Source organism: Chiroxiphia lanceolata, chromosome 2 (assembly GCF_009829145.1).
Source record: "Chiroxiphia lanceolata isolate bChiLan1 chromosome 2, bChiLan1.pri, whole genome shotgun sequence".
In the NCBI taxonomy this organism is placed as follows: Eukaryota; Metazoa; Chordata; class Aves; order Passeriformes; family Pipridae; genus Chiroxiphia; species Chiroxiphia lanceolata.
In genome coordinates, this window is record NC_045638.1 from 113,434,968 (window position 1) to 113,723,325 (window position 288,358).

Consider the following 288,358-nt stretch of genomic DNA (forward strand, 5'->3'; position numbering starts at 1 on the left):
TCCTAATTGACTACACCTTTAGGTAATCAACAGACACTCCCTAAGGGGTTTAGTTTCCACAGCCCCCACTGAAATTCTGGTAACGGAAGTTTGACATGCAGAACCCAAATCATCCAAAACCACTAGTCCTGTTAATTAAGGGCCTCCTGCCTTCAGATCTCTTCCAAAAGTCAGATTTTCCTTTAGCTCCTCAGACCTCCCTTGTGTTGCTGTTTCAGTTGCTTCAACCTCAGCTCTGCAATGCCTTTACCAGAGCTGTGGGGTTATGTCTATATAACAACACTTTAAAAAAGCTTTAATCTTTCACTAAAGCTCACAAGGTTCAATTACATGAGAAATAGTCAAAACTCTGATCAGCAGAGCCTAATTAGGGTAGGTGTGGCCCACTATCCCTCCCTGCTGTAACTAGCTATAAAACATGCAGAAAACAAGAGGAAGAAAGGATGGGGTAGAGACAGAGGTGATCATCTTAAACAACTGACTAATCATTCATAATTTTGATTCACATGTATAGTAAATACATCCTCTTCCTTTTCATCAGCATGTGTTGACACCTAAGGTAATTACTCCCAGAAAGCTAACTCTGAGGCAATATTTCCATCCTGCTTAATTGCACAAGTACCAACTTGCAGTCCATTGGTGCTGATGAACAATGACACCCTCCTGTCAGCCAAGTAATTTGTTGGCAGAAAATGCCACAGACACTTTCTTCTCTATCTATCTTTCAAAGCTTCTCATGCAAATAAGGCAGAGTAATTAGGACTGACCTTTGGCTAATGCTGGTTGCCAATCAGTGGTGCTTCCCTACTCAGCAGCTGCATTTATACATTCCTATTTAACAACCAGGAGAACAAAATATGCATGCAGAGCTCACGGCAGGCAAACAGCAGCACTCACAATCTGCTCACCATCCAGGTTTAGGATGTTTCCCTAGTACTGCTAGAGACTACTGTTGCAAGTGCCCAGAAGGAACAAAATGTCATGACACTCCACACCTCATAAGATTAAAGGCAAATTTTAGACTAAAATCCCAAAAACCTCACAAACACAAAACAAAAACTCGACAGGCAATTATAGAACTTTCAGTGATAAAAAACTCAGGCAACCAGGGAGTTGCAGAAAGTGTGAGCAAACCGAAGTATTGCAAGTCTGGTCTGATATGGGACCTGTGCTATGACAACCTTGTGGAAAAGTTTATTTGAAGCTTCAAAACACTGAGGTTCAACAGTTAAAAGTGACCATTATAATGCTCCATTAGTGTTTTCATAAGTGACTTCCCCAGGACAAGGAAGGACACAGGGGGCTGTCCAGTCTGTCCATCCCCCTAGCAAGCCATCTCCCTAAGCCTTCAGGGTTTATTCTGAGCTCCCCTGCTCCAGGCAAATTGATTACAGCCTCATTCACTGTCAAGCAAATCCAAGGGAAGATAAATCACCCTGCATTAATCTTTTACAGTCTACATGCAATACAAAAGAGCAGTAACTTGACACTTTCATTGTGGCACTGTTACAAGCTGCTGTTCTCCACCAAGCTGATAGTGCCTTCTGCACTTGGGCACATCATTGCAAGCCTCATCACAGCTGTCACAGCATGAAAAATGCCATCTCTACCTGTTTGTACATATAAAGATTAATATAGAAGTCAATGGAAGCTGCTGGTGCCCTACCAGGACAGAGGAGAAGCAAATAGTGCTGGATCACAGGTACACAGAGGTGAACCACACAGAGGGTTTCAGCTTGCACTGAAGATGCAGAACTGCTGGCATAGGGATTCAGGAGCTAAAGGCTGTCTTCTCCATACACCCCAAACACAAACCCAATAGATTCTCTGTCTAGTACAGTCTGACTCCTCAGACTGTAAAATGAAAATTTTACCCTAAGGAAGCCTTTTGTCAACAAGACACCTTTTTACCTTCCACATCCACAGGGTTAAGCTACTGCAAAAGCTCCTCTGTTTTCAGCATTTACAATTTGTCAAATGTAGCAAAAAGGATTTGTCCAGTGACATGCACTGTCTTTCACGGATAGACATAGAGGACAAAATTACGTCAGAAACCCATAAGTAATCAACTAGGTCACAAGAAAATACAAACTTAATGGTCTTTTCCTAATCTACACTTTAAAGGAGTCACCTTCATCTGGGGATAAGGGGAAGGAAGATTTGTATTATCATTATTAATTAATGACAAGTGAGGTCACACTCCTGAAGAAGAAGAGTCCTGCCCAAAGAATTTCCATTAGCCAACAAGGCAAGATATACAGGCTATATCTAGAAGAATTTGTTGAGATAAATTCCTTTAAGTCATGCACATTTCTCTCTCTAAATTATTCTATGGAACAAGTCTTTCCCTTTGGACCAGAGGAAATATTCTTAAACAACTTTTCTTGAGGAGATCCTGAGCAAAGGCTTCCTCTGAAGCCAGGGAAAACTGCAGTTTCTCAACACCTTCAACTAGATACAGCTTGCAGATATACGCAAATGTGTGTATCATATATACATAACACACACAGAGCTGCAGGAAGATATTTGAAACAGAGCAGCCTTTCATATTTACTTTACAGCCACCATGGGACACAACAAATTAACTGTACTAATCAACTAATAGAGAACATCAACTCTTTCAAAATCTAGATGTTGTGGTTCCTGAATATGAGAATTGATACCAGACAGTCTTTAGTCACTGCCTATGTTACTGATTATGTCCAATTATGGCAAAGAAAAAGGAGTCTGAAATATTTGAGCTGGAGTAGAGAGAGAAGCATAATTTGTGCCTTATGTTAGGCAGATCCTCTTCATTATTACAACATTATTCAATTATTCGCAATCTATTTACCATCAAGGAGACAATCCAGCCATGTGCTCTGTAATTTACCATTTCCCCAAGCTGTCTGATGCTAAACACATTCTATTAATAGGATACCAAGGGGTGATGCTGAACAAAACTGCACTGGAGTGGCTCAAATCATGTTCAGCTCACAGAAGATTTGTCAAGGTGGGAGGTTGAGTTTCAAGCCTGGAATGTAATTCATTTCAGTGCTCTGACAGGAGGAGGCATTAGTGCCTTCTGCATGCAGGGTAAGCGATACTCCAAGAGCCTGCAACAGAACAGCAACGCGATTATCCCACACATCCTCCACAAAGAATGCCTCTGTGTTTCAGTGCCACAGAACTGCTCCTTTTTTGCCAGGATAATTAACTGTGATCTTTTTACTTATCGCTGTGTCTGGCATATAAAGCTCTGACACACACGCAGCATTCAGCATAAACCAGACAACACTCCCTGAGTACCGGAGTGGTTTGGGCAAAGCCTGCTTTGGAGGAACAACAGACGTCAGTGCCTTTCCACTCCACAGCCACCTCCTTTCCCCAACCCCAAGTAAAAAGAAATAATAATAATGAAAAAAAATAAAAATCAACCTATATCAACTCATAAAAGAAACTTCTAATTCAACAAAAGATTTGCAGGTTCCAGGCAGCTCCAAATAGACGAGATACTCACTCTCCACACTGAGGATAGCTTCTAAGCTGTGTTTAACACCTAACCTGTCTCCAAGCATAAAATTATTTCTCTCCCTCCCATCTATACAACTTTGATTTAGGAAACGTCTTATGGTATGTTAGCCCACGACTAAGTGAAGGAAGGCAGGCAGTTCTATTTCCAACATAGAAATATGTTATAGGGAATTTTACCACTTTTTTGAAAGGATTCATACCATCATGTCTGTAAATCTTATGGATTATAATGCATTTCATAAAAGGAGAAACCATTGGGTCTAGCAAACACTAAGAAGAGCCAAGCATCCATCTCAAGGCACAGCAAGCCTAACGAAAACAAACCTAAGTCCCCTTACCTCCAACAGTTCAGGAAGGAAAATACTGCAAGGGTTGAAACAGAAAGAGAGGTTCAGGGAGATACAAGAAGGAAAGAGAATGAGGGAAAACACTGATTTCATGGCCACCATCCTGGAGCTGCAAGGACAGCATATGGGTCCCCAGCTTAGTGACCCCATGCCCATGACAGCTCTGGGCAAGTGGGGAGACCATTTCCCAGAGTCACCACTCCCCCTCATGGCACAACATTCAACAAAATAAAGAAGGGTAAACCCAACAGAAGTGTGAGAGGCTACTCTCTGCACTGCTTCATATTTTAGTCTAACACAAAGTCACCCCCACAAGCTCAGAACGTGATTTTATCAGCATTGCACAAGACTTATCGTAGTACCAGGCACAAGACTTATGCTAGTAGCAGGAAGGTTCTCCAAGTGCCTTGACCAGAGCCTAGGAAAAGCTCCATGGGAAAAATCCTCACTATTTTTTTAAGCCCCATCAAAACCCCAATTCCTTGCAGCCATAGCACTTACTGGGCTTTAAACCACATGTTGCGGATCAATCAACCCAAGCTATAACATGCATTTGTCCACATTGTTTCCTTCTAGCATGCATGGCAAACACAGCAACAAGCCTTTCACTCTCCAATGTTAGATGCTCCTAAAACATAAGTTATGAAAACTTTAACTCAGGCAGAGACCAGAACAGATCAGAGCCACAGGGATCCACAGACCAGCTTGTGTCTAGGACACTTTGTGTCCCATGCATGTGGAAGGCTGCCACCACTCCAGATTTAAGACCAGGAACTTTCACTTCACAGATAGCAAAGAAGTCATTGCATCACCCCCAGGCAAGGACAGGCACAGCAGAGCTCCCAGCCTATGCAGCATCTCAAGGTCACAGGGCCAGGCACCACACCAGGGCTTTCCATGGAGACAGGCACTTTCTCTGTCTCTGGGGCTTCCAGTCCACCTGTAGTACAGCAGCCATGTCAGGAAACCTTCCTCTCCACTACCACACAAAGGCCTTTCAAGCCAGATTTTAACCTGTGATAGCCTACAAATTAACACATACCACTTACCACAAGACAGCTCTAGGTTTCACATTTGAAAGTAATAACAAGAACAACGTCAAGAGTTATTTTACTTTTGCCAGCCAGCAGAGAGCAGCCCTCAGGAAGTCACAATGTCTTCAGAGAGAGCCAGACCCCTCCTTACTTTAAGTATGCACAGCTGTGACAGGGAAACCTTCATTTACACCCAAGCAAAGAAGCTGCCTTCAGATTACATAGTATTTTAAACAGGTGCTGAAGATTACACATGATAAAAGGTCATTAAAAAATAAGTACGTTAATTCCAGGGGCTATTTGGTTTTGGTGTTTTTTTTTTTTTTTTTTTTATAACTGGTTTTAATTGACTCTGCAGGATAGAAAGCCGGAGTAGCTTATTAATCCCAATATAAGTTTTGTCCCTGAGTAGAAGTTTGGAATGAATTTGCTTTTATCTAGGTCTGTCCCCTGAGTAATTCTGTGGAAGACAATCAACTTACAGCATGGGAAAATACACACATTTATATCTAAATGCAAGCTCTCTTTATTACTCATGGAGATGGATGCAGGGGGTAGGTGACTACTGATACCATTTAAAAACTCAGATACACCGTTTCCCTTAAAGATATGTGGATGCTAAAATGAAAAAGTGAAGCTGCACAGGTCAAATGTTAAGCTCATACAACAGAAACAAAGGTTCCTGTGACAGGAGGACAGTTCTGGTTGCTTGGCTCTCCAATGTTGCTCCCTGATGACCACGGTGTCCATGACAAGAGCATTTCATGCACCAGGGAATACACATCTAGATGACTGGGAGATTTTGGGGCCCTGGGCTTATGACATTTCTTTCTCCCATGTCATTATATAAAACTGCTCCTGTATCAGATGATCATTTCCAAAGCATTTTCTGGAAGGAGGTAAATCCTTTAACTGCCTTGGAATAAATCTGCAAGTCATTAGGCATCTCAAGGGACACAGTGCTCCAGCTGTGCCAGGCTGGAAGGCAGTGCTCCTTCCAGGCTTGGATAGCAAGAAAGGGAACAGGCATCTTTCTATTTAAGCCTCAAAAAGAACCAATATACAAGAACAACACAATTGATCGTCTTCATTTTTTATTTCTGTTTGACTGCAGCCCAGTTAGTTTCGATTTGCTGGGATTTTTTCACTCTCATCAGTTAACAGGAATTAAACCAAGGGGAAGGCCCTGCATGTTTGATCAACCCACCCACACAGCTTTGTAAACATTCAGTGAATCTACATATGGTATCACTCAGTTAATAAATAGAAGCTCATGCTTTCGCCATCCCTGTTGCTGTGTCCTGGAAGGCAGTGCAGTACACCAGCTCCTCTCAGCAGGATGCTGGTTTCCACAAAGTAACTGTGCCAATGGAACTAATGTAGAATTGGAGTTCAATCAAGACACAAAATAGGATTTCATAACACCTTCAGAGACACATCTGCAATCTGAGCACACCACAGGTGATGCAACAGTGCCACTGTACTGCAAAGGAGTCATGTCCTCTTTGTCAGAAAAATCCTGAAGAGTAAAGAAGTTCAAGGCTATGTGGGAAATGTTTTGCCTCTGGGTAGGTTTTATACTTCTTGCACTTTGTGAAATTCCTTGTACAGAGAAAAAAAAGGGTCAGGGCATGACATCAAAGTTTGCACAGGTGACACAAACCTCTCATGTCCTTCTGTCCAGCAAGAGGCTTTCACAAGACCAATCTTTTGCTGCACACTGTATCCAAGAGTGAACAAATCTCCCTATGATGCCAGGTAGGAAAACAGATTAATTTAGTTGTGTTTGTTAACTGACCCATTAATAAGTTCTTAAAAATTGTCAGTTCTCCACTGGCTGAACCTGCACTGCTCAGTGCTCCAAGCCCTGAGACTGCTGGGCTCTGGTGGTGCCAGCTTCAAAAATGGGCCCATGAGTTAAGCAGAAGTGATGGAACTCAATATAAATCTAGTATTCATCTACTCATCTTTCTTCAGTTTCCCAGGACTCACAGAGCAGGGCATAGATGTTTCCATGCATACAAGTGACATAAACATACTATATGGTACTGAATAGATCTGTATTCTCTGTATATTCCTGTGCTAACACCTTGCAGGTGCATGGCTTGCAATGAAACACCAAAATGCTCTTTGTGGAAATTCCAATATTCTATGAAAAATCTAAAATATTTATCCCCAAAGCAAGCTGATAAGCAACTAATAAGTTTACAGATGTCCCCACCTCAGTGTTTCTGCTATGAGGGCTGTACCAGAGCAGACAGAAAGCCATGGATTTGAGGGAACACAGGAAGTCATATAAACTCCAGTTACACATCTGGTTTGAGCCTAGAAATTTCCAATTCTTTGCAGGTGGGCATGAATATCCACATTCTCTTCCCTTGGGCTTCTGGAGGCCTGTGTGGAGGCAGGCATCCCAGAAGGTCTTTTCAAGCCTTCAGCAGGGTTGTAAATCCTGATTTTATTCTGGCCTCCTCAGAATTTTATGCTCCATGGACAAGAAAACCCTCCAAAGCCTTGAGAATCAGGATTGTCTAAAAAAATCCCCCGAAGGTAATGCTGTGGAATCCACAGCTAGATGTACTCAGTCATTTGAAAAATGAAAAAAGGATGGAGGCTGGGTTTTTATCTCTTTGAGGGTGCTGCCCAGCATCATATACTAAGAAAATTAGTATTATCTGAGGTGGTGGGTGATGTATATTGATGGTATTCCATGCATCACATTTTCTTCATTGACAACTCCCAGTGTCCACTAACTTTGGGGGGAAAAAACCCAAATCCAAACATATTTTATTTTTAACTCCCTGGGTTGCTGTTGTGATCTAAATTTTAAAATCTACTCTGAGTTCCCAAATGAAGACAGAGGCATTTGTTTCAAAACAGGACAATCAGATAAACACTTTTTTGTTTTGTTGTCCCTTTCCTTTTCACTGCTATGAATCATTCTCTTATAATAAAAATAAGATCTATTATGACCACATGGAGTCAGGGATCTGAAGCTTTAATTGCCATAATCATCTCCCTCAGTTAATGCAAGAAAAAGAAAGGTTACAGGTAAGTGGAGAGGTGAAAACCTTTACTCAAGCCATAGGATTCCTCCTTCAAGCTTTTGGTCATTGCTGATACACACTGTAGTGAGAAAGGTCCTTGGGAGGCAACATTAAATGATCTTTAACAGATATTCTTTGAACACAAATTCAGCAAAAAAACAATGCAGTCAGCAAACAGCATAAAAATAGTGTTTTCCCAGTACCTGAAGAAATAAGAGTGAAATTATTAGAGCTACAAAAACACTTATTTTCACTTACAGAGCAAAAACTCACCAACAAAATCAAGTTGTTTGATTGATTTTAGTTTTTTAAGTCATCCAGCCTGCTACAGCCATGGTCTCCTTGTTAAAATCTACTGCAATTTCATTTATAAACATAAAAACCCCCATACAAACCCATGTCATATTCTTAAATTTCTCAAAGCTACAATTGACTTGTAACAAAATCCCCCAGTGCATTACAAAACAGGGCTGTCAAGTCATAACAGCTCTATTACAGCTTCTGCTTCAGTCTCTGCTAGTCTTTGTACAGACTGCCAAAATTTTCACCTACCCAAGGGAAGTTATATACAACAACAGAGAAGAGGAAATTGTCCTCCTATGAGTTGTTCTCTCGCTGAAAGATTGCACAGGTCGTTCTTGTTACTGAAATGGTGAGGGTGGAGGGCTGAGGGAGAGGGAGAGAAAAGCCATGGACGGGCAGCAGGAGAGCAATGTGCAATTGTGGTTTTCCCCCACTTTGTGACTCTCACAGTATGTCAGTGTTTTGTAACAATAAACAGGCAATGCTGAGCAGCCCAGGGGCAGAGGGACCACGCTGGGAGGGAATCATCCCTGATTCAGGCATCAGCAATGTTAATGTCTGCCTCAGACAACTCCAGCAAGTTTTGGCATCTGCCTGTGCCCAGCATACCAGGGAAATGGGAACCATGATAGTCTTTTAGTCCAAAGACTTTTCAAGTGTAGGGGTGGGAAGAGCTCTGTGACTCCAAGTGAATCACATAGTCTGAAGAGAAAAGATCGAGAGGTTTTCTGCCTCAGGCCATGCTTCAGTACACCAAATGACTTCTGTGAGATCCCAGACTATTGCTTTCTTAAAAAACTTGGGTGACAAACGTTTCAGAACTGCTTTTACTGCTGATTTTGAAGCACGGCTACCAGCCAAGTTAAAATTTCTGAATTATTACCATCACCGTATTTATTTTCCTCTTTGCTGTAATTGAGTCATATCTACCCTTTGTACAAAGCTGACTTAAGGCACATTAAGAAGTTTGAGCAGAAGGGAGAAAATTTCCACTTGTTAAGCTACAAAGTAGACCTGAGATTTAAAATACAATGACAAAACCAACATGAACCAAAGCTAACAAGGCATTTAGAAAAGTCTGCGCTGTTGCCTTGGCTTTCCTCTCTTGCTGAGGCACACAGATATAAACAGAAAATGAAATGTAATGAGTTTCAAATGATGAGCTTTTTCCTTGAAATTCTACCACCATTCACTACTTTGCATTGCCAAAACTGGCATTGTCCTGACAAGGGCTGGGGAGTTGTAGTGCCAGGTGCTGGTAACCCACATGGAAGCTTGACACCGAGCTCCTGTTTGCAGCCTGAAGTCCCCTCCCTTGCTGCCTTCCCACAGAGCTGCTGCTTTGGGCCCTCTTGCAGCTGGGAAGCAGTCCTGGAAATCCCAGCCCCGCAGTGAAATCAGGCCTTTCAGATTCCCAGAGACTGTGGCACCACTGTGTGTGATGTGACAGATGTGGTGGCTGGGTCTTACCCCCAGCTAGCAGGAGACTGTGCCCACACGTTGGTGCTTCTGACCCAGGAAGATCAAAACAAAGAAAAAAACTCACCCCAAAATTAACAGAATTTTTTTTTTCTTTTCTTTCTCCTTTCTCATTTTTTTTTACCTCTGAAGTAAGTAAGTGAGTGGCCTAAAAAGAAAAATATGTGCACATTACTCTAAGCTTATAATGGTAGCAATAAGTCTCAGGGGTGTTTCTTCAAGCTCCAGTTGGACTTTTACAATACGCAGAACCCCCTTTTAAGACATCTCATTCTGCTTTCTCACAAATGCAAAGAGCTAGGCAATTATTGAGAGGTTGGAAATGCCACAACCCTTAAACGACACAAGAGTCAATATATTTTCTTCCAAGAGTCTTACACTTTTATGCTCTGTAAAGAGATTTTAATGCATGTCCCATTCCACATCCAAGACCCTGCACAACATCTCTGGGGAGAGTGGTAACTTTAGCCCTGTGTCCATCCTCTGCTAAGGCTAAATGAAGGAAACAGGAATGCTCCCCCTGAGTCCTCTGCTTCTGCCTCTGATATTACTGAGCTTGGTATTTCAGGGACACAACCAGATACTTTTTTTCTCTTACTCTCCCACTGGAAAATTAATCAGCTTCTCATAAACTGTAGGTGAAATTTCTGACAACTCTTCTGAGATTTTTCAGGTTCCTTTGTACTGGAAGATGTAGTTTTTCTGCAGAGTAGTGGCAATGTCTCCCTCACGATACAGGACTAACATTTAGCTTAAAACAATAAGTGAATTTCATATATCTGGTGATTCATGCCCGTGCAATTTTTATTTGTTAACTATTTAAAAAATATTTTTTAAAAATATTTTTTAAATGTTTTAAGAATACTTTAAAACTTTTATAGCTTCAGGATCATAGTAACTTGGACCATCTACACATAGACCTGTCACAGCAAACTCAGTATGTTTTACAGTGTGACAAGAACACTTACTTGGAGAAAGAAGTCTTGATAAAATGATAGAATAGTAGAATTAGGTTTAAAAGTTTCCTTTTGGGAAAGCCACTAAGACATTTTTGACCATTGATTCATTTCAAAGTATTTAATCCGTAATTTTAGCACTCCCTTAGCAGGCACTTAGCAGCAAAAGGCTGTAGCCAAAATCATCACATGGTCTCATTAAAAGGCCACGTAACAGCTAGTGATTGACTTTACTAAAGGTAAAGATTTGGGCTAGGGAAGATTTCCTAGGAAAGGGATTCCTCTGAAAAGGCACCTAACAGATACCAGTGAAAACTGGTCACTGAAGCAGGGAGACTGCAGAGAAAGGGTTCTTTGGTTTCTTCAATTCTGATTGCTGGCTGGTGCCACGGACAGAGGTTTACTTCAATTTGATCTTTATTTATATTATTTTATATGTTTGAAGGAATCTAATTATTTCTTTGGCTTAGTAACAGTTCTTTATACAGTCCATGGCGGAGAGGTGTTCACATACACATTTTTGGTATCTTTGATAGGCTTGGTCTTTCAAGAAAATCCTATGAAATCTTATATGAAGGGGAGAGTATATGAGGAAGAGGTAAAAAGGGGCAGAAAAATAATTTTTCTGTGGGCCAACTCCTCTCTCTCCAAAAACCCCCATGCACAATGACAGAAGTTGGGAACAGAAGAAAAATGAATCAAGTAATGACAGAAGATTAAAAAAAAAAGAGCCAAGCCAAATACTTAAGAAAATATCGATATCTAAATCTCAGAAAGATTTTATTTGTTCATATTGTTTCCTATTTCCATCTGAGCTCCTTGGCAGGTAGCCTGGTGCTCCATCAGTTAGAAGAAAGGAAGTTACAGTATCACATTGTTGTAGGGATTGAATTTTATTGCTTTACTATTACAATTAGGCAAGTATTAACTCAGTTAATGAGGCTGAATTTTTTTTTTTAAGTATATACAAGTGAGAGCTCTGGTTAGTCCTCAACTAAATCCCAACAAAAAACCTTTATGAGAGTGAAAGAAAGAGATTAAAAATAGTTAAATAATAAAAGCTGATGCAACTTTAAAGGGGCATGCTAAAAGTTGGGAATGGTTAGCTGACAACCAGCCTGAGGGGAAGCTGCATGTTTTAGCAGTGATCAAACTTGCTAAAAAATATCCAGGTAGCTGTGCAAAAAGCCACCCAGATAATGCAGAAAAGATGGGGACAATACACAGGATCCCTACTTTACCAGCCTGTGTCCAAATTATGAGCTAAAGAAAAAATACTCACCTCAGTAACCTTCATTTTAAGTGGATTTGTTGTGTTGGTTTTTTTTTTTTTTTAATATTCTTTGTTTTTATTCTAGTCATCATCTGTTTTATTAAAACCACACCATTCCTAGCTAAAATTATTATTCTACCACTCTAAATCCTGAGTAGGAGGAAATGTCTACACTGAATTTCGTTTATAGGGGGTAAAAAAAGTCACAGGCAAATCTCAATGTCTGGTGGGATTCACATGGATAAACTTGTATGGCGCAAGATCAGAAAAGGGAAGCGCAGCAAGGCAAGCAAAAGTGAAACTCCTGAAATACTGCTTTAACTCTAAAACATCTCCTAAGTCATCTCCCATCCTGATTTTTGGGGTTTCTGGGAGGTTGGTCTGTAAGACACAGCAGACGGGGAGACGCTTCTGCCAGCACAGGGAGGAGGGATCAGGACGATGCTTGGTGGGGACAGCAGGGGACAGCAGGTACCAGGGAAAGTCTGCAGGAGAAATGCAATGCTGGGACACACAAAACTTTTGTGGTTTGAGCCTAATTTGGGCCCTGCTGAATTGCATGAGCTCTGACGGTAGGGAAAGTGAAAGGAGTGAACCATCCTGTGAAAATAAAATGCTTCAAACTAAACTATACCAAGGCACTGTTTCTGCTGGGTGGGGAGGGCGGCCGACAGAAAATTAACATCAGAGATGCTTATTTGAATCCCCGATCAGACTGTGGCAACAAGCTACCTGCCCTTCATTTTCTTGTTCATTTAAACAAATAGGTTTTAACATTTTTATATGTTTTTCTGGTTTCTTTCTGCCCAGTACCTTAATATTAAATGTTTTACTCTGTGCTCCCATGAAGACAGTGAGACTGACACAGTTTTTTGTCCTTGCAGGCCTTGTGCCAAGAGGAGAAATCCAGCCCTGTGGGGAGGGCTGGGCTGATGCCTCAGGAGCATTTGGGATGAGGATCACAGCATTATTAAGGCGGATGCTGCTTTGGCTGGGCATTGAAGAGGCAGCACCTTCACAGCTGCTCAGGGTCACTGAGGCTATGTACTTTGCCAGCTGAGAAGCAGCTTCAATGTACAGCTACAACATAGCTTCTTCTGGGAAAATGCATTTTATATACCCACAGGTGCCGTATATACACATGAAAATGATATCTGTGGGTGCCCAAGACCTCATGTTTGATGCTTTACACACAGATGTGCTTTGTTGTTGCTTACACACAGCTTAGTGATGAATCAGATAAAAACTCAGCACCTGCTTCCCTAGATCCCCAAATATTAAGAATAAAACTCTGATTGTTTCAGACCCTTTTGCAAACATACACTTCTTAAAGGCTGGCAAACTAAACTCAGAATTAATTACAAATCCACGGTGAGTAAACTCACTGTACTGAAGAAATTTAAAAGCTGAACTTTCTAAGAATATTAGGATTAACTGGGTAGAAGAAGATGGAGATAAATGGTATTTTTACCCTTATGTGGATAGAATAGAGTGAATTAAAAGATTTCTAATGATCCTAAACAGTGGAAATAATGACATTTGCTAACCAAATGCTTCTTTAATGAAGACAGTAGTTGCTTGATTGCAAAAATTCAAAACATAACCTAGTCATGCAGTAACAACATTTGTATGTGTGTATTTTATGTCTGTTTCACAATTAGGAATCCTGGGAGTCAGACAGAGTGATTGATGCATTCAGGTTTGCAGAGTCTGAGAGATTTGCTGTAGCAACTTAAGAGACACAGGGGCAGCTACTGCTTATTCTCTTGGAGGAGGTCCAGGCAACTGGAGAAGAGCAAAGATCATCTTCAGCTTTAAAAAGAGGAGAAAAGCAGAGCCAGGCAATTACAGAGTAGGTACGCTAACCTCAAATACCAAAAGATATATATCTCACACAATACATTTCTAAGCAGCTGGAGGATTACAAGGTCTTAAAAAACAAACCAAGATTTGTCAAGAATAAACAAATCATGTCAAACACATCTAATTCATTTCTGTGACAGGATAATCTAAAAAGTAGTAGATGTGATTTATCTGTCTTTACTAAGACTTCTGGTGCTGTCCCACAGACATTCTATGAGCTAACTGGGGAAATATGGGCTATTATGAAATCATTTTAATGTGAAAGTAGAGTGAGCTGAAAAATTCCGTGTACTGAGTATTCTTCCTTTATCAGGCTGTCTGGCCACCTGAAAAACACAATGAAGAAGCCAGGAGAAAGCTGTCCTTTGTGTTTTGTGCTGTTCACCATTTGCATTAGTAACCTGGAATGATAAGCATGTGCATGTTTATACGTGTGAATGAATCAGGGCTGCGAGAAATCTTTCTAGGATAAATATTTTTAAATAGGCAAAGTAAAATTCATTAAGAATACCAAAGATTGGACCAAGGACTGAAAAAGGAACGAGTAACACATATTAAATGGGGAATTACTGACCAGGCAGTGATAGTTTGGGAAGGATCTGAGGAATCAGAGTCGCTGAGAAAATGAAAGAAAGTCAATAGTATGGATATTTGTCTGAACTAACAGGAGTGGCATATGTGAGACAGCAGAAGTAATTGATTCATTTGGCACTGCTTGGGCTTTTAGTGGTATAGATATCTAGGTCTGGGCATCATCGTTGAGAAGAAATGCAAAGTGGAAAAGCACCTTTTGGGTACTACTAAGAAAACACAACAAGCACATCCGAATTTGTGGAACTTATTATCAGCAATTTATCTCTTGAGATTTGGGCTGAAACAAGGTTCTGCTGCTCTTCATGTCAATGCATCCTACTTGCCATTCCAGAACTGGCTGCGAGTACTAAACTGTTTTACAGTAAAGGCAACAGTTATAAAAACACCAAACCCTTGTGCCCTTTAGGTTATAAAGCAAATACAATGTCCCAGTAAACATAAAGGGACAGACACAGGTCAGTGCAACACAGCTCCTAAAGTGAAAGCTATTCACAGTGAAAATGGTTTGTACACTGCATAGTTTAGACTCTCAGAGCTGCTTCCCTGTCTTTCAAATATCGCATTATAATAATCCACTCATTAGAAGTAAAAATGACACCATATGTATCCCCTACAGCACAGCATGAGTCACACCAGTGCTAGGAAGAACAAGTGGATCTCAGTCCAGCTGTTGTCCTTTGAAGTCAAGTCAGTTCTGGGCCACTTTTCTGTGATTCCCATTTCTATTGAAGATACCAAGAAAATGCCAAAAAAAAGTATGTTACGCCCATGTCCATAAATTTATCAACTTACAGACTCCAGGACAGGTATGTCATTCATTCTTTTGCACCAATGAGCAGAGCAGTATACAAAAGCATGCAAAATCATTTATGGTACAGAAATTACTCTGTAAATTCAAGGAACTGGCAAACATCCAAAACACTCCTATTTTTCTAGGGAAAGAATTCCTGAGTGTTGCATGTTGGTGTTTTTGAAGACCCTGTACTTTTGTGAAGCATAAAGAAACAACTTGGTGGGGACATAAAACCCGGGCTAAATATCTAATACAGATACTCAGAGGCAAGAAATGGTCATGGGGTTAAATTACAGTAAGCTATGGGCTATTTTATTTTGTCCAAAAGTACATCTTTTACTCGATTCAACATAGTAATAAGATGAAGAGAGGTCCACTGGCAAGGGAGGAAAAAACCCCAAAAATTTGGAAATACTTGACAAAACTAAAATAAATGACAGCTTTTTCAATATCCCATAAGCAGGCTGTAGAAGATGATGATTTTCAGTATCCATGGAGAAAGTAAAGTCTTTGAAGGTCAGTTAAGCACAAATGCTGGTCTGTTTAGTTAAAACCTGCACTGCTTGTTTCTTTTAATAGATAATATAGGTAATATCTAGCTTTCACTCTGAACCCATGCTTTAACACTCAGAATTTATCCATATTTAATTACAATTTTATCACACTAATCAAATAAATTTACTTTGTCCTCCAAGCAATCATCTCAGTATTCCAGTATGTAAAAAATACTTTCATTATGTTTATTATAAAAATATAAATGTTTCCACTACAAATCATTTTACATTAGTAAGAGGTCATCTACAATTGCACAATATAATCTAAATGAGTAAGTAATGCTTTGAAATACAAGTTAAAGTAAATACATATTGCCAATCAAATCACATCTATACATTGCTTATTGAATGCTAAGTTACAGCACAAAAAACTAGATATGTTAACAGAAATAAATAAAAATGGAAACTATATTTAAAGATACAAAACCAATAATAGGGCATGTCATTTTATGCAGTTGCCTTTTGCTTGATGTCAATAAATGATGCAAGTCCTGTACAGGAAGATGGCCACACAAATTCTAGTTTCTCTACTCCACAATGAAGAATTGTACACTGCTATGTATACATATGTACACAGGGACAGGGAGTATAGATGCTTGCAACAGAGGCCACTTACAGTATAAATCAACTTCTTGACAGGGAGAAAAAATAAATGTATTTTAAAACTCTCTACTAACAGCAAAGAAAAGCAAAATTGAATCTCTTTTTTTTTTCTCCCAAGCATCAGTGAGATTTAATCTTTATGCTGAGCATGCCTAAACAGTGGGCAAGGAACACGACATGATACATGACAGGAGGAAATTGAGGGTGGTTGGTGCAAAGTTTTCAGTCATCATCTAAAACTCTAAGACTGTTCTGGTTTTCAGGAGTGTTTCACAGATGTATGCCCCCCCAACCCCAGCCCCCTTGCTCCCACCCTCCAGCAGCATAATGAAGCTGAAGAGAAATGTCATGAGAATGTGTTAAAAAAGCTGTCCCCACACAGATCAGGTTTTGCAAATGGATTTTGGTGACTTAAATTCATGGGTAATGTCATGATGTCAGAGCAGTCTCAACCTGAAAGAAAAGAAAGATTCTGAATGAACTAAGCAAGGGAAAACACAGCTTTTCTCTTCAGCATGCTGCATTTCGCCACAGATCGTGGCAGATCAGAGAAGTGTTCTTTACATCTTAAATGCTTATTTTAATGTTCCTTCCGTTTTCTTTTTTCTTTTAAATTTCAACTTACTTTAAAATCTATTCATGTCGTCTTTCAGAGGGTATTCCTAATTATTATCCCTGCGAGTGTGTTTCAAATCCATCCTTTACAGTTTGCTTACTGCCAGCACGCATGAGGAAGTCCTAATTCTGCTTCTATTTAGTAATGTCAGCTAAATGTTGTGTCTCTATGTTTCATAAGTCCTGGACCCAGAAAGAACAATTTCAGCCCCACAAACCCGAGAAACTATTCTTCCCTAAGCTTAGGAGTTGGGAAGCTAAGTGGAAGATGCTGAAGATGGGGGAGGCCTCTCACATCCCACCTCCCAGTTTCCTTTTTCCACTGAGAGATGTGAATATTCTCCTAAGACAGGCTCCTTCCTGCTTTCTTTCAAGGAACAGGTGCCCAAGGGCCCGTGCCAAAATTCAGGTCCCCTACAGGATGCAGCACCTGGACAGGGGGTGTTCTAGATCAGATGTATGTAAAAATTACAATCCAAAGCCCCACTTCACAGTTTTAAGTCATCCTTTTAAACAATCCCTACTCCACCCTGGCTGCAAGTCATCACCTCAGCATAACTCCCTGTGTCTGTAGTAACACCTCCTATTCCCAGAAACTGGGAGCAGAGCCTTCCAAATGGAATATCTCCCAGTGAACTCAAAAGGTATCATCAGCTAATGCAGGATGCAACAATCTTGCTCTTTTTTTATATTTTCTAGGCAGATACACCTGAACACAACCTAAGAATAAGGGTCCTTATTAAGGCATGAAAACAGACTTTTGGGAAGTGAGATGTGCCTGAGTCGGGCAGATACTGATCTAGAGATTGATACACACCAAATGGCAAAACTCAAGCCTGGCTTAAAATACCACTCACAGCAAATGGAAGAAATCCCAACAAGTCCACATGCTTTGTCTACTGTCAGAGCTGGAAAAAGACCATCTTTCTTTCCGTCTGTATTTCATGCATTATGAGTATAAAATTTCTAGTAATTAACCCTCAGACAATTTCTCAGTGGAACCAATGAAGTTTTGAAAACATTTGGCACTTGCAATAATACAGCCAGGTTAAGGTATTAAGCATAAATATAAACAATAATGGGAAAAAAAAAACCCAAACCAAAACCCAAGAAAATAAATAAGCCTATTAAAAATTAAGACTTGTTTCTATTTAAATGAACACAGTTAGGCAAGGTAACATAACGGTGAAAATCTTTTGTCAACTAACTCAAAGTCACTACAACTTTATTTCTGTGTTCCTTCCTGAAGCTGAAATAGCATGTTACAATGACATTATAGTAATATGGCCAGGCAGGTTGTGAGGTATAGTCCTCTATTTCCTTGCTTCTAAAGAAATAAAATACCTGTTACAGATCTCTTCTGTATAAAAATACTGCAAGTCTTATTTCTTCTTGTTTGCTGTATAGATCAAATACACAGCTTTTATGTCCACGTTTGCTTTTTGTGTTATTCAGTCACTTAAATTCAAATGCTCTAGGTTTTAGTAAGACTGATTTTTACTTGGTAGAATTTTTTTTAACAATTTTTTTCTTTGAAATTTGTCGTCTGTATTAACAGTCATCAAGAGCACCCACCCTTTAGGATTGACAGATAGAAAACAAGTTTGCTCCTATTTTTAAGGCATTTATATTCAATACTTGAGTGTCTCAGTGGTTTGAAATCTCAACCATTACGTTTCCAAAGCTGTTGCAAAGAGCTCCTTTAAATTCTGCTGCTTATCAGCCATCACTTTTGACCAGTGATGCAACTTTCTCTGTTTTTCTCTCCTGAGCAACATCATTTTGGTACCTTACACAGGAACAGGGCTGTTCTTTGTGTGAGTTTCTAGAGCTTTGATACTGCTAACGACCTTCTTTTGAGGCCCCACAACTGTAACTCCAACTTTCTTCATGTCACTGGAAAAAAAGAGAAGAATTATTGTGAGTGAAATACTGTCTCTGTTTCCCAGCACTGATCTGAGCAAACAGCAATCAAGTTGCTCATTTTGCACTGGAGGAGCCTCCAGGTACAGTCATTTGCTGAAACACAAGCACCTGTTGTGAAAAATACTGAGCCACTGTATGATAAAAGGGTGACACAAAAAAAGAGTTGAACCTCATTTAGTCTTGTTGTGTTTGCTTACCTGGAGGAGAAGACAATGAAATAGTGTTCTCCAGTGATACAAGCATTGGGATTTTGGGGCAAAGGGTTCACTCCTGGGCCAGCCTCTCTAACACCTCCATCCCCCTGTCAACCTGATTGCTTTTCCTGGGCACTGCTGACATTTTCCGTTATATTCTGAGCCCTCTGAATGTTCCTCTGAACTCTGCTATCAGCATTAAGACGTAGGGCTACATGGCTAAGCTTCCACTGTCCACCCTGTCTTTCACCTCTTGTTTGTCCAGAAGGTCCAGTCTCATTGTACCTTGTACAACACAAAGTGGTTTCACACTTGTGAAGGGCTAATTAACCAGTGGCTCACAGGAAATTGGGCATTCCTAGAGGATTTCTGCACTGTCCCCAAAGGGTAATTGTTATAAAAAGCCATTAGCACCCTTTTTATAGTTGCAATAATACAGTAATTAATGGCATTGATGTGTTTAAATTGTTGGTACCCACAGCTGCTTACTTCTTCATAACTTGTGTATCCAGCTAGCCCAGCAAGGAATTAAGATTTCATTTGGCCTTAACTTCATATCTGTACTTGATGCATTTTCAGGTGCAGAAAGATACCCTACTCTCCCTTGTCACTAGAACAAAGGTGGATTGCATTTCAAATGTAATAACATTGCCAGTTGTAAACTTCCACTGTATCAGGTTTTAAATGTCAAAACTGGAGGCAGGAGGGAGTTCAGCCCATGAATGATTATTAACATGCAGGAAGAAAACAGTTACAGAGAGTATACACTATCTCACATGGTTTGATGGAATATGGGATGGGCAATAAAGGAAAAGATTGGCACATGTACCAGCTGTGAAGAAACGCTCATATAAAAGGCAGAATATAAAAAAATCAAGAGAGAAACTCCTAAACTGTGAGTAAAATAAAGTGATGCTGGTTACCAGATGATTAATGTGCTACTGTTTCAAAAGAAAGAGGGAATTTCCTTGTCTCTATTGAGAAAAAGCTATAGGACCATGGTATTTGCACAGGTTTCCTGCAGGTGTAGTGAACTACAATAATTTGCTTTTGTATCTTTAAATGCAAGAACATTTTAGCTAACAATTGGTAACTCTGTATAAAACCACTACTCTTATGCTTATGTTTTAAACTTGTACCTTCAGCCAAAACAGATGATGAAGAGCCACAGCCCATTCCAACTTACTCTGTAGAAATCTTGGCTATTGTGTCACAGGAACTGTACTCCACCCCCGTGAAAATGTCCTTGCACTGCCCTGTCCGAAAACCATTGAGCCAATCCCCCGTCGTACGGAAGGCTGAAATGTCAATGTTGCTTTGGTCCAGGAGAAGATTTGATGGCCTGAAATAAATAAAAAAGGAATGCAATGAAACTTAGAGAGGAGGGATACATACAGATTTATTTTGTATCTAAACTTAGATCTAAACAAGAGCTTCCAGGCTGGATGGGGCTTTGCTGTTCATCTGTGGAAGCTACAAATGAACTGTACTGATGCTAGCAGCTCTGACGAATGCTGTGTCATCATCATGCTTAAGAGCACCAGCCTCTCATGCCTGAAGCATCACCAATTCATTAAATGCTCATTTAAACAAAGCATTAACAAAGACAAGACTTAGATTATATAGTGTGATTCACTTAGTCCAAAGCAACAGACAAACGATGCACACTCTAGGCTCCAGGTCGACCATGTTGGTAGAATTTATATCAATATTCAGAATATTGCAGCCCACTGAAAAATCCTAAATGCTGCTACTAAGTTAGAGCCCAAATAGTAAAACACTAGTGGCTTTAAAAAAATAGTACGAAGCCTAAAAATCAAATGTTAAATGAATGTGTGGAGACAAATGTAATGGCACGAGACTTGCACTCTGCAGTGCACAGGGGCAGAAATAAGGAGGTTTGTTATAAAATACACTCAGTCAACGTAAATGCAATTTCCATGCCTAGTTTAAAGCTGATGCTCACTCTGAGGCTGAAACTTCCACAGGGATATCGTACAAATAATTTAGAAGTGAACCAAATCATCCTCTGCCTTTGAAATTAATGTGATGCTCATGAAGGATTCTGAACTGCCATAATTTGTATCCAAGTTCTCTACTAGAGACAACAATGAAGAAATCAGTAAGAAACATAAAAAAAGCAATAGAAGACACCAGAAACCTGCCCTGCCCTCAAAACACTAAAGAAGGGAAAGCACAGCATATCTGCACTGACACGAAGACTGAGCTGAGATCAGAAGAGGCAGCACATTCATGTACTGTTCTCATGCTAAACCATATCTTAGACACCTCCCTGATACCCAACTTTAAACACCCTCCAGTTAAAGGCTCAGGCTTGATAATCATGCCCAAGATAATTTTAATCAGTAGCTATAAGGCCTGCATTTTGTTGACTACTGTTTGGCCCATGAAGAGCTAATGCTTTTTATTTATAGTTTTCTGAGTATACTGTCTGGAATCCCAAGACATTAATTAAGAGTATTTATGAAGTGTTCTTAATGATAAAGTATGGATTTTTTTTGTTGCCCCAGCTAGTATGCTCTTTTAACTTAAGACTAATAAAACAAGGTCTGACTCAAGAATCACTAATGAAAAAAAAAGTATAAACAAGTTGAAATAGAACAGGTCTCTAGGATTAGGAATTAAGAATGGCCCAAAAGAGCTTTTATGTTTATTACTTGGATCAAAGTATCATCATGACAAAAAAATATGACCTAATTTTAATGCAAGTGACCTCAGAATAACCAGCACTGTAAAGTATCATTTTTCTTCTTGTAGGAATCCAAACAAAAATTAGTTACTTTCCTCCTCAGAGAGGACATCTGGACTGTTTATCAATGAACAGGAATTTGCCTTGCTACGAAGAGTCTGTGATGTCTCCTCACACGCACCAAGGGAAAGCTGGGCTTTCAGAGCATCTGCACGCACTGGCAGGTTTTTTCCCCCTGACCCAGCCCCAAGACAGAAGGTCTGAACATGAAATTTATGGTCTGGGTGATGTGCGCCATGAGCTCACACTTTACTAGACAAATTAGATGGGTTGCAATCCGTGCAGCTGTAAACGACGTCCTGCAGAGTTCCACCTGATCTTTTACAGCTTTTCATAAATCAGTACCTACCAGTTTCAGAAGAGAGCCATTAAAAAGAAATCATGGAAATTACATGTTTGCTCAGGGGAAGTGAAATAGAACATTTCTCTAAATCTTTTCTTCTCTCCCCTCCTTTTTTTTTTTTAAACTCTTTTTACTTTGTCACTTTGACTATGATATACCCTAACATGTCATCTTTCAACAGCCATGGAAAGAATTTCTATCCTGTTCATCCTGTGTGCCTGTCTACACAGTTGTATTTACTGACATGTGCTGCCTTCAAAAAAAAAAAATATCAGCAAGACTCAGGTTAGAGAGACAAATTTAACAGTGAGATGCCAGTTACAAAATGCCCTATTGCTGAAAGCTTTCTCTGGATGTGCCCATTACTTTAACAGTTGGAATTAACCTTTGAGCCATCTGCAGTAGTGAGGAGAACCATAGTTTATTATCATTAGCACAGCTTTTTGTCACAGCACAGGGAAACTTTTGCTGTGCTATTACCAGATAGCAACAAAGACCACTGAAAACATAATTAGAACCCTTCCTGATAAAGCATGAAAATGTCATCTCTGGTTGGCTGCTGCCTGGCAAGAAAGAGATATACACTAACTTGTAAAATCCAGGAATTGAGACAAAGAAAACAAAAATGTCCTGCCACTTCTCCTGCACGAAGGGTGGTATTTCTGCAAATACACAGAGGAGTTGTCCACATACAATCTTTGTATTGTATCCACTTTGTACTGTAGGAGCCCCTCTCTTTCCATCTCTTCCTTCAAGCAACACAACCAACCTTCAGTTTTTTAATCTGGACTTTCCCTTCCACAGTCCATTTCTTTTAAGGGGGAAAGCATTTAAAAAAACATAAAGTAATTTCCTGTGGCAAATTTTAGGTAATTAAAAGCTGATTTTGTAAAGTTAAATTGCTCTTTGTGAGGGAGCAAACCTCTGAGCCTCGTTTGAACACACTACGGGCTTTATGATTATGGCAAGCTGAGGCACAGAATTCGGGTCTAACAAGAAGGCCATCTCCTATCTCAAGAGAAAAACAGCCTCAAAAACAACAGGTGGCATGGAAAGCAAATTTTAGATTTATCTTCTACAGCAATCAGAATCATATGTGTGTATCAACAGGAGACTAGGAAATAAATGACATGCCAAGGCGAATTAGAGCTATTATGTTTACTTGATTATCCCTGGACCTTAAAGATAAAAGTCTTTGAAGTTCCACTTCTTCATGCCCATTTTTACAGTATTCTTAGCAGAATTTGTAACTTGGTCCCTAAAAATACAATTCAACCCTTAGGGTGGCACATTTGCTTTTCCCAAGGGCCTTCACATGATGCTTGTACACTCTCCAAATAACAAGGTTATCACTACTCTTTGGAGTAAAAGGAGAGCTGGAGAAATGAAGAGGGGTAATACAAATAACCAAAGGAGAAAACAATGATGATACACCTCTCTAAATGTCATTCTGGATTTCTTGTTTTCTAGCTCCATGTTGCCCGTTGGTAAAAAGAATTTACCACAGCTTCCTCTAGAATAATGAGCAAATAACATTTCAACTGCCCCATAGATCAGTCCTTCAGTCTTCCCTACTCCTTTTACTGCCCCTCAGAACATGCTTTTTAAGGGGCTTATATCTTTTCAGCATCCTGGTGGGGTAATAAATCTTATGCCTGGGTGTATCAATGCTCCTGAATTTAATTTTTCCCAACACCAAACCACTGCAGGCAAAAAAATATCAGCGCATTGCTGAAATGCTTTTCTTTTTTCTCATTATATAGCCTAAGCTATGAAATTTATTTTAAAGGTACAGAAATACAGGCACATGGTCATTTCTTGGGATGTGTAGCTGACTGACAGATCCTTAACAGCAACAAGTCATTACTGTTAGAACAGTCTATAGGGTCTTCAGAAGAGGGAGAGAAAAATGCCTCAGAGAGCTCTTAAAATGTTTTTCTGGCTCTTTGGTGTGAATGACTTGCCCTTATATCTCATATTTGGCTGTGCTGTAAATTTCTACAGACTTCTGCTACAGAATGAGTGGCATCAGGCAGGTTCTTTTTCCAGCATTTCCAGTACGGAATTGCCATAAACTCTAACGAGGGCTCTGTGTTGTAAATCCAGCACAGAGAGCTGAGAACAGCAGAACAAAATCCCTCACAATCACAATAAATAGCAATCCCTCACAACAAGGCCACCTGTTGATCCAGCTGAATTACTATTTAAATATACATTCAAATATACCCAACTTGGTCTGCTGTAAATTCCTGCTTGACTTTCTCCAGTGGAGTCAAATTAGAAGTGTGAAACTGCAAAGAGATGTTTTACTGTCCCTGTTAACTGTGAGCCCTGGCAGCTCCTAACTTTGAAGGAACAATGGGTGATTCGTATCTGCCCCAGGCTTGATATTAATGACTGCTGGGAAAATCAGGTGAAAACAGGGCATTTCTGTCTCTGGCTGCTAAACGAAGTCCCTAAAAATCCCCTCAGTCTGACTCCTGGATTCCCTGCACAATCAAACTATGTTTAGACACCAAGGAGTATAATTTACTGTCTTCTTCCATTTTCCTTTGTGATTTGTAGTGAAAGCTTTTTTTCCCCCTCCATGAATTCACTATTTTATGTTTAACAGGCTTCAGAGAGAAAGAGCTAGTGTTGTAGGCTTACATTACTTGAATTCTTTCAGAGCAAGCAGTCTGGTTTAGGATAGAGATTATATTGTTGCTGGATTTTAAACGAAGCTTAAAATTTGCACATAATCTTGCTCTACACAGCGTTTGGCCAAACACAGACATCCTGACAACCACAAAGCCTAAACCCTCTCTGAAACCTTCCAAGTAAAACTGAAATCTCCTTCCTTCAGCCCCTCATTCTGGAAGTTCCTAACAGGGAGAAACAAACAAACAATATTACAGCATGTCAGCAATATATGTCAAGCATCTGAAGCCATTTGACCTGAATGACCAAAAAAGGGAATGTCCACCCAATACAAATAGACATTTTTTTGCAAATATTTTTGTAAAAACAGGGCTTGAATCATGCTGCATAAAGGAGCAGCCTGAATTTTTTATTTGGCCTGTTCACTCTTCCTTTTTGAGTTTGATGTTCATAAATATCCCACCAAGCTAGAATACCAGTGTGTTTCACTGAATCATTTCCATTTTAAGTGGAAACAAACTTTTTGAGAGGCAAACTACAAATTTTAAATCGCAAACACTGCCTCTGGATGCTGGAGAATGACACCAGCGAGGGCAACACAGTGACAGGCAACAAAGCACACGTTTAGCAGTGAACACTTGCAATCAATTACTCCCAAATCACAGGTCATCTAAAGACTGCTCAAGGAAATCACTCCAGCAAATAATCCAAACAGCACATCAAATTCCATAAAATCAAGGTAGGGTTGTAAACAACACATCAAAGAAGGTATGCGGAATTAATTATTCATACACATTTTTGAACACTTGTGTTTTCATCAGGAAGAGTAACTGATCCTGACCCCCTAAATTTTCTGGGCTCCATGAGAAGAATTTCAACTGTGCTTTTTCTGAAAATAAGTGACTTTCTGGTTTTTCTAACTTTAGCTGTAACAACAGTAATAATACTTGAATTTTAAATGGAGAACTTCTAAGAAATCTGAAACCAAATCTGCCTGTAATGCTGCAATACAATCCAGAAATAATGTCTTTTTTTCCCCCCAATACAGTTACATAGTGTCATGAATTACTAAAAAAGGATGTATTTTTTTGGATTAAAGAAACCCACATAAATGCTCATAGATCAATTTTTTATTATTTCCATAGTCAGATTTGCTGCTTCCTCACCGCAGAACTAGAACTTGGAAATGAATGGAAGATGTGAAATTTGAATAATAGTATGGGATATACAGTTTTAGGCCTCTGAGTGAAGTTCAAGGAGGCAACTACACATTTTATAAGCTTCAGTTCCTGAGTCTTCAATAAAATCTTAAGAGTTTTTATCCATGTACTTCAACTGTCATAAACACGAAGAGTAAGATCAAGCTGCATATTCATTACTGTAAATCAAGAATAACCCCGTTGAACTTGTTGAGGTACCTCATTCTGGTAAAAGAAGAAATTTGGGGTTAAATTTTATTTCAGTTCTATGCATGGAAAAGGTGCACAGTTAACATCCATCATGATCTCCACTTTGAAATTAGCATAAATGTAATCCTAAATTTTTTTTTTTATAAGCAGCATTATTTCTACAAAAATCTGGGTTGATTTCCCTATTTTTAGTCAGTTTTTCCATTTGTATGTCTGTTCATAAATCCTACATTTTGCAACACACAACAAATTAAACTTTGTTTCAGAAGTTTCTAAACTTAGGAACACAGAATCAGATTTTTAATGCTCTGAAAACATGTTAAACCTAAAGACTGACTGTATAGCAGTTTGGCTGGTTGATTCAATGGAATCAAATGGCTTTACTGAAGCTTTCTGCCTTTACTGAACAAGTCTTTTCCATGGACTCCATACTAAAGGCAGCTCCATGCCAGGAGAAACAGATGTTGAATCCTATTAACAACTCCTGGTTAGCCTGTAACCTTCATCTTCAAAGATTTGTGGCAAACTTGCTAATTGATTCTCCTGTGAGAAAGGTAATTTAAATTTCCAGAGAGATAGAGAAGTTAGCTAAACAAAATAATCAGTTTTAAAAGCCCCAGTAAGGAAGCTGCCTTTGAAATAGATGAAGTTTTGACATTTTCCAGAATAAAATGAGGTCCAACAGATTTTGCAGAACGATTCATAGTTGTGTTTCCAAACTGAGAACTGTTCACAAAATTTGAAGTGACACTACCTATAGCTTATTGATAAGTGGACAAAAATCATCAGATGATTTTACAGAACTCCATATAAGCAGTAAGACGTGCCAATGACATTGCATGTCAGATACTTAGTCTAAGATATGAACTGAGAATAAAGAACTGAACGATAAATGCCCCATTAAAATCTCCTGCCTCTGAGATCCTCAATCTGCAATGTGAAATAAGCAGCGTTTTCCATGAAAACCCAAAGAAAGTAACAAAATCTCCAGCTGTTAACTCTGAGCAACTTCTAAAAATGATAATTTTTTTTTTACACAGAAGACTATCAGCTGTTTATTTTCTGCATTTGATATATGAGACAAAGTCTTGCAATTCTGCACTTAATCTAGCTATTAATATAGCTAGAAATAAACAATCTAGCTATTAATATAGCTAGAAATAAACAAAAAGACACTTAATAGAGAAATATCCTGAATTCTCAGGTGCTTTTCCCCCCTTTTTGGCAATATAATTCTTTCCTCTTCTCTTAAATATGTGTTTGCAGGTTAAAGAAACAACAGCAGCAATACTTGACACTAACTTTCGCTTTACCAAAAGCTTATATGGAAACAAGAGCAAATACAGGAGCAGGTTGAGGTTTTTTGGCGCAGATTGTGTCAGTTTTGCAATCAATCGGAGGCCTGGAAGAAATTCAGAATTTCTAAAAGTCACATGCTGGAATTAGAAACAATTTTCAGGTTTTTTTTCAAATGCTTTTTGTTGGCAGAGGCTGTGCATTAACTGGGCTATTGCTGTTTTATAGTGAGGTTCATGAAGACTAAATGCCTTCAATCCCACTTACATGACAGATGTGAACACACCTAGAAACTAAAGGAAAGCTGCCACAGCATTTGAGTTGCCTGAATTCTGTATCACTACCCTTATACCTCAAGACCACATTATCTTCTGACAGCTTAATTCATTTTGGGATACAGAAATGCTTTAAATATATTGGTGATCACACAATATGTTTTAATTTTTTTTAATTGCCATGTAAGATTGATATACACAAAATTATAATATACATTGTGACTCTTGAGAGCCATCATATATATATTTATATCAGAAATATAAGTGAAAAAGTATGAAACAGAAAAGAAAGAAAAAAGTATGAAAAATAAAATTTCATGAGTCCGTTTAAGATTTGTACACAAAGTATTTCCAGTTGCATGACTCAAGTTACATTTCTTCCCCACACAAACGAAACAACAGCTAATAAGCCCTTTCAGACCACAGCCTCACCAACTTGCCAGCAGTTGGGTGGAGTGATTCTGACTCTCCAGCTTGAGTTAAAAAAACTTTCCATCTGCTTTGTATCTGTAAGAAATGCTCACAAATGTGAAGTAATGCACAGTGGACTAAAAAAAAATAAGCTCGAGAAGAAAAATAATGAACCTGATCAAAACTGGAAGAATTATGAACTCACTTCCACCCTAAAGATGTCCAAGGACTCTGTTAGAAAAACGAACATCATGTTCAGAAAACAGGAAAGAACAGCAAGACATAAATCAAATAAAAATATCATGAGACTGTGCTTTAGAAAACCGCAGGATTTGTACTGAGTTCTGTTCCTACTGTCCCTCACAGAGCTAGTGAACTCCAGGCAGCCTGAGGGACACAAAACACCCATGTGCCCACAGTCTTGTTAGAAAGAGCTCAAGGTGGCCATCTGATTAAAAAGTGAATTTTGACAGACAAGAAAGAAATCAGCCATACTGTGTACTTTACAAGGAATAAAAATAAGGAATTTTCATGTGAATTTGAGATGAAACACAACACTAGGAGGCTACAAAACCCCTTTTGTCAAAGTAAGGTTCAAAAGCACATAGAACAGTCTGCAAAGTGATGATCAATAAGGATAAAAAACATCCCCTTGGGTATCAAGAAATTATTAGATGCTACGGAGTAGCCTGAAGGGATAGAAAACTGAAAAGACTGAAAAGGAAATACAGAATTGAAGGCTCTGACTCCTCTCCTCTATTCCTATGAGGTATTAGTGTTAAGACATGCCTGGGCCGTGCCCTGGAATCAGATGTACAGTCAAGCACATCCTTCAGCTGAGGTCAGTTAACAGCAACCTACCCAGAGGACAGGGATATCCTATGCACCTCCAGCAATATGTTTTTAAATAGGATACAACAGTGCTGTATTTTAAACAAACATCAGCTCTAAAATCTGTAAGAAGACACAGGTTTTGCATCTGCAACAGACGTCATCAGGTTAAACATTTTCCTTGACCAAATACATTCTGAACACCTACAAGCATATGGTGGGCATAAAGCTCTAGCATTCCTCCAGTAGCACCACAGACATGGGTAAAAGAGAGCTGGGACCCCTATAATTTAGATTAATTGCTTATTAGGGGTAGGAGGAGAGGTGCTACGGGAGTGCTACAGCCTCAAATAACAACTGAGAGCAGCCATTTGAGCTGGTGCAATCCCCTGAGCCCTGGGGGCTGAGTCACTGAGTGCTTTACCCCTGCAGTGATGCCTGTCCCTCTCTGGTTGCTGACAGCAGAAGAGTATTGGCAAGAATCCCACTATGTCTCCTTCTCAAGGAGCTGCCCTGACTCGCCACCCTTTGGTATCAGTTACATATTTCTGTACCCAAGGCTACAGCAAGACCCAAACCCATTTTAAGTCTGGCTTCTCATTTTTCTTCTTCATTTTTCTCTGTCAGCCTGTCAAAAAGTGGTGCTGAACCTCCAGTGCTCAGTCCCTGGCCAGCAGCACCACTGGCTCCTGTTCCCTGCCAGCTGTGCCTCTCCGCAGGACATGGATGGAGTGTAGAGCTGGATGCAGCTTCTCAGCCATGTCTGAAGTTTGAGATTAGTCTATTGTGACAATGGTTGTGACACAAATGTGCATAGGACTGCCCAGCACTCCTCATCTGTCATTCTTGAGTGTATTTAAGGATAGCCTAGGTTGACCTGCAGACACTGACAAGAGTGAGATGGAGAGGTCATGGATCACACGCTCCCTGAACTGCAGTAAAGTCCTTCCTAGAGGGGCAGCACTTGGAATCAACCATGTGCCCATGACCTGCACCACCCAGTCCCCTGTCTGCCACCAGGGAGTGAGGAGCTGCAGATTGGGAGATTGCACTGCTTGAGAATGTGTAGGGATGTAACAGTGGAAAGGCAGTCGGAAGGAAGGAATAAAAACCCCCTTGACGCTCCCCTCCTCAGAAATGTGCTCCATATCAAGGTGAAAGCAACAGTCTGCCACAAGGAGCAATTCACTGAGAGCTCAGCTAAAGCAGCTGTGAGAAGTTCCCTGCCATGTCAGCAGTCTCCTTCCTTCCCCATGCTGGGTCATGAGCAGAGACCATGGTATTGTGTTATGGATGTGGAGCCTCTGCGAGCTGTGCCAATAAAGAACATAATGAAATAGGAGCAAAGAGAGTGAGACAGAGGCAGGAGAGAACAATATCACACTGTGGAGCTCCTGCACAAACCTCAGCAGGTGCAAATAGTGCTCAGACTGAATTTGGTCTCTACTAGAGGATATCAGCTTTTCCTGGCTATGAACAAGGTAAATGGAAACTATGGTTCAACATTGTTTTCAGCTCTGCTGTGGTTCAAATCTGTAACTGGAAGGACAGTAAACAGGGAACATTTTGCTTCTGTTTGGAACACTAAATATGCAGCACTGGTTTCTGCAATCAAATCTCCAAACCAAAACAAGATAGTTACAATTCCCAACCCCCCTGTTCAGCAGAATGCGGCAGTATATCCCTATAAAATAAATATTTGTACCAATCATTTGCCAAGATGCTTGGAAGAAATGTACTTGACTGAGAAGATGGTGTTTAAACAGTTTGGTTGTTATCCCCAAAATGTGTTGTGTTGTTTTTGTTGTTACCTGTTTTGTTGTTCTGTTACCTGCCAGGTAACAGAAATAATTGCTTCTATAAGTATGTTGGTTTACTATGTGTTAAAGGCTCACCAAACAAATTATTGAAACACAATTAGTGCACAAGCCATATTCTCTCAATATATATTTTTTCTCATCTCTGGAGTGGCAGAAGGAGGTAATTATAATCGTCAATCTCCAGCTCAGGCTGCAACACAAAGCCGGGGGCAGGGAAAAGGAGGCAATTTTACATCACTTCAGTGAGAGTATAACATTTTGCGCATTTTATAAAGCAACTCACTTTAACCCTACTTAACTAAAGCTCCTCTTTCACCACATCCTTGTTATGCCCTTAGGTGTAAACGCACTCTTCAGCTGCTTGCTCTCAATGAGATAATTCCTATCTCATTGGAGTGAAGTTCCAGAGTGTGTTGAAAAACCAGGATTAAAAATGAATGTTTTTAATGCAATTAGGAATACTGTACAGGTTGAAAGTTTATTCCTTGTGAACACACTGATCTAGCAGGGAAAGTAAGTTCATTTTTATGTCTGTGAGTCCTACTGAAAGCAAAAAGATTATTAATGTGATTAAAGTTAAAGTGACTTCTCAGAGAAAAGCATAAAAGTGTATTTGGACCCAACTAAGAAAGTTACTTAGGAACATGGCCATCTGTAACCTATGAAATACTAAAAGCATTTAAAACACCACGAAAGGTCAGAAGGAAAAGGAAGATCCCATGATGGCCAAATCTGCCATCTCTATTTTTCTCAAAAAACTCTGCCAAATCTTACTATGGGTTCCATATCTCTAGCATAAAAGCTTTTCACAAATTGGATAAACAATAGCAAATAATTAATAAAAATAACAGCAATAATAAAAATGATAACAACATCAAATCCTTCTCCCAAAGGAACAGCCAGGAAGCACTGTAGCCTTCAAGATTACAAACAGCTACAGTTTAAAGTTGAAGAGGCAGCAAACAAAGTGGACAAAGTCTAATTATGGAAAATGAAGAAATCAAAGACGTTTATGTATGTGCAATGTAAGATGTAATATGTCACCTTGCCGCCGCATTGGTGATTATTTTCAGACTGCTGGGATTACGGATCAGCTTGTCCAGGATGCTGACAATCTGCTCAAACTTGGGTCTGTTGTTCCTGTCTTTCTGCCAGCAGTCCAGCATAAGCTGATACAAGGCAGCTGGGCAGTCCATGGGAGGTGGCAGGCGGTACCCTTCATCCACAGCCTTAATCACCTGCACAAGGAGAAAAGTTTTTGAGAACTTAAAGGCACTTACACCTACTCGTTTTTATCAGTTCTGTGAGCATTAATGTGGACATTCTGTGTTTAAACAAATGTGTTTATTCACTAATTGTCTCGTCTTGCGATGCCTCTCGTTTATCTGCAAAGTAAACCAGGCAGCAGATTAGACATAGAGGAAGGGGAGTTAAGATACAGTGTGTGACTTTGAGGAAGGTGAGTGTGTAGAAAGGATCTCCAAAACTCACACTCAGTTGAACTAAATCCATAAACAAAAGCTGCAGTTAGTGGGTGCTTGCTTAAGTATGCCAAACTTCAAAAGGTCTTGAATTTCTCTCCACTGATGACCCTTAGCAGCACACACTTCTCACATTCTCCGGTGGACAGTGCACCCAAAACACCAACAGAATGAACAACCTACCCTGCAGAAAATCAGTTTACCCTCTAAGGAGACATCCTGAACTGACAGACAGAAGATCTTGGGGATGATCTCACAGGGCCAGAAAATATCATTAAAACTTGCCTGAAGGAAAACTATGCATGTCCTACTAGGCAGTGCCAGCCCAATTCTTTTATCATTTTCCCAGACTGATAAAATTTGTCAAGATTGTCTATAATTTTTAAAAATTGACACATACACATGCAAAAGACTAGTTTAGAATTTACACTTCATAAGCTTTTTTCACTAGAATCTAACACCTCTTGATCAGGCCTACCCCAATGGATTCAAACCAGAAAATTACAAAGCCATATTCTGTTAATCTTTCGTTTTTATCTGGATCAGTTAACTGAAAAGCAGGACAAACTATTCTGAGTCAGAACAGGGATAGGAAAACAGTTTATGGTTTAAGCAGCCATGAAGGAGAGGCACATAAATAGGTTAATCCTTCTGTTTCTGATTTTAATGTGATATTCTTAAAGGCATTCCGGTGGTATGTCAGCCCATGTAACAGGATACATTAATCTCCACAAACAACAGAGAAAATGTTCATGACCAATTAATAGAAATACATTGTTTTGTGCAGAGACCTGGATTCCAGAGGTGCATTCATTTGAAAGAAAGTTTTCTTCTCTTTTTCCTTGTTTAATATAAAGTACTACAGAAAATATCTGACTACAACTGTTATGGACTTTTTTTTTTTAAAAATTTAGGGCTAGTAACAATATATATCAGCTCCCTGGAGAATCTATTTGTATTAATAAATGCACTTCAGAAAATTTGGTTCATAAGTAACTCCCATGAAATAAATTTAAAATTAATAAAGCAATAGAAGAAGAATCAAAAATAGATATATTAAAAATCTTATTTGGGGAAATGTTATGCTTCTTTAAAAAATACTGGGAGAGATCCATTAATCATTTGGATTGCAGGCTTGGGCAGTTTTACTAATGTAACAAAGGAGCCTGTATTGGAAGTCGTCTAATCAGATCACTCTACTCTTTTTTATCCATTGATTATTTCCAGAAGCATTTTGGTTTCATTAAACTCTTAGTAGAAATGCTTTGCTTCTCTTTTTCACAAGTGCCAAGAGCAATTTATTCTGTGTATTTGACATTTACAGAAAACTTCTCCAGCATATTATATGAGTGGAACCCAAGAGGATCAACAGAAATTTAGGAGGGTTTTCTAACAATAAACTAAGGAATGTAAAAGGTAATGACCTCATTGCAGCAGAATTCTTTGAATCATCCTACAGAAAATCACCAATGTGAAAAATTCTCTATCAGAGCTCCAAAATACCCTGCTATAAAGATGGTGGCTCTTTGTTAAGTTCTAATGAACTTCTAGTTGACCAGGGAGTGGAGATTTTCATCTCCAGATCTTATTCAATCAAAATCTCAGAGCCACCTGGTTTCATTATGCTTCGCTTCCCTTCACAGCTTGATTCTTTATTTGAGAACATCACTCAGATAACAATAGACTTACATCTTGGTTGGACATCTCCCAGTATGGTCTCTCTCCGTAAGACATCACCTCCCAGAGAACAATCCCATAGCTCCAGGCATCACTGGCTGACGTGAACTTCCGATAGGCAATGGCTTCTGGGGATGTCCATCGGATGGGAATCTTGCCCCCCTGGAAGCAGAACAAAATAAAATAATCTACAGCACTGCAATGAATATGATTTTGCATGATTGATTATTTTATCTCTGAGATTCTCAATTATCATTATATTGGTGTAAAAAAACCAGTGTAAGCTGGGAAGTGTTACTGCCATTTGTTATGAAAGCATCTGGGACAATCTAGAGCATAAAATACATTACACTGCAAAATCTACTGAAGCTACAGAAATATAGCATTGTATACATACTGTATGCACTTACATATATATAAATGTGTAGCGTAATATGCACAGGTAAGAGTAAATGGTTAGCTAAGTATGGTTGGTTTTAAGTTCTAAAATGTTTGTAAACTGGCACTACAGTCATACAACATTAAAGACTGAAAAACCAGTACATGGTCCTTGCTTATAACCCAAGTCCTCTTGCACAGCACAAGAGGGCTGGATTCGGCTGCCTGTAAGGCATTCAAGGGAATTCCCTGTGGGTGTGGAACCTGCTCAGTTTCACCATGTTTTCACCCCGTGTTTTCTGGGACATTCAAGGAAAATGAGGGGCCGTGGTGTTGCTCTGTTTCACTAATGCCAAGCCTACAATTGCACAAGGCAACCACTGTGACCACAGGCACAAATTTCCTGTTCCAAAGGTGCCTGAGACAGTCATGGGAAGACAGGTTTGGATGGGGTCATCTGTGCAGAGACAAGAGGGCAAAAATGTCACCTGAGGAAGTCGCTTTGAACACTTTTTACAGTCACAAGAGAAGCAAGCCATCATTAAATGATGTAAGAAGAGAACTGAAGGTACCAGTACAATTAACACTGCACTTGGGGGAACATCTCTCCCTGGTTATGGCCACCACTTGGTGCCATAGGTTAAATTAGTAAAATGTACACAAGCAACCTCAGGCTGAGTTTCTGGAACATGAAAATTAGAGGAAAGAGACAATTTCCAATGGTGCTAGCTTTTGTAGAGGTTTTCACTACTGATTTGTGAGTCAGACATGAGAAAATCGAGTTCTAAAAGACAGTGGTGCAAAACTTGTGACTGAAAATTCGGGAGTGAATATATCTGAATACAGAAAACTGGAAAAGTTTAAAGTTGTTTCCAGTTCTAGGGGTACACAAAAAGTACAGAATATATTCTGAAGATTTCACACTAGACTAGCTATTTGCAGTACCTCTCCAAGCCCCGTTATACCACAGTCATACACCTATCCTCACAATAACCTGTGTGGGAAGGGAGTGCTCAAATTTTCACTGAGTAACCAGCAAGAAAAAAAGATTTAAATATATTAATGCTTTGCCTACACTCCCATAAAGTGTACCTGCACTGAGGATAGCCATACACTCACCAACTTTATATGGACTAGCTTGGTTAAGAACAGAAATGCAGACAGTGTTAATTAGAAACCTAAACGCAGTCTAAATACACTGAAGCCTAAGCATCTTCATTTTCATGGCTAATATTGCCCAAATTAAATTAAGTATAAGCAACACAGGTAGGCCTGACTCAGGCCACAATTTAGACCCCCAAAATGTCACTATATATGTCTTAGAGGCTTGGCAAAGCTCAGGGAGGGAATTATCTTGGCATACAGTTTTTGTGGATCCCATTCTATTTATCAGGCTCCCTACCAAAAGGAAAACCTTTATTTCACACTCAACCCTTAAAATTTGGTAAACACTGAATTGAGACATGAACTTGTGGACCAACAAATAGAACAGAGAAGATAAATGGCAGTATTTGAAACCACCATTTTATCACTGAAGCCAGATGAAGAGCTATTAGATGATGTTCTTTAGTCACGAAAAGTGCATTGTATTTTCTATTCATTATAAATTTATTCACCATTTTCAGTGCTGCCCCAGAAAATTACCAAGAACATAAAAATGACTGTATTAATAAGAAATATTATACTTTCTTTACAAATGTCCAGGGTCCCTCAGTGAGTACAAGGTACAATCAAGAAACAAGGGAAGCTCTCCTGTATCCTAGTGTTTTCACAACAAATCCTCTTACAGTTTTAGATGTTGGGCTGATAAAGACATCAATAGCTCTTTTTCAACCTTTTTTCTACACATACTAATAGTGAACTCTGATTTCCAATAATTAATGTCAGTTCTAGGGGGATGCTATATCCTAAATTTACACAAAAACCCCACCACATCTGCCAGGCCAAGGTGCCTTGAGTTTGGAGTTTTCAGAATATTGCTCCTCAAAAAACTGATTTTCCATGGGTGACTTCAGGCTCACTTTTTTAATTTCACGTTAAGATACAAAAATGAAGCCCTTCTTGCATAACCCTAGAGAAATAATTGCCAGATACCACACACAAAAATGTGCTCAGGGCTAGAATATGAGAGCTTTAGACAAGGGCAGGAAATATCATATTTGATAAAAGGTCTTTACCTTTGTAATCTTATGTAAAAAGTCATTTATGCAATTGGAGAAACACATTTACAAAAAAATGACATTAATTAGTCTCCTAACATTTTGGGTCTGCTTTATTGCAGAAAGATTACCAATTCAATGAAACCAAGTTCTTCTGGCTTAGCCTTGGCGAAAAAGGAAAGTACATCAACCCCAGATTCCATTACAAGGAGTCAGTGGCTTTCAAATTTTCTGTGCTAGGTCTCAGTTGTAATCCTATACAAGCAGATACATGTAGCATTTCCATAAACAAGACAAAAATAAGAAGAGTATTAAAATGTAGTTAAAAAAAACAACTGCCACTGAGTAGAGTATAAAACTTTTATTTTGCTATTCTGCTCTCAAATTTATCATAAAAATGTCAATCTTATATTTGGTTATTTTTCAATAATTTCAATAACAATAAAAAAGTCTGATAAATACTTTTTAGACAAATAAGCATTTTAACAAAAAGCAATTGCCCCCAAAGGATTATGCAACATTCATGTTTTAGCAGATGTCCAAATATGCAGAAGATCTGAAGAGTTTTATCAAACTAAATGCATGATTTTCTACTGCCGTTTCCTTTGAAAATTGTAGTGCTTGCTGCCTTTCATATACTCTACTTTAAAATCAAAACCCATGATCATTCAGCATTAGACAATGCTTTTGCATTTCTCTCCCCTATTTTTGAGAAATACTCAACTCCTTTGAACAAATATAACATTTCCATTTTTCTGCTTTACCAGAAATCAGGATATTCTTTGTAATATCCTTTACCAATATCAAAGATAACTTACATAATTTACCTTCACATAAATAAAACCAAACACTTTCTCCTAGACCAGAGAGTTGGAGCTGGAAAAACTAGGCTCCCAAATGTGTTTCTTTTCTTGTCTCTTATTTTTTTTATTCCCCTTTTTCCCAGTCTCCTAATATTTAAATTACTATCATGACATCTGCTAATACTAGCAGATGTCATATATCTAGTGATTGTAATATATCTAGTGATTATTTTTCTAAGATAAGTACAGGTTGTATATATTTTTGTCATAGTCTCCCTTTAAGGTCGTGCTTATCACGAAGCCAACTAAGCGGCCCGAATTTGAGTAGAAAGAAGGCTTTAGTATTAGAAATTGTAGGAGTTTGTTACTGCAGCTCAGAAACCCAGGCAGTCTAGGTCAGAGAACCTCTCTCAGGGTTTGAAATCAGTGAGCCAGCAGTAACACGAAGTTTTATCTTCTGTAGATGGAGCTGTGATTCCTGCAGTATCTGCCTAGTCAACATAATTCATCTAGAGCCAATGAAGTCCTCGATTTATTTCTAGCATGTCTGGCACTCCAGCACAAGGCAGCTGTTTCCAGGACTTCATAACCTATTCCAATATTCTGATTTATAATCTGCTACAGGGTGACTGCCACAGGCACCTAAGCCACAGGCCTGGGGAGAGAAGAATCAAGAAACATAAATTCTAACAGAATAACCAGAAGAACTTTGCAGAAAAACCTGAAGGTAAAAGCCTGGCATTAATTCATAATGCCAGGAAATAGGATAGTTCAGGAGATATCTTGCTGGTACAGTGAGTGAGTGAGACGAGTCTGACTTACCCTCTCACATGTCTGAAAATTATCTGATGCTACTTGTCAGTTCCTTCCTAATGATTATTTTATCTTGAAATTATCTCCTCCTTGAGTAGCTGGTGATAACAGAGCACTGTTTCTCTCCCTTGTGCTTATCAGGCAAGAGACTTTATGGGGCTTACTTTCCTGTCACACCCTTCAAAACATTCAGACTGTATTATAGTGGGTTTGCATATATAGGGAAAGCATAGCAGATTTCTGTCAAGCATTGGCTGCAATAATTTCTGCGTAACAGAAAGAACTTGTGTGTACCCTGTGGTACCCTCCTCACTCTGGCACTGTTAGCTGGGGGTACAAGCTACGGGAATACTTGCCATTCAAGCACAGTATTTTTAGAAGTGATTTACATTTAATGAGAAGTTATCCATGCAAGTGTAATAACTGGACAGTGTTTTACATTGAAATGCCATGAACACCAGTGATGTAGCTACCTATGCAAAGTTCCTCTACTGATTACCCAAATATTGTCTTTGGGAGACATAATTACAGTCCCTCTACAAGTGTGATAGCTTAAATTTACTTCCACTTCATGCTGTGCCATTAGTCCACCCGCTTGTCATACAGACATCTAAAAATAATAAGGATAAAACAGATCAATTTGACAATGATAATTTTAATACAATCTTGGTCTTTCAATTAAAAGTGAATAGATATGGAGGACGGAGATAATTACAGTACATCCCCTCAGGCACAAAGACTCAGTTAAAAAAAAAAATCCAAACAGTCAGTCAGCCTGATTCTCATTCTGGCTTTGCTTCTGTAAGCAGGCAGACCCCAGGCTGCCAAAGGCCTTTTGTGGTATTGTCAGTGACAATAATTCAGGAGGTAAAAAATGACCCTGTCAGGTAGGAAAGTTTCTTACAACTTCTAATTTCCTGAATTTCACATATGCACTTGTGATCTTTGCATTGTCCCTCAGACTTCTCGTACAATAGCATGAATATCACAGATTATGCATTGATATACAAAGGGATACATAAAGTATTGATATATAAAAGGATACATGTTCATTTCCTTTATGCAAAGCTTCAGACATTGCTTCTGAGAACAGCACAACATAAAATTTCACCCGGTCAGTGGTGTGTATTGAAAGCCTAAGGGGCTTGACTGGGCTTTTTGGGGGTAGATCAATCCTCACATGCAATTATGAATTAAAGCAATGGGATCACTCTCAGGCTTTGACATTTACAGGTGGAAAACTGGGGTAGAAAAGGAGCCTGAATATATGAACCCTCCATCTTTGCAGCTAACTCTGTAAATTTGCCTACTACCACTGATAGTAAATGGACAACTGGGAGTAGGAAAAGGTGGAGGGGAGGAAAAAATCTGTACCCATCAATATAATACAAACTCTTTAATGTTTGAAATTACATCTATAATTTAGATTTTTTTTGTGTGTGTTTTCAAAGATCTTCTGAAGTAGTTGTCATCCTTTATTTTTAAAGGCATGAAATAGTTTGGGATGATGTCATTGTTTTAAAAAGTGTCAATATTTTTGTCTTGGTTTTGTCATATAATTAAGGCTTGCAAAATGCACTAAGAGCAGCCTAGGAAATGGTCTCATGTTTTGTGATATGACTAAGCAGCAGGAACATGAACTACTCAGCTTTCTGCTAGTAGAGTGAAGCTCTTGTTTCCCACTTGTGGTCCCCAGTTGCTTAAGCTGGGGATCAAACATCCCCATGGAAATGCTTGACACATACATAAGATTCACTTCAAAGGAAATGAGGTCAAAAAATGAATAGCAAATAGCCTTGTTTTTCTCACAGAGCCAGGAATAGGTATAGCAGAGGTATATTCACAGCAAAAATTAGATTTATACTGGGTTGTATTTGAAGGTTTTAATTACCTGAGCGTCTTCCTGCAGCAGTTTGCACATACACCGTAAATGCCAGATGGAGTTTACTAAACACAGATGATTACAATTCACAAAATAGTTGTTTCCATCTGATTTCACTATCTAATTGCAAAGAGGCAGGTAGGCTTAGGAAATAGGTGACATGAGATAAATATGCTGTGCTTGGTACTGGGCCAGATTAGTGTCCTGTTTGGGCACCACATTTAAGGAAAATGTAGTGAAATTGAAAATAATCTGAAAGAGACCAGCAAGCACAGTAAGTTTGGGAAAAAATGTTTAGAAAATAAAAGAATGGAGAGATGTGGGTGAAGAGAACAGCATCCTCCATGCATCTAAGTAGATGTTTTAAGGGTGAGATCAATCTACTGCCCATGGTAGTGGTGGCAGGACACAGAGCAGTTGCCTTAGTACATCCCGGGGGAGGGATGTTAAATCTGTGACTAGATAAATACTAAAAATACTATACTTAAAATTGTTTACTTTGGGGGGCAGTAACACCCACTACTTCCACAAGAGTTTTTAAGAATAGAGTGGGCAAGTATCTGACACAACAATACACCTCTGCCTGGACTACAGGTCATTTTCTCTTGAGGAATTCTTGCATTCCATGAATATTTACTTATTAATGCTGAACCTATACTGGGTATGAAAACTGCTTTCTCCTACTAATGCCTCTTTATATTAACCATGACAGACCTCTGCAGACAGTTTTCCAAAGTGCTATATGTTGCATATTACTAACAACATGACAAAGCTTATCAGACGTCAAAGAAAACACTGAAAGGTCAAGTAAAGAATAGAGTCTTTATGCCTGGTAAGTTATGAAGGTATGATGGATAAATATTTATCTATAAATGCATGTACATATAATGTATAAGAAAACAGCTAGGATTTCTTTACTCATTTGTCACAGGTTATTTTATTTCAGTCATGAAGAAGACAGCAATGAAACTACTACAATAATTGATTGCTCCTGTCAGTGTTCAGGAATGAAGGAAGCCCTAGAAAATCCACATTAAGATTGCGCTGATACTCTCTAATCTGGTTTGTACAGTAAAGATGAGATGATTACCAGGAGTAATGCAAATTATTCTTGACTAAGATACTGGATATTAATGTCTTTTTTTCTAAAGTTAACAAAACCCACTTGCAATAGCATTAAAGGGGACAATCAGATATCCCAGTGTAATATCCATGCATACAAAGCTAAAGCCTTCCACAATAAACCAGCAGCGTTATTCAGATGAATACCAGAGGTGTAGCAAAAATGTATTCAGAATACACTGTGGCTTTCCTGAACTTTTCCTAAGTTAACACTATAACTTCCAGGGAGCTTTTCAGACAGGATAAAATTCAGAAAAGAAAAAAGCAGCAGACTACATTGTGGACAGTCCCCTATCTGATAAAAGCTTCTCTAAAGATAAAACAGAACTAAGTCTTCTTCTTGATATCATTACCTCTCCAAAAGACAGGTAACATTTTGTATATATGATATAAGAAGGAGACAGTACAGGAGGCTTATTACATTGTTAAGCAAGATTTATTTTTTTGTTTTACTCAAGTTTTTACTCAGAGGTACAATAGCAGGTAGAACTCACAAACCCTTGAAGAACAGGGATATCAGTATGATCCAATCACATATATGTCTCATCATGCTAGAAGACACACACACAAAAAAACTAGATGGGTAGGTTGTTTTTTTACTGTGTGAGAATTAAATCAGCAGTGCAGCTAAATGTGCTCAAAGCACACATGAAGTTTTAGATTATTGGGTGCCAAACCCGCTCAGGCCTTAATTATGGTGTTCACTCCTTTACACATCCAGAAGAAGCAGCTGAGCCAAGAATTTTGCATACTTTGAAAAAGTAGTCTACCAACCGAAATTTTATTTTTTGCCTTCTATCCTCTCTGAGACATGAAATAAAAAATAGCTGTGATGAGCTTCTGGTTTATTGAATGTCTCTCGCCTCTCCAACACAGCCTCAAGGACTCCAATACATTTCAGCCTTTGTCACCACCAACAAGAATTTTCAAAGGACAAAGAAACACAGAAACTCACCCTTGTGGTGTAAGCAGCTTCTGGGTCATCTTCCAGCACACGAGAGAGACCAAAATCTGAGACTTTGCACACTAGGTTACTATTGATGAGGATATTACGAGCAGCTAAATCTCGATGGACATAACCCATGTCGGACAAATATTTCATGCCAGATGCGATGCCTCGGAGCATGCCCACTAGCTGGATGACTGTGAACTGGGCATCATGTTTCTGGAAAACATTTGAAATGTCATTTCAAAGACTGCTCATGTTCCTCGGCACACAGAACTTCTGATAGAGACCCTGGAAGCTCCCCAGTGAAGAGCTCACAATCAGGCGTTGTGATTTAAATGCCACATGTGCAAGCATGTTGAGCTGAGGGGGATAATCTTCCAGGCAGCTGAGGGAAGGGGACAGATCTGAAATTCAGATAAAAATTCATTTTTCCCCTTCTTGCTGTCATCAGAATTTTAACTTCCTAGATGGGACCTAGATGTGTGAAAGCAGCACATAAATCTAAGTTGTCTTTGCTCCTGAGATTGGAGCATCAGGACATTAGAGAAACAGATGTCCAACTTCTCTGAAAGGCCATAGGAATTTTCAGTGAAAATCCCAGCCTTATCCGATGGACTAATGAATGTTTTCTACTACACAAGAATTTTTTTTTTTTTTTTTTTTTTTTTTTAACAAAAGCAAATGCTGATCTGAGTCAGTGGCTTTCAAATTCCATTAACTTTAAACTAATTCCTCAACTTTTTCCTCAACTTCAGTAACACAAAAATTAAACACACTGTGACTTCGCCTAGAAACCATATATTTCTAATCATCGACTTCTAGGTGCATGGTTTAAATCTCCCAGATTTTATTAATCTCTTTGTTAACATCCAGCTTGGATATTGATACATAGTTACACAGACAATAGGACAACAGCGTGTCACAGCACAGCTCTCAGATGAATTTCCCAGTGCTGTAAATGTATCATCATGGGCACCTCTCCAACCCTTCCTTCTTCTGCTTCCAGAATTTTATTAAATGCATAGGAGCTGGCTCTGCCATGTGAGGTGATCTCACATGAATCAGTCTGCAAGACTGACTGCATTCATCTCGTTTTTGATTAGTATACTTAGGGGCAATATTAGCACTGTAAACATTGGACAAATATATGCAGCAGATGCTTAAAGAGTCTCTCAGAATTCCCCTTCATGAAGAAATTAATTATTTTAAAAGACTCTTAGCAGCTCCCTGTCATGAAACCTTTTTTTTAGAGCCAACACAAGAGAATTTATACAGACCCTGAAAAAGATTTAGCTAGAAATCAGGTTTCTAAACATGAACAGAATCAGATGTTCAGAGAGCCTTTCCATGGCAATGGGGAAAGCAAACTAACTAGTTTCAAAAGGCATTTATTAAAAGGGTTATATGCCCTGATTTGCCTGTGATATTAATGAGTCACAAGATTCTTATCTATGCTTCCACACAACAGAAGTAAAAAGAAAATCACACTCGAATGAACGAACAAGCTGAACAACTGTTCTGTACAGTCAGAAATTATTCTGCTTTCCTTAGAGCTTTCTTCAAGGATTTTAAGCCTAAACAAAATATATATAGTTCAGCACAGATATATTTCGTTCAGCCACACTGACACATTATTTATATGTATTTTAAATGCTCCAGTGGACAACATAACATATATAGTACATACTGAAACTAAGGTTGACAATGTATCGCCTTTTGGGGTTAAATGTCTAGTTCAATGTTATGAATTTGGGGGATAATGTCATTCAACCGTGGCAGAACCAAAGCAGTCTCCCAGCCGCAGCTGAGTTTGCCATAACAAATTAAAATTAAACTAGTGTTTCCCCTCAGATGGGATTTCGTTTCTTCTACACTTCTTGTTTTGCCACAAGTAAATCTTGGTGACACAGGGAGCACTCAAATTTTTTTAGGCTCCCTACCAACTTTGACAGAAAACAAAGATAAATCAACAGCATTATTAGTATGCCTAAGGTTAGAGAAAGAAAACAGGCCAATAAACTTTGCTAGCTAAACATATCTAACATCCTCAGGTAAGGGGTTATTCCCTAAACTTTTCATATTTAGGGAAACAGCTTTTGACTCAGTACTATTGGTTTACTGATAAAATTTCCATGAATCTGTTCATTTTGGAAATCACTCGCTAAGACATAGAGGCTGCCAACAAATAAACATAAGTGCATTAGAGATGTAATTCAGCCTTCAGAAAAACATTTTCCTTTTTGTGTGCCAGAATGCTGTTCTGTTTTGTTCATTTTTAAAAGATTTGACATACCAGTGAAACCAAAATTGTCTTTATTTTTTAATAATGCTTACTGCAAGCAGTCAAAATCGACCTGAAGATCCCTACCTGGCTTTCTGAGCACATCACAATACACACCAATCCAAATGAAAATAATGAAGTATCAAGCAACAAGAGCTGATGATGAATCAGAGCAGAGTGGCAGTAATTTCAGAATAAGTTAAGAAGAAGAGCCAGTTCTGCACCGTTCAGCTTTCTATTGCACTTACCCGTAGGAAGCTGTCCAAGGAACCATTTTCCATATATTCAGTAACAATCATAACTGGTTTACCTGCAAATAGATTACAGGGGTAAGGCATTTAATACATAATGACCAGTAAAACCAAGCATTTCAGAAATGCTCTCAGACCTTCCAAACCCCAAGGATAATTTTACATTTAGAAAGAAATTAAAACATGTATGGGCAAACTAAACAACATAATTGTGATTCCCCTGACGTCAACAGAAATATAGTGATTTCAGCATAAACTGATAGGAATTTTAGCAACTCAGGTCCCTGCTAATATTTTACCATCATACAGATTTTATTATTTCATAATATTTTCTAAAGCTTTGTTTATTTTCTCTTTGTGGTAGAGAGGGAGAGGTGGGTAAGGGCATGAAGTCATTTAAGGAGATGAATTATTTTTTCACATATAATACAGGAAGAGGCATCTGACCATAAAAGTATGATTAAGGCCTGTACATTGTATAGCAGTCATGGTGAAATTTTAACTCCTAAAACTGAACAGCATGATGCTTGAAAGAGGTATCCAGTTTAACTAAAAACAGGAAAGTCATTAACAAAGCAAAGTAAATGGTAACAACTCCTTTTTCTGCTGTTTTTTCAAAAATACAGGTTCTACAGATGGAAATACTTGAAAGAGAAACAGTAGTTTCAAAGAATAAGCTTAATATAATGACAAGACAACTCTTTGTCCCCTTTACATGGATTAATAGGTTCAAATATCTACTTTCTGTGGTGCAAATGCGTTATATCATTTATATATGACATATGACACATATATTATATCTGTGGGAATCACGCTAATGAGTAATTGACAGTCATCAATTAACTACTAGGAAATACTCTGCCCAAAACATTATTCTTGAATTATAAAGGAGATGGTACAGATAAAAAATCTAACAATGGAAAAGCTAAAAAAAAAATAAAAAAAAAAATAAAAAAAAAAAATCTGTTTGTGCTTTCTCTTGTTAGCAAGAAATGCATATTTCAAGCAAAAGTCCCTAACCTGCAGTTTGTGTGTAATGTTACCCCAAAGGGATTTCTGGTAACACCCAGAACATGCTGCTGGACCTTTCCAATGAGGCTCTCCAAAGCTTTCTATGATAAATCCATGTACCTCAAAACCAAGAAACATTCGTCTGGTTTCTGTACAAACTCAGTCAATTTTATGAGACTTATCAGAAGACTTAAATTAGAGCAAGAAGATATGGCATTCAAACTATTACAGGAGCATCTTCCTGCCTTGTTCACCCTAAGAACAGGGCTTCACTCTCATTAAGTTGGAAATGTGCCCATAATAAGAAGTACATGCTCTGAAACAACACGCTACAGCTTTAAAAGAACATTCTGCATTCATTTGTCAAAGGAGAGCCTTTTATACATGATAACAAGTTGTGTCAACAGTGTTGCCGAAGTTTATTATACTAACAGGCTACAAATTGCTGTAAATTATTAGTAAACTAAGCAGAACATGCATGCTAGTTATTAAGAATAAGGCCTACAGTGTGCCCAGGAGACCAGGGCAGCAGCAGGAAGATGTAGAACTGAAATTCATGAGAAGCAGAGGAACAACTCTGCACTGGAGCAAAGGAGCCACCCCAGTTTGAGGACTTCTCAAACTAAATGGTCCTGTTAGGGGGATTGTGACAATTGCAGTCATCAGGAGATGCTTCAGAAGATCTGTTTACTGTGAAAAGTGAACTATTGTCTAAAGTAAAAGAATTACTAAGGGTCACCTGTTAAGCAAAATTTGGTTAGTGAAGAAAAGGTCATATCTCCTGTTTATCATGCATTACCTGTGCTGAGAGTGAACCATCATATACTCCACAGGCTCTCTACTGACTGCACATATACTAATGCCTTTTAGGTGTGATTTAATAGCTACTATTAAAAAGTATGAACACTTGTTAACTTATTCATAGAGTATATTGGTTTGTTTAAAAAAAAACAAAACAAATCCCACAAGCTTCTTGTCCTTCTATCACTCCACAGAATGTTAAAGAAATTAAATTATTAACTTTACTTGCAGCAAAATGGAGACAAATAGCTCCAGAGCAGATTTCTCAACTCCTGTACTGAAGCTGTCTGGAGAGGGTGGTATATCCCTGAGGCTTTTATTGACTTCATTTGGGAATATTCAGAGCTTGCTGTCCCACACATAGATGTGATAGGCAGCTGGCACTCCTGACCCCCCCAAGCAGACAGGACTCTGCTGTGAATACAGCTGAGTAGCAAACTCACTCACAGTCACTCATACAGAATACAGATAGAATTAGTAATGCACGTTCAAGAACAATACACAAATTCCTGCATGCACAGCAATTAAATTATTTTCTCAAGTGCTCCAGGAATACAAAATGTAACAAAATAGATTTTAGCTCAGCTGTGTACAGAGTGATGCTGGTGTTTCAAGTGATTTTGTGACTGCAAATCTTATTCTGACTGTACAAAGTGTGTGTCATTACAAAGCAGGAGGTAACCTTCATTTACACAGGCAGACCTGGCAGCCCTTTCCTAATAGGGCCGTGAGACCTAAGATAATGAATAACTTCTTTGTTATTTAAATCAGCAAAATAGACTTTCATGAATCACACCTAGAGAAGTCATTATTATTATAATTATAATTACGTATCTTCATAACATATAGGGTTTTACATACCTGTCACTAATTATTTTTAGACATAAACTGGTGGGGTTTTTATTTTATATGTTTTGTTGCAGTAGGCTATTAAATTCTTTCATACCTATGTTTTTGAAACCTTGAACCAAGCAATTAAAAAAAAACCAACCAACCAAATCCTTAACAAAAACCCAAAGGTATATTTAGGAAATGCCTTTAAGTAAACATATCTATATAATCACAGAAATAAAATCAATATTACTACTGACAGCTTAAAGCCCCAAGACTTTTTTTTTTTTTGAGATTTTTACTAAGATGTCTAAATTCTGGAGCATCAGGATCTTTAAAAGCCTAATACTTGTACATATTGAATATACATGGAGTACTTCTCCTCTGCATGAAAACCATGTAGGAAAAAGGTTTCGAATCATTTAAAAATTTCCTACTACCAGTTGTTGCACCCAGGTAGACTGTTCATTAATTTCTGCTAATGATGAACCTAATGATTTAGCTGAGAGCAGAACGTAGCTCTTCAACGCATTTAGGAAACCTTAACACGTCAGACTCCACAACTCCTACCAGGTTATCAGCCAGAGCCTCTTGGCCATTTTGTAGCAATTTGTAGCTTTGGAGTTTATTAAACATGTCAATTTATTATTGAGCTCCTGTGTTCTTCAGAAATGATCCCTTTTCTTCCACTTGGCTATATTTTTTTTCAAGCAGACTACTTTTATTCCCCCATTTTCCCCAGCTCATCAAGCTCCTTTTTCCTCCACATTTGCTACATTTTTTTTCAAGCAGACTACTTTTATTCCCCAATTTTCCCCGGCTCACCAAGCCAGGGTAAGTTCTAAATTCTTTTCTAAGTTCTCAGCAGCCTGAGAGCAGCAATACAGTGCAGGTCGTGCAGCTGCTCTGTGGGCAATTGCCTCAAACCCCACTCCTCATTGAATCCATCAGTGTGGGTTTCACATGGGTGTTTTCACATGGGTAATTTGTTTTTCCTGCTTCTGAGGAAATAAAAGATACACTGCAAAAGACAAGCTGTGTATTTCTGCTGTTATCTCTTTTGGAGGATGTTTGGTACATATTGGCATGATCATAACATCAGCATTTCTGGAGGGGTTTGCAGAGCAAAAAAAAAAAAAAAATTATTTAGGGTGTTTTTCTGCTTTTTTTTGAACGATCAGCAAATGACAGAATGATTTAGGTTTGGAGGTACCTCATGACACTTCCCATGCAAACCAGATGTCCCTGTCATATCTTACTTTTAGTGACGACTCCTTCTAGTCGGATGATATTGGGGTGGTCAAACTGTCCCATGATACTTGCTTCCCCCAGGAAGTCCCTCCTCTGTTTTTCTGTGTAGCCAACTTTCAGAGTTTTGATAGCGACTGAAATTTCCTTTTTAGAAGGCAGCTTTAGGCGTCCACTGCACACTTCTCCAAATTCCCCTGAAAAAAGAGTGGAAAAGCGACAAAAGCTGAAATGTAGTTATTTCACGGGGATTTAAGAATGAAGACTTAGCCTTCAGCAAAAGCCCCTAAAAAGTGGTGTTCACTGGTAGGCCACAGATTGTCACTCCAAAGGGGCCTTTTGTCCAAACTGCTTCACAATATCATCCTTGGGTTCCCCAGCTGTCAAACTGGACAATGTCACTTATTTACTCTGCATATCCAGGTGACCGCAGAGCAGAGGAATGCATAAATGAGATCAGAAAATTCCCCTTCTGCTTCTGTTGATGCACTTTGGGAGAGCATCAGGAGCGTTAACCGATCAAGAAGTATCAGAATGGCAGAATAGTTGTGCATCCTTGTGAACACTAAACTGCATTTCTATCAAACAGTGACAGTACAGTTCCAAGTTATTTAACTTCTGAAAGCCAAAATAACTAGTATACTAGTATACTTTATCAAGAGCAAATGCTGCTTCAGTTCAAATACCAACCCCAGCCCAGTACTGCTAGAGCTCCACAAAAAAAGGAAGACCAAAGAACATCTTGAAAACAGAAGGAAGGGGGGAAAAAAGGCTTGAAATAAATCTTGTAGGGTCCAGCTTCATATTCCATTTTCTTGATTTTTTTAATGGTCCAAAAAGCTATATCAAGCTAAGCTCTTAAAACTATTGTTCAGTTACTGTCAATGGAGAAAATAGCTATGATTTCAGCAAGCAGTCCAGCAATCAATCCTTCATGTAAAACCAGAACTGTATATCTGATATTGGTTTAACTTTTTTGAAGGAAAAGTTAAACCCATTTAGCCATGGCTGAACAGTTTAGAACTTGAGTGATTAATCAGATGCCACAAGTACTTCAAGGTCAGAGGATGCTTCAAGAAAAAAAGGTTGGACCCTTTCTAAGGACTGATTTTAAGAGATGAGGATGATGGCTTTTCATACAAAGCCTTCCTGAGGTGTTTATTTTTAATTATGCTACACACATAAACATAAACCTGCCCTGCAGACTGATGCGTCTATTTACATGTGGAAGGCAAACAGGTATTGTTTAGGAGCACTGTTCATGATATAAAGATTTCTCTGCAGGAGATCCTAACTTCTTTTTAAATGGGCTACTTAGTACATCAGTGAATGGCATTTGCTGTAAATTTAGGGGACCAGGGAACCAGTAAAGGAAGACTCTGAAATCAGCTTCTTTTGCTGTGTTTTAAAGCCTGATTGTACTGCTGTGCACAGAACTCCCTCAGAGTTGGAGAGGCATCAAAGCTGAATGTTTCATAAACCTCCTGAACATCAGTGATGCTCTAACCCTCACTGAGGCACTGCAAACTTTCCCAATAAGTTCATGGACAGGTAGGCCCTAAATTATTGAAATACTTAGATCAATAAGATCTTATGCTACAAGTAAATTTCAGCTTGGAAAGAAAAGCAAATTCTTACTTCCTTGTTCAGCAAAGTATATCTTTAAATCTACCCCAAATTAAGAAAGTACGTTCTGTAGCATTATTTTACAATCCAATTGTATTTAAAGTCCTTCAAGTGATTTGCTGAACTGAATCCATAAAAACAAGTGAGTTATTTAAAAAAAATTACTGTAAAGAAAAATCTGAAAAAGTGGCTCCTGACCTTGATTTTCTTATGCTTAGGCTCCTACTAAAATCCCTTGTGTTTTTCTTGAGGTTCTTTTGGACAAGAGTATTTCCTTATTGCACTAGTGTATATCTTCAAAGCTATGTAAGCTGCCCTCTATTCTCAGAGACTTCTGCTAAAGCTGTGAAAACCACTTGGAAAAGTACTTCTGAATATCAAGATTACTTGCCTGACTTGAAGTTCTCATTACTTACGTCACACTCCAACACAGTTAAATGAATCCCTTCTTTTTAAATCACTGTCATTTTATGATTTCAATCACACTTGTGTTACAAAGGACAAGGGCAGGAAAGACCAAGTCATTCACTCAAATAAGGCATTGACTCAAGCAAGAGGCAGGAAATGCCTTTCTGTTTTTTGGGGAGGAAAGAAGTGTTCCTGAAGAAGCTGCCTCAGAGCCACTCAGTCTGAATGTAAAAGCTACTAGCAGTTGAGTGTGACAGCAGTGTAAAGGAACAAACTCATTTTGGATGCTTCCAGCACTCTACAGCCTGATTTTCATCTGTTCTTCCCTGCTTGGCTCTTCCTGTTCGCATCTCTACCAACTGGTAACAGAAAATGCTAACTAGAATGCCATATGTACTTCAGGCTACAGAAATCTGAGTTATGGTGTCCAAAAATGGCATTATTATATCTTGAGTCCATGTAGCTTCATTGTGGAGGACCTATAGGAATCCTCTGTCACTCAGTTGGTTACAGCATGGTGCTAATAATGCCAGGCTCAATCTCCATATGGGCCATTCAATTAAGAGTTGGACTTGATGATCCTTGCGGGTCCTTTCCAACTCAGAATCTTCTGTTATTTTCACTGGAATGGAGCAAAGAGACTTACTTTTAAAACACCTCACTCCTTTAGGACAATATTCCTTTTATGAAGTTTCTCAGAAAACTCTTACTCCATTTACAATGGCCATATTTGGCAAATTTTGGTTTACTTCTTATTCTAATGTGTATCTTGATTAAAAATAGATCAGGACAATTGAACGGTAAAACATGACATATCACTTATTCTTAGCAACTTGTTTTCTAGATTCACATACCGCACATAGCCCAAATTTAGAAAGCTTACATTTGTGAGCAAAGGCTCCTGAAAGTCTTGCAAGGAAACACACTGTTCCTGGACTTAATTTTACAATAACCTCCTTCTCTATCCTTATACTAATTCTCTGTTATGTGCAGTAAGCAGAGCTTTGCTGCCTTGACTGAAGATGGTGGAGAACAGTGCACTCTTGTGGGGCAAAATTAAAACCAGCAAGGAACAAAAATTCAACCTTACCAGAAAATAACTTAACTTCAAACTACCTCAGATGAGTAGCTTCGGTAAGAGAGGATAAACACTGTTTCTTTTTTTGCTGAGTGATTCTGGAGATGTACTGAGCACAGTAGTATGGTTCTACACTTTTTCCAACTGAAAATCTTTTGCTGTGCACTGCGAGTCTGCCTCTCACATCTCGTGATTTTAATCCAAATCATATATTTAGAGAGAAACAAAAAATTCAATAACAAAAGAATTGGCATTTTTCAACGGATTAAAAATCAACAGTACTTCTCACAAATGCTTTAATATAGCAGGAAAGCTACCACTTCATGATCTTCTGACTCGAGACAATCTGCCACTTCACTTCAAGGAGGAAACACACAACCTATCAGGACTATATGTTGCACTGCAACACAGTCTCGGTGTAATGAGACTTTCTGTAATCTGGCTCCTCTGTTACAAAATCTGCTAATTTCACCATTGTTTTCTGTAAACCCAACAATCCATGGCATTTGTATGGCTCAGATGAATCAGTTATCAGACAGACAACCTCTTCTTCCTAAATCAATAATTCAAATGCAAAGCAGTGACCAAAATCAATCCAATGACCAAAGGTGACTGCAATGTGATGGATTCATCGTGACTGGTATGAAATGAGTTTGTGGTTTCACTCAAGGCATAATAGTCAACAGTCCTTTTAAGGGGAAAAAAAAGGAAAACATCTTCACAATTTTTGTGCTTTGCTGACAGACTTTAAAGAGAAGCATAGAAGTGAAGCTGAACAATCTTTTTCACTCTCAACAGTGCTGCATCCAAGGGTGGTCTTGGTGTCCTTTGAAAAGCTGCCTTGCTATCTGCTTTCTTTGAGGAAAAAAAAGAAAAATAGAACTGTGTGCACTCAACTTTTCACACGCACTGAAACCAGCTGTAAATAGGACCTACTAATTTGAAGACTTTACAAAATTTTCTTTTCAGTCACAAGTTAAACCCAAAGATTTAAAACAGTATACACAGCAAAAAAGTATCTTTAGTTCAATATATCTGGTGGTCACTACCTGCTCCAACTACTTTATCAATGGATATATTAGAAGCATCCAGTTCCTTGGCAAATTCATGCACAGCTTGATTGGGATCCTCATATGTATGCGGATCTACGTAAGTTCTCAGGCCTGGGAGTTTTACTGTGGAAAAACAAATTCAGAGAGAAAATGTTACTTAGACTTAATTAATCCTTCTAAAGAAAGCTCATGAGACAATGGAAACCAAATCAATAGGACAAAAAGGTATTCTTCAAATCAAACTGCTTTTTATGGGTCTTCAGGAATCTTAACACAGAGTAAAACCAGAGACACTAAAGTACATCTGCACTTGTTGTATTTAACTGCTTTTCAAATATTAAAATACTACTCACCCCTCTGTGCTGCTACATTTAGATGCTGCCTTATATTGTCCTTTTTAAAGTAATGACAGGAAGGCAAGTAACAAAACGTGTTGCTACAGCCAACCTGAGAAGTTCTTACAACTATACTAAGAAGAGCCCATATTAACTCAAACTTTTTCCTTCCAAGTCCTCCAACAAGAAAAAAAACTAAAAACATGAAACATGAAAAAAACCACCCCTGACTCAATCTGTCTGCCAGTACACATAAGGATGTCAGAGAGTTGTTCTTAATAAAAACTGGTTCTAGTCCTCTGTCACGGGGTATCTGTCGTATCGTTAGGTTTTGGTCCGTAGAGAAAGTAGACACACACACACGAAGAGAGAGATGAGACAAGGGTGTCTTCTGGCTAAGCGCAGAAGGCAGCTTTATTGAGGTAGCTGGCCCCGACTTTCCCACATGCTTACTGTAAATATATTTTTACAAAAACACTCAGGAATTCACACCTGCACCCTGAAACACAGTCAACAGGCCTGTCCTTGTACTGCTTATCATCTTCTAGCCAACTCCCTAATACTCCAGGCTGCTGTGTCCATGGGAACGTTTAATTAGCCTCACTGTTCTCATGGGAAAGGCTTTATACCATTTAATATTTCAAGCTCCTCAAGCTCCAAGGGCTCAGCGAACCTGCTGCTTCCCACCACAGTCCTCAGTTGCCCAAACATCCATGTTCTTATTTTTTCCTCCTCTACAGTTTCCTGGCCAGGGATTGTTTGTTTGCCCAGGGCAACTGCTACTTCAAACGGCTGAATGATTTTAAGGGCATTTTCAAACTCTCCACATCTCTTCCTCCAGCAGGACTAGAGAGGAAGAGACCATTCCCAAACTTTGCCTCCAGCAGGGATGCTGAAGGCAAAGCACAACCTCATTTCCCTCTTCCTGGCTCACAGCACTGCTTGTGTTTGTACCCAGTGCCTTGTGTGCCTGTCTCTGTATTCATTTTATAACAGAAATATATTTTATGAACAAAAAGTGAAATAACCAGCTTGAAGTTCTCTGCTTCTCACACAAAACCTGCATTCCTCGACGTGTATTCTAGCTTTTCCTAACTATACCAGTTGGTCTCATAAAGGATATTAACTCCTCTTATAAACACCGCTTTAACCCACTCAGGAGTATCCTTTACAGTTTGGCATTATGGTACTGCATCAATTTTGACAGCTAGAATAGTTAAAACCTTCTTTCTAGAATAGTTAAAAGCTTCTTTCTAGAATAGTTAAAAGTTTCTTTCTAGAATAGTTAAACCTTTTTTGCTGGGATTACACAGATGGGAAAAAAACACCTTTGGAACATTAGTTAGAAGCACACAATTGTTTTGTGAAACAATCCCTAGTGAAAAAAAAAAATCAATTTTATGGAGATTTATTTGCCTCAGAATTGACAAAGAAATGACAAAACTGAGTTCCCAAGCTAATTGCCTTGCAAACAATGCAAAGAGCCATGTTCTGAACACAAGGGCTTAATGCCTTTGTGCATGGCCTTAAATGCCGACTGTGTTTCCTTCAAGAGCCTGATGATTACAGAATTACTTGCAAGTAAAACAAAAAGTAATTGGCTGTATATTGCTGTTGGTTAAAGATCTTGTAAATGCTCCTTTCCTTCCATGCTGAATGTATATTACAGGCTCCCTCATACCCCCAATAAAATAACAATTAAAAGTCTGTGGGGCTTTTGGCTTCAGATTTTTAATGCTGACCCCAGAGGTTCCCAAGATCAGGTGATGGTGACTGCAAGGAGAATAATCCCTTCACACCAATAATTAAGGGCAGGCTGCATAGTAACTGGGTTCTGTCATGAAATACAGATAATAAACACGTGCACATGTGTTAAGCTCTACTACTTTACAGCTCATTCTCTGCAAACATAATAATTTACATTTTCATTTTAACAGCATGAATTGCTCTAAAGGTAGCAAAAAAATAAAAAGGGCCCAGCCAAAGAAGGCAAAGGGAGAGGATCTGAGGAGGTGAAATGGTTTTGTTCCTTTGAAGTGATATTATAGGATTTGTAATAAGGCTGCAGGGAATAGTTCATGGCTGGAGCCTTTTTAAAAGTAATTCAGAATAAACTGACTGAAATAAACCAGCTGCTGTATTTAAGATGCTGAAAGTTTATGACAGCCATGGAAGCTGGTTTATCCTCTTTTAGCTCATAGGAGCAATTTTCTTATTCTTTGGGAAAGACCGCAATTTGGTAGATTAAAGCTTCAACAGCCACACACGTACATACATACAAATTCTAACGGATAAATATCTGCAAGGTTTATAATAAATAATTTTCAAGAATTTCTAAGAGAAATACCAGGTCCATAACTGGCTCTGTTCTTACTACACAGTGAATCAGCATGGCACTGCTCAGAAAACAGTACATAAATATCTAAAACCAAATTAAAAGCAATTTAATCCACAGGAATTTAACAGTACTGACATGTTTAAGAATAGTGATTGCAACTTTCCATTGTGTGGGAGTAAAGAGAGCAAATTCTGACCTGTTATTTGTCTGTGACACTTATTTTACTGGCTGCTTTTATTTTATAACCTCATTAAATTTGGATGATGAAGCATTAATTCTATGGGGCCACATGTAACCCTATAGATTTATTTTTTTTTTTGAGAATAGTTGGTTGGGCTTCATGAAGCAAATCCACTGTTCCAGCTTGAGTATCCCCTGACAGTGCTGGGGAAGGAGACACATGTTGTGGATATTCATGGTCATGGCTCCCTGGAGACAAGGATGGGCTCCAAACTTACAGCAGTAATAACTTGAACAGTCAGAGAACAGTCATGCCATTGTCATGAGGATTTGGAAGCAGTTCTAATTTCCCACTGCTGCAGGTAAATCCCTCATTAAAATGCTGATTCAATTACATTTGGTGAGGAGGCACCTGATTATGTACCATTTCTTGCAGACGGTACAGCACCACTGTTGTGTGCAAAAAAACCCTCAAGTACATTCACCTTACAACATGCTAAGCAATAGAAATATATGGTTCAACATAGTTTCCATGGTTTAGCAGGACATTCATAGCTGAAACTGTTTCAAACACAAACTGCTGCTTCTTATTAAGCTCATGCTCATTAGACACCCAAAAAAGGAGTTTCTGGGTCTTGGTGTCTATGAAGGGCGTTATCTTTGCCTGTAAAGATGAAAAAATCCAAAATGCAGCGATTAAAAAACCCCAAGAAATCCCCCCTTACTCTTGATCAGGAATTAAGCTATCAACTTATTTTCCCCTCAGCTTCTCCCGCTTCAAAGTAATTTCTTTCTATTTGAAAGAGAGAGTATGGATGGAGCTTCTTCCCCTGAGCATCTCCTGGATGTGATGTTGCTCCACACTTTTCCTTTCACAGGGCATTGCTGAACGACCCAGAGCAGCCACGAATTAAGCCCCATTTAGCTTTATTAAAAATAGGTACATAAACATCAAAAATAGATGGGCTTTGGGTTTGACTTCTGAACGTGTTTCATCCAATTTTTGTGATGCAAAGACAACATAAGTCAGTGGAAAGGCTCTTTTAGTCCTGGATGAGACCCAATGAAAGCACAGACATATTCATTCTTGACAGTAGGGAATCAGGACTTGAACAAAACACGTTTGTAAACAGAGCTGGATTTAAAAAATCCCATTAATTCGAGACACTTGCTTAGCAGTTATTCTTAATTTAAGAAACTAATCTGTATCACTCCATATGTTTAGAATAATTCCAAACTAAATTATTAGTGGGTCAACTTTGTCAAGCAAACAATTTTCACAGTCCCTTCAGTGGTCAAGACAGTTTTAAATTAATTTTATATTTTACTTTGGGGAGGAAAAAAAATATTTCTTAGACTTTATAAAGCTGATAATGAGGAAGTTGCAGTTACACTCTGCCCCTCAGTGATGCATAGCACAATCAATATCACATGTATTGTTTGAACATAGACAGTGATGTTTTGCTCATTGCTAGCCTGAACACAGATAAAAGAATTTGAAACAAAGAATAATTGTTTGGGGAAAATCTCTTTACCCACAAGAGAAGAGATAATTCTCTTCTTAATTTCACCTTGGTTTAAGTGAGGTATGACTCTTTTTTTTTTTTTTAAATTGAAAAACACCAGTTATTTAGGGGATGAATTCAACAGATCTGGAGGCAATTAAAAGGCTTCAGTAACTTACAATGGCCATTCCCAAAATGCAGTCTTTTCTCATCAGTGCCATGTTTGGACTTCTTGTATCCACAGAATCTACAAGCAACAGAAAAAAAAAAGTAATATAGAGAATTTTACATGTTAACTGCAGGTGGAAACAGAATAAAATGTTTTCTCTCCACAATTAAATGCCTGTTTGAAAGTTTAATGATATTTACATTCTCTGTGCCCTATAGAGGCATGTGATGTTCTAGGGGAATTTGAGGAAATTGGCTAATGAGAGGATTTGTTGATTTTTGACCCCTACAGTTTAATTTTACAATTGCCTAAGAATGTGTTTATAGCATTTTTTAACAACTGCTGTGTGATTGGGGCTGCCAATGTTAGAGGGCTCATTACCAACTATGAAGCAGGATTTGGAGTTCCTGGGCAGCAGATAAAGGAAAAGGTTGCAAACCAGGATGACACCCAACCCGCCCACTCATCAAAGCCCCTCAGGGAAATGGAAGAGGGAGAAAATGTGCAAATCAGACAAAAAACTAACCTCCCAATCAAGATGTACACCACAACTGTGAGCAGAATAATGGCTACTGCTGCTGAAATGGCAATCATTACCACCTGGCTGTTCTCACTGGAAATGGAGAATGCTGGAAAGTTAACACAAAAATATATATAAATAACCTTACACACACATAGCAGTGATTACACCACAATTGACATGTATATAGGGAACAGACAGGTTAAGTCGTCACTCTATAGCATTTGGTGTCCTGACAGATATTTAATCTGCTACATAATTTTTCATCAAACAAATAAATACAAGGGAAGAAAATATAAGGCTCTGGCCACCTTTGACAATGTACCAAAGTTGTTTCTGCTACTGTTGATTTTTATTTGCTGACTGTAGCAACTGCTGGTAAACTGATATTTATACATACACATATACACAACTACAAACACACGTGCTTTGACGTACATATATTTTGCCATGGTCAGAAGGAATTTCTCCTTGGCAAGAAATCCCAGCCAGTCAATAATCATCACCCTTACTTTCCCTTTTTGTGTGATGGAAAGGGCTTTAAGGAGTTAAGTTTCCCAGTTAACCTTGGCAATATCCACATGAAGGTTGTGTAAAGTGTGGGCATACAGAAGCAGATAGAAGGACTATCGATGGGTAATTCATGGCTACAGGAAAAATAAGGGCTATTTTTTGCCCTGTACATGCCTGATTGGAGTCACAGCATTCCTAACCTCTGCCTATTACAGACCCACAAGTGCACTCAGTTATAACTTGGCAACAGGAACAAAGTTATTCAATTTGTTGTTCAAATGTGTAACTTGAGATGTGCACCCATTCTCCTGTCACCTTTCACATTTCTCCTTTTTTCTTTTTTTCTTATTTTCTGTTACATTACTTTGCAGAGAAAACCCATTAAACTCTAAGTGGATAAATTTTTCATCTCTGCAACTGATTTCTTTCTCCTTGCTGTAATTGTTTGTCCTATCTTGTGTTCTACTTTCGACTAGAATGCCAAAGTTTCAAGTCATCACAACAGCAGTTTGTAACTGCTTTTTAAACATGAAGATTGCTTGCTTTTCAGAATAAGAGCTGAGGTGGAAGAAATGGGAATGAGATACATAACCTATCTCAAAAAACACATGTAAGCCAAGCAAAAGACCATTTGGCTTGATGCTACTCTTCTTGGTAGAATGTGTTGCTTTTAGCAGAACAGTCCTTAGACCATGAGTTCTCAAGCCTTATCACGAGTACATGAATAAGCCTTATGAGAATGTATCAGAATTATAGTCCTCAGTTGTGTTATAAATCTGAGCAGCAGACATGAGCCTTCAGTGAAAGACTGACCTTCCACAAAGCAAAAAGTCTTTGATTATTCATCATCAGTCCGTATCAATAAATGGGCACCTCAGCAAAGGCTGGTTTTTGATGCATTAAGCCACTTTCAACTTCTAGCAAAGAGAAGGTCTGATGAACCGTATAATACCAAGTGATGAGAAAGCAACATTTAAGACTATGAACTCTACTAAGAGCCTTTCTGATACAATAACCAAACTTGTAAAGAACATCTATAAGGTCATCAGTTAAGTAATATTATTATCTACGTATTAGAGAAAAGAAAAAGGAGTGCCAGGCTATTAAATAACTACCCAGGACCACTCAGAAATGCAGTGACAGAGAGAAGGGACCCAAACAGCTCAACTTCCTGACCAGCAACTCAACTCAACTGAGTGACCATCCTTCCCAGCCTGTGCACACGTTTCGTCTCAAGGCTACACAGAGGCATCAGCACTCTGCAGTAACACGAGAATTACCCAAGAGTAATGGACTCATATAATATCAATTCTCCAGGAGCAGAGGTTTATAGTCCCTAGGGTTCAGGCCACAAATTTGGAACAGTGTGAGGCTGTGAACCCGTTTTTCTCTCAAAGTTCCTCTCTCAACAAGAGCCATGGTCTAGCAAGGTATCGATTCTGGCATGAGGTAGAATTAGGGTAGGGAATGGAAGAAAATACCACCTGTGATAGTTATGGTTTACTCTTTATAGCATGTTTCAGGTTTAATGATAAAATATAAACTTATACAGTAACAGTACCAAGAAAGACACATCCTAAATAGTTATGAGACATATTTCCTAAACTAGAAAAGGAGTGAAAGCAGCCATTCAAATCACTCCTAAACCTGGCAGGATGTCAGTATAGACCATTTGAACAAATACATACAATCTGGACTGGTTTCAAACTCAAACTTGCGGCTGTTTGTCCCATATCCAGCTGCAGTTCGGGCTCGGATTTGGAAGACATAGGTGGTATCAGGTTTGAGGCCACTGATGGTAACATTGGTGCCTTTGGCTCTCAGAATGGTATAGCTTGTCTCTTGTTCCTGCTTTTGAAAAGAGAAATGATCATATTAAAACCACACCCTAAAAAACAGAAACAAGAGGTGGCAGACACTAAATTAGTACAAATGACCTGGGGAGAACTGGATATTTTTGAATGTTTACAGCCTGACAAATGCTTGTACAAGCATTCATTTTCAATCACCTCTTAGCAAGAAGTCTAAATCATTAGATTTTCTATGGCCTTATGCTATATATTGAATACTAGACATACTGAGTATATGACATTTTATTAAATGGCTTTGCATAATTTTGTAATAGTCTGTAATACAACAAGAAAATTATTAAGAACGTTATTTAAAAAATGTAAATCAGATTTGCCTAATGCACTGAACTGGAAGTTGTAACAGGTCAAGTTGGACATTTTAGGGCCCTGCAGAGATGTTTGCAGGATACAGTTTTTACTGCCTTGCATTTTACAAGACAAGTGGTTACCTTCATAACAGTCAGAAGAGAAACTCCACTCAGGTCCCTCAGCTCAGTGAAAAGGTGAATTTAACTGGTTTTCTATTATGCTATAAAAGCTATAAGATTGACGTGTTCATCCTCATTTGGGCAAAAACTCCATGAACTCTCTCCTGGACTACACTCACAACCACACTTTGCCTAATAGTTACCTATTTCTGACATAATGACTTTTTATATAAAGTAAGAAGAGGACTATCTTGTAATTTAGTATGTTTGGATACACTTCACACTGTGTAAAAAGCTAATTCTCATAAAAGTGTGCCTCAGCCCCACTGTAAGCACATAATCTTAAAATTTAAGCATGCATTTGGAGCCTGAGGTATTGCTTATTTTACTAAAGCCATCCTGTACCAAAAGAATATTTTTGGCTTCCTCAATATGGCAGCTGGAACTGTCTCAAAAAAATCTTGGACAGCAGCCACACATGTGGGAAGCTGTGAGAATCTCAATTGTTTAGGTTCTCCACCATGAGCCTTTTTATTCTGGAAGGTGGTGGGGATTTCAGATACTGCCCTTTTGCTTTGAACACTCTGCAAAACACTTGAACCCATTGAGTTTTGCCTGTTTGAAAACAGAAACTGAATTAAGGCCTGTCGGATGCAAAGAATCTCACCTAATTCCCACTGATTTTTTTGTGGCATTGCGTTAACTTGTGAGGGTCTGATATTTTAACTTTGACAACACTGGAGTGCCCATGCACAAGTACAGAGGCCGGAAAATACTCAACACACTTCTTGCCAAAGCCATTTCACCTTCATGTGTAAAGTTCAAGTGACTGGAATTGTTTTAGTGTGTTTACTCTGCAGTGCTGTCTACAATAATAAAGTTGGGATATTCCAAGTTAGTAGGTGGACATCAGAAACTGTTCACTTTGGTGCTAAAGAAGCCTGAGTGCTCTGTTCTTGGCAATCTTTGATACAGAGAAACAGAAACATTTACACCATTGTTAAGGAGATTGCCAGAGTCTCCACGTAATATTCAACATTATGCACATGAGAAATCACAGTGAAAGGAAAAAAGGAAAACAAAAAAAAAAGAAACCAAACAAGCAGCTAAGCTTGTGTCTAAAAGTTAACACACAGAATCAAAACCTCAGATCGGGGGAGCTAGACCTAGTCTTCAAAGAATGACTGTAAAAGTGTTTATCAGGGCCATTTTCTTTGCACACCAAAAATAAAAATGAAAATCAGCATTAGACCTCCTCAGAGTTTCCCAGTACTTCTCTAAAAAGTTTTCTGTTATAAATTCAGGGGAGAAAATTTACAGGAAGACATTCTAAAGAACTAACAGGTTTGAGTAAAATTAGTTATTTTTTGAACTAACAAAGGCCTAGTATTATAATTTGCAGGCTTCCCTTATCTCATCATTCAGTTGAATGTAGGCCACTATTTTAATTTCAAAGACATAATAATCTTGTATTTAAAACACAAAATCTTTTGTGTATGCTATGACTGGACATTCATTTTGATCTTGCTTCAGGCTGCTTTTGTGAAATGCAAACATTTCTTTCTGGTGCAGATACAAATGTGCAAGGGAAAATACAGTCATGGCCCTGTCTGTTAATAATCCTCAGTGGAACTTGGAAAATAAACTTTTAAAACAATGGTATGGAGGATGTCATGGTATCTCAGTTTATGGGAAGCTTTTTACACACATATTTTGTAAGTCATTTTTTATGTTACTCGTAATCAAATCAGTGAAACACCACATAAAAGCCCGAGTTTATCTTTCTTGGGGATAAAGTAAAACTTTAGAGATACAGCACTACAGCTGCCATAAGCAGAGGGGATACACAAAAAGGAGAGTCAGGCTTTGCAAGGCAGAACTTAATCAAACACTCTGACGATAAATGTGAACTTGGATGCACAAAGCATATTCTTCCTGAATGTTTCTGCATAGTTTACCAGACACAATCTTTACTGGGAAGCAAACCCCACTACTGTTGGTGTCTCATTTGTGAATGACATTTTACAATGTTTTATAAAAGACATATTTTGAGGACATTTTAAATTTTAGTGATTGGTATGTCCTTTTTTCAGATAAGCACAGGAGGTGTTTATATTATATAACATTTTGTTCCATCAGCTTCATGTACACTTAAGAGGCCAATACCTGACTACACATCTTTGGGAGGGATCCACAGTATTGATACTGCTTCCCTTATTGCCAGATGTGAAATCTTCATTGATTTCCTACAAATCTCATGGAGCATACATGGCCTACCTACTCTAAAAGCAACAAAGTGCATTTGCATATAATTTACTTAATCAGCCTCAGAAAGAGCACAAAGTGCACAGTTATGTGTTGGTTTTAACCAGTCTACTAAGCACAAAATTTCTATGATGGCAAAAGCAAATCTCTTTTAGCAATGAGAGACTGCAACTAAATATCACTCACTGCTTGCAGAAGACTTCACCTTAATAAAGTGTGTGGGATTTAGTTGGCATAATTGTAAGCAGTATATTTAATTGAAACAATTAATAGTTTATGAGTGGTATTTAGGAGATGGGTTTTTTTCTGTATCTTTGCATGACAAGATACTCCTTCAAGAGAACATAATTATGTGAACAAGGACAAGGAGGGAACAAAGTATATGGCTTGTGTAAGAAAAAAACCATGGCTTTGTTATTTGTGTGCTTTAATAGCCCAGACACTTAGAATTCAGCACAGCATCGTATGGATGGACTAAACTGCGGTGTCATTTAGCACCATTAACTTCTAATAAAATGTTATCCCTTACCCTAAAACAAATGCCTAGATGTTCCATACTGTATCTCCCTGAAAGAAGATTTTATTTCTTTTAAATGTTTTGAATAAATAGTGACTTGGGCTTTATAATTGGCCTCTGAAGATTTACAAAAAACACAATTCTATTTCAAACACTGAGTCCAAAAAACTGCCACTCTCAGCTCATAATTCTGTGAAGTGTTTAAGGCCAGGTTGGATGAGGCTTTAGGTAACATGGTCTAGTGGAAAGTGGCCCTGCCTAGAGCAGGGACTTGGAACTAGGTGGTCTTTAAGGACCCTTCCACCCCAAACCACTTTGATTCATTCCAAGAAGTTAAAATAGTTTTCCAAAACTGTAGTTTCTAATTTCCCTACAAACATATAAAGCTCTACTCTCTCAGCTACACAAGTGCAATCATTGATGAAAAAACCCACCGAATGGGTTATTTAGTTCTCCTTGCAGAAAATAAATATTTTCCACATATTTTATGTGAATAATGCATTAGAAAAACTACACAGCATCATAATTTAGCTACATGACATTCTATTCTTATTCCAAATTTATTCTAACATCTTAAATACCAGTAACATGCAGTTGTCCCTAAATATCACATGTTCTTTGAAATTTAAGAACAGCATAGCAAAATAATTATACAAACAAGGTGTATGACAGAATTGGGCTGACCTGTATTACTCTGTTAAATGCTCTATCATTTAATTTCTAAGAGATTACAAAAGGTATGTCAACTAAAAACAAGCAGGACGGAAAAGAATGGCTCCACATCAATCATCTACCAGCAATCAGAAGTGACTTGTCAGGGGAAATATCCAGATTGCTAAATGTGAAGGGTTTATTTCCTAGCAATTGCCACTTTACAGCAGTGTGGTTTCTGATGAGCACAACCAAGATTATTTCTGAAGTAGAAAAGCAAATAGACTGGACTGGTTTATAAAGAAAGATCTCTTTTCAAAAGCAAAGAGCGAAGAAGGCATGCTTAGAGATTTCAGATTAAAAAGCATCATCTTCCAAAGGTGTTTGGGGAAGGAATGAATAGTAACAGTCCAGCACAGGCTTCTCTGTCCTCAAGTAAATTTAACAGAGCATTAGTTTTATACCTATTATAATTTGTAAAGCTTAAAAGAACAATAGATTAAAGTCTCCTGACAATAGATTTGCCTTTTTTTTCCTCATAAACCCTGAGAAATAGGCTTCTGACTCCCCAGTAGACTGCAGAACACACATTAAAAAACACTGGTGCCAGAAGGTTGGTTTTTTAAAAGCCTTTTTGCTCTAAATGGTCTGGCTCCTTTTGTCAAGCAATTGGTTCTCTCTGGTTTAAGAAAACTGTCTGGTGCATATGAACTGATTACAGACTTCAAAGGGAAGAAACACATGTGCAAGATCAGCTTCCTAAGACTGGTTGGTTGTCTTATAAAGCTGTCTTATGACAACCAGTTGTTCCATAAGAGTGGACACAGCCGGTGGGAATAGCTTCATGCTCTGTCTGTGCGCACAACAGTGCTGGAAGGGGACAATCTTCTTGAAAACCCCAATTTCAGTGGAGAATGATGATCAAAACATCCAAAATCAACAAACACACAAATAAAACTTATTGGTGATTTGATTAAAATGAACTGAATGCACACAGTGGGGGAAAAAATCTCTCCCTTTGGAGCAACTAACACACAAGAAATCACCTGTGCTGTTTTTGGCTGGGGTAGAATTAATTTTCTTCAAGCTAGTAGGTAGTTTTTGGATTTGCACTGGAAACAGACAGGTTTGATAATATAGAGATGTTTTTGTTCTTGCTGAGCAGTGCTTACACAGTGTCAAGGCCTTTTCTCCCAGTTCCACCACCCTACCAGGGGGGAGGCTTGGGGTGCACAAGAATTTGGGAAGGGACACAGCCAGGACAGCTGATTCTAACTGAACACGGGGATATCCCACACTATATGGCACCATGCTGAGCATATAAAGCTGGGGAAGAAGAAATATGAGCTGGTTCTCCTTGATTTCTCAAGCCCCGGATCTGGACTTGATCCTATCCCCATTGAAACTGAAAAATGTAAGTAAAAGTCCACAGGGTGCTGCTCTCTGAAATAAGACTGAGCTGAAATATTTAGGAAGCTTTCTTTTTCTCCTTTTATCTCTAGCACTGTGTATGTTTAGATTTTTACCAAGGTCTTTGAAGGTTGAAGTGCTCACCAGAAAAAACTCCTCCCAAAATCATATTCCATAAATTTGGGTGAAATTTTTCAGCATATGACCTTCTGATCATCATTCTTCAAGATCAAGTGTGGACTATCAATGCCACACTGTCCCCCTAGTAAGCTCTGAGAGAAAACTTTCTGTAGATTAACTGAATAGTCATGGAGTATTTTTAACACCATTTTCTAAGAGGGTATCAGCCCTACATCTTCTCTCATACATATCAAATATAAGCCTGATTACTAGATATGAAGAGCATTAGGAAATACTCAATTAAACCACTAATTCTGACATTTTTTTCAGTTTGTTAACTTCAGTAGCAATATATTCTGTCAAAAGGTCTCTCTGATCTACCAAAAAATGGCTAATTCCACTCTTCACAATCTTCACGACAATATATGGTTTTCCAATTCTACCAGGAAGATTTACTAAAAGAAACATTCTATTATGAAGATATGTTTTCCTAAATACAGATCTATACAGGATGCGCAAATAAACAGCTGTCGATTTATACAAGAAAATGTCAATAAAAAGCAGAACCTATTTAATGGCAGATTCTTTCATTTTATTTATTTACTTACAATTTGTGAAGACTTCAGTTATTAATGAAGAATGTGGACTTTCATAGTGGAAACCAGCCCAAAAGACAAGCCATCATTTTCCAAACAGTTCTTGTGTAAAAGTTGTGCCATAGGGAAGCACCAGCACAGGGGTGCAGATAGATCAGTGTGAACACTTACAGCACAATAGAACTGAGGAAGCAAAATGTACTCAAGAAAGAAAGAAAACAAAGGAACTGAGTGTGTTATTTCCTTTGTTTGTTCTGATGTGCTTGGGGATGAATTTGGTAGACAACACAACAATTTCAATGTTCTCATTACCAAAAATTGAACAGTTTCAATACTTAATGAGTTTGAAGAGGACAGTGAGACAATGGGGGTGTTTCTGAGTCCTTAACACAGACAAGATGCAATAATTTCAGTAAGTATCATCAAGACAAAAGCCTCCCCTTTGATCTTTCTTCCCACCTTTTCATAGTATTTGACCTCATAGTCCAAGATGATCCCATTTGGATGTTCAGGTTCTTGCCAAGAGAGAGACACGCTGTTCCTGGATGTTCTGTCTTTCCTTACGACTGTGATGGGGGACGGAGCTGCAGAGGGGAATGGGGGGAGGAGGAGAGGAGAGAGGAAAGCAAATTGAGTTTATCTCAGTTCCAATTCTTGGCAAAGAGCATGGTTTCCATTTAACAGGCTCCTGAGCAAAGTCTGGATACAACTCTGGACTTGTATCAACATCCAGCAGCTGGATTACTCCTCGTACACATCTGGGAGCACACTGGCCTCGTGGATAATAAACGAAGATCCTCTGTTAGAGCGAAGCACTGGAGGCAACACTGCAGATGGTTTTGATCTGCTACTACAGGGTAAGCAATGAAATATATTCCATACACTAAAACACAGAACAAAATAGCAGTACTACCTATTCTTTGTAATTCTGAAGTATTATCATTACCAGACTGCAGAACTCTGATAATATTTTCATGTGCAAGTGTAAACCAGCGCTGGGATGCATTATGTACAAGGAGCTCCTGGTAGCCATGGTCAGTAATAACCATCAGTTTACTACAGAATAACATTTGTAACATTATTTGGTGAGCTTTCCACAGAAAAATTGCTCCCATGTACACTTCTTCTTCACCACATTTCTTTGAAACTGAAATTTGAATGAAAGAAACCCAAAACTAAACTACAAAATAACCTAATTTTTTATATGCATTGATCAGTTAGGCATTACAACTGATTGCATGCCACAGACTCACCCATAACTTGGAAATAATGAGACATACACACACAATCATAAATACCTAAGATTCTTGAACATCAGTTCAGTTTTAGACCACCCACCTCTGTGCCTTGTTCCAAGACCAGGTCTAGGTTTCGTGGGCTCACTGAGAGCCATGTAATTTTTTAAAATTATTTTTTTCCTATTTCTTTTGGGTTGGCTTCCCACTCCAAATGCTTCTCTCCCATGGCTTTGGCCAAAATTCATCATATTTTATCTTACAGATCACACACTGAAGGTTGTAACTGTCATTTAAAAAAAAAATCTTTACTAATAAACGGCCTTTTATCTTAGCATGTAAAGAAAATGTGTTTATAAGTTCAACATTTTGCTATCCTAATAAAAAAGCTCTAGAGCTGATCTAAACAATTTAATATCAGCTGAATCCTATAAAACTTTTACCATTCACATAAAACTAGCTGTACTTTACAGGCATTACATATTTTCATGCTTTAGGCAGTGCTATTTCTGTTTGGATTTTTATTTCTGCAAGAGAACTTTCAATAGCCAGGAAAAAAACAACCAAAAAAACAAACCCAAACAAACAAACAAACCAACCAAACCAAACTAAAAAAAAACCCAAAAAGCCCCAACAAGTTTTAAATAAAATAAATTTTAGAAAATTCATTCTGCTTGTGATTTTGCTAAACTTCCATGAAAACATACCTTTAAGTCCTGAGTCATAATCTGAATGCTGACATCCTCCTTTAATTGAGTTCATTTTGGGTTGAACACATGCTCTGAGCAGCATTTTCATATTTTAGATGGTTCACAATAGCTTTTTGAAAATATTAAAAAGTTCTTTTTTTGGGTTTTTTAGGTTTTTTTCCCCCAGTAGGAAGAATTTATCCTGAAGTTAAATTACTAAAATCAGTTGCTGGATTTTTTTTTTTTCATGAGGTTTATTTATTTCAAAAAGAATGGGAAAGAGTCTATTTTACTCAGATATATGTTGCTGAAGACCTGAAAAGCATTACGGGAAAGGATACAGGCCTTGTTTGTAATTAACATCCTTCAGTAATTCCACTTGAATTCCACTCTGGCATAAACCAGTGCTAGAGCCAAAACACAAAGTGCTTAGAAGGCTGAACCTCTCTACTGCAACCAGCTCTATAACTTGTATACTCATACTTGCTGCTTTTATGCTCTCATAAGTCATTTTTATGTCTTTTTTTAAGTCAAGCTATTCATCTTTTTTTTAATATGTGAATAGATCTCCAAGCTCAGTACCCCAGCTGGTAACACTTCTCATTAAGGTAACATTAATACTGATTTTATGAATAATTAATCTGTGATTAACAGAAACGGCTTTTCCCCCAGTAAATCAGGGTAATTTGTGCTGTAACAGATTCTCATGGAAGGCTGAAACAATCTTACATGCTCTAATACAGATATGCTTTAAAAAAAGCTTTCTTCTAACACAGTATTAATTATTTTGAGCTCCTTTGCACACATCTCTGCAGATGCTACCAGTAACTTATCTCACAGCAGTCTATTAGAAAAGCATCTGCTACACAGTTATCAATAACATTATAAAACATTCATATACTTTTTCTAATCCCCAGGGCTCCCAAAGCTGCTTAAAAATTATACAGAGTGCCTGGAAGAGATACATGGGCAAATGAAGGGGAGATGAATAATCACGAGAACACAACGTTTCTGGCACCTTTAATCCCACACCCAAAATAAGATAAAATGAAAAAAATTACCAGCACAGAACCTGGCATAACCTTTCTTTGCTGGTCTGTGAGAAGCTAGACTGTCAAAATTTTAAATCTTAATGCAATCTTTTTTTTTTTTCTGCTATACCTGTTAGATAGGTGGCTTTGAAAAGTGTTGGAAGTCTTGAAATCAACTGAAGAAAATATCTTGTTCAGATGATTTCCAAGTTCCAATGGATTTCAAATGATGACTTGGAGTTTAAATCAACGGATTTAAGATACAGTAAGAGTTAAGGTAACCTGCTTTATGGTCCCAGCCCAAGGCTGAGGTGCAGTTGGGAGGAATAACTTGAGATTTTGACCTTTAGATTAATTTTTTTTTGTATGCATCCCCAGAATACAATGTAAAATTTAAACTGTGTTCTAAGTAGTGTCCAAGCAGAAGTCAGCCTTAATTTACATTTTGTAACACCAGTATTGTACCAATATTGTAAAATACAATACTGTATTTTATTATTTAATTGGAAGAGTCTGAAAATCCAGCAAAGAGAAAAAACATAAAGTTAACATTATAAACCATGAAACAGCAAAGGCATCACAATGTGCAGCAATGCACATAGTCTTTATCTTTAGTCTTCTCTACAAGAAAGAGAGAACCAGGACCTTCCTGTTTCCTGAAAAGATTTAAATAACTACAATAGGATGAAACTTAATTCAAAATTAGGCTACAAAAAGGAACAGAAGTACTTAATAATTAGAATAGCCATTTTTTTATTGAAGTGCCATGATTTTTCTATTTTAAATTAACAGACAATTAGATTGTGCAAGAATAGAATGTGAGAACAAATATTTTAAATGTTTGCATCTCCCACCAACAAAAAAAAGTTTGCACTATGGGTTAGCAAACAATAATACATTATCAAGCTTTTTAGGATTAACTGAAGTTTTAAAAATTATATTAAAGTATCAATAGCAATACAAAAGTCAGTTTATCACTTGGAAAACAGGCATTTAAAGGTAAAACTTAAGGAGAGTAAATTTTAAACTAAGAAGAGGAATAAATGCTGTGTCAGTGATTTTTTAAATTAATCCCATGCCTCATTTGCCTCTATGTATTTACATTTTTATTTTGATTAATATATTAGTACTCTTAACTTCTTCACTTGAATAAGAGCTGTGTTTTTTTTATAATTAAATTTAGGCTTGTGTGGTCATACATGAAGAGATTTGGTCTCAGTAGCCACATGCAAAGCATACAGAGGTGTTTTCATAGAAGTATTTATCTGGTGCTACAGTCCAACTGCTTCAAGCAGTTAATATGAGCATTCAAAACTCCCCAGAGTTACAAGGGGAAATGTACTTTGAGCACTCAGTGTTGTTAGGTAGCATTTGTGACAACTGGGAATGTGGATGTTGAAAAGGTAACAAACACAATGATCCAGGGAGCTCAGACTCGCAAGTGTCAAAACCTCCTCAGTCATGGCTCTTAAAGGTGCAAGCAAATAACATGAAGGACCGAGCGGGGATGACAATAAAACTCTGCTCAAATTGATTTCCCAGCGAAACTGAGCCCAACAGATCATTTGTTTCCCTCCAGTTTAATAGCAGCTATATATAAATTTCCTTATGGACTTTTTCCTTATTCCTTGGTTATTGTTTTCATATGTGACTGGCTTACAGATATATATATGTACTAGGAGAAAATTCCTTGTCCTGTGACAGAGAGAACTCAGTATTAACTTTGGGAAGCCAACAACTGCTGAATCATTTAGAGGCTTTTTGTTTCTTGCTTAGGTCTCTAGATAACAAACTAAGTTTTAGGAAAGGATTTAATTCTAAAATGACCCACAGCTCACTTCCAGCTTTTGCTTGCAGCCAAAAGTAAATATGCTTTGCCTAGGAGAGCAAAATATTACAAACTCTGCTGAAAGATTGTGACCAAGAACATATCTGAGACAGCAGAATTGACTGTATTACCCAATTTTCAATTTCTGCCCTGATGAACAAATGGAAGGCTTGTTCCTTTTTCTTTCTTTAGAAAACTGATGCTTTTATTATCTCATCATAATACTGTAATCTGATATAACATATAAATTTTCTTTAATGTCTCTGATGCCCCTGGGAGGTAATGTGGAACAAGAGCAGTAAATAAAGATCATAACCTGAAAATTAAATCTGCATTCTCTGACAGCAGGATCCACTGGGATCCAAACTCAACTCTGTAAGTCTTAGAGGACCAGCATCCAAACCACAAAACTATCATACAATTCAAAGTAGAAATACCAATGTTTAAATGAACAAACTGATATCTCAAAGGCATTTTCTCTACAATACTGGAGTCATATCTGCAGAATCAGGACTCAAGAAAACTTATCCTGGTCCAAGGCTTGGTCTGGCTCTGCTCATAATGCTGCACATACACATTTTGACTCACGCAAAACCACCAGCTTTTCCATCTTTAGGTTTATCCATCCATTCCAGCATTCAATTTGTGACAGAGTCCTAAGTAATAACTCCCGTATCAGTATAATGATGTCACACCTCCATGACACGACATCTGTAAGAACAGCTACACTTGTACTTGGAGTCTTTAACATTTCCAACATCCGTTCTGTGGATTATTGTATCTGAGGGGTTTCTTATAGAACATTGCTCACAGAAAGCAGGACCTGCACTGTTTTAAACCCTGTCTAATTGCATTATTCACTTTTTTTCACAGTTAAAGGTGCTGCCTCCATCTATGTGGCTGTGCTGAAGCAAGCAAGCCTGATCCCACATTCTTGATTCCACAGGCACATTCCAAGAAGGTCCAGACAGCGTTGGGGTCCCCAGGTGCCTCCCAGGAGGCAAGAGGAGGAGGAAACACTCACACTTTAACAACACCTTGGAAACTTGCTAAACCCTCCACACTCCTCTTCCAGATACAATTACCCCACCACCTCCATGTGTGTGCAGACACAGTCTTTAATCTCCAGGACACATAGTTAAACTAGCACAGTACCTGCATTGTGTTCCTGCACCTTTTCCTTGAGTTCAATATATTTTTATGACTTAGGCTGTAAAATGTCACCTGATTCTGTAACATCATTAGGTGACCATCAGCTAGAAGGCAATGTGCCTTCCCTGCCACCGGGAACCAGGCATTAGGGAGTTCAGCCATCCCAAAAGCAAGGGGCCCACATCAGCATACAGGACCCTCACACCAGATCCAGGCAGTAGGATGCAATCATAAGGAAGGGGGTGAAAAGGCTCCCAGTTTCTGGGAGAGGGCTATCAAGATCTGGGCATTTACACATATCAAAATGTGGAAGGAAAGAAACAGGATGAAACTTCCAAGACAAATAGAAGCAGAGTACCTTTGGATGAAACAAAGCCATGTGTGTTTCTCCCAGAAATAGGGCAATTTTAAGGACTCATTTTTTCGTGGCTGTTTTAATGGATGACTGCCTGCGTTATGGCAGAAGGACCCAAATGCATCTGGAAACTGGTGTACTCCAGCCTGTGGTTACAGACTCCAGAGTGGCTGCAGGCATTTCACAGGTGCTGGGAAGGAAAGCTGGCAGGGAACCGGGAAGGGGAAAACAAGCAGCTTCAACAGGAGTTACACTAAAAGGCAGCTGCTTGATTTCGCTCTCAAGTGCAGAGAGAGGCAATCTTTTGCCCAGCAGCTGTCACTGGACAAGTGATTATTGGAGATCATTTCTCACTTTTACAAATAAATCCTAAATGAAAACCAAGCTTCATTTAGTGTAGCACGTACATGTTCTTATTTCTCCCTCTCTTTATTAAAAGAGATAGCAGATGCCTTCCACAGAGCAAACAAAATATCTGATTTGCTCATATGTTTAACACATGTATAATAAATCATGGAAATGTCATGTCCATTTGGGAAGTATCAGGCTGCACGAGGAACTTGCTTCAGAAACTGAAAATTATGGTGCCACGGTGTTCCCAGCTGTTATTTCAGAGAGGAGACAAACGCTGTATGTGCTTTCATAAGGATTCAGCCCAAAGGTACTCATAACACAAATGTTATTCTTTCTGTTCTCTGTTGAGATGGTGCTGGTGGGAGCTTTGAAATACTTCATATTTCTCACTGAATGTGTTAAGACCGTATCAGTTTAAAATAAACAGTTTTGCTTTGCCTTCCCTATCCCTTTGTTACATTACCTTATAGGATGTTAGAGCCTCGTGCTTCCTGGTGTGAGGTTTTTGGAATGAAGAATTTATTCACCATGCTCAGATTATCAGTGGTCAGCTGATGAGCTGGCTTTCCCTTTCTGGGAAAGATTAATTATTCCCTTAACCAGAGAAATCCCATTCATGATGTAAGAACGTACTTAAAAACTATCTCTAAAAATGCCATTTTCCACAACTGCAGAAGACAATTGCTCTCTAATAAGTAATTTATGACATAAAGTACTTCTCTCCTTTTAAGTAATCACCAAGAACTCCTGAACTAGTCTGACAGTAAGTTCCATCAGAGTCTTTTCAACCCGGCCAGAACATAATATGAAAAGGAACAACATTTCTCAAACTTCTTGCCCTGTAATTTGGTGCAATCACTTTTGTGAAGGTTAACTGGGAGAGAAGGACCTCTGATAAAAAAGACTTGAAAGGTTCTGACATCTACATTCATATTCTTTTGGATTTTGGGATGAGTTAATATTTTTCTTTGGTTTAAAATATTTTTTTAATATATATAGAGGCATAGTTTACTAGAAAGAATGTTAGAAAGAGAATTCTTTCATACTTATTCTGCTGTAGAAGTTGACATCGCAAGAAAAGTAAAAATAAAGAAAGAAATACAGCTCCTTGAGGGATTTCTGAAGTCAAGCTCAAACATTCTGAGCATGGTCACTTCACAAAATTGCAAAGAAGCAGCAAAGTCCAAATTTAACCAAACTAAGATATTAAATGAGAGTAGCCTCATGTTAAAGATCAATAGAAGCAAGTAGAGAAAACCATTATCTGCTGATTGCGGAATACAATTTCACCATGACCTGTGGAGCATCGGAAGTGAAAGCCACAAACTTCACCTGTGAGCTTTCTCTAAGGTCATGAGCATTCACGTGGGGACTGTGCCTGCAAAGAAGAGACAAATGTACGTCACAGACTTTGAAGTTTCAGCTTCCTTGACGTTCAGGGGAAAAGGGATCAAAGGCTTTGCAGGCAGAACATCTCCAGCTAATAACAGGCTATGCATGGAATGACATTGTTAAAACACTTCCCTTTTATATCCCTAAAGGAGGGGGTTTATTGAGTTAAAATGATCCTTGCATAGCCTCTGGGCTGAACTGTAAAACACATCTGAAAAGCGTAAAATCTTTATTTATGCCAAGAATGTTTGAAACTAAAAAGATAAATGTCACTCAAAAAACCAAGCATGTTCCAGGTATTCAGTACGTAATGGGGCACAGCTGTAATAACAGTCAGTGAACCACAGGCTCCCTACATCATGTCATTAGCTCGCTTTTAATAAGTGTATCTTCTTGCCCTTTTTATAAGGACCATAGGGAAAGAAAGACATATATCATCCACCAAACATCTGTAGCTTTCTCAAATTGTCTTTCTTAGAAGATAGATCTACTTAAGGGACTTGCCTTGGGATATACATTGTAAAGTGCACAAACCCTCTCTAACTGTGGATTTTGTTTAAACAGGGAGCATCACACATCATTTGTGAGTTGCTGAAGACAGTGCAGTCCAGCTTAACAGAATAAAGGCTGAACATATAAATAGCATCAAAGTTCCACTAGCTTGGTGTTGATTTTATTCCCTTGAAGCAACAGATTTCAGGCCAATAAAATTCTAGTTCTGAGGAGGTTTTAACAACTCTTTCTAGGAGTCACATGAGTCTCTGCTTATAACAGCACTGAAAAATTGACTGATTCTTTCTCATTGTAAATGTTTAACCCTTCAAGCTGAAATCAACATGTGGCTTGAAATTTTCAATGCCACATGTAGATCAAGGTATTACAAACCAGCTACATCTGCCCTTTAAGACTCACAGTGATCTAATTTCTGTACCAAGAGGTCACTTTTGTTCTCAGGGTTCTTTGAATACTTTTTATCCTGGCTCCTTGCAAAGACTCCATAGTGCCTTATTGGTTACCTTCTCCTTAAACAAACTTACACCTTCTGTGTTTCAAAACCACTAGATTTAACAGCTAGTCCATTTAAGAGAGCAAATTAAATTTGATTCAATGGATGTAACACACTGTGTGTTTACACTTTAAGAAAATATTTGTTGTGTTTTTATCATGTTGTTATTCATTAATCCTGAAAAAGATGAGAGGAAAAAATGGATTACCAAGTCAACTTCCAGTCTGATACTGCCAAAGAGAAGCACACAGTTATTGCAGCCATCTGTTTACCTACAGCTTTTCACGCATGGCTTAAATGATTAAGCAAGATGATTAAACAGGTTACATGGATTGTTCTGCTTTCTGGGTTTTAGAAATACAAAAGGTAAAAGAAGGAGACTCCTGATAATGAAACTACTGCTCTTCTAGGGAAGCCTGTGGTGAAACTGGGTAGATTGGGGCTTTTTGCTATTGTATATAGTACAGCTGTGCATAAGATGCCTTGGTTTGGATGCAGGAGTGGTTCTTCTCTAAGCTTCCTCTATGAAAAGTGCCAGACAGAGAAAGGAATCAACATTTTACAAGTGCACAACTGAATTGTGAAGGGGCCAAAACTCATTTTTAGGCTCTCAGTTGAGAGGGATAATCACTTTCTAGAGTTACTAGGAAAATACTGACAACTCTAGTTGGAATTTAGCCCACAAAAAGCCTCCTATGTTCCCCCTGCATTTCTTTCTACAGCGGGTAAGCAGAGATTATTATTTAGACTCTGATTTATTTATTTTTGGCACCTACCTGTATCCTATCTGAATTGTGTGGAGAAGCTGTGTTGAACTGAGGACAGAGTTTGAAGAAGTCTCTTGTTACAACACATCCCCTTGGTTCCTTTCCTGATGCCAGGATATGTGGCAGCACAGAACTTATTTAGTACTAAATTGCCTTATTGTAGCTGAACTCAATTGCTACCACTATTTGCAGCTGCACTGTTGAGATCTTGGTTTAAAAAGCCTTAAATTCTCAAGAGCAAAGCAAACATAAGCCTACGTTTAAAGCTGTTACAATGTGCTTTTAGTGATTATAAGAAAACAATCTATTTTATTATCAAGCAGGTATGCAGTAAACATCTGAGGTATTAAAAAAAGAAAATATTTGCGTATCAGCATGGGTTTATTGGGAAAATAGAGAAAAACTAATTATTTTCACTAAACTTTGATGCTAATAATTATTTTGCTGAAACCCTGAACACTGAATCATCAGAAATAATGGAAGGGGTGACACACATGTAAAGTTGGGGTTTTGAGATAGAATATTTAGCTTGACATGGAGTAGCTGCTCTAACCAGGAAAATGTTGCTGCAAAAAGAGGGTCACAGATTTGTCCCTGTGTTCCCACATAAAGGGTTTTTATTTTGCTCATTCTGCTTGCTCTGCCCCGTGGTCCCTCCAGTCTAACCTGGACAAATGGATTTGTTACCCTCCATGGCGAACCATTTGAACGTGGTACATAGAAATTCAAGATAAAGCTGTAGACAAGCTGTCTTGGGACAGCAGTTAATATTCTAGAACTTGCAGAGTTCTTACAGCTATGAAGCCCAAATATAGCTTTAAAAATAAATAATCTGTCTCCACAGTAAAACTGCACTAGTGTAATGTAAACTTGTTTATAAAATAGTTTGTTCAGATCAGTTCAAATCCCAAAATGAGAACACTTCCTTTAGAGTGTTCTAATTAATTTAACATGAAAAAGTAGGAAAAACCTAATAGAGTAACACAAGCAGTAGTTTAACTACTAATTCAAAACTACTCCCCCCTGTAATCTTGTATCTTAATATTCACAGGGTGTAAGACAGTTAGTGGAAAGTAAGTCTCAGTTTACTCATTGCTGACTCTAAGGGGAAGTACCAAAGCTGTTTGCTATAGTACCACACCATGTAATAATTCTGTACAATACACAGATGAATAAGATTGGATCCTGCAGGCTTTCTGATGAAAAAGCTGAGGAAGGAGATGGTAACCCACAGGCAATTTAACTAAATCCAAATCTCTCTCTTTAAAGCCATATAGTCTTACAGAGGTATTCTGTAAAATAAGCTATTCTTACTGCAGTTTTCCATATTCATGTATGCATAAAATTTATATTCTGTGAAAAACGGTAAGAGTTTGGAGGTTAAAATTATAATAAAAAATAAAATAATAAAGTAAGTTTCAAAAGTACAATCCTGATTTTTTGGAAGCAGAGATATTGACGTTTATTTATTATTTACAGCCCTTCTGCACTCACAGGTTTACGTTCTTTCCAATCTGAGTAAGTGTATGGGGAGTTTGGTCCCCCAAATTTCATGGAAAAATTCTTGCTATATAGATGAAAAAGTCAGAGTTAAAAGAGGATAGTAATTATTAATCAGTCCCTTACCTGGTCTCCCTCCATCTGCCTTTATCCTCTTTGCACACAATCATGACACAGCAACTAGGTGGAAGGGGGGGCTCTGCAGGGCACTCAGTTCAAGCCCCTGCCTTTAGCAGGGTCAGCCAGAGCAGGTTGCTCAGGACCTTGATTGGTCAGGTTTGGAATACCTCCACAGATAGAGATCTCTTTGGGCTAGACATTTAGACTAAAAATAATTTTCTCTACATTTAAACAGAATTTCTTGTTATTTCAGCTGGTGATCATTGCCTCTTGTCCCACCACTAACCACCACCACTGAGAGTGTCCCTCTGTCTTTTTTATATCTTCCCATCTGGCCTTTACTTACATGGATAAGATCCATCTGAGCCTCCTCTCCTCCAGGCTGAGCAATTTGGAGTCTCAGCTCTCTCAGCCTCTTCTCATAATGGCAGATGTTCCTCTCCCTTAATCATAGTGGCCCTTTACTGGTCTTGTCTCAGTACATCCATGTCTCCTTTATAGGGCTGGACACATCACATGCGGCTTCACCAGCACTGAATAAAGGGCAAGGATCACCTCCTTCACCTGCTGGTAGTGCTGTTCCTACTGCCCCCCTGCTCCCAGATGGTCCACCAGGACCTCCAGGTCCTTTCCTGCAAAGCTGCTTTCCAGTGTGTTGGCCTCCAGCATGTCCATTGAGTTAATCCTCCCCACGCATAGGATGTACTCAACTGCAGGAGTGTTAAAGATTCACACTGAAAATAAGATGTTGGAGGAAGCTCACCAGAATTACATTGTGGAAAGCCAAGAAAATAAGAAAGACTCTCAGCTTCTTCACAGTACTAAAAACACGATTGTTGAGTGTGATGGTTTCACTCTAGGCCTTCCTGGAGACCAGCTTGTAACCAGGAAGGAACTAGGAAGGTGATCACGGAAGTATTCCATGCTATTCCTTTACGTAACTGGAGGTATAAATAAAGCCAGCAGGAGGGACCTTGCTCTCTTCCTTTCTGGCGAGGTTCGAGAACGGTGGGTCCCTGTCTTGGTCTGGCTTATCTGGAGCTGAGGCCTACAGCGACTGCTGTTATCTGCCACGCGTGAGGGGAGAGTGCTGGGCCGTGTCTAGCCATCCTGCTTGTTCAAAGGGAAGTGGTGAGATTTTGCTAATTTACCTTCAGTTGGCTGGTTGCTGAGTTTTAGATTGTGTAGACTTGTTTGGTCTTAGTCTCTCTTTGTCCTTTTCCCTTCTTCCTTCCCCTCTCCCCTTTTGGGGAGCTATTTAGGATTTCTATTGTGGTGTATAGTATTCTCATATGAATAGTCTCATATGAAAAAAAAAATATATATATTTTGCTATAGCTTTGGCTGCTTAGGTCGTTTTTTTTTTCTTCCCTCTCTGGGAAGCAGGTCCTTGTTGTCGGGTTTTGGGGACTTGGCGGGAAGCCAGCTCAAAATTTGCACATTGAGAAAATGTTTTGTATCAATTTTACACATGATCTTGTTCAACTTTGGGACACAGACTTAGAATGAGAATTCCTTACAAACCAATTATAACACCTTCTTTAGTTAAAACTAGAGCCTTTAAAGGTAACGGCCAGTAAATACTAGTTGTTTCTGATCTCCTAATCAATTAAATAATTTTTTATCATTAGGTATATGCTTTTATCCAATAAGACTTACATAGATTGTGCTTAAACAGGTACCACATTTAATTTAGTTAAATTCTAGGATATATATAGTTAAATTAGGTATATATATAATTAATATATAGGAAGTGCAGCTCCCTTCAGGAACATAGCAAGATGTATTTGTTATTGTTCACTTTGGGAATTCCCCAAGTTTCAACAAGCTCAGAATGCTTTCAGTATTTGTTTCGTTTTACACAATAAATACAGTGAGAACTGTATTTATTATTTATTAGATGTGCCATTATCATATTGTTTGCATGAATTTATAGTTGCTAGAACTAAGGAATACAAGGCTAAACAAAACTAAACAAGCAGATTTCAGATCAAACAAACAGAACCACTTGTTGCATGATGAACCTTCCCACCAGATCTGCTGGGAGGAAAGGATTCAGACGCCACTGGGATGGCCAACAATTCCAAAGATCTGCTAATGATACAGATTTCTGCAAGTTCTAAAAGTTCTTGTCTCCTCTGATTGCAAAGAACACTGAGGAGATGTCTATTTTAAATCCTGTGAAGCCAATTAGGTCCTTGATTAAAATATTAATCTTTTTTTGTCCAGCATTCCTGAGTCATACCGTTAAACTGTATGACAGTATGGGATGCCATAAAAACACTCATGGGGAAAAAATACTGTTACTTTCTCAGGCAACATCTGAAAAACATACAAAACTCACCTATGTCTCAAACGTAATGCCTGTTTCACATTGGACAACCTTTATTTTTGTAAACTGATTACCCAGCAGCATGACTGCATTGTCCCTATCAAATCTGAGTCTTTCTTCAGTGCATTTAATATCCTATTTCCATTTAAAACTGCTTTGGGCTCCAGTGTGAGTTCTCTGCTTGCTACAAGCCCAAAGGCAGAACTGCCCTGACCTGAACTGGTTGACTTTTCCCTCTGGGTTACTTATCATGCTCCAAGGAAAATACAACATTCTGGTCTTTACAGATAAATAGATTTAAAAAAAAAAAACCACATAAACTTTACTCAGACACCCCAGTGAACCCAGAATATCTGTGCTGAGACACCTGATCCATGCTGCCAAGAAGCCTGGCAGGGTGGCATGTCTGTCAGCCTCTCTGCATGGCACAACCAAATTAGCATGCCACCTCCAAGGGTTCTGAATTCCATATCCTCTCCTGTAGCAGCCCGTGACCCTTTCTAAACGGGGTTGATTGGTGTTATTAGGAGATAAAATCTGCCTGGTGCAACATATTGATGTGAGGTGAGAGCAGCAGCTTTGATATAACTCAGAGGAAGCTGTATCAGGCAGCAGCTGAAGGCCCGCGTTGCGTGCAATCAAAGAGGATGATCAAACTAAATTAAATAGAAGCATTTGCCCTTTCTCTTTTACATCCAAACCAAAGATAGAGAGACTCACAGAAATTAGTAATATTACAGTGTCCTACCTGTCTAGCCTTATTTGCAAAACACCTGTGTTTTGGTTTTGCATTTCTTTTTTTCCAGAGATATCTGCTCATTAACATTTGCTGGAAGGGAAAGAAAACAAAGTACAATAAAAACACAGCAAAAATCAGAACAGAGAGTTGGAAGAAAAAAACCCAAAACAATCCATTTTCTGAAACAGTTCTGAATTTCCCTCAATTCAAGGGACTGGATCTTGATTTTTTAATAGTTATGTACTGTAAAACGTATAAACCTCTTTGCTTTCACAGCACCAGTAGAATCACAGTTTGGATGTTTCCAACCTTATAACTGACGACTTTACTTCTAGATCAGGTTGGAAAACCCTTTAGGAGAATCTTACTGATATTGTTACAGATTCTACAACCGAGAGTCACTGTAAAGGTGAATTTTTCAGCAACATTTAAGGGGACACTGTTTGTCTGGGTATATGTAAATCACAAATATGTGTGCATGTCTGTATATGGCCCCTTTAGGTACAAAAATGGAGTTGCTGTGCAAACTGACTGACTCTGAAAGTATCAGCTGAATTGTTAACACACTCTGGCACATCTCCCAGTTGCTACATTACAGAAAACCAGCTTTATGCACGTTCTGATGTACTAGGCTGATGACGGATTCATAGGCAGAAATGCCCACGTGTGCGGTGAGACACATGGAAAGAAATGTTTGTACAATTTTCAGCAGGCCTTTAGAGCTCAGAGACCCAGCAAACTTAACACCAGCCAATGTCTGTCATTTGAAGTAAAGATGTACAATGCTTGATTTTTACCATCAAGAGAACTGCCCCCCCGAACCCCTTTTTTTTGTGAAAACATAAAAAAACATGTTTTCTGTGAAAACATATGAAAACATAAAACACTCTGCAGGTGGAACCTGCAGTTGGGTGGGTAAGAAATATTCTGCAGAGCAGCTTTCACTGAGCTGGGACAGGACTTGAAAAAAGCACATGGATACTAAAAATCCAGGATTAAATCTGCAACTTCACCACACCCATTGCAGGAGTATAGGATTCTCGTATCAAGGCTGGCAGAACTGAAATACCCTGGATTCTGGAGAGAATGAAGAGATCTGTGTTGTAAGGACCTTCTACACTTCAATCCTCTTTCCCAAAACTTGCAGCCTACTGACTGGCACAGAATCATCGAATCATTTAGGTCGGAAAAGACCTCTAAGATCATTGAATCCAACCATTAAACCAGTAAAATTCCTTCTGCAGAATTGCTAGGGGCTCTGTCCCCAGGATCTATTCTGTTGTACTGATCCTGTCACCCCATGTGATACCTCACCCATGAAATAACCTCCCAAAGAAATAAACCTCTCTTACTTCCTTGAGTCCAGCAGAGTTTAGTCTTTTAACCAAAGATTTATCCAACTGGTAAATACCCCTGTCCTTGAAGGAATGCACCTAAAGTCAGAGCAAATAATAGCCCTAGAGTCATGACTGGCTTTTGGAATCTTTTGGTCTCCTCCAGATCCAGCTCAAAAGTGCTTATTCTTTTTTGAGACTCCTCCCAGTTACACCCTTCATTACAATGTAATTTAAGATGATCATACTTTTTTTCCACTACCGCCCCGACCGGCCAGGTGTTTTAAGAATGTCATTAGCTAAAAATATGCTTCTGGTGTATTTTGTGATCTCAACAGTAAGGAAATGCAAGACAAATTACATTTTTGTAATTATGCTTTAAAAGATTACTTATGTACATATCTGAGGTCTAATTTCAGCAACTTGCAGAACTTCTAAGGGAATTCTAGTACAGTAAAAAACAATTGGCATGATCAAGAGACAGCAACCCATATCACCTAAATGTCCTTAAATAAAAAATGGGCTATGCATAAAGGCAGGAAACAGACTAGAAAACTGCTTAAGCAGTCTCTGGATTGTATTAAACAGAGCTGCCAGTGCCAGAAATGCATTGACTTCGCCACATCCCAGGTACTGTGGGTTCCAAAACAAAATCAAAACCCACCCTGCATCACAGTGCAAAGGCAGTCAGGCCCAGGGGGAAAACACTGCCAAGCAGGAGGCCAATGCAGAGAAACAGCTTTCACTGATCCCAGACATTCCATTCTATGGAGTGTTCCCAGGTGATTTCTAACTGCTGTGGTGATGAACAGGCTGAAAGGCAACATCTCTGACGTAAGAAACAGAAGAAAAGAGGGCAACTAAACAAGATTGCTCAAGTCGCTGACCCAAATACCCAGAAAATGTTAACTATAACAGTAGCAAATTGAATGGACATAAAATGCAGGTTTCAGAGCTGAAGTCAATGCCTGAATGAGAAATAGCTCATGAGAAGATGTCTCAGCTGGGTGGATTCACCTCTGTCTGCCTACAGCCCTTCAGTTAGACAGCCCTTCAGAGCATTTGGAGAAGTGGTGACTGGTGTCTGGAAAACAGTCTGTTCTCACATTTTTATGCCTCCCACTAAAGCTGATCTGTGATCTGAGGACAAGAGATACATCCTCTGTAGTCTAAAACACTGCAATGACATAGACCACCAGGAGCATGCCGACTTAGAACAATGTTACCTTGTTTGTGATTTAAGAAACACATAAGTGTAGGTATTTTAGGGATGTGGCATCAGTAGGGAAGAAATGGGAGAAGACTTACTGCAATCATGAATGTTTTCAGTACAAAGCTTCCTGATAGTGAACTCATGGAGCACAATAACAGAAATTTCAGGATCTAGTCTTTCTCTTCACTGGCAAACATTGCTCCTAAAAAATTACACCTAACCAAACGTCAGAGAAGAGTCTGTATTCTTCTCATCTTTAAGATAAATGGAACCCTAAATGAGAAGCAAGTGGTAGACTAGTGCAGCAAAGACAAAAGCTCTGATCCAATAGTCAGGGCACACTGCTGTGCTCGTGCAGGGAGTTTAATAAGTCTCCACAGAAGGAGAGCAGTCCTTGTACATACTATCAACTACGACACCAGGATTTAATTCTGTATGCAGCTCCACACCCCCATCATGTTGGCAATAATTCAGAGTTGGTGAGACAACTTGTAAAGGGGGGAAAAAAAAGCTATGTTTTAACCACTGTAATTTAATGTTAGCTTTTTATGTGTCTAACATCAAAGCCTTTTTTCACTTCTATTTAATCAAAATTAATCACTAAGATTACTAAAGGAATTTATGTTGGAGATTATTGAAATGAGTGTTTTATTAAAATCTGGTTTTATTAATAAAACACATTCTGGTTAAGGAATCGTGTGAGTCTGCTATTAGAGACTATTAACTGGGAACTGGGAGTTAGTCATAACAGTCATGCTGCCAGGTTCTTTGACAGAAACACATACTGGGTTTGTTTCTGCTTTTACTTTTATAAGAATATTCAAATCAATTAGCTACCCTTGCACACTAACAGTCAGGTTAAATTCTGCAAAGTAAAGAAAGGAAACAAAGGTACCTAGTTTTGAACAGAAAAAGGGTGATCAGAAAGAGACTCACCAGCCTGATTAGTGGTGATGCTGACAGCAGCAAATTGTCTGGAAAGTGTACTCAAGTCAGACACCCCGTTGACTGCATCAATCTCAAAGGTGTAATTGGTGTGTGCCAAAAGGTCCACCACTGTCACCGTGGTGTTGGTGAGCCCAGTCTGACGGGGTAAGAATCTCACATTGTCGCTGCAGGGTTCGCACATCTTGGTGTTCCCTCCACATTTTTTGCAAATGATGTTGAAGGTGACATCTTTTCGACCTCCAGTGTCCAGGGGCCAGCTCCAGTCCAGGATAACAGATGTCTCATTGATGTTGGAGATCACGTTTCTTGGAGCAGATGGTGGTCCTGTAAAAGGAAATCAGAGGAAGGAGTTTTTCTCTCTGAGAATGCTGTAAAATGAGAGTAACAAGGGCACAAAAAAAAGTAAAAAGCATAAATAACCAAACTCTTCCAGTTAGAGACTCCTAAAATATTTCACTAGACTACAGACCTAGACTATTAAGGATTGTGTTTTCTTATAACCTCAGGGTGCAGCTGAGGATTGAGGGCTGCAGGTAGCAATTTAAAAACCCTAGCTCTCCACCTTGATGTGAGAAGACACGAGGAAGTGGATGGCTGACTGCAATGGGACATGGGAGGAAGCAAGCAAGCTGTTGTTGAGGTACAGATGGACGAGCAGGAATGACAGCCCGGAGCACAATGCTGCTACTCACTGGTGCAAGCCATGGATGGAAGGTCTTTCTCAGAGCGAAAGTAATTCTTTTCACACCTGCAGTTCAGAGATGCATCTTCATAGGTAGAGCTGTGGGGAGGGCATTTGGCACACTTCACATTGCCAGCAGAGGCTTTGTAGAACCCGGGTCGACAAGCTGCAAAATAAAAGGAGTGTAGTTTTTGAATTCCATGGACATCCTGACTTTAACGTGTGACCACTGCCCTGGAGCATATCCATATGTAGATCACAGTTTGCAGACATTTATGGTCTAAAATTACAGATTTTTGTCATAATGAGAGCCTATGGAAATAAAACCTCTTGGTAAAATGTAGTTCTTCATGCATTGGCTTGGATACGACATTTAATTTTACCTGGAAAACAAACCAGTGCATTGCACCACTAAGAAGAAACATTTTCTATTATTCATTTTGAGAACTTCACTTATTTTTCTTCTCTTCTGGCTAATTTACCAAAGCCTTGGCTCTATCCTGTATAAGAAGCTAACTTTATCCTCTCTCTACTCTCAAGGGTTACTTAAAAGGGCACACTAATTGTAAACTATGTCTCTTCAGTTCATCAGGACTAAGAAGGCAAAATCAAGAAAATAACCTGAACAGTGAAAGATCTATTCCATTTCTGAAGGATCATGCATCAGGCTTAATGAGCTGCTTCTGATACTATCAAGAATTTGCATAAGGAGGATACTTTTTCCATTAACCCAGTCCTCTAGGGATGGTGCTTGACCCACAGAAGCTGCTTCTGAAAAACTCTGGGGAGTGGTGTTTTATTTACATTGGCACACTCCCTCTGTTTTGACTCCTGTTGTATTTTAAACTGACTCAGGGTCATGTTTGCATCACAAGTAAATTATAGAAAGGAACAGTTTAGGAAATAGCTTTTTATGGAAAACCTATGTAGTGAAATAAAAGTGTTGACTTTCCACCAAGATGATGTCACCATTTGAAAACAAAAATCATTTTTAAAAAGAGATGAAAATCAGTTAGGAATCAGCAGACTCTGCTGTTCAGCTGCTGCCTTCCCCTGAGACAAGCATCCATCTCCAAATGGGATTTCTGAAGCAAAAAAATTCTGCCTGACACTGGTCACCCACAGGTCTTGCGCTCATACCTACAAAACCCACATAGTAAAAAAAAGGACCACATCTTAGAACACATTTACCTTTTGTTACACTTTGGTTCCTCAGCAAACACTGCTTAACACACAAGCATGTCAGGAAAACCCCAGTATATTTTCATTACAAATATAATGTGAAAAAGAAGGGCAATACAAAGAAAAACATGACTTCTTTCTGAGTCTGGGCCCTAGACAGTTAAACTTAGGTACCTGTCACTGAATTAAATGCTAATTTGAAGCCAAAAGAATGGGTTTACCAGTCTCATGTAACACACTTTGCAATTTTGCTTATGGAGATGAACTGATTCATAAACATGGCATAAAATCTGATATACAAGATTACGTTGTGTTTTGTGTTCATTCATGCATTGCCAAAATAGCAAAGTCTTTGGATGGGCAAAAAGTCTGAATAAAAATATCAGCATCTTTGTAAATGATGGAAGAGATAGGGAAGCTGCAGCATTATACTGGATGTTCAGCTTTCACATTATTGTCCGTCACCCAAACCCAACTGAATAACTGGGTAAGGCAGATTTGTTGGCTGGTTCCAAGTGCCAAACACCTGAGTGAAATGCACAGACAAGTAGTGAGGAACTACTCTGTCCTGCTCTGAAACATCTTAATAAAGGAAACCCTCCTCCCCCTGCACTGAACACAGCATGAGAAGCATGAAGTGTGTCACAAGGAAGCATTAATCTCAGCCACTCTTCAGCACTTCACAGCCCTGCCTGCAGCTGCTCCCTCTGACTTCCATGCTGACAAAGCAGCTGGGAAAGACACCTCTTGCTCCAACTTCTCTCCTGCAAGCCCTGAGGAAACAATCCTGAGTTCGAGTCTCTGAGGCACGGGCCCAACAGGCAATCTGTGAAAGCAGAATTGCCAAAAATGACCTTATGGGGAAGTTCCCAGGGCCCAACACCAACCTGCCCAACCTGGCACAGCCTGTCCACCTTCAGCTGGAATTTCTGGTGTTTCACTCTCCTCGAAGGCTGCAAAGGTGTTTGAGGAAATTAAAGAAATTAAGCCAAATTAAGGAAACCTAAGCCCTTCTTACACCCCTCAGCTAGGAGGAAATGCAGCAGGAAACAACTGGCTTTTTTTTGTTTTCCTGTTATTTTTGCAGCCTTTTATGACTCAAATCCTATTTCCTCCCAAATGTTGCCCCATGATGTACCTTGAGCAAGCCTCTTTGGTGTTCCTCTGGCTGACAGATGAACCTGCAATGATTTTACTCTGTTCCCAGCCCAAAGACAATGAGCCAGATAGAAAAGAATGGATTCCAATCCTGTTCTTTCCAACACTCATAACTAAGCAAACTCGTTAAGGAATAAACACCACAGTACATCTGCCCAGCTAATTACACAGCACTTTCTCCAAAACTCATCAAAACCTACTGCCAGGCATCAAACTCCAATGGTTTTGCCTCTACTCAGCTTGAAGGGACACTTTTACAATTATGGGCAGGCATACACAAGGCAAAGATGTATTTAAGGATATATACAATAGAATTTTTTTACTAATTGTATATGCTAGTTTAATATAACAATTGGAAGAAAACTAATAACATAAAACTGAACATTTGTCATGTGGTTGGTCTTCCTACATAAGTGTTCAGTTAGTTGACAGAACTACAGTAAGACTGTGTATTTGGGACACTTTCAAAGCACCTGCCACCAGCATTTTAACACAGCAATGAACTGAACATAAGTAAACAAGCTTACATAAGAAGTGGACAGATTCTCTGGAGAACAGAAAGGCATGAATCAAATTGCTGCATTAATCAATGTCTCTTTCATCCCTCTGTGAAAACCCACAGACTTCATTGAAGAAAAGGTGCTGGTGGTGTGGGGCCAGGGAAAAAGCAAGAAGAAAGAGGTGCATGCAAGAAGCACCCTGATAACATGACACCAGGCCTTTTCTTTTCCAGAGGGACGGGGATTTCATAGTTTTGCACTTCTGCTATTGCAGTATTAAGAGATCAGACAGGGTGAGGGCATGAGCAGGTCAGATTCCTGCTGTCCCAGTATGCCCCAGTAAGGGCATACCAATCTCATGTCTTCCCCTCTGGCTGTCTTGCACTTTCTGTCTTTGTCTATCAGACCAATTTAAGATTATTGACAACTGCAACCCAAAGGAGAAAAAAAAAATAATACAATCATACTTGAAACCAAAGCATGGAAAGGGAGGTGCCAGTGAAAAATGTTGTCTATGTACTTACTATAATTATTCTTTTCCTAGTAATTTTTTAAATTCTGATACATAAGACAGAAAAAATAAAGCTGTTGCTTCAAAATGCATTCATTTCTCTGTCAGACAAATTGGATTACACGTACTAATGGAAGAAAGTTTGGCTTTTTGAGGTGAGTATCATGGCTTTGGTTTCAGTCAGGTTGAAAATAGCATAGGAACTAGCATAGGAACTCTTCACAGAGTCTGTAATTTCTGCACAGAAACCGGCTGTGAACAGCAGTTACTTTTTCTCAACAATTTCCTCTAAAAGCTAAGAAATTTTTCTTGCCCTCACAAGGGGGAATGATGTAAGAGGAAGTAGATATAATGGTTCAGGAAGAAAAAAAAAAGTCTGATTTCAATTTCTTTTATTTCAGTGCGAGGCCATGATGACTTTGTCGAAGTGTGGTAAGAATTTCAGGACTGTATGAAAATGAATTTCCTTAAGCTATAACTGATGAGTCTATCTCAGTGGCAGAGAGAGGGGGAAGTTAGTGAAAGAAAAACAAATGCATGGTAGCTACTGATTAAAAAAATGTGACTATCTTTTCAACAGCAAAGTGAATTTAGCCTCTGACTGACTAACCTGTGTCGGATGAAAACATGGTCCTAATTAAGGGTTAAATTATTCATTTAAGTTGAAATTAATTTTAAATTAAAATATAAAACTGGTGGTAAAGAGGAGCATTTTAGTATGCAGACCCTGCAGCCCCCTACACACAGAGCAATATCACCAATTCCCAGCTGTAAATACCAACTGACAACTTGAGCCTGCGCTGCCTGAGCCAATGACTTCCCAGCCCCAGAACTCCAGGCCTGACAGGGCCTATCTCCCTGCACAAGGTCAAAACAACTCTTCATTTGCAAACTGACTCACACTCCCCACTCACACACTGCTTTTTGTGCTCTGAACAGAGACAGGATGCTTTGAGGCAAGGCTGGAGCATCACAACCCGCTGGAAATGGATATCCACATCCATGACACGGGGTGTTTCCAGCATCCACCAAATGATTGTTTCCTCCCTTTGTTCCTCTGCTCTTCACTAAAACAGCCCAGGTCGAAATGTCACTGTGGCGACCATCCAGGATGAAGGACCACCGTCTCCCTAAGATCCTGCTCTATGGTGAACTTGCCACTGGCTGCCGCAGGAGAGGAGCCCCGAAGAAAAGATTCAAGGACTCCCTGAAACAACATCTCAGCCTTGGCCATATTGATCACCATAATTGGTCTAATCTGGCCTCAAATCGGGAGGCCTGGAGACACAGCATCCATAACGCTGCAGATGCCTTTGAGAATACACGCAGGATCACTCTCGAGGAGAAAAGGCAACGCAGGAAGAACCGTGTCTTGCGGAATACACCATCTAAGGAGTCTTTCTGTTGTGCCTTTTGCAATCGGATATGTCTGTCACGTATTGGCCTCATAAGTCACCAACGTGCCTGTAACAAATGTGGATAAAGCCTTCCCAAATCTTCGTTCGCGAAGCCCAGCCATGATGATGAATCCACAGGATTTAGGAAATAAGGGAATCCAATCATAAACCTGTACAGCTCACAGATAATCTTTCCTCATAGTGGGTGTTAGTTAACTAGACACATGAGGGCAACCCCGGGACAAACCTCCTGTCCCCTGCAGAGAGAACAGGGAAACGATGTCCCCCACGTGCGTGGTCACTGCTAGAGGGGCTTTGCAAACTATTCCCACAATCACCTGTGGGAATGACATGCCAAAGAGCAGCAGCAGAGGTCCTTAGACTGGACCTGAAGCCCCAGGATGACCTTTGGCTCATCCCAATGCCCACATCCAATCTTGCATCTTTGCACTGTTCTCTAGCCCCTTTTAAAAGTGTTTCCATAGCTCTTTTTTCCTCCCTTATTCACTAAGGCACCCTGCTCAGGAGTAAACCATACTTTATAATGTAGGTTTCCTGAGAAATCCCTCAGAGCACTGAAATCATCTTCAGGAGCTCTCACTGTTTATTAATGCATGAAAAGCCACATAATCTATAGGGTTATATGTATGTATATACGTATGTATGTATGTATCATCCTCTCTCACTCTCTCTCGTGGGCGTCTAGGTACCTTCTTGTATATGAACCTAGCCCAAATAGGGTTCTAAAAATTACAGTGTATATTTGGTTCATATTTCCACTGAACTTCAGGCTCTTGTCATCAGATCTGAATAAATAGTAAGGCAACATTTAAGTAAGTAGGTCTCAAAACTAAGTACTACTCCTTACAGTAGAAATAGGAATATCCCCAGAAAGAGGCAAGGATACTGACTTTCTCTCATTGCCAATAGGACTCTATTCTGCTTGTTGAAAAAATAAAAATTTACAATTAAAACCCCCCTTACAATTATTCTTTGTATTCTTACATTGTATTCCCTATAGTCTTCAGCACATTAGACATAATACGTGAAATAATTACAAAATAGCTGGTGCTGGGAGCAGCTGCAGAAGCAACCCAGCCATTTTTTTGCTAAGCATTATAAACAAATCAATAAAATCTGATGTTGTCTTTCCTGTGCACAAGACATACCTTTTACTCTGAAAATGCAGACATAAAACTAAAAGTTGCATTTTAAATACTGAAGTGAATTCCTACCACTCCTTTCATTATTAGAAAAATTATGGAAAAATGCAACTGTTTTCTTTGCAAGGGAAACTACTGCAGAGGGAAACCTTAAGACTGGAAAATGCAGTGATCACAGTCAAAGCTGCTACCAGATTTGAAGAACTACTGCAGCTGTCCACTGTTAGAAGAAATCAGCAATTTACAAAAAAAACTGATGCAATTTCTTTCCTATCACCAATCCTCCTCCAACAGCAAGAGTCCAATAACCTGAGAGCTCAGGAAACTACCTCTCTCCCCTCTGTCCAACCCCTCCAGCCTCTGTGCCAGCAGGATGGACTGTGCTGTGTGCGGGGGGCAAGGAGTCAGTGCATTGTGACACTGCAATGGCTCTAGAAAAATACACTTCAGAAAGAGCCCTTTTCATTTTTTACACCAGAAAGCTGCTGCTAGCACAAAAGAAATCCAGTAGTATTTAATCTTACTCATGAGTAAATTTCTGCTTTTTCCTCCCCACTTCATATTTTATAGTGATCTGTGACCTTAACATATTTTAATCAGATGCTTTTTAAATTGGCTTTACTCCCAGGTCAAGTCATTCAGCAGAAACAATTCCTGTTCTTTGTTTAATAACTGTTACTGGCAGACATATTAATTATATGTACATAAGAGATAGTGTTATCCTGAGGGAATAACACTGCACCTTTTCAACCACAGTTTATAATAGCTCCATGTTATGCCTTGCAGGCTTCTCTACCTCTTTTTCTGCAGTGCATTACAGCCATGATTGCTACCAGCAATACTGTTTAAAGTGCAATGTCAAAGACAGCAGGTCTAAAACATGGCAAAGATGCTCTGGTTTGTGGGTACCCTGTTTCAAACTATGTGAGGCATTTGAGCTTCTCTGCAGGCAGTTCTGGGGAAAACAAATCTTTCCTTAGCAGGGAGACACTAAGTATTACAGGTTCAGAGTTAAAGCAAAATACACACAGCTCTACCTTAATTCCATCCATACTTAGTGAATCACTTAAACAAGTATTTGAACTAGCAATTTAATAAAATCATGTTTATAAGCACTAGTTTTCACTGTCCCTAAACAAGATGTTTTCCTGAATCAAAGAGGGACACACTGAGATATATTAAGCTACTTTTGTCAAGCAAAGAAATACCATGTTCTGGTTTTTTTTTTTGGTTTTTTTTTTGTCTTGGTTTTTTTTTTTTTTAAAAACTTAATTTAGTCCATACAGAGATGAAAAATAGCTTCCTAATTCAAGAAGCATTGCAAAACCCCTCCTAAAGAAATAGCAGGAAAAAATTCCCACCAATATCAACTTGAAAAGGGAAAAAGAGGTTGTACAAATACACACACAAGGAATTTTAAATGATCACTCAGCAAGGACAAAAAGCAAAGAAATAATTTTTCCCCGGCACAAAAATTACACTATACACTCCTCAAAGGCAAACTAGACATAGTAGCTTCAAACAGTAAATCCTCACTGTTTCCCCCTCACACCTACAACCTAGATATTATTTCAAAAACCTGGAAACATAAGGTTTGATACACCTGTTAATTTAGTTTTTAACAAAGGCTAATTATGTTAATCCCCAATTGTACTGTCCCTGCTGTAGAATATCCAGTGTTTGGGGGTTTTTTTTTGAGTTATTGGTCACAATTAATTTCTCTGATATTCCACTCTAGCCTAGGTAGTCAATGGCAAGTGAAAAAATTGATATTACCTTCAGATTTGGTAGCTTTTTAGCCATATTAATGTATCCTTGTTTTTTATTATGAGTTAGGGAGGCCAGCTGCTCCTGATGTGTCTTTTCTAAGCCATTCCTTACCTTACAAAGACCTATCATGAACTTATCTTCTCTGTGATGAACAAACAAACAAACTTTTCCATCAGCTTTTATAGGAGTATCTTCTCAGCCTTTGATTATAACCATCTCTGGTTCTGCAGTGCCATTTACCAGGCAGAAAATCTCTTATTTTTTTCATAACATGTCTGATAAAACCGATTGATTTATATATATGGACTATATTTTACCTCTTACTCTCTACCATATTTGGGCCTCTGTTTTGTTTTTTATTTTTGGCAATCCATTGACCAAGATGTCAGTGCACATATCCCAAGCCAAAACAATTAACTGAGATGTACAAAAGGTATATATTTTATCTCAGGGAGGGAGGAAAGGTGTTCTTTTGCAACTTTCTACCCTTGTCAGCACGTACAGGAGTCTGTTGCTTGTCCCCATTTTGCAGGTGAAAAAAAATCAGTGCAGAACAGGCTCCAAATCCAGTGTTCTTTCTTCCATTGACCCCTCCTAATCCATGTGCTGCCTGGTGGGTTGTGTGATGTTACAAAGAGCTCAGCCCAGCTCCCCGATGACAGGTCCACTACTGCAATTAGCATGAATTAGTACTTTTGTTAGTAGTCTCAGCAGAGCTGTCAAATTAATTGGAAAAGAAATTTAACAAATGCCTTTCCCCTTAGAGATATTCTCTCAGGTCAGGGTTGAGGCATATTGCTTGAGCAGACTGGGGGAAGCTTGTGTTCCTTCCACCCTTGCTGAACCTGTTCGGTTGAAAAAAGAGAGGATTGTGGCTTCTTGGGCTGTTCATCCAGTACCTGTAACAAGCAGCCCACTGACATAAAAAAGACAATCAACTTTTATGCTGGTTTTGGCTGGGATAGAATTAGTTTTCTTCATAGTAGCTGGTATGGGGCTGTATTTTGGGTTTGTGCTGGAAATAGTGTTGATAATTTTTATTTTATTGCTGAACAGTGTTTGCATAGCATCAAGGGCTTTTCTGTCTCTCACCCTAACCCACCAGTGAGTGGTTTTGTTTTCTTTGTGCGTGGCTTTGGTTTTCCCTACTAAACTGCCTTTATCTCACTCATGATTGGATGGGGAGGGGCTTAGTTTTCAGCCTGGTTTAAACCATGACAATTTTATAACACTGAAAAGTATCAGCTGCTGATAAAGTAAGAATAAAAAGGCTAAATTAATGCCCAGTGACTAGAATATCTATACATTCATTTTTCACAAACTCTCACTTTATCATAATTCATAGTTCTTTCAGTTTAATTTGCAGAAGTATCTAAAAGATAGCTCCCTGTTTCCCTAACTTTAATATATTTTAAAACAATATGCATATAAAAAAATTATAAATATAATTTTTAATTCAGCCTCTGGAGGCTGAAGACACAGCTAGATGCATATAAGCCTCAAAGTTTAGGAAGCAAGCACTGGAGATGCTACACTGTCCTCCCTTACAAGAAAACAACCACCACCACCACCACCAAAAAACCTGAAAAAACCCACAAAAATAAAACACAAACCAAACTCCAAAAAAGTTGGCATTTTTAAGCACTGAGATTAACAGGGGATGAAAACCTAAAATTGTTTGGCTATGCCTCATTCAACAAAGGGCTACTGAATCACTTACTGATAGTTTCCCTGCCAATCATTTGACATATTGCCTCTTGAATTCACTGTGAGGTGGTGCTGGGAAAGGGAAGCTCTTAAGAAGAGAAATGGTGCTGCAGTGGCAGGCATTTAAACCTGTAGGAAAAAATCCCTTTGGTTTAAACCACTGTCACAACTTGCTGACATAAGTCTGGGATATAATTTAGTGTTTCAGAACAAAGCTATACTTTGTTACAGGGTACAAGAAACAGCCATGGCTTTGCTAATGATGCTCTTAATGCCACTTAATGGGTGCATCTATATAAGTATTTTAGCCACCCTTTTAAAGCAAAATCTCAGTTCTCCCACCCTTTTAAAGCAAAATCTCAGTTCTCCCCTCTTGCCATGATCTGATTCACAATGTAAAGTGTCTCCAGACCATGCAAATATATATATATTCCTCTATAGGAAGATGCACTTCCTGCTACAGGGAGACTAGAGGACCTGATAGAGATATTCTGGAGTAAAACCAGCTGAACTTGTTGTGATATTGGCACAGAGTCCTTCATACCAACTGCTTAATGCCAGTGATCTGCTCCTACTTGGCCACACTACTTGCTAATGTAGACTTAAGCCATAGGTACCAGCCTTCAAATATCTCAATGCTGTCAGCATTGCTAAATTTGTTGGATATTTCCACAAGAACAAAGTTTGAAAAAGACCTGGTAATGGGTAAAGAGGATGATTTTATTATTTTAAAGCCATTAAACATATAAATACAAATAAACAGACATTATAGCCTGTATTTTTACCATGTTTAATGGGATGTGGAACAGGCACAGAGAGGTTTCAGTGATTCCTAAAGAAAGACTTTAAGCAGAAGACCAAAACATCGCAGCTTCATCACTGTCAGAACAAGCTCTTCTCTTCTCATACCTTTTTCACTGACTATATTTTCATCCTTCCAGCAGAAAGCCTGAAAATTAAACAGTTATGGCCTCTGGGGACATCTGTGCACTGACAATCTTCTCACAGCTGAAAGGAAATGCCCAAGGCTCTTGCAAAACTATCTAACCACTCAAGTGCAGTATTTATACACTGTATGCTTTAGCAAAATTTTACCTGTTCTTCCTTGTTTTTTTTTCCTTTTTTTTTTTTTTTTTTAAATTCTTAATTACTTACCATGCATTTTCTATGCATGTATTAAAAAAATCTGGCTTTGCAGGTTAAGCAATTATCCACTGAACAAAAACCCAAATAAATGTAAATTAAAAAAAAAATCCCACAGTTCAGCATTTTCATTCACTAGCCTTATACCTGTGTGAATCCAAGGGGGGTAGAATCTCAGCTATTTAGAAAACAAAGAATCTGATGTATTGCATTTTACAGGGTATTTGCTACAGAATTAAATCTTTCCTTGCAGAGGGAAGCTTTACAAAGAGCAACAAAAGCGAGAACTCAATATTCTCCAACAGCATTTACTTTGCAATGCAGAAAATTCATCAGAAGGGAGAGGAAACTAAGTTTCCAGTATTGTGTTCTCTAAAAAAATGATATTGTGTGCTAGTATAAAATGCCACATGTTCAATTAACACTTTTCAATTCCACTGAAGCTCAATGTTAGCAGCAAGTTAATACTACTGGTTTTTATGTGGAAAATAAGCAAAGAACAGCATTACAATGTATATCATGACTCTGCATTATGTTTTACATGAAAGCTTTTGCTGTATAGATATCGTGCCATTTTCTGAATGAGGGAACAATGTTGGAAACACAATGAATTTAACTATAACATTGTTTTCAATATTCATTTTTTTCCCTTCTTGCTTTAACATTCAAAAGCAGACACCAAGGAGGATGAAAGGACATACAAAACCCTCAAAAGCTGAAAGCATTTAGGCAAATCCACCATGAGATACAAAACTCTTCATGTATCAGTACCAGTTGATGCAGAATAGAAGCTATGGTTGTTTTTTTCCCTACTAGAAATATTCTCAGCTACTCCCACTGGAATCCTTTGGAGTTGACTAAGAGGTTTGAGCCATGGACTCTGCAGCTGAGCTGAAATCATTTTTCACCTTTATCCTGGAAATAGGGAAGTCAAATTATACCTGGTTACTTTGCTTAGTAAAACTCTGATCACAGATCTCTTTCTAAAAGACCTATTTTAGTTTTTCTGACCAAAATCAGGTCATAAAACCTGATGGAACATTTGAAAATGAAGTAAATTATATGGTAGGATATTGAACCAAAATTGAATATAACTGGGTCAGGGCAGTCCACTGCTGTCTAGATTATAAGTGATATACCACCACATATATATATAAAACACAGGAAATTGTTGCATAGTAATAGAACAGTAGTTTAATCAGCCATCTGAAGAATAGCCAATATATTCAAGCACAGCCGTATTTTGATCTGTAATGAAAGTCCTACATTTTATCGTTTAATAAAGTCTTTTAAATCTTCTATTATGTGCAAAAATTAAAACAAGTTACAGACAAAGAGTAGAGAAAATCTCAAGACACTGAAAAAGGTTTTCTTCTTTCTAGGCTCTCAGTAGTCCTACCTATAGCAATAGGTAGTAAAGATGGACAACACCAATATTTATTTAACATGGAGTATACAGTGGATTTATGACAACAACAAAGATTATGTTGTTCAATAAATACAGAGAAGCTAATTTCTCCAATGAAAACAATCACATCAGGAAAGCCTGTTCTTGAAAAATTAAGTTTTAACTGAAATAATTTTCTGCTTGACTTTGACCACTGGTTTCCAGCACATACAACATTGAGAGCTTTTTGTCACTAACTACACTTGAAAAAATGGCCAATTGAACATCCAGCAGTCAACATCACTGGGCATCAGACATGACACTCTCCTTTCAGACCCTATTTCTTAAATCAGAACCACACTAAGACAAAATGAAGGTAATACTGTTGCTTGCTCTGCAGAAAAGATCCCAAGCTACACAAGGTACTATTTTTTTAACAACAAACAAGATGTAAAACCCAGAGACAAATGAGACCCTAAGAATCCCTGCTGACTCAGAGAGGAGAACAGGAAAAAGGTCTGTTCGTGACTAGATGGTTCCACATCTCATAGTCACTGCTAACCACGTGCATTTCTGAGAACCCAGAACTGAGAGACCAAACTCCACACTGGATGTAAAGGCTTTGCAGATTGATTATAGATCCTATATAAGCTTCCCAACCCTATGCTAGGATGTTATGTGTACCACAGGTGGACCTGAACTCCCAAGGAAACTTGCTACTTTGGTGTTGCTTGTCCAGAGCCTGCAACAAGGATTCAGGATGGGATAACACTGAACTAGAGGTTACTTAAACTGTGTCTTTTTGCAAAGCCACGCTTCAGCAGATCACAAACTCTCATTTCACCACCAAAACTACAGAGTAAGTGTGTATTTCAGTTGTAAGCATCCTATATACAGTTTTTCTCCTATTTAAGGCTCTGTGCTTCACACAGAGGAATCCAGTTGGTTGAAGTATAATAGAAACCTCATAACAACAGATACAAAACCATTAGTAAGCATGCTCAGAGCCCAGTATAAACCTCAGTGTCCATGTAAGTCAGTAAAGCTTTTATACATTGTTTTAAACTTGTTCCTCTCCTTACTGCCTGTCCTGTGTGTTGGGTTAGAAGTACACAAGTGATTACCACAGACAAGTGTAACTATTTTGAAGATACTGACAAAATGCATTAGTGTAATCCTATTATAGCCTAACTAATCTGAAATGATCTTCCATGGACATGAATGTCACCAAGACTGTGGTCTGCTGTACTGACATCATCTAAGACAGCTTCCCAGAGTTACAAACCTGGCACTGCAGACCCAAACCACACCACAGCAGCTGATTAAGCACTCACATCCCATTTGGTGCCAGGAAAATGGCACACACAGCCCTTCATTTTAGCTTGTTCCCACCTTATGAATTAACTGTGCAGTGAACCTCTTCTGGACTGCCTTAAGCACTGATGAAATACTCTTGTCTGAGCAAGGGTCAGAAATGTGAGGGCAGGTATAAGGACAGGGAGCTTCCTCCAGCAGCATCACAAATTTCTCTGTGCCACTTGGGACAGGGGTCAGGAGCTGCTGTGTCCAGCTATGAACTGGGACACTGCTTTGCACTGATCACTCACTTCCAGATACAACCATAATTCACTTTCTAACTGTTCCCTAATAAGGAAAACTTTTCTTCTGTGTTAGGATTCACGGTTAAAGAATGTTTTGCTCTTTTCCCACTTCTCGGTTGCAGTGAACATTGGGTTAAAAGTGTGTCCAGCAAACACTTGAAGCAGTCTAGCAGGAACTAGCCTTGTTATTCCTGATGAATAATGTAACTTAAGAGCTGTAATACTTAAATTAATAGCTGTGAACAGTCCCAGTTTAGAAAAGAGTGATGCAATACTTGTAAATTGGTCTTGAATCACATTAATCCTCCCTGTTACCCCCCAAGCAGTTGAAATGTTACTGCGCTGCTCGGTTGCACCCACCTTTTGCTTTGCTTTATCTGTGGCAATGTGTCTCCTCATGACAGAGGAGAATGACCCCTATCCTTAACTTTTCAGAAGTTACTCAGAGACTGATACTACTATGATCAATTCAGTATGAGACTCCACCCAGTTTAATAGATGTCCACTTCCAATGTTCAGAAGAAAAGATTAAATTCAAGGGATGACTGTGGGGAAGAAGAAAGAGCAATTCCCAGAGCTGGCTCTTCTAATGAACAGAGGGACACATGGAGCACTTTCTCTGCACCCTAAGATTCTTTTGCTAAGAATCTGCAGGGGGAAAAACAACCATCTAAAATTCACCAGAAGAAATATTAAGCTGCCTAGTGGGCAGGAGCAGAATGTCCAGACTTCTGGCTTGTAGGATGATTTGTACCTCTCAGTCTTTGCATATCTGCACTACTGACAGTTCTGAAAAGAAAGCTACTTTCACAGACAGGTGACTTCTTAGAGAATTGAAACTGATTCTACCATTTCTTAAAAATATCAGTTTTTAACATCAACATTATAAAATCCTAGATTGGCATTTAATACTGAAAACCTCCTGCTGCCCCCTATTTCATGCACTCTCCAAAGACTCTAAGATATGGATATTTTTATCTCATTCTTCTTACAGAATTGTTTCTGCATCTTTTACAACTATGGCACAACAAAGAACAGGACCTAGGGCTCAGCTGGTAGTAAAGGACAGTGTTCTATTAAAAAACATCTTTCTTCTCAAATGCTTGGCTTTGCAATGTGATCACCTCACAAGGTGATGGCAATGTGATTATAATCTCTGCAACAACATAGCAACACTTCCAAAGTGGTGGGGGAAGGAAAATAAAATTCTCAGAAAATAGGGATGCTTATCCATGGTGGATTCACTGTGTATGGCCGATGATAAACCATTTTAAGAAAGCTGTAACAGCAGCAATCACCAAGCAAACCCAAGCCATTTTAGCCTTTCTGTCTGAAACATGGGCGAAAGGCTACAACAGAGCTCCCTCCCCATTTTTTTTCTACTCTGGACTACTTCAGGTTTTCTCACAGAGAACTTTTACTGAGAAAAGGTTTACAAAAGAAACTTCTGGTCCTTTCTGGGGCCATTTTTGATGAGGTAATTTCTGTCTCAGAAAAGCTTTGTGCAACCAAAACAATTTGAAAATGAAGCCTGTAAACAAATATCAAGTCAAATTTTCTACTAGGCATAAACAGAGGTAAGGAAATATTTAAGGAGATAAAGAAAATAGTAGAAAATAATCATAAAACAACAATAGGAGGAGAGTCTAAAAATTTTTAATTAGCATTTTACCCATTTAATTCCTATTATTTTCAAATAAGCCTACTACCTCAACACTCATTTGCACTAAGATACCACAGTCCAAGTAAAAAGTAGAAGTATAAAGTAATATCCTTCCTAATATACAGGGGAAAAAAATATGTTGTTATTTTCCTAGCCAAATATTCTATGAATTCCAGATCACTAAAATAATTTGGTTTCATAAGAGCTCTTGAAACAGTTCCAGTTAAAGTAAGAAAAGATTTGGCCTGGATAAGCAGAATCCATGAGATTATTCAGTCTTTATATCCACTACATTTAACATTGGCTCTTTGGGGATGGACTTCCAGAGATGAGACAGAAAAGGGCCAGTGAAACACTGCCAAGTTCAGCGCTGAAAAACTTGGGAGTGACAGCCTGGTTATCTAATTGCGAGCAGCAGGCAGCAGCAGTTTTTAAGTAGCAAATTAATATGTTCAGGGGTTATGCAAAACAAGAATAATTTACAACAAATTGGTATCAGGAGCAGGTTTAATCAGCCACGATCTGAAAATTTTGAATTCCCATTAAAATAAATTGGAATTGCATTTGCTTCCATGTAGCCTGATTTTGACAGCAGAAATGTTGAGTAGTGGAAACAGATTAGTAGAAGCTTGGATTTATCTACAGACTTTATCTCTATATATTCGAGACTGGGAAAATTAGTATATGGAATAATGGAAAAAGTTATTAAAAAGTTACTATACAGGCCAGGTTTTTGCCCACATACGGAAAACCCAGTTCAACTCTGAGTCCAAGAGAGTCCAGATCAGCTACTGAAGCAGTGACTAAGTTCAGAGATAGATGAAGAGAACAGAAAATACAAAAGGAGAATAAAACCAACCCTCTCCTCTGGAAAATTTAAAAGGTTTTCTTCCAGGAGTGGCACCAGTGAAAGGGAACATGATCAGATTATAAAAGAAAAATAACTGGTCAGCATGAGAGAAGCGGTTAAAATCGATCTTACCCCTAGGGTGAGACTGAAAGTCCCCTCTTCAGTAGCCCTGCAGAAAGGTCCTTCCTTACTCTCTCACCTCAAGGGCCAGGAACTCCTTGGATGGGCCTTTAAAACCCATAAAAAAGTCCTTCTGCATCAACAGATATTCAAAAATAGAAAAACAGGCCACAAAACCACAAGCACCCAGAACTGATCACTGTGAGAAAGAGAACATAGGACTAGAAAACCACTCTCCTCTATTTGTTCTACCAGGACCCCCATCTGTAGTAGTCTCTAGATTTCACAAAATTACAGTAAAACTGGATAAGCTATATTTTTATCTTTCAGCAATTGCTATAGAAAACTCTGTATAGTAGTATTTTTCTTAGCTATACCTTCATCCTTTAATCGGAAGCTTTGCAGTTTTATAGTTGGCAATAAGACACGATCACTCCTCCTTTGCAGCAGTATAGTTCTAATGGACACATAAGAATGCTTTTTAAACTTTTTGTTTGTTTGTTTTTTGGTAACTTCTAGTGAAGGATGGACTACTTAAACATGTGTATGAACCTACTTAGGTCCATGACTGTAAATCTCTCTGCACATCGTTTGCTTTACAGTAGTTTCTATCAGTTTATCTCAAATGGCTTCTTAATCAATTCCAGTTAAAACAAAATTAGCCTGAAATTAAGCCAGGATCTATACAAGAGTAGCACTAGCTTAAAGAAATCAATTTAAACAACCACTTCACCTGAAGCTAGAAAGTTTGCTGATGCACTTGACAAGAATACAAAGAAGAAATCCAAGTAAGAGTTTCTTAGAACAATGTCCCCATATGTGTCAGCAAGTACCTAGTTAAGCTGTTCTCACTGATCAGGGCATCAGCACATCTAACAGAAAAACTGATGTGAGCCAACAGGACTTCCTGGTACACATAGATAACAATCTGTGCTGAAATACACATTGCAAAATGATTGATTCTGGCATTTCTGAAATTTCTGTGGGAAAATCCCAACACACGCTGGAAAGAGGCCAAACCCAAAAAATTCTACAGTGGTGGTTTAATTATTTACTTTCTAAATTTTAGGACAGAACTGTTGAGTCTCATCTTGTCCTATTTTTAATTTTCCTTAGAGGTGGTGGCTAAGAAAGATTTCCCAGCTGCACAAATGAGACTTTCATCTTCACAGCTGCCCCTAAAGTACAACTTCCACCCATTCAGCATTCTCATTTTGAAGTTGCTTTACTCAGTGCTTTATTTTTCCTTATCATGAAGTTTGGTGAATGCAGCTCTTTCTAAGATAAATTCCAATGTGAACAATGATTGATTTCTGTTAGTTGATCTAGGATTCAAATGGCTCTTGTTAACAGATATTTGCTCAGATGAATACGAATATACATTTAATTATTATGCATAAATACATGTTACATATATAGATAAGAAGAAATTTATAGGAACTAATAAATGAATGTAGTAACATTAGTTGTGGAAATTTCTTATGAGGGAGAACAACACATATTCCATTGTTTACTGTTTTATAATAAATAATAAATCCAAGAAACATAACAAAAATATTTTCAGCATTTGTATGTTGATTTCCTTTAGCTATCTGCTGTTTAATTAAGCTAAAAAAAGCAATGCAAAGTCCTTTCATTATTCTTACCACTAATTTTCTGATTAAGATCTAACACAGAAGAAAGATAGCAGCAACATTCTCTCGTTTATTTTGCTGGTGAACTTTGGTGTTCATAATGGATGAGAGAATTAAAAGAAAAAAAAAGAACAAGAAAGCAAAAAAAAAAGGAAAACAATTTAGGAACAGCACTGTCAAAATACAGAATAAGAGCCTGCACAGGATACATTTTCTGAGATAAAGGGGTAAGCTGGTAGAACAAGCACATGAATTGACTAATGTGAAAATAAATGCAACCACATTCAGAGACATACTGGAATGTCATCAAGGCAGCCTCTGGATTCTCCAAGGACCACTAGGCAACTCCAAGGATATTACCCATCCCCATAAAACGTTCTGGGCTAATGCTATTGCAGATGTGGCAAATGCAGTTGACAAGACTAGATAAATGGATTTAAAGCTTCAGTCACTCCATATGGGGCATTTCAGAGAAATCGAGGGTGCTCAGAGAAGGATGAGCTAACCAAAAGCGGACAGTACTAAACTAAGGGCATAAATAGCTGTGCAATGGGATAATTCTGTGAAGAAAAAGCCAATAGTGGGTCTGTACGTTGAACGATGTGTTGTTTCAAGATCATATTTCTGAACTTCATGGAATAGCAACAGTGAAGCTATAACCAGAGAATCTTACATTCCTTTCCAAACTTTAAAAAAAACCCCATTGTCTTAGAAAGAAGATGGTGACATTTGTGTTTTGGAGTTGAAGAGTACATTTAATTTGGTCCATCTACCCGGTACCCAGTGGTGAAGTGCATGGGTACAGTGTTTACATGAAAAAAAGCCCACCAACTCTGTCCAGAACAGCACCCAGAAAATGTCAGTAAACAAAATGCTGTATTTGTGTAGAAACTCTAATTTTTTAAAAGTGGTCTCACTGGCTAACCAGGAAAACACTGCTAAAGCACAGCTAAAATTTAATATTATTAAAAAAAGCCTAGGAAGCATTCATAAAAAGTGAGGCAAGTGAAAAGGAAAAATGTCTGTAGTCAAGAAATTAAAGCTAACATCTTAAAAGATGAAAAGGAAACTACTAAAAACAAATAGTGTAATGATTTGGCAAAGGAGATTCTGAGATCACCATTTCAAACAGGGGTTTCAAGGTTGGATGTGACAAAGAACTACTGTAGAAAACCAGCAGTACTGTCATGTAATAACACAAATCTAAGTACAAAATTACTCCAGAAGCTCTTTTTTAAGCCCTAATATCTCTGAATCTTACTTTCAACCTTCGCCATGACATGATTTTTTTATAAACAAAGAAGCATAATGACCTTGCTCCCTGTCAGCCAGTAGACAGGCAAGTGTGAGCACCAAACACTGAGACCCACATCTTGAGAACACGTGTTCTGGGACCTTGCAAAGAATAATTTCAGTGACTTGAACAGCTTTGTTCTTACCAGCTAAAACTCAAGTGATTTGGCAGAGTGGTTGAGAAACGCTGTTGCAGCACTTTGCTGCCCTAATCCTGGCAGGAGCTGCTGTTGTTAATCTTTTGCTTTCCTAAGAACTAAATTCATTATTATTTTCAATAGACATGGCAGATGCTGAACTGGTGCTATTCATGCATCCACAGAGCGATGAGGGGCCCTCCTTTTGCCCAAGTGATGCAACTGCATTGAACGTTAATGTCCTTCAATCATGCCCTTTAATCCTAATATTATCATAAATAAGATGTTTTGGACTCTTGTTAAAAAAAAATAAATGTGTAGTTAGAAAAATATTTTAAAGGTTGATTTCAGACTGAGCAAAGCATTATCTACAGTCTACTATTCACATTTTCAGAGAAGACAGTGAGATGCTTCAGTCTTAACTTCTAATATTAAATTAGATAAAAACAAGAGAAAAAGCTGCAAGAACAAACCAAATAAATACTGTGATAGAGTCATGTGAATTACAGCAGAAATATTTTGTTTATTATTATTTGTTTTGTTGGTTGTGGACAATTAGAAGAAGTTCTCTCCTTTTCTTTGATTATTTGTTTTGTGTGTGTGTTAGGTAATCCTAAAGAAAGCTGTCAAGGTAGCAGCACAGGCTGCTACCAAACCCTTTACTTAAAACTCTATCACAAACAATCCAAGTTAAATTCCTTCCTTTCAATTACCATTCTCAGTAAAGACTGAGAAAATTAATTTCCTTTTTGACATAGTAATCCCTCATTATGTTGCCACTGTACTTTAGGAAGAGGCTTCTATGATAACGTCAATTCATAATTTTAAAAATAAAGTATTAAATAAAGCCATTATTCGCTACCCGATGACAACCATATCTCTTGTTTCCTCTGAAATGATGCACCGTCTTTTTTGTGGTAATAAACAATGAACAAATGTTCCAAAAAAATGGAGGCACTTTACCCTTTAGATGTGGGAAAAGGAATATCTTATTGTACCCACATCATTGTTATACTAAAGCTTTAGAAACATGGAATCTGGAAGTTATACCTTCTACCTCTATAAAAAGTTAGGTAAACACTCTACCATGGGAAGATTTCTTTTATATTTGTGAAGAGTTAGCAGGGACCTGCTGGAAATTCAGATAAACAGCCATTTTGGTACTTTAGCACTGATGTCTTCCTTTAATTAGGTGTTTTTCTCATGCTAGTGGGTAGCATCCTCTTGAGACTGGTGTTTCACTGCCTATGTGGCCTTTGGATTGATGAAGCCAGTATTTGATGAATATCTGGCCCAAAATGCTCTTTTGATATGTCTTGTTACCCATGTCACCTTCCAAAGCTCAGTACAACCTTCTGAGTTTCGCCCTCACATGCTGAGCGCTATTTTAATCTAAGATCAAAGGCTTCACAGATCCAGTGCTGCTCTTTGACTTCCAAAAAGCTGGGGTCCCCAAGTGCCTACATGGAACAGGCAAGAGGCATTCTAAAGGGAGACACCAACTTGCATTAAACAGTAATGAGTTGCTGCCCATTACTGTCCACTTTGCACAAAAACACAGTATGAGTAATCAGCAAGGCAGAAACGCAGTTCAACTTACTGTGTGTGCCATTTAACCATTCTTTTACTTAAAATATCAGTCAAATAAAAAGAAAAGGACAAAAAACCAAAGAAAAACTCTGCAACTTGCAAAATTGCTGCTCAATACTCTGCCCAGGAGCACTGCAGGACCTATCCCTTCCAAATTGGCTTAGTTGGATCCTGTGCAGGATTTGGGGTTCAAATATCCCTTTCCATGCAACAGCCAAAAGCAGGAACCACCACAAATAAATGTCGTACTCAGATGGTCAGAAAACATCTATGACTGGAGTCAGAGAGGTGCAAGGAAGAGGGTCAGCTAAAAACTGAAGGATCAGTTGCTGCCTTCACAGTTCTCAGCTCAGCAGGCAGTGGAGGAACATGTCCTGCTGAAAACCTGCTTTTCTAAGTGGCAGAAATGCCAGGATTAGGGTTTCTCCTTATTTGTTAGGAAAAATGTAAGGGTTAAAACTACATGTGGAAGTAGCTCTTTTTATGGGATTTCTTGTGGCAAATAAATTAACACTACTTGGAGTGGGGACTGGTGCCATAGGATAACCAGAGTAATTAAAACAGGAAAAAAAAATAAAAGGGAAATTTCACAAGGCTTTCCTTCATATAGCTCATTAACTCAAGCACTGGCAGGTGCCAGTATTAATTCTTCAGCTCCCTCTCCTTTATTTAGTTTCAGAAATATGCCTGACTAAACACAGTTGAAAAGAAGCAATGGTGCAGGCTGCAAAGGCTTTGTAATTAACACTGGAGAGAAACAGATGAGAAAGTGCTGACTATATATTACAACATCTGAGATCACACTACACCAAAAAAGCTGCCCAGCCTCTTGCATACAGCAGCGAGAGCAAACCAGCAAACTTTGTAACAAACTATTAGTGCTGAGTGAAAAGAGCACTCCCTGATTTATTTCTGCATACATCAATTAAAAATACTCATCTCCTCACAGAGCAGAGGGGCCTCCAATGACAGCAAGTCTCTACATCCACATAGGAACAAAAAAACCACCCCAAACCCAAAAATCAATCAGATGCTATGCCTGTGGTTCAGCCTGGATGTCAGCACATTTTTTAAGATTTCACTGCCAGCCATCTCCAATTTATCTCCACTGACTGGGCACTGAAACTCTCATAGGGCAGACTGTAAACCTGCTCAAAATACATCAAACAACCAGAAGTTCATCAGGAGATGTTGCCATATATCATGCCAGCTGGGCACCCATGTCACATAAATCAGCCCAAACTTTTAGCCACGCACAACGAAGTTTCTTTCTTTTTGCTGTCAGTAAGAGACAGAGTTATGAAGTGCAGGAAATGATCCTTGCACGTAATCTCATGCTGCATTGCACTTCTAGGTCCTCAGTGGTTTAATAATAGCTCTTCAGCCTAAGTGCCTAAATTGCCTAAAAGGTATCTTCAATGTGCAATCTTGTATTGATCTCATTATTCAAATATTCTGTAAAAAATCCCATTGTTTCCTCCCTTTTCTTCCAGGCTTGGGCTTTTGTTCAGGACTAAAAGTGCATTTATGAACTTTCTTTAAGCATCTCTGCATATACACCAAACTATTCTACATAATTAGGTTCTGTGGGCTTAGAACATCAAGATTTTTCTCCAAGACAGGCCTCAGGAATGCCAAAGAAAACAGTTTTTTGTGTAACTGGGATGTTTGCAAGTGCTCTCTCCTTTGAGAAAGGTGAGGATTAGTCTTCTCAAAATTATGTGCCCAGTGACAAGTGTTGATAACTGAACGTTACAGGTAAACTGCCAAAGGCATCTACTCACAACATGGGACCAACAAGGGGTTGGTTTGCTCACCATAATATAAATAAAAATAAATAAATAAAATATATAAATAAAAATTAAAATTATAAATAAAAATAAATATAGAAAAAAATAACTACAAAACCAACTGCAACAAAAGTGAGTCCATCATTGCCATTGACTCAATCCTGAGCATGCCACTTGGTTTCATCCATTTTCCCAGCTTTGAAATAAGGCTTTCAGATGCCTCTGAGAAATTGTGTCCTGTTAGCAGAAGGCCTTAGAATTTCCTAATATTGAAAGAATTTATCTGTGAAAAATCCTTCTTGTGCCTAAGGTGCTTGGTAAACTTCTGACTTTTTCAAGAGTAGTTTGATTTATTTTAACTCTGCAGGCCTTTATACACTGAATTACATTCACTTACATGGTCAAATGCCACAAATTGGATATTCTCATGGATGATGCAAAAAGGATATATACCTTTTGCTTTTTATCACTTTGAAAAGTTAAGGAAATGTAGAGCATTCCAGGTCACATAAAACTAGCCAGGATTCCAAAAATTTAGCCTCCAAAGCAAAAATTTATGCTGGTAGACTACATTCTATCTCACATTATATTCCTTGAAAAGCAAAAGCATGAACAACTTCCTGTGACCAGAAGTCGAACTCTGGTCGAACTCTATTGAACCCCACTCGACCATACACATATACCAAAAAAGTGCTGAAATATATTATAAAAAATTTACAGATAAAATATTCAAGTGCGAACCCCAAAACCTACCATGTACATGTCAGTACCAAAAATTACCTAATACCAAAACATCATCCTAACTTTGTCAGATGTATAAAACAACAGCATTTTTCCTCCATTAATGATGGGCACATCTTTCATAGGCAGTCATGAGGTAAGAGGTATCTCATTAATAACATACTTTTCATTCTAAACATATGTCTAAATGGATGGCTAATGCAATTTCTGGGTAGGTTAAGTATTTAACCGCTAACATGCCTTCTGTGACCCAAATGAAGTCCTATGGTACCATATTGGCATTTACAGCCCTTTCTACAGATTATCCTAAATAGCTGTGGAGCATATGAAGTGCAACATCCTGAAGCACTTGTATGCAGGCAAACACAGCGGTTTTTACAATGAACACCATCATATTAATGAATGCTTGAACCAGCAACATTTTTCCTACAAGGAACTGAGAGACAAACAAAAACTTGCACTTAAAAAGACCTACATCTGTAATGGAACAATGCTTTAGTATCACAAGTCTGAAACAATGTTTGCTATGAAATACTGCTCTTGTAAGCCCTTTGCATTCCTGCAAGAATATCAAACACACATTGCAGTAGTTACAATTATATTTATAGTTAGAGGGGGCTTAGAAACATGTTTCAACACTGTAAATCATACATCATATGATGATGAGGGTAAGTCTGGGATTTTTGACCAGCTCTTGAGTACTGTCTCCTTTATAAGGATGGGAATCTGCAAAACCACGTAAATATTGGATCCTTTGCCCCTTGAAACATAGAGATTCTCTACTAGAGAGCAAAGGAAAGGATCCTGCCCTTCTCTGGTTTCTGAGCAAGGTTTGGGCTCAGCCAAAGTCTTGAGAAGGATGTGAGGATGTGCTTTTTCTGATGTCACAGCACTACAGTTTGGGCATGTGCTCATCCAACTCAGTTTCAGATGGACCTCTCTTCAGGACACTGTTCCAGCCCTGCACCCAGCAAGCCATAAACCCTGTTCCACATAATTATAATCTTGTTAAAACTAAGTTCATGCCAAATTATTTCCTCTGAGAGGTCACTCCCCAACCTGTAATCCAACATCATCTACTCATATTGATCAGGTCTAGCAAAAAAAACCTGCTTGTCAACTCCTGTCAGAGCTAAAGCATGGAAGCTGTCGAGTCAAGATGCTGAGACCTTGCAAGGCACACAAAAATCATCACTGCTTGAAGCCCAGCTACCACAGATAGAGTTCTTTAAACTCTACTGACTGGTCCCAGAGTCATGCCAAACTTGCTGTAAAGAATACAGATGGAGTATCATAAATTGTACAAGCGTAGTTTCAAAATCTATAATTCATCTCAACTGGAAGTTAAAAGAATGATTCCTGAACAGTACTACAAATACTTTTAACATTTTGGCTTCTGAAAATGCACATAACACCTCCACAAACACAGTTCTTTCTTGAATCATGGCCATTTTGAGGAGTTACATAAGGGAGTTGGTGCCAGGACAACTGGCACATTTGCATTTCATGGAAACCACTTGTGCTAAGAATATGCTCACACATCTACAAAAAAAAAAAAAAGGCAAAAATAGAGAGAAAAGAAACAACTCATCATTATACATTAAATTAAGTGGCATTCAGTCTCACCACAATTAATGTGGAAGTTGCTCTCCATCAGTGATAAGAGCTTGGTACCACAGAAAGGGAACTGAAGAAGAGACAGAGGGATTCAGTTCCCAAAAGGATCTAAAAGGGCCATAAACTTAACCACACAAATCTCAGGGATTTATCTATGAGACTATAACTTCTCACCTCTTAAAAGGAAAAAAAAAAGATACAATAAGGCCATTGTTAAACTGATCACCTACTTAGCCATAATAAACATAAATGTTTACACAAATATTTTTCCCCCAAAACATAATCTGTGACAACACTTCACATTAGAATCTTGTAAAAACCACTTCAGAAAAACAAAACAAAACAAATTTTACTCTTTGATGAGTGGAAAATACTAATCCCAACCATATTAAATTACAAAGGATCGTCTTATATCAAGCAAGATGCCAGAACCAAATATTTAAATTTATCATAAAAATGCCTAGAGAGATGTTAAGACAACTTTCCTGCATTTCAAGAAAAGCCTTAAGAAATTTACAGTCAGACAACAATAAAAACAACTTTCTGCTAAGCTTTTTCTTTTGAGCTCCTGCAGGATAAACTGGGAACTAAATTAGGAAGATTCTGGAATGCACATTGAAAATAAACTGTATTCATATAAACAAACTTTCCAGATAATTCAAAACTATTATTGTTCAACTCAGCTATTTTTTACAATTGTAGTGGTCTTCCCATTACAAAGATAAAACACGGACTTGACCAAAAAAATAAACACCAACCCCAAAACACCAACTGTACAGTGACTTAAAAAGCACTCCTCGCTCTTCCGGAGTATTTTATCAATGTTACAACTTGCTGAAAATAGGACTATCATGCTTCTTGTGTAGGGACACAGTTATAAGTTTAAAAGTATTTTAATAGCATTTCTGTTAATTACTTTTTCAATTTCAAACCATTACAGAGCATCACTGGAACACAGATGTAAAAAGCAGCTGCACTGGGTACTCAGAAACTCATGGAGGTGAAACTGTAGCTTATCTCACATCAGTAACAGTCCTCTCATGTCCATGTTAGCCATCTTACAGCTTTTATCTTGAGAACATCATCTGTAAAAACAAGCCTATTGGGAGACTTAGGAACAAGAAACTTTCTTTTTAGTTGGTAATCTAGAAAACAGAACACAAAAATAAAACTTGGCACACAGAGTTAGAAGCCAGCCGTAAAAAGCAACCATTCTGTTTCCTCGATCTGTCTTTCTCCTGAGTTTTCACAGTGTGTTCAGTCATCAAACTCCCTCTAAGACAGAACAACTTCAACAAAAGCCAGGGTAGCCACCTTCTTTTAAAAAAGCAAAAGAATACCAAAGTCAGACTGACACTATCAAGAAACACCTCTCCCAACATGGTATAGTGGATACAAAAAATGGAGATGGTACTCAAGTTATTTTAACTTTCCAATTTTAAAATCAAGCATCAATTACAAGTCAATCTTATTCACTTGTCACAAGACATTAGTGGAAGATTTATTAGGATATTGAAATCCTAAGGTATTTTATTATATAACTAAGAAATAAATTTGGGAAGAACTTTAAGTAAATAACTTATAGGAGTACTGGGTTCCATATATAATTTTGGAGTAGATATTTTCCATTAAAATAAAAAAATCAAAAAAAGTGTCATAAACCTTAGGAGCTCCATTTATTAGTAAGTTAATCACAGAATCACACAAAATCACAGAATGGGTGAGGTTGGAAGGGATCAGAGTGAGTCATCTGGTCCAACCTCCCTGCTCCAGCAGGGTCATCCCAGAGCACATGGCACAGGATTGTGTCCAGATGGTTCTGGAATGTCTCCAGTGAGGGAGACTCCACACCCTTTCTGGGCAATCTCTTCCAATATGTGGTCACCCATGCTCTGCTCATTATTTAGGAAAGATAAAAAAATGTATCTTCATGTCTAAATATTATTTTATAAATATATGTAACACATGATTATAAGTGCTTGGAAGAGAGTGATATTCAGTCACACAGTACTGAGGCAACGCCCACATTTTTACCAGATCAGAAGACAGAAGAACCAGATTTTTACCAGATCAGAAGACCACAACCCAGAATACTAGGTTTAACACTCACAGCAGCAGTCCTGGGCATCTTCATCTCCATGGTATCTCCACCGCTCCCTCTAAAACACAGTGAGATTGTGCCACATGTTGTAGAAGCCCAACTGCCTGTCTGTCTCAAATCTGTGTCAACACAGTCACTTTGTATCTGCAGTTTTTGTAAAAAACAATAGTTCAGCTGCCTCGACAGATATCTTAAGGTAAATAAATTTACAGGGAGGTCAGAGGTAGAATGATGCTCATTACAGACCATCGGTGAAGAAGCAATATTTTTAGTTACTTGTCAGTTGAGAAGAAACAGCCCATCATAAACACTTTGGCACTGAAGACAGAATGCTCAACAAAGCAGCAACAAGACTGCTTGGATGCCAAGCACCCTGGGTGTGGGATGAGGCTCTAAAACTTGAAACAAGGCCACAGGTAAGGAAATGGGAAGAGTACAATAATATTACTTTGCATTTTCTGTCACCTTTCATCTGTGTGTCTTAGAGACACACAAGATGAAAACACCAGGGGCTATTTGCTTTAGTGTGTTTCTGTGGGAGCTGAGACATCACATGGATGAATAATGTGTCTGAGGTTATGCACCAAGTTAAAGATGGATCCAAGAAGCCTCCATTTCCACTTGCCAGCTGCAACTTATCTTTTCACCACCTTCTCCTTTTTATCACTTCTACATGTTAGAGCTAAAACTGGATTTCTGGAGGCTGCACTAACCACTGCCAACAGCTCGACTTCACGTTTGAATATCTTACAAAAATTAACTTGCTGCAAATAGGAAATAGCAAAAAAGTGTTTAATACCAGACACCAGAAGAATTTAAGTGCTTGCATAAAATCAGTAAATAAATAAATCAATAAAGGAATGCCACTTCATTCTGACTAGAAATGTAACGTAGTCACCTTGGAATGTAGTTTAAAAGAAACAAACAAACAACAACAAAGGCTTAGTGTCTATATCCTGAAGGCAACATTTACCACTGCCACCCAGCAAATAGTCATTATTAATGGTATAGCCCATGTAACTTCTGAGAAATACACTTGGACAGAATTTTGTATAGTTTTGGCACAGGGGTTCTGTTCAAAAATAGATTTTCCATGACAGATGTCCGCATATGCTTCAAAATTCAGCAGTTCCTACATGCAATTCCAATGATGAGGAGTGAAGAAGAAATGGTGTCAATCAAACACTCCATTTCAGCTATTGTAAAACTGGCACAACATATGACTATCAGTTTATTGTGTATCAGTTTCCAAAAGTGCACTATGCAGGATCATTTCTGCTGGGATCTCAGCTGGGTGTCTTGTGCTGTTTGACACGTAACAATTGAAACCAGTGTAAAATGAATGAAAAGCAGCATAAAATATTACCAGTCACACTCTTCACTCTCTACTCCCTGGAGTGTACAACGACATAAAATGCATGGTATGTGAACATCACAGTCCCATCTAGATCTCTGTAGGTTAATAACATTTTTTCCCTTTCATTTTCCCTGAAACAGGTTTTACAGTGAATGAAAATCCTAATGACTTATGCACCAAATGAATGAGCAGAACAACCAACAAGAACAGACTCAATCTTTTCAGATTACTTACTGTTGCCCCAGTGGCCCAACACCACCACAGAAATATTTGGCAAATTTCTCAGCCTTAAGAGGACACATTTCCATGTTGCAGAACATTTTAGATAACATTGCTCATGGATCTGGTAAAAATCAAATGGACATAAAATTGTATCATCATCTTTCTTTTCCAGCTGATCTCCATTTGAAGCCCACCAGTATGGGTAACTTTCACTTATACAGTCTACAGAGTAAAACCTTAAATAAAGACAGTACTTCATTTATTCATGGCTGTGACCAAGCAGGAAAACAGAAGAGTGAATATCTCTGTCTTCCTCATCAGCACATTACAACATCCAGTACTTTTCTTTGTCAAAACACCAAAATTGCAGGTAGTAATTTGAACATAAAAAAATATTAAGACAGCAGACAAATATTCAGTGATGGACTTTTTATTCTGTGAGTTAGCAACTCATTGATGAAACTCAAAATGCCTTTATCATATGCTGAAGCTGCAAAGGATTCCAACACCAAAATCTGAATCTCATTCAAATCAACTACATTAGAGTGCTGAAAATAGGTAACTGTTCCAATAAGTTGATTCAGTTGCTGTTTAACCTCCACTTTTACTCAGGCTGTTTTAACTCAATTTTTGTTTGAGAAAAAGAAAAATCAGCTGCAGTGACATTTGGTTTGGTTTGCTGTTTCACACTAGAAAAAAAGTTATGCCTAAATTCCTGTAACTGACCTCTGGAGGCTGATCTCCTGTTGTGTATTCTCCTTCTTGGACAATTCTGGAGGAGGCATACTCACTTATTAAAATCTGAAATGGTTTACTAACTGGTCCAGAAGACCATGATGGGTCAGAAGACCTCTGCTGAAAAAGCAGTATCTGATGAAATGACCTGCTGCTAGAAGCCAACGTACTACTTCCAAAACCAACACAGCTTCACTGTTTCCCACATTTAATTTTTGTCTTCGATTTGCATGTGTTGCTTTTGAGGCTGAACTTCTCAAAATTTGTTTTTGATGGCTGCCCATGGCATGTCTGCCTTCACGCAGAACCAAAGGGGGAGGTTCACTGACACTGTAAATAAACCTGTGGTTTCTACCCAATGGTTTCCACATAAGTTTACTCGGTCCCCCTCTCAGGTTTTTGATTAACTGGATTAAAAACACATAGCAAGCACTGCAGGTATCAACCTGAACTCCAACCATTCCTAACAGTACTGATGGGACTCCTAATACATCTGAAACCCCATCACAGGACATCTGACACTCTGAAAAACAGCCGTTCCCTCCAGGGTGGCTCACTCAGCCGAGATCGATAGGAATAGAAACGTCACTTGTCGCTGCTGAAGTGCTTTGATTCGTATGATCTGTACAACAGGCAGCAGAGACAAGATGACAATGTGTCCCCAGTTTGCTTCACCAGACCCTGGCAGCCTTCATATTGATCTTGGATTAAATCTGAGCTCTCCCTATGCTGCTGCTTTGAGGATGCAGACGTGCTGTCTAATGCAACTCTTACCCTTAGTCTCTGCACAAAGATCTCCACTATCTACACATCTTTTTCTCAATTTCTGAGGAACAACTTACTGAGACTTTAGTCTCAGTAAAATTTCAGTACAATATAATGTTGTACTTCAGTGTTTACAAAGCCATAGTGTTGTCTACTCTCCTATACGGCTCCAAATCATGGGTCATCTACCGCCACCACCTGCGTCTCCTAGAACGCTTCCATCAGCGCTGCCTCCGTACAATCCTTAACATCCGCTGGTCAGATTATGTGACCAATACATCTGTACTAGAGCAAGCAGCTGTCACTAGTATTGAGGCCATGTTACTGAGAACGCAGCTGCGATGGGCAGGGCACGTCTCAAGGATGAAGGACCACCGCCTCCCTAAGATCCTGCTCTATGGTGAACTTGCCACTGGCTGCCGCATGAGAGGAGCCCCGAAGAAAAGATACAAGGACTCCCTGAAACATCTCAGCCTTGGCCATATTGATCACCATAACTGGTCTACTCTGGCCTCCAATCGGGAGGCCTGGAGACACACCATCTATAACGCAGCTGTCTCCTTTGAGAACTCACGCAGGATCACTCTCGAGGAAAAAAGGCAACGCAGAAAGAACCGTATCTTGCAGAATACACCATCTAAGGAGTCTTTCTGCTGCGCCTTTTGCAATCGGATATGTCTGTCACGTATTGGCCTCATAAGCCACCAGCGTGCCTGCAGCAAATGTGGATAGTGCCTTCCCAAATCTTCGTTCACGAAGCCTAGCCATGATAATGTTGTACTGAAAGAATTCTAGAGGGCTTTCCAGAGACTGAATAATAAATAACATGAGTAAAAGTGATGTATTTATTGCCACTCCATGCATTTACAGATCATGGGTACCCTTTAGATTTATTTTTTTTTTTAGTTTGCTGTGTACTTGCCAAAGAACAAAACACAGCAGGTCCACCCATCTTGTCATACTAGTTTGGGGATTTTATTAATTCAGTGTATCCTGAGAGGGGACAAAAGTTTTCCTTAGGGAATTTGAGAAAAAAAGAGATTAGTAATTTTTAATTCTCAAATGTAAGAACAGAATAGATAAAAATAAAGTGAGAGAAAATTTACATCTGCAAAACAATGTTTCTGTCAAGAAACAATACCTGCATTGATTTAAAAGGAATCAGGCATATGTACTGCATTAAGGATATATAGTCTTCTCCTTTTAAAACATGCCCAAATAGTTGGAAAGAGGATATTTTTCAGCCTTGCATGGAATTATGCTTGAGATGCTAAACTCCCAATAGTCTATTCTCAGCACTTGCATGTTGCTATTTTATCTAGTTTTAATAGGTTTTAAACCCAGGTTAAGCTAAAAATTAATGAGGACAGCAGCTAAAAGACATAAACCACACTTACCTTGGGTATACTGTAGATGACTTTACACATAAAACTGTGCACTATTACGGGACACTACTGAAGATGAATGCCCTCATTTAAGAAACAGTAGGATGTCACTTGTGATCAATTAGTGAAAATCCTGTGTGTACAACTGGCTGTCACACCAGCCTATTTCACTGAACACTGAGCAAATTGAGCCATTTCTCTGAATTTTCAGCTCCATTTACCCTATGCATTTATTAAACAAATCTTTAAGTCCTTAACCAATTATCTGTAGAGATCTGCTTAAAAGGAAAGTATAAAATTAATTAATAACAGACAGCTTATGACGTTTCTTTTATAAATTAGGTCTTATCTGGTACTTTATCTGTAAATATTGTAGTACAGCAATTGTACCTCATTGACCTTTTCCATCTTCTCCCTGAAAGATAAGCAGAATGAGGCTATTGTAGTAGACAGGACTGCACAACCTTTTAAGCACATTGCTTTCTGCTTAGAGAAGAATCTACACCTGACTGATAACATTTGCTTTTTAGCCAGAAATGGCTACTTTAGCTTAACCCAACAGGAGTAATTTCATTAGGAAGAAGGTCAGTCTTCCAGTTACAACATATGAATAAATAACAACAGAAAGCACCCTCCCCTTCTGCAGAAATCATTTAAGGGATGATTTTTAAGAGGTTCAAAATGGACTGAAGACAAACTCACTCCTAATGAATACTGATGTCAGATAAACATCTTGGAAGTGCCCCTGAAAGCCTGCATAAAGACTTTCAGTTAGCTTGGTTTTATTTTTTAATAAAACTGCTGATTTAATAAAAATGTTTCCATAACTCAGTCTGACAGGTTGATTTCCCACCTGAAAGAAGGCAGCCCCTTCAACCTGAAACCATCTACAGAGCCAACCACATGCTCACTGCTGCCCTTTATTCCAGAGATACCTGGATACTGATGGGGAACCAGCAGAGCACTGGAATAAAATCAGGCAATATGTCTTGAAACATGCTGCAGTGTGTTGGGATTAGAAACGCATCTACAAAAAAGGTAAATGTGACCAAGAAAGATTATCACAAATCTGCAGGGTAATCTTCATTCAGCACAAAGCTACCAAAGTCCAATTTAAAAGTTTTCAAGGAAATTAAAAGGTGTTATTAGAAAGACTCATTGTAATAAGTACAAACCCATTGCAAAGCTTCTAAAAGCAAAAACAAGAACCATTTGTGGATCTTTCATTTTTGTTGTTTGTACAATGAAGCATAACAAGCTAATAAAGTAAGATTGCTACTCTTCACATAAAGATTAAAAACATTGTGAACTTAGCTGAAACTTCACAAAATTTTCAGACACTGTATTGTTTGAGTACCCATTGCATTTTAGCCAGTAAAAAATCGTGATGCTGTGAATTTCTCCAATTTGTGTCTAGATTTACCAAACGCTCAGGTTTGTAACCTTCTCCTCAACTCCAAACCATTTTTCACTGACAAGTCACTTTCTTCCCCATTAGAAAAAGACAGACAGCAATGTTGTGCCCTGAAGTCAGATCAAAGCTTTGGAAATATGAACTGGCATGACTGGTTGTTCTTTCTATAACAGATACTATTCATACTTTAAAGAAATTCTCAATTCTCTTCTGTTTCTTGTCTGACTACTTTGTCTCCTTATTTTTCAATCTTTATTTTATGTACTCCAGGAGCTCTTGCTTTCTATAGCTCTGACTCAGGAAGTGTGTTTAAAGTATAGCCTAATTTAAGCCTGTACACAGATCCTTATGGAGGCAAGGCATATACTTAAGTGCTATTCTAAATGAATGCCTTTTTCCCCTCCTCTCTGCCATTTTTATCCCCAGAGGGTCTTTACCAGGTAAAACACAGCTCCAGTTGTGTTAATCCCACTAATTTATGGTTTATTCAGAAAGGATCAAGACAATTTTAACCCCCCTACTGCTTAAAAACTTCTGGGTTTTATCATCTTGTTACTGCAAATTAGTATTAAATGTAGATGAACTAAATAGGTATTCAATTTCTGGCCTTACACGGTTGGAAATAAAGGTAAACAGCACTGAACTGTTGTTATTAAAGGACTAAAGTTAAAAAGGAAGCCCATTTTTATCTTAGGTCCCTACAGTCTGGAAAAATAAAGATCCATATTGAAATGGAAGTGGTAAGAAATCGTAAAAAGCTGACAGCTCATTACTGTAAAACAGTAAAAAGCTCTGTGTGAACTCTTACAAGTATGAGACACGCTTCTATAATTTAAAAATAGTTTGGAGAAGGTGACAATTTTAAATGCAGCTTTTTGATAGCAATATTAACACTTCCTGAGGTGTAACCACTGTCTTAGTACCATTATCCTGACAAGCACATTAATGCAAACACTTGCTTTGAGAAATTGTTGGCTTATATTCTTATTTCATCATCAAATCACAACCTCACTACTAAGGACAATACAAAACCCCAGACAAATGCTTTGCTTCTCTGATGTGAGCCTGCACTTAAGATGTTCAGTTCTGTACCTTTCTAAATTAAACAAGTGTGGCTTATTTGCTCAAAAACAAGCAACAAAACTTTAAAAAGATTGATTTTTGGTTTTGGTGTAAAACATTATTTTCATAATCTTCCTAGAATAAAACATAGCCCAGTATTTTAGCTCAAGGACTCATCCCTGATCTTTTCTGTCCACATTCTTAAGAGATTATTTTAATTTTTGAGCCTTCCAGCCAATGACAAAAATACCTCAGCTTGAATCCACAGCGGACCTTCCCTTTAAACACAAGGGCTTGCTTTGCCCAAAAAGAGATGACCCTCAGCTGCCAAGCCTGTTGATATAATCAAACTCCAGTCTATAAAATTGTAAAGGAAGAATTGGCATTTCATGGGACAATCGGTTTAAAAATGTTATTGCCTTAAAAGCTACAGGTTTAGTCCTTCAATGTGATGTTCACTAAATATAAGCAGAGAGAGCATATAATGGAAAAAAAAAGCTGCTGGAAAAAAAAGCCAAACATGATCTTCTGGAATTTCTGTAACAATCCATGTTCACATTTTGCAAATTAAACAGTGACTATGAAAACAAGCTTGACATAACATATCTTAAATTGGAGTTTCCATTTCACTCAAGTGCTTGCACTGTGTTAAATGTCAGAGACAGAATGTGGCTTGTACCTGCAACAACATCACCCAGTAAAAACTTGAGCAGTATTGCTTAGAAATTAAATTAATTTCTCAGATCAAAAAAAAAATAAGAAACAAACATCTGTCAGATTACAGAGAAGAAGAACAATGAGGTTTTTGAATATTCACGCTGGAAGTGAACTGTGGCCACTTACCAGGAAACTGTGATGTGGGGAAGCAATAGGGGGGTAGTATTTAAAAATTACAGATTAAAATTAATTGTCTTGATTGAATCTCCAGTTTAAATAAACACATTTATTTATTTTAAAATATTTGCTATAAACATATATATAAAGCCATCTTTGGTTACTTTCTTCTTATAACTAGGAGTAAAATTACAGGGGGCTGGATTAGTATCACAGCTGCACTCCCTCAAAACATCAGTGACTCACAGATATGCCTTTTAATGCAGAATGTTCTCTTTAGTGTTACAGAAAAAATATGGTGATTTCCTCCATTCTGTGGGAACTTTGGCTTCCTGAGAGCACCATTTAGCTTGTTCTCATAAATCTTCCTAACCAGATGCAGAGAGCTCAGTAAAATTCACATCTCTTACTTAATCAAACTTATTTTATAAGGCCTTTTTAAAGCAACATCCAAGTACTTAAATTAGCTCTCTCTACTGTTCACTGCTGCTTTCAGCTCCAATTTGTTAATTTGTATGCCATGTGATACCCTGTATCGAAAAAAGAAGAGCACAAGTTACCTTTGCATATGTTATTACTGAGACTTTAATCAGACACAGGGTATAAAAGATTAGGAACGTGATGTTCCAAAGTAAAAGTTGTGCAAAATCGTTCATACTACAACAATGACAACTTCGCTCCATCCAAGGTTTTTGGAAAACCTTTTTGTGGAGTGAGAAGAAAAAAATGTTTCCTGTAATAAACAAGTGAATTGCAGAGGGTTTTTTGCCAGTTGTCTCAACAGTTTTCGTAGAGCAATCCTTGATATTGCTAAGTTAATGCTGAGTGAATTAGGAATATGACAGTTATTCTATAAAGCTTTAGCCTTTGCACACGGATGCTTGCATGTACGACAAATCTGCTGGTTTAAGTCCCAACAGGGCTTCCAAGGTCTGATAGGATCCTTTCACTGGTAAAACTCGGGTTGTTGTAAATGGGGTTATAATGCTACTGTTATTTATGTAATAGATAAATATGTATTTTATTTAATCAATTGAATGGTTAAATAAAAATTGTATATATCTATAAATATATAAATATGATATATATAAAAATAAATAAATGTTACTCTTCTCACAAGCATTTAAAAAATCTTTTCTATTCAGTCACCTTTTGCCCTCCCCATAAATATGAGCTTGCGGCAGGTAAAATGATCAATAATCCATGAAGGCTGGATGTGAAGTCTCAGCAGGACACGTGGCTCTGCTCAAACTGAAGGCTCAGTTGGAACTTATTAAAGAGCCTTTCAAAAAGCACAGTATTTTCATTGCTACTGGTCAGATTGTGTCAGCATTACCATCACAAAACCCTATTGTCCATCATTTGTAATTTAGACAAAAGTGGCCAAATTGCAGAAGTGACTTTAAATTTGCTGGATTACTAAAGAAATTTATGGGAGGCAACTCCCAGCACTGTTAAACAATTCAAATGTGTGCTGCAAAGCAAGAACAGAAAACTTGTGAGAGCACTGGAAAACTTTTTCCTTTCAAGTGATTCAAATTGATTTTGCTTAAAACAATGACAGTCTATTAGTCCATAGTAGCTGCCAAAATACAGCTCAGTGCTGTAAGAGATGTACAAGAACAAATTTCCAGTATTAGATTTAATCCTCTCTATATTAGGCATGAAACAGTTTGTTGTCTTGCTGTGCTTCTCAAGTCCCTTAAATAAAGAGGTAATCTGTAACTCATTATAAACAATACCCAAAACAAAGAGGAACAAAAAGAAAGAAAGAAAGAGAGACATTTCATCCTGAAGTCCAATGGTTCTCAAAGGAATTTCCATGTGACTACATGTAAGATTACAACCCATTTACAATAGCCCGAGTTTTACCAGTGAAAGGATCCTATCAGACCTTGGGAAGCCCTGTTGGGACTTAAACCAGCAGATTTTGTAGTTACATGCAAGCATCCGTGTGCAAAGGCTAAAGCTTTATAGAATAACTGTCATATTCCTAATTCACTCAGCATTAACTTAGCAATATCAAGGATTGCTCTACGAAAACTGTTGAGACAACTGGCAAAAAACCCTCTGCAATTCACTTGTTTATTACAGGAAACATTTTTTTCTTCTCACTCCACAAAAAGGTTTTCCAAAAACCTTGGATGGAGCGAAAGTTGTCATTGTGTAGTATGAACGATTGCACATTTACTTTGGAACCTCATGTTCCCAAAGAAGGTTCCTTATTTATTCCATACTCCCCCTCCCCTACTGCTCCCTACACATATTTTCAGTAACAGAAAATGTGTCTATATGGACAAAGAAAATATCAGTAAGTTACTACACAGAGATAGCCACAACTTATTCATAGGCTTTGTTTATCCTTTTGGAAAACATCATGTTAGAAGTTAGCTCCCAGAGGAACATTACTTGTTAAAATTAAAGGGGTCACCTGCAAAAACATTAAAAATAGGTGTCCTTTCTTGAATTCAAGACCGAGAAACACTGCACAGCTTTCCCCTTATCTCAGTCCCATTAACTTAATGCTTAACATCTCAGTGTTTGTACAGGGAAAAGAGAGGACAAAGGAGCAGCAGACAGACATTCTACTAAACAGCAAGAGAACAGCTCAGACCATGCTGCAAGTGACCAGCAAAAGTTATGATGCAAGACACAGCACTCTCACTGAGCAGGTCTGACAGAGCTCCTTCCATTTTCTACACTTGTGTGAGCCCATCATGTTATTTGGGTATCACAAAGAGAAACTAAATTGTTATTGCAATGTGCTCACCACGATAGGGAACATTATCTCCTTCATAGAGATGGAACAGTGAAGCAAAAAAAAGTCACCAAAACCACCTGGAGAATATGGGAAGGGGATTTGGTAGAGTTCCTCAAACCCTTGACAATAAATCACTTTTCTTCTGAAACAACAGCAGCTTGGCTATCAGCACTCCAGCACAAGTAAAAACGCATAATTCCATGCCATTCTTGGAGTGAGAGGGAGCTGGGTTTGGCAGGGTCTCCCCTGACTCAGCCTAGTTAATACCAGCAGTGGGAAGGCATTCAAGTGTTTTCCTTCCAGCAATACAGCAATTCTGCTGGCAGAAATGTCGGCATTTTTTACAAGGCTGATGCAGAGAAAAGCAGGAGGAACCACTTCCTGCCTCGAAGCTGCCTCATTCCAATTTCAGGTGCATGAATTATGCATGGACACACCACACTCACTGGAAAAACTAGGAATACAGTCAGTGGGCAAATACACTCAATCTGAGAAGCAATGGTCATCGGGACACTATGCTAAAGGATGCTTCAACTATATATCAGAAAGGCCCCAGAACACTGAAACACATTGACTGGACAAGAAATTGGGAAGTAACATGGGCGGCAACAAAGGTATGTCAATCTTACAGAGGATTCACCCTTCCTAACAGTTTATTAAAACCATTTCTTCCCTGAATCCTCTGAACAGCTTTGTAAGGATAGATAAGAGCAGAATGCTCCTTAGCCACAGTTATAGTGGATAATCAGGCAATTAGTGGCAGCTCTAATTAGCAAATGACGGCTTGTCTACAGTACAATGCAAATGTGTTTGATTCAGTATCCCATACTCTGACCCAGCTGTATCATACATGACACTCAAACACTTTCTTAGAGTAACCAGTATCTAATTTCTGTGGTCTTCCATAGTATCACACCAACTCCCCAGGCCCTGAAAGCTAAAACAAAAGAAGATAAGTACCAAGGAAGAAGAGGAATGAGAGAGCCAGCAAACACACTACTTGCAACACATGCAAATGCTGCTGTGAAAAAAGAGCTATGATCTGACCATCCATGTCCTGTAAAAGTTTTACAACCTCAGATTTTCCTCCCACTCAGCTTCATTAGAGTGGGAAAGGCTCAGTACAGATCCAAGTTATCTAAAGAATATCAGACACCAAGGAAATTAAGGGAAACCAAAAAGGTTGCATCAAGTGGAAGCAAAAGGAGTTGAAACTAGAGGAAAAAGATTTAATGAGTTCCGGGAGAAAGAAATACATACGTGAGACTGACAGCACTTAGAACACTGAATAACTTCTGGAATCAACCACTTTGGATCTATTTAAGGTAGGATCAAGGCAAGCACAAAAAAAAAAACAAAACCAAAAAAACCCCCCAAAAAGTACCGCAGGGAGCAATCAACTCTGAAAGAGAAAGACAGAACAAGTAGGTCTTATTTCACCATTAGCTTAGACATTTCTACATTTATAATTAGAAATTTTTGCTATGCTTTTTTTTGTTTGTTTTAATTATTAGAATGACTATGAAATGATTGAAAGTGAAATAGTTAATGCCATAAGCATTCTGGTCTGGTTTTGAATGGAATTCACAGCTGTATTTCATATAAGAAAATACTGAAATGTCTAAACGATCTCTACTGTTTAGGTGCATATAACCAAAATAAAATCTTGAAAATGCTTCTTTAGAATATTATTAGCATGGTAAAACAAATAGATCCCTTGAAGAACATTCCTCACCTGTTTTAAGAAAGAGGAAGGCTGATATCTGGAGGATCTGGACTCAACCTCAAGTTGCTGTGAGAAATAAGGGTGTGTGAAATGCTTCTGTTGAAATGCAGACCACATAATCTCTGATGTAATCAGAGATTTCTCCAACCTCATTTCTGGTTTTATTCAAGGATTTGGAACAGTTTTACAAAATATCTTGAAACTGGTGTAATCAGTGACTTCACATCAGAATTATTCCCTGCATTCATACCAATGCTTCTGCAAACCACTGAGACTGAGAAGCTCAACAGAGGTGCAGAATCAACGTGTACAAGCAGTGAAACCTGAACACTGATTTTTCACATTCCTGACTGATGAGGCTTTGGGCAATTCAGTTTATCTGTAAAAAGAAAACAGCTGGTGTCCAGAAAGCCTCTGAGGTTTGAATTTGAGGTAAGCACAGTGCCCTGGTAAACATGGGAGTCCCTCCTCCCTTACTCACAGGTGCCACAGTCCAACAGGTAGCCCCAAGGCCCGGAGAGCAGACAGGATGTCTCCTCCTCCCTGTATCCATGAGTTCCCCAGGGGGATGGAATGAGGAGGATGGCTGGGGCTCTGTATCCCAGAGCAAGGAGACAGACAGAAGACAGGACAGGCTGAGGCGGGAGGGGCAGAAAGGACAGGACCACAGCACAGCACCTGCTTTGCTTTCCCAGGGTGACCTATTTTAGACTGCTCTACAATCAGAAATGGGTACAGACCCACAGCACAGGTCAGATCTAAGAAGTTTAAAAAGGTACACAGGCCCTATATAAGGTCCAAGGTAACAGCAAGGCAAGTTTTGCCAAAGCTGCTAAAAGATGAATGAGAGCCCATTAAAACAGGCAGAGCCAAAGAGAGCAGGATGTGCTTGCTGAGCACAAATGTCAGTCACAAAGCAGATCTTCAGGCTGTGACATCACGCTACAGGTGCAGTGTATTTTCCCATTATTCATCACGGAAAGCTTTGAAAGTGTTCTGAATTTAACCAACCGTCTCACTGATCCCCTCCCTGTGCCTGACACATCAAGGCCTGAGCCCTGCAGTCTCTTCTATGATCCCCCTCTATGATTTCCATTGGGAATTGCAGTGTGGTTTCTCATGGAGTCTTTGTGCTGACTCCTCTTTTTTTTTTTTTTTTTTAGACTATCCCAAGGCTCCAGTAAGCCTATTTCATAGATTCACAGAAGCTGGAGATGGAAAAGACCTGGGTCATCCAGGACATTCCTGTGCTTCCCCTCCCTCCTTTGCCGTTTGTCCAACATGTGATTGTTTCCTACAACATATTTCTTTCCTGCTTGATGACCTGCTAACATCTGATTTATCCACTCCATAAAATAACTGCAGATAATTAATTACATGCCTTCAGTGAATATACAGCAAACTGCCTACCCAGAACTCAAGCTCCCACACTAGCGCACAGCCAACTGAATTAATTTACAAAGCAAACAACAATGTTGCTCACCAGCTCCTTAAATTACTACTGGAGGCCTTGAAACATTTGCTGTAACTTTCAAGATTTGACGTTTTGAGTTTAAGGTTACTTTTTCCCACTCATCCAGTTTGATTTCTACTAATTTTCTGCTATATGTTTTACTCAGTTTCATTTACAATTTAGTTATCACAGAAAAGGAGCAGTCTTGGGATCTGGATTGGTTTGGTTCCCCCTCCTTCTCCTCAACTTCAACCAGCAAGCCTGACTGTGTTGTAATAGCAAGAGAGCATGAAATGTGTTTAAACAATGAATAATATCTGAGAAAAAGGATGTAGTGAAAAGAGTTTCACTTAACAAAACTCTCATTTGGCATTTTGTTGTAAATATTTTTTAAAGGTCAACTCCTCTTGAAGGACTTTAAAGGTTGAATAGGAAGATCTCAGTATCTGAACAAAATATAATATCCATGAGGTAGTGAAGCAGTGCAACAATGTTATGGATGGGGAGTTTGACAAATTACAAGGTCAGCAATCATCATACTTCACCTCCTTCATTTTTGCACTTACTATTTACACTCCATAATGCAAAAAGTATACAAGCTTTCTTATGCTTCTTTTGCTGCTTCACACATAGTTCTCCCCCCATCCCATATGTATATCAGTCAGGAATACAAAAGCCACAGTATTTTTGTCTCACCTATGTTCACTCCCTTTTCATCTTTTTCCCCCACCAACTCCTAAATCTACCTCTCAGACAGCATGAAAACAAGTAGGTACACTGAATTATATGAAAGAGTTAAAATATTTAATATCCATCTCATTTACTCTCACATTCATTACTCTTGTGGTTCATTTTCTGAGGAAATGAGAAGTAAATAACCTCTGAACAAAACGACAGACCTGCACAGATGTTGGAGAAGCTTCCCACAGTGAAGCAACCTGAGGGACTGTACAAGTAACCAGAACGCTCTCGAGAAGGCACATTTCCTTCTCTTTTCAATACTAAACAAAAATTTCTTTCATGTATGGACTCTTCCTTTAAGCCCCACAAGATAAAATTGGTATGAAACAAATCATAATACAATATGGGCAAGACAACAACAGTAGGCTGACTGACAGTAGGTTAATGGACCAGTTCCTACAACGTTAGGAAAAGGCCTGGTCCTGACATTCCTCTCAGGATGCCATGTCTCCCAAAATAAGCAGCTCCATTCATGAATTGGTCAACTTGTCTACTTTTTATAAACCGTCTCTTCTGCTGTGCCCTTCATGTCTCCAAAGGAGAAGCAGCTAACAGTACATTAGGGGTGGACCAAATATTTTCCAAAAAGACTGACAGAAGAACATATACACAGTGACTGATCTATCTCTTGGTCTTATTTCTATTTTGTATTAAGAAAAACATTACATATTTAGTTTTGCATACAGGCCAAGAGTAGGTTAAGAAAAATAAAAATCTTACTGCCAATCAGGTATACAAAATATCTCAAAGATATCCTCAGTGTATTTGAATCTTCCTTCACAGGCTTGTTCCACTCAAATCCCTTAAAGAACCTCGAAATCCAGCTCTGAAGTTGCCTCGCCCTAAACCTGCAAGCTGCTATACATTAGGGTGTAAATGTACAGAATAGGAAAGCACATCTGGAGGGTTTGGTGGGGTGGTAATGATAACACAGCCACTGTCATCCTGTTTGGAGGATGGGAGGGAGAACCCACGAGCTCCTGTGATATTCACCAGTATTTTCTAATTATATTCTCAAAATACCAACATCCAGCCCTTCAAACTTACAAGTTTTTCACTTTAGAATCGGAAAATCTTCAAGCCCCAAAAGTCTGTGGTTTGGGACACCATCACCACATCCAGTGAGCTAGATTTCCTCTTTTTTTGTGTGTTAATGTAATCATTGGATGAAAGTCCCCATGCAGTTCAGATTATCATAAATTCAATTTTCCCAGCTGTCAAAACCAAAGAAGATACATACTCTATGTGGAGGCACTCTTTGAGGATAATCTTGCCTTTGAAACAACTGAGATGTAGTGTAGGGTGGTTTTTAAGTGCTACTGGAAAGAAACAGCTGAAATTCAACTATTTCCTAAAGCTACCTACAATACCCTCATTCCCTGAACAGACAGACTAAACTTCTATGGCTTGTATTTTATGGGGCTTTTTCCTTCTGAGAATCTCCCTGCTGTCAGCAAAGGTTTTTGAAGCTCATTCAAAACCCCAAATATTTGGAGGTGCAGCCTAAGCTCTGCTAATCAAGGCAAGAGCTTATTTATAACATCACTGCTTGGCTCAGTAATCTCCCAAAAGCCTCTCCTCTTTTCTTTATATGTGAGACCTGAAACTGGCCTTTAGTCTTTAATACACCATGAAACCAGGACCTGATCTCTCCCCATTACACAGAGGGTTGTTTCTGACACACATTCTCTTTTTGAGGAATTCAATCCATGTTACAGCTCTCAAGAGATTAACTGCTGTTACAGCACAATCATAGCAACTAAGGCTTACCCTGACTCCTAAAAAGTTTTGGGGTTTTTTTCCCTCCCTTTGTTTGGATAAGGTTTGTTAATTCCTGTATTAAAAAAAAAATTGTGGGAGAAGGGAATTAGAAGTATTCAAACTATTAAGTGACGGTAATTGTTATTTCATAAGCCTGAAAATCCTCTTTTTTACCATGGAACAAAACCCTTTCAGATTCTCTGAGCAAAAATGTACTGGATTAATTTCTATTATGCACCTCAAGAATCTCTAGGCCAGGAGAGGTGACACAGAAAAGTCTCACTAAAATAATTTATGGTTATTCACAAGGGGAAACTCTGCAAAATCTTCCAAAAACGCAAGCATGCCAGCAGCTCCTGCTGCGATCAGGAGTATCACTTGCAGCACTGCTTTAACCACTGTTTCACCTCCACACTTGTCAAGGCATAAATCTTTCATTATGGCTGGGAATAACTGAATGACACCTGGGAACAGTATTGAGGGAAGATGAAAAAACGCCCTAAAGCTTCCCACATTTCCTTAAACCAGATCTATCCCAAATATTATGGTCAGGCTCACCTTAAATATACTCATTTTATGTTCAGAGCATTCCTGAAGTGGAATAAGAGATAAAGTTGTCCATGCTCTACAGTTAACACAGATTGAATATTTCACTAGTGACCACATACAGACAAACCATTTTTCTCACATCAAAATATATAAGCCTATTTAAAAATAAGAAGAGATAAAATTCATTAGGTTTCAAAAAACTAGACTTCAGGTTCACTCTGGTGATTTACTAGTAACTGCTAAAGATGGGCTTGTGCTTCTGTGGAGTTTATTGGATTGATGTTCAAGATATTAAACAACTCAGGAACAGTAATTATTGTATTTAAAATATAATACGTTTATGTACTCAGAAATATATGATAAACCTACAGGCAAAAGAGTATCATAATACCTAAGGGTATCACAATCTAAGCGTAAGCTATCAACCATTTGGAAAGAACGGTCTGAAATAGAAACATTTATGTATTTTATGCATTTTGTTTTCAACCTGTAGTCCTTGGACCACTTCTAAGATGATCTGCAAAAGCTACCTAAGAAAAGGGAGCCCACTGCCAAGCTTAAATTCACTATATAGATATCTGCTTTTCCAAAGAAAAAATAATAATCAGGATCTGAAAATCAAAAAACAATGCTGAAAAATATTATTTTATGTTGTTGCAGGATTTCTCTGTTATGCTGGGCTGATAAAAAAATTCTAGGATGCAAGATGATCAGGGAAGCAATTTCTCTGTCTCCCTGTGTTTATAAGGTATCTCTTAAAAGCATATCGAGTGTAAAAATATTTACAAAATTATAACTGTCATCGTCATTAATAGAAAAATACTACTCTATCAAACATAAATATTTATATATCTCAAAGTAGATCAAAGACGTGAATTTACATTTAATTAATAACATACGATGACATTTCAAGTACAAATTTATCTCCATATTTGTAAGTCACTCCATTAAACCTGTGACAGAAACTCACTGGGATAAAACCATATGAGGCCTTTATGAATGTCCCTACACTAAACTGATGGCTGAGGATACATCAATTCCACTTGGATAAATTTAAATACAATATTTAAACAAACTGAGCACTAAATAGTTTTGTGTCAGTCACAAATATGCTGACAGAGAAATCCATTCACCTTTATTTTTAGCTACCTCCCACCTCACACATCAATACCTCGTTTGAGTATTTTCTGCTGACTGAATATTCAACTCAAGTAAAATTTCAAATGTAGAGATGCCTAGAGATGACATGCCTAGTTACAGTTGAATCAGCATGTATGGTATAACATGTTAGAAAATACTTCCCACTGACATTTTAAAATGTATGGTTTACATGCAACAACTGTGGAAAAGGTAAAACATCTTTGTTCACAATTTTGCTCCAACTAACTTACCTTCTTTCAACAGAAAGGAAATCTCACAACAGTTTCAGAGACATTTTTATATGTGTATACATATAAACATTTACATATGTACACACACACATGCACACAAAAGATCATATTTTGGCAATAAAGGGTTGCTATATGAGAGTATTCCTCTGCTTTTCTTGCTCTGTACAGATTCTTAAATAAATAAACCATATCTGGTCAAATGTTACAACAACAGGTCTGTTTCAAATCCAGTTATACCTTTTCGGTTGGTCAAATCATTCTCACATTAATTCAATCCTCCTCAGACAGGTACAAACTTCAAAATTTCACTAAGTACCTAAATGAAAACGCCTAGGAAAAAAAAAAGTTTGGGGCTTTTTTCTTCTTTTAAAATTGAGAATTTAAAAAAAATATTCCATGGAATTACATGGTTTAACTCAGCTATTATTTCACTCAAGTTTTTCGTATCTGAAAAATACAACCATTTCTTCTTGATGCTTTTTTTCTTGAACAGAGTGGGACTGTTGAAATCTAAAGTTGCACATCATCAGAATATCTGCATTCAAGCCACCAGAAAAGTGAAAGTATGATGAACGGGAGTGGGGAAGAAAGGGATGTCGTGCTACCATAACACCCTTTTGCCTTTTTAACCTACTGTTTCAGTGGAGGTTGGAAACACTTTGTATCTCACTGTTTCAGGGTCTCATCTTGCCTTGTAATACACCACAAATGTGTTGCAGAAAAAAAAATGAGATAAGTAATGTGCTCTGATATGTCTTTCTACCAATTTCCTCTTCTCTCACAGGAAAAACAAAGAATTAGTGTATAATGTCTTTCATGTCCCCATTTGACAGGAACAGTTTCCAGAAAACGATCTCTTTACAATAAAAAAATTGCTATGAAGGTGATTTTTTTTTACATGATGGATTCAGTCATGTCAAATTTATGACTTATTCGTCTACAAATACTTCAGGTCCCTGAGCATTTAAAGGTCCTTCTAACTGTTGAATGGACTGCTTTTGTTTCCCATGAAAGAGATTGTAGCTTGCACAGGATAGAAGTGAGCACCCCACAGCATCCACATCTCTGCTACAGCTTGTGTAAAAGACTTACCCAACCTATAAAAACATATCTTTCCTGAGAAGGCTTCTGAAGTGGCATACACAAGCCACAGTAAGGACCAAATCATTAATTTCAAAAATCCAGCTGTTTTTTTTCAAGTGTTTCTGCCCTCCAGATCAGCACATAATCTCATATATTGCTCCTAAGTATTCAGAACAATGACACTGCCCCTCAAGCATAGAAGTCTTTCAAGAAATCTGCACACCAGAGGCCAAGAGCAGATACCAAAGATTAACAGCAAAGCCTTCACTCATCACTGTCCTATTAACATGTTTAACAAGCTGTCACACTTTCTTCCTTAATCTGAAGCACCAAGAGTCTGGCAGGCAGGTCCCTGACCCTCTGCCCATGTTCAGATGTCAGGGCAGCTTTTCTGCACCCTAAAGATCATCTCGCTGGAGGGGGACACACAGGAGGGACCCATTACCACTTCCAGGGCTCGGGCCACTCTGCTTGGTTACAAATTCATTGAAATTAATTAATTTTTAATTCCACACTAACCTCAGCTACTATAAATCAAGTCAACCAGACCAGGGAAATGCTCACCGAAATATGAAACTGTCTGTCAAAGAGGCGCCCGATCACAGGTTCAACTTCAGCAATCTGCCACTTGAGAGGCAAGAACAAAGAAAATCACTTTTCACAGAAATTATTAGAAAATAGTGCCTTGATTAATTATGCTGTTTCAGAAAGGGTACAAAAGGAAAAAAAAGTTATGTCAGTTCTGAGCTCTGTAAGTCTGGGTCCAGTATTCCAGCTTGTTGAAATGTGAAAAGCGGAAAATCCATTTCTTATTTTTTTAACCTTTTTTTTTTTTGAATGAAGGAATAAAACTCATTTTACACGATAAAAATAATGAAAAATAATATAAAATATTACCACTTCTGTACCTATGAAAGTAATATCTAGGTTCTTCATAGATTTTTCTCTCACTGTCCTCAGACTTCTCTGCAATAGCTCCAGGGAAAAGGAAATAATCTTACTTTGAGATATTGACAGGTTTAATAAAGATTCCTTTGATATCCCTCTTCCTGCCTTCTGGTGCTATGTTAGCATAAAAGTTATTTATCAAATACAACTCTACAACAGAAGCATGTTTCAGTTCCATCAAAATTAAGTCTCATGCAAAATACCACCACCTCCTCTCATAAAAAAAAAAAGGGGGGATAGAAGGGAAAGCCCTGGGACTGTTTCTTGCTTTCTAGTTTTTGAAGTTCAGATCTACTGTGTTGGAAGTATGAATTCAAACCTTGGTTAGATCCCACTGGAGTAAATGACTACTTATGTGTTACTCTTATGGAAGAGTAACTACTTCCATAAACTCATACCATAAACCCGAGTTGGTTCAATATTACCTTTTTAATATTCATATATTGGGCACCACTAAGTGATAGCATAGAAACATGGCACACAATATGATGTAAAATATCAGTTAATTTTAGACAGACAAAATGGGACTGAACCTCAAGACCTCCTGTGCTACTCCTTTCTTTCTCTACTCAATGTGCATTTTGCATTTACATCCACTTATTTAGAATATCACTTTGCCACAAAGTTGTTTTGCTCCTTAAAGGTAAAATTTCATAGCCAATATTTCTGCAAATGTAAGAACTACTGCAGCAAGCATTCTGTAAAATAAGACCAGACATCCACAGACACTTCTATTGTTACTGGAGGCCACCTCTCTAACTGCCTCTGCCTAACGAGAGTGTAACAACAAGTCAAATGCTCCCTCAGAATATTTTCCTAGACTCCAGCTATTTGTGGGAAAGGGATTTCCTGAGCCAGAGAAGGTGCCTTTGCATTTAATAACCTTTGATTGATTTTTCTCCCATAATTTTTATACGGTGACTTCTTGCATCCACGCACACTTTTAGCATCCACAGTGTCTCCTGGCTAGCAGTTCCACCACTTAAAGTGCAATAAAACAAGGATAAAACAGGTTACAGTAAGGAAATAACTACAGATGTCCTCTAGAAACGTGAGGATAAAACCACTATCTCATACCCTGACATTTATGTATCATTTATACCAGTTGGTAGTGTAGGAAGTTGAAGGAGTGTAAAACGTATAAATTTATTATGTTCTTTTTCCATATCATGTCACCTGCAAAACTAAGAGTGTTTATTAGTGAATAATCTAACTGCCTTATCATCAAAATGATAAAACTTCTAAAAATCAATGTCTCTATATGTCTGTCTAGCACTTTTAGCATGTATTCTTGGAAAGGACAGGACTTTATAAATATATATATATATGTGTGTGTGTAATATATATATCTATATGTAACAGGTATACATTAATATATATATGTGATATGTATATGTTAATGTGTATATATATGTAAAAGAGAGAGAGAGATGTAAAAGACATATGGCAGTTTTACCATCCTAGGATAGAAACAGAAATGGAAAGGTGGGAATTTTCTCTTTTCCAGGAGATAAAACTCTTACATCAAATTTTGTTGGCACGAGTATTTAATTTAAAATTTAAAAATCAATGTTACTTTTACTAATGGTACCAATGATGCCAACTTAAAACTGTGATCCCTTTAAGAACAGGGAAGTTATCTCTGAATGAATGTGGCTCCCATTCCTCTTTGGACCGAGACGGTTTCAGTAGGATTCAGTATTTGAAGTAGGACACGTATTTCTTTTCCAAAACCAGAACGACTTCAAAGCTACTCAGACATATAAGATTAGAGCTGATTGGAAAATCCCTCACCAAACAATTTTCTGCTCAAAAATACTGTTCCATCAAGATTGAACTCCCTTCTCAGAACTGACAAGATGTGTGCTTGTGCATACATATCTGGGTGACTGAGAAAGTAAATGAACAGCCTGTGCTTGAGCATACAAATCCAGGAAGGTCATCCTAAAAAATTGGGTTACTGGAAGCTTACCAGCTGGTATTTTGAAAATAATTTTTTTTTTTTAGTTTGTTTAAATCACAGATTCTCACCTGTTTCACATTCTGCACATACAGTAGCCCTACACCATCATCTGGAAAAAAACTTGGAGCTGTTCTGACGGTGCATACCTAAGGCATGATCTCTTCTGGGTAGGAAAGGAGACAGCTGAAAGACCGTTCATTTTATTGAATACAGTATTTCAATAAAATCATTGTGCTCTGCCACCATTATAAACATGTACATACATACAAGCAAATTCAGACACTCTAAGAACCTTCGCTGCTGCCAACAAGCTCCTGGAAGGAGCAGAATTACAAAACATCAGTGAGCTGGGACTCATTTAAGCACCGTAACCCACCACTCCATACATAAATTTAGCTACTTATCAATTCATCAGCAAATTCATTAAAAAATTTTAAAAAAATAAAAAAAAATAATAAAAACAACCCCAAAGCCTAGAGATAAGAAAGAACTTTTTTCAATATCAACTTTGGAAGTACCTTGTGTTACACGGCCTAAGCTTTTATTTTCAAATTTATTTTATTTTATTCCATTTTCTCTTGAATGGCTGATTTTTCTCTGTACAAAATGCCTAAAGATAAACATAGAATGATTAAAGACCAAGCTGATAGGAATGAAAGACAGATTATATTGCCAAGGGAGAACACAGATATGTAAACACTTCCAAGCAGCTACGAACCTGCTATTAGGAGGTGAGGTGAGGTGAGGTGAGGAAGAGATACTTTCATCTCAGAGAATAATGTCCACTTGTGTGATGGAGGAGGTGAGATGAAAATAATTACTCTTAAATTCTGTATTATCAAAATACACTTTCCTGGTATGGGCTAGGAGTTTTATGTGGTTGTTTTTTAAAACAATATTTTATTTTTCATCTCTATATATTTACAGTGTAATGGCTTGGAGAACACAGTAACTGAATTAATTAGAGCATCATAGAATCATTCAGGTTGGAAAAGATCTTTAATAAATAATACCTTTGATTTGAAGCTTAACCTTCAAAACCAAAGTACAATTCAAGTGAGACCCTTCATTAAACTTTTATCTTAAGGATAATCATTAGGAATAGCACCCATTACATTCATAAATAATTTACTGAGCAAATAAAAGCAATGGCTCTTCTTTAAGTCACCAAGCAGATGAACTATGGAAGTTAAACTCTTTAACTGACCTCAAGAAAAGCCATTTTAGGAACATCTAAAATCACCTCACTTCTGTTGCATCCATAATGATACTACATTTATTCTCTTTCATTCTAAAAGAAAAAGAAAATAAATAAATCTCACTTCTGATTTGTTTCATGCTAGCTATTTTCCTCCCCTGAGAAGGTTTATATACACATTATGAGTTTGGTCTAGTAATTATTCAAAGCAAAATTCTGACTCAAGCCCACAAGACATAAGGACCACAGGCTTGGCCTCTTGTGAATACTTTCACTTAATACTGAAAGACTGCTTTGTTTACTGTATTACCAGAACATGCATATGGGTATAAATGGGAGGCATTTATCATTCTCAAACAGTGATGAGGTGGCCACGGTTCATGAAGCAAGCAGAGAGATGAGACTCAAGAAATCTGCGTTCTGTTTCTCACTGGGTGACAGATTTATTTATTTATGACCAAGCAACTGCATCTTTTCCTATTTTAGTGCTCTATTTGTAAACTGTAGATGATGTTTTATTATGCTGCAGAGTGCTTTTAGATTAATGAATTAAATTCCCTGATTGATCATTAAACAAAGAGGCTTCTTTGCAAATATAATCATCAGCACAATGAAATATGAATGAGACACTATTCAGTGGGATGCAGGGGAAGAAGGAAATCTCTCATTTAACAAAGCTAAAGTATGTCCGTAACATTAAGTCATGATTTAGTCCATCTTCACTGAAAATACATTTTCTACAACCATCACATTTTGTGGGCCTTATACAGAGGGCAAAATTTGCAAAACAGAAACAAAAGAAAACATGTACATAGATAACTTGAGCTCTTCCAGGAATTTAACCTCCCACAAGCCTTTTGGGGCGCACTATGCCCAGTCCTCTTTGAGTAGCCATGTACCCCAAGCCCTCTGAGCTTACAAGTGGTTTTGCTTTAGCAGCACCTGTACAGTGGGATTCCTGCCTGCTCTGTCCTGCAGGTCACACTGGTGCCACCACAGTCCTCAACCATCTGTGCCTGGCACTGAGGTAAACTCAGCACAGGATAGCACAGGAGGGCAGCACATCAAAAAAGAGTTCCCAGAACTGGGAAGTGACTTCTCTAATGTGCAGCTGCTCTCAGGTCTGAACAACAGCAGACTGGCTGAGTCGGTACCAGGAAAGTCCTCCCTCTGCACACTAACAGAGTGCACTACAGTGCTCTTTTCAACACATTTTAGGCAAGAATAGGACACGGTGAAGGAGGTCAGAAAGTAATAATTATTACTATTCTCAGAGTCATCTTCCCCTATAAAAGCCCCTGGAGTATATTTATCAGAAATGCTAAAAGCAATGATTTTCCTGAGTGAAGAGGATGAGCTGCACCCAGCCAGTTCTGAGCATCATTTGAATCCAGGTGATAAGAAAAGGGTGTATCAAGAGGCAAGGAAAATTATGCAATGTGGGTGCAACTACTGGACACTGAAGAAAGAAAGAAGGGAATTGGAAAGGGAAGGGAGATGGGTATAAACACACCTAATAAGGCATAATGCAAATATAAAGTAGGTTGTGAAAGCAAATCACAGAGGAGCTTACAGGAGAGGCCAGAAGATCCACCCTGAGGTGAATTTAGGAATTCCCTGGGCTGTAAGGAGACATTGCCTTCAGCTGCACAGTGACCCACAGCACGTATATGCATACAAGGAGTTACAAAGACCATTTCCCACCTCTCCAGAGGATGGTGGGGCAGCTTTGTGACTGTTGCCACCTCAGAAGTGCTCCAGCTCTGCAGAGGACAAAAACGCAGGGTGAGCACCTCAGCTCAACAAATCTGCCAAGAACTGTCATGAGAAGAATCACCTGTATTTCAGAACTGAAGAGATTGAGCAAGAGACTGTCACTGAAAAAAATAACATTTCAGCTCTCGTAAAAAATGCATAACATTTATGCACAAAGCTGAGAAAGAAGATATACAGTATTAACAAAGAATCATTCAATTCATGACTCACTGCATTATTTGAATAATTATTTTTAAGCGGTGCTCTATAACGAATTACGATCTTTACTCAGGGCAAACCAGACTAAAAAAGCCGTTAAAACTTAAGTAATCTAATCACAGTTCAGTGTAAGCAAATAAATATTTTTTGGCTACAGATGTTAGAGCTGCTGGTGGGTTAAATAACACTAATACTTAATTTCCACACACAAGATTTGATTCTTTTCACTGCACATGTAGCTAGGTCTTTAAAACAGAGTTTCAAAACAGATCTCCCACATTTAACAGCATCAATTATTATTTATGCCAACAAATCAATTCATAAAACTTCACCAATTCAATCAAATTCACATAAATGCAATTTCTTTTTGTATCAGTACCACTTTTTTTAGATTAAACACTTATTCACTGCTTTTTAACATACCTTGCATTAGGTAAAATTCCTCTGTTGCAGGTTTTGTTACTTGGCATTATCAACAGGGTCATATATGTATATTTTATATATATATATATATATAAAAATATATAGAAATATATATATTATATATATATATTATTTTATATATATATATATATATATATTCTGTGGCAGCAGTGGCCTATGAACCAAATACTTTCCCTGGTCACTAAGCTTAGTTCATGCAGTTTTCCAGCCCCAGCATGGGGTCATCCAGCCTTATCCAGCAGCTCCTGTTTATGTTAAGATGGAGCATCCCATGCTGGGACAAGTAGCCTCTCCAGGCTTCACCCCCATGGTTTCCATGTGTTTTCATATAAATCTCCCTGCCCTGTATTTTACAAATTACTCTCCTAAGACATGCAAAACAAGTAAAGAAAAGAGTTTCAGTTCTTCTCTTTGTGAGGTATATCTATGTATATATATATATATATATATATATATATATATATATATATATATGTACAGAGATATAGGTCTTGGTATCACAGAAAGAAAAATATATATCAAGACAAAGAGAGGCAGACAAGGATAGGTTTTCTTTTAAGGCATTGTTTGGACTTATTTGGAGCAAAAGAGCAGACCCAAAGCCTTCAGGCATGCAGTCCTATGAATGTAATAATTTGTGCAAACTTTTACATTACAGGGAAGGAGCAAACGGTTGCAAACCATTTCAATATACTGCTAATTGAAGCATTTTTTCATGCATTTAGCTGTAACGAAACTGATCATGAGGACTCTGTAAAATACCAAACCAAAAGCAATAAAATCAAAGCCTTCACATTGTCATAATTCTTCTGTAACAAAACATTTGTGTGCCACTGGTAATATTTTTTGTAACTGACAAAAAATATTTATTTTTTTATCAAGTCTTGATGCACAAACATTCCATTATGTTTCTTAATGGCGGAACTGAACCCTGAATAATGAGAGCTGTAAAAACACCAGTGTATTCACAGCTATTTACATTCCTACCTAAGTCTCAGCTGGACAAAATGACATTTAAAGATACAAAATTATTGAAAATACTTGTGCTGATGAAGCTCAGGTGCTGGCTTTTTTATTTTTCTGTAAGATACTAGTTTTATATTAAATACTTGCTAAAGTTTATTAAATTGGTAATTTGAAAGTTGGGCTCCACCTATAAGTAAAATCACACAGCCAATTGCTTTTTTTGCAACTGGATAACATGCACTTGAATTAGTATCACAGAAATGTTACATACTTCATTGAAATGTTTAGAATTTCATGTTGATATTAATTATAGAGGCTAGCCAACTGTTATCTAAAAGAATCCCACTTGATTAATATTATTAGCACACCAACTGTCTTGTACTTTAAATTACAATATAAAGAAGTGGTTTTGAATGACTGACAGAGCTAAACATCTTCTCTGAGTAAATTAACAATTAATTAATTCATACTTTTGCAGATTTCATGATCTCATTTGTGTTGTGATTTTGTATTTCACAGATACAAAAATAAATTTATTCATTGATTTATTGCACTGCTTTCCTAACTGTAGAGTAGTGTGTTGTTTAAGAGGAACATCTTATCAAAAGTCACATGTTCTCATCTGTCCAAGAGCTTATTGTTTTGAAATGCTTGGCTTCTTCCCATCAAATCCATGGGAACTCCACAACTGTTCTCAGAGACGGCACAAGCAATACATATGGTTAGAGACTTTGCATCTAAAATGTAAAGACAAAAGAAAAAATGCACTCCATCAGGCTACCATTCCCTTATGTCCCACCGTCACAGAAGGCAATATAAAGTTTGCTGATGAGGAAAGCATTCCTCCTCATTCAGGCCCTGCCATTTTCTGCTGACAGAGTCCAGCATGCCATCATCTGTCTCTGTCACAGATTCCAGAGGCCCCCACTGCGAGCCAGCAAGGAGGATCAATCCTCAGCCAAGCAGCTTGCCAGCTACTGGAGATGGGAAAGCTGACTTTCTCTACCCACCCACTCTCTCTCTTACCAAAACAGGAACAGAGAAGAAAAGCATAAAAAAGTAGCCTGTGCAAAGGTCTTCAGGTCCATCACAGCATGAGAAGGTGAAGTAAAAAGTTATGTCAACAACAACAACAAGGAAAAAAAATGAATGCTTTGATGTTATGAATAGCTGCTAATGCAGAAGGTGAACATGCTGCTTGCACTGTAACTCCTCCTTCTCTTCTCCATACTCCTCAGGAACAAGTAGTCACAAAGCCATTGGTCATTTTTACTGCTTTCTCTGCTATTGAACTCTTCCAGAATGAACAGGCCTTTATTTGTTAGGAAATATTTTATTAGCAGTTACAGAAACCTTGCAATTATGCTCTTGGGTGAATCTCCAATGGGACTCTAAAAAATGTTTTATACCTCTATCAGTAGTTGTCTTCATAAACATCCCTTTTTTAGTCTTTATAACAAAAATGCAGTTATCACACCTCTTCATGTTTTTGACTTGACAAAACGGAAACTCCTAATGGGACCTTTTAATGACTCTGCTACATCCAGGAGTCTGCAGTACCTAACAGTCAAGTTCATCTCACTCCAAACATCTTCATAATTACTACAGGAAGGAAAAAATTATATTTCTTTTTTTCCCTCCACTAGAAACTGCCTCAGATTACTGCAGGACCTGATTGTTATCCAAAACCAGTAAGTGTTTCTAAATTGTTTGTAGAGAGAATATGCAACACTGTTTATTCTTTGGTTTGTTTTTAAATAAATGTTTGGATATAGACAGATCTTCAAGTCATGGAAATAGTCCAAAAAAAGTCAACAAACACATCATCAAACACCCCAAAGCAAGTTGCTATGCCCCAAATCAGATTTACAGTCTGTAATGAAAGACCAAAAGCCTTAACCGTATCAAAGTTGACACCTCTATGATGTCAAGAGCATTTCCAAAGTCCCAGCTCAGAGCAACAGCAAAGAATTTTTTCCAGTCTTCTGGTGATCCCACAAAATCAGATGGATCCCAAAGTACAATGAATACATGTGCCTGTTTTCACAAGTGTTTGGGCAGGGGGGTTGGGAATTTGATAAACTTGACCAAACTAATCCAGGGTAAAACCCCCTTCCTGCTCTCAAACCTAAAATCTAGCAAAAAGATTAATGTAGAAGACAGGAGCACAACATGGCATACAATGTGCCTAAGAAAAATAACTTGGAGAAGCATAGAATCATGGAAGCATTATGGCTGGAAAAGACCTCCAACATCAAATAGCACTGAGTGCCATGTCCAGTCATTTCTTGGACACCTCCAGGGATAGGGACTCTACCACCTCTCTGGGCAGCCCCTTCCAATGCCTGACCCTTTCAGTGGAAAAACTCTTCCTGATGTCGGAAAAAAATGAAAGAGGCAACAACTCAAAAGTTAAATTACATTAGTACAGTGAAAAAAGGTCCTTTCAAATAGCGGAAATTCTAAAGCACGGCATGAAAATAATACAGATTAAAAAGAGACAATAATCTATGAAAAAATCATTAGACCAGTATGCTTTTTATTCTACTATCTCAAAAAATTATAACTGGGGTTTTTTTACCTCAAGTAGAGAGAAACTGCTTACACCACTACATATAAAGTCATGAATGCAATGTAATTTATTGCATATATTATATTGCATTTGCAAATAATATATCAGAGAATTTCCTGCCATTCAAAAACAAGAAAACACCTGTAGGTTGAATGATTGTTTCAGCCTGGTGGATGTGTAATGTGTGGATGCACATCTGGGGATCTGATGCTAACAGGCAAGCAGGAGGTAACAGCTTGGCTGCCATGACTGCAACATAGACAAGGAAGATTCCCAACAGATGGATAACTGACAAGATATAAGATAATCCCTAATTATAAGAGAATTTGGGATAGAGGGCATGCAGTAATTTAAACACGCTGGCTCTGGAAAGTAATTATTGCACCGAAAAACAACACACTCAATTCCAAAGAAGCCCTTAATCCATGTTTAAATAAGCTCTCTCCTAAACAGACTTGTGCCTGAACACCTGCTTTTACCACAGGATTTGAGGGCAGCTTGTGTGCTTTTCAATTAAAGACTAATATTTAACTTTTGGGGGGAAGCAGAGTCTAGTTTTTCAGGGAAGAGATTAAAAATTAAAAGGTTAGGTTGTTATCACACTGCAGATTTGAATCAGAAGCCAAACTAGAAATCCAATTGAGCGAAAACTCAAGTGATCTGGATATAATCACGTTTCAGATTTGCTGGGGATTAGGATGGATCAGCAGCAGGGCTGCAGCATGAGGGCAAACAAGGATTAACTTGTATTCAGCTCAAAAAACCTCTGCTACCCTCTCCCTCCAAACCTCTGAGAGATTCACAACCTGATACCCTGCTCTCACCTTCTATAAGCAGGTGGCTGGAGAAAGCAGAGACCAGGAGAGCTCAGGAGTTCCCCTGTGCTCCACACACACCTCCTCCCAGGCCACAGAAGCTGTTTGCCTATGGACATGGCATCAAGCAGCTGTTCCCAAAGGATGTGGATGATAAACTGAACCTCTCCATCATACCTACCCAGGGAAACTCTACATGTACACATGACCACTGGCAAGTGCTTTATTTCATGTCCCTCTGCTAAGTGGCTAAATCCACTAGACAAAGGCTTTTCCAATTGCTGCACCAAAAAAACCCAGCCCACTGAGTTCAGGACAAGATGAAGTCTTTTGACTTTAAAGTTCACAGAATGACAGAATTGTTAGAGTTGGAAGGGACCTCTGGAGATCATCTAGTCCAACCTCCTAAGTCTTCTTCATAATTTCTGAGGCACTGGTAGGTAAATACTCTTGAAAATTCAGTGATGTAAAGAAACATCAGTCTTAAAATGCTGGCCAGGAGAGATTCAGAGAGACCATTCTCATGTTCTCGAGAAAACAACAGATCTTTTCTAGTCTGCAACTTCATTTAGACAAGGCTCACTGAAACACAGGAGATGTGTCCAGCTTTAAATCTCTCAGTGAAACACACTCATTATTACAATTCTAACATTATTATTTGCAGACCAATTCCATGTGAGACCTACCACATACCCAACCATGGACTTGAAATAGCCACCACACTTTTTCCCCTGAATATCTTTCCAGCAGTTAGGCACAGAGCAAACTTGCACAGAGACACCTTCCTTTAAAGACACCATTGACTCACACTCCTGTCTGAACTAAAACCAGCATCCTTTCTTTTCTCATGACAGCCCCTTACTTATAACTTCTCTCTCTTTTTTCTTTTTTTCCTTTTTTTTAAGAATACTAATAGCAGCATTTAGGTTTTCATGAAACAGTAGAAACAACATAAAATAAGTATATATTATTTACTATGGTGACTTTTTTCCTCCCCCTCCATTCTTCTCTCTCGTCTCATTCTCTTTCCTGTTCTGACTCTTCCAAAAAAATGTAGCTTGCTTTCTTCTACTGCCTGCTGTGGTTAGTGTGGGTAGAGAAAAGATACAGAAGCTGATTCCCCTTTCACTATTCATTTCACTGGGAGTTCATCCCCTCACACTGTGTGAGAAACAAGACTGGCTGCCTATTAAATGTCCACCACAAGAAGAAATTTTAGTTTAATTTAATTTAATTTAATTCTTTCTAATTCCATCCTCTTTATTTACAAATACTTATTCCTAAGATCTCAAGGTCAAAGTTCTGGACACTCCATCTTTACAGTCAAAAATGTCAGAGACATTACACACTGTAAAAATGACAATTTAATGAATGGTCTATTAATTGAAGAAACAGAATGTTCAGTAGTTGTGATTACCTGAGAATTCAAAACTACTTCTTCAGCTAAAATGCCCTGTTTCCCACCCAACTGCTTCCCCCTGCCTGGTATGAACACCAGTTTTACAGCTGGAACAGTGATCTCGTGTTCATGGTTCATACACCTTGACTTCACTTCAAGTCACAGTCCCTCAGCCCTGTTTTAGTTTCCCATATTATTCTTTTGGGAGCAAAACCTGAAAATTCCTAGAACAGAATAGAAGAGTAGCTTCTTAAAATAAACTGCCCATAGCTGTCAGCTCAGTGTTAGGACTACATTACCAAATTCAGAAAATAATCCTGTTGAGCCTTCAGGGAATTCAAGTTGTTCTGGCATCTAAAGAGGCACGTTACAGCAGATGGAGATGCCCCTGTTAAACTGCAACTACAGAATATTGAATAATTTGCTCATATTTCTTCTTATAATAATAATGACTACATTATGTCATTCATTATGGAAAAAAAAGAAGGAATTCTTACTTACTGAATTCTACAACATCCTACTATTAATGTGGCATAAAAAATGCTGCAGAACACTTTCTATACATGCAAAAACTTTCTATACATGCATTCCTAAAACTTAGAATTACCTCTTACAGACATTAAGGGGCTGTTCAGGTTAGGTCAAATTCTGCATGAGTGAACTCTGTATAAGGTTGCAAAACATCAAAGAACATGTTGAATATTTGACTTTCTTATGTTTGTCAAACTTCCTGTCTTTTCTTAGTTCAGCTGGGTAGCAGATGACTGTTTCAACATATTTTACTGCTTTACTGTAATCACCTTAGAGATTTTCTCTCTTTTTCCTAAGAGAATGAAAGAATTTTTTTCTTCCGTAAGGAACAGTTTTGTGTCCCATCCTTATTAACGGTGGGGAGACAGGGGGATGAGACACACCAAAAAAATGATTCATTCCTAGGGGCAAGTACACTGTTGGTTGAAGGTTTTTGGTCAATTTTTCAGTGGCATTTCTTAGAGGTAAGAGCTGAGCACCTCTAAGTTATTTATTCTGTTATTCCCCTTACCTTAAAAATCTCTGCCACATCAAAGAGAAAAGGGTCTAAGGTTTTTTTTTACCTAGAACTAATTCCTGTGACAAATGATTCCCCTCCTCCAAACTGGAGGACAAATGAATTCTTCATAAGATTTTGAACTCCCGAAGACCACCTCACTCCTATATGTAAACTGACCACTCCTGTTCAGGCTGAGCAAAAGAAATCACTATTTCCATTAGGTTTCATGCTATGTCACATGCTCAATTTAGTAGAATTTAAGTATGTGTATAAAGGCAGTGTCAATTTAGTAAATTCTTAAATACCGTGCTAAAAACATATGAATCCAAGTGGGAGCGTGAGAGAGACACCCCCTCTAATAATCATGTTATTTTGCTTGAAAATTTTGAAGCAATCATTCTATGAAACTGCAGTTTTTACAGCACAAACAGCAGCCTGGACAGGGCTATGAACAAACTGTGCATTTTTAAAGCCCAACATCCTTTTCTGTCAATTAATCGTCATTGTTAATAAAAAATATTATTGAAAAATAGCTATAAAAGAAGCATTCCTGGGTGGTTTAAGGTATGATTCAAGAAAGCATTCCAAGACTGGAAATACCAACGGCAAGTAAAAATGCATTACTTCAACCATATTGTTGAAGAGAACTGTCCTGTATCACTCCTGCAGTTCCTCAGGCCTCTCACAGTGTCAGCTTTTACCATATGGCTCTTCCTTCCCTTGTTGAAAGTGAATCTTTCTGTCAAAGAGCAGCTGTTCTAAATTATCACATCAAATTTTAGCCTTACAGTAGACAACCACTGAACCCACAGATTCATGACTGCGAAATAGTTTCACCTCCTTGACCTGTGAAGGATTGTTTTAGGTCTCTCTCTGCCTAACAGAGATAGCTACACTAATTGCCAGGGTATCTGATGCAGGCAGGCACTTAAAGCTGAAGTCACAAACAAATTTTATGCCATCAACTTTGCATCTTCTCTCCCTAAACACACTGTGTGAAGTCCATGTTATTATTTTCCTGGTGTGCTACCGAGAATAAAACTGCGATTTCAAATGAAAGAAGGATGAGACATTCCAAATGCAACCCTCATTATTCAGTTTGTAATCCAAAGAACCAGTAAATTCTGATACTTTTCCTGCAGTCAGTGTCTCAATAAAGTCTGATATCAATTGCTGGTTATTTAGATGTCTGCCAACAGCCTGTTTTGACAACATCTTGTGCTTCATGCTGAGAAGCACCAGACACATAGAAGACTCCTGTCGACTTGTGCTCATCTTTCAAGATGGTTCTTACTTTAAGAGCATTTTCAGTGAATGTTATCAAAACTCACAGCTCTCCCTACAATTGCTCTCTCTGTTTAAAACCTAGTACCAGCTGTCAGCTGTAATGCAAAGCCCTGTTAGCCTTTATAAGTTCCACTCTGGAACTAATAAGGGATTGTCAAATAGCTCCTCACACAGACTGCCAGTGGCAGAGAAACACAGGGAAAAAGAGTGTGTTCCATGAATTCCCACTGACAATACAACCTTTGTGCAGCCCTGAGCTTAAGCCCATATTGAAAATCACCCAAAGACACAACAAGGAGAAACATGCTCAGGATGATACTATTAATTTAGTTTTTAATCTTTTGAAAGCCTCCAAAGAAGCAAACCCATTAAAATGAAAAGGTTAAGGAAATGCCAGCAAGATCCCCCAGGATCCTCTGTGACAGACAGCCGTGAGATATTTGCAGGAAAATCCTGCACAAAAAATTCAACAGTAGGGATATTGAACATATAAGTGTCAGAGAATTAGGGCAAAAATTTTTATGCTAAAAAAGGAAGGAAATGTTTCACAAACTTGTTAAATTGTAGAGAATCTGGGCAGCAGGGTGTGGTGTGGTGACTTTTTTGTCAGAGTTGAGAGAGTGTTGGTCGTTTTGCTGCTCGAAAAGCTGGTAAGGGCAAATAAGGAAGAAATTGCCAAAATATACACAATGTGGCAGAGCAAGCACTTCTAAAGTGGTAACATATTCGGATCAAACAAACATACAGTGCAAGTGTATTACGTTGCATTTTGTGAGTCATCAAGACTTTTGCAAATATTTTCATTTTCTAGGTAAATTTTTCCATTTCCCAGCTAGTTTCAAGCACAAAAAATCAATGCTAAATTCTCTAGTCATGTCATATATTGACACTGTACCACTGAACAACTACTAAATTTTCTAAGGACACTTAATGGTAGGCTCCCAATCATTGATCAGAAACTGAATAGAAATACATATGATCATGTTTTTAAACACCTCTCTCCCAATCTCCGAGAAATTTAGTAAAGATTCCTCTCAAGTAACTGCAAAGGACTGAAAGAACACTTTCTAACATGAGAATGTGCATAGTGTTGTATCAAAAAATCTCTTTTCTAGTAATTTCAGAATACTCCTTTTTAATTTTTTGTTCTTCAGGATTTTGTTCTTCAAATACACTACTCACAAACCATAAGATTAAGCCAAATAAATTTTGCCTTAAAAACCCGCATTTAAAATCTGCCACTTATGATGTACAAATTGGAAAATATTTTCCAAATTGGTTACAGTCAGAGAATGTTACGTAAAAAGTTGGCTGGGACCTTTAGGAAGCATTCAGTGCAACTTCATTCTTCTTCCATAAAAATCATCTGGATATCTTCGACACAGCTTACATAAGAGTTAAATAAAGTCTAAGCAGGAAGGTAAATCCTTGGCTGTGTGCTCTGTTTATGTACTTATAGAACATAAAGTAGATAAAAACAATGAATATTTTACAAATGAAGTGATTCATAATTTATAGCTGCTGTCATTTTAGTTTACTAGCTTGAAAGACTAAGAGTCCTTCTAAAAAGCTTCTCTCTTGCTTTTTTTAAAATCAAAACAATACTTCAAATCGAAGGAATAAAAACACACCTCAAATCTCCACTTTAAAAAATGTGAATCACTTTTTCAGATTTCATGTAAAAGGAAACTTTCTTGATAGTTCCATTATTATATGGTATGATCTTCATATGATCAGTTCCTACATTTTACTGAATATAATTTCTTCTATACAGAGTCTAAGAGTTAAAACTACACTTTTTTTAGTGTGAGCAATACATCTGAGCCACTCAGCTATTTCCAAGGAAAAATGTCTTTGCAGTTGCAGCATGTATGTCTTCCATCTGTTTTCACTTGCACAAAGTTGAGTAGTTCCACACAGTATCTTCTTCTCTTTTTTTTTTTTTTACTGATCTAAGAAAGTAAAAATTAGATTCACTGATGCAGAGACAAAACGGTTCTTTAAAGCATGGAAAAAAAGAAATCTGGAGAGATGTTTTTCTTCCTTTGTATTAATGATGCTTTACACATTTTAATCTCAAGTACAGCATTCATTCCACTGAAAGCATTAAGCAGTGTATGTGATGGTTCAGATTTAGCAGCCAAAGATGGCATTCCTCTCATATCTCCATAAACTTAGAGAACTATGATTTAAGATATACTCACTATACAACCTGAAGCTGAAAAATTTAGTGTTAAGGGAAACCTTGTGAAGTCATTTTTGCAATAACCAGACACAGTGGGTGAACTTAACCCCTCTCTCCTTTACCCCTTACTCCCTTTTCTCCCATCCAATCCACCTGATTAATAGCTAAAAATTAAATACATAAGGAAGAGCTGTTGCTCTACATTTTTTTTTCTTCCAGCTTTGTTATAGAAAATGTATCAGTCACTTGTGGTTAAAACTTACAACTTTATTACATAGAAAATGTACAGTTCAGACTTACTCAATTTCAGCAACTACAATTTTGAACTATATCTTCAAACAACAGCATGCAGAAAATGTTATTCTGTGCTTTTTGAGTCAGTCTTTTCAGGCTCACCAATTTAATTTTCCATTTGATAAGTGGAGCCACAAAGCTTGGTTTTGGTCTAAAGGGTCACCTGTTGGAAGCATTCAGAAGAACATTCAAGCTCACTCATACTCCCACGTGCATAAACAATTGTCCACTGCATGTTTACTAATTAAGTAGATCATACTGAAAAATAACATTCTCCATGTCCAGCTAGTCTTTCTGAAGTGCAGGAAATAAACCAACAACAGAATAGACACATTCAGGATGGAAAAGATTTATTAGTCCAAGCCTGTCAGTGCAGGATTTCCTTTATCATCTGGTTACTGCTTTTTTTAAAAAACAGTTCCTTAAACAAGGTTTCCATTATTTCTCCGAAGAGACTTCTAGATCATTAAAAAACTACAGACTTTTTTTTTTCTACCATTTATCCTACATTTTGCCGTTTATTTTGATGTTGTTACCCCACTAATTGACCTTCAGATCGTGAAATCTATTTCCTCTCTCCAGCATTCAAAACAAAACTGAGTCTACTTCACTCACTGGGCAGGTGATGTGAATGCTCCTTTTCTCTTGATCTTTGGGCTGTTCCAAACACTTTGCCATTGCATAATCTCCTGCTGTACTTGCTACTTCAATAGTGCAACCCAAGCCTCATTTCCCTTTTCCTAAATCACATTGTTTACTTTGAGTACAGAGGCAGTCAAAAAGGATGAGTTGAGGTATAGAGCAATTTGTCCTTTAAAAAGGAAGGCACCAGTAGAGAGGAACAGCTGGGAAAAGAGGTATTAGAGATGAGACATTAGACACAAAAGAGACCTTGAAAATTGTAAATATAGAAGCTGAAAAGGCAGCAGTTATTTTCTCCCTATACAAGGGCATAAAAAACCCTATCCCACTGACTCTAAACCAGAAGACTTAAACACAGAAGGAAGTTATGTCTTCCACACAAGATAAGATAAGGCATTCATTGCCATAAAAACTTAGAGACTAAAAATATAAATCAGCCAAAAAATAGGCAAATTAACAAGTCACAGGTCACTAGTTTCTATCATATATAGTCTTTCTTACAACATCTATCTTAAAAGTCAACAGTAGACTGGAAGAAGTTAAAAGGTATGCTCCATAAAGCAGCATTTTATATAGCTTTATATATATATTTTTTTTCCTTGGTTTTCCTTAGGAATTTGCCATTAGTGACTGGCAGAGAAAGAATACTAAGGCGGACAAACCTCTGACCTGATCTATTCTGGCTGTTTGATGGGGAACAAAGAGAAAAGATGAGTTTTCCTTCTTGAGGGAGGAACAGGATGGAGAATATCAGAAATAACAGAAAGCATTTAGTGCGTAGTTCCAGACAGTTGTGATTTTTTGCTCACTAATTAAATCATACTAATCTAAGAGGGAAGATGCTATAAAGATGTAGGCCAACACATCTATTATTTAAGGGGGAAAACAGGTATGAAAGAGTGGGTTTTCCAACTTGCTCCCTGATACATCTTACTGTATTTCAGGCAAAACCAATCCCTCCAAAATACTGAGCAGGTGCAGAAGTCTTTCCTAGAGAAGGTGCTACATCTTAAACTGTTAAGCTAAAGTATATCACAAATACCAGAATTCCTCAAAGTCAGGTATACAATTCACTTTTGAGAAATCATTTCTACACACAGACACACAGACACACACACACACACAAAAGAGGACAAGAATGGTCACAGTAAAATTCTTTTCCTGACTGACAGGTTTTACTGCTTATTAGGATCCAGAACAGGACAATATTCTACCCAACATGAACCAATAAGCTGAGTAAAGCTAGTAGTCCAATCTTGGCTTTTCAGATCTTACATAAAGATGTTATAAAAAGTTGCATGTTTTTATATCTACACATATACCAATAAGAAGAAATTGTCTGAGCCTTATGCCAGCTTTTCCTGGTTGTGCAGAGAAAAAGCAGTCATGGAAATTGGTACCATTTGTGTTATTTGGGGGCATGACTGTTCCCTAATCATTTTCCAGGTACAGAAAAAAAAACCCCACCTGTTCTTAATGAAATTTAAATAGGCTGATCTTTTACCATTAAACTCCTTCATTTTAATCATCAGTGATAATCTCCTGCTAAAGCAAAATGACATTGTTTTTGAAAACAGCATTATGGAAACAAGCAAAATCAGAAGCAGCCTGGATGCAGAATCAAGTAGTGACAGACGCTGAGCTGTAAAATGTCTTCCCAACTATTGGGAAGACAATAATTTCTGTTACTAATTACTCCTTCAAACTTCAACTGAAACACATCTTTTTCAGCCCATGCTTGTAACACCATTTTGGATCTTTGTCAGACACTACAATCCTGATTTCATTACCCTTTTGTTGACAAAAAAACCCCAAAAACTAAATCCCAAATAAACACAAAAATCCTTAAACCCTAAAAGACAGAGCAAGAGAAAGAGTGAAGGAAAAGAAATAAAAAGATGCAGCTTTGAGCCTGAGGCCAAAACTGAACTGTTTTTCCGAGCTTTCCAGTTCCTGCTGAGTTACCGATGCTGACAAATGGGAGGGTTTGAATTACTGACTGCTTTTAGAGTGCCACTTCAATCACACCACACTGGAAATATTTGATAAATATGACCTTCAATAAAAGTTAGTAGGACATAATATGTTAAATCAGAATAAACCAGAAGGACCTGTTGTGTTGTTAATGGCTTCCTCATATATCACTCCCTTGACCAACAGTGGGTGAGGAAGAAAAAAAAAAAAGACAAAGAGGTGGGAGAAAGAAAAAAAAGAAAAACAGAAGAAGATAATTGTCCCACGGTCTGATTTTCTGCCTTCCAAATCATGTATGATATACCAAATTATGTATGATATACTCACACATGCATGTCAACTTACTCCTAATCTCTGCAAAACTCAGTAGGAGTTGCCTTGCCTACACCAAGCATTTGAAAACCTGTTTTCAATAAAAGTTTAGTTTATTTTATTTTGCTTCGCTCAAATTTGGCTGAGTTGTAGTCTGTTGCTTTCTGGAGTGTTTGTCTTTTTCTGCTCATGTGTAACCGAAATTCTAAACCAACAGGTTTCAAACATTTACAAGGCCATGGGCTCTGTAATAAGCAAGATTATAAACACTGGATAAAAGAATATCTGTAATGTTATAGCATTTCTAAGTGTAGCTATAGGAGGCTCTAGATAAAGCATTTCTGAATAACAAAATATTCTCCCCTGAATTCAGCAACAGAAGAATTTAAATTTTTTTTCTTAATATCAATAGTAAGCGTGCTCAGACTTGGATACCCAATTTATTCATTGATGGCAAAAATGATTTAAAATCTATTTAAAAGCAAAATCAAACAGAATACACCCGTAACCCCTTTCCTCCCAGATCTCCCTGGCATTTTCTGAGAAAAGGTCATGTCAGTTAGAGTAACAGTTTTCACAACTACCTGTCTATGGTTTGGTAGCTCCACAGGAACAATTTTTTGACACAAAGTTGCTGTAGGACTGATTAAAAAGGAGTAGGTGCTCTCTCAACCAGGTTCATAATACTTTAAATTTCTCTTGTAGATACACGGATTTGCACATGCACACATACACACAGCCCCCCCTAAACATCTCAGCTACTGCTCCTTCCATCCATGGTATTTCTAGATATTTAACTTTTAGTTATATATTTAATGGAAAACTCTTTGCCACAGCAAGCACCCGTTAAGGCACTCTGTGAAAAGAGGTTTAAGGTTCAACTAGCACAAAACTTCAACATGTAATTTTATAAAAAGCATAAAAATGTAAGCCACCATCATTTTGGTTGATATCAAAATTAGTAAATGCAACATGCATTTCTCTGACATTTAAGAGACCATTTCTGTAAAAACTCCAGATCACTAGCGTATTCTTGTTCTTGGGAGCATTCACATAACCATAGTTTGCAGAAACAAAAAGTTTGGAGAAAATTATTTTGAGTTAAATACGTCAGCATTTATGAAAATGCAATTTTAAAGTTCAACTATTAATTTTCCAAATGTACCTGCATTTAGTAATTACGCTACCAGAACAACGCTACATGTTTTTTTCTGACCAATCCCAACTAATCAACACAGCTCAATAGCAAAAGTCATACACGGAACCACAAAGTTTAAAAAAAAAAAATCACATATTTTGACACAAACAAAGCATTTAAGTAAACTATAATATACTGAAAGGAAGTCCAAGAGTGGTAAGAGAGGCTAGATTTGCTACACAGCGTGTTTACTAAAAATCAGCTGTTGACTCTCATCAAATACTTTCAGCAAATTACATTATTTACACAGTTTAAATAAATGGCAATTTAAATAAAAGGCAATTTTAGGAGCTAATGTATTTCTCTCAGGAATTTGGAGCAAATGAACACACCCCAGTACACAGAGCAGGGGCAGAGGGTGAAGCCCCTGTCAACAGCAGAACTACGAACATGGAAGGCATTGTTACCTTGGCACGCAAAGCCTCTTTCTTCATAGCCAGCATTACACAAGCACTTCCCTATGGGCACTAGCCATTCTCCTTCTGTACTGCAATACATCTTGGGTGGCTCTTCCTCCTTGGAATGGTTGACACAAGATCCCCGAACCTCCACCAGCGACTGGGAGTCCATGGGCACCGTGTCGGGGAACATGGCAAGGTTCTTGACGGTGAAAGGGCACTTTTTGAAGTACACTCGCACCGAGACTAAGGCAACACAAGCACCCACGTCTTGGAAAGCCAAGTAAAAGCCTTTCCTGCTGATGGGCCCCACCTCACGGACTTCTGTGTTCAGCTTGAGGATTCTGTCCCCGAGGTCCATCTGGGTGAAGCTCTCGTCGGCCGCGATGGTGTCGATCTTTGTAAACTGGTGCTCCTTGAACTTGACCGAATGGTCATCATCAGATTCCATATAGTACAGATTGAAGGTCTCCTTGCAAGTGCCCAGGACTAGAGGGATGCTATTGCAGTCCCTCAAGGTGAACTTCAGCTCCACATAGATCTTCTGAGCTGAGTTGCGTGGAATCCAGTTTGTTCGCAGCCAATTGTTCTGGCTGTGATCCATAACATTGCACACTTGGTAAGTTCTGATTGGGGTATAATGCTCATCAACACCACTAATCTCTTCCCACTGCAGAAAAATAAAAAAGAAAAAAGAAAATATTTTAAAATTAATGATTATACCAATAAAAATCACACCTAGATGAAAAAGCAAAAATAACTTTGCTTGGATGCCTCTATAAAATAGACGATGAAGTCTGATTGAATTTGCATGCATTTTTTTCCCATTAAAACATATAAACATCTTAAATGGACACAGAATTCACCATTAATTAGTGAGTTTTTACCAAGTTATTTCAGAGTGGCATGAAAGAGATGCTATAGCTGTTTGACATTATTAAAAACCTGTGATTTCTTAAACTATACCCATGATTCCAGCATGTCCTTCAACTACACTCACCTGAAATGGAAGAGATTCACAAGGGCACCATCACATTTTAACTGTTAGAATCAATTGTATTTCAAAGATTAAACAAGATTTGAAATCTTACAAATGACAGTCAATGGCTCCAACTGAAATTCCATACAGTCATTAAAAAACCTTACAGTTTTCCTTTTATTCAAAGCATGACAATTGATTTTGGCTGGGATATATGTACTCTGGACAAACAGTCAAGCTCAGCCCAGTTTTCAGAGTTATTAAGAATTACTTCCAACTTACCATTCCTTGGCTACTTAATTCTTCTGTGGACTATTACGCTAGGACACTAAAATGTTTTTTGAAGAACACACAGCCATCATTTGTTTTTACAGCAGCCATCAGCTGACAAACTTACTTGACCCACTGAAGGAATGGGTTTTCTATTTTTTAATTACTCACCAGTCCTACCTGATTTCTAAAGTCACACTTACCAGAGGAATATTTAGCAATCACAGGAAAAAAGAAATCCTATGGGGGTACTTACAGTAAATATTTACTGTTAGTCTTTTACCATACACAACTAAGTAACTTTAAGATGTATCTTTCTTTGTTTTCTCCCATTCAGGGAGAAAAACTGAAGATGCAGAGCAGATAGAACTACGGATGTTGTTAGCTGCCATTCTTGCAGGAGGGAGACACTATCATACAAACATCTTCCCTCAAAAATCGTTACCTCAATGTTATATTTAAGATCTCAGTCTAATTACTTGTTTTACATCAGCACCTTTTGCTGCAGGACCTTAGTGTACTGCAGAGCAGACAGTAGGAGAGGAAAGTATTATTCCCAGTAGGAAAGTAAAGTGCAGAAGTGTTTACAGTTTCTTGGTTTTACAATACAAGCATATCTCACACATATACAAAGAAATAAAAAAAAGTGGCCACATCAGAGCAGCATCTGAGAGTTCTCAGTCCCAACTCACTTATTTAAGAAAGTTTTAACATGACTAAGAGCTGGTCTGCACAATGAAATTGTCCACACACCACTGAAGATGTGATTTTAAATCATGTTATTAAACCAGCAGATAAAAGCAGTATAAATACTCTTCCTTTAATTGAAACAAAGTTTATTGTAGTTCACTTTACAGATCGGACTGTACACAAGTTTTATCTCTTCCTGACTAGTTCAACAGAGTTTAAAACACAATCTTGGATGGGTCTACAGCAGCTGAAATGCTGCAGCAAGCCATAACATGCTACTTTGCCAAAAAAAGCTTGCAGGACAGGGTCTTGCTGAGTCAAAATCACTAGAGCTCATGGCCACTTGAGAGTTTGGCACCACGTGGTAGCTCATCATACAAGCACTAGCTCCTGCCTGCAGCTGGACTCTGGCTCCCAGCCTCTGACAACTTCCCAAAATCGAGTGAAGAGCTCTCCTCTGACAGATGTCCCTCTAAAAGTACAGGCCTTGAGCCAACAATCTAACCCTGTTGCAAAGAGCCGTTCAGATGCCACAATTGCCTCCAAAGAAGCTGGATGTCCCAATTTATCTGGAGGTCTTAGCTGGACAAATAAAACTCCACTTACAACAACCAGATGAAACTAGACAAGATTATATAATGAAACCAAATTTTATGAGCATTTTAAGCAACTCGCACTGATTCCTAAGTCATCCAGTGATTATCTTTTCCACACAATTTCTAATCAGTTCATCATATTTTAAATGTCCACTGGGAAATAGAAACAAAACCAGGAACCTGTAGAGTTTAAAATACCTCCACAATTCAATAATTATGATCAAAGTAAAAAGCAAGCAGTACATTTGCAATGCTCATATATTGCAGCTTTTCCCCGTAAGCCTTCTTATTGCCATCTCCAGGTGATATTAAAAGATGGTAAGCAGATTATCAAGAACATTGAGACAATTTTCCTTCCATGACCCATGAGTTTTTTCTATTAAGTGAGGTTTCTCAAACACCTATATTTGTACAAATTTTAATTTTTATTTCTGTACTTGTAACTCATGTATTCAACTTATTGCTCTATTCAACTATTGTAAGCTTACAATAGTTAATAGTCACTTATTCAGTATTACAGTATTCAATGCAGTTTTAATTTGTACACCTATCATTCTAACCTATATTCTCAAACAGTTAGCTGAAAGAAAAGGACAAGAAGGTAGGAGTTAAAAAGTAAAAGAAGAAATATATAAACAGGAATAATTATGGGGAAAAGTTGATTTTCAAATCTTAGAGAAAAGCAGAGTGTAAAAAAATTAAGATATTCCTTATAATAGAAGACATAGATCTTCCTTACAATAAAAGCTACAGAAAAAAATACCCTTCCTGTAGGTAACAAAAGATGCATAGAGATGAGAAAAATAATTAGAAACAAAAAGTATCTAAGGTATTTTTAAACACATGAGGAAAATTCTATTCTGCCAGAAGGTGAGGGGTAAATCAGCTAAAAGAAGAATCCAGAATTACTATGCTGTAATATTTGTATCTTAGGATACAGAAAGAAAAGAACAGCATTGAGTATGCAGGAACCTGGGCTTGAGCAGGTCAAAATAGAAATGAAACAATGAAATCCAAAACAAAGGCTACAATAGAGATGTGGGATGCCTTGAAAAAAACTCCAGAAGTAAAACAGATGGGGACATGTTTCTTTTCACCTCATGCAGACTACAGTCTGCTGCAGTCTCAGCTTCCTCTTCTCCCACCTAAACTTCCCAGAACTATTCCCATCCCATGAAGTACCAGCATGGGATAGGGGGGTAATTTCTATTAAATCAACTCTCCTAAACAGTATATCTTGCAACCACTACTGTTTCTGCAAGATCAAGAATGCACTGCAGGGACAAGAAACCATCCAGCAAGAAAGTATGGCCACCCAAATTTAGTCATCACAGAAACCCACCCAGAACTTAAAACAAAACAACAATAAAAAGAGAAGTATTTCTGATGATACTGCATTTTCCTATGCAAAATTTTAACTTGTTGAGGCTTGGCTAAAAAAAATAAGAACAGTTTGCATTTTTGTTCTTCAGATAGGTGGAAAAAATAAAGCAGAAGGTGCCAGAGTCAGCTATCCAAGTAAAGAAGGAGTTGGCACCGTGTAATAGTGAGGAGGAAGGGTGTTCATGGGAGTCAGGCAGACAATTTAAAGGAAGTCTGTTGAAATGCTGGTAGAATGACTGTATGAAAGATCTGACGCCGGCAGGACTCAAACCTAATTTTCACCTCAATTATTTGGGTAACTCTAGTCCATGGGGCATTACACTTCAGAGGTGTCCCAACTGGCATTTCTTTCTTCCAATACTGGGGCAGCTACAAAACTAATGAATGTTTATCAGTCCTGGCTGTGGTTAGACTGGAAATTAATAGCCAAGTCCTAAATACTGGACTGATGAAATGATAGGACTGCCCTCTGAGCAGCCCAATAGGAATAATAAATTCAAAATATTTTAGGAAGATATTTCTAAAAATGTGTCAGGGATTCTACAACAGCATGATGTGGGACACACCATTTCTGAATTTATATTATTACACAGTACTTATATCATATTGATGCTTTCAGGCACATTCAATGCTTTCGAAACATGTCCAGGAGAAGTGCCATAGCAGCACTCCTTTCTCTGCATGTGATTTGGCTTTTGGAAAATGTTCTTTTGTTTGCTTTTCATTTTTTAAATCTTCTTCGGATACTGTTAATGACAAGAAACAAGAGACTGCTTTCAGTGGTATAGAAAAGTCTCAAGATCCCCAGGAAACAAGAGATTGCTTTCAGTGGTATAGAAAAGTCTCAAGATCCCCAGTGAGAGGGTCTAACTCATGTGCCCTTGTCATACTGATTGACAAAGTTGGGCCAAAAAGGATTTTGTTTGCAAGAACAGATCCAGCAGAGTGTGCTGGACTTATGGCTTTAGTTTATTTCTTCAAATCTCTTTACAAAAGAAAAGTATAGAAGTGAAGGTAGGACGTTTCCTAGGATGTCATGAGCAGTCTCAGTAAAAAGTTCCCTCTCAATGTGGGAATCTGGGACATGAGTGATCTCCTCAATTCTTTCATCCTGCCTGTGACATCAGTTTTTGTGTTGTCTTAACTGTCATGTTAAAAAAACCCAAAATCTTCAGTTTACAATAGGAAATTGAAGGACATTTTGTGATTTACAATATAGGTCTGCAACTGCATGATCCCCAAAAACCTACACCTCATCTTTCAGCATCACATTGCTATAAAACCCCTAAACTACAAAGCAGAAAACTCCAACAAAAATGGAGTTTCATAATTGTTCAAGGAACCTATGAAACTCAGGTAGCTAAATCCCTGACATTCCACTGACAATCTCAGGCAACAGCATAACAACATTTACTTGCAATTTTATTTTGCATTAAAAAAATTGATATGATGTTTTAATTGGTATGAGCACCATGTGCTGGTTTAAAGGTAAACCAGCAGGGGAAATGAACTCAACTCAAAAGAGAGATTATAAGTCAGAATAACAATTTAATAAAATAATACAATAAATACGATTATACAGACAAACAATTGGTTTTAACCCACAAAACCCAAATATATAACCCAGCACCCTGGGGCATGAACAGAGTGGTGTTCTTTGGGCCCCCTGAGTCCAAAGGAAAAGGAGAGGGGAAAACCTGTGGTGAGAGTGCTGATGCAGTCTGGTCAAGAGTGGTGATTGCAGTCTGGTTGAAAAGTGGTGGTTGCAGTCCAGTCGAGAGTGGTGGTCTGCAGTCTGGTTGAGAGTGGTGGTCTGCAGTCTTCCTCTGGATCCCACGAGTGGTAAAAAAGTTCCAAGACTCCAAGATTATATATTCACCAGTTCAGACAGGAATGCTCAGTACTTTCCTCAGGGTGGGGAGTTTCACAAAGGGTGTGAGGAACAGGGAGGCAGCCTTCTATCTCGCAGGCCTCTTAACACCTACTTTGTAGCCTGAGGAGTCAGGCTGCTCTGGGCAGAGGGTGTAAAGAGCCTATTGAAAACAGTTTCTGGGAAATGGCATGGAAGGCTATAGAATACGCAGTTTTGGATTACACCCATCCAGTGATGAACTGGTCTCAGCTGTCCTAACTAGGACACGCCATTTAGGTAAAGCCCAACTGTCCTCTAACATAAATATGGCTTTGAAACTTCACAAAAACATCTTCATGTGCTGGGATGTCCACCCTTGCTAAGTGGAGCACTTAAATCTTTGCTTATTTCTAAACTAATTGCTAAAAACTGGGGGTTTTTTCAGTATAATTGTTTTTCACTATTTATGAGATGTTCACAGAAGTCTTTACAGAACCACTATTCAAATTTTACCTGAAAAAACACATTTTGCTCTAATACTGAAAACTAACCCTCTCATCTACTGACTTAATATTCAGCACAGTTTTCAAGCAGGAGAAAAAAAAAATCACCTTTATTATGCCTTGCTGAGCAATGACAGGAAAGTCTGCATTCCCATGCATACCCACTTTCTGCTATTTAGTCAAGCAATTCCCTTCCAAATCAAAAAGATGATAATGATTGGATACTCAATGCATGCAACTTTTCAACAGTTCACTGACAGAATACCAACTAGCTCATAATATTTTCCTCTTTTTTTTTATCTCTTCCTTGGTTGCCAGGCAATCACAATAATAAGAGGTAAACAAACAAGTCATGCCATAAGCAACAGAATTAACAAAGTTTATTCTGTTTTCCCACCAATCTCTGTCTTATGGACTCAGATGTCTAATAAAAGGTGAGTGCAAAAAAGTCTCTTCCTCATTGTGACCATTAATACCATTTCTGTGTCTCTTCCTCTCTTCCTATCACTTTTTCATAAATCTTGTAGGGATAAAAGCCTTTGGAAGCCTCTGCTCCTCTGTGAAATTGTTAAAATTCACCTCTGATTTCAAAAACTATTAAGCAAGATCTTCCTTTCTCTTCCATATGCACACATTTAAGTGCATATATATCTGTTTATTTCCCATTTTCTCTGGAGATTATACCAAAAAGAAGGCAATGGCTTCACATACAAGCCAAGTACAGTTTTTAAAACTGCTAAGACTAGTGTAGGCACGATAAATTTCTATTAAGATTTTATTAGAAAAAATAAAAATATACTATATTTCCCAAAAAACCCCAAAATGTTCTATTATTCTATTGCTTAAAGTTAGGCCAATGAGGGTTTCATGAAGCTCCTAGAAAAAGCTGAAATATTCCAAAGCTGCATAATACATGTTCAATTCCTATAAATACTGAGGCGACTAATGAGCAGGCGTTTGAGCTATTACTCTATATTATGCTAACACATTTTGAGTTAGTGTTTTCCTCGGTGACTCATTTTATAGGAAATTAACAATTATTTCTTAACAGAAGGAAAAAAGTCACAGCTTCAGTAAAAGTCCTCAGTAAGAGCATAAGGTGGATATTCCTGGTGAAAAGTTCATTACATTGGAAATAACAGATAGACCTTGTGCTAAGTAAGACTTAAGGAAAGGACTAGAAAAATCAAGAAATAGTATTGAACAGAGGGAAACCACAACAGAAAAGACAAACCATCACAGGCATTTGTATCTTTATAAATGAACCCCAAACATCTACAAGTCATTTTCTGACAAGTTTATGCTCATGACATTAATTACCTGAAAATATAACTCAAGTTATATTTTATAAAACATATTTTATATCATAGAAATATAGCAGATTAAGATTGGAAACCTCAGGCATGAGAATATTCACCACTTATATAAATAACATTTGTATTATTTGGTTTAGGGTCTTGCTTAAATGACTTTGCATAAGAGGACTTGACCTAAAATCTTCCAGTGTAATAGCGAATTATATATATCATAATTCAACATATATATTAAGTTTAAAACTTTCTTTCTCTGTTGCATGCTGTCCAATAGTTCAAACACATTTGGGAAACAGGTTGAAGGATTTCAGACAAAATTAACTTTTTTTATGCCTCCTTTGTTTTAGCACTTAGATCTTCTGTGAACTTTTTATTGTAATATTAAATATGTCTAAATTCAGATCAGTAAGTGAAACAAGATTTTTCATACATTGAACATACTTCTAATATATCCTACTGAACTTCAAACCAATATACAGAGAGAAAGAACTTTTCCAGTTATTTGAAAGTAAAAGTGTATAAAAGGAGAGTTTTATGTAGACAACAGCTAAAATTCTGGTGAGAAGTGCGGAAATCAAATCAACACCAAAAATTAACACACATTTTAGGACAGCTTGAAATTAGCAATCAAATAATTCAAGTCTAAATGAAAAACGGAACCTTCCAACATACTATATAAAAGCTTAACAAAATAGTAGCAGGATGCCAGAGCTCTTAAAGCTTGCTATTATCAAAAACCCTGTAATGACCATATATCCTAGAAGAATGCATTCCAGGCCAGCTCATCAATATGAAAACACTTTCTTCACAACATCACCAAAGATGCTGATTCAAGACCCATTATTACCAACCAGCTGAGCCCAGAGGACAGGAAATTATCTGCTTTGGGAGCTTAAGAAACTTAAAAAGTACCATGGGGTTTTTTTTTTCCACATTTGGCATTCAAAAAAATCAATGAAATTACCTCCTGGCACTGGCTCTAGCCCAGTTTTTATTTTTAGCTTTTTTTCCTAAGTTGCAAACGAAAGAAGAAGAAGTTGCATTGCAAGAGTTTTTTGATTAAGTTATACAGACACTGAAATTATCATTACCATTGCATAAACCCTCTTAAGACAGATTTTGGGACAGTTTCCCCTAAAGCTGTTTTACCCGCCTATGTTTTTACATTACCCAGTCAGGACTGATAAATGAAAAAGCTCTACTGTGACAGAAAATAAGCATGTTAGAAAGAACATAAGGTTCAAAGAAGTTTATATATTATTATAAAATTACACACAACAATATTCAGTCTAAGATTCACCTCTTCTTACCACCATGTTCTCCCTCTCTGTTCAGTTCCCCACTGAAGTCTTTCCATTTGTGGGAGCAGACAAAGCACGCCTGACAGCACATCATCGTATTCAGGAGATTTTGTTCACAGCTTTAACTTAAAAGCTGGGGTTTCTTCATAACTTAGCAAAATATTTCAGAATGACAAGACCAAATATTAATATCTTTTGAGAGCTCAGGTGAGATAAGAAACTCATTAAGAGGATCCAGATACTAAACTTCCCCAACAAAACTGAGATCTGGCATCTTACCACACAACTAGCTTGAAATTTATCCCAAATTATCCAAAAGAATCAGATCTAATAGAAATTCAAACTCAAGGGGAAAAAAATAATTTTTTCTTTTATTTTTTTTCTCCCCCAAAGGAAAACTCTCTTTTCTCCTCCAGAGGAAAACTACCCTTTTTTAAAGAAAACCTTCTCCTCCTCACAAGAACATGTGTTTTCTGGCACATGACCTGACAGGCAATTGGAGAGGAACCATGTCCCACGTGCTACCTCTAGCACAATATATATTACCACAGTGATCTGAGTTTCTTTCCAAGTAAACAAACCTCATTTCACCAAGGCATAAAAACTATATTCATAATTTAACATAAATCTTGACCCTCTGTCTCAAAACAAAACCACCAGAAGCATTGGATGCACTAATGTCTCTTAGTTTTTAAAGAGCTGGGAAGTAAAATAAAATAAACATTGCAATAAATGATGTTAACAAAAACAAGTGCAACGGTCTTATAGATGCTAAGCACAAATAAATACACACAATATTGTGAAAGCAAGAGTACATACCTTATCATGGGAATACTAGGCTAATAATAAAATCAAACTGCAGAAAGATAACTAAAGCCATCTTTCCCCCCCCACCTCTAGCTGCCAGACAGATGAGCACTTCATCATCAAACTTGTAAGGACAGCTGATTCTCACCCTTCTGCAAGCAAAATCCTCTTAATCACAGTGAGGTAAAAAGGTCACCACAATGAGGAAAACATCTGACTTTCTAAGACATCTGAATCCAGCATTCAAACACCCATTCAGAGCCTGGACAAGTAAGGCATTTATAGGGGTTTTTTTCTAGGCTGCATGTCTCCTGGAGAAACAGGTTTCAATCTCATTTCTCTCACAGGTTAAGCAGATTTTCTGGGAAGTTCTCAACACAAGAGTCCCCACGGTGGAAATCTGCACTGAACAATCACTCACATAAAAGCACCTTTCTCCACAAGCATTGCACAAACTAGGTAAGATTCAGCCTGTAAGTGTAGCTGGTTTCAGAGATGGAAATGAGTGGCTGTTTGGTACAATGGGTAGTTCAGCAAGGAGAAATTTATCCAAGGTGGAACTCAACCCACACTGTGGATGTGGCAATCTGGCAAAAAAAATGTGTTCTTAAGTAATTATAATTCGAAATGATTTCACACAGTGTTACACATAATACTTTCAGGCATATGGCTCATAACAATAGGCTTTTATTTTTAAAAATTTATTCATAGTTAATAATAACACAGATAAAAATAATCAGGTCCTCCATCACTTTTTCACCTGAAGCACTAATACTGGATGTAACCACGAAAGTACTGATGGCAAACCTTTCCAAAGAAATGATCATGGCATAGTCATTCAAGAATGGAAAGAATCCACTTCCCCAAACTATTTGCTGGTTAGGAAATATGAAGATATTGCTTGTCCACATTTATGCCTCCACTTTCTAATACATAGATTAGGAACAAATTAATAGTGGGGCAATATTTTTGTTATTGTTTTAGTTATTACTTGGACTTTAACAAAGAGTCGGTCATGCCTTCATAAAAAAACCCCAAAACATTAGCAAATGCTTTCAGAAGCATCAGCAAGCAGGCATTTTGAGGCATGAAACCATTACTTAAATGGGAAAACACCACTGCAACAGAGAAAGTGAAAAACATCTGTGGCACAGGAACACTTAAAATTTCACATTTGAAAAGCCTCTGCAATTTGTTGCTTTGTATTTGGCAGCAAAACACAGATAAAAAAATATTTACATCAAAATGCACAAAACAGGTGGATAATATAGCATTTCCTTGCTAGTTTGGCTTTCAAAACAAGGTATTTTTACACATTTCCTACAGAAAACCCAAACCACCCCATGTTCTCCTATTGTCATTAACACAACAATCAATGTACAGTGAAATTCAGTAGTGTTGTGCTGGATGTAACTGCAAAAAGCACCAGCTGCTGTATTAGGAATGGCATCCTTCCAGGTCTCAAATGTCTTATTTATATACAATGGAATTCTTCCAGCTGTTTAATATTTAGGGCTAATAAATATAATTGGCAGTACTACTGCACAAGGGCAAGTAACACAAATACATATAAAACTACTTCCCAACAGAAAACCTGATTGTTCTTAGATGATTAAACCAAAGATGGATACAGAGTGCCGAGCACATTTTACATAGCTGCCTTTTTTTTTTCTTTAATCCAAACAATATTTGCTTGTTTTCCAAGTGCAAAACTGAACAGAAAAAAAATACCAAGCACTGTTACACCAGCTGCTCTGAGACCAACGTTGCCTTCAACCAGTGTCTTCCACAGACCATGAATGAAGATAAACTGGCCAGGTAGAAAGACAAGACACAGCACAAGTTTCCAGGGCAGATGGTAGTTTATTATTGATTCCTTGGAAAGTGCTGGATCACTCCAGAAAACAGTCACACCACAGCAGCCAGTCCAGAAGTGATACTTACTCCCACAAGCAATCCTTCTGTGCATGTGCAGGACAACCTGACCTCTCACAAGCAGATGAACTCTGTATGGAGTGAGAGATGAGTACAATGAGGCTGAGAATGCAAACACAATAGAGGACATGCTCTAAGATTTGTGCCCCTATTTTCAGCTCTCTGGCAGACTTGATGTTGGCAAGGGCACTATATCATTATCAAAGTAATTAATGCTGAATGCAGCAGTCTTTCCTCCAACTCAAGATGATCATCAACTCCAAAGAGCTGAGGGTCTTTATGGGCAGTTTCCCAGACTCTGAGAAAAGCTTCAGGATCTGTGGCCTCCAACATGATAACAACCCCCTTTAAGATCACAACACTGGATGTAATCCTGCACAGCAGACAGCAAAAGGCAAGCACTGTGACTCTGTCCCTTCTGTAAGGCCTTGATTCCACTGAAACCCTCCTCAACTCCCTGGCACAACCCAGATGGAAAACTAATCTACAAATGGAAATGTTTAATTTGCATGAGTGAGACACAGCTAATGCTTCCTAACTTCATATGGGAGAACAATTTAATTTGAAATCTTAAAGAACTTCCATGACAGCTGGAGCCCAAAATCAATTCCATAAAAGCCTGCTCAGTGTAATTACCATAATTTAGAGGTATTTGGTTTTTACTTAGATCATATCTCATTGCTCTTTTTGGTATTCTTTACCTAAGCAGTTACACACTCACAGATCTCCATGCTTCCATCTTTAGCACCATTTTTTAACAAAAACTTTCTCTTTCAACCTCTTTATTCAGGCAGTTCAGAACAGCATCCTTACCCGCATGGAACGTCCTTCCAGTTAGGTACACGAAAGGTCTCACAGAAGGACTAACATGGCCCTCACCTCCCTAAATCAGCTCAGAATCAAGTAATTGAACCTAAAACAACAGGTTCTTAAAAATCAATCAGGAGCTCTGCTGTTAACAAAATACGTGAAGTACTTAATACTATGATCTTCTTCTAAGTCATCAATAAAATATAGCATTTTTCCTCCTAAAGTTGCCTCTTTGTTCCTGTTGAAGGAAGCACACCTACTCTTTCCCTAAAGAAAACAACATCTGAAATACTGTCTCAGCCATCATACCTTCCCTTCAATGAGTACAAGACAAAAATAGGTATGATATATACCTGAAAAGCATAATGTTGTTTCCTCCAATCCCTTCCTTGAGAAGTACTGGAAAAAATGGCAATAAATAAAAATAGTACATGTATTACTTTTTAAATCTAGCTATCATACAGGGTCTTCAAAACTAAGCACATGTTGAAATCAGAGAATAGTCATTATGCTTAAAAGGCTAAGTTAAAAATACCTCCAAAAAGGTTATTATTCTTTAGTCAACTGCTGAGTCAAAAGAGAAATTATAATTATATTTTTACTTTAATTCTATGGAAATTAATTTCTTAACCATACAATTAGGAAAAGTTAGTTCTATGCACATATTTCCAGTTATTTTAATTGAAAAATATGTTTAATATAGGAACTCGTGGCTTGACATTTCACATTTTCTAAAGATAAACTCATTTCAGTTCAACAAGAAGAAAGTAATTAGACTGGGAATTCTGGAGGTAGTCCCCAGTTCTCAGCCTCTGGCTAAGATGCTCTTGATTTCTCAAGGCTCTAAAACATTATTAAACAATTACTTTTCCTATGTCAAGCTAGGGATGAAAGAGGAACTCATGCCTAATTTAATATGAGATAAATAAACAGAAGTAACTCAACCAGGACTTTAACCAAAGACTCTTGAGGAGCAACGGCATTAGCTAATTTTCACAGGTCTATACTGTAGCAGTACATTGAAGATACACCATTTTCTGAAAACACTCTGTTCATTATTTGACAAGCTGTACACATTTAGAACTGAAAAAAAGTAAGCATGTCACAGAAATACAAATTTTTACATATAGAAACAAATTAAAAAAAGAAAAATGAAGGAAACAAAAAACCCTCCAATCAGTAGATCATAATCTTATAGCCACTGGGCAGCATTCAGGTTCAAACAATTTCAGTTTTGAGTGAACAGAAGCTCATGACATAAAAGTTCACAAACACACGAAGTAAAACTTGAAAAAAATCTGCTGTTCACACCACATTACCTGTGTCTGGCACAGCATTTTTGCTGCAGACCCCTCGGTCACAGGTCACTGTAAGCCCAAGGAGGAGTCAAATATCTCCTGGAATAGGAGACATTCAACCCTAAAAATATTGTCATATTTTAGAGAAGCCTCACAAAGAACCTCAAATTCAAATCTCATTTAATAGCTATATTTGTATACTTACTATGTGGGAGGTTGAGGGACATTAGCAGGAACATAAACTCCTGACCTATAACCCCACCAGCCAAATTCCTCCATAAGACTCTATATGTAAACATGAGGCTTGTATTTCATTTTCTGTATGCTACAGTGGGTGCTTCAAGAAATACACTACACTAATTATTATCATTGGTATCAATATTTTATTGCAGAGATTAAATAAGGTTCAGAGAATTATTGGAAATCTAAACATTGCTCATTAGCTCTAATGCTGAAAATATTTTTATAGATTACCTTTATTTACTTAAGCTTCATTTCTTTATCATAACTACCTTGAATGTAAACACATTGAGTAAAACAGCACTGCAGTTTTGTATTCAAACACTCAAAATTGCCTCACTTTTGAGTCCTGTGGTCAAAAAAAAAATTAACCTTGCACTGCTCTCAGTGCGACACTGATTACATGCTGTGAAAAGCTCAAAATGAAAACAACTGCACAAGAAGGATTTTTTTACCACAAAACACAGGGCTAAACATAAATGAAAGCCTGCTGGGAATGTGTATCAATAATATGTGAGTGTGTCTGACTCAGTTCTCTGCACTTGGGACTGCAGACGGGGAAAAAAAAAATCAGACAAGGATTTTACTGTTTTGTTTATTTTGCTGAATTGTGGCTCCAAAGGTTGAAGTTTACACAGCACTAGAACACAATGAGACCCTCTATTTGCCAGCCCTTGCGGCAGTGACCACATGGTCCTCCAAAATGTCCTGACAGTGACCTCAAAAGTAATGAGTGAATCACAGCTCAAAGGATGAGAGACAAACTAACCCTCACGCTGCCTCATCCTCCAGGTCTTTTCCTGCCCCAAGGTCAGGAACTGTGTCAAATTATTTATGTTTCTGATAAACACTTGATTTCAAGACTCTGAGATAAGACCATCACAGACTTCCTATGTGAGTTGAGACTTTGAAGTCCCGTAAACCAGAGATAAAAATTACATTTTAATATACTTGGTTAGGAAAGCTACCATATGTAGGCAACTGTCTTTCAGATCTTCACTTGCTTCCCAGGGTCCAACTGAACATGTTGTGAGCATAAAATTCAAAGCCCACAGAGAACCTGAGCTGTCAAGAATCTTTGCCATGGCTGGAATCAGAACTCTCTTCTACAAGATGGATGGGACCCAGTGAGAAACCCATGGCATGAAAACACTTGGAATGTGCTTCAAGCCACAAGAAACAGGAAAAATTGAGGATCACTGCTGATTTATAACCCATGAAATACAGCTAGTAATGCAGATTTTCTGATATGCAACAAAGTTCAGAAGTGCATTTCATAGCTATTCCATATTCACATGTCCCAGAGCCAACAACCCAATTGGCAATGTTTTGGGAAATGAGAGTCACAGCTTGAACTGAACCTACATGTCACTCACAGCTGACAACAGCAGAAAAAGAGATGGAGAACAAAGGAAGCTGATAATTCCAACAGAGTTCCATTTTTTAAATTTAAATTATAATGATAATAATAAATTAAAATTATTACTGATGAAACTCAGTGCTGCTACATCCAAAACCAAAGGAGCTAGGCAAAAAAAAAAAAAAGTGTTAAATAAGCACAATATCTTTGAGGCCATCAAGTCTCATATTTCATATACCAAAATTTCAAGTGGTAAGATGAACATTTCTACCATGAAAATAGCAATTTGCCCCCCAAAACAGACCAAAAATGCAAATTTGTTTATCCGTATAATTTTGTCAGAAAAAAAAATTTAAAAGGTAGGATTTAAAATTAAAAACCCCGCAACATACCTTTGAACTCAGAAAAGTATTTTATGCAGGTGATATTAAATACTTTATGCCTAGAAGTTTTATAATTTATGCACTAAACATTCTGGAATATTCTGGTGTGCTAATCTTAAATGCATTATCTCCTACTAAATGAAAAACTATGTCTACTGTGATCACACTGCACCTATTTCACTCCATAAACAAGAACACCTCCTACAGGAAAATCATTCTGTTGCCATTAATGATAAGACAGTAATTATTTATTTAAATTGAATACAAAACGTCAGTGAAAAAGCTGAAGAATCATGCTTCACCAGCCTGAATATAATTTATCCAGATTTAACACTTCTTTCACTTCTCTATATGAAGAGATTTAGGGAAGAAAATAATAAAATATTATTCACAGGTCTACTTATGCTATAATCTTAGAAGACATTTCTTAGACTTAGAAGTACAGTCAAATATAATTGTGTGGACAGAGAGGCCAAATAGTTAAAAACACAAGAACTTTTTTTTTATATAATGAGGCATCATTTTTCATTATAAAGGCCATACTCTATATCCCTATATCAATATATAGGAAAACTCAGTTTCCCACAAAAAATGCAAGACTGACAAGAAAAGACAAAACCCTTTTGCTTTGAAAAAGGGTGAGGAGAAAGTAAAAGCACAATTTAGTTATGATTTATCTTACCTTGCACTTATGCAGGTTCTTGAATTCAAGTATAAAACTGTAATTTTGTTACTGAGAGTGTTTAGAAGGTGTTTTTCTTATTTTTTTTTTTTTATTTTCTCTCTGCACTAACAGCAGGTAGTACTTAAAAAAAGAGGCCAAAGTTAGTCTCTGTTTACTTTTGCTGTTGTTTTTTCAGTGTTACATGTTGGTTTTAGCAATGGTCTTGCTTTATTCCCTGGAGGTGGAGGAGCGACAGACAAGAAAAGCAAGCAAAACAGTTTCCTAGACAGAAGTTTGACAACATTTTTGTAATATTAGCAAAGAAACAGAAAAATCAGCATGCAATATGTAAGATTAATCACACAAAGTCTCATCATGAGCCTCCCACAGCTGAAATTTGTTCACATGAAACACTCAAATGATATTTATGAATAATCCCAGCTTGAACAAATTTTTTTACAGAAGAAACCCAACTGCACAGAACAAATTATAAACTGTTTGCACTGCTCTTTCTCAAAAGGCAAGGATATTTTTTTTCCAAGTGGAAAGAAAACAAAAATACAGATTTTTGGGAAATATAAAGAAAAAGAAAAGTTTAAAGTGTAAGAAACCTAGAAGAGAAAAAGTGGGGACAAAAGGTTGTCAGGTTTACAAGAGTAGGCAACAAAGTAAGTGACAAGAAAGAGCTAACGAAGAATGCTGCTGCAAAAAAGAAAAGGAAAAGGAACAATCATAAAAAAATCCAATGCAATTGTGGGTATGATTCAGAAAATATTACAGACAAAGGAGAGGAGGAAAGAAAGTTGTTATTGAATCAATAAGAGACTTGGATACAAAGAAAGAATGGAAGCTGGGCAGAAAGGTGGTAGTCTGTACTAGAAATATTCCCAACCACTTGGAAGTGTGGAGAAGAAGCAGACAGATATAATGGAGGCCAGAGAGTGAGAGAAGCAAATTTCTGCAGCTTTCCAAAAGCTGGAAGGCAATCTCTAATTAAATCAGAGGGCTGTGACAGAATATAGAAGCAATACAATCATGTTCTTTGCAGTCAAATTCCACATGCAGAGCATGACAATTTAAATAAGACTGACAATTTTGCAACATTCAAGATGGGACATTTTGGACACGAGCTTCTGTTTTTCAAGATTGTCTAACACAGTGTTCTGAGGCATAAATTAAAATTCACTTACTGTCTTTCAGAAATAACCACTCTTACTAATGCAACACCAAGCTGAAACTAAAACACCTCAAACAAAATACCTCATCAAAATATTCTATCTCTGATGTCTTTTCCTTGTGAAGAGTTCAGAACTGTGCATCTGACCTCTAATCACCACATGGAAAACTGATTGAACTTGCTCGATAAATGTAATCGTGGCTTTACAACAGCTTAAGTGCTGATTCTGCTCTGCCCTACTCCTACCTTCCCTTCTGCTCCCTGCATCAGCATTAAAGTGGCCATCTAGGGAGTCGATACAGGGGAAAATCCACCTGCACGTCAGCCTGGCAAAACCACACCAAAACCAGAGCAAGGACAAAAAAAAAAAACCCCAAAACCAAAACTAAAAAAATCAGCTACCCAAACAAAAAACCACAAACCAAAACCAACCAACCAAGCAAAAACAACAAAAAAACACCTCCAGCCCCTAATAAAGACACAGGAGTGGCTACTATGATCAACAATCACGAAGTGCTAACGCCAGTTCCTAGGGGACTAGGGAAGACCCGAGGAACCCATCAATAACGAGTCCAGTCCTGTTCAACATGCGTAAATGATCTGGATGGTGGGGCTGAGTGCACCCTCAGAAGCTTGCTGATGACACAGAGCTGGGAGGAATGGTTAATAATAGCCAGGGGGTCCACCTCTATTCCATGGCACCTTGACAGGCTGGAGAAATGGGCTGACAGGAACAGCATGAAGTTTAACCAGGGGAAGCATAAGTTTCTGCACTTGGTAGGAGTAACATACTGGGAACTTTGACTTAGCAAAATTGGATTCATCCTGCCCATGAGCACATCATCAGTTCATTATGACCCAACATAAGCCCTTTTGGTAAAAGACATCTAGATCTACAGAATCAGCTTCTAGACTCTTCCATAATGGTCTAACTCCATGCACTGCAGCAAAGAGTTTAACATCCAGCACTGCTGGTTGCCTGCATAATTTACAGGAGCGACCTCATTCTGAATCTCAGAAGACCATCCCGTGCCTGGCACAACCCATCTGACCATGCGAGTGAAATTGTCCATCTCAGCAACAGCAATCAGCCAGCACAGCATAAACATCAGGAAAACAGCACCAGCTTGCAGGGGAATTTAAGGTGAAATCAGGAACTTGGTTACTACACTTACAGCATCTCAGGTCACAAAGTTCCTTCTTTAAAATTATGATGAGAGAACCTGATCTCACAGAGCATGAGAAATGAGTCTGTGCTGAATACCTGTCTTTTGTTCTTACATAAAGCACTGGCACAGACACTTTCTTCTATGATTCCTCAGACTCAGTCAACAGCATTGCTATTCCACAAGTCTGTACCCTGAGGGCCCCGACATCCTTCATCAGCAGGGAAAAGTATTCTCAACTCATAGTAGTGAACACAATTTCTATTAACTATTTCCAGGCTCTACTTGGCAGCCCTTATTTAAACAGTGTTAATTCAATCGTGACAGCAATTCTGGGGTGACGTGCACATGGGTGATCCAAGTAAGGAAGAATGAAATGAGGTTGCATTTAACAACTTCTCATTGCTCTAAAGAACAGCACAAGCAAGCATGTCCAGCTGTTCTGACAGATTTCTGTGGTCCATCTGCAATGTATAGGGTAATAGATGTCAGAAAAAGGGGGTTTTTTTTTAAATCAAGTATTAAATTTTTATATATATATATACATATTTACAAACAGGGACATTTCTTCGAAAACACCAGAGGACAAAAAAATCCCCAAACCACTTTGGGGGTGGCCAAACCCATGTCACCAACGGTATGCACAGCCACCTGATTTGATGGAGAAAAGTGTATTAAATGAAGACAGAGTACACTGTAATGACAGGAGGACATCTACTAATTCTGGGATCGTGTAGTTGAGGTCATTATTTGAAAAATACTTCAATTTTGCCTTTTTTTTTTTTTTCCTTTTCTTTGCCAGTGAAAGATGATAACCATATCAGTGTGATAGAATTTCCCTTAGTAAAAACAATAAAATCTTGTGAACAAGTTGAAAAGGAGTCAGAATATATGAATGATGGTCATATAACACAAGTCCCTTTGTCACATGCTTCATTCTAAAAACTCTGGCTGCTTGTATTGGAAGTCTTCTGGAAAAAGTAGCAGATCATGAAGAGCTTTCCCACTTTAGAAAATACATTCTTTTTAGATATTTAAACATTTTTTTGGCAAACAACACATGCCCTTGAGCTTTCCATCTTTTAGCAGTCAGAATAACAATCACCCAAATCTCTTACAACAAGGTAAACACCATGCCAGTCAAAAGTTAATTTCTAAATTTTTCAAAACAATCTTATTCTCTGCATTGATGAACTTACGTATATATTTGTATAAAAAAATCTGTCTCACAGAAAAACGTAAGATCCATGTTAGTATTTCTGTTTTATGATCATAAAATATGGCACTAACTGAAAATTGAAGATTTAGTTAGAATTAATATTATTTAGAATGCACTAAGTGACAAAGAAACTGAGATTTACACAAAAAACAAAACAGGCAGATTGGCTGTGGGAAAAGGAAGAACTCTAAGAAATATCTACCCTACAAAGTAGGTCACCTAAAGAAAAAAAAAGAAAGTTTAGTGTTCCTGAAAGTGAGATAATAGCACTTTTTTTGCAGCAGACGAGTTCAGGAAAAAGTATTTTTACTGTTACATTTATTACATGAAAAGTGGAAGTACTGAGAAGGACCAATTTCATTGTGCAAGGCATAATGGGAATATTTAAGAATGACTCATCTGTGCACATACAAAGTGTTCTATTTGAATGGTAGATGTTATTCTATAGCATAGATTTGAGAAATCTCTGCCTCTCTACAGCGAATTATCACAGTAAAAAGAATACAACACCTCTCAAAACAGAAGTTCATGTTTTATCAATGTCCTGGTTGACAATAACTGTGATGTCCTGGTTTAAAATAACGAGAAATCAGAAAATTCAAGTGGATATTTCTGTAACATTGGAATACAAATGTCTGTACATGCAGATGGAGTGAGCCAGCTTTAATGACACCATTTTCTGAAAACGGAGACATTTTCTATACAGAAATTCCATTCTTTGACTGAAATAATGGAGTAAAGTTGAAGCAAAGTGTTATAAGAACATTTTGTGGAAAGCATTGTTTGCTTTCATTGGCTAAAAAAGCCAAAAAAAAAGAAAGCTGTAATAAAAAATAATTTTAAAAAGTTTGGGGTTTTTTTGTCTTACACCTGCGAAGAAAAATATGAAATATGGCACAATGTTAAACATTTATACAAAAAAACCCCCTAAGATCCAGTGTAATTTAACCTGTGCTTTTTTTGGTTTTACTTTAGTCAAAAAGTTTCAAACAATCCAAAATCTTACTCTTTTCTTGTGGGAGTACAATAAATTTTTCAGCAGACAGGTAAAAAATTTTAAAAATGTATTGAACTTTCTGAAAGTTGATAACTTCTGAGGATAATACATTGTAACACGGTGCAGGAAATAGGCAAAAAAATATTCCCTAAGTTAACGTCGTATCAGCCCACTCTTTCACTATTCCATTTATTTTCCAGTGAAGAAGAACTGGTTTCCTTAGCAGTAACTTTTCGCATTCTGTGGATTTATCTTTGCTTCTTTTTTTCTACTTGTTTGCTCTTCATCTTTTTAAGGAGAGTAGTGTGGGGCAAGCACAACCAAACGATATGAACCATTTGCCTGTTCACCCTGACAGCAAAGCCCCTTTAAGCACACTTTGCATAAAGAGACCTCTAACAGCCTTGCAATTATCAGTAATTTTAATCAACTAAAGGTTAACTTGGAGTAAAAGAAAGCATGGTAGCTAATTAATATGCCAAAGCAGCACTTTCTCTTCTGGAGTTAATGAAGCTTAGGAAGGACACGTGTGACTTTTGTTGTCCAGGGCTGCACCAGCAGCACAGAGGGGCTGAGTTCGGTCAAACAATTGCATGTTAATTATCAGGCTGTCAGCAGCACTTGGATGCTTCTGCCAGTGTCCTCTCCTTCCCAGCATCTCAGCTCTGCCCTGCACTGCAAACCAGTGCGATTGATGCCTTAAGATCCCTAAGTATATAGATTTTAACGTAGCTTTTACCATCTTTTAGCAATTTTAGGATAGAGCTTTTAATGAAATACTTTTGTACCAAATTCTAAAAGATTGTTTCATGTTTCTCGTCAAGGTTTTCAATAGACAAGAGATTTTTTAGCAAGCTAAAAGACATCTAGTCTGTAGAGAGTGTACCAGAACAAGATATTCCCAGCACAGTCCTTGATATAACTTTAGTTAAAGCCATTTAGAAGGCCCAGAATCATTGAATTTGTTCCAAGCAGGACAGAAGTCCTGAGGAAGACAAAGAATGGGAGGAAACAGTGGTTGTGGAAGACCACCCACCCAATTCGGCCTGAGGAAGGTCCTGGGGACAGACAATTATCAGGCTGGGTGTATCCTATTAGATATGATAATAGCTAGTATTATTATTTAAAAAAAAGCTATCCTATATGCTTGGGCTTATATATTTAGTGCACCTTAAAGAACTTTATAATTAAAGACCTCTCTCAACCTTACTATATTAAAATTGTCCAGAGAATTTTCTTTGCTTTTAGGCAACAGGATTAGGCAGCTGGTAACAGCTGATGATGGGTAAGCAAAAAATGAGCTCCTGGCATGGCAATGAACAGCAGGGATAGTGGATGAACCATTAGGTTTTAATGCTTAAGGTCATATAAAAACCATCACCAAAACAAAAAACCCCAAACCAAACCTACTACCAAAAACCCCACCCACACATCACCATCCTCAATGTCTGTGCAGCTCTTAGCAGGCATAAAAGATGCCCAATAAACTTTGAGGCAGCTATTATCTTAGTCCACAGACTGACTGTGACACTTTCAACAGTAACAATAAATAGGTTTATCCACCACAAAGAACACCTTGTCATATCCTCCTCCTCCTCAAAGAAACCTTTTATTTACACTATGCTTCCATCTGCAAAGAACCAGATCCTGTTGCTTCAGAGAAATTATCCTTCTCACTTTGTTTTTTTGGAAATTAAGACACTGTAAAAAATAATAGAAAAAAAATTCAGTAACTTCAAATTACATGACAATTTACAACAAAGTATTTTCCTGAGCCAAAACAAAAATCACGTGAAATGCTGTATATAGATGTGACTTTGGAAGCCTAATTTTATAGGTAAAGAATAAATTACTCTTATTTCTATGGTCTATAAAAATCCAGTTAGTTTTGGGACCACTAAAAAGTCTTTGTAGGCTAGATTATTTAGTTATTTAAGTCTGGTAAGCTTCTTATTTTCATTGCATTGAAAATTCAATATTTTTTCTAAATGGTTACAAAAGAGAATAGTTATCCCCCCTCAACTCAGGGTTCAGTTCTTTTCCCAGTAAGTAAATTAGGCCTATAAAGCTCTAAGCTCTCAAATCCTTGCAGCATCACTACTTTTATGTAGAAAATAATTAAAAAAAGTAAATTAAAAAACCTTCGAGAACTAAACATAAGTTATGGTAAGTTCAAAAAACACACAAAAACCTCTGACAAACATTCTGCCTTTTCTTACTCAGCATGAGAGCACTCACTTCTTTCCCCCAGAAAACATCATTCCCCCTCATTAGTTCACATTTGATACTTTCAGTAGTCAATTCTTTTTCCACAGATCTCTGCCCTTACATTGTGACACCAGGAAAGGGAATCTGCCACATTTCTACTAACAAATACATTACTGAGAACAGCAGGCATTCCCAATACAATTTTCATGCTTTAATTACCAGCAGTATCAATTGGTCTTACTAATCATAAGCTGAGAAATCCATACTTGCATCATTTTGACCCCATTGACAAATTAAAGAGAAATATTCACCAAGACTCACCTCTTTGGATAGCAAATAAACCTGCTATAAACATGTGCACCAAGGAACTTCACTGAGAAACACATCTACCTACAATGAAAAATCTCCTAAATATTCCTTTTTATGAGCTAGGACAAAGAACAGCAGAATTGAACTGTTACAAAGCCACAGCTAATAGGAAGAGAACAAACTGAAATTTCTGAAAAAAATCCTTTTTTGAGGGCAAAGTACATACTTGACAAAGAGGTAATGCTGGTAGCAGCATTTGCTTCAGAAGGTATGAACATTTGCTCAAGAATATCTCTAAAAACACGTTAAAAGCAAAGGCTTTCAGCCTTTTTCACAAGGTGTTTTCATGCCATCCAAATTCAGCAAAAAGATAAGGGTGTCTTGAGATAAGTGATATTTTACTAGTACAATACACTCCATGTAACTCATGATGCACATGAGCCTCATCAGGCATTTAGGGAATAAGAAACTGGCTGCAGAAAGTCATTTTATACTTTTTTAGGGTCCAGTAAGATTTTTACGCCAATCTGACACTTTTTGGGTCCTAAACCAACAGGTAAGACTCAGATAAATTTTAGAGGATTGGGGTCTCAGTGGGCAGTGAAGGAAGATGAAAAGTGTGAAATGAGAAAATTAGTGCATACTAGAATAATTTCTGAAACTCTGCAAAAGAAATGACAATGGACACGAGACTGATGCCATCGCTTATGAAGGCAAGATGCCACAGGACATTTGTGGGCAATCTGTGGGCAATTTGTGGGCAATCTGTGGAACAAGCTACTGAATTTAAGCTCAAATATGATTCAGTAACACTGGCAAAACAGCCTGAGCTTCATTACATTTTAAGCCATTTTAAGAAAATACAGCTGAATGAAGAACAGAGCTGGCATTAGCATTTTGCAACATGTGGCAAGGCTTTCAAGAAAGTAAAAAACTCACATAAACTTTGCGATTATACACAGCTTGAACAACTTACAAAAGCTCACAACCTATTTTTTCGTTATCTTGCTCCTTCCAGTTTTAAAAAAGGCATTCTTCCAGTGATCCAATCACCGTAATTTAAAAATTAATGCACTATCAGCTATCACCTTCACTACCAAAAACACCACCCTCTCCTCATGTTCCACGGAACATCAAGTGGTACTGGTGGAAGCAGAGATAAGTCAAGAATCTGAGTTTTCCCTATAGGTCAAAAGATCCTGAGAGTGTAGAAAACAAATCAATGGTGGGCTGATTCCAGAGCTGAAAACTCTTCACTGAAAAGCTCATAACACCTACTAAAAGGAACCAGCCCCACCAGACCTTTGAAAAGACAGGACTGCAGAAAATAACATCATTTCCTCTCATTTTTCACAAAGCCACTGAAATGTCAACCAACTGGATGCTCTTTGAGACATGGAAATGTAACTCTGCTCCACTGTGCACACACATGATGATACCACCTAATTAGGTGATTATGTATCTTCTTTCCCACAGGACCTCTGTGTTCCAGAGGAGTGGGAAATCCTGATGAATAGCAAGATCTGCTCCGGATTCAGATACTTCTGGAGAGAGACAGTTTTACAAGGCAACCAAAAGTTGTATTCCAGCTTTTGGCCACGGGTCAAGGGTCCCCTGGATTTTGTACAGTGGAATGCAGGATCTATTTAGATATATCTTAGGATGCCTGTTGAGTAAAAATGACCTTTACTAGTTAGACATTGTGCCTCTGAGTGTACAAGTTGAATGGTGCATGTGCAGTGAGTCAGCATTTAATCCTTTGGCTCCCTGTCGGTTTTTAAGTTTCTGAACTGATCAAATAAAGACTGAACATACAGTTACTCACAATATTTTCTCTCTTTTTCTTCCCCCCACATTAAGACCAAGCAGCAGATTCAGAGACCAGTGAGATTAAAGAACAAGCAAGGAAACAAAAAAACTTCCATGATTTTAGGCAATTTGGACATGGCCATTGAAGAGATTTACAGGAAAAATATCTGATCATGCAAACATATTATCAGAACTTCTCCTAGGAGCAGGGATTTTGCTTAGATAGGCTAAAAACTTCTCTAGATCCATATTCTGCCAAAAGCATCTTGTTACATCTCAAAACTCAGATATCACAACATTAGAGTTCAGTTGCACTACCCAAACAGCTGTAAGTTTTATGAGCAATATTAGGATTCACAATGGGAAAATCACTAGAAAAACAATTATATACAGAAGCAGATGGTTAAAGACTAACTAAAAACTGGAAGACTTATTAAACACATCCTGTTTGAGTTTAAGGTCAAATGCATGTCACCAAGGAACTCCTTTAAAAGACAATGCATCCAACAAGCTGCAAAATTTAAATCCTCAATTGTAAGAATTTTACCTGAAAATCAGAGACGAAAGTGAATAAACAGCTCAGCTGTCTCAGCTTCTCAGCTCTTCCATCAAATGTATAACTTGCATTTCAGCCTGAAAAATCTTTCTTTACAGCCACATGTGTTGCAGAGAACTTTACTCCCAATGTTATAATTTCAAGGCAATAAGTAGATGCCAAATAATCTTTGAGAGACTGCTGGTCACAGCTCAATTAATTGAGTCACTGACCTGAGCAGTGCCTTAATCAATGTTTTAATCAATTTTTTATGAACAAATTAAAAACTACTAAACACTTCTTTCACTGGTCCAACAAGATAAAAATGTGCTAACTTGGTGTAGAAGCCCAGAAGACAAGGGTATTCTAACTGAAATGAGTTGTTTCCCCTCTTCATTAAAAATTCCTAATTTAAAAAGAGCATCATGTTCACCTGCACCTAAACCCATGTAAAGTGAATTACACAGATGAAAAACTGAGCATTCAAGCCAGAGAAAGAAACAAACACCCCTGAAGGCTTCAGAGGCATTTTTAACTGAGTTGTAACACAGGAATCCAAACAGCATCTTACTGTGTCTGCTTTTGCTTTGCCCTAAATAATGACACACAGCTGTATTTACACTGCTGAATATTCAGATAAAATGTGTCTGCAACCTGCGTAAGGTAAGCAACGCATTTTTGCTATTGTAACATTAACTTTTGGCTTTTTTGACCTGTGTGTTCAAAATGTTCCTTGCCTTAACACCCCCCTTCATTTTCTTTGCCCTGAATAGTTGCATACACAGTGTGCAGACCTGTTTCATGTTACCAATGCTAGAATTCCAAGCTGCACTTTGATCATGGCCCAATGAGTGGTAATTTTCTATGTTGAACATATCAGTCTGAAAAAAAAAAGAAGGGAAAAAAAAAAGAACAAACTGTTTCCAGTCTCTGAAATTTAAAAACAAAAAATCCACAGTTCCCAAAGTTATCTGCTTCTTATCAAGATCCGTGTTTGGCACCAGATGCATTTGATTCATTCATCATTGTCAGTGCACTTACACACTTATTATTTCAAATTGTTTCCTTGGGCAGAGGTCTAGGACAAATGCAAGCAAGCCAAAAATAGCAGTTATGAATAATTATCATAATTTACCTCAAGGCCTGGGCCAGGCTATCATTAAAACTTCTTCTTTCCACCTGTGATCCCAGCTAATTGTGGACTTTAAATTAGTTCAAGATTACTTTTTCTTTTTTTTAATACGATGCCAACATTTAACGTTCCCATTAGAAGTTTTCTGATGTTTTAAAAATTTCCAGTGAAATGTCAACAAGGTTCCTTCTTTTTTTAACCATGCCCTTGTATTTCCTAGCCTGACAACAAAGTTTGCTAACAGGAAAAACTTCAGAGATAAGGTCAGCACATGCAGCCTCACGTTAAGGCTGCCAAACAAGGTTCTTAGAAAAGCACAGTTCCCCTCTCTCAACCTCAAAGTAAGTTCTGATGCTCCAAAACTAAAGCTGGTTTAGTCCCTTAAACTTTCCCTATTAAAGTTCTGACTCCTTCTGGAGACAAGAAGAGAACTTTCCCAGCAACAACAAACCCAAAATTTATAAAACACTTGCTCCTCCAAACTCAGAAGTATCTGTTTAATTCTACAGACAGCAAACTCATTAATTCCAGTGGGATCCAAAGGGGTCAGTGATGAAGCTGTAGATGATTTTGCAGAACTGGAGCCTTATTCCATTAATTGTAATGAATGTACCTCCTATGTTGTTGCGTTGCTTTAACTCCTTAAATTACAGCTTTGAAATAAAAACTGATGAAAAAAAAGGAAAACCCACCCTGAAGATTTCCAGGAGAAGACACATATACCTCAAAAAAAAGCAAGTGTATGTACTACTGATAATTCCTAAATACTCTCCAGTTTGGGAACACAGTACAAGCTTCACTTTTGAGACAACAGAAAGTATGTAACAGTAGCCAGAGCTATTAATGCACAAATTATAAGTATTGCTTACTCAGAAAAAAACCATCTACGAATTCCTCTATTCAGTCTCTCAAACATCAGACCTCATAGGGACAAAAAATACTTCACTGTTCAGTTAACAGTGCAAGTCATGCAGGAACCAGACCAGCTAAGTTGTGAAGCCTTGGGAGCCAAGGGTATGTTTATGTACTTTCTTTATTCAAATAACAAAAAATATCAAAGCAGATATTTTAAAAAAAAAGTTAGATTCAGAAACAAAACGAACAAAATGTAAGACATTATTAAAAAGAAAACACACACACAGGAAAAGATGAATTGAAGCTGTCTTCTGGATAGTTACTTAAAGCATTAATCACAAAATAGCTCTTCTACTAAATTCAGATATTCCTAAAATATTAATGAAGTTTACATGGTGTGACCAGTTCTAAAGCTGACACACAATTCTTCATCATCTACAGATTTTAGACAGGAGACAACGCAAACTAACGTGTTCTAAGTTGGCCCTTACTAAGTTTCACAAACATGATGAGAAAAAAAATCAAAGATTGCAGTGCAATTCCTTTAAAATAGAAAAAAAACAACGAAAATGAATTCATTAAACACTTGCTCCTCCAAATTCAGAAGTATCTGTTTAATTCTACAGACAGCATGCTCATTAATTGCAGTGGAATCCAAAGGGGTGAGTGATGAAGGTGCAGATCATCTCACAGAACTATGAGTGCTTTGGTATCCCCACCTGACTTACAGAGAGAGCTGCACAGGCTATCTTTGCACCATATTATTTTGTGTTAGGGCATCTCCTGATGAACTGCATGGGATAAACTACCTGTATCTGTGCCTTCAGACAAGTCAACTGAAAAAGTGGGAATGCTGGAGAATGGATACAGAAAAGGGAAGAATGCAAATTCATTTCCTCTATAAGGTATCCTCGTGGCTGCCATGTCATTCAAGTGTCTTGTGATTGTAGTTGATCCAGCTTGTTTAACACTGCAGGTATAAAGTGATTATTATCAAAATATTTCATATGTTCCGGGACTTTCATTTGCATGTTTCGTCAATGTGTTCAGATCATGGAACACCTGCAATTTTACACAAAAAATTCCCTGTTGTGGAGAGACCTGGCAGTCATGTGTCATCTCAGTTCTGTGTCAAACTTTGTTGTGGCTGGTTTACTATTATGGATCTTATACTGCTAAATTTATTTACCAATCTACTTGTGTTTGCTATAAGGAGAAAGGAAGCGCTTTACAACTTGGAGAATACCTCTCTAGAATAGGTATCTCCAGGTCCTTCAAGACAGAATTAATACAACCATGGGAGACTAAGTTTTGGAAATCAAATGACGTTTTCAACTTTTATTTCCACAAGGAGAAAACAAAGGTATTAAACTCATCTCTCAGCTCTTTTCTATCCATGACACACAACTTCAATGTGAGGTATAGACTGCTAAATGCTCCTCAAAGCAGAAGGATTTTATTCTTAACATCTTGTCATAAACAAAGTTTTCCAATCACTAAAACTAATAGGTAGTATAAATACCAGTGATCACGGTTCTTCTTTCCTGACACCACACATGAATTCTAAATTGATATATGCAAACAGAAATTAGTGTCTCAGCTGTATATGCAACAGAAGAATTAATATCAGTCTTTAAAAATCATGAAATGAATTTAGAAACATCTGCATGCTAATCACTGAAACAATAAAAAAAATGAGGTGTTTAGAACAAAACAACTTTGTTTTCTATTTGTCACATTGTGTTTTTAAAGTGGCAAATGAAAAGACACCAATTTCCATAAAATGGAAATATACAAGTTCAGTTAGACAGCAACCAGTTTACGTTGAAATCAGTTGTTTAAATCTTGTACTGGTTTAATTTGCTTTTTTACGGACAATCACATTTTTTAATCGCAGAGTTTAAGACTATAGTTATTACTTTAAAATATTTATGAAAAAGACTCATGAAATTTCCTGTTGTTCTCTAATTCAAATATGCTGGAGTCACAGATAATCAAGTTGTCAAGGCCCAAACTTAGAAGGGTTCTTATGTACTCAGAACAAGGAGGGTTTCCTTAGATTATATCAAATATGAAACAGATATTTTCCCTTCAAGTCATAAACAGTGTCTGGCATTCCTGCTTACTATATAATCAAATATTAACCAAATCAATATAAATCCCTTTTTTACTATCTCCATATTTTTAATTTACCACAGATCAGTGTAATTTCAGCTTTGTGTACAAATTGAATCCAAGCAATTATTAAATAATTAATAAATATTCTTTTAAAAAAGAACTATGGGTTTTTTAAGCGTTCTATATGATTCACTGCATTCCATTCAAGCAGTCCCTTTGCAACCACTGTTAATTCATATTCATATTCTCATAGTCATGTGACTTTTTCTTCATTGTGGATCATAACTTATTATGGATAAAAAACTTTCTAGATTCCTTCAAATCATAACTATCAGTTCAAACCAAGGGACTGACCAGCCGACTTTGTTTTTACTATTAGAAACACAAAGGGTTCAACACTGACAAAGAAACCAAAGAAAAAATGGAAATCGGTTAGACTGATACAAGAAATTGGAGTTAGAGAGCTACATATTTTCGCTTAAAACAAAGTAAAACTAAAATATCATATGACAGCCATTTAAAGGAATACAAAAGGACTTACTTCACGTGATTCACCAGGGTAAAATTCACATAGCACTCATTAAAAAAAATCCCATTAAGAAACAAGAGACTGAATTATCAGCAATAATTCATAAGAGCAAGAGATACAAAGCTGGTCAAGAAAAGATCTCCCAAAGGACTCCCATTAACTGGAGTTTTAAAATTAGGCTGTACAACATATACGAACATGTACTTCAGGGAATTCAACCTGTTCCATCCAGGGATAGAAAAGTGGCTTACTTCCCATTTTATTTTGCTGTTTTGTGTGGAACCTGGTTACAAGGTCTGAAATGAGGTAGGTACTGAAAAGAAAACCAAGCAGGAAGACGACCGCATTCCTTGAAAGAACAGAGAGTGGCTTAAGTTGAAACAAATAGCTTGTTCCAGCCATACTTACATATTGGTTGCTAAACCGAACAAGCAGAAACAGCTCAATCGTTTTTCTTGCAGCTACATTCCACAAATTCCCTATGAAAAAGCTAAAAACCAACTAAATGCCACAAAGTGCACCCTCTGACCAAGCTTCAGAAATCCATTGGCTTCTTTCCAAAATAACCTCAGTAAGATTTAAATAGCTGAGGTAAACTATTGAATATGTAGATTACTAATCAGATTTCCACTAATTTCACACATTTTGCTCCAGCAGCTCTATGACTAATAAGATGGAACTAGTAGAGATCAGTCCTTCAGAGAATGTATTTGACTCTTGTTTCCATTCTCTGCTACTGGTGTGGGGGTCTACCCGTGTGTGGAGTATCCATTTATGGCCTCAGTTCTTCCAACTACAGTTTTATATATTTTATGTGTTGGGTAACAGGAGAGAGATGCAAAAATAAGTTGAAGACATATTCTATGCTGTTGCTTTCTACAGCAGTGTTGAAATACAACTTTGCTGCTTGAAGCACCAGCCACACACCTCCCATTTTTAGGAACAGGGAGGTGAAATACCTTGGTGGGGGATCCAAGAACACAAAATGTTCTAACACACACCACTTCCAGCAGCACCATGGTAAGGCACAGTGTTTCTTCTCTTATTTACCAACCACATTCCTCATAGCTATAAAGCTATTGGGGTGGGAGGGTAAGGAATGAGCTTTGTACTGGTCTCTGAAAGATTTCCTCCTGTTTCTGATCCACCTGTTCCTTTTGATCCAGAGCCATTTCTTATAGTCCTCACAGCACTCGTTTTTAGTACGGGAGGTTACCTACAAATATTCATCCTTGTTCATTACATTTAGAGATTGTTTAGAAACTAATGAAATCTTACCATAAACAAATTAGTATAATCAACTATACTGCAAACTCCACTGTAATGTCACAGTCATCTTAAATAAATTTCTGTCAGTAAATTTCTCAAATAAACATATTTGTTTTTCCAGCTAAGATGACACCAACGTTTTTGATTATTTTTTCATCCAGATGCCTCTACTTTTTCGCCAGAAATGCTGCTCTCAAGAAGCTTTACTTCATGTCTCTTCCACGTTACATCCTCAAATTATTTGTCACAAAAACATCTGCTTTGAGTAATAAGTATTTACAAAGGAAAGAAAAGATAAAATCCTATTCATTGCATTTGCACAAGGAGGCTAAAAACCACAGGACAATGAAGTATCAGGTATCTATGACAAAGTGGAACAAATTCAGAGATACTGTGAACTGTGGTGTCGATACACATAGAGAAACACATAATCACGGTGAAAAAGACGGGCTGGTGCTAAAAGACAAAAAGGCAGATTATCCCCCCCTGCCCAGCTGTTATATTTCATAAGAGGAGAACAGACTGAAATTCACTTTTCAGGAACGCCAGGAAAAACGTATATTGCACTGCTGCCTCTATTAACCATGGCCCAGACACAAAGGGATCCACAGGCTGCCTTAGGAGAGGACTAAGGGAGTTCTCTCGGCCTTCCTGGCCACTGTGCAGGAAGCACGAGAGCAGGAGAAACACTGGGGAACGGACAAAGGCCATCTATCACTCAAATGCAAAATTTGTCAGTGTTTGACCTTCAACTGTTTGGAGTTTTTTATCTGCAAGCTAATTTTCCATTTCATTTTTCCACATCCATGCTGTGTTCCTGAGTACAGTAAATCTCCCCCTTTTTTTGATATATAATCTCTTTTAATATCCTGTGCTCTCTTATCACACTACAGTCCTCCCCTGTAATATTGTCCATAAATTTTTCAATGATAGGAACTTTAACAGCTATGGATGTGATTGAAATACAACGTAACTATTTTGTTCCTACAAAAATATTCTATGGAGGCTCATGTTCGGCCTTTACGCTGAAGTCACATCTGAGTCATGAAAATTTAAGAATGGAAGAAATTGAGTCTCAACTCAAAGCCATAAAAGGCGCACACCAATGAGATGCTGTTTTCTGAGGTTCTCTGACTTATGATATACAATTATTTGTCCATGAAAGGAGATGCAACAGCACTCTAAGTCAAATACACGTAAGTAAAATGCTAAAACTCAAATGTGATGTCTCATTCTTACAGCTGATAAATGTTATCAGCCATAAACATATCAGGGGCAAGGCCTATAGATCATATACTACAAGTAGAAATTAAAATTAAATATGGTTTTGTTGAGGAATCCAAAGTCTTATATTTAAAAATATTTTAAAAGGGCCAACAGTCCTCATCCTCCATGATAAATGCTTTCTAATGATAAAATTCTTTCTAAAATGATCCCACTCACCTGCTGAAATGTTTCATTTTTGCTGCTTTTTTCAGCTTTTTGCTCAGACAATTCCACCAAACTCAGACACTGGTATTTGCTGAACTGAAACTCTGTCTTGAGTCAAATCCAGCTACACTTCCACCTACTAAAGAAATGTGATGTCTTTTGAAAATTGCAACTTATTTTTCAAGTGCCATAGTATTCTACTCTATGCAAATTCCACTCTGTGCGATGCAGACTAATGGTCACAGTTAGTCACAAAAATTCAAATACTTGGATATTGCTGCAAGCTACACTTTTGACAGGTCTTTGGAGGGCCTAATGATAGAGTTTCACAAAACTTTTCTGCAACTGTAGCTCCCAATACCCTATTAAACTGAGTTAATGATTCCAGAGAAACACTCCTTGAACAGTGGTTTACTAGTTAAGCAACAAAATTTCCTTCCTGAAGCTCTTTACTGGCACCCCATTCCTATTTACAAAGACCACCACAGTAAACACTACCTTGTAGTTTAGAATGGTCACATTAATAGGAGATTAAAGAACTTTTGCTCAAAAATACCTTACAGAAAACCTGAAAATCAAGTCCAGGGAGCAAAGCACCAACAGTCACACACATTATTGGTCTCCAAATATGAAGACTCTTTATATTTTTGAGACATGCTTAATGATATGGTAAAAAAAGAAAATCACAATTCAAAGTTCAAAACCTCAGGTGATGTGGTAGTTTAGTCTAGGCCTTCCTTGGTGACCAGTTTGTAGCCAAGGAAGTGCCCAGATTTACCCAGTATTCCCTACGATTTTTACATAAGCCAGGCTATAAGAAGAAAGGGGGAGAGGCCTTCGCTCTCTTTCCTTCTGGCGGCTTTGGAGGTGCGGGTTTCCCTGCTGAGTCTGCCGTGTTGGGGAGCGAGGCCTGGTAAGGCCTTGTCGACCTTGGGAGACGAAGGTTGTCAGCGATCGTTCCAGAGCGACTTTCTGTTGTCCCAAGGAGAGTAGTAAGATATTTTTTTGCTAATTCTTTTAGTTGCTAGATCTTGGGCTATTGATTGTGTATATTTTATTTTGTTTGTGTTCCTTTTTTCCCTTCCTCCTTCCCTTTCCCTTTTCCTTTTGAAATATATACAATTGAAATATATGTACAAACTGTAATATAAGTGTAAATATATTTTTATATATTGCTTTAGCTGTCTCTCCCTCGTTTCGGTTCTCTTGGTTTTTTTCCTTTTCCCTCAGTTCAGGCGGCGGGGGGAGTTTTTGTGGCAAGGTTTGGAGACTTGGCAGGGAGCCAGCTTCAAACCATATCAGCTTTATCTGGTGTTTTTGCCCACAACCCAGAGGTGCCAGGGTGCCAGGGCAGTGTTCCCTGGAGGGCCAATCACCGCTTGTCTTGTTCGCTGCTGCTGAAAAATCACATACACACAACCACCGGAAGCTGTTGGCAATTCTGTCTGTGTCTGCTGTGCGTGTGGGTGTGAGAAGGCCAAGGGGTGGCAGAGCCTCTTTCTTTCCCCTCTGGGGGAAAAAGGGGCCCTGCGTCCCACAGCCCTGCCTAAGCCAGGGTTGGAGGCAGTATTGGAGTGAGTCTGTGTTTGTGAGGGACGCGACTCACAAGCAACTGGTAAGCAAGAGAGAGAGAGAGAGGCAGGCCTTGCAGCCAAGCCCTCTTCTCCCCCCTCCTTTTGCAGTTAGTTGTAGAGGGGGGCTTTTTCCTTCCCTCCCACTGTGAGCGGAGGAGAGGCTCAGCATTGGAGCAGAGCTAAGTGGATGGGCTGAGTGCAGCTCGGTGCCAGGGAGAAAAAACCCAGGCAAAATTGGAGACGGGCCAGAGAGAGGCTCGGGGAGTGCCCTGCCGAGGTTTGACCAGGGGTATCCGAAAACTCGGAGGAGGAATCAATGTTCCAGGACACGTACATATGATAAGCTGACTGAACTACAGCAGCCTACAGAACTGAGGTATGATGAGAGAGATCACACAGCAGAAATGGCACAGACCCAAAGAGAAAGGCCTCAGAACTATCTTGGACTTCGTGAGGGAGAAAGAAGTTCAGCAAACAGCTGGAGGTTAGTGGGGGGAGTGTTTCAGGTTCCCTGAACACTCCCACGAGAGAGAGACTGGATACCTATCAGCCTGAAAAGGCTTTTCCTGGACTAATTGAGGGAGAAGCTTTGAAGGGACTGATAGAAGTGTAATATATATATATATAATTGCTTTTAGCTTGTTTAGTATTTATTTGTGTAAATAAATGTATATTACTTCCCCTCTCCCCCTACAGAAGCCTCTGCCTGAAAGTTTTTTCTCTTCGGTGTTGAGATAAATTGTGGGAAGGGGTGGGGGAAGCCTGGAAAGTGGATTTTGGATTTCTAATGTGGCTCAAACTGCCACAGGTGAGAACTCCACACCTCAGTAACCTCACTTCTTTTACCATTTCTTTAAATTTTAACTCTTATTTTATACTCCAGCAACTGGTACAAATCATGGTCAGGAAACAGAAAATTACTTTCTCATTAAAAATTATTTTCCTATCCACTTTCTCATACCCAAAAAAAACCCCCCACAACAAACCCGTAGTTTCTGCCAGCCCCTGGCTGGCATTTTCTTTCTCCTTTCTTTTTAATTTTTTTTCCCCAAAGAAAACATTGAGACATATAGCAACTATGTAATGAACAAATTTTCTCTTGTTATTTATCACTAAATAACAAAGATGACTAATTTCATTTCAGAAATAGCAATACTTAATTACTTACCAACTATGGTTGCTATGCCTTTAAAAAAAAGGGAAGGAAAGGGAAGATGGTTCTTAGTTGTAAGAATAATCAAACCTTGTAAAATTGGCCTAATATATATTAGTATCAAAACACCAGCAAATCTTCATTACGTTAGGATTCTACTTGTTACTGCAATTTTACTCACTTAGATTTAGTCGCTGCCTGGGAAGAAAATATAATTTCAGGAGAAATAAAATAACATTTATTCTGCTAATATAGTGATATAACCACAGGCTATAGAGCTGTTCCTCTGAAATCAGCATACTAATGCTACAGCAAAAAGTAGTAAATTGACGTCAGATTTGCACCCCAAAAATCCATAGTAATATTTAAATCAACAAAGAAAAAGAAAAAAAAAATGACTAAAGCACACACACATCCAAACTCTTCAGCCACAATGATTACAGCTGCTATTGAAATTATGCCACAGACCCAGAAAAGCTCATTGCAAATTAGCTGTCAGTCAAAGGCACATTCTGTTCTCATGACTTATATATCGTGAATGCTTTGAACTCACAGAAAGGTCAATAAAACTAGTTCCATACACAAACCTTTAGTAAGACCAAAAACTAAACAAAAACTATTCTTTAATATACAGAACCAAATCAGACTAGAACTGCTACGTCGATATTACGTGTCACCATAATTCTTCTTTTCCCTCCAGAAATACTGAGATGCATTATTACATCTTACTCCTAGAAATCAGGATTTGATCAGGCTTGTGATATGGAACATCACTCACTGTCTATTCAAATTAAGTTGCCAAGATCAGAAATACTGTGACTCTAAGCTTGACAAAATTTATTTTTTTTCCATATTGCACACAATATTCCTACATCTCCCTTGAAACTGTTGTCTGAAATAACACCTGCTATGTCTAGTATGAAAGTCTAACCATTAAATGATTTTGTATAACATGTGACTGCTTTTCTTTACACTTCTGACAGATACTATTGTGGGGTTTTTTCTATTTCTCTGTGAAAGTGGTATTTGAGAGATATTTATATGACTACTACTTGCAGCCAGCCCTTAAAGCAGATCTGAACGGATCAGAGGAACACCCAAAAGCTCTGAATAATACCTACAACAGTTTGCTATGCCAACACGCACCAAAAGCCTGAGGTATAACATCATGAAAATACTGGGATAGAAATGAACACTGTATTAATGTCTAAATGCCTTATAAGTTCCAAACTTTATACAATAAATCATATCTATGTGGTTTGATGACTTTTCAAAGAAACTACTGGAAACTATTCAGAGGTGTGGAATAAAGGCAATAGAGCAAAGGGACACAGATTAAAGACACAGAGCAAGTAAAATGGTCCAAGGTAGGGGGATTTATCACCTAGACTTTAACTCTGCAGACTTGTATAACTTTTACACATGGAGTCACTCATTAACTCTTATTTTTATGAATAATTCAGAAGCAAGACATTTAATGAAGACTTAATTCCTTGAAGATAGTTTGGAGGAAATGGCAGTGAAACCAATGAGTTGCTCAAAACAGGAGAGCAAGGTCAGAAAGTTCAGTTCTTCATATTAATAAAAAAGTAGGAAGTAGGAGTAATTAGTTTTAGAGCAATAAGAAAGCATTTTAAATTCTGGAAGGCAGATATCACATTGCATGTTGTCAATACATTGCAGTACAAGATCAATTACTATCGAATTCATTTCATATTCGCTCTTGTACCATAAATAACTTGATATCAACACAATGATCTGGTCTATAGCCTTCATTTGAATTAAACTGAATTCTTTTAATATTTACTGCTTTCTTTGGGAATGGTAAGTCTTATTTGGTTTGTAGTTGTGGGTTTTTTTTAATTCCCAGTAAATAAAGTCTGATTTCCATGACTTGACAGTGTTTCCCTCAGTTGACATACATTGCATTTGGCTACTCTTATATGCTAGCACACTGCTTAGCAACAGAAGTTCTAGTTCGATAAATATAAGTTTATTTTAGAAGATTCTCCTAAAATTAAATTTTTCAAAAAATACCAACTTGTTTGCTAAATGAAAAGACAAGATATTTATGTCAGATTTCAATGATAAAAAAACCTTGAACTGTCAAGACCTAATTCAGCTCACAGACAACAACTATGTACTGTAAGGTTATGAAATATGTTTATACACAGAAAAGGCTAAGTACAGTATTAAATGTATGTAACTTTGCAGAGTTTTTTTGTTTTTCAACTTCTTTTTCAGGCAAGAGTCAGTGTGTCCAAGGCTATTAAGTCACCTGCATTTGTGTACCGTCACAGGAAAAAAAGACCACACAGAGCTTCTACTGTGTTCATAAAATTGCAGGAAAAGAACTATTAGAAATTTGCTTTATACTGTAGTACCTTTGACCAAGATTCTGTATTCATTCTACCCATTTAGGTATCTGATGAACTGGGGGAAAAGAGACTTAAAAAAAAAAAAAGAGAAAGAAAAGGAAAAAAAAAAGAATTTCCAGCAGCAAAAAGTGTCTTGGAATAGCAGAGAGTTCTCTTAGCTGTTGCTTTTTCATTTACTCTCTTCATTGACCAACAGAGAAACAACAGACTTGAAGACACAGAGCAATGTCAACTGGTTTAAATCCACTGGTAAACTTTCAAAACAGGCAAAAAAAATCAATCCGTAAGCCAAGTGTGTTTCTTTCTTAGTTTACAGCTTATTCATACATAGTTATGGATTTTAAAGATTGTGTCCTTCATTCTTTTTTCTCCTTCCTCAATTTCTTCTCTTTGGCTCTTCTCTTTAGTTCCATCTCCTTTTGCACAACATTTGCTGTAGATGCCTGTTATATTGTTATCTCCTGTTTTCCCCAATATCCGTGATCCTCTCAGTGCACAAAATGCCAAATGTCACCAAAAAAAGCCAATACTAAACCATTCCCAGTGTCAGTACAGTATCATCTTTCTTGCATTATTCTTGTTTTACACATTTCTAGAGATTTGTGGACATTGAAACAATTCTTTAACCTAATTTTGGGTTTATGCAAACTCCACATTAATTAAATTATTCTGGGTTATTTCTAAGATTCTTCACTTTTTTTTTTTAATTTGTCCATTCTCTCTCAGATAATACAATATGTCTTTATAATTTATTTTGACCTTTTGGCATTCTTACTTTATTATCATTTTAATAATGCCATTAGCCATTCCATAACCTTTCCAGTTGCCTAGTATTCTCTATACATTGCTCACACCAGCCACCAGTGGTTACTAATTGCACTTCTGTATTCATTCTGTCTTCACAACAAAGGCATTTATAGCCATGTTGAACCAATGATTCCTCCTCAGACACTCACTTAACCTCTGTCCTTTCCAGCCATGACTTTCTCCCACTCAATGTCCCACAAAATGTGGTGCCAAAATGTAACAGTTTATATTCATTTTGGTTCATCACACTTACAAAACACTATTCACATTTAGGATGACAGAGGTAGGAAAAGAAACCTCACAACCCCCCTACATTAAGTAGTCTCTTTGTTATGTTCAGTGCAGGGGCATGAAGTCATGTTTTACTCTTAGTTACATTGTAAATTCAACACAATTCCTATAACTAACACGGGTTCACAGGCAGGTTAACAACTTCAACACACTCTGCACCCAAGAGCTCTGTCCAGCCTTCAGCTTGCCCAGAGTTAGACTTGCTGGAATAAAAGGGATTCTGACTATGGTTAAGAATTAAGTTTAGGAAATTTATCAGTCTAAATCTTCCAGGCATCCTTTACATTATTCTTCTTCTGTTTGTCTACATAAACCTTTTCAACTACTGCACATTGTTAAAAGTATTCAGTAACTATGCCAGCTATGGTCTGGGTTCTGAGAGACCACCTAACATCGCCCTGTCACCTGGCATACGTAAGATAAAAGGATTTGCATCATGTATATATTAAGAAGCAGTTGGTTACTTCCCACCCTCACCTCCAATGTTTTACTCCTGGATCCCTGTCTTCAATATCTTTAATAGATATTGCAGAAGTTGATGCTTTTGCATAATTTTCAAATACTGTTAATACTCCATGCAATTCTTTACCAGGCTGCAGAATCACATTTCAGTGGAAAACACAGCGAGTAAGAACATACCTAATGTGCTTCTTTCAAACACAGAATCACATGCTTGAGATTTTCTAAAGGACTCAAATTGCTAGAAATACAAACATTGGCTTTGAAACATAAATATATATTTCTAAGGCTTTTTTTTTTTCTTAATTCTATTCATGTATTAGGGCTTTATGCTGTAAAACAGAGATGTACATCCTCTGTGGGGTCATACTGAGTAAGTTTGAGACCTGTGGTTGAGTCCTGGCTCCCTCCAGTTAAATGTGGCTGAAATCAGAAAGTCTGCAAAAGTTATTAGGGATGGACAAAAAAACCTCAGGATTTATATCAGGATTATTAAAACCTATTTCCCTAATGGAACAAGTTAAACATGGTAGGATTCAATTCTAATATTGTAACTGTGTAAATGGACATTTTTTCTTTAAATTATAATAATTTTTTCATATATCCTGCAAACTCCTCCCATACAGTTGGTAGAATCTTGCTGTAGGTAACAAGAGGAAACAACTGCACCAAAGCACTCACTGGCAAGAAACACAAACAGGAAAACCAGTCTGTTCTTCCTACAATGGTGAACAAGGGAAATTCAGCAGTAAAAGGTAAGCTGAATGGAATGCTATCACTTCCAGTTTTGTTTTTCTCTTCTCCTCCCTTTTTTTGATTTTATAAACACATTTTTATTTAAAAAGGAGAAAAAAACCCCAAACCCAGAAATTATAAGCAGATTACTTCTTGTTCATTTCCTAGGTCTTTCCTGGATGAGTACCCTTTGCTGAATTTGAACAGAAAAACAAAAGAAAAAACTTGAAAGGTTTTAATTAAAAGTCTCTGTTTTGCTGCAGAATGCAAAAGAAAGATTTGAATGTGTATCTTTAAAATCAGTTTTTCTAAGCCAGGCATAGCCAAAGAAGTAAAGCAGTGCTCTAGTTACTAAATGAACCTGATTCCTAAATAAAACACATTGCAAGTGGCCACGCCAAACCCTGTTTACATTTGGTCACAGCACTGCCTTTAACTCAACTACTAAACCAGGTTAAACAAACCTACATCACATTTGACCGGTGTTTGTAAATACCTCTAACATGCACCACTTCAAATGCATATGGTTTAAAAAAGGTTTCTTCCAAACATGTCAGAAACAATTAAATATACATTTTATATTTAACATAAAATAGGATGGCAGACATAATCCAGTACATCAGCCTCTACAAGAGTCCAAGGGAATACCTTTAGTTCAGAAACTTCCTTGGTCCACTGTTGAATTCTCTTTGCTTTTAAAAGGACATAAGCACAGATAATTATATCCTTAATGCAAATTATATACTTAATAACAGATTAGATCACTCTTCTATATGGAGACCTGCCATTCTTCATGTTAAAACACAACTCTGAGTCAAGTAAAACTTCACTTTCTTTGCTCTGTCTTCAAAGTCACTGCATTTCAGCCTATTCAACACAAATTGCAGGCCATTCACTTTGTGTCTCTATTAATAGCAGTTTAACCTAGTAAATTAGCTCTATGAGCTTAATGCTGCCCTCCACCTTCTAAATCAAGACATTGCACTAGTGCAGTCACATGCAACAACTGAATTTTCAAAATGCAGCATGCCAGATATGTTACTTCCCTAAAATCCTAAGAATAATATTTACTATTTGCAAAATGTTCTCTCTCAGTTTCAGATTGCATTTTCTTTATCAACATTTTAAAATAAACATCTAAAATTTTTCAGGAAGTCAGAAGTGGGGTAGCCCAAAATTCACCCTCTGCTACAGCACAAGACAGACAATGCATGGCTTTCTCTTAAAACACTACGGAAATTAAACATTTGGTAGTGCTGATGTTCAGTAAAGGGTTTGTTCCCAGATTGGTAACTGTTGTCTGCCCATCCAATCCCATCCTCTGTGCTCCAAAACCTCTCTTTAGTCACATGTGTACTTTGCAGATGCCTCCAGTTAGTTGCAAGTCTACAAGAGAGTAACAATTTAGGAGTCCTCTGGTTCTGGCAAATCAGTCACAAAGCAGAGGGAAAGTTTCCACCTGGGTTGCACATTTATTTTGTGCATTACTTCACCACCCCTGCCTGTCCTTCATCCACATAGTACTTTTCTACTGCTCTGATTAACGTTCACTCTCTGGATGTTTTCATTGTAAGAAGATGTTCTAATCTGAAAACCATTTACTTCTGAATACACACGGCTGAATTACAGCGCCATCAGGAGAAGTGCAGCTCAGCTTCTCCTCTAAACATTTAATCAGGCTAAAACACTTCCTTGTAAATGCTCTGCACTTCAAACATTTATTACCAGGTTTCGGAGCAAAATTAAATTACCATCATGGATATATTATGTTGATTAATAAAGTGTCACAAAAATACTAGTGAAAGTTAAACAGGTAACACAAGGATACCAGGGAACATAAACCCTCCAGTTCCAGTAGCGCTGTTTGCTTTGCCAGGTTACACATCCCATAAGTTTGATGGAATGCATTGCACATTATGTATCAAACTACACAGTCAGGAAGAAAGTTAACTTCTGAGGCCCTGGTTGGGATTTTAATTTTGCATTAACATTAAGTGAACAGTGGAAAAATGAGAATCCTATTTGCTTGAACTTCTAGTATTTACAGAGGTTCATGAAGACAGAGTTTTGAACAGGTGACAGCCACAAATGTCACTAAATCAGTCTCTGAAATATGAATAAAGGAGTCAGAGTCACAGGGAAGCCAGGAGTTAACCCAAGCTCTCTCTCAAAGAAGCCAAAGGGTCCTGTGTTTTCTCTGGAACATGAAGGTTGTTGTGGCATCTTTATTCCCTACTGTCATGTGGGAAAGAAGCTCCAAGTCTTCCAGATGGAAGGCAGCAGAAATAGCTTCATAAGCAATTTAAATCCAGGTTGCTTTCTGTAAATTTTCATCTTGATTCTTTACTCACCCTCACACCTGACATCTCTCCACATAGACTTGCATGTTAAATGTCATTATACCCAGAGTTCTCACCTTCAGTTCAGCTGCCACTATTTCCTTAGTTCTCTTTTTCTATTCGCCCACAGGAAACGTTTGGTTTTTTAACAAACAAAATCCGCACAAACAAGCAAAAACCCCAAACAGAACCAAAAACACAAACAACTAAACAAACTCCAAAACAGTAAATTTCAAAAAGCACTCCTGTTACTGAATCTTAAACAAATAAAGTCGCCCCTCTGAGCAGAAAATAGAAGCTTAAGTGTTTTTGCTGTAATGGGAAAAGCTCTTAAGATTGGAAAAGGCCTTGAAAACATTTAATTTTTGGACAAACATGTCTCCCGTTATAAGAGCTTCTGGGTCACAAACTAGTATAGGGCCAGACTTCTCATTTTTAGGAGAAATAAGTCATATTATGCTGTTAGCAACTCTTTTCAAGAAAACTCAGCCCCTTCAGAACCCATTTAGCTTGTAGTTGTTAAATTCTTGACTTGTAAAAGGAATGTAAAATAAATTACAGTGTTGCTTATGAACTGTTTCTAGACTGAAACAACAGATCAGTTACACAGATAAAAGTTTCTTACTTCATCCCATTCTTGGATTTTTTCCCGCCATCCTAGTAGAGGTTTTCCACATTAACCTTCCTGTTAAGGAAGCCAGTATGGCATCAGACCTAATAATATTGCTCAGTACAAAGACAGTCAGAGCACAAATACATATGATGCAAAGATAAAAGGTTTGCTCAGTCTTGTAAAGAGAAAAAGCTAAGGAATGATCTCATTACAGACTGCAACAACTTGAAAGCGAGTTAACACAAACTCCTCTCAGTAACAGATGGTGTAAGAGGAGAAAATAGCCACAAACTATGTCTTGAGAGATTCAGGCAGAATTCTATCCACCAGAAGCCTGTGAGGCACTGAAACAGGCTGCCTTGGAGGGGCTGAGGTATCTCCATTCTCAGAGATGTCATCCCAGACTGTCATCCAAAACCATAGCTGTTGACCTGGCAAAACCTTAACAATGGTCCTGCCCTGAGCAGGAGGTTGGATGGAGTAGATGACCTCCCGGCAACTCTTCTAAACACCTTTTTAATATTTCTCTGACAACCTGTATCTCTGATACTAAGATATGCTTCAGGACCAAATTTTAATAAAGATTCCAAGTGAAAAGTAGGTTCTGATGCAGCCTGGTTCATAGCCAACACTAACAATGTCACCTTCTCCCGTCAGTCATAACTTTTGGGTGAATTAACTTGAAACAGGTTAATTCAATACAATGTTTTTTTTTTAAATCAATGAAGTCAAGAGGCACTAATTAAAGGATTAGTGGTCAAAATGTACCTGTAACATTCCAAGATAAACAATCCATATAGGTTATTAATTCCTACCTTTGCCTAGCTTTTCTTTTCAGAAAGCACAGCATATAAACGTTGACATCCAATTCAGGAACTAAGTTTCAGCTACTGTAAACAGAAACTTTCCCGTAGATTTAAAAGATTCACTTTGGGGTTAGGCTTTTATTTGGTTTAAAAACAAGACCATAGAGCGATTCCAGTTTTCTCCCTGGAGTCTAACTAAAATCAATTGTCAGGCTCTCGAGGAAGGATGGTGTTGACTGCCCCTACTTGTCTTATGCAACAAGGCACAAACCACATTGCAGCACAGCACTCATCCATTTGTACTCGTGCTAACAGACAACCAGCAATCAGTCTGCGTGTCTTAATTATCCTTTGGGGCCTCTGCAAACCCAACAGCTGGAAATAACGTTCCAGCCTGAGACACATCGAGGAATAGCAGTTAGGCAGGAAAAACTAATCCACAGATGCAAGGGCCAAATGTCACAGAGTAAAACTCCGAGATTTCATCACCATATTATGTAGAAGATAGTATCTACAAGCAGTGCAGAGAGCCCTTAACCCCAGCATATCCTTCACAGAGCTCAACTACTGATAAAAAGCAGAGCACGAACACAAGACACGCATTTCACCATAACACCTTCTGCTCCAAACCAAACCAAGGACACCAAGAACAGAAATACTGGCCGCTTGCTACGGTCTGGGGTTGCACATACCCCCCAAGGGACCCACAGCAGCTGCCTGGAAGGTCGTGGTAAGTCTATCCGTGCGGGAGCCGGGTGGTGCGGGACAGCGAGGACGTGCGGGACACCGAAGGAACATCGCCACCTGCCGAGCTTTATCCGAAACGCTGTCCTAAACAGCCCACCGAGCACCCGGCAAGCGAGGGCTCCCAGCAGGATGGGAGGGGAGCAGAGGGGTGGGTGATGCCCCCCCCGGCACTCTCCTCCTCCAACGCAGCTCCCGGGCTGTGCCCGCTCCGCCCCGCCGGGGCACCCGCCGGGTGTTTTGGGGCGACCCCGAGGCTGGGGATGCCCCGAGGCCCCGGAGAGGGGTCCCGAAGAGTGAAAGGGATCCTGGAACAGTGGGAGCGAGGAAGGCGCTTTCGCTGTGCCCCCTGACACCCGCGGACCGCAGGATGCTTCTCCCCGCTCCTCCTGCCCGTCCTGCTCCTCGCGTTCTCCGAAGCCGAACAGGAGGGCTCGCAAATCGCTTCCGAGAAGTTAAAGCGTGCGAAAATTAGGAAATTAATTAACACGGTCCTCAGGCTGTTTTCACGAACAACTCAATCAGACTGAGGAGGGAGGAAATAAAGCAACATGTGTGTCTCCTGCCTTGGACCATCCTCCGTCTCGCTGTTTCAGCAAAAGCCATCAGTGCACTGACGCCTTTTAAAAGCACAATTTTACATCGTAGAAAATACTCTTCTGCACGGACAATCATTTCACACTGAATATATTGGATATATTTTCTTTCTTTTTTTTTCCCCACAGATATCTAGACTGAACTACCCACCAAAACAATTTAGACCATAAATATAATGCGCAACCCACAGCAAAGTTATCAGGAGAAAACATTTATGGGCACTTTTTAAGCGGAGATTGCAGTTACTTTTCTTGTGGGCTTGATGTTATAAAAACAGTCTTAAAATCGACTGTAGTGTGCCCCTGTGATAGATAATGTTGCATTTCACAACAGCTATTGTATTTACTTTGTTCTGTTCCGGTTTATTCAAAAAAATTCAGCACAAAAGAATAAATATATGAAATAAGCATTTCTTTACAGAAGGAAAAATACCTCATGGCAATGAGGCCATTTGAGAGAACTTCTCACAAACGGCTTGTCTTTATGCTGACAGAAATAAAATTCTGCCCATGAGGAGAATGATGTAGTTTCTAAGCTCTGAAAGTTAAAAACGAAAACTGGAAGCTGAATTATCTGCACTTCCAACTTTAAATAAGATCTTTATTTAACTCTTGGAATAGAAGCCAAAACTTGCTCTCTCTTTTTTTCTTTTTTTTTTAATTTTTTTTTTTTTTGTGAAACCACAGCGAACTGATATCCAACCTTCAGCAACCCTATTACCAGTAAATAAAAGGACTGATGAGGCTAATAAAATATGGGAGGCTGTCTGCATTTTTCATTATAAAATATGGTACAAGGACATTGCCTTTATTGTACTCTTTTTTTTTTGTTTTTCCAATTATTTTTTAATAGAAATCTCATAATTTGAAGTAACAGTAAAAAGGTGGGGGGGGAAGGCCTTCTCCCTCCCTTCAAAATCATCACTGAATAGAAACTAACACGGTATTTACTTTAGATCAAGTTAAAAGTTGTTTTAAAAATGTATCAAAACAGTACTGTTATGATCACATTGATTTTTTAACTGAATGCAATACAGACTACAATTATCAAAAGAACACATCTTAAGAATATGACATTTTAAAAAGACATTTCTTTCTGGTAATAATTCCTCACAAGACCAGGCAAACATAAAATTCTGAAGTAATATGCATAATCTTTTTATCTCATAGCTTGAAGTAATGCTTATCAGAAAGAGAGGGGAAAAGTACAGTACAAATAATTTTTTTTTGTTCGGATTTTATATAAAAGCAGCACCCACTGATTGAAGAAACCACCACTGCATTCTGATTCAAGGCTCTGAGTGTGAATGAAGAGATTTTAGTTCAAAAATTAGGCAGATTTTTAAATGTCTCTCTCCAAAGCAAAATCATTCACTTTACAGTAATACATTCAAATAGTTTATTATTGTAGGAAGAAAACAAAAAGTTGAAAAAATGAGAAACAGCATGTGCTTGATTACAGAAAACTGAAGGTGAAGGGGAAAAACTTATGAAAGCTTTAGTAAAAGTGCTCTTTTTTCAACATCATCTCTTTCGTTATTTTGAAAAAAAAAGATATTAAAGTGAAAGAAAAATACTTTCTGTGCGCCTCAAAAGCATATACTGCAGTAAATAAAAAAGAATATATTAACAAAAAAATTTACTTTCCCAATCAGCCACTCAGTATAAGATGAAACAAAGTCTATGATTCACAAAACCTGAATCCCAAGTGGTTCGTTTGACTTTCCATCGTCAAAATAGTCTGTGCTTGCATTTCAGACCTGATACACAAGTCGTGAAAGGCAGGGTGGCAGTAGAAAACACATGAAGTTAAGGAGACCAGAGCTCAGGCAAAACATAGATAAATCTTGATTTTAACAGACCACATTGTTTTAAGAAGTACTAAGGAAATTCCACTGCTAATGAATAGGAAAAAGAAAGTGTATAATAGCACAACGTGCTTGTTTTCATTTTTAAAGCAAGAGTTTAATTTTATTTTACAAAGATATCTTTCAGTTTCATTCTTTTGGCTCGTGCCAATCGTTTGATATCATTTGCTTTACTTTGAAACTCATTTTCACAACCACACAGTGATTTCAGTAACACTGCCCCCTTTCAATACAGCACCACTTAGAAGCTGACAAGTTTGGTGTCAGCCAAAAAATGAACACAGACTGAGATGTCAGTCAGCATCAAAAGAAAACTAAAATTAGGTGTTACAAAAATTTTTGTATTTGTTGGCCAGTTCTAAGTTTTTTTGACAGCTCAGCTGTCCTAAGATCCTGCAGTGGTGTGAAAATATGAGGCACGTGCAGGGAAGAGAACCTTTGTGTGTGCCCAGAGGACAAGACTGAAGCAGGACAGTAGGAAACCCATTGGCATTAAGGATCTACAGAAAAAAATACAAAACCTTCCATCACAGGATGCAATTAACAGCAAAACACAAAGGTGCAGGAAAACAAACCTCATTATTTCCACCACTCATGGAAATACTTATTAATCTTCAAAATGTCTTCTATTCAAACAGAGAAACTTTCCATTCACAGTGGCCCGAGTGACTGATTCTTGAATGTCATTTATTTGAGGGCACCTTAATCAGAGCCAGGATACAACGCTGCACAAGTTTTCCTCTACCTTCATCTAGTCACAAGGGATATCCAAAAGCTTAAGTCAGGCACTTCTGCAGTCACTGTGTCCATGATATCACACAAAAAAAGATCCAAAAATTTCTGTAGTGCCACACATTATCCAACTATTGAAACCAGAACAAATGAAGCCAAGGAGACTGCCAGAATCCTGGGTAGGCAGTAACAGAGTCTAATGTGACAAACTACTTTCAGGCTTTTGAAATATAAGAAAGCAGGCATTTTCCTCACTTTCACTTGGATTTTTTTTGATTCTAACCCAATTTTGGTTGATGGAAAAACTCTCATTAATCTCAGTCACGGAGGGTCTAGCCTTCTTAGCACTGCACAAACTATTACAGGAGCAGGGACTTATCCTTCTCTCCTCTAATCCTTATGAATCGGTTTCCATTACCAAAATCATCATCATAATCAAATGATTATCGGGGGACCACTGAGATAAAACAAAGTTATTCACACCAGATTTCAAAGTACTTCAGTGTACAGTCAGCAGCTCAAGTACACACCCAAAAGTTTAAGGTACTGAGTATGTCCAGCTCTCAAAGAAATCTGATGTTTCTGAAGAAACTTAGAGATAAAAAACTGTCAAGATCAAAGACAGTATCTTTATTTCCCAATCAGTGTCTTAAATTTTGCCTGCAGTTTATTAACTTTGGTCAGGTACTGAACACGTTGTGGTTGGGTATTTTTTTGTTAGGGTTGGGTTTGTTTTGGTTAGGGGTTTTTTTGACTTGTTTGGTTTCTTTTTTAACAATTATCTATTACATGACAGTAAAAAAACGCCAGAGCATTCTCTTCTCTAGCTACAAACAAAACAAGATAAGCATAATTTCTCTTTTACTTTTCTACTGACTGTGTAAAAAAAAAGTGCCACAAAATCTTAAGTCCATAAATTTGACTAATAAACATGTAAAGACTGAGTCACAAGTTGGGTGACTGCAGAACGACAGACTGTGATTATTTGTCACAAATGTATTTTTTAATGTTACATATTTTATATTACATATTACATTACATCACAAATGCTTTGGGTTTTCTTTCAAACTTCCCAAAGAACGTGGAGAAGGAGTCAGACACTAAAAAACTACTAAAAACCAGTACTGAAACCAATACAACTCCTCACATGAATATGCAGAGCAGGATTTAGACTGTACTCTTTCTGCCCTGTATGAATTATCCATCACGTTTCCATTGTACATTATTAAAGTGACTTGCTTTATCCTCCCAACCCCCCCATCTGTGCTGTAATTTATGGGAATTACGGTTAATGATCATTTGCGTTATGCTTAATCAGCATATCAATAATATGCTCAGCACACACTAAGTAGCTCTTTCTTCCCCCTTTAATGAAACCTATAGAAGTGGAGCTGGTATTTGACTGATTGGCATTCCAAAAAGGTTGCCTAGGCAGGTGCTGGGGATGGTAGGACAGGATAGAGGCCTTGTGGCTGCTGCCAATCAACAAAACCCACTATTATATTTTTTAATTCTGTTGCCTTGTTGTCTAGAGGGGCTGATGCTTTGTACTTAGGGGTTTGAATGAGCTTGACCAGATCAGTGTTACTGAGGCCAAGGCTGTGGCTGTGTGGGATGGTTCAAGGAGAGATCACATTCTTACAGGGTGATATTACTAACCACAGTCTAAAACACAGGGTTCTTATGTGGGATACAGAAACTTTTGAATACAAGTGAGCTACAAATCTTAACATGAATATTCAGGAATTTCTGGAAAGCTGTTATTATATATGCCCATTTTGAGGTTGACTTAAAAGAATAAAGAAGAACCCTTGAATGCTGAAAATGACAACCAATCAATTTGAGTCATTTTGCCAGAAATAAATTAATAGCATGTATTGATAGGATAAAATTATTAACCTAGTAAGAGGTTTAATAAACACTTCAGCTAAATTATTTTTTTAAAATTCTGTCACTCACCAGCCTTGCTATACAGACATTTATGAGAACACTGCTGCATGTTTGAGAGAAACTGGCACAACACCAATATTCTCATTTGTGAGTCACAGCCTCAAGTGCAGCTCTATTAGCTTTACCTTGTAAATCACCACCATGCTATTAGCAATCTTTCAGTATGATGTGACATCTTTATTATAATGTTTTTCCACTGAAGTTTAAGTTCATATTTTAGTTAGCTCTGAGACAGACACAACCATATTTACCAGGTTTAATTAATTGACTATAAATAAAGGGCTGTAGAAAGAAGGCGCCCCTTTCACACAACGTTCAAGTTGTCACCATTTCAGAGCAAAATGCCAATTTGGACAGGATAAACATTACTATTTCTATGCTTTACATTTATATTTCAATATGTAAGCTTAAAATTTCACAGTATTTTGAAGACTACAGTTTAGAGACTCGGTTCTTTTACAAAAACAGTGACAGCATATGACCTATATTAATTTACTACTAGGCATTTTTTAACTAAGAATTACCTTAACTTGTAAGAATATCAGTACAATTCCATGATTTACTCTGACTTCAATATCCATGGGTATTGCAGTAAACAGGAACAACATGTACAGATACACACAAACAAGTTGTGTTGGATTTACCTGACAGAAGACTTGCAGGAGCTAAAAAAAAATTGCTTTGACAGATCTGGGGGCCCTTTTTGGTGGGGTAATGCAGCACATCTGTTTATCTTATAGCCCCCAAGATACCCTGCGTCATTCCCTACCAACTGCTTTAGGCATCCAAGGCAAGGGAGACACAGCTGCAGGGAGGGGAGCAGCAGATCTGCACAGCTGCAAGGAGTTGAGCAGAGCAGAAGAGTAAAGTAGAGGAGGGGGCATGGCAGCTGGGAGAGAAAAGGGGGGGGAAAGGCTTTGCAAGAAAAAAAAAAGGAAACAAGAAAAAAAACACAAGTGAAGATGAAACAAAACAAAAAACCCTGATGAGCCAGAAATCGCTGGAGAGTTCCTTCTTGGACATCCTGTTTAGAGATGTTTCTTATTGGGAAAAGTCAGCAGGAAAAGCCCCTGGAAAGAAACATGAAGCCTCTTCCCACTTCTTCCCCACGAGAATGGAACAATTTTATTCAGAGACACAGAAAGAGGTCCATGTGTAAACTCAAAAAATAAACCAAACCTTCATCTTAAATACTGCTAAAAACCTGCATAATACTTAATATCAAGAAGGCACAACCTCAGTATTAACAACTGAATCCCACAAGGCAGAGATGCAAAGGTACTGTTAACACCAATCTCTGTAAAAGTAAAAAGGTGAATTAAGAGATGACCAAAGCAAAAAAAAGCCCCAAATTTGCATGTTCATAACCCTGCAGACAAACCAATGAGCAAATACCTACCAACACCAACACAGTTGGTTTGTAAAAGGGACAGTTGTTGGATTCTTGACTCGTGACAGTTTTCCCCAAGGATTTAGAAGAGGCAGTACTCTCTAAGAGAGGTTTACTCATTGGGTGGAAGACACAGGCAGACAGAGATGCATGAAAACTTAGAGGAGTTGTCATCCTAAAGGTGGAAAACTAAAATAAGGCTGCCATAGAGGACTTTAAGGGTGGGCACAAGTGACAAAACAGGAGGAGAATGTAGAATGAAAGTAAAGTAGAATGTAGGAAGAGAATAATGGCTTGTTCCTACACACAATTACACACACAGATTCCACAGAGACTTGAAGTTGTGGAGTGGCCAGATATCAGCACCACTAGACAGATAAGCATGATATTAAGTTATAAGGTTTTTTTTAAAAGAGACTGCTGGCAAAAGTTTTGTACAAATGACAGAGTTAGTTCAAAAGCACAAATGTTCTAAGACTCTATATCTTCAAAGAGAACATCCAGTTTCACAAGCTCTAGATACAAGGTAAACAAAAAAAAGCCCCAAACCAACCCTCTAGAACATTATTTAGACATTTCTTTGATAATATTTTAAGTCATAAGTAAAAGTACTTGAACAGTTCAGCAACAATTCAGCACAAAATTTACCAAATAAGTACTTACATCACCCACTTATGTTCACACATTTTTCACCTTCTGCTACTTCTGTTTGAATAAATTAGCAAATAATACAATGAAGCGGACCCATTATATCTTTTAGGAATACACTTTACAGTAGAGGAAGAAATAATACCTAAAGAGAGCTTTTTGTTGTTTTTGTTGTTCAAGGCATCTCTTGCTTTCATTTTGCTCCACTAAGAGTGAGCTCTTCCTGGAGTTTGCACTGACTGTGATGTATGTTGTAAAGAGAAGGCACCATGGCTATGTGAGCTATGTATTGCAAGTTTAGAGACTATTTTTGAAGCTCCAAAGAACCAGCATTACTGCACAGTGTCCTCTGAAGAGGAAACAGTGGTTAAACAGCACACTGGTCTGAAAGCAGCACTTTCCCATTTCACAGTCTGGTGAACTCACCCCATGTGATGGGTAGGAGATCCAGCCCAGCTCCCCTTGAATTGTTTTTGAATCCAGAAGATTAACTACAAAAGAAGACAAAATGAAGAGCAGTAAGTTTCCTTTGCCTCTGTCCAGTTAACCTCAGTTACCCAAACCAAGAGACGTGTTTATTTGAGGACCTTGTGAGCATTGATTTGTTCAGGTGGCCTGGCAGTCGGCTACAGAGAAGAAAAAGACAGACAAATGAAAAAGATTGTCTTGTTTATCTTAAAACACAGTATGAACAGCAGACGGGGAACTTCTGAAAACAAAAAAAGTGACAAAAAACAAACAATGGATTGCTGGCTAAATTAATTACAGCAGGGGGTGGGAACTGAACTCTTCTATCAGCTGCACAAACTACAGCCTTTTCCCCTTGGAGGCCTGAAATTTGGGTCAATGCATCTAAACTACATTGGTGAGACCTGAATATTTTAATCATTATTTGATTAAAAGCCTGTATTTGACATATACAATTTTTCTGAGAACACAGGACTAAATAATGAATGCTGATTAAAGTCTTTCCTGCAGTTCTTTCTTCCTTCTGGTCTAATTTGTTCTCGAATTGTCTTGCAGTAGTGTTTTCTAAATGTCATGTGTAACACATTAGATATAACAGTAATTATTTAAAACGTTACAAGTTCAGACAAACCTACTTTTAAAGAGGGCCATCAATTAATTGCTAATCTTGCTGTTATCTCTTTTTTTTTTTTTGAGCTCTGGAACAACTTTCAGGATAAGAAAGATTTTATTTGTAAACAGTCTGACAGACATTTTCCAGTCATTCAAATCACATTGATTTTATACCCATTTTAAAATAAATACATACATCCAAATTAAAGGATATTCTTGTCATTTACTTATTTGTTTTTATAAGCAAAAAAGTCAATTCTGTTCCTTATCTTGGCCATATAGTCTCCAAGTGCTTAATCACACAGTTCTTTAACCAATCTTTTCTTTATTAAAATGAAGTAGAACAGGTGAATTGATACAAAGCACTATACAAAAAAAATAACCTCTATATAAATACAAACCAATCAACTATTAGTACACAACATGAAAATGCTGTTTGCAGCTGCACCAATTTGTGCTCCTTCAATATTTATTATCTCTGATCTAGGCTTACTTTTGTTGGGTGTGTTCACTCTCCTCCACATCCCCTTTAATTGTTTTTTCCTTCAATATGGAAATTAGTGATAATGAGAAATGAAATAAATCTCATCTTATGCTAGGGAATTTTAACACCTGAGAACAATGGATCTGTTAGAGGTGGCCACTGTAGCAGTCTGAGCAGCTTGAGCTTCTATTTGTTAGCCTGAAGGGTTGTCACTGCTCCCAGAACCAGATGGCCTGGGCACTGACACTCCAAGAAAATAGAAGAATAGGATAAAAAAAAAAAAAAGACGGAAATTATTTATGAATCTGCTAAGCTATTTGTATTATTTCATTATTATCCTTTTAACTGCTGTTTAATTTTGGACAGCACTTTAAAAAAAAAGAGCTATGAAAGCATTATTTTTACTGTTAATTAGGATGTACAGGAGGAGACACAGTAGGGAAAATAGGTGTACAATATTATAAATAACACCATGTTACAAACAACCATAAATATATATATTTTCTACTTTTGTGTGCACACATTTTTGTTGTCTACATGTGTATATGCAGTGCTATAATATATGAATGAGCTGCTCTGCCATCTATGTGGGAAATGTTTCCCACTGCAGTTATACACCCCTTTAAAAAAAACCAACAGTACTGAGAATTTTTACCTACATCAATATACAAAATAACTTTACTATTCCTACAGAAAGAACACAATCCAGTAGTATATATTTCTTAGCTCTGAATTTATTAATAAATCAGTTCTCAATCACCTACATAAAGAAAAATTAGTCAGTCCTTCATTGAGTGCAAAGGGCCCTAGGCAGACTATTCTGGAGCAAGGTTTGCATCTCCAAAAAGGAAACACGAATAAAAATTCAAAAGGAAAATTGCACTTCTCAGGTTTGTGAGTACAAATTCCCACAGATTACGGATCTCCTGGGATAAGACAGATATGTTTGTTGTGCCTCTGCAACACGGGGTGGTGAAGCAAGCATGACTTCTGAGGTAAATTACTTGGCAATAAGCTGCTAAGGCAAATCACTCAGGAGTAAACTTAAGTAATATATTTATTCCTTAAGAATGAGCTTCTTGAAAACATGATTGCAGCCACTCCGAAGCTGATGAATTCAGTCCAAATTCATCAGTCACATCTGGAAAAAATAAACAGGCAACAGGCTCACAACCTGGTGGTAGTTTCCCCCTCTAGACTAGCCAAGCAGCTCCAGCTCGCCCTTGAGGTGGAGATGATCACCATTCAGCATCTCTCTCTCTCTCTGTGCCACCTCCATAATGGTCAGCTCCCTTCTATTTCTCAGAGCACACTTACCAGGTGAGCAGGAATTCCTGCAAGAAGCACTCAGAAGAATTACAAAACTTGGAACCACTAGGCAAGCTACTTTTCCACATTCAAAGACGTTTCACTACGTTTTAGAAATCCTTAGAAGGCAAGTTTTCACACTGACGTACAGTAGCTTCTACTTCAGATGTGTGTACTGTTCTTTACTATATGTAAAATGTAAAACACACTTCCTTTCAGGTAGTAGCCTGATGAAAAAAGGTCTTCCTTTCTCTGAAAAAAGCTTCTGTGACACTCATTTTCCTTTGACTTCAAGGAAGAGTTGCACACCTTGATAGAGAGCAAACAATTAATGCAGAACTTACAAGCTGCAATAATACTGGTCCCTAGACAAAAATGATAGGGAGAGGCAACAGTACATTGATTTTGTCATTGTATGTCCTAACATTGCATATTAATATGAAAACTGAAGGGGAAAACAGAAGAAGGAGAAACATTGAAGGAACAGAACAGGAAGGGTTTGCATACTATGTCCCAAAAACAAAGCTAATAACTTGTCTTTCTCTTAGTGCTTCCCAGAAGGGAGTGAAGAGGCAGCTTTACAAGTCAGGCCACATGAGAGGGAATCAGGATTTCCAGGCTCTTCCTGAAGTTTATCAGTTTCTCACACAACTCATTTGCTCTCCTCTTCTACCTCCTTCTCCTGCAAAACTGTGCCTCTCTCAGCTCCTACAGAAATCCCTGAGGTTTACCAGCTGGTTACTAAGGGTAACTCCTAAACCAGCTGAACAGTTTTATTGCTACTGATGATACTTTCTGAGAGAATATCTTGAAAAGGATTACTGGTTATGCTAAGGAGACACAGAGGAACTCTCTTTTAAATAAATAAATAAAGTGCTGTCTAACAATCTCAGTGTCCTGCATTGGTTCCCATCTTGTAATTAACTCACTTTAAAACTAGTGGTAATTCTGAGGGAAAATTTACTGGTATTAAAATACTTCAGTGCTATTAAATTTGAGCAGTCATGACTTCTTACTCTGAAAATCAGTGACTTGGTCCTTCTGTACAACAGTCTTGCTCACCCTACTGTACAATGCAGCTATTTCTGCCAAGTGGCAGCCCACAGGCAAAATGCCAATTAAGAACATTTCTTCTTAAAAGCAAATTTGTTCTCTAAAAAGAGAATATTTGTTTTCTTTTTAGAAACTCCCTCCTGCTTGATTCTTCTGGCCACGTACAATTGCAAGAGAAAGCATTATCAGTTCTCTCAAGGTGGATTTCTGCCTAGGAAGGGTAAAAACGACTCTCTTTCCAACAAGTGGAGGAGGGATGTGGATGCAAAATGCAAAGCTCCCTCATTCTCCTTCTCATGGTATCAAGCAGAAGATGAATGAGGGCTCGGGTGGAATTTGACACACAGGCCCACTCATGCTACCTGAAACTGCTTCCAGACTGAAAACTGAGGCTCACTAACAGCAGGTTTCATCAAGAGTAACGTCAGTGACAGAAAAAGAACAGTAACACAAGATTCCTGAATACAGTTTGAAAGCAGTAGCATTTCCAGAAACACCTGGAGTAACAACTGCTACAATGAACTGAACTCAGTTCTGAACTGAACACCTTCCCCAAGAAACAAAAATAAACAAACGAATGTTGTGCCAGGTAGAACCACGCCCCAAAATCCCTTTCACTATCTAAGAAATGAGGAGGAAAGCCTGCTAGGAGACATTATCTTGCAACTTGCAATATCTAAAGTACTCTCTACAAACAACTTCACCACTGGAAAGCATTTCCAAATCACATTCTATACCAAGAAACTACAGAGCAATAGACAATGATGTAAGATACACAAAATATTTTTTCTTCAACTAATTAACATTTCCCATTAGAAGTTAAAAAAAAAACCAAGACACAAGAAACCGCCATCATTTCATCTTTTCCTGTTTGGCATCAAACTGTCAGTTTAGAAATGCACTAGTCAGTTATTAAGAAAATGCCAACAAATGGGAAAAAATAAATTTGCTGTGCGACCTAAAAAGTAAATTTAAAAAAATGGTGAGTGTCCATAATTGAAACATACCATAATCCTGAGCAGCAGAGAAAATTCTCTGTGGCAGGAAGTCAGCTAAAGCTTGGTTTTGGGGTGGGACAGAGTGGAGTCAGTGCAAACCCTGATGTACATTTTTGGAATGGTGAATCCTTCCCAGCAAGGGAGACTTACACCTGGATTTTCATCTACCTCCGAGTACAGATCGGAGTCTTCTCAACTTCCCATTCCCCCAGCAGTGGCAGATCACCTTTCTGTCTTTGGATTATTCTGAGGCTGGAAGAAACACCTACAGACAGACAGGTAGGGCTCAGGTGAGGCCAAAGTTGCACTTTGGTGCAACTCTAATTGCCAAAGAGGATCAGCTCTCACACGGATGTTGCTGAAATCATGCCGAAATTTGCTAAGGCTGACCAAGCAATCTTTGGGAAGAGACTACAAATAAAAAGGGTGACCAACAGTGAAGCCTGGTTTTAAGTAGCTTCAATTTGCTGTTTGTCCAATAACAGAAGTCAAGTCTCCTGTGATTTTGTGGTCCTGCATTTCCACTCAAATGTTTTAGTGAAGATGTTATCATTGCTCAGAAGGAAATGACCTTAGAACACCAGAGATGATCCAAGTCCCCATTTATTAACACTGCTTGTACAACTTTGTCTCCCTCAAGCCTGGGACACCCTAGGAAGCAAAGACTCCTAAAGTCTCCTAAAAACAGCCCCTAGAAATTTGTTGCAAGTACCCAATCCAGATGCCAACAGTTTGGCCCATTTACCACACAACTCTTTTCCAAATGTGAGATTTTTGCTACAGCTCAAAGCCAGACTACAGTTCTTTGGAGAGGCACAACACTGTGGGGTTTGCACTTTCAACCCTTCTTACCTGGGCCATTTTACTGTACAATACAAATATGATTTTGTGCAGGACATTTCAAATTTGGCAACTGTCATGTTTAATCTGGGGTTAAATTGCTGACTGAAGAACTCCAGGAGGGTAGGAGCAAGAGATGAGTAAACAAGGGAAAACCAAAACTAATTAAAAACCAGTCGCTCCAATACTTAACACAGGAGTCTTCAGAAAAGCCTGGATAGTCCTAGTCTCCATTATTTTCATCTAAATGTTCATTAAATAACTGTTTCCAAAGTTAGAAGATTTTGCTACAAATATTATATGAAAAGACAAATTATTAGCAATATATGTCAAGTTACTCTACAGAATATTGCTTCTATAGAACATATAAGCTTACAACATCAATTTTGGCAAATTCTAATTTTATGGTAGTTTCCTCCAGCTTTTGAAGAGGAAGAATTTAATTTTCCTCACAGATTTTACTTTTCTCAAACACACTCCCCAAGAGTGTCTGGGGCCAGATTTAGTTACCTCAGCTTTTCCTACAGCTGAAAAACAAAGCAGCCAAAGAAAGAACCTCACTACAAGTTCCTCTCAAAAGGCTGCCATGAAGGAGGGAATGCAGGACAGCAACAAGCAACACAGGTATGCCAATAAATAAAAGCATGGATTATAAACTGGAAAACCAGAGCAATTCCAGGAGCCTCTATGGCTGCATAGCAGCCCCTCTCCCTGCTCACAGCACAGATTTTGGTGCTGCTGGGGATGGGTGGCACTCCCCTGCCACCTTCACAGGGGTCAGACCACGCCAACTGGCATCCTCATCTCTCTGTGAGCCTCAGCCCTGCCAGCCTGGCCCTCATCACCTGCACTCAGTGCCAAGGGGAAGCTCTGCCATAGTCTGCCTCCTAAGTACGGAGCCTGAGCGTGGAGAAGGGACACCACCATCCCAGGTCTCCCAAACAGACAGGACAAGGACGGTCAGGCCCAAAAATAAAAGCCTGACATGAGAGGTTGCAAAGAGCAAATCTGCAGAACTGCACTGTCCCTTGGCAGAGAAAACTGGAACTGATTTCAACAGAGAACAGAAAACAAACATCACTAGAAACATCCAGAGCCTTCATGGAACACCAAAAGCTGTTTCCCCCACCTGACTGTGGCACCTTGCAGGAGCTATTCTTGTTACTGTAAAGAGAAGACAAAGACAAGCCATTTCTGCTCCAATGACGACATATGGACCAGCAGATCTTTCTGCAGGAGGACACTGCAGCTCTTTTTGCATCTTTACACTGCTTTTTCTCAGGATACCTGTCTGTGTTATGTTGACAACCATCCATCCATCCTCATGGATGAACACAGGCAAAACAGATTTTATTTCTTTTTTATTAGTTTGAAACATGAGAGTTCTCCTGATATTGTTCAAGTGGCACAAAGCTCAATTTCCAAGTATGCAAAAACATATGACTGGTAGTGGGCTGGAATGCAATGTTTATCAAAGGGGCCTAATAAGGTTTTGGTTTTATTAGGCTATTTCCTGTAAGTTGATATGTGCCAGTTCTTTTCATTAAGACAAGGATATAAAAATTAAAAATGGATTAACTTAATGGGTTCCAAATTACTGTGATGCTTTTGCTTCTTTGCATTTTTTTAAACAGTTCCAACTGGTCCTTTTCCAGTACTTCCTACAAACGGCAAGAGGTATAAAGCCCTTAGATACCTGAATTACAGTTTAGCTAAACTCCCATTCAAAACCAAATCCTGCTAATCTTATTCTACTCCACTACTCTGGCATTAAATCTGATATCAGTGAGGCACTGTGTTAATCGTGGAAATGCAAGACTGGAGCTACTGTGTTGAAGGGAGTTTAAGCTCCAAAACCCAAGTTTAACTTTCTCAGGGAAAAAAAAAAATAGCAGAAACTATGGATAAGATTCTGTTACCTAAACCCAGGCACTCGCTGCCTTTCACCAGCCCAGAATAGAAGTGGGTCTCTTGCAGGATGTGTCATATTTGTCAGTCCTGCTGGGTGCCCAAACTCTGAGTCACATAAATGGCACCACATGTGCTGTCTAGCCAAAACTCAAAAGTAAACGTTACTCAAATAATTTTAATAAGTTCTAAAGCACTTCTCAAGCACATCTAACTCTTTTTACTTCTTTGCTCCTACTCCCCTGGGGAAAAAAATAATTTTCAGTATTCACCAGTTTTACAGAATTGAGCTCTCTGAAGGTCTGATAGATCTGGGGTCTACCAGAGCGTGGCAAAGATCCCCCATGGGGAGGCTTCCAGCAACTCAAAGGGGAAAATAAATATTGCATCATAATGTCCCAAGTTCACTTAAGGTAAACTGAGAATTCCAAGCCTAGTATGGCATGCTCAGTTTCTAGAATTCTGGACACCAAAAGTGTCCCAGAAAAGACTCTTGGGCAGCCACAACACCCATGACTGAAAGTTTCTAAGTTCCACAAGTTTTACTGCAGTTCAAACTTATTCAAGGTCCTGAAATCAACAAAAATCACAGCAAATGATCAATACCCCTTCGAGGACAGACATTTTTGAGACGAGGACCAGAGCACAAGTCCAGGAAATGGCTATTCATTTGTTAAAAAGGCTGTGATATCCCCCAAGTGAATCAGCTGGCAGCAAGCCACAACCCATAAAAAAATTTGCTTTTAAGAAACTCTTTGCATGGGGCACAAAAAACAAAGTTCTTGCAAGGGAAGAGAGTTGGGTTGGGTTTGGTTTTGTGAGTTCAAAACACAGAAATTAAGACTTGTTAAAAAAAAAAAAAATCAGAGAATCATGAAGTACTACATTTGGAAAGCCACATACTCAGGTGTGCCCTGATAGTTTTGTCAAGCTTTTCTTCTCTACTCCCATGAATCAAGAGCTCCAGCTGGAATGGACTAGGAAATGCTTGGGTCCTTACATGGCTACTCCACAGATAAAATAAACCCACAAAGTGAATGACTAAACATCATGGTGCATACTGGGGGAGTAAAATGCCAATAGCATAAGAAATCTCCTCAAATGTCATGTTGAGAAAATCAAGATGCTAAAACCATTTTTATTTTCCAATACAGTGATGTCACCAACATATTTCCATTGTTTGCCAGGTTAACAGAATTTATGGAGGTAATTAATGCAGAACATGTGTGCTGAGCTATCCATATGAAAAATGGAATTGCCCTGACTTCATTTGCTGCCTTTGCAACCAAAACCCAGCTAACATCTTTTTTCACTATTTCCATATGTGAGAAATACAAATATTTATAACAAAGGTAAATGACTAAATGACTGCTCTATTCCCATCCACCCACAAGCCACTTTTTCGTATTCCTGTCTTCTGCTTATTCTTCTGCTTCCATTACCTTCCCACAAAGGGCTCAGGTTTCCATTACGTGCCACAAACTAAGCATGCTCCTCATGCTTTTTCTCCAGAATTTCTTTCCTTGGTTAGCACAGACAACTTCTGTTTCAATTTCTTGAATGGAAAGAATTCCAGCTTTGACCCAGCTCCCAGGACCAAGGCAACCAACTAACTATGGAAAAGCAATGCCATTAAACATGGCAAGAAAATTCTTTTCTTCTGGACATCTACAGGATCAAAGTATCCCTCTTCTGGTAAATAGTATTTAGTAATGGCTGAATGTTGTTTTGCAGGGCAAGGCCATCGCCATCTCAGAACCTGTTTCTATATAAAGGCCTTAAGTCAGTGTTCTCCATAACTGGTCATGAACATGAAGGTTGGACAGACATAACTTGGTTTGCCTTTTTTTTTTTTTGCTTCTTTTGTTTTCTGTTTTCTTTTTTTCCCTTCTTTTTTTTTTTTTTCTTTTTTTTTCCTGTTTTAAAGAAAGCACTGCTAGAGAAAGACTAAATAGAATGGTAAAAATGTCCCTACCCTGTCTTAACTGCAGCCTCTGTGTAAATTCAGCACTGGTAAATCATAGTCCTAAAGCTTACTAATAATGTAAACAGAGCTAAGACTTTCAGGGAGGCAAGGAATTTCTTAATTTGTGCTTTGCTCAGTGTTCAAATCACTGTCAGCACTGAATTCTGGGTTTCTAACACTGTCTTTAATCGGAAAACATTTGGATTTTAGTCTGATTTTTCTAAGATTCAGATCCAACTTTCACTTCATCTCTGTCTATTTATTCTCTTACTTTAATCCTTCTCTCTCTTTCCAAAAGAGATCTCTCAAAAAATCCAGCACAGCAAACCCCCTCTAGCTGCCTTTTAACTTATCAGAAACTAAATCAAGAAACCCCTTGTCCCCCATTGCTATTTGTTACTGCACAAAGTTTGTGGGAAGCTCACCACGGACCAAAACATACTTTTTGTGCTTTAACTACAGTTTATTTAAATAGTAACTCACCACTCGTAGATTTTCTACAAAGCCCTCCAATCCTAGGCACCAATTTAAGAATTTTAGTTTTTAATTACTGTCCTATACTTTAGCATTTAATTATTGCTAAAAAAAAAAAAAAAAAAAAAAAAGACACCAATGCAATGCAAATCTTTCTATCCAAACATAGATATAAAACAGTAAGAGAAACCAGCTGGAAACAAAAAAAAGTGCCATTCCCACACCTTATTACACTAAACTGCCCTGACTGAGCCTTAACATTCAACCTATTGTTCACTTAATTGCTAGCAAGTTTCAAGGACTGTTCGTTTGGTCTGCTATTCTTCTTTCATCAATATTTTTCCAGTAGATTAATGGGATTTTCTTCCATATTTTGCCTGAAACAGCAGGACACAGTAGTTTAATGCAAAAAAAAAAAAGGAGAGTGGCACAACCGTTTCTGCTTGCAGTGTGTCTGATTTAATAATGTCTCTGCAAATTTAAGGCTCTACGTGCTGGTGTTTCATTCAGGCTCCCCGTCACTCTGGCAGGCTGGAACTTTTCTGTCATCATCTCAAGGTTTCTTTCAGGCAAGATTATCTTTACTTCTATATCTTTATTTCTTTCATTCATTCGCTGCAGAAATTTGAAAGGAACTTTCAGTCCAAGAGACTGAATTTTAATCTCACATCCGTTTCACGCTGAAAAAAAATGAGCACTTACACTGCAAAATAAGGACTTGCACAAGGATTTATCAAGCCCTAAGAAACCAAGAAGCACAAGACTGCTGCTGGGGAATACAATCCTAACCCCACAAATTGCCAACATACTCTGTTTCCAAAATTACACCATTGGGAGTTCATATCTAATCTTCTGAATTAACCTATTTTTTTAAAAAAGTTTCGATTCTTGTTTAAAACAGTTTGACTATTATTTAAAAAAAAAAAAAGCTACTGCTCTAAAGTGTTTATGGAAATAAGGGTTACACCGATGCAGTGAATTTTTAGCAAAATGGATCAAACACTTAACAGTAGTCATATGCATTTGTAAACAAAAAATTCTTCCATTTCACTGTATCATTTCTTATGGCAAGGCTTTTCCTTTTCATAAGTATATTTTAAACAATGCTTCAACAAATACAACAATACATTTGCAAAAGAAAGGAAACATTTCATTCCAGAAAAAACAACTCTTTGCAGGCTGGAATTATCTTTTAGAAAGGCAGTGAGTTATTGAAAGCCCTCTGAAGTTTTATCTAACACCTCTGGACAAGTCCAGCTAATTTCGCACTTTAGGGTATCAAAGCGACTTTCTGTGTTTCAGTATCAGCTCCTCTGAGTTAAGCTTTGAACTTCACCAAAAGTAAGTATGTGATTATTGCTCTAGGGTTTTTTGTTTGGTTGTGGGTTTTTTGTTGTTGTTGTTTTATTTCTTTATTTTTTTTTTACAGAAAAATCAAACAGCAGCTCCAAAGCAGTGGTACTGACATGAATTACAGGTATCTCATGGAACTAACTCAGGCTCTGCATAAAAATCCACACAGCGCTGTTGTATCTGGTAACAGCTCTGTAGTGACCCTCACTGGTGATAAAATCCAGAGCTCTGCAAACAAGAAAATGAACACCTGCATCCGTATTTCTAAACTTTCATCAAGTGGGGATTACAAGAACAAGAGTAATTACATACACTCCTAGAGGAAAACTTACTTTTGATTCTCTTTGAAAACTTGTAAGTATACTAATAGCAATTTCCCTAACACCAGCAGACAATAATTTAAAGAAAAAATAAATTAAAGCTAATTTGTATATCCCCCCAGATGGGAATGAAAAAATTAGGTTCCATGTCAATGCACTCCTGATGTGCAAAGATTTTATGTAAATAACTGTTAAACTTAGTGAGCCTATTATCTGTTTCATGCTCTCCCTTCTGGTGGTGCCTCTGAAGCCTCATTTCCTAAGACTGAGAGGACAGAAGAGTTCAAACCCATTCCTGTGCCCCGACTGCTTTGTTGGGTAGCAAATACATTGTACACAAATTAACTGCAATAAGAATTAATTGCTGTGTCCAATTTGCACATCTTTTTGTGTTTCAAACATCTGCTTTAAGTCTGGTATAGCATATGTAGTGATTTATTTTTTTATACACTATATTGAAATTCGCAGTAAGACTTTCAAGAGAAAGTCCAGTGACAAACAGAAAAGGAAATAAATGATTCTGTGTGTTGCAGCCTACTATCAAAAATGTTGACAGAAAATGATGAATTTACTCAGCTTCTCCTGTTGTGCAGGGTTTTAAAACCATCATGGTGTGAATTTAAAAACGTGTATTATTTGTCTAATCATACAGTTTAGGACTAAGCACAGAAGCTTTGAATACGATACAGCTGTATGAGAAACAGTCCTTTAGTCCCCCTTGACTTTGAGTTTTGTGAAACTAAATTTTAAAAGGTATCACACTAAGACTTTTATACCTACTTTTAACTTCTTTTGCAGATAAAACCTCAAGCCAGAGGCACCAGCAGGAATTGTGTCATGAGAAATGAAGACTTACCCTGACCTAATGATACCTGACAAACGATACACAGCAAAGCAAGATTTGTAAAAAGCATTTCCCTGTGCAACCCCTTTTGAGTCAATTGAAAAGTTCCCAGTATTGACAGCCTTTCCCAAAATTACATGCAAGATTTAGTCAGGTATTCTGCTCCATGTGCAAGCATCACATTTTTCAAAACCACACCAAGAGCTGTCATTATTACAGAGGCACAGTAAACTGTCTTTTGCAACTTTAAGTGTTAACAGAGACCAGCTCAGATAAAATGCTGTATTTAATTGCATAGTTATGCAAAGTTCTGAGATGGCAATCAATGAAAAAAGAATGAAACTGCATCTGCAAATCCAGTCTCTCTTTTCAGGAGAGGCTGATTGGAACCTTTTTACTGTAAACCAAAACTATTTGAAACCATGTACTGTAAGCAGATTTACCTATTGATCTTTTAGTAGCTGTGTTCACAAGAAATTAATTTTATGCTAGATTGAGAGGTTACAAGAAGTTTCCTGTCTGCACAGTCAAAATATTGTTGAAGCAATTCAGGTTGTCAGTAAAAGCTTAAACAAATTTGCTGATAATCCTGTTAATGACCTAGGTCAAGTGTTAACTGTTGTGGGTTATAAAACAGTAAAATTAAGGTTGCTGGTACCCTCAGGCAGGCAATATAGTTACAGAAGAGACCGAGGAAAAATTATTAAAGAACAATAAAATTAATTTGATCTCTTGATACTGTAGGAATTATTCAGAAAAAATTTGCATCCTTCTAAGGAAAAAACCACAACCCTCACTAAGCAGAAAATGGAAGAGGAGAACATGTGGTTTCTGTGCACCTACGTGGTTCAGTTTCCAACTTCAAACTGAAAAAAAGTTGGATGTCAAATCTTCCTGACATTTTCCTGCCTCGCTGAAAATGGCACACACCTTCCCAGTGCACACAGATAAATCTGAACTTCACAGAACCCTCCTCAGCTCCTGTGACTGTGCAGGTAAAATTCACGCAGCTTTTTGAGGAGCATGGCAGAGAGAGTTTAAAAAACAAATTCAGTGCAAAATGTTACATTCCATAAAGAAAAAAACTCTAAATAAAACTTGTCCGGGATGAAGCAAATTAACAAAAACTCAAGCACTCCAAGGAAAAGAGAAAAAAGGACTGCACTGAACACCACAAAATGAAAGAAGCCAACAACTTGCCTTCAGTCCCTCTTTCATCCTTTCCTCCCTTCATCCCATCCACTCCCATTGCAGTATTAGGACTAACTCAGACAGTCATCAATCAATTGCAAAAGTAAACTAAATTTATATTTAAAAAAGAGAATTATTTCTTTCAAGTAAAATAAATTTAGGAAATATTTCTGATAGCTCTGAACACGCTCCTGTAATGTGCCTACTGCAACATTTACATCCCCTAGAAGTTAGACAAAGCTACATAAACACACCAAAAGATTAGTTCCATCTTTTTTAAAAACAATCTATGCGGAGAATTTCAACAATAGCTTTAATATAAAATATAGGGAAAATAGGTATTCATTTTTATCTACACACTTTTATTAACAGTCTCTGTTCAAAACACACCTTTTTTCATTCTCAGTGGTGAAGAAAGGAAACTTTTCTAAATACCCCAGAGAAATGTGGAAACATCTATCTCTAGTTTTGGGAGGAAATTTCTGGTAAGAATAGTAGGAAAGTAACTGTAGTGATTAGAAAAAAAATATTTAATACAGAGAAACATCATCTTCTGACATGATTTAGAGCTGCATGCTAACACTTGTTCATCAAATTAGTGGGTCAGCAAATCATAATAATTCAGATTTCTAAATTCACATGATCAGCCTAAATACACTGTAAATAGATAAAAGAATTACTGAGCTTTCCTAAACAGGGGTAAAAAAAAATAAAAAGAAAAAAAAAGAAAAAAGAAAAAAAGAAAAAAAGAAAAAAAAAAAGAAGAGAAAAGAAGAGAAAAGAAAAGAAGGGAAAAGAACCGAAAAGAAGCGAAAAGAACGGAAAAGAAGGGAAAAGAAGGGAAAAGAAGGGAAAAGAAGGGAAAAGAAGGGAAAAGAAGGGAAAAGAAGGGAAAAGAAGGGAAAAGAAGGGAAAAGAAGGGAAAAGAAGGGAAAAGAAGGGAAAAGAAGGGAAAAGAAGGGAAAAGAAGGGAAAAGAAGGGAAAAGAAGGGAAAAGAAGGGAAAAGAAGCCCTTTAAAAGTTGATTTCTTTTTTAAAAGAAACTGTCAGTATTCTCAGTTTTGAGAGGCACAGCAAAACACATGCTTCAAAAAAAGTAGCCATGCAAAAATGGGTTACTCTCTGGTAACTGCATTTATACTGTTGTTTTCACCATCTATTTTGAAAATATTGCTCATATTGTACAAGCTCTTGAAGCTGAAAAGAGAATGGAAGCAGTATTTGCTCAAAGCTGACTTGGACAAGTGTGTTTAACGTGCATTCCCTATGATACCAATTTTTTTCCCCTCCTTTCTCAATTCTCAGTGCCAGTGACTTTAAACACAGAAAAAAAGTGGTTATTTTCTTTTTACAAACTGGAAGGCTCTAATATCTTTTTGGCTTAGTTAGTCTCAGTTTACAGAATGTGCCTGTCTGCCACTGCCACGGAGGCAGAGCTGCTCCACTGACTGACAGAACTACAACCATTCCCAAAAAGCTTTTAATAAGACAACAGTAACCCCTACTAACACTCTTGTTTTCATTTCTGAAAATAATTTGTAAGAGATGACAATATTTACAAAATAACATATATCTGGAGGGCTTAAAAGTGACTATTGAAAGCACACTCTTTTAAATAAGCACTGTATATAAAACAAATTTACATAAACCACACAAACAGACGATATATTGCTCTTCTACTATAGGGGTACCATGATTACTTCCTACCAACGAAACCAACTGATTAAAGATTACCGAGGACTTATAAAGTTTTCATTTTTTTATTCTATTTCTTTTCCCCCCCCGGAAATCATTTAAAGTTGTTATCTCACTGCCTTATCCCGCAAGCACCCAGAATATCAATAAGTACATCAGCATTACTTGTACAGGAGAAATAATTGCTCTAACAGCTTTGATATCTGCTTCTCTGCACAAACACTACAGCTTGAGAAGGTGCAAGTTTTACATGGTTGTTGGATGCTAGAAGTTCTTTACAACCTTTGGCCTCTAGATTTTATACCTAAAGATAATTACACTGGACATCCTGGTCAAGCCGAGTGCCCTCACTGTGGAAGTAAGCAAAAACTCAATTTATTTTTTTTTTATAATAGGAGAAAGTCAGTTTTAATTATTGGTTTAAGTACTTAAATCATTTTTTTCAGTGTCTAGTTGTCTTTTTTTTTTCCCCTGAAACATAACATGCATTTTCAGCAAATGTCATCTTAAAAACTAGCACAGCAAAAGAGAACAAAACCCACTCATGCTTTGTTTCTGCAAATTCACACACACTGACATACACGCGCACAATTTCAACGCATTAACACGAGCTGATAAAAATCTGATACAAATCACACAAATAACACCATCTGATCCAAAACCGCTGTACGGGACCAAGAGGAGGTTTTACAGGGGAGCCAGCTTCGATTCTTTTTCTGTATTAATTAAAAGTTTTGAAAGGCAGGACGACTAATGCAACCCCATGCGAAAGGGCTCACAGGCTCGCGGGGTGAGGGACACGGGGGCCACCCTTTAGCCTTTATAGCCGGTTCCTACCGCTGTCAGCTCTCAGTTGTTGGAGGATGGAGCAGGAGGGCACCTGCCGGGGCTGGGATGCTCCGGCTCCCCCTACGCGGTGGCACCGCGGCCGCTCCCGGAGCTGCCCCCTGCCCTCCCCGCCCTCTACCCACCTCGCCTCCGGGCTCCTCGCTGCCCATCGTCCCCGCTGCCGGAGGAGCGGGGGGCGCCACAGACTGCCCTGCCCTCGCCAACTTTCCTCGGGGGGCGGGTGGGGCACCTCCCGGACGGCGAGCCCGGCGGTCCCGGGGGCAAGGAGGGGATGCCACCCGGGACCGCCTTAAGGGCGAGCGGGAACGGGGAATAACAGATCAAAAAGAATTAAAATAAATAGGAAAGGGTGGATGGAGGGACGGGAGAGCAAGAGGAAAAGGGGGAATGGCAGAAAGGGAGAGCAAGAGGACAGCGGGGATGGAGGGAGAGTAAGGAAGAAACGGGTCATCCGGCCATGCCGCGGCTCACCTTCGTTGCCGGGGCGGGCGCTCAGACGCGCGGCAGCGCCGCGGGCAGCGCGGAGCAGCAGCAGCAGCAGCAGGAGCAGCAGGAGCAGCGGCGGCGGGCGGCGGCGGTCCATGTCCATGTCGGCAGGCAGAGCCGCATGTCTCCGCGCCGCATGCCACCGCTCCGCGCCCGCTCCGCGCCGCCGCTGGGACCGGGAGCGGGGCCGGGAGCAGGAGCAGGGCCGGGACCATGCCCCGCGCCCGCCTTCGCGCTGCGCCCGGGAGGGGCCGCCCCCGCCCGGCCCCGCCGCCGCCACCGCCCCGGGCCCGGCCCCGCCCCCGCCCCGCTCCGCCCACCCGCGGGGGACGATCCGCGCGGGGGGAAGGCGGCTGTGGAGCGGTGCGGGTCGCGCTGCGTGCGCGGCGAGGGGAGAGGGGCAGATCGCGGATCCCGGGCTGAGCCTGCCCGCCCCCACCCCGTGCCCGCAAGGATGCCCCGGCACACGCGGCACGTAGCGGGGTCGCTGCCAAAGTCACGTAACTCGGAAGCCTCGGGTGGGTGCTTTAGCCGGCTATCATGTCCAATTACCGGCCTTTCCCTAGAATGAATGCGACTGCAAAGTAGCGGAGAAACCCTTCGGAGTTTGAGGCTGCAGCCATAGCTGGCTTGCTAGAAAAATGCAGATTCTATCGTTCATGTCTTTGCTGCCCACGGTGACTCTACTCCTGCCTGCACTATAATTCCGGCCCCAAAGAACATTCTTTCTCTGACCTTATTTAAGCAAACTGGAGCCCTCACAAGAGCAAACTGGAGGCAGGGGTCTCCTCCCAAGTGCTGCTCTCTGTAGGGGTGTGCAGCTTTGCTCTGTAGGGTGTGCAGGTTTACTCGAGAAGTTACCATGTAAAGTGAGCGTTTTAACAGCATTCTCTGCATGCCTGCACTCACCTCCAGTCCTCAGCCCAGCGCAGGCCCCAGAGTACCTGTCAGAACAGTATTGCTATCCCACTGCTCCCAGGGGGAATCACTGCAGAGCAGTGCTTCCCAAGCTTTCCCTTCTGAAGATTATTTTTTTCAGAATATGGACATCTTCTTTCCCAAGTGACTCATCTTAAGTCACCAGAGCCACCCAGTGTGGTTATGCGGAAATGGGAAAATATTTGAATAATACTGAAGTCAAATAAATATTTCACTCCAAACCCAAGTTATGCATTCACATAGCACAAGGTCTTGCTCTGAATGCCTGTGCTGTCTGAAAAGACAGCAACCAACAGGCCAGGAGAAAAGGAGTCTTGGCAGCAAATGTGCAACTACATCGCAGAATTAACATCCAAAATCTTTGATATCACAGTAACTGAACCCCTATGCTTCTCAAATCATATCTGAACAACCTTCCTCTTGATTGTCCTGTGTGTCCTTGGGTCCTTGGGGTCATCAGTGTCAGCAGGACAGCTGAGAACTGCTGCCCGTGGGATAACACTGCAGCACAGCACTGCCAGCTCCCTTCAGCAGTGATGCAGCTTTCCCGCCACCCCCCCGGCAACAGAAGAGGAGGTGCTGGACTGGTTGCAAGGCAGGACCTATGCCAAGGTCTCTTCTGCCCAGTGCTGGCATTCCCCAAACATCTGGTTTAACTCTGCCAGGTTTACGCTGCTCTAAAGGGGTTGGAAGTGTGTGTGAGCCAAAGCAAAGGAGAGGGAAGGCTGTGAGAATTCAATCTCAGGTACTTATTTCAAGGGAGCACAGTGGAGGACATGAGCATTAAACATTATTAAAGAGAAATTAATTTCCTTTCCTGTTTCCAGGCTTGATTATTCAATCAACCAAATTAGGGAATCATCAAACCTAATATCATCTGTTTCATGTCTCCAACCCTTCCTTTCACTTATATTTACCATATATTTCCTCTATGGTCAAACTTCCAAAAGGAGAAGGGGATGCCCAGGGCTCTTGAGCTGGCAACTCCGGGGCTGAGGGAGGAGCAGGGTCATACAATTAACAGTGTATGGCCTAGGGATGGACACCCCCTGTCCTCCTTTGCCTTCCTCAAGGCTCATTTCACTAAAACTTTTCAATCTTTTGACAGAGATGCTTTTCCACAGCAAAAGTCCAGAAATACACACTGATTTCCCCAAAATGTCACCCTCCCTAGTAATAAAAACTATCTTAGTGTGAAGTTGGGGTTTTTTTGCAAAATTTTGCTTCAGCTTTTCTAGAATAAACAAATGTTTTCATTGAGTTCTTTTGTACAGCAGAGGCAAGTCTGCTTTTCAAAACACTACTAAGTTCTCAGAACTACTAGTTTTGGTCTCTGTGGAGCCATATCTTTCTTTCATGACTTCAGGTAAATATTTTTTTTAAGGTGTGAAAAAAAGGTGAAAGGAAAAGGGTGAAGAATGATAGCAAATTTTGGGGCTGGGGAGGCGGTGGTGGGTGGAGAACAACAGTGACAACAACCAAACCAAAACTCAACAAACTTCTGTTTTCAGTTAGTGGAAAAAACATTTCTAAAGAAGAGAGATTTTGTTTTTCAGTTTAAAAACACAGTTTACAGCTTACACACGGTCTCAGTGTGTAAAACTGTGTGTTTCACACACGGTTTTATGTATGTAAAACATCTGCACTTCCCAGCTGCAATACCTGATTCTGCTCTTGCTCCTGCTCTGGGAGTGGAAGATTGAGCACCCATCATGGTTTTACCCCATAATAGTGATTTGCTGATGCAGGAAAAGCAAAAAAAGGAGAGGTAACCACATTCCACTGCCTAATCTTGAGTTTATGTGGTGTCATTTTCTACAGATACAAATCCAAGCCAAAAAAAAAAAAACAAACAACCAAAAAAGAGGGTAATGTTATCATTAACTCCTTCACTGGTTGGCTGTAAAAAAACAAAGGATGGATATCAGAAGTAGTTATGCATCTTTTTCCAAGATAACAATGTGGTTACCACGTAAAGATAATATTGTGGGGTTTTTTTGTTTTTTTAAAAGGAGATAGAAGAAGGAAGGCGAGGAATAAATTAAAATCCGTCCAGTAAACACCAGATTGTCAATTCCCAAGTCTGCCTTATGATAGCATCCATGCACACATACATGCAAACACACAGATTTTGGGTTGGTTTCACCATCCCTGTCTCAAGGTGTGTTTTTCAACCTTCTTTTCTCCTTGTGAAGATTAGAAATGCTCTTCTTAGAAACAAATTAAAGATGAAATTTTCATATCATGTTGTGGACAGCTCATAGCTCCATAACAAGGGGCAACATGGATAATACCCAAACACTAAAGGTGAACTCTGCAGAATCTTTTCTCCAGATCAGAGAAACTTTACTTTAAACAAATATTTTGAGATTAGTCATAGTAATCACGTTCTGAATTTTTAAATATCTTAGCACCAGTGAATTCATCTCATACAGGAAGAATATTAAAAAATGCAATCTACATAATGCAAATTTTTAGTATCAAACCTCAAAGAAAGAAAACCTCTCAAGCTAAAAAAATGAATAGCAGAAATATTTGGAGAAAATTTGAAATAAAGAACACATTTTTAAAAACTGCAGGTTCTGGGAAAATTCTCAGCAGGAAAGAAAGATAAAATTCATTACAAATTTCTCACTCTGCTTTTTTCTCTGTGACAAGCATTATGTTAGTTTTGTGCAAATTGCCTGTTTACTCTATTAAGAGTAATTTTCTGTGAGCTTAAAGGGCACCTTTGAAGAAAGAAAATAGCCTCTAGTGGCATTTCTACATAACCAGAGTGCACATGGTAATATCTTTGCCCTAGCATCCATAAAATCATTCTAGAGAAACACATAACTATGATTTATGATTTTCTGCCAACCCTGGACTTTAATTTCTTTAATATATTGAAGATCAAAATCCTTACTAAACACAAATTTTATCTCTTACATTTTTCTTTTGTAAACAGGGAAGTGACACATTCTGTGATTGCATAATGGAAAAAAGAAATCATAACATGTGGGCAGAATGCTCCAGATCTCACGTTTGCATACTAAATAGGAAAACAACTTTCTGCCTAATGAAAAAATGTTACAGATTATTAGGAATGGCCACAGAAGTAATCAATCAATTTATCCAATGGACTGGGCCACAGTCTGTTTCCAAGAAGCTTTTTAATGTTTATGGCTCTTGAGTCGCATTGTTTAATTAATTGAATGACATGAAACTTCTAATCTTGGAGATTTGAAGATAAAGTATTCTCCTTAAAAACAAACAAAAAGAATTAATGATGGGTTCACCACTCATAAAGAAAGGTGGCCAGACAATCCCCCGTTTACTGGGGGAGGAGGCACAGCAGAACAATGCTCCCCATCCATGGATGCCTTTGCCTGTGACTCCATGGGATTGTTTGGAAGTGTGAGAACATTTCCTCCTCAATTTCTGCTACTTATTTATGAAGGTTCTTGTTTGTGATGTTGTTATACCCCCACTGACTCCCCATTCACAGAGACCTGTGCTGACAGAACTTCTCCACATAAATCATACCAGGCACAGCTTTTCAAAATTGTTCAGTGATATTTAGGCCTCCAAACAACCCCGTGAGGATACACACACACACACACACACACACACACACATATATATACACATATCTATCTGCATATCTTTAAGACTGACTGTTGAAGTGTTGAGATAAAATTATCATAAATGGAAGCGTTGCTGCTTGGCTTCATCATAAAGCAGCAGCTTGACATGGGCCCGTCTTGGAGATGGTGAGCAAGGAGGAAGAACCCTCCTAAGAGCCACCAAAGAGTTAGATTTACTTGCTTTAATTATTCTTTGGGAGGCATTTTATGGCATAACCCAAAGGTCTCCCAATGTACAATGTCGCCCTGAAAATGAACGCAGATGAGAAAATGCAGGATGTGGAAGAATAAAAACAAGTGATAAATGAACTGTGAAAAGTTACTTTAAATAAGTAATTTAAAGCTAAGCTATAGCTCTTTCCAATCAATACTTACATAATAATTACACGGAAATCCAGAAAAATGGATTAGCTAGACAGCATAAGCGACTCAGCTTTGAGCAGCAACAAAGCTGAAATTGTAATTATGAAGCAACTGCACACCAATTCCATAATGAAAAAAGTATGACATTATGGAGATGGAATACAGTACAAAAGGATGCAAAATGCAAATGCAGTTTAGTTGCAAATTTTCCCCATAAAGTCTGAATCATTTGTTAAGTATGCCATAAAGAGGTGATACTCCAAGCACTTTGACTGAATTTACTTATCTGTAAACAAAAATCTATAGAAGCCATAAAAGAAATGCTTCACTAGCATTACTGCCAGTTTTCAGAGAAAAGGAGCACTTATGTGCAGGAGAGAGTATTACTATCATGAAAAAGCTTGCCAAATTTTAGCTTGGATGGAGCATTTACAGTAGAAATCTCTGAATCCTGTAAAACCAGATCGTGTTATGGAGACACTAGAAGACCTCCAGTGAGGTGCATAATGACGAGTTTGATTAGTTTATTTTTTTTTTTTCTTGCAGGTCACAACAAATATTCCAAAATTTCTGGTGTAAAAAAAAAAACCAAACAACCAAAAAGATAACCAAGAAATGATATTATTTATTCTCAAGTATTTTAACCATCTGACTTTTTTTTTTTTTTTTGCCAGAAGATACTGTGAGGCACTGTTGAAAGAAAAAAAAAGGCAGCCACATTTTAAAATAAATGCCACAGTACTTCTAATACTGGGAATCAGCAACCAATTTAGGAATGCACTTGGAGAGTGCACAGATATATTTCCGTGATCTGGCTGAGCTGGATTGGAAATATTCCCTTCTCTTTGCAGAGCCAGGCTTGCACATTGTCAGCAAAATAGGTCGTCTATTTTTGCTAACTAAAAAACTTAACTGCAGCAACGGTTATGGCAAACTGCAGTTTCAAACAGCATAATGCAAATAATTTGAAGAGCTGGTGTTCACAACATGTGAAAAACTCTTGAACAGTTTCATTTCCACAGTGAACATTTTGCATTTGACAATTGATTTGGTATCTTAATACATATTTTTTGTGCTGCAGCAAAGAACACCTGAGATCCCACATACGAATGTGGTACTTTTTCTGTTCATTTGCTGTTCTTTCTCAAATCCTCTTGGCCACTCCCTTGTAGTCAAAAATGGGGTTTTCTCCCTTCTCTCTCATGGAACTGGCACCGTGAGTTTTGTCCAAGGATGTAGAATAAGATGGGTAAAAATCCATGAAGTACCAGTATTTTGGAATCCTCAACTTCACATCTAACATCAAAGCATGAAATCATTTCGCACCTTTGCTCATAATGGCAAGATGTGTATTTGGTTGCATGGTGTACATATAATTTGTACTTACCAACTAAAAACGTCTGCCCAAGAAAAGAATTAGAACTCAAAAGCTGACAATTTTTTTCGAAAGACTTATTCCCAACTCTGATGCCTGCATGTAGACAAAGAGTTGGCCTTAAAAGCTGCTTAGTTCAGGTCTTTGGGGAAAGATTCATTAAGTTGAACCTGAGATCATCATATGTAATGATTTAGATATATGTAAGTTCAGAACAAATCCTTGTCTTTCAGAAGTTCCTTCACGAAATCAAACAGACATGCCCAATTTACCAAAATTTCTCAGCTTCCAGTCATAAAACAGCAACAGTAAATCATAAAATTGAGGTACCCACTAATCATAACCCCCAAACCTTACTTCCCCTCGGTTGTAGTCAGCTGGGTACACTCACCCCTCAGCTGGGAGCAGAACAAATTGTCAGCAGTCACGCCTGTGCTGCTGAATGACTTCAACTTCTGCCACAGCATAGAAACATCCCCACTCTCCTGACCCATCACCCAGCTGACCCTGTGTGTGCTGAGAAGCTCTTAAGTCTTCCAGTGTTTTCTTCTTGATTATACTGAGTTAATTACTTTGCCAGAATGCATGAGGTAGCTTTTTATTAATCTCCATGGCCACTTGGGCAATGAAGAATTGCAGTTTCTGCAAAAGATCAAGTCAACGTTGCCTAAATAGTATTCTTTATAATATTGGTGTTGTAATTATTAGACAACACATGCAATAAACAATTATACATCATTAATATTCTCCCAGCCCAAGAGGAAATAAACCACCCATAGCAGGACAGTCTGGCAACCTTGGGTCAAACAATCTTTATCCATTAGATAGGATATTTTATGATATTTTATTATATGCTTCCTCCCCAATCCTATAGCCAGCTGCAGCTCTGCAGTGAAGAATGGAGCTCCTTAACCTTTCTAACTCAGAAGGCCCACCAAAGAGGGTTGTAAATGCAAAGCCAGAGATGTGCGGTCTATGTCAGGAAAATGTGTTACAGAGACTTCTTGTTTTCTTGAACATGGAAAAAAATGGGGTTTCCAATTCCAATGTCAGATTTGGTTTGTCTGAACTACATTTTCAGTCTTTAAAACACCTTTTTCTTTATTCATCAGTTTTATTTTTCACAATACAGACAGTTCAAGACTTAAAGGGACTGTTAGGTTAAACATTTGCTTAAAGAGCTTCTCTTATTTCTTTGAGCTGTCACCAAAACCTGGAAGAGTGTGTGTATTACTTTTAAGGCACCAGAAATGGAGAAAGCTTCTGTTTATCTCCTAGTCATTTGTATTACTGAGTTAAAGTTGCTAGGAAAAGGTATGCTTTTGATATTAGTTTTCTCTCTAGAGTCTTTAATGAGAGCGATAACCCAGTCAGTATTCAGCCATTTCATTTGGAAACCTTCTGCATCAGCTCTGGAACTGGGAAGTAGCAGCAGGATGAATAGAAAGATGTATCAATTAAATAATCTGTACAATAAGTTTGGGGAAATTTATTGCAAATAGTTGCAGGATTTTCCTAAATTAATGCAATATTCTATCTCAAAATGCAGCTGTAGGAAACATGTACAGAAAAAGAACCATAATAAAAAACCCCCAAACCAAACCAAAAAAACTATTGGAAAAGCTGGGGACAATTAGTAAAAGAGTCTGTATACAGTTTCTAATCTGAACTGACACTGATATTGTGCCAAACTGCAAGATTAAAAATCCAAACCCCACTAGAATCAAAGAGTTTTTCTTGAGAAAAGAGGACACTCATCAAAAATGACATAAAACGAGAGCCTTACATAAAATGAATAAAGGAGATGCTCTGCAGAGGGTCTGCAAAAAAAATTCAGAGGACTTGTCAGATCTGTGGAGGGGAAGGTTTTCCTGAAACACAATATATGCAAACAGTATACTCTGCTGGGTTTATGACTGTGCTTCCTCTGATGTGACTTTGTTTTAAATAATACTTTGCTTCAAGGTGGCAGTTGAGTGAATTATTACCATTGTCCAGAAGAGAAAAGAACTGCAGCATGTACAGAAGTAAGAAGTACTGAGATAAATCACAGACAGTGGAAGGAGAAATGTAACCTCCATCCCTGCTTAAGCCTGAGATCTGTGACCCAGAGGGGACAACATTCATTTAAAGACAGAAAATAGGCTCAGATTTTTTTTCCCTTTTGTTCATTTGGTTCTTTAATTAAAATTTCAACTTTTACCATTACCTACTTCTAAAGAATTTGCTGTTCTGTAAATATCAGATCAATACCTGCCCTTTAGCTTTCCCCAAGAAAATTGTAAAAGATTCTTGTGAATTCTAGAATAATAAAGGCAGAATTTTCTATTATTTTATACAGTATCAAATATTCTGTCTAGAATTAAATAACCAAGCCATGCTGATTTTGCCAAGGGTTTTTTCCTTTTTTTTTTTTGATGAAGCAATCTGCACTGGATTTGTTAGATAAACAAATACATTTATATTCCTTTCACATATGTTTTCTGATTTCATTTTAGACCTTTTGCAAAGGAGGTAAATAGGTTTCTTGGAGACCTGAGAATATTAAGCTTATGACCTCCAAGCTTTTACAAGAGAAAAACAAAAAATTGCTTACTAAAATATTAGGAAGGGTACTCAATTTTTAAAGGATGTTATTATTTGAATTGCAGTTGTAATGGAGCTAAACCACACCTACTTAGAGAGCAGGGCCCAAACATTGCTTTTGGTTACAGCAGTTTAAATCCTTGGAGGCCTTTATTACTAGGAAAATGGAGTTAGATTTCAGTAAAATCAATTTTTAAAAGCACTAGGAATTTGCTTTTGACCTCAGTCACAACAATCTCGGCAGCTTTGCAAAAACATCCTCTCTCTCTTAAATCTGACTGACGCCACTGATGAATTGCACTGTAAAATTTACTGTTTCGATCCCTTAATACACAAAAGCTGTTGCTTGTGTTTCTGGAGGATGAAGTACCCTGTGAAATGGAAGACTATTTCAGGCAAGCAAGAGGTTTTTCCAAATAGTTGCAGAAATCCTTGCACAGAAATACGGGCGTCTTGCTCTTCTGTCCTACAGCACGTCTCAACTCCTTTAGCATTAAATTAACCCATCAGAGATAGTGGAGAGCAGTGGTCTTAAAGGTAGCACCAAACTGTCCCCATCTCTGTACTCTCACAAAATATTAAGCAAGCAAAAAAAAACCAAGCTGCAAAATAAGTTGGTTCCTTCTGATGGAACCAGACACTATGTGACTAACTTACTAACTTGCTAACTATTTTGTGCCTTCAAACTTTCCTTATTCTGTGCGCACTCTGAAGCTTCTGGACTTTTCATCTGATAGAGTCTGAAATATATCTGTGATTCATGGCTTTCTAATGAGGTAGTTTTATTTCCATTTGCTGGTTTTTTGTTTCTTCACGAAGGATTGTCCTTGGCGGCACATCATTCACCTCATACCACAAGAGATACTTAAATATACACAAGCAATACTTAAATATCTTGCCCAATAAGATGACCCATCAATAATGCATATCCAAATTTCATAAAGTAATTTTATTTTTTACCATATCTCTTCTTGCCATCAAATCATCATGTGCACTCTGACCCTGCATGCTCAACACATTTTAACAGACAGAAGGAACAGAACCATCAGTTCTCCCTGGCACCATCTGGGGTTCTTTTACAGTTACTGTTTTCCTTGCTGCCTAAAGCTCAATTCAGCCTTTTTTTTTTTTTTTTCACAGTCTCTTCCTGATCTTCTTCTCTTGGCTTCAGGTTTCTTCACGTCACCTTTCCAGCCTTTACCTTTGTCACGCATTCCAGACAGTGCCGCTGTAAAGCTCAGGAGAGTTGTTTTTTTTCTTTCCCCTTGCTATTCTCATTCAGCTTCAAGTGCACTGCAATTACAACAGGATATGAACTATCCTGCACTGTTATAGATGTGTTCAATTTTCTTGCTGTTAGTAGAAGTCTTTTCCCATCACTTTGGCCTGACAAACGTGACATTCACACATTGATTGTATATGTCTGCTTTACACAGCATAGCTAATGACTTTCCCTTATCCTGACTTGAATTTTGGATTAGTTTTTCTACTACTGACTATTCCATTCCATCAATAATTGCAGAACAATTAGCTCAGCTGTGATTTTTTTCCCCAAATGCTGAGCAAATCCATGAATCTTATAGCACATGAGGCAGTTTATGTAAGGTTTTAAACTAATACTTCATTCTAGAGACTTACCTCACTGTGTCTATCAGCCTGCAGACACCTGAATGACTTCTGCTGGGCTGCCTATTCTCAGAAGGGAATAGAGTTTGCTTTATGCATTACCAACTACTAAGTTTTCTCTGAAAGTTGTTTTGTAGTTCTGTGACACTTAGTGTTACAAAATTTGAGACTTAATCTTAAAAGCCAAGATAGAAAATAGCTTTCTATCATAAAACTTCCTCGGTGTCTCACCTGATTCTTCCATCACTTGCCTTAATGCAAATCAAATCAAATCATGGCTAGGCTTTGCAAACGAAGATTTAGGAAGGCTCTATCCACATTTGTTACAAGCACGCTGGTGGCTTATGAGGCCAATATGAGATAGACAAATCCGATTGCAGAAGGCACAGCAGAAAGACTCCTTAGGTGGTGTATTCTGTAAGACACGATTCTTTCTGCACTGTCTTTTCTCCTCAAGAGTGATCTTGCATGTGTTCTCAAAGGAGACAGCTGCGTTATAGATGGTATGTCTCCAGGCCTCCCGATTGGAGGCCAGAGTAGACCAGTTAAGATGATCAATATGGCCAAGGCTGAGATGTTGTTTCAGGGAGTCCTTGTATCTTCTCTTCGGGGCTCCTCTCTTGCGGCAGCCAGTGGCAAGTTCACCATAAAGCAAGATCTTAGGGAGGTGGTGGTTGGTCCTTCATCCTTGAGACGTGCCCTGCCCAGCACAGCTGTGTTCTCAACAACATGGCCTCAATACTTGTGACTGCTGCTTGTTCTAGAACAGACGTGTTAGTCACATAATCTGACCAGTGGATGTTTAGGATTGTGCAGAGACAGCGTTGATGGAAGCGTTTGAGGAGTCGCAGGTGGTGGCGGTAAATGGCCCATGATTCGGAACCGTATAAGAGAGTAGACAACACTATGGCTCTGTAAACACTGATCTTTGTACTTTTCTTCAAGTGTTTATTACGCCATACTCTTATGGAGTTTTCCAAAAGCACTATATGCCTTAGCTAACCTGTTGTCTATCTCTCCGTTGATCTTACCATCTGAGGAGATGAGGCTACCTAGGTAATTAAACTGCTGGACTGATTTGAGCTCTGACTGGCCAATGGTGATATGGGGATGCTGGAAGACTTTCTGAGCTGCAGGTTGATAGAGAATTTCCGTCTTCTTTCAGCTGACTTCCAGCCCAAAGAGCTCAGCAGCATCTGCAAAGCAGGATGTTAAACGCTGCAGAGCTGCTTCTGTGTGGGCAACAAGGGCGGCGTCATCAGCATAAAGCAGCTCCCGGGCAGTGCATTACCATATCTGACTTGGCCATGCTGATCATCATGGAGTGAGATGATCATTTTAAGGAATTTAGGGGGACAACCTAAACGTTCCAAAATCTGCCACAGACTTTTTCTGCTCACAGTATCGAAAGCCTTGGTGAGGTTGACAAAGGTTACATAGAGACCTTTGTTCTCTTCCCTACACTTCTCTTGCAGTTGTCTGAGGACAAATATCATGTCTATGGTACTCCTGTTGGCTCTGAAACCACACTGACTTTCAGGTAGAATTCCTTCTGCAATAGCGGGTATTAGTCTGTTCAAGAGTATTCTTGCCAGGATTTTGCCAGCAATGGAGAGCAGAGTAATACCACGGTAATTTGAGCAATCAGATTTAATTCCTTTCTTCTTATACACAGTGATGATGACTGCATCACGAAGGTCTGATGGTAGTTCGCCGAGCTCCCAACAGCGCACCACAAACTCGTGAAATTTGGTATGGAGTGCAAGGCCCCCATGTTTCCAGACTTCAGGTGGAATTCCATCAACCCCAGCTGCCTTGCCGATTTTCACCTGCTGTATGGCCTTAAGGGTTTCTCCGAAAGTGGGGGCAGTATCCAATTCGTACTTCACCGGTTGTTGTGTGATGGACTGAATATCTGAGTCTTGGACTACACGGCTGGTACTGAAGAGAGTCTGAAAGCGTTCAGACCATCGATTCAGAATGGAGGTTTTATCTGTCAGAAGTGTTTGCCCATCAGCGCTGAGTAGAGGGCTTTGTACCTGGTACGTAGGCCCCTATGCTGTTTTCAGGGCCTCATAGAATCCTTTGTGATCTCCTGAATTTGCGCATAATTGAATTTTTTCAGCTAGATCGATCCACCACTTGTTCTGGATGTCACGGCGTTTCTGCTGGAGCTTCCTGCATGCGAGACGAAAGGCCCTTTTTCTTGCGTGACAGGATGGCAGTGCAAGGTGTGCTTGGTGGGTGGTTCTCTTCTTCCTCAACAATTCCTGGATCTCTTGATTGTTTTCATCAAACCAGTCCTTGTTCTTCTTGAAGGAGAACCCTAAGGATTCTTCAGAGGATTGCAGGATGCTGTTTTTAATATGGTGCCAAATTGTTTCAGGAGAGGAATCTGTAGAATCTATGGAGTGGTTTTCAAGCCTAGTTTGAAGGTTTGCCTGGAATGTCTCTCACTGTGGTTGATTGGAGATTGTTAACTTGGAGTCTTCTCCTTGGGATACTGCCCCTTTTAGGTTTGAATTTAAGACTGAAGTTGAATTTACAGCGCATAAGCCGATGGTCTGTTTGGCATTCTGCACTGGGCATCACACGGGTATGGAGGACATCGCAGACATCTCTCCGTTGCACCAGGACATAATCGATGAGGTGCCAATGCTTAGATCTGGGGTGCATCCAGGTTGTCTTCAGACTATCTTTCTGCTGAAAGATAGTATTAGTCACGGTGAGCTGTTGCTCCACACAGAATTCTAGCAGAAGTCGACCATTATTGTTGCAGTTTCCAACACCATGCTTGCCTAATATTCCTTTCCAGGCTTCAAAATTCTTACCTACTCTGGCGTTGAAATCACCAAGGATAATGATCCTGCAGGCATCTTTTGGGTAAAGCGGCGCAGCGCAGTGTAAAATTTATCTTTTTCAGCAGGGTCAGCTTGGAGAGTTGGGGCATATATACTAAAGAGGACAACATGTTGCTTGTTGTGTAGTGGAAGGCGTAGGGAGATAATGCGGTCAGAGTGACCTGTTGGCAGATTTTCGAGTTTAGGAACAATGGAGTTTTTGATCATGAAGCCAACTCCTGAGAGATGTTTTTCAGTTCTGGGCTTAAAAGAGTGTATAACCGGCACCATGTTCTCTGAGGCTGCCTTCCTCGTGAAGGCGAACTTCACTGAGAGCAACAATGTCAATGTTAAGACGAGCCAGTTCATGGGCGATTAGGGCAGAATGACGCTCAAGACGTCCGCTATCCGCAGAATATACTTTGTAAATCACAAGGTTTTCTAAAGGCAAAGGCCAATCATATCACAGCAGATTTTCCTTTTATCTCTAGGGGATCTCGAACATCATCTCTTTTGCAAGACATTATTTTGGGCAATGAGTTATGGGTATCATTTACTATATTACACAGCCCTTCATTTTGGACTTTCCATCTTGAGTGTAAATGTCAAGTTTCACTTGAACTCACATGGCCATTTCTTGGAGTTTTTTTTAAATTAATTTTCTATGGGCTCTGAAATGAAAAAGAAAAGACTAGTACTACTGATCTGGTTTCAGATATTAGTGAAAAATGGGATGGAAAGGTTTTTTTCCTGATGTGTAGTTTCCTCTCCCTTTCACATGCTGAAAAACTAGCCTGATTTCTTCCCACTAAAGAATTATGTGAGGCCCTGAACATTAAGATATGCAAAGCTACCTCTGGCCTATGTATCATTTCTGGATGAGATCCTCCTTAGCCTGAACAGACAATCCAGTTTAGGAAATTAATATGTTCAAATCAATTGGTGATAAAAAGCAAATGTTTTTCTTTTTGCATGTAAAAGTAGTAATAATAATAATAATAATAATAATTGTTATTATTGTTGCAAGTCTGTCCCAAGAAATATAACATTTGAAGAGTTTCCTAAAGAAATCTATGATTCAAATTCAAGATACATGATGTCAAATTCGGTGATTCAAGCTCAGGAGAGACATACTGGTAGCTTTGACTGTCAGTTCCTGTATTTCAGGAACCTTGTAGTTTTGATTAATATATCTTCCAGGATACTAAATTCTTTGTGCATTCAAATAAAAGTATATTAATGAGAAAATATAAATCCTCACCAAGCCCCAGCACTCATAAAATCACTAAGGTTGAAAAGCGCCTTTAAGACCATTAAGTCCAATTGTCCACCCAGCACTACCACCATGTTCACCATGCATTTTTTTCATATTTAAACAAAAGAGATCCCACTAAAGAACTGAGTAACTTTAATTTACTTGACATTTTTCTACTCTGTAGTTAATAGAAAAATGAGTATAGTGACAAAGTGACAGATGGTTTTCTTTGTGTAACATAAAATAGGGGATAAAGAGGTATGACTGGGACAAATCAGGGCTGTTGTCTCTGAACATTTATTTTGAGAATTGTAGGCTCTTTAATTTAAGGTGACCATTTCAATATCGAGGACAAAACTTATTCTCTGAGGGCATTTCATGGGTCAAAAAGATGAACATTATTCCATCAGAAGGACAGAATTGGTTACAAATCCACTACAAAAGTTATGGGCATGTTGGAATAAGGAAGGCTTAAAACAGGTCTCCAAAGAAATATGACCATATTTCATATTTATCTCCAGTGGAGGTTGTAGCTTGATACAGACATCTATGTATTGTTTCTGTCTCATTCAGTTTTATTGTAGATCAATCACTGAATGCTCTTCATGCATAAATATATTCCTGCCAGATCTTGAAACATAGATTTTTCTATTATTATTTTTCAGTTCCTTTCTGTGCTACTATTACATAGTCCTGGTCCTTTTCACTGCACTTCCAGAATTAAATTGGTGCTGTTAGAGTTCCTTATTTCACAGGAAGGAATGACTTCCTTTCCTAATGTTTTTATCATTCACCACACCTCCCCATCAACACATCCCTACAGGTACAAACATGCATACAAGCAGCATAAAATTATCTTATCCTTTTTCCTTTTTTTCTTTCTTTTTTTTTTCTTTTTTTTTTTTTTTTTTTTGCATTATAACAGTGCCTGCAAATACCAGCCAAGAAAAATGTCCTTGAGAGCTCTGATCTATGAGAATACAATCCTGAGCCAGAAAGTCCTTGGTATTAACCCAATAAGATATTCAAGGTGCAGGGAAGAAATTAAAGAGAAAACAAAACCATAAGCATTTGTTCAATGCTAGTGCACAGGTAGAAACTGGAACAGCAAAAATCCGTTCTCTGCCTCTTTCCGTCCAAAAAATTCCTGGGTCTTTTACCCTGAGTGAGAACAACCTTAAGCAGTTGAAATGATGATTCATCTCAAAAGCTCAAATTAGGAACATTTCAGATTCTCCAGGGTTCTATAGCAGGGTTCCGCAAGGTTCTCCATTTAAACAGAGGAGGACATGGGGAGATGGTGCTACTCACCAGGCAGCAAATAACACCTTTCAGGTGACAACTCCCAATAAAAGAAATAAAACTTTGAAGTTCTGGTTGGAAACCATACTATTTCTAGCTAAGCTAGTATTAGAAGAGGAGCAATGAGGGATAAAAACAGCTTGATGCACAAGAGATTTCTACTCGGTATTGATTGATGTGTGGCACTAGCAAATAACATTTGCAACAGTGGCCAAAATTGCAAATACTTGCAGAATTAGATTTGAAAGAAAGATTTTACATGGAACTGGTTGTTCCTGTGCTATTCAATCTATTGCTTCTTTTACATATCTATGAATGTTTTCTGAAAACCATGGGCTGTCATCCAATATGTTGTTTAAAGATCACACTGGGGGAACCTGGTTCTCTGCACATTCACACCAGTTTTGTATGATTTGCAAGGGCCCTGTGCGAAGTTGCTCGAAACAGAGAGGTGGTTTTTTGGGATGAGTCTGAAAACGTGAATCTTTTAATTCTTTAAATAGCTATGAGGCCAAGAGAAGTGCACAGACAGTAGTGCACTTGCTATGGGTGCTGTACTCACAACATGTACAGCTTCAACAGGTCCACAGGAGCAACCCTTCAAGCTGCCTTAGGTAAAACAGTGCAGAAGTTAAACTATTTTCCCATTAACGGCTGAAAACTACAAGATAAGGACACTTGAAATAAGACAAACACTACAAAATAAGAATCTGCACACACCATACATGGGATTTTTGTTTTACTGTAAACTTTGAGATGTAGCTGTAACTTGAAAACATAGTTTGAAAAATTTCATAATGTGGTAGAATTGTCCTGAAAAAGAAAAGAAAGAGCCCTCACTGAAAAAAAGTTAAACTCTAGGAGAAACTCAGAGAAAAGGAGAAGCAAAAAAGAGGGAACAGAAAAGAAATAACTAATTGAAACACTATCAGGTATGGGATTCTTTCTGTCAGTGCTCCTGTACTATGCTCTTTGTTCCCTTTTCAATGAGTCACCCCAGCTGGCATTTTTGCATGAGAAGCTATCACAGAAATAGCCAATATAGTAAATCTGGTGTTGTACAGAAATAGTCTATCCTGGAAAAATTAGCAGATGTACTTTTAATGGTGGAATGTGGGCAGTCAGGGAGATTTCTCAGCCATAGCAAAAAGAGCTGGAATTTTAGCCAGTCAGTCCACAATGCCAAATCTTTCATCTGCATTTCTGCTGTCTCATGGATGACGCAAGCGCTTGTGAAGGAAGGGTGTACCTAAACTGCGCAGCCAGGGCATCTCATGGGGTTGTGGAGCTGCCAAATCTCTATTTTGGGCTATTCTGCACAGCTTTGAACACTTTTAATGGGCAACTTGTGAAAACAAGGACAACTGTCTACAGACAATCTCAGACTACACAGATTTGCTGAATGAATCCCATACAGAGTCAATACCTCAGCTGTTTACCTTGAGAAGATGAAAATCAGATGAAACTCCTGAGGATTTTGGCAGGTGGAGCAATTTCCCCCACTAGGAGCGGGTACAGTGAGTTTGAATATGTATTCCTGAAATACAACAAAGCTACTCAATTAATTTTGGAAAGTCACTATCAATTTCTAAACTTCCATTGAGATACTATAAATAATGCTTTGCAAGCTTATTAATTTAATAGCTCTGATATTCATTCTGTTTCATCATGCGTTTCCTAGGCTTTTATTCACTTTGATTGGGTTTTTTCCTCCTCAAATGTTATTTTAAATAGCTTTCATGAAATTGCTGCATAATAAGTGTACCCTTTTGTTCTTATTCAAGGAAGCTCAGCAAAAGCATAGCAAATAATAAAGCTGGTAAAAGGATACATGAAATGCATTACAAAATCTGATACCAACACCATTTAACTTCAAGCCAAGACATGTATCTCATCAGGCAACATATTAAGAAGCTGTTGGGCAATGGATTCAAGCCCAATAAGTAGTGGAATTCTGATTTTACCCTCATTGACCCCTCCTGACTGTAAGTGTGCAATATAATAATGTGTTATTTAACCACAGAGGTAAGAGGGCCATTTTATGGCTTCCAACTTTGCTGGGTGAGCTAGAATTAAAATTAGTTGTTAACAAGAAAACAGAATACATAATGATCATGGTGGAATCTAAAATAAATTATGATATTTGTGCTTACACACTTATATTTTGGAAAGCGAATGTGACTAAACAAGGCAATTATCTTTAATTAGGAGGAGCTAGGGTCATTCCATTAAATATGTCCATCACAGCTACTTAACAATATTGATTAACGAGATAAGAAGCAGAATAAGCCATTCATCCCTGACTGGGGTTGTTATAGATTTTCTGGTGAATTCCTACAGTGTTTTACAAAAGGAAAATACCAGAATTGGAGGTGCCATAATCCAACAAAGCATGATTTCCAAGATGCTATTCTGAAAAACATTCCTGAAAAAATCTGCTTTTGTTATTATGGAATAACTATTGAGCTAAATAAACACACGAGAGCATTCCATAAATGTGCTTGACATATACAGGGAAAATACTCTTTTATCCTTGAAGCAAAACAATTTCAGGCTCAAACCTTGCAGGGCTGAAGACAAAGGCAAATTAAAATCTGATTGACTGCAGATGATTAAGAAGAATGCAGATCTGCCACGAGGTGTCCTGGACTAACTTGGAAATGATTGCCTAAGAATAGCTCAGTGCAATCCCTGGTTTAACTCAGAAACAGTCAGTGGAATCAAATTATAAATTATTATGTCTTTGAGATATTATGAAAGAGAAATGCAGACATACATATGTTCCCTCTCTCTCACTCACTTGCTCCTCCACATGTTTTGCAATAGACAAGTCCTCAATCTGTGAGCCATCCTACTATTTTCAAAACAAAACTCAGGGGATTTTCCTGCTTTTTTCCTTTCCCTTTTTTTTGTTTGGGTTTTGTGTGTGTGTGTGTGTGTGTGTGTGTGCGCATGCTTTTTTTATTTCCTTTTTTCTCCTCTCACAACACAGTGACTGATCCCCAAGTTCAGTGGCAGGGGACCAAGTGGATATCAAACCAACGCGGTGCTTCTGAAGCCCTGGTGCCAAACTGCAAATTGTAAATGCACTCCTGGTTACTCCATGGCAAAAGGGATCCTTGGTGTGCAATTCCACTCATCATGCCTCTTTTTTTATCCTTTGCATTATCAGGCAGCTGAGATGAGACAACAACAGTGAATGAGCATGTGCCTGATTGTTGGCATGTCAGACATACATTATTAGAAACAGTAGGGGCAAGAAGAAAGATGAGAGGGAAGGCATTCACTTCTTTGTTTAGATGTTGGAGAGCTTACTTGTGAAGAAAGGAGTTCTAGGATGCACTGACACAGATATAAGGACTTGATGCAATGGAGGCATCCAAACTTTCTCTGTGTATTTTGGATAATGAAATTCTAAAATATTTTCCATTTTATATTAAAAGAATACATATACTAGGCTGATCTGACTTAGGAACATTGTTCCTATATCTTAATATCACATTTAGCATTTTCAGCCAAGCAACTATCCCACAATTAACAAAAGAGCAAACTTATTCTGATCCTGCGTATAAAATACAAATTATTGGTCATGTTCAAAATCATCTTCTCGTATTCACTGCTTCAAAAAAAAGGACTGCAAAGCTACAAATACTTCATAGAATATAAAGCAATCACCAATTGTTAACGATAATATTTAAATTATTGTCTTAATGAAACTATTTAAGAAGCATTTAACTACAGTGTTCATAGCAAAGCAAAGCTATGGTTGGGCAGATAATAACTACTATCCTCATTTAGCAAAGAATTAAACCCCCTCAGAACACCTGTTTTGGGCCAGAGATATAATAGAGCAAACACGAAGGGGGGAAAAAAACTCCCTCTCTACTGGAAATACACAACTTTTTCTTTTTTTTCCCCCCCATAATACATTTTAGTCAGTGGATTCTTTAGGGAAGTTTGCACTAGCAAAATGTAAATGTGTTACATATAAATGTAAAATAAGTGTAGGGAACAGAACAAAGGTCTCTTTGTAACCTTTGTCGACTTCACCAAGGCTTTTGATACTGTGAGCAGAAAAGGTCTGTGGCAGATTTTGGAACGTTTAGGTTGTCCCCCCAAGTTCCTTAAAATGATCATCTCACTCCATGAGGATCAGCACGGCCAAGTCAGATATGGCAACACACTTTCTGAGCCCTTTTTAATTAAGAATGGTGTGAAACAAGGCTGCGTTCTCGCTCCTACCCTATTCACCGTCTTCTTTAGCATGATGCTCCAAAGGGCCACAGCAGACCTCGATGATCAGGACGGTATCTACATTCGATACCGTACTGATGGAAGTCTATTCAACCTAAGGCGACTGAAGGCCCACACCAAGACCTTAAACTACCTTGTCCGGGAGCTGCTTTATGCTAATGACGCCGCCCTTGTTGCCCACACAGAAGCAGCCCTGCAGCGTTTAACATCCTGCTTTGCAGATGCTACTGAGCTCTTTGTGCTGGAAGTCAGCTGAAAGAAGACAGAGGTCCTCCATCAACCTGCACCTCAGGAAGTCTTCCTTCATCCCCACATAACCATTGACCAATCAGAGCTCAAATCAGTCCAACAGTTTAATTACCTAGGTAGCCTCATCTCCTCAGATGGTAAGATCAACGGAGAGATAGACAACAGGTTAGCTAAGGCATATAGTGCTTTTGGAAAACTCCACAAAAGAGTATGGTGTAATAAACACTTGAAGAAAAGTACAAAGATCAGTGTTTACAAAGCCATAGTGTTGTCTACTGTCTTATACGGTTCCGAATCATGGGTCATCTACCGCCACCACCTGCGTCTCCTAGAACGCTTCCATCAGCGCTGCCTCCATACAATCCTCAACATCTGCTGGTCAGATTATGTGACCAATACATCTGTACTAGAGCAAGCAGCTGTCACTAGTATTGAGGCCATGTTACTGAGAACGCAGCTGCGATGGGCAGGGCACGTCTCAAGGATGAAGGACCACCGCCTTCCTAAGATCCTGCTCTATGGTGAACTTGCCACTGACTGCCGCATGAGAGGAGCCCCGAAGAAAAGATACAAGGACTCCCTGAAACAACATCTCAGCCTTGGCCATATTGATCATCTTAACTGGTCTACTCTGGCCTCCAATCGGGAGGCCTGGAGACACACCATCTATAACACAGCTGTCTCCTTCAAGAACACACGCAGGATCACTCTTGAGGAAAAAAGGCAACGCAGAAAGAACCGTGTCTTACAGAATACGCCATCTGAGGAGTCTTTCTACTGTGTCTTTTGCAATCGGATATGTCTGTCACGTATTGGCCTCATAAGCCACCAGCGTGCCTATAGCAAATGTGGATAGTGCCTTCCCAAATCTTCGTTCGCGAAGCCCAGCCATGAAATGTAAAATAACAAATCATGGGACCAAGAAAGAAATGTGCAACCTTGAAACAAAGTAAAGCATTTTACATGGACTGTCAGAACTTTAAGAAAATATTCAGAACTGATTTTTTTCAAACATTGTGTACCAGGAAATGTCAAGGTTTGGCAGTGAGTTCCCCAACATACTTATTTCTTATTTATCAATGTAAATTTCTGCCTCAAAAATCAGTAAAACACAGACTATCACCAACATTTTGGATGCTGTACTTCTTGTCAGTACTTCAACAGTGAAATGACATTTCTTTAAGATATGTACTTTTGATAATGGTGCTGAAAATTTTCCAAATGCCTATGACCAGAGCACCTGAGAAGGTTCTAGAAGAGATATTCACTAGAGTAGAGATGCTGCATGATAATGACAACTGGACAAATGAAAGCCTGACTAAATTAAACAGTGATAATGTGGATATTTTGACGTCCAACTGTATGTGAGTCAAACATATTCTACATAAAATATTAATCATCACATACTTTTAGCTTTGCAATAAAAACATGAAAGGCAGAAATTCAGATGATTTCAAGACTATGAGAAATTTAAAAGACTTCTATGAGATGTTTAAAAGACAGCATCCCAGATTCACTTTAGCTCAATGACTCCTGTTGATAGCAGAAGGCTGTAGCTGAGACCAGGTATTCTTTTACCCATGCTAAAATGCAGTTTCATCAGTGAAGAATACTGTGATCAAGGAAATGTTAATCTCTGTGGTGACTCCTTGTGTGCATGAGATGAGAACAGAGAGAACAGTGTGAGAATTGTGGGTGAACATGACAGAGGGGAAGTGTTGCCAAAACATTGGGAACTTCTGGAATAATTCTAGGAGTTAATTTTAAAACTTGATTAAACCATGCTATTGTTTATGGATCTTAATGTTTTCAACATTACAAAGCACAAAGCAAAACCTTTTTTCCTTAAGCACAGAAAACACAGTTTCTAACTACATTACTTGAATGCCACAAGATATAAACTACAGTGTAACCACATTGGTCTTAAATTTGCAGTAAATCCCCCCTTCTTTGAATTTCCTGGGGCTGAATGCTCCAGTGTGTCTTCTGTGGTTAAAATCTGTAACGTCTCTTCCTTTTTATTCATTTATTTCTTCCCCTTTGCAATGCCTTTGAAAGAATCTTTCTCTACTAAACCTCTGCATTTTTATAGCTACCAAATCTTTCATGTTTCTGTCAATAGAAAGAAGCTTTGAACAGGATCAAGTATAATTGCATCTAGCTTTTTATTGTTATCACTATATTTACTAAAGGACAGCAGACTTTGTAAGACACCTTTTTTTTTTAAAGAGTGGTGGCACATTATTTTCTGGTTGTATGGAGCAGTTAATTTATTTCTGCTTGCATTGCAGCTGTCCTGAGAAAAGCGAGATTTAGAGAAATGAGTGGAATTTCTTCCTTTAGATCTGCTCAACAAGAACGATGAGTTTGACCAAACAGCTGTGTCTCAGCAAGTATCTCTGCATCCAAAAAAACAACATCTGTGCCTTCAGTTTTATTTGCAGGTGTGACAGAACCCACTAGTGGGGAAGGAAGTCTTTAAGCTTTGTATTACTAGTGAGCTTGAGCCAGTGCATTCCCATATCAATGGAAAAGTCTCTGCCTCTGTGAAAACATAACTCTAAGATACAAAGAGGAATTAGGAGCAAACAAAAAATATGACATATTAAATAAATTCTGTAGCATGTCAGCCTTATTACCTGTCTCATGATACTTCTTCACAGATTAGTAAGAAGCATCTGCTTATCTGCAGTTGCCAGGCTCTTCAGTTTCCAGTTATCAGGTTCTGTTTCTTCTGCCTCTTCTTCATGCTCCTGCAATGTCCCTCCTGTGCTTTTCAGCAGCTGTGGCATTTCACAAACAACACAGTTGACAAACTACCAACTGCACCACTCTGCACCTTTTCTTCTACTCTGTTTCTCCATAGAACAGCATCACTGAACACTATTGACCTCTACATGATAAAGCAGAGTTGTCATATTTACTCTTGACTGCTGATCTACCATTTGGCCATTTAATTCCCTGTTTCATTTGATTGGAGTTGGAAAGTTTTCCCAGGTGTAAGAATTGACTGCCTTAAGCAAATGCCATATCTTTGCAGTCGCGATTCAAAGAGAGTCACTTTTCCTACAACATCCACCCCCTTCATAAGGCTTGAAGCGAAAAGGGGGTTCCATAGAAGAAGAACTGACTAACACAGAGTTTAATACAGTCAGAAAAAGCCGCACAGCTCGCCTTCACCAGATCCCAGATGTAGGACCATGCAGGCACTCTCTGGTGCAGGAGGACCATACCAGGATTTTCTGAGTGCCATCAGGACTCCGGCTTCTTTGTAGCACCAGAAAATCAAGAGATGCTTGACAAGCTTTGCCAGTGCTGCCCCAACTTCAATGGATGTGACTGTAAGCAACAGTTATCAAACTGTAAGCAACCAGGTTATCAAGGCTGACCCACACAATTGAAAATGAACCTGGGGTACTGGCCCAGGCCTATCCCAAGGCAGCACATGGTTTGCGAGCTCTGAGAACCACAGAAACAGATCTCCTAACTCTTTGCTCTGCATCTCCCCTGAGGGAAATAAGGAATTCTCATGTTCTGAAATGTGGCCATAAAGCTGGCCATCCTTTATCTGGGAACTGGATATAGGTTAATCATAACCAGTGATATACTACTTGATATTCGATAAAGTCAGAATTCTCTGTTAAAATTGAAGTCTTGGTCCCTCAACTCTCTTTGCCGGTGCATCTGAGCCAATTGCCGTCAGCAACAACTCAAGAAAAAACATTCTTATATTAGGATACAGACGTTGTTTCTGGGACGCAGTAACCAGAAGATTCACAAGATTTAATCTCCTAGCTCTTTTGAGCAGGTAAAAGCTCAGATGTACCAAGAGTCTCTAAGGGAGCTGAGGTTTGTTTTGCCACTGATCATCAGCAATGTGACAGAACTCATCAAACTGGCAAGAATGATAAAATATTCTGATTGTAATATTTAGACAATGCATACTGCTTTGCAAAGACATTGGTAAATATATTTTTTTGATAAAGCAGAGGCTAAATAATTTTTAACCCTCTAAATCCTAACCAGGGCTGTTTCAGTATTTTCATAAAGGCATCTGTTGCATTTTTGTCTATTTATAGCTGTACTGTTCTGTGCAGAACACTGGAGAGCATCGTGCTTTCTTTCCTGCTTTACACAAATGAACAGAGTACCTGTGCACTGATTCTCAATAAAGCCATGACCTTTGTTGCCATCCCAGTGAAGCCAAACATGCTGTCAAAGCTCTTGCCAAGCACCTCCCACCACTACTGTGCAGCAGAGTGACTGAATGACCCTCATTTGCCTCTCTACACCTCAGATCAGACACAGAAGCTGAATAAAGTCAGGTACTCCACATACAGTTAGGGCATTTAATCACTCAAATGCACGTTTGCACTGACCCCAAGGAGATAATGCTCCTTAAGCCACGGCTCAAAATTACATTAAGCAACTGCCAAGAGAGAAATTAGAAAGCACAGATGCTTAGGAGATATATAGATAATTATGTCACATATTTTACATTTGGTGCCGGAAAGCCACCAAATTTGTAATTACCTCTGACTTCTTCATACCGTGCAGGGAGGGAAGAGAGTTCTTAAGGAACTTTCTCGTCCTAAAATATCCTTAACCCACATTTTACCAACAAGGAAGACTGCAGGATCAAAAGGTCAGTTTGTTCCAAAGCAGAGAGGTCAAACACCTTTTATATGTTATGATTCCTCATTTATTTGAAGCACACTTACAAAATTTCTTATCTGCTTTGGAAAATTTGCTTCCTCACAAAATCATGGCGACACCTTTAGCTTCTGCTGAGAGGCATCTTCACTCTACCTTTATCTTCCACTTAATCTTTACTTATGTATGCTTCTGAATAGCCATTTAGGAGCTTGCAAAACACATCTCTGGGTTTTTTACACTCTGGAGATAGGTAGATGAGTTTTCAGCCTTTTTTGCAGCAATAAAGTTTTAAATATATATTTACTCCAGTAATTTAAATTAAAAAGAAATACAAAAATTGCTTGGAATTTGAGGGGAAAGTACGATAAACAGCAAATTTTGTGTTCATAATCAAAAAAGCATCAGCCATGTCAAATGCAAATGATGCCTCTTCAGTGGTGCTGTTTTCTCTGTGAATCAAAATGAGCCCATTTGTAAAGGTTATCACAAAATTATTTAATTAGTATTACGGTATTACCGAAGTCATGTAGTTTAGAATAATGATGATCTAACAATGCTGATGAAGGGTTCACAGGGCAGCAAGTTTAACTCCCCCGGAGCTGATCAATAACTGTGATTTCTCAGTACAAAAACTTGTGCCCAATGTCAGGACACTTTGGTCAGAAGAACAGATGAGGTTTTACTGAGATGCACATTCCCATAGTGGCAATGCTTATTATTCTGTGATAATAATTTTAAAACTCACCTTTAGTTAAACAATAGTGGTTTTGGCAAAGATATGCAAAGGCTTCTACATCTTCAGGTGGATCCAGGTATCCATAAGTCCTAAAACAGAGCTGGGAGGGGCTTGGCAGGCATGATTCAAACTGAATTTTGTAATGCAGTGTAATTATTCCGAACATAAATGAACTCTCACTGGAATAGTGAAGTCCAAGACAAACTTGTTTGAAGAACTGGAGAAGAAAAAACAGAGGAAAGACAAATTAAATAATGGACTGAAACAGGAACAGTCACCAATCTAACAAGAAATATCACACATGAAAGGACTCTCATAGAAATGTTTCAAAACTTCTTCCTAAGCAGGCACTCCCATCAGTACTCCTAAATTATAAGTTTCAATCACTTGCTGTCTTTTCTCTTTTGTATGTCCTGTTACAGTGAGTTAGGTGTTGATGCTTCCTGCTGTGCTGAGTGGAATTACTCCACATTTGATAAGATTCCTTATCCCTAGATCAAATTTATGAACTTGAGCTGGCATTTTCAAGTAAATCCAAGAATATGCATCGAAGTCCTTGTGGGATTTTTCATGGAAACTTCAGCATATGATCTTTTCCAACCACTGAATATATCCAAATCCACTTTAAGAGAGGAAAAAAAAAAAGGGGAGGATGGAAGGAAGAAATGTTCCCATTGCTTCATTATTTCTGCAAGAAATTATCTTTCCCAGCACTGATTCCATACCCTGTGCCAGATTTAACAGGGAAGGGAAGTAAGTTTCTTCTTGAGCTGGTTTCAAGCAGAGAAAATCAAACATATAAACAAACCAAAAATGTAAAGTAGGTAAGAGCATGAAAATCACCCTAATTCTTCTTTCAGAGATAAAATCTTCTGTGTATATGTGAGCACAAAACTTTTGTCATTTGTTTTTCATTAGTACTGAAAAAACATGAATCTTTAAATTACAATTACACACAGTTACAGCCAGTGTGGGACTCTTATTCTGGCTGCTGCCTTAACTTCAGGAATCAGAAATAATTAGGTTTTGCAAAGAGGAAGATTCCGTATGTACTGCAAGCCATGTCTTTGTTGTTATACTCACATTTTTCCCCATCTGCTTTCATAAAAAAGTACTGATCTTATGATATAGGCATAGCAGACATTCTGACAGCATTTTCTCCTGTCTGAACAACTTGAAGTCATGGTAAATATTGACATTCATCACCATCTTGCATGTCTTTACTGGAGAGAGGGACAGTCAGCAGCCGACGTGACTGTGACAGCAGAAAAAGTAAATTTTAAACCTGAACAGATCCTGAACCTGAATACCAAAGATGTGACAGGGTAACAGCTCTATAAAATCAGGAAAAGTCTCAGTGGTCGTGGAGAATGGCTAATATTCAATGCTTTTTGTGTTTTTTTTGGTCTTCTTTCTAAAGGAATCAAAGAGAAACTTACTTGAGGTATCTTAACTTGGACTTTAACAAAGTTTCAGAAGTTTAGCCTTCCTATCTTGTTTACTCCACCAAGGAAATGTTTTCCATTTAAACAACACATTAATCTAATTAAATTATTCCATTCTATATCCCTAAGGTAGAAAGCAACCACATTTTCATTTATTTATGTGTTATTTTCCCTAGATTCTGAAACTAGTGGCAAAAAAAATTGTAGTGGAATTAATTTTGAAGATGCATCTGATTTATGTTACTCCTTGCAGCAAAACTATTCCCTTTCCATGGTTAAAGCTGCTTCCCTGATACCTCCCATCTGCAAGGGAAAGTGGCTACATTTTTTTCCTTTTTAAGGGAAAATGTTTCCAGCAATCTCTCACTTCTACATAATGGGATTATAAAGAAAAAAAATTTGGAACTGTCATGAATAATGCCCTTTTGAGGACTCTCACAAAGTTTTGGACATGTTTTCCTGCCTAAAAGTTCATAATGTGCTATAACTAAATTAATACTGGTAAGGATTTTCTGTTCCTTCTAGCAAGGAAAGAAAATATGTGCTGAGTTACACTCTGAAAGTGGGTTAACCTTGTGCCAATTATAAATAGTACTGCTTTGACATGGGTAAATGTTGTTTGTTAGGATTTCTTACTGCTTTTCCTGACATCACTTAGATAATGCTCCAATCTCCTCAGTTTCCTTTCTTGTCACAGATTGCCTGTAGAAAGAAGTGTGAAGCCAATCTAGATGCTAGATTACCCTCAAATCATAATAAAAAAAGGTCAAAATACAGTTTTAAAAGTGTAGAGCTGTTCTTTTCAATGTTTCTAGTCAAGAGCACTGTTTAAACTATAGAAAGAAAACCTCTTTTAGTTTGTGTATTGCTATTTGTGATTCTCCCAGAAAGTGCTATCCCATTAGGTTTCACCTAATTCAAAATTAACTGTATAAAACAACAGGGCTTGAACTCTCTGTTGCATCCATTCCAGTTTTAAGTAATTTCACTGAGTATAGTTGTTTTAATCCTAAAACTTTCATCAACAACCAACATAGAAATGGAAATACTTTTTTGTGCTGCAATTTATTACCCTTGGGGTGATGCCATATAATGGAAACCTTTAGTCTCTGCCATTGGATGTGACATTTTTCATGGCCTTTGCTCATGGTAAAACGGATCAATGGGACCTGACTTGAACCAGTGGCTCCAGACATGGATTGGAAACCCAAGGATTTGCTTTGCTATGTAATATTTCTGCAGAATAAAGAAAAATTTGCCATTAACTCACAAGTGTTTTCACTTTGGGTATATCATATATCTGACTCCTCAGCTATAAACAACAGGGTTACAGCCACATTATAATTCATGCGCAAAATATTTGCATTTTTCCATAAATATGTTTCAAATTTCATCTCGTGCACTTCAGTCTGGAGGGTATCTACACTCTCTAGATCTCATTTGAAATTGAAAATACGCACATTTTCATTTCTATGCAACCTAAGCTCTTTGGGCACACCAATATTCATGCTCAGATCAGCTGAAGTGATTTGTCAATTTACATCAAACCCATTATTTGTAGTAGGGGGTTTTTTTTTAAGAAATAGTGCCAATCTTATTTTTCAGCCCTCTAAATGATTTTGTAGTCCTTATCTGATGAAAAGTAAAAGCATTTCTTACATGTAATTAAATACTACATATTTCCACTACTTTTCATGGAAAAAAAGCACCTTTGTCTGAAAATACAGTGGTTCAGTCACATCCCAACTTGTAGCCAACTTTCCTTTCAACATGAACACTGATCACAGTTCACTCCAGATACTCTGAAACAGAAACTAAGAGCAAAAATATGTGTTCAGGTCTCGTTGGAATTAACCACAGTTTCAGCATTGTGAAAGTTAAAAAATCTTCAGTTTGAAACAAATAATGTATTGTATTTTTGGCTTTCCAAAAGGTGACATTTGATGTTAATGATTTGGTTACTAATGATTTGGTTGCTTTTGCATCTGTAAATTGTAAACCAATTCTGCCTTTTAGAGAAATAACAACTAAATACAGAGAAAGTAGATATCTTAATGTTTGTTGAAGTTCTTTTGTATAGTTATTAGTCACTGCTAACAAGCAGCACTTCAATTATAAATTGACAATTACAACACAGAAATTAAATTGAATTTTGTCTAGAAGATGCTGTAGAATTCTAAGAATTATATTTGAAAAAAACCCAACAAAGCAAACAAACAAAAAACCAAACACAAAACCCCCAGTTGTTTGGTTTTTTTTTCTTTAGTGCAGACAAATATACTCCATTCATTCACTTTGAGTCACAGATATACCTCACGGACACTATCTTGTATCACTACTAAGCTGTTAAACAATTGGCAAAGACCTTTTCTTATCAACTCTCTTGTTCCATTGCCAAAAGCAGAAGCAAATGAAGTTCCTTTAATGTCACTGGAGCGGAACTCCAGCGCCTGTCGGAAAGAGCCACAGCAGCAGTTTCAGATGTGTGAACTCGAAACAAAGATGCCAAATGCATTTCGTGCTGTTGAAAAGAAATAAATTAGAAATGAGAGTCCAGAGGTGTGAACCATTACAGTTTGTACTTCAGCAGAATTTTTCCTGTTAGATATTGTATTATAATAATATATATTTTACAGTTTTCATCAAAATCTCTGAACTCAGTTACAAGAGCCAAAGAAATGGCAATGTGTATGGAAGAGATACTACATTTTTCAAGACTGGTCCAGCCCTTTTTACTCAGTGAGAAGGACCTTCAAAGAACCCAAGAGGATCAAGTGATTACTCATTCATAATAAGTTTGCAGATTAAGGGCTCTCTTTGCTTACTCAAAGCTCTTTCTTAAATACATTTGCAACATCAAAATTTTGCCACAGAGGAGTAGAAGAGGATCCTGATTTGCTTTGTTTATTTTTTCAAAAATGGCTGTAAGTGAAAGTGGAGTTCTTAATTAATGCCATAAGCTTTTTGATTTAGTTTGTGTGGTTTCTTACTCTCAGAAAACAAATAGGTGTTACCTGAGTACAAAAGGGAGTCCACATACAAATATTGAGACTGGTTTAAACTGAAACACACCAAACAAAAGTCCGAGACAAGGATTTTGTTTTTCTTGCCTTCAGTTTGATTTTACAGTTACAGATCTTTCTCTGAAGACAGAAGTTTGGTTAAATAAAAGCTGGGATTTTTTCCACTTAAGAAGTAGACTCAGAAATAAGGCTTTAAAGGGGATGGGGGAATCCCCACTAAATGTGTATCACAGGAGTGGCAGCAGGTATAATTCCTGTGCAGCAGTCTCTCTAAATATCTTTGAATATTCCAGAGGGCAGGATATCGTAGCTGATATTTCAGCATTTCTAGAAAGCTACCTTCCCAATGCACATTTATCTGTTTTCAGAAGCAGAACTAGCTTCATCCTCTTTCAGTCTGCTGAGCAATATTTCCAAAACAAAGGAAGGAAAGGGCAAAGGGCGTGTCAGTCTGGGTTCTTGCTCCCACATATAAACCAGTGAAGACATTCACACTCATTTATGGAATTTACCAAACAATATTTTCAGTTTACAGAAGACCACTGAAATGCAATGCTCTGCAGCTCAGACTTTTTTTTTTCCTTTCGAATCAACATTTTTTAGTTACTGTCTGAGTTACTGTTTGAGTCACGCCCATCCAAAGGGCAGGAAGCACTGAAATAGCAACAGACCCTTCTGGATGAGGTTGGCAGTTTGGAAAGCAGTGACTATCCTAACCAGAAGTAAGAGCATAGAATAGACTGAGTATCACATTCTGTGCTACAGGGCCAGCACTTTTCCTCTAACAAAGTCTTCAATATCATATTTCTATTTACAGAAGAAGAATGTTTGAAGACAATACATAAATACCAGTCCCCAGGTATGCAAAGGCTTCCTTACATTGTGCTGCAGTAAAATAACCTTGAAGTGACCCAAGTTCATAATTATACTATTTCAAGAGTGCTTTACATTGCCAGAGCTAACCAGTATAAAAAGGGAGTGTAGCACAAATGAGAAGTGAAGCCCCAGAGTTCTTCAGTGCTATGGCTTTGTATTTCTTGTTCCTTCTATTTTTGAAATACAGCACGTATTGTTATAGATAGTTATATCTGCATATTACAAGCAATTACTGGGCAAAGTGCTTTTCTTTGTCAAAGTCATTGGCAAAACTTACATTATCTTCAGAGCAAACAAGCTGAGATCAGATCACTGTGTACACTGGGAAAGTGAAGCGTGCTGCAAAATAAGGGAAGATGGAAACTGCATTAATTTAAAACATGTGCTCTTAAAAAAGAGAAGCCCAACTCAAAGACCAATGCTAATATAATGAAACCTGACTTTCCTTCAAAGAACATATTAAAAACTTTTCACATCAGCCCTCAGCATTTGGGTAAAAAACTTAATTTAACTCAACTGTAATCTACACTGTCATGGGCTGTCTAAGGCTTATTGTCATGAACTGAAAAATGCACATTGCCCAGAGCCTTACATCATCTTTCTGCACCAGACAATTGACGGCAAGCCAGTTATTATTATTACAAATGTCATAGCACAAGGCACATGTGCCCCTGTCTAATTTTTCTAGGAAGTTTTACAGTTCCTGAGTAGCCTAAAAACATTGCCTGACCCTGCCAGCATCAGTGTAGTTTTTCAGTCTCTACAGCTTTTGCATTTAAGGTATAAATTACGTCTTTTAGGGGTGTACTTGAATCATAGATAGTAAAGATCATTTTATGGATATTTCATTGGTTTGAAAACAGTACTTCGCTCAGGTTTATAGTCCATTAAGACACTATGGTTTTCCTTGTATTATCCCCTCCTGTGCAGTACTAATTTAATTTTAACACCGTGATTTGAACACCACACATACAATTAGTTTCTGTCAGGAATAGAAGGTCTCTCACTGAAGGTCAAATTATAAAAAGCCTATGAAGCAGGATGAACTGATGATTTCAGGTCAAGTAAAACAAGTCAAATCTCTAATTTCAGACTTTTTTTCCTAATTTCAAGAGAAGTCTCACTTCAGCCAACCTAAAAATTTGATGCATTTTTTAAAACCCAGTTAATTTTCTTTCTATTAATATTATTCCTACACACACACTGAAATTCATTTTTAGCCAAATTAACAGCAGCTATCTACATAGATAATTAGAAAATATAATGAAGCACTGGTTTAGAACTTCACCAACGAGCTCTCACTTCAGGAAAATTAAACAGTAGCGATATAACTAGTGTAGCATAAAGCACTCTAAGAGAATATTGAAGGGCTTGGATATTTTTAAAATGTCCACTAGAGCAAAAGTTCAGGTAAGCCCATACCTGTGGTGATAGCAGAGCTCTTTGGCTTATTCCATTTGTCACTCATTTAGAGAAGTAAAGACAGCTTTCCAGGAAACCTTCTCATTTCTCATTTTGGAAATCACTAAGCTCATAAATCACCACTGTGCTTCTAGAAATCAGGCATTTTTGTATACATCATCCTACAGTGTTTAAATTTTTCTGAGTGAACTGTGTGCCATCTGTGGCTTTAATATTTGTCATATATCACATCTTACCTATGGTTCAGTTTTGATCAGTCTGTTTTCCTCTTGATACTTGCAATTAACTTTTAAAGATGTGCCTCTAATCTTGGTGTAATCTTCCTGAGGAAAAAGAGTATATAAATAAGATAAGTTCTGCTGGATGAATTCATTTTTGAAGACAGAAGAAAAGTCTTTATAAGACCAACAGAGGCAGCTGGGAAAATCAGGCAGCTTTCTTCCAGTCTTTAATAAACACAACAGATTCAAGGGCAACTGTGAGTCAAAAGAGCCAAGACAAAGCTGAGACAAACACAAGCTGGAACTTTACTGAGTAAAGCTGAAGTTATTTGATACCTGTGAAGTAGAGGAGATTTGAGGAGTGTATAGTAAAGGAAGGGAGGAGAGCGAGGGGGGGAAAACAGAGAGAAAAGGTAACAGTAAACCCAGTCAGGACCAGTTGTAGCAAATATCTGCCTCTCTAGCACTTAAAAAGGTACGTGCCTAGTCCTAGTTATGTAAACAAACTAAAAATCTCTCCAAACCCAGGAAATAGAGAATATCATCTGACACCCATCCTTAGAAAACATTCTTCTCCTAGGAGTAAGCAAGAGAGGAAGCTTTGTAGCATCCTCTGAATAAAGAGGGTTTAATCATTTCCACCTAAGGTGGATGGGAACGGAGAGAGCATTTTTCAGGTCACTCCTAAAGTTCCCACTATTTTTGGCTGAGGGAGACCAGCTGGACACTACAGACTGGAGGACAGGGAAAAGATGATACATTCATATCACTGAGCTCACTGAGACAAAGGCTTTCCTACTTATAGTTGTATTTTAGACCATACAGTAATTCTATCTGCTATTACTTAATTCAAGGCATTATTATTTATGTGAAACAGTACCTTTGATACAGATCAGTCTCAAGATTCCTTCGTTTCATTTCTGCTACAGCAAATCAGCTGTGTCTATGCCTTGTTATCACTATTTGGAAAACCATATCAATTGTCCAAATAAGCAAGAGAAATTTGGAGTACTAAATCTCCAAGCAATGGAGGTCCTGTTTAGATGTGTTTTTAAGACACTTACCGTAATTGGAACTGAAAATCTAAATTTCAGTCTGCAGCGAAGTAAACATTATGTTCAGTCTTAAACTTGCAAATAAAAGCAACCTGGGATTAGGCATCATGGAATGCAAGTATTTGTCAGTGGATCACTAAATGATGAAACTACTTAGTACCTCTAGATATAAAAATTCAATTTTTGTCCTACTTCTGATGAAAAAAGCCACTCATTTGATGGGACTCTTTCTTAAGGTGCCTCAAGTCAAAAGGTGCTAGAGCTGTGGTTTCATACATTTGGAAGAAGGAACTGCACAAACAACTTTAAATCAGCAGAAGAATCCTCTCATGCTTGTTCCTTCCTGCTGCTCTGACAGTTTCCTCTGCAGCAAATTGAATCAGCAAATACATCTGGCTCTTTTGCAATATTTTATTTATTTTTTTCTTTTTAAAAGGAGAAAGGGCAGGCAAATGAAGAAAAAATTCCTAGAAGTAAAGAAATGCTCCCAGGAAAGGGTGTTTAGCTTTATTTCAAAGTTAGCATTTCCAGTTTTATAAATTAATATATAAATATTACAGTCACATATGTGAGTCTCATTCTAGTCACTGCAGAACCACATCTAGCAAGTCAAAGAGTTTAAATGGAACCGAGTTATGCACTACATAGACACAGACAATACCTTCCACATTTAGTACCTCTAAAATCAGCATCATCACTTCCCAACATATTAGGAGACTCCTGGCTTCTGTTTCCGCTTCCTGACCCTTTGAAATAAACCCTGAATTCCTATAGCTGAATAAAGGTGTTGGAGGGCTTTAAAAGTATACTAATATGCCAAAACAGATGACTATAGTAATGCTCCACATTTGCTGTTGTAAAACTCTGGTAGTTTCCTGTTTCAAGCATCCTTTTAATATATTATTTCCAAATAATTGTTAACTTGACTCCTGCTTTTTGTAAGGATAAATTTCCAGCAACTTCCAGAGTTGGAAAAACATTAGATAAGACAATCAATACTAGCTATGTTTCAAGATTATTTTCACTTCTTATTTAATGTTTATTTTCTCCCAACAGCTACAGATAAAAACATGACCAGGATAACATACGGAATCAGAGATACAACAAAAATGTTCAATGAAGTAATGGTTCTTTTGAGATTTCAGATTAGGAACAAGAGCTTGGGGATTTCTTCTTCTAAACAGAATAATACATTGATATATTAATGATTTTGTTTAGAAATATGTGGGGGTTTATACATTTGTTTTCTTTTACATATGACTGGGTTCAGCTCCCCGAAAGCTGTTGTGTATTTACCCAGTCAGTCAACAAAAATGATAAAATGTGATTTCTCTGATTAACCACAAGTACACACCATGGTTTGAATTCAGAATATTCATGATCAATCAACTCAGTAAATTGTATCCGGGAAAAACTGTTAATAAAAAATATTTGAAGAAATGGACTCAAGGAAATTGTAATCTGTTTGTGGTTATTCTAGAAGTAGAAAAGAGGGACTAAAATCATCAAATATCCCACTTCCCCCAGATTATTCTCTCTGCTCCACTGAGCACCCGTAAGCACATTCAACTATTAAATTAGCACTGCTAAGCTGTGCTATTTGTGTTGGCTATTTTTATACACAGCAGGCAATAATCATCGCTTAATGAGAGCCTAGGCTTCAACACCAGGTGTGATTTTTGTCGTTAGGGGATCTATCTTTCTATTTTCATAGTTTTCATCCCAACCAGTTTTCATCCCCCTCAGACCCACCTATTTCTCTCCTGAGGCTTGCATGTTGAATGCTGATTCCAAGCTCAGTGTGGGGCACGGGACTTTATTTGCACCGATTGTCCTAATTTGTAACACACACAGATTTCTGCGAAGATGTGCAATGAAAATGTAATTTTTGTTATAGTTCTTACGTTAAAGATCACTTCTGGTTTGCAGCCTTTTCTGGTATTTCTTTTGCAAAGAAATGTTGTTTAAAATGTTGGTTTCTCAAAAATCTACCTGTAATAATGAAAGAGATGTATTCATGGTATTTACTGTCAGCAAAAGCAAATATTTTTTTCCTATACTAGTGACAAGTGCTCAGCATCTAAAAAGCTTAATTACATGCTATAAATTGCTGACTTTCTGCCTTGCTGTTCACAGAAAGAACGTTGCAAAATCTTAAGAACAAAAATCAAGAAAGAAAAAACATAACTTCTGCACACCTTACAAGGGAAACCCCAGTTCTGAGAGAGTCGCAGATGGACACAAACTCCTGCTACAGGCATTTCTGGGAAAAAGACAAATAAACAAAACTACACATGACTTTCTTTGACAGATTTTTTTTCAGCTTCATGAGATTAAGTGCAACCAGATCAAGCAAAAACATGCATTCTTTATCCCGAGAAGACATGATAAGATCCAGTTCCTTTCATGTGAGACTTTTAGTCCAACCTGAAGCAAATATAGAGCAGAGCTCTAAGTATTCACTTTTATAAAATCCTATTACCAAATACAAATAAGAAACAATTTGGCAATATCACACCACAAATAGACTACACTTTTTAAACTAGTTTAGAGTAGCAATTCTGTACAGTTGACACCAGCTTTAACTGTGTAACACAGTTTTGGTGTTTTGTTTTTTTTAATTCAGACTTGAAAATTTCAGTCAGGGAGCAGTCAAGGATGTGGGAATCCCTTCACATTTGCATAATGTTACTTCTTTTTGGGAGCACCAAAGAATAACTTGGAAATACTGGAAATGTAATGGAAATCCAAAATATAGTTTTGACTTGCATGTTTAAAAACAGTGCTATAACAACAATCAAATATAGTTCAAATTAGCAGCTTCTGTACTTTATCTCAGTTTCTATCTCTAGGCTGAAGGTGGCTTGACTACTGAAAGGCAACAGAATGCAGAGTGTTTATATTTTTACATGTCCTGTGATACTCACAAACATTATGGAAATGCTAAAGAAAGCAGAATTAATATTTTCTTTCCTCCATGGACATGTTTTTTAGGTTTTTTTTGTTTGTTTGTGTTTGTTTGTTTGTTTGTTGGGGGTTATTGGTTTTTGTTTGGGTTTTTTTTTGCTGGGTTCTTGTTTTTTATTGTGGTGTTTGTTACTCGTAATAGCATTAATATCTCAGTAATTCTCCTGGCCTCCTGTAATTGTCTTGGCAGTCTTGACAAACTTAGAAATGTGAGAAAACATAGCAATAGCTTTATGGGAATTATTTTATCCAGAACTTAGCAAGACTGGGCAGGGTGCATAGTACTAAATATTACTGTGGTTTGCTTAGTAGTGTTTGCAAGATGTGATGGCACAGAAGGCCCAAGTTCTGCATCTGAATTCCCCGGTGACAACTGAGTCTCTTTCTGCTCTGTGTATCACTGTAATACCACTAAATGGCCTCTGTTCCTGTTACCATCAGAATCCACACCTGAATAAGCATTTTCACAAGTTTACACATGTAAAGCAAGACAAAGTGCTTTTCCAGTATTACAACATGAAATATCAACTTTATGATTTGATTCAACAATGTACCCTGCTTTACTCTCATGGATCATCTTTTTACTGCACACATCTCATGACAACAATGTGAAATTAGTAATTATCATCCATGTAGCTCTTAAAACCTGTAGTGAGCTACACAGAAATACTTTAACAGTCATTTAAATTAACTCTCTTGTTCTGCAACAAAATTTCACAGCATTCAGAAACTGCAAGTAGAAACAAGAACTCAGGCCAAAAGAAAAAAAGAAATCATATGATTGAAAAGTATTTTTGCTAGGTCACATTGCAGTATGCAGGTTCTTATTCTATCCCTCACAACCACATTTTTAAAGTCCTCAAGAAACCCCCAGATTTCTGTACAGGCTTTCATATATTGCATTTATTTTGCACTGGGAAAAAACCCCCACATTTTACTGTTTCCAGCAGCATAAATGGTTAAAATCTTTGTGCTGTACTATCAGCACATGTTCACACACTCAGAAAACTGTCACCACTGAAAAAGAGGAAAGTGCTCCAGCAGTGCCTGCAATATGGATCACCGCATTCCCTGCTGTACACAACCTCTTCAGATCAGTCTGTTGTCCAGATGAGAGATACGAGTAAAATCACATTTGTTAAGGGAATGGTCATATTTCTCTTCTATGTATCTGTGAAACTCATAGCCAATAGTTCCTCTTGAAAAATAGCAGTTCAATGCATAAAGGATTGCTCTCTACCAAAATTTCATCTGCTCATCCAAATTCTGCCGGGGGCTTATTGACAATACCTCTTACTGCTGTGCATGAATCACCCAGACCCTAGTGAAGACCATGCCTGCGTCAAAAACAAGACATCTTTTCAGCAATATGATATGGATCTACATATCTATGAAAATTAAACAGAATAAACCAATCATCGCTTTTAGTTGTACATGTCCTTTCAGGTCTGCACAAAGAAATGACTAATCAGAAGCTTCCCATCACTGGCTTCAGTTTGATTTATGGAGAAACTTCTTTCTTAATTTTTCTGCCCAGAAAGATGTTGGAATCTCCATCCTTAGGTGGTTTTTGAGGCTCAGCGAGGCAGAGTCACAGTTGAGCTAATCTACCCGTTGGTGACAGCCCTGCACTGAGCATACGGTTGGACCTTCCCCGGTTCCTTCCAGCCAATGCTTCTATGATTTTACATTATGAAATCAGTCTCATATGTGAACTGAAAGCTAACATCACATTTCTTATGCTCTCTTTTCTAGCACAGCATGATTTTCCTTTCTAAACACCTTTGTCCATGCTAAGATTTCTTTTTTCATGTTTGTCAAGTCCACTCTTATACAAACATCAAGATACTTCCACTCCACTTTTGACGAACTGCCTGATCCTGACCTTGCTCAAACACACTGTTTCTCTCAAATATTAAGCAGAGTTGGACCTCTATTGACAATCACTGCTTAAATCCAACTGCCAGCTCAGTTTTGCTTCTCTGTTATTAATATATCAAGCATTATTATATCAAACACGAATATTTGGATATCTGTGTGTCCCCTGTGCATGGGGTGCACAAATGCAGTAGCAGGTGCTGTAGAAATACTCAACAAAAATATGATCCTTTGGCTGCTTTCACAGAAATTCCTTGAGTGTGAGCATGTTTGACATAAGAAAAAGAGAAAAATTGCATCACTTATTTCTGAAAAACGTTATTCACTGAGCTGTCATGAGTTGCAGCGTTACAAAACTTAGGTCATAAGCAATTTTCTCCTTTTTAAAGAAAACCTCATCAGGGAGGGATGTAGCAGAAGTAAGTGAATGCAGAAAACCCAGACTGCTCTGACCTTTAGAATCCCAGAGTATTTGAGGTGTCGCAGTTGCATTGATTTCCTGTGTCTCCCATACTGTATTTCTCCTACACTGGCAAACAGGAGGCTGGGCTGATTCATGAGAGCTGCTATTTGCATGTGCAGTTTATTGGCTTTCTCTGCTACAGCTTCTGTCAGTAATGCTCAACAAAGATATTCTCACTGTGTGTTCTCTCTATTGTGTTAGCCAGAAGAAAGATAAAATGCAGCCATTATATATACTGATTATATACATTTACTTGCTCTGCATTTACTACATTCTAATTTTAATGCTTTAACTATGAAAATTAGGGAAACTATTGCCCACAATTTTAAGAAAAATATCTTGGTTCATGACTGATAACTGAGGACTCAGTGTGTGCTGGTGCACCTTCTGTCAATGTGACACTGGAGAATCAGTTCTTGATTTTCTCCTTCCTGTGGATATCCTCATGGGAAATAATCTCTGAATAACCTCTTGCTTTTTTTCCCTTTTGCCTTTTTGTTCTGGCTGCAGTAGTATATATTACATGATAGCAGAAGGCAGGAACAAGCCCTCCACCTTTTACAGTCATTCAGTATAAAAGGTGGAGGGTAACCTCATGTAAGGATTGTAAATTGCTTCAAAAATTAAATTTGCAGGACAAACATCTCTAATCTCGTAAATCTACACATGTAACCTGCTGTAGATGCTGAACATTACACAGCATCTCTGAGGTAAACTACTGGTACTGTCTTGAGTTGCCCCCATGTCATATACAAGTTACCACAGGATGGGACTGGACTCAGATCTCAAGAGTCATCAACAAGGCTAAGACAATATAAGGGCAAAAAGTTACTTATCTATGCACAGCTTTTGTAACCTTTTCCCTGCCAGCTCAACAGCATGTTGATGGAAATCACCCAAATGTTCAAATACATGTTTATTGCACCTTCTTTGTCGGACCAGAGCTCTCTTAGATCTTTTCCACACATCACATTTTAATTTTTTTCCTAATTTTCGTTTCAGTGTTAGTTTTCTTTATAAGCGTCCTCATTTTTCTGTCTATTTGAAACTAAGCAACTGTGTGTCTTACATGCTCATTGCATGGTATCATTTGGACAGCACTAAAAATTATATCTGAAAACAGTTAAGTATAAGTTTCACCCAATTTTTGTGGCTGAATTCCATTTCTTGAACTACTGCTTGCATTAACCCATCAATTTAAACTATCTGCTAGGTGGTATCTACTGCTACTGTCTGTCATTTAAAGTATCTAAGGCACAAAGAGCTAGTAAGGATTAAGAAATTTTCTACGGCAAACTGTTCTAAGTTAAAGCAACTGAGTTAAATAATTAAATGCTGCACTTCATTAAGTTCCTCATAGAAGTAATTTCATACCTTAAAAATTTATTTCCACATGATATAAAAGCAAAGCAATAGAAATAAGTATGTTATGCATATGATAATAACAATGGTATTCAGCTGCCTGAATATATGCATATAACGTTATTTTAGACCCTCTAAAGGTATGTAAGATGTATATTGGGACAGCATATGTAGTTGAGGGCCTCCACCCATCTGGAAAAGCACTTGAAGTTAAGATGTAATGTTTCTAATGTCAGACCAATGTGATTTGACAGCTGAATCATTCCCTAAAAATCTAATTGTTTTTAGAAGTGTATATATACATATGTATGTATGTATATATATGTGTGTGTGTAAATATATATATAATTAATAACATTACAAATTGGAAACCAATAGAATATACTACAAACACAATGCCAATTTAAAAATATCAACATTTTAGCCTATTTTATGATAGACAAAATAGGAAACCTCTCAATAGTCCTTTATGGAACAAAAATCCAGTTTTGGCTCTCTCTGTCACTATATTTATATTATTCTACTGCCTTAGAATAACAGAGCATAGGCTGTAGGCTGATGTTCCTGTCTCTGTCATGCCCTTTTAAATCATTCTCTCTATAAAATGCTTAAAATTTTTGTGTGCAAACCTCTTCTTTCACTCAATTGACACTATAATTCATAAAGATTTATGTTATTGAAAAAACTGATTACATATTCGTGGAGTTGTAGTGTCTGCAAAGAAACTTCAGAGGCTTTTCAGAGAGTACATTAATTTCTGTGATTTCTGTGCCCATAGCATATGACTTTCCTTTTTGGCAATATTGGGATTTTTTAGAAACTGTGGTGAGCTATCATCACTTACTGACATTTGTGGGTTTATTCAACTATCTTAACTCAGTCTGACTGCTAAAACAGCTGCAGACAGGAAGCTGGATGCAAACCCATAACACAACAGGACTGGTACTACTATAGTCATCGTGAATCTTACATAGAATTTAATTAATTGAATATAAAGATTAAAAATCTTGGCCTGAAATATTACTGATCCCCAAATAATTTTCAACTAGTGCTAATTATTTGAACTGTATGTCTTCAGTTTCCCTCTAAGCCAAACCATGACTTTGGATGGCATAAAAGCAAAAACAGCAGCATTGAGGTCACTCAAGTATAAAAGATGTGAGACCAAAATCAGACCATTTACCAAGAAATGTTAAAAAGAGACTTCCAGTTTAACAATTTCTGTTTAAACAGTCTGTCACTGCTGCCATGGACAAAAAAAAAGTCATTATCAGAGGCAGCAATAAGTCAAGAAGCCTCAATCCATTCATACTTTATAGATAAACAACTTACTACTGGCGTTGCATAAAAAAGACACATGGGTTCTAAAAAGCAAAAGTTTATTCAAGCTCATGCAAAACTCATCTGCAGGATTGATGTACTGAATAACTAGAATTTATTTTGGATAAATTTGCTGTTGTTTTTAGGATGAATTTTAGGAGCCATGCAATAACTAGTGGTTATGTTCTAACTAGATAACACAGCCAGACTGGAGTTTCCTATGAAAAACACTGCAAGAATTACATTATAGATAAATTTTCTACGTTTAGCAGTTTCCAAGATATCAAAAAAATATATAGGGATTCTAGCCTATGTGGATCACTTATATGATCAACCGCATTATAAGTGAAAACTCCATTGTTACTTTTGATTCTGCATGTTTTAGATTAATGAGGATTCAAAGGTTGTTAAATCTTCTGCATTCGTTAGGTTTTCAGCCAGTGGGAAATTCTCCCTGGCATTACACTAATGAAGTGCCCTTAAAGTCAGCTGGTATAAATTGTGAATGTGGCACACAATTTGACTCAAATACATCAGGAGGCTTAAACTCAGGGAAAATTCATAATAGCCCTTTCTACATTTTTAATCAGTTTAGTCCAAGCCATTTCTTTCTTTCAAGTGCCAAGTTGCAGCTTAATTTAAAAAGGATCAAATTTTCATTAGTTTTTGAAAATTTATCCACAAACAGGATGTCACATAAAGAAGTAAAGTCTTGTCTTCCTTTTTTTCAGTAAAATTCAAAAAGATTCACATCTATTTTCATCTAATAAAATTACCACAGTAACGACTTTGTGTTTCTTTTTGAGCATGAGTGTGTACAAATAGTGGCTTTTCTTACCAGAAACCCTCACAATTTCTATCCAAAACAAATCTGTGCAGTTTGATTTACTTCTAAAGCAAGGACCAATTAATAAAATTAGAAGAAAATAAGGATCAAGATCAGTAAGTAATCTCTCCCTCTGAAATAATCCTGCAGGTGTGGGGAAAAAAAAAGAAAGACACCAAAAAAACCCCCACTCAGAAATCTTATTTGTACTTGCAATATAGAGTGATGTTTGCATCAGTATACATCTTTTACATGGCAGAGATATTTATGGCTAAATGCTGACATGTTGCCTAAGAGCAGCAGTAAAATGATGAATATAATGAAGAAAAGTAGATGCAGTCATTAGGGTTTTTTCCTATTTATGCCAGGAAAACTTGCCTATTTCCCTTGGGAAATGAGCGTCATGGGCTCTGTCTACACCACAGTCAGAAGCATGACTGCAGCAAATGTACCCTTACCCAGGATAAATTGAAGACACCTAGTTCAGGTATTAGCAAGAGAAAAGAAAAAAACCCTCAAAGTAAAACAAAAAACCACCACATAAATACATGGTCTGATTATCCTGAGTCCTGCCTGCAGCCTTCTTATTGGTATCTGGGCTGACTAATTGGATTAATGCAGGACCTCGAGGTTTCCCCTGTCCCATCCAAACCAGCAGGGCTACTTTAAATTAGAAGCCCACTCTGAACTAGAAATAGCTGTTCAGTGTTAAATATTAAAATATTCTGGCCAGGTTGCTTGGATCTAAACATTGCTTTCTCACCTCACTGCAAGAAAGTCTCCTCAGCTGGAGAGCAGAGCGCAAGCAGCAGGGCCTGGAGGCTAAAGGTGCCAAAGCAGGTAAACCAGGCTCATCCTGGTTGCAAGTCCTTCTCCCTAGAACTGCAGGGGAAAGGAGAACCACATTGCAGCTGCACATCAACATCTGTCCCAGCAAAATTCAGATCCTAACAGATGAGAACTCACCTTTGTAGCAAAGGAGATAGAACAGTTTTTATGCAGACTCTCAATAAAATATTCTTATGTGACCATCATAGCTCCTCACAACAAATGGTCTTCTAATGTTTTCAAACCTGAATTTAAATATTTTATCCAAGAGAAAGAAAAAAACAACATGGCTTTATAGCAGATTAGAAGACTGTTTATCAGCTAAAAAGTAGACTCCATTTTTACTCACTCATTTGAATTTCACCTAAAATTTCACATCATTACAACTGTTGCCGTGGGATTTAGGTGCTGAAAAAATCTCCCGGAGCAGTTAATTAGGGGTGAGATAAGAAAGGGTTTATTTTGCCAAGGCAGAAGATGTTACAGGACGCGCGCCCCCGTGCCCGAGAGGTTACATTTTATGATACCATCCATCCAATCCCAGATGTGTCCACCCTGTGGCTTTTACTCTGGTCCGCCCCGGGGTCCACCCCCTGAAAATGGGTCTGGGGTGCATTTCGGGACCACCTACTTCATCACCTTCACCATCATCAGAGCACAAAGGGTACATAGTTACTTAATTCTTGACTTCATTCTGTGGTTTAGGCCCAGATATGCTGTTCTGTCAACTGTCTAGGCCTTGCCTTGACAAAAGACTAAACATTTCTATTAGATTTGGGGCTATGAGTGATATAGGGAGGATAGAATGGGGTAAGAGGGTTAAGGAATGTATAAACAAGGGTGCTAGAGGGAAAAGGATAAGGGACAAGGGACAAAGGAGGGAGGTTGCTGCTTTTAAAACCTACTTATAAAATTTACAAGTCTTACAAATATTAGAAAAATAAAAACCATTAGGGGCTTAAGGCATCAGAACTCATAAATCACTGAAGCCTAAGGTGGTATAGAGGCCTGTACTTGTCCTCTAGGGTGAGCTGGGAATGCCAATACAAAGATTTGGAAATCCCTGTATAAGACTGGTGATGAAAAATTATGTATCTCTTGACCCATTTCATTGGCCTGGTAGATGACCACCTTGAGGGAAAACTTACCTCCTTTAATTCCTCCCAGAGTCCTCCCAAATCAAAAAATCAAAATGAGTCCTCTCAACTTCAGATGACCTATTTCAGATTAATGTTTTCACCTGAAGAAAGAAGAATATATTTGCCATTCAGAATGAGAGCTTTCCTACACCTAGGAACTAGTATCCCACCACTAAATGGCTAAAATACATGGCAGGAAACAAAAAGTGCCCCTGTTTGCATTAGCATGCTGGAACTACCAGCAAGTTTTAGCAGTTAATACTGTCGCTTTGCCAAACACTCATGAAATTTGGCAGAAAACTGATTCACCAGTCCCATGAGAAATTTGTCCCTGGAAAACACAATGCATAATAATAGTCGTGGCAGAAAAATGCTAAATTACACAGGGGTCTGTAGGAATTTTCAGCACTGGTCAATTATAGCCAGCAGAAAATAAAGCAGAGGAAGTACAAACTGCTAAGAATATTAAGCTCAAAATAAGATTAATTTGCAGATCTGGTAAATTTAGAGTACCCTAAAGCAGAAAGAGTATGCAAAGAGGTTCTTGCTTTTTAAGCGTTGAGTCTTTCTTCTTTATCAAACTGAAAAACCATTCTGTTCATCCATTTCAGGAGTTCTAAAATGTAATGAAGTTAGTGGTCAATTACTACCCCAGTCACACACCCACCCGAAAAGCCGCAAAAAGCAACCACCAAATTAAATGTTTAGGAAATGGCTCTGTCTTCAACCAACATTTTGACAGGGAAAAGTAATGCAGGAAGGATGAAAGGCCCAGACAAGGGTAGGGTGACTGCAGTATATGAAACACCATCAGTATGTTCTGATAGTCAGAGCATTTTGCTTTAATAATGTTGAGAAAACAAAATTTAACAAGTTATATCCAGTAAATACATAATCAGAGAATGCTTAAGTGACTTGGGATTTGGAAGGCAGTTACTTAAGGAATAAGTTAACTGTTTATGTAGCAGAATTAAAAATACGTTATGATGAAGGTGTAGAATGACTTGGTAGATGTCTTCAATAATAACCCAGCAGGTACCACACAAAGAGTTTTGTTAGTATTGGCAAAACTAAATAAACCCCTAGGAGAAGTATGATTGGAAAAAGCAAACCTTGTGGTGTAAAATAAACATGCATGTCAAAATCAAGTACCAAGTTCACTCAGATTCCTGACAGAAGTCTCTAGCAATGAATTGGCAGCCTTACTGTTTATACTGCTCTAACTCTTGTGTGACTTTAAAGGAAATTTCTTTTTAGCTAATGCTGAGACCTTCAGGCAGGAAGTTCTCCATCTTACTGGCTTTAAACTGTAGAGAAGGTGGCAGCTCATCCACTGCATGTCTCATCCCATCCTATATCCCACCATCAAGGGTCTGGCTGATAAAAGATGATTCACCAAAGCAAGAATTTATGGGTTTTTTTGGAGTTGATTTAGGCTATAGAAACACAAACAAGGAAAACCTTTGAGCACCGAGTTCAGAATTCTAATTTAAAAGTATCCTAGAGATACAGAAAACTAACTCTCAGTGAGATGAAGTTTTGGATTTATATGCCAGCCTGCAGAAGTTAATCCACACCAAACTTGCAGGGAAAACTGATGAAGGGATGAACACATTCTTGCTATCAGCCTTAACACAAGCTTAGAATTTTTGAGTCTTGATCTGATCCAGATTTTCAAAGATCTTTGGAGATGTTTGCTTCATGCTATTCAGATACTAATTACAGGCTTTGAAGGAATTTGAAGGAGGGTTTCCCTTAAAAATGAGTGTAAATTCTAGGGGTTTTGCAATAGTTTCTGGGATTCTTAAATGAAAATTAGTTTTAGATACAGAAATAAAATAGCTATTTGTGAAAGGTGACACGAGTGAAGGCTATGTAAAGCAGAGGATTTCCACTGCCTACAGTAGAACTAGATTTAGCAAAATCAGAGAAAGGGAAAGAAAAAGAATAATCACAAAGTCAGGCAAGCTGCCTTCTCACCTCCTGCTCTGCAGGCAGGCAAAGATCAGTGTGACAAATAGCATCCTTCCTAATAAAGTTGTTATGTCTGATAGGTGATTCACTTTCTCTCTTCTAAATCATACTAGTAATGCCAATAGAAATTATTGACTAAACCACATTTGCTGAGACTCACTTGGTTGTCAATAGTATTGAAAGGATATTAAAAAAGGATATCTGTGTAGCCCTTCACAACTGTGATTTTTCTGAATCAAAATTACATATAGTCACGTTCAGGATGGGAAATCTAAATTAAAAAGACAGTCTAAGAGCACACAGCAAAATTTGAGCACATTAAAAGTACTATATGTTCGACAGAATGAATTTTTCCTAGTTAGTGTTATTGACTTCTTTTACCAATGAAATCTGTCTGCATTGCATGAATGTGATTTACATTCAGAAATTTCTGATTAGATGTATATCTCATGCTCTTGACTAACTTACAACTTCTTAAAATATTTCATCGCTGCTATGAAAAGATTCATCCTGGATATTGGACAACAGTGGAAATTGCTGCATAAAGATTACATTAATCGTAAAATCATCAGGCATTAATTCTACCAGCTACTCGAGAGGCCAATATTTCTCCTTTGTGATTAGGGAAGGACAGTGAAGGTTGCCAAGCTTATCAGCAAGTCAAAAAAACAAACTGGGCCTAGAATTTGAGGATTATGATGTCCAATCAGCTGGAAATTTCCACAGGATTCAATAAAGACAGTTACATCAAAATCTACATGTCCTGGAGTCCTAAGAAGAAAATGGAGCAGTAAACACTTCTTTTACCTTCACTGCACATTAGGACGGATGAAGTTTCTCAATTATACCTCCTTTTTGATTAGGGTGCCTTTCTTCCTGCCCCTCACGCTGAAGGACTAGAGAATTTTAGTTCAGATTACTGGGTTCTTTAAATGTATCAACATGTCTTCAATAAAAAAGCTTTCCCGACAAATACAGAAGGCTCATGTCTTAGAGGAAGAATTACCGTTCACACTTATGCCTCTCCATTGTTGTTTGTTTTTTCTTTTTAATGTATAAAAACACTGTGTGAGAGGAGAAGCTTAAGCTACAGACATTTATCTTTTTCCTGTCTTCTTGGTTTCTTTATATGAATTCTTACATAAGCTCAGTGGAAGTTTCAGCACTGAATGAAATAACTGTATTATAAATGCAGATAATTTCAGAGACTCCTCAGAAGGCAGAAGAATTTTTTTCACTCAAGACTGCTTTTTGATCCACATGGGTAATGCTCCAAGTGTTATGTCAAGCAACCATTATGCTGAAACCCAGCATTAGGAATCCTGGGCTTAAAATGTTGCTTCATGAAGCAGATTTATGGCTTATGACAGTAATTGCTCACACCAAAGGGGCTGATGCACCATCCAAACACAAAGCAGCATTTGGAGAGAACAGAGATATTACCATTAGATGAGTTTAGGGATCTGATAATGCCTGGTTCTTACAACTAGGAAATTACCTTTCATTTAAATAAATAAAAAAATGTGTACTACACACAAACAGGCACTTGTTTGTGTAAATGAACATAAATGTTGGCATTTTTGTTCAGCTTTGTTTTTTTTAAAACAACTTGAATCACAGTAAACACGGTGTTCTTGTTCCTCTGTGCTTGACTTTGTATTGCTTTAAATGAACCAGTTAAATTTTAATGTAGGATATTTTGTGTTTCTTGATTATATGTGCTTATTATAAGTGCTAAAAAGGAAAAAGTGACGATAAAAACAAGGCAAAATAAAACATCTGTGAGAAGGAAAGTAAATCCTGTGCCTGAAAATTGCTGGATTGGGATCTTTGTAAAACTAAAAGACCAACTCTGTGCACCCAGGAAGTCAATTTAGAAATTTTAACATGGACTATTAAAAGAGGAAAAATAGAAAGGTTTCCTGGTTGCAAAGCTATATATTAACATAAATAGACAAAACTTGGTCCTATCTCCATCTTCCTTCTCATTCCCTGCTCCATTTTAAGTTTAAAAAGCTCTTTGTAACATTGTAATTTGTCTTCCCTCAGGAAACTGAATAAGCAAAAAATAAGAGCTCCATAAAATATATTGTCTGATATGTTTTTCCAGGTTTTGCTCTGCCAGTAAATCCAAGCATGATCTGAATGGTAACAGCAAGTTTATGGACAATGAATAATAGCATGACATAGCTAATTAATGCTGTTTCAATCCAAACTGTTTAAACAATCAAACCTAATTGTGCTAAACAATGTGATGGTTTTGTATGGACAGCAGTGAATAAGCAAATCCAATGGAGATTTAAAGCTAAAGCCCAACTAATTTATGCTTTGTGGGTATAACAAACTCAGCCCAGTACCTTGATTACTTATATCTCTTGTTGGTTCTGCTTTCTTTCATCAGAAAAAAAACCAACCCACCAACCAACCAAAAAAACCCCCAAACCAAAAAAATCCCATGTACTGTATTTACTATGCCTTGTTTGGACAGTTTTTCTGTCACTGACTTAAAAACAAAACAAAACAAAAAAATACATGCCATTGATTATACAGAACAGCTCAGCTGCTGAACCTGCAAGGATGAATACTGGATATTTATGCCTCTGTTAGGCATAAATCTTGAGCCTGGTTAGGTTCTTCCTAATTGCCCTGTGGCTAATCTTGATACAGCAGAGTACATTAAGCTCCATATTCTGATTAGCCTCTAACATGATGAGAGTTCTGGGTGCATTGTAACACCCCCATCAATTCCTTTAAACAAAGAGAAATCAAAATAATCAAAACTGATTGCCTGCAAGAAGTCCAGTTTAATTTTATTTACATCAAAGCAGACAGCCAATCTTACTGTGCTCCAAAGATTCCTTGATAATGGGAAAAGGTGTGAGAAGAGAGAAAGACAGAGCAAGGACAAAGCTGAAAGGTAAAGAGCAAAAAGCAGTTTGTCTGTGTTGTCCTCTGCAAATCCCTAATGTTATCTTTCCTCCCTGCCCAACCATTCTCACCTGGTATTTCTTCATGATCTTGCCAGGTAGACCCTAACTTCTCCATCACAAAGTAAGGCAAGGGAAATATTAGACACTTAAATATGGAATTCAACAAAATTAATAGCTAACTTTATACTAGGAAAGTGATTTTTGCTGAGTAAGCCTAAATTTCAGATCTGAAAGTCATATCTATGTAATTTTATACCACATGTCAATCTGAGGCATTACTATCAACAGATACACTACTAAAATACACAAAACTACAAAATGTTTTTATTACCTTAAGAGCTTTATTCAATATTTAAAGAGACTTACTGTCTTTCTCTACATTACTTTCTTTTTATTCAGTCAGTTGAAGCACAAGCTAGTTAAATGTACATTTAATCTTCATTATATCAAGATAAAGCTGCTAGTAATTGTCATTCCAATCAAACCACATAACAGAGCTCTGCAGGATTTCTCTTCTGCAATATTCAGGTTGGGCAGCAATTTATGTCACTTTTGGTACTTGGATTCTTCTTCATAATGAGGTTTTTAAGTGTCCTACCTGACATTTATGTTCCTAATGAGATTCCTACACCTCTGCTGGGGTCCATAATGACTAATATTAATAGCTCAAGCTGCTTTGCTGGATTAAAAAAGTTAGAATTTATTTTTATATCATATCCAAGTACAATAGCACTTTCCAGTTCAAATATACTAAATACACATGACTATAAAGCGCTTCACAATTAAATAAATTTAACTTGTCCATGGTAGAGAAACACTATTATATTTGTTCACTGGGTTAGCATTTTTCCCCTAAGAGAACCATTTCTCACCTCAGGTATGCCTGGCCTTTCTCTCTATCCCACTTGGTTTTCTGTCTCTTCCATTTGTTGCTTCTTTTATATTTACACACAAATTCTATATTAACCTTCTTCAGCAGTAAAATCGGATTTGCTGCAACTCAGGGGAACAGAGGATGGCAGGCAGAGAGAGTAAAACCAGGCAAGGGCTGGAGCTGTGCTGTGTGTGGCAACAGTTAGCCAGCAGAAAAAGGACTGTTCCCTCTCTCCCTTCCACCCTATCTCTTTGCTCTGCTCTTGTTTTCTGGGGAAACAAGGATGGAATTTCTTCTGGATGGGGTGAGGGTATTGGGCAGAAAAGATAAGCAGCAAAGAAAAACCTGGGCTGGCTGCTGCATCTGGAGGAGGAGAGGCTTAGAGAGATTCCTGGGTGCAGGTTAGAGGTGGACCAAAATTATTTCCAAGGCGAAAAAGTGGCCAGTCCAAAGATGGGTCTGTCTCTGCTATTGCCTTTCAACACACCGGAAACTCCCCTTCCATTTCAGGATCTCAGGGAAGAAGGTATTAGTTGGCTGTTCTGCCAAAGAGAGGGGAAATGCACTGTTTGTCTGCTGCCTGAAGAGAATTTTGTCTGCTTGTTTTCAAGAGAGCCACTGAAACTGAACTCTTGTGGTTATTTTACAGGTGAATGAACAAAAGCACAGGGTACGGTTCTGTCTCATCTACAGTGTTTGGTCACTTAATAGCATTGAAAAATTTTGATTTGATTACCCTTTAGTGCTCATTTAGGAACAAATAGTTTCAAGGCTCTGGAGCTCAGAATTTCCTAATTAACTACATTTTCAATAAGTATATTTTAACACTCTACCACTCAAATATAACAAAAATATAGTTACATTACCTCACAGTGTAAAGATATTTACTAGTGATTGTCACACTAGAGAAAACACCAAAATCTTACCAAGCAAAGCATGATTCTTATCCACAGGTTGTATAACTGTGGGATAGTTTTTTCACAGCAGACTCCAAAACAGACTTAAACACAGAGATGTACTGACTGGTTTAGCAGTCTTGGATTTTAGGTACACAAAATGTTTTTACCTGCTGATAGCAGTTGTGAGTAATTTCTGACATGTCTAATAAATAAATACACATTAGCAAAGTAATCATCGCCCTGTGTTATAATTTCTCACCTCTAAGAAATTAATGTGCATAATTTGTTTCTGTTTACATGCAATATTGTAATGGCACAACAGCTTAAGCAAATGTAACATATTTTCTGAGTGCCAGCCAGGGGTTGAATGCTTTCTGTGATATTAAGCATCAACCCTTCTCTGGGGAAAAAAAGCAACAAATATTTTTCTTGTGGTAGAATTGATTTTTGCAAATGGAATCTGTTTCAGGTGGTGTAATAACCTTTCCGACTTTTTGCATTTGCTCAATGCACAATTCCATCATTCAGTCACAATCAATTGGGTGATAAAGTATTTCCCTCATCAGTGAAAATGGAGAGCTTGTACCTTGTGTACCCAATATCAATATAAATCATATATTTAGTTGGCTAATAAGAGATTACACCTCCTAGCAAATCTAGTGCAGTAAGTCCCTTACCTTTAAAAATCATGGCAAATCAGCTCCAGTGATTTCAGTTCCTAGATTTCTCTGATGTAAAAGTTTTTGAATGCTTATCCCTCAAAGTTAATTGTACAACTCTATCAAAATGAGGTCTCTGTTATTAAAATAAGTTCTCTGAGACCTTGGTGAGGAAACCAAACACACAAGATGAATCTTAGAGAGAGAAGACAAATCTTAGAGAAAGAAGATTTTAAAAAAATTGGAAATTCCCAGCCTTGTTTCTATTAAGAGGAATTCCTGTTCCTGAAATACTCTTTTCTGTTCCTCTAACTCATGGCAAATATCTTGTTCATACACAGATTTTGAAGAAAGCATTTCTCATATATAGAACAATGGAATGGTTTGGTTTGGGTTTTTTTATTAGGTTTTGTAAATAATTATTTAGCATTGGAGGCTGAAATGCTAAATAATGTTGATACACAGTGTTTCATTGGAGTTATGAATATATCTGACCTAAATTTTCAAACATTTGCTATTTCTTTGCAAATTGTGTTTCTTGTGTTATTTCTTCAGTTCCCCCTCTCTCATTTCTTGAGAGGTTTCAGGGCTGTTTTAGACCTTGGGGTAGGACAAATGTTACTTGTGAGAATGAGCTTCCTGCCAAAACTTACGAAAACTCCTAATTTTTAAAAATGATTTATCTATTTATTTTTGAGAGGACACTTACTGTGCAGCAGGTAATGTGTTTGCATGAGTGAAGCAGGTATGCAAACAACTGATCCTGGCTAAAAATAGCTGTTATTGTCCTGTAAGTGCTGATTCCTCACTGCACACTAAGCATGAATCTGAATTTAAGCGGCTTTGATGACAACACACATGCACAGTCAGCTACGTCTCATTGATTTTTGGGGTGTTGGACTGAATAAACATCAGTTTTCCTACAGCCATTCCCAAGACAATTGATCCAGGCACCATTTTTCACCGGATCACTAAGTGTTAATTCAGTTTGATGGGCACAGCAGGCAATAATATGGACTACAAGGAACCTACTTTCAGTAGTGTAGGAAGCACATCCTTTTCATGCAGACATGTTGTTGATGCACATCAAATGAATTTTCGTATTAGACCTTTGCTGGTTGTCTTTCAGTAAATCAGCATGTTGTAGCAATGGTTTCCTTATTGCTTCTTTTGTAGTTTTTCCATGAGAATCTAGAAAATATAACAACACAGCTACCAACACCACAGGCAGGACCTCATTTTACAAATAGTACAGGTTTCAGTACTGAAAAAGCTCTTGATTAATTCATTTTGTGTAAAAGTCAAGTAACATATTTAGCAAAGCAGAAGATTAAAACAATAATAACAAAAAAACCCACTGCTCTCTATGGCATTGAAAATGCAGTAGAGAAGCTGCTCAAAGAGGGAATAAACTGGAATTGTTCCACTTCAGCTCAGTCTGAGGAAGTAAAAGGGGAAAACCAGGAATTGATTAAATATTAGATAGCAATTAAATATGGAGGTAGCAGCTGGACATGTAAATTGATAGAATGCTTTCTCTGGGCATTACTAAATTAGCAATTAAAAGAAGTAGAACCTGCTTTGGAACAAAACTGCTGCAACCAGAAAGCTGCTATTTTAAATAGTGGTTTCTACTCACATGAAATCACCATCATCTCTTTAAGGTTAGGCCAACCAAATACATCTAATAAGGTGTTACCTTTCAATCCTTATAAAAACAGTAAAACAAAATTTCCATAAATAGAATATGAACATCCCAAGAAGAAGCCCACAAACATAAGTCCTTGCCAGATATTATCTTAATTTATTTCTGTTTTCAGGAGGAAGAGAAAAACTTCTGGGAGGGAACAAAAGGAATAGACAGGAAATGGAACAAATTGTCATCTTAGTGAGCCCACAGGCTAAATCAAGTGAAGTTACCCTGACTAAACAGAAAAATCAACTTCATATTGGTCTAGGGATATGAGCTTTGGAGTCCTAAACAGAATTAGGAAAAAGCTAAAGAATTTCCAGATAAATTCTTGCTGCTACAATCTGAGAGAAGGGAAGCTGCAACAGTACAGGGGCATTTTGCCTCTGATTTAATGCACATACAATTAATAGCTCATCATGGGTTGTTAAGGATGTGATTAAAGGACAGCCAATTTACTAAAGACTTAAGAGGTTAATGGTGAAGAAAAAAATAAAGTGACAATATCCTCCCTTCCTCATCTTTGGCCTTTTATTGTGATAAATATATGCTTTCCATGCATTCATGAACACAACATTGTGGATTTTCCCTGTACATTTAAATAAGCACACTGCCTGAGAAGACATGCAAAAATTTAGTTGGAAAAAAAAAAATGAGGGGGGGGTGGGTGTGTTGCAATGCAGTGGCTAAAGGAGATTTTTAAATTTTTTTGAAACCCAAAGCATTTTAAAAGACTAACTTAATAGTTACTACACACTTTGTGACGTTGTTAAAGACTGGTAAACTGTAAGTGAGAGACAGAAGTTCGCTTTATCCAAGTGTGATCAAGGTTAGCAATGCTTTGTCTGTACCATTCCATATTCCACACAGTTGAGAAAATGTGAGTTAGGCTGCATTCCCTGCAGTCTCTGGTGAAGACCATGGTGAGGAGGATATCTCACATTTTCTCACCCTTCAGCCCAGGAAGGAGGGAGGGATGGGGGGAAGATGTTTGTGAGATTTGGTTTTATTTCTCGTTATCTTATTCTGATTTGACAGGTAATAAAATAACTCATTTCCCCAAGTCAATCCTGTTTTGCCCACGATGGTAGTTGGTGAGTGATCTCTTCTGGTTCTTATGCAGGATCCACAAGCCTTTCATCACATGTTCTCTCCACTGTCCAGCTGAGGAGGGGACAGTGCTGAGGAGAGGACAGGGTCAGCCCACCACAGATACCTAATTATTCGATTTAACCTGAATAAAACACAAATAAATGACAGTCCTGGAAACAAACAACTGGATTCAGCTTGGGGGAATGTTCAGCCATTGGAGCTAATTACAGTGACCACAAAGAGCTTTCTGTGAACAGATGCAGTCATCTCTCTGAAGGACACCCAAGAGTTACACCTATCACATCTCTGACAATTAAGGAAAAAAACTGGCAACAATGAGCTGACCTAAGGTCTAATCCTCCAAGCACACACGTAGCTGACTCCATAATGTCCCTGTGATGCTTACTGGGGAGTTAATTCTCAGCTGTCCTATTAAAACCCCATAAGCCACCTAAAAGGGTCAAGAGAGCATCTGGGGTTCTCCTTTAACGCTATCATAAAATAAGCAGCTGGATCCTATAAAGGATGGTCACCAGGAAAAAACCAGTCTCTCTGGTGTTTTAGAAGTAAACCAGCCACCAGTGGAGATTAGTTCTAAAGCCATGCCATGAGCTGCCTTTTGCCTGAGGTTTGTTTTGCCTGTGAGTTAGTTGAAAACAGCAAAGAGTTCTCATGGCAGATTGCAATGTCACAGATCTCTGGGGCTGCTCTTGAGGGCTGCTGGACACCAGCACAGTAAGTCATTGATTGCAGCAGTCAGAGGACGAGTTGTGAAGTAAGTTTTTAACCTTTGTGCTGGATGCTCTCTCTCTAAGCAAAATCTGTGGTCAGATTCCCTCGTGGAGCACAGCAGGATCTGGGATGAAGCTCAGATAAGTGAAGATCAGCAGGAGGTTCCAGAGAAGCTGATCCATCCCCAGCAATCTGCTTAAACACTTTGATGTGGACCAAAGAACAGCTTGGGTGGGGGGAACTGGAAACAGCAAAACACACATTTCTGTTGTAAGGAAAGTTGTTCTTGGAGTCTACTTTAGCTCTCAGAACAGATCAAATATTAAATATCAAGTGCCAGTCAGAACACACTGACTCATAAACTTACCACTACTTTAGTTAAGAAGAAGTGATTCTTTAACCCTTAATTGAAGTGCAGGGAAGGGAGCAGAAAATACAGCCTTTTCCACCACTCCATGATAATGTAGTCAAATAGTCATGGATAGAATTTAACACATTTCCTTCCATGTCCTGAGGATAGTCCCACCAGGAGGAGGCAAAAAAATTGATTTTGGAGGAAGGTCAGGAATATTTAGAGAAGAGACAAATGAATGTCAACAGCATTAAAATATATGTGTTTATTTCCACACTACAATAAATTCAGCTCAGGTGATCCTAAACCTGTATTTCTCTCAAAGAAATGAAACAACTCAGTCTTCAATGCATTTTTTTCTTGAAATACAAGCATGTGATTTTGACAAAAGTTTTTATCTGGAAACATTTTGAATATTCATTTCAATGTAATTATAACCAAGATCTGTGGCAAATTGAGTTTAAGTTATTTTCTATGCAAACCAGAACTTTATTTGCATTTAGTGAATGAAATATCTCATTCACATCTATTATGTACTGTGGGTAGTTATTTAGCTGATGTTACTTTCCCAAGCAGAGCATTTTAATTTGTACAGTATAGAAGCTTTTCCTTTTGAGTCCAATGATAAACTCTCAGTCAAATACTATATTAGAATAAATTTATTAAAAAATGGAAAATAGAGAAAAGTTTATTGAAAGTGATGTATTGTTAAGAATAATGCCAGACCAATAATTTTGATAACCTGGAATATTTTGAGTTTAACACAAAAAAACTTTTCCTACTCAACTGTCATTGAGAAATAGTAATTATTTAACTTTTTTTTCCACTTCCAATTATTTCTGCTTTGAAGGAGAAAAATAAGCTATAAAATTTATGTTCTATTACCAAATATGTAATCTGAAAATCCACATTTCTGTATGCCACAGTAGGATAGACTGGCACTGTACATCCTTTTTGCCATGTACTTCTCAATGGCATATTTAATTGATTTAAAGTGGTGTGGCACATACTGGTTAAAAGAAAATACAGAGTGTTCACCAAGGAAAACCTTTTTCCATTATTAACCCTCCATCTGACAACCTCTTATCTTAATGTTTCTCCTGATTTTTCACTCAGAGGGTGATATCCAACCTAAACCTCCTGATATCCAACCTAAACCTCCCCTGGCTCAGCTTCATGCTCTTTCCTCAAGTCCTGTCACTGTCTTAGCAAGTTGAAGGCTCTAAAGCTGCCAAACCTGCTGCAAAGGGAAACTAATTCCTCCCTGAATATTTCAGTATTAAATACCTGAAACTGTAAATCAGTGGGAAAGGCAAATTATATTTTTATACCTTTACTACCCTACTGCTGAAATAAACAGCTCAGAGAAAAGGACGTAAAAACATACTTGTTTGTTTAAAGTTAAGTCAGTAGTTGTTATAACATGCCATATTCCTACATTTTTTCATAGCATTCTGAGAAGTTTGAGGGCTACTGCATAATAAAACTCATATATACTCCATTGAAAAATACACAGTATTTTCATATACTTTCTCATTTCCAAAACCAAAACAACAAAAAGACAACCAAACCCCCCCCCCCACACAAAAAATCCCAAAAGCCACAGTTACCAATTGTATTAGACAGAAATAGTGCATCTTCCCCAGATGAATAAATTTTCAGTCTCTCACTCATAACTATGTGGGCTTATAATAGACCAGCTGCCCCAAAGATATACATGGTAGAATAACAATGAGGCATCACAAAGACCCTTTCTAGCAGCATTCTACTCTGAGAAAACAAATAAAAGACTCAAGTCTTGCATTATCTACACCATGTAGTCACAAAATCTCAGGAATTTCAAGCATATTGCAAAGCTGCGCCAGAAAGGTAAGGAACATTTCACTTATGTGAAGCTCAGTACCTGAAATTCAGACTATAAAACTTCATAACCTCTACAGATTAATACAAAACCAGCACATTGAGTTGAACAAATTGTTTAAATCTGACAACAGAGTTGTTTTACACCACTGACATCTCATTCTCTCATGGCCAAACGCTCTTTCTGCCAGAACATTTTGGTCTTCAGTTCAGATCTTTCCCACATGAGCAACATGACATCTCATCTCATCTTAAAGATTTGTTAGGGAATTTCTATTTATTTATGTAAAAACAATCACCCAGTGCAATATTTGGTTCTGTTACCATTATTATTTCTTTACTTTGTTCTGGAAGGCATTTTCTGCAGCATGAACACTAAAATGGCAGCATAAGAAATGGTTATTTCCTGGGAATAAATACTCAAAACCCAACCACTACCACAAGTTGCTGTGGGACAGAAACTGCTCTAAGCATTTTCCATTACTAGAAAAGATTTTTTGACATCAGATTTTTAGTGTTCAGTTCATGATAGCGTTTCCTCAGATTATTTAATATATTCTGAGGATTTTCTTAAAAAAAACCCAAAACCAAACCAAAACCACAGAAGACTTGAATTTTTTTTCTTCCTATCAATCACAAGTAAAATAACTGTACAGCTTCTACCACAGTATAACATTTATATTTGCATTATGTTAGTTATCATCCACTAAAATCTCTGCTATGAAAATATCAGGGTACAATTATGATAGTTATCTTTATGTTCTAACCCAGACATGCACTTAAGCAGATGTTCAGTTCCATGCTTATTAGTAGTCTCATTGAAGCAATGATACTGAACTCTATTATCTGTCTACTTTGCTTTCTTACTCCTTTTTTACTTCCTTCTGTATGCTAGTATCCAGGGCGAAATAAGCATATTTCCTACATGTGTTTTCAAAGAGATACCTTTAACTATCCATGCTATAAATTTAATCATTGCTTTCTTCAATAGGCTGTAACTTACTGTAACTTACTATTGTATTTAGGATATACTGAGGCTTTTTCTTTCATTCTGCTTCATACTGTATGCCAGCTGATACAGTATCACATTTTATTGCGTGTATTTTGGCTGCTGAATGCATACAACAACAAAGGTTATACCACAAAAGCTGTGTGTATCATCCCAGTTTTGGATGGGTGGACCCAACCGCTGCTCCAGGTGACAACAGAATTTATTTCTGATGTCAAAAGTTAATTCCCAGTTGATCTAAGAATGTATTCTTGCTCTTTCAGATCACCTCTCAAGCTAAGAGAATAAATGCTGCATTGTTCCAAGCCAGCAGCACCCATGAATACCCTCCAAATGGCTCCACAGAGAGACTGAGCTTCCTGCAGGAGCATCTGGCTGGCTGCTGAATGGCCATCTGTGTTTCACCGGCAAGAGGATTATAAAACTATTTGCCAGATAGAACCTGAGGAGTTTGTGGGGTTTTCCTTAAGAGCAGTATCTGGAAAATGGGCCTATAATAATGGCACCTGGAATTCAGGCATTTCTCAGTATTTAAACAAATGTTCATGAACAAACTTTGTGCACTGTTCTTCAGATTTAATTGCTTGGGGTTTTTTTTTGTTTTGTTTTGTGGGGGTTTTTTTGGGTTTGTTTTTTTTTGTTTGTTTGTTTATTTGGTTGGTTGGGTTTTTTTGTTGTTGTTGAGGTTTTTTTGTGGTTTTTTGTTTGTTTGTTTGTTTGTTTTTTGGTCCATTCTTTCCTAATCTCTCCTCACTTGCACATGGGAAGGTTTTCCCAGTGCCCCTTTCTCCATTATTTACTCAAAAATAAAGTGGTGCCTAATTATTTGGATCCACTGGAGTAGACAGTTTTTGAAAAGAGATGTCTTTACAGCTCTGTTTAGGCAATTAGAATTTGACAGCACATCACACTTCAGTTGTTCCTCTCAGCAGATTAGGTACTTCAACTTGGACAGGGTTTGATATAATGGGAAGAATGACAGAGACTTAAGTAAGAGCCAGGAAAAAATATTAGCTGATGTTTGGAATAAGTAGAATATCTAAGAAGATGTGCTGATCCTGTAGGATCAAATTATAGTGGACTACACATCTGCCAACAGATAGAGCATGAAGAAGTATTATCTTTGCCTTAGAGATAGAGGGATGATGGAAGAAAGGGGAGAAATTAACTGTAATTCCTATTTTCACAATACCTTGCTTTGACAACAACAAATATTGTCTGAAATTAAAAAAAAAAAAACAACTTTTTTTTTCTGAGGAAGAGGCAATGATCTCAAAGAGACAAATATCACCTGCAATTCAGAACAATGCTGAAGAGCGCACATCACTGTCTCAAATGCAATTATAAAAATTAAAATGAGGTTCAGAAAAAAATAAAAAAGAGAAAAATTAAAAAAGCTCATTCTTGCTTACATCTGAGTTTCCTACTAGTTTATTCATTTGTAATAAAATGGATAAAATAATCCATTTTGATTAAGGGTACTTTGATAAATTGCTCTGTTGTGGTAGATCTAGAATACATTGTGTCAGAGCAGGTTTGGATAAGGACAGGCTTTGGCAGAGAGGAACAGCACCAAGTTCTGCCTCACAAAAGGAAATTTTCGACTCCACCAGATGGCTGCCCACAGAGGCAGAGCTCAGCTGGGAAACCTTCTGCCAAAAAGAAGTGTGAAGAGATGACGTCTTGGTAAGCAGTAGATGAGCATTTCCTGTAAGTGTTTCTAGAATAACCCTGAATCAATCTACTGCAAATTAGTTCATCCTAAATAGAAAACGAATCAGAATTAGTCTTCTTTGGCCTTGTCTTGAAAAGGGAAGACTAAAAAATTAACCAAGTTATGAATTCAGTTTAATAAAGTAGTTGAGAGGCATGAATTTCCAGGAGGCTTCGACTCTGTTCAGGGAAAGCTGCTACAATTATGAGGAATCTGTAAAGTGAGCAAGGGCCGAGGAAAGATGGAAAAGATGGCAAGGAGGAGGAACTTTGTGGAAAGAACGCAGCAAAAATCAACCGTCTCAAGAAGAATGCTGTGAACAAACTGAGACCCTACATAGGATGGAAGAAAACAGGCCCACTGACAGACAAAAAGCTGTTTTGGACATCAAAATATGTAACAATAAAGCAAGAACAGCTTGTAAAGTGTAAGTACCAAGAGGAAACAGAGCTACAGAGATACAAACTAGTAGCAGCATTGCTTGATGTGAGCCAGAGGGACTGGAAAATGGTCCAGAAGACTGGGAAAAGCTGCCTATGAAATTGTATGTACAGTAGCAAGGATGTTTAAGTAATCTATCACAATGCATAAAGCTGCCTGTAATTAGAAATCTGCAAATGCAGGAACTTTGGAACGGAAATGCTTTGACGACTGGTTTTAATAACACATAAAACTCTGGCTCAGGCTCTAAAGGAAAAAGGGCAAAATTAAATTTAAAAGAAAGAGTTTGATCCTAACTGACCTTGTATACTTTCTTTCATAATATACCTGCCTTCCCAGAAGGAACAGAGAACAAAGGGATGCTCTGTTGGGATTTAGTGAAGCATCTTGACTTATTGCCACATCAAAGTCCCTGGTTAAGATCAAGTTTAAGAGAACAAGAGGAGGACTGTGCCCCCTGTAATGTTAAAGGGAGAGCTGCTGACTGAAGAGAGATTAGAGCTAAAACTCCTCACGGAGCAATCTGGGGACAAATTTTGCTGAGATCATTAATAACAAGCTCACTAAGAGCATGCCAACATCCTAGCATTTGGAAATGCTATCTACAAGGGGCCTGCAGGAAGCACTGCATGATCCCAAGGAAGAGAATAAAAGAAACTGCATAAAACAAAGTGAAAGGTTGTGCCTTTGGGGACCAACAAATTTGGCCATCAGTACAAAACAATGAAGACAAGCCTGGGCATGCTACTCAATCTCAGGACATTATGAACCGTGAGCGTGACATGTCTAAGGAGGAACTGAAAGCAATCCTGGGATCCTTTGAGAGATAAATCGTGGACAAGAAGAGGAAAAGCTGAAGGAAAAGGCTACGGCAATTTTATGTGAAACGGGCTGGTTTGTTCAGCTCTGTGAAAAGCTGACAGGGAATGTGACCGCCTTTTTTAAATATAGTGAGAGTAAAGGAAGGAGCTGCAAGCCAGGGTGTAAAGGACAGTGTTAACATAAGAACAAAGGATGTAATGAGTATATTCAAAACAGAAATTAAAAGAAGGTATATAAGCACTAGGTAATGAGATTTGAACAGCTTTCCGAGGAGGCAAATCAGATCTGTTTCTAAGGCATCCTTTCTGAATGCAATTAAAAAATAAATTGATGTTTACTAGATTTTAATCTGCTTCCTCAGGCCTTTTAATATTTTTTTCTGGTGAGACAAAAATAGGATACGGACTATAATTGATTTAATTTCTGCTTTCTGTTTGTTTGTTTGTTTGTTCAGGAAAGGCCTGATTATTTCAGCATTGGAAAAGTTTTGAGTATTTGGGAGTTTTATCTTAATTCCAGCTACATTTGGATGCAATATACATTTTGGGTGAAATATTTTGATTGTATCTCCATCAGGTCTCCATCAGAAATCCATCATGCACAGCATAAACTGCATGATGCAGTTGTACAGCTTGAAGTATTTCTAATAACTGCCATGGAGAGGCTACAAGAAATTCCAGCTCTCCAGAATAATGCAAAGTGTTGAGCTTTTATTCTTTCCTCAACATACAGAAAAAATAAAAACTTACAGCCTTACTGCATCTCTATTTCACTCCTTCAGATCCCAAGGCCTTGGAGTTTACCTGATAACTACCTCTGCTAATGTCTGAATGATATTTCTCTCCATGTTTATAGAACATTTGAAATATTTTCTTCTGGTTCAATACAACATCAAAACCAGTGCTGCAGAACTCATAATTATTCAGGAGGAAAATGAGAAATGCTGATTTTCGTTAATATATTCCACAATTATTTTTTAATACAACAAATTTTTGACGATCAATCATGTAGACCACTATTCTACATTGTGAGAAGGAAGTAACATAAAGGGATATTGGTCACTTTACAATCTGTATACTGCCTAACCTGTTTTGCCAGTTACTCAATACCAATCAATCTTTGAGATGGAGAATCAAGAGCAATATTTTAATAATGCAAACCCATTTTGCACTGCTCAAAGGGTTTTTTGTTCGTGTTGTTCGAAGGCCTCAGGTCAGTGGAATCTGAATTAATTGTTTCTGCAGATTGTTAGTCCTCATGTATTTTCCACAGTGCTTTCAGCATGCAGGGAGCATGTATGAACTTCTCAGGAAGCCTTTCATATTCAAATCAGGTAAACATCAAGCTATATACATTCATGAGTACAGCTGTAATTACCATGCTCTGAGGACATGTTGAAATGACATTATCACTTGTCAGCAGGATACCACTGGCTGCTGTCGTTGACAATTTACATTTAGCATCAATGTTAAATAGTCTGCTTATTAGTTTGTTAATGACCCCCAGAAAATCAATGGTTTAAAATACTCTAGGATATAGAATGTTACCTTTTAGCTTTGGTGGACAGCCAAGATTGGCCTCAGGAAGCAGTGTGTATATAGGAAAATATCAATTCAAAATTATGGATCACTTATTAGGAACACATTGCACCCACAATAGAAAAATGAGATGATGACAATAAAACCAGAGAAAAACAATGATATAACACTGGTTAATCAAACAATATTAGAAGGGAAGATCAGCACAGTCAATGCTGTTCCTTTACAACTTCCAATAGACAAGAAAACATCTTACAGAGCCCTGAATAGTTACTTAATTTATCTTATTATCCCAAATTCATCAGAGATGGCTGGTCTCCCTCTTCTATGGTAGAAAAAGCTACAAAAAAAATATTGTTAATGAAGAAAAGAGTTTGCGAAACAATCTCATGATAACATTCTGAAAGGTGATGGGTTTTTTGAGATCTTTTTCCTATTTAATGATAAATAAAATTGGTTTGCTCTTCTCTGGTGCAATAAAAGCCTGGTAGTCTTTGAATCCATTGATTTTAAAGATCTTCTATTTTTAGGAAATACTACCAGACATGAAAGCAGCATTTCCAGTGTATCCTGGTTACTTTGCACGTGCAATTGATTCACACATATTCAACAATAAGTTTTCCAAATGTATTTTGACCTGACTCCATCTGCCTTATTAAATACATAATAAATAATATCTCTCAGGCCCAAATATGCTGAACCAAAAACTATAATGACTTTTCTTTCCAAATTCACCCTCTTTCAAGAATTTCTTCTTAAATTCCTCTCAAGTAATTCTTCTTTTCCTAGAGGACTTGGAATAGCACAGAGCACTTCAACTCAAAGGGAGATAATTAGAGAATTTAGAGTCCTAGAACAGAGGAATTATATCTGAGCTGCTACAAGAATAACAACAGGAAAATAAAAAGATATTTTCAGGAATTCTTCACTTTTTAAAGCAACATAAAAGTGGTGTTGGAGGTGAACAAAATTTGAAAAAGTCAACAAAAAGAGCATTTATTCACTCATGCAACACAGAGACCTTCCTTTCAGAACCACCCTATAGATATGGACAGCATTTAGAATTTAGAATCTTCAGTGGGTAAATCACAAGTGGTTGCAATTTAAAACTAATGTGTATTTTTTTGTGGGCATGGCGCGTTACTTTGAAAGTGTGTCTGCTGTGAGAGATGCAAAAATAAGAAGAAATCAAATACTATGGATATAAGATTGTCTACCTGTTTTTATTCTGGTTGACATTAAGGTTTTCCAAAGAGAACAACCTGAAAGCTTCAATAATATTTTGCAATGCTTTGCCCAAGGTATTGTTTCAACTTAGATCTACAACAAAAGTCAGAATTCATGTATCAAATCAGTTTTTTCCTGTTTTCAGCTACATACAGAAAGAAAAGAAAGTAAGCAGAAGGTAAAAACTATGAATACATACAAGATTTTCATTGCAGGAATCTACTTCAGTATAGACTGCTGGCTATTCAATTTTATTACTCTACAAAATAGGCTACCAGCTACTCATTTTTTGAGATTTTTTCAAAATCTCAATCTGGAGTTTGAGGCTGATTTGTGATGCTTAGAGATTTATTATCTTATCCCATTGTTGACAATTCTTAAGGCTGATCCATGTACAAGAACTATATTTTTCATACAAGCTGCAGTGAAGGCTCTTAAGGAAAATTAACTCACTATAGCACAAAGAGAAAAATAACTATTTCTATACACGCTGGAAAAAATTAAAAGAGTACTATACAAAGCTGAAAAGAAGCACAGAAATGTTTTCAAATGCAGCTCTAATGAATACTTTGTGATTTTTCTGGGAAGAATGTATCATTACAGGAAAAAATACATACCCTGTCTCATTACTAAATTATAGCTCTTCTGGCATCAGTGCCTTTCCTCTGCACTTCTAAAGGTATGTCCTATCAGACAAAACTGGCACAACTCCACTCTACTGAGAATGTTGGTAGCAGCTCAGAGGAAATTTCAAAGGCCTAAATCCTTATTAGTTTATAGAAGTGACTATACAAATCAATGAAAATATGTAGCCAGAAGGTGAACTACCCATCTTTAGGAAACAGAAGCACCCTCATGTAATTTTTTCCCCATAACATCTTCCTTCCTCAGTCCTTCCCATACCTCTTTTAATGATCTAGCCCCTGATTTAGCTCAGGACTCTCTGTTTTAGAGCCTGGTATTATAAGTAACATGCTGGTGACAAGCAGCGTGAGAATCACAGTTATAAATCAGAAGTGACTGTGAATTTCCTGAGGAAATCAGAAAGATCTGCTCCTCAGAGCTCAAAGTTATTCACAACTACAGAGTAACTACAATAAAACTTTCCCTGGGAAGAGTTTTGGAACAAACTCAAGCAAGGCCTGAGCTTGAATCTTGGCCTTTTACAAGTCCAGTGAGTAACCCAAGTTTGGCACACTATTTCAGTGTGCGGGAGCTGGAATAGACAGTTAAACCAGAAAATAATTTTTTATTTGTGCTTTCAAAAATGTTCATAAAGTTTTGCGTTTAACTCAGGCAAACTCTCTGATTTAAACAAGAAACATGAGAATCAATGTATTCAGTGGACTTTACACAGCTAACAGGCATGATGGATATTTGTTCCAGTATCATTTAAGATGACATGTTTTTCTATTCCAGAAACTAAGAATGGACAAAAAACCCTCCAGCCTCACAACCCAAGTTCTTACGTCAGGTTGTGTAGCATCAGTGCATTTTACACAATATCATATATAAACTTTTCAGCTAAAAGGTCCTCAAGATTAATCCATATGCAGGTCATCATGATGTATTCTATTAGCCATCTCAGATGTGGGACGAGAGTGGCAGGTGGAGCTTAAAACAACTTTAAGTATTTATTATTTTTCTTAATTAAGAAAAGTATACAGAAGCACCATGAAATTAGGTAGGTAGGTGGATGCCATTTCAAATTCAGAGAAACCAAATATCAGAAGAAAAAAAAGTATCTTTAAGGACTCAGCTCGTCTGCTATTAATAAAATGCCATCTGCCATTTTATGGTGCATATATAAACAGCAACAGATAGATGCCAAGGCAATTTAGAATTTCTAACTGCAGCTAGGCCAGAGCTAATTTCATTCAAGGGATAAATGAGGAAGTCTCCCTTTGCCAACTGACAAATGTAATGATTCATGATTAATGAAATCTTTTCTCCTCCACAGGCCTTTCCTTTAAACACGCTTCATTGTTATCAATGGATGAGGGAAACTGTACTTTCAGAAATGAGCACAGCAGAGCAAACAAGCCACCCTTGAATGACTTGGATCCAAATCTTACTGAAAATCAGAAAAAGTCGTGATTAGAGAACCAGTAAATGCCTCTACAGAATTCTAGCACC

At 38.0% G+C, this 288,358-nt stretch overlaps 1 protein-coding gene and 1 long non-coding RNA gene across 4 annotated transcripts; one reads left to right on the forward strand and one right to left on the reverse strand.

Moving 5' to 3' along the window:
• Positions 1-15,210: 15,210 nt before the first annotated feature.
• EPHA3 (EPH receptor A3) lies at positions 15,211-221,911 on the reverse strand. Of its 2 annotated transcripts, none has more exons than XM_032678131.1 (17): positions 221,763-221,911; positions 205,355-205,419; positions 152,717-153,377; positions 84,825-84,980; positions 84,121-84,456; positions 66,597-66,721; positions 59,989-60,148; positions 57,794-57,896; positions 57,278-57,345; positions 52,738-52,863; positions 48,588-48,773; positions 44,683-44,744; positions 42,160-42,369; positions 34,060-34,209; positions 31,934-32,127; positions 20,281-20,436; positions 15,211-18,870 (listed from the first exon to the last, which is right to left on the reverse strand). In XM_032678131.1, the coding sequence occupies exons 1-17, from the start codon at positions 221,878-221,880 to the stop codon at positions 18,765-18,767; spliced, it is 2,982 nt and encodes a 993-aa protein (XP_032534022.1). In that variant the 5' UTR covers positions 221,881-221,911; the 3' UTR covers positions 15,211-18,764. The 2 variants fall into 2 exon arrangements, with proteins under 2 accessions (XP_032534022.1, XP_032534021.1); XM_032678130.1 differs by having other exon boundaries at positions 59,989-60,151; positions 221,763-221,910.
• Positions 162,481-185,760, forward strand: LOC116782066. 2 transcript variants are annotated; one of them, XR_004355112.1, is made up of 3 exons: positions 162,481-162,584; positions 162,749-162,860; positions 177,644-185,760. It is a non-coding gene; the product is annotated as an uncharacterized LOC116782066 (long non-coding RNA). The 2 variants fall into 2 exon arrangements; XR_004355113.1 differs by lacking the exon at positions 177,644-185,760 and adding an exon at positions 164,495-164,730.
• Positions 221,912-288,358: the final 66,447 nt, after the last annotated feature.

Excerpts from the sequence above, each read along its gene's own strand:
- EPHA3 (XM_032678130.1), bottom strand. The coding sequence starts at position 221,880 with ATGGACATGGACCGCCGCCGCCCGCCGCCGCTGCTCCTGCTGCTCCTG. Across the intron at positions 66,722-84,120 it reads CATCACCACTAATCAGGCTG|CTCCGTCCCCCATCACAGTC; the intron begins GTGAGTCTCTTT and ends TCCCCTCTGCAG. Across the intron at positions 57,346-57,793 it reads GTGTACATCTTGATTGGGAG|ATTCTGTGGATACAAGAAGT; the intron begins GTTAGTTTTTTG and ends TGTTGCTTGTAG.